Consider the following 288,358-nt stretch of genomic DNA (forward strand, 5'->3'; position numbering starts at 1 on the left):
GTTAATGTCAAAATGCTCATTTTTGAACCGAAAATCGTCAATAACTTCGTCAATATTGAAAATAAGAAGAAACTGTCTTCGAAAGGTTCATGTTTTTTATCGCGACGGACATTTTTGTACAACATTTGAAAAATCTAAAAAATATATTGACGAAAGTATCGTGAAAGACCTGTTTTTTGGTGGTCGTTCATAAATAACGACCCATATCTCGACTTCTATAGCAGATAGAAATAAAATTCATATAGCAAAATTTTTCCTAGAAGCTTGTTCTACAACTTTCTCTAAGACACCAATGATGTATCTTCATAATTGGAGGAAAGAGAATTTCCATCTCACTTTTAGGGGGATTAGTCAAACAAATTTTTTTTCCAGAATATGGAGCTTAACATACTGAAACTTTTCTCCGAAGTCACTGAGACTCTAAAATCAACTTTTCATGGCCAAAACATTTTCGATCACGAATTCCTGGGTTAGAAAACACTGTGCACCGGTGGCGGTGGCGTGGCACGGTGGCGCGTAGGTCTAAACAAGACGATAATAGAACAAAAGAACAATAGATCTATGTTATTTTATCGTCTTTATTAAAGAGGTTTTCAGCCCTTGGCTGGCTTACCTCTAAACAAACAATAGAACTAGAGAACAGGAGCACAAAAAAAGAGGACAAGAGAACTAGAGAACAAAAGAACAAGAGCACACGATAACAAGAGAACAAGATAACAAAAGAATTAGAGACCTAGTGAACAAGAGAACTACAGAGCCAGAGAACAAAAGAACAAGAGAACGAGAGAACCAGAGGGCAAGACGACTGAGGAAAAATATAACAAGAGAAAAAGAGAACAAGAGAACAAGAGAGAAAGAGAACAAGAGAACGAGTACAAAAGAACAAGATAATAAGAGAACAGAAAGGAAAGAGAACAAGAGGATAAGAAAACATGTGGAAAAGAGAACAAGGGATAAGAAAAATAATAGAGAAAAAATAACAAGAAACTAAGAGAACAAGAGAGCAAAAGAAAATGAGAACAAAATAACAAGAGAACATGAGGAAACATGTATCAGTGGAGAACACTCAACGGCTGCAGGTGTTCATTAACAGATGCCTGCGGTATATAATTCGGGCCTGGTGGCCTCACAACTGGATCTCAAACAACGAGCTCCATCGTCGTTGTCACCAGAGGCCGATAACAACAGAAATTCGGGATCGGAAGTGGGGCTGGGTCGGCCACACTCTACGTAGGGGCGGAAACGAAATCTGTAAGCAAGCATTAGACTGGAACCCAGCGGGACATCGCAGCAGAGGCAGACCCAGAGGCTCATGGCGGCGAAGCCTCAATAAAGAAATAAAAGAAGTCGACCGAAATCTAACCTGGCAACAGGTTAAAGCGATAGCCGGGCATCGCTCAGGATGGAGATCTTTCAAGTCGGCCCTTTGCACCACCGGAGGTGTACAGGATCCATAACTGAAAAGTAAAAATGAGGAAAAGAGAACAAAAACAAGAGAACAAGAGAGTAAAAGAGCAATAGAACTAGAGAACAAGAGACAACGATAACAAAAGAACGATGGAACAGGAGAATAAGAGAACAAGAGAAAAAGAGAACAATAGCAGAAGAGAACAAAAGAACAAGAGGACAAAATAACAAGATAACAAGAGAAACAAGATAACACGTAAACAATTAGAGAGCCAGAAAACAAGAAAACCAGAGAACAAGATGACAAAAGAACAAAAGGATAAGAGGACAAGAGAGCAAGAGAACAAGAGAGCTAGAGAACAAGAGAATAAGAGAACGAAAACAAGAGAACAATAAAATAAAACCGTCAAAAGTTCGCATCTATTTTTAATTTTTTTAAAACTGTTGGTACCTATAGCTATGGTAGTCCACAAATTATTTTTTAAAGAAAATATTTACATTGAACAAAACACATTGAACAAATCCATTGTAACATGTTTTTTAATCAATGTTCATTCGATCTTATATCCTCTCGACCTTTCGTAGTCTTATCGAAGGAGTTTCGAAGCTTCTTCTAGTTGAAAGCGTTTTAAACCCATCCTCCGTTTTCAATGCTTTGTATTTTACTTCTTCCTTCACCTCAGAATATTGAACACAATGACACAATGGAATGTAATTCACGTTTGATTATAAGATAGGAAAGCAACTGGAAAGAATTTCAAATTGAAAGCCGCCACCCACGCAGTGTGCGTAGTTTCTAATTTTGCACAAGCACAAAGAACACAAACATAGATAGGTTTATTTTTGTAGGCATAGACACAAATAGATATAATTCGACTGATTATCGTTAGTTACATAAATTTTTGTTGAAAGCATCAATAAATGGTAATCGTAATAGAGCAATAAAGAGCAATAAAATCGTATATTTTTATAGATGATCGTCGCTGACGAGTGGACACATCTTAATTTAGGTTGACAAATAAACAATGAATGAAATCGCGTCTCTTCGATGGGCGCACCTTTTTGAAAGGGATAGCCACACTTTTATTGCGATTGTGGAGATTCGCTTAGTGGGTATGAGAGTGTTGCCTGCATTTTGTTGAATATTTGAAAAATGTTCTACTTCTCCGTATGTAAATAAATCGGGCCTGTATAGACTTGTTTCTGCGAATGTGTACATCGATTTGAACTTGTAGCTAGACAACTCTGTTGTGCCGCTTCCTTTCGATACCCCACAAAAAACGATTGGCATTTTGATGATTGCAATGGCATCTACTTGGCCGCCTCCGGTGGGCAATCCGGCTGATTCGACGGATGAGCCGCACGGAACGCCGGGTGACCCTCCAGTTCCCGATCGATACGCAGTATGATCGGGTAGGGGCGAAGGTCCACGTGGAACCGGCGAGCGTTGAACACCTGTGGCACCAGGCAGCAATCGGCCAGGGTGATCTCGTCACCGACGCAGAACTTTCCGGCCGATGTCGAGAGCAGTTTCTCGATGGCGCGGAAGCCTCGCGTGATCCAGTGTTGAGCCCATTCCTTCTTCTTCTCTTCGCCGACGTGGATTAGGACAATCAGGTTCTGCAGCGGCTGGACGCCGGAGGCGATGACCTGCGAAAAAAAAACAAGATATGTAAGGGACGAGTACGATAAAATTTAATCTTTTGCTTACCTCGCAGATCTCGCGAACTTTGGCACGCTTCAGGACATCCTGCGGCAGTAGGGGACGTTGGGGACGCGTCTCCTCTAGATAGTGCATGATTGCTATCGATTCCACCAAGGTATGGCCATCTGGAGAAATGAGTAAACAAGAACGACTGTATTAGTAGAGTTGAGTATCACCGAATAGGTCTTCCGTTATCTGAATCAATTAGTGCTGGGGAGATATGATACCTGATTGATACCACAACGGAAGATGAACCGACATCTAAGAACGTGCTTTGATTGCTTTATGACGATAATTTAACTGCTGATGGGCCCCCATTGGTGGGATTTTGTATTGGTCAAGTTCCGCTTTTAATTGAAGGGTGCGACATTGACCGCTTAGGCATTTGGTATCCGGAACTAGTGGCGAGTGGACGTTAAATTCAAAGAAACTCAGCATATTTAGTAAAAAATCTGCATTAGGATAATGAAGTTTGTTATTCTTGGAGTATTGGCTTGTAGCCAGGTGAGTGTTCCTTTATAACTCCGAGTTATTTAAGTGTTTTCTAAATTAATGATTTCGTGTGTGTTACTTCTACGTGAAGTTAGTTTTCGCTGTCTCACAATATGACATCAGCATTTAGTCGAACTGTGCAATAAAAATCCTATTCGACTAAATGCTGATGTCATATTAGAAATTTGGGGACAGTACTCGTCGATAGCAAATCCTTCCGCACGCGATGGCATATGAGCAAGTCAAACCACCTTCCTTTTGCCAGTGGAGATATATCAGCTTCCACTCTGATATTCTTCCCTCCCTTCATACGGGAGCTTATAGAAGGAAGGTCGTGCGATATGTGCCATCACAAATATTGCCCTCCGCTCGCTTTAAAAATCGACTTCTATAAAAACATTCTTCATGCCTGCCGTATCCTAACGGAACTATCAATTCTATACTTTCGCCTCTAATGCTATCATGAACATGTACGTCCAAGTTTGGAAGATGATATTAGCATTTCCATATCATTGTAAGTGTTTTCGTCAAATTCATTCAGATTTTCATATCAGACAAGAAATATTGGCAATTACTTATAAATTACGCAAAAACTATATATTGAATATTGGAATTGAATTCCACATTATTCCAATAAATTGTACTGAAAAAATGTTTTCTGTAGCAAGGATGTTATCGATCATTTAGTACCTAATCTGCGATGGATCATTTTTCAATAGCTCATTCCAGAAGCTTGATTTCAAAATGTTTTGGTCCGAGTAATCATTCGATCTGTGGTCCGAGTAATCATTCGATCTATTATGTATGACGTTAAGCAAAGCAGACTCGATGATGTAGAGCGTCCAGCGGTGTATCCATGTTGACCGGCGTTTAAATACTGTTTGCAGTGAGCATTTAGTGGTTCCATAACAGTCAATTCAAAAAGCTTTGATCTAACACATAGCGAAGTGATTCCCCTGTAATTGTTGATGTCGCGTTCAGGAGTTCATTTGCGATTTTTTCTAAGAATAACTTGAAAAAATATTCCAGGAAATGCTTTGGGAACTCCCCTAGCAGCACACATGTTCCACAACGGCTACTGCAACTCATATGTGACCGGATTAGGTCACAATCAAGTTGCTGCAACCAATTTTGTCTGACTTGTCTGACTCCTTAAAAAAAAGGAACTTTCCGGAGCAGTTCCTGTTGAAATTGTCTGCAGAATAGCTTGAAGACAATCCGGGAGAGTACTCGTAGAAATTTTTAGAAGACTTCCAGCAGAATCTTTCGGGTAAAACTCTTAAATAATTTCCAGAAGAATTTCGAGGTGTAGTTCTTGAAGAAATTTCCCGGAAAATTCCTGAAGATATTTGTAGGGGAACAGTCAGATTAATTTGCAGACACATTTTTGTAAGTACTTCTAAGAACTCTCCGAAGGAGGTTATCCAGGGGCGTAGGGTGGGAGGTGACTTTAGAGGAATTTCACATGAGTTTCAAAAGAAATATACAAGAAATCTCGAGTGAGTTCTCAAGGTAACTTGTGTAAATTCGGAGAAATTTTAAGAGTAACTTTAGAGGTATTTCTGGGTTCAAGAAAAAAATTCTGAAGGAATTTCGGAAGATTCCTTTGAAGATTTTTCAGAGGAATACCTGGAAAAACTTTCTGAGAAAATCTTGGAGATACTTTCTGAGAAATTCCTGGATCAACTTTCGGAGCAATTCCTGTAAAAATCTAGGAGGCATAGCTGGAGAGATTACTGAAGGAATTTCTGAAAGAAATCGTTGGAGGCATTTCCGAAGGAATTGCTGAAGGAATTTCCGGAGAAACTCCTGGAAGAACTTCCGGAGAAACTCCTGGAGAAACTTCCGAAAGAATTCCTAGAGGAACTCCTGGAAGACCTTGCAGAGGAGCTTCCGGAGGAGTTTCTGGAGAAACTTCCGGAGGAGCTTCCGGAGCAATTCCTGAAAAAATTCTAGGAGGCATTGTTGGAGAGAATACCGTTGGAATTTCTGAAAGAAATCGTTGGAGGTTGAATTGCTGAAGGGAATTCCGGAGGACCTCCTGGAAGAACTTCCGAAGTCACTCCTGGAGGAACTTCCGAAAGAATTTTTAGAGGAACTCCTGAAAGACCTTGCAGAGGACCTTCCGGAGGAGTTTCTGGAGGAACGTCCGGAGGAATTCCTGGAGGAACTTTTGGAGGAATTCATGGAGGAACTTCCGGAGAAATACCTGGAGGGGTTTGCGAAAAATTCCTGGAGGAACTTCCGGAGGAATTTCTGGTGGAACTTCCGGAGGAATTCCTGGTGAAACTTCCGGAGGAATTGCTGAAGGCATTTCCGAAGGAATTTCCGGAGAAACTCCTGGAAGAAATTCCGGAGGAACTCCTGGAGAAACTTCCGAAAGAATTCCTAGAGGAACTCTTGGATGATCTTGCAGAGGAGCTTCTGGAGGAGTTCCTGGAGAAACTTCCGGAGCAATTTCTGAAAAAAATCTAGGAGGCATTGTTGGAGAGATTACTGAAGGAATTACCGAAGGAATTGCCGAAGGAATTTCCGGAGAAACTCCTGGAAGAACTTCCGGAGGAACTTCTGGAGAAACTTCCGAAAGAATTCCTAGAGGAACTTCCGGAGGAACTCCTGGAAGACCTTGCAGAGGAGCTTCCGGAGGAATTCCTGGAGGAACTTCCGGAGGAACTCCTGGAGGAGCTTCTGGAGGAACTCCTGAAGGAACTTTCGGAGGAATTCCTGGAGGAACTTCCGGAAGAATCCCTGAAGGAGCTTCCGATGGAATTCCTTGAGGAACTTCCGATGGAATTCCTTGAGGAACTTCCGAAGAATTCCTCGAGGAACTTTCAAAGGAATTCCTGGAGGAACTTCCGGAGGAATTCCTGGGGGAAATTCTGGAGGAAATCCTTGAGGAACTTTGTTGTAAAATACTTTGATTCAAACTCCAGAACAATTTGGACACCTTACAACATCTCATATGCCTGGATTTGAGACGCAAGTGAACGACAAATACTTGGAGGACATAATTGGGTTGTTACCGCGGCTGGGGACATCAGAAAAGACTTGGTTGATTCTGTAGATCATTTGATTCAAAATCCAGGATAATTTTGAAATTTGGAAATACTCGGAGTACATATTTGGAATTAAACTGCGGCTGATGAGTCTAGGGAATTCTTGGATGACCTGCGGCTTGGATGGCTGCTTAAGACATTGAGTTTGGTTTCATAGATCATATAGGGCATGGTCCATTGACCATTTTCAAAAAGAGATAACGACCTTCCGGTTACGCGGGTAAACCTCAAGACCTATACTCCAGGGAATTCTTGGATGACCTGGAACGGAATTTGGTTTAATATATCAAATAGGGCATGAACCATTTTTAAAAAGAGATAACAGCTCTTTCGTTATGCTTGTAGACCTTAGGTCTTTGGTTACGCGTGTAGACTCCAGGAAATTCTTGGATGACCTGGAATGGAACAATTGTTGAAGGCAAATGATGAATATACAAAGCATCTACTTTGTTCTTTGGGTTTCTAAGAGTGCTTTCCTATAGGCTTACTTTTTGATGTCAATAATGTTTCAAATTCTTTTTACGTCACGTGCCGTAAAAAGGAAGTCGTAAAACGAAGTGACGTATAAAATACTGCTGTAAAAAGAGGGTTGAGATTGACTCTTAATTTACTAACTCGGTATGTTTTTCGGAAAATCGCCAAAATGTTTAATGGAACTAAATTTGTGGATCTTAAGAAGATTATAAAAATATTTCTTTAAAGCAATCTCCGTGGTGAATGAGAATGTTGCCTAAGTTTTGTTCTAATATTTTTACCGAATTAGAATGCTTTGTAGATTTTTCTGTCGTTGTAACAAACGTTCTTTAGTTTTTTAATTTTGAAAAAGTGTTTGAGAATTTTGGAAAATCTAAGAGATCCAGAAAGGATTATTAAAGTAATGAATGGAAAGCTCATGAGTTCCAGAGATTTAGAAGGCAATTTTAAGATATCTTGAAGATACATGAGATTCTACGTGAATTTCTCCGAAGTTCTGGTCATAGTTTTAAATTTGTATGATTATGCAAAGTGAAATTCCGGAATTCTGAATCCATTTCATTTGAAATAATTCAAACACTTTTCAAAGGGGGTCAATTCTGTTCTTTTTTAATCAATAGCTCTATTTATAATTGTTCAGATATAAGATATAAGTTCAGATATAAGGGATATCTTTCTGTGATGGAATTATATTGAGTAGGTAGAGAAAGCAATTTTTTTAGGAATTTAATCAACTGTTTTGCGGCATACCTTGCGATTGACTCGAAGATTTTCGAAAGAATGATCGTTCGAAATTTCATTGGCCGGATTTCATTTGATCGCTGCGTTTTAAATTCACAATTTCGGCATGAACTTATTGTGTACACATGATCAGATAGTTAACGAACACGTTAACGAAGCACGATTGGAAGAGTAAAGCATTGTAACGGTCACCTTCTTGAACAGACCCATCCCATTCAAATTTCATTTAACGACAATCCTCACGGAATTCAAAACTGAAAGCACTCGCGTTTTGAAGGGCACCCCATTCAAACCGGAAGTTACGCACAAGTGTCATTTTTATTATCCCACTCTTGCTGTGACGCAGTAAAGCAGAAATTTCGCTTAACTTCTCAAAAAGACCTGAGTAGGTCCTTTTGGAAATTTAGGTGAAAAATAATAACAATGACAGTGGTGCGTTGCTTCCTAATTGAGTGTGCAAATGCGAGTGCATTTAGTTTTGGATTCCGTGAGGATTGTCTTTAAATATCGGTTTCTTCGACAAGGAAACTAGTCAAACAAAGGCAGAACGAATTTATTTTTTGAAGCCAGCGACGATTTTAGAGCCAAAAAGTACGTCACACAAAAATCAGCGATTTTCAACCTCCCCTTTCCCCTTCGTCACACTTGTTGTATTAAGTCACTAAATTTTTTGTATAAATCGTTAGGCTGCTCTGCACTCCCCTCTCCTCTATAGAAGCTGGACGTTAGGGTGGCTCAAAAAACACTTTTTCAAATTTGTTGATGGGCCGCCCTCTTATTCGGTTCCATTTGATGCCCTGATGCTCTGGACAAAATTTCAGCCAAATCGGTCAACGTTTGGGCGGTGCTAAACTCGTTGGAAGTTTATATGCAAAAATGTATGCAGAAACATCCATAAACAGTGATTTGCAGTTGGACGGCACAATTTACGATCAGGAACCATGATACTCATTCAGTTGTTGTAGAATTAAACACAAAATGTTATGCTGATCTTCTCGCGGTTTTCTGCCTAACATTCTGTATTAAATTCTTCAAGATCTGAATGAGTATCATGGTTCTTCATCGTAAGTAGTACCGTCCAACTGCATTTCACTGTTTTGGATGTTTCTGCATACATGTTTGCATATAAACTTCCAACGAGTTTAGCACCGCCCAAACATTGACCGATTTGGCTGAAATTTTGTCCAGAGCATCAGGGCATCAAAAAGAACCGAATAAGAGGATGGCCTATCAAAAAAAAAATTGAAAAAAGTTTTTCCCATACTAATTTGAGCCACCCTACTGGACGTACTATGTGGTTGAAGGTCAATTTGGCCACTAGATCCCTTGATATAAAATGTGGTAATTGTTCTTCAGAAATTCAAGGAAGTACTAGTAGAAAGCTTCCTAGAATTTTAGAATTTCATTTGAAACTCGTCAAGATCAAATCCTTCGAGAATTTCTTCTGGAAGTCAATCAAGGGGTTTGGGGTGGGGCTGGCGGTATGGTTTGGATAGCGTTCATTCACCAGAAATTTCTGTAAAAATTCATTAATTTTTTCAGGGATTCAGATTAGGTGTCTTGAAATAATTTCCGGTGAAATTAATGGACGGATTTTTAGGACAAGTTCTGGAGGAGTTCGTGGAAGAAAAAGTGGGAGAGCTTCTGCATTTTATTTGCAAAGCATTTCGGAAGATTTCTATAAGATGTTTTGAAGCAATTATAAAAAATTGGAGGGATGGGGGTGGGGGTAGGGTTGATAGTGACATTTTTAGGGCAGGAATAATAATTGCTTAAATAATTTATAAAGAAAAATCCTGGGAGAAGATTCTTGGAGGAATTTCCAGCAGTATTTAAAAAAAAAAATAGAGCAGTAATTAGAAGAATTTCCAGAGGAATTTCCGGAGGAAATCCTGAAGAATATTCTAAAAAAAATCATGACTGAATTAGCAGGATAATTCGTGGGTGGATTTTGGAGGTTATACCAATAAGATACAAAAAAATTTCTAATTCAAGAGGAGATTTTCTGGAAAAAATCTCACTTATTTACTTACTTACTTATGGGTCCTGTACACCTAGTGGTGCAAAGAGCCAACTTGAAAGATCTCCATCCCGAGTGATGTCCAGCTATCGCTTTATCCTGTTGCCAGATTGCATGTCGGTTAGCTTCTTTTATTTCTTCTGAGGCTGCGCCGTCATGAGCCTGGTTAGCCTCTGCTGCAATGTCCCGCTGGGTTCCAGTCTAATGCTTGTTTACATATTTCATTTTCACCTCTACGTAACGTATGTGCCGCATCTGCAGCCGCTGAGTGTTCTTCACTGACAAACACCATGTTTCGCTATCGTATAGGAGTACAGATTTCAATGGCGAGCAATATACTTGATACTTGATACTTGATGGGCTACAGCTCTTCGATGAACCTACGCCGAATGGAGTATCCTTCTCCACTGGACTCGATCCTGGGCCAATCGCTTCCAGTCGCCCTGAACATTGAGTGCCTTCAGGTCCTCTTCAACTGCAAACAGCCATCGTGTACGCGGCCTTCCACGAAGCCTGCGGCCTCTTCCGGGTTCTCTACTAAATATTATCTTCGCTTGACGTTCTTCCGACATACGAACAACGTGACCAGCCCACCGTAGTCTGCCGTGTTGTATAAGCTTAATAATATCCAGCCCTTTATACACCTGGTACAATTCGTGATTCATGCGACGCCGCCAGATACCGTTCTCCTGTTTACCGCCGAGTATTGTCCGCAGCACCTTACGCTCAAACACCTGAGAGCTCTCCGATCAGCCTCCTTTAACGTCCATGTCTCATGGCCGTATAAAGCCACCGGAAGAATCAGAGTAGTATACAGCGCGAGTTTTGTTTTCGTTTGCAGACTACGGGACTTAAGCTGGTTACGAAGTCCGTAATAAGCCCTATTTGCAGCTGCAATACGCCTTTTCACCTCGCGGGTAACATCATTATCGCACGTCACTAATGTTCCAAGATACACAAATTCTTCTACAACTTCAAATTTTTCACCATCCAGCACTATTTCGCTACCACCACCACTAATGAACCCACGTTGATTGCCAGCGACCATGTACTTCGTTTTGCTGGTATTGATCGTGAGTCCAATTCTCGCTGTCTCCCTCTTAAAAGGCGCAAAAGCCTCTTCCACGGCACGGCGATCAATTCCGATAATATCGATATCGTCCGCAAATCCCAGGAGCATATGCGATTTTGTGATAATGGTACCGCTTCTTTGCACACCAGCTCTCCTAATCGCTCCCTCGAGCGCTATATTGAACAGTAGGTTCGAGAGTGCATCACCCGGCTTTAATCCATCTAAGGTAACAAATGACGTCGATATTTCATCCGCAACCCTTACACTTGATTTCGATCCGTCCAACGTTATACGAATCGGCCGTATCAGTTTCGCCGGAAAACCATGTTCAAGCATAATTTGCCATAATTCATTCCGTTTCACTGAATCGTACGCCGCCTTGAAATCAATAAACAGATGATGTGTCTGCAAGTTGTACTCCCGGAATTTATCAAGGATTTGTCTCAGGGTAAACATTTGATCCGTCGTTGATCGGCCCTCACGAAAACCTGCTTGGTATTCGCCTTGGAAGGACTCTTCAAGCGGTCTCAATCTGTTGAACAGAACACGGGACATAATTTTGTACGCCGAATTAAGGAGGGTTATACAGCAATATACAGCCTTAAGAAAAATGGATCGCGTAGCTTGTGATTAATTCTCAAAATCAAAATCAAAACCAGTAATCAAAATTCTAGCTTCGATGTCTAGATAATGCTGCTTAGATGACATAAAAAGTCCTCTCAGAATTCCCCCCAGAATTCATTCGGAAATTCTTTCCGGTAGTTTTTCTAAGAATTCCTCCGAAAGATGCTTCCCGAATTCTGCCGTAAGTTGCTTCCGGAAGTTGGCACGGCAAATGCTGGGTAAAGCGTACCATTGGTACTTCGCGTACCTGAAGGAATAAAATAGACCCCATCCCGCGGTCCTGCCAGCGAGGGACTCTAAGTGAAACTGTGCACCATTGTCCACCGGAAATAAGGAGGAATGGTCCTCCGGAAATTTAGGGGGTTTGGTGTCAGGCCCTGCAAGCCAGCCTTTAAAAAATCATAAGCAACGAACAATCAACGAACCGACATTATCGACGTCAGGACATATCGTGGCGCTAACATCGACTCTGACCACTATCTGGTGATGGTTAAACTGCGCCCAAAACTATCCGTCATCAACAATGTTCGGTACCGACGACCGCCGCGGTACGACCTAGAGCGACTGAAGCAACCTGATGTCGCCACTGCATACGCGCAGCATCTCGAGGCAGCGTTGCCGGAAGAGGGTGAGCTCGATGGGGCCCCTCTTGAGGACTGCTGGAGTACAGTTAAAGCAGCCATTAACGATGCAGCGGAGAACAACGTCGGGTATATGGGTCGAAGTCGACGGAACGAATGGTTCGACGAAGAGAGCAGACAGATTCTGGAGGAGAAGGACGCAGCGCGGGCGGTCGCGCTGCAGCAAGGTACCCGGCAGAACGTGGAACGTTATAGACGGAAGCGGAGACAGCAGACCCGCATTTTCCAGGAGAAGAAACGCCGCCTGGAAGAAGCGGAGTGCGAGGAGATGGAACAGCTGTGCCGTTCTCAAGATACACGCAAGTTCTATCAGAAGCTCAACGCATCCCGCAAAGGCTTCGTGCCGCGAGCCGAAATGTGCCGGGATAAGGATGGGAGCATCTTGACGGACGAACGTGTGGTGATCGAAAGGTGGAAGCATGCACTACGAGGAACATCTGAATGGCGCTGAGAGTACAGGCAGTGAAAGTTAAGGCAGCGGAGGAGATGACTACGTCAGTTCAGCGGACGATGGAAGCCAACCAGCCACCACCTTGAGGGAAGTTAAGGATGCCATTCAACAGCTAAAGACCAATAAAGCAGCTGGTAAGGATGGTATCGGAGCTCAGCTCATCAAGATGGGCCCGGAAAAGCTGGCCACTTGCCTGCACAAACTGATAGTCAGAATCTGGGAAACCGAACAGCTACCGGAGGAGTGGAAGGAAGGGGTTAAATGCCCCATCTACAAGAAAGGCGACAAACTGGAGTATGAGAACTTTCGAGCGATCACCATCCTTAATGCCGCCTACAAAGTGATATCCCAGATCATCTTCCGTCGTCTGTCACCATTAGTGAACGAGTTCGTGGGAAGTTATCAAGCCGGCTTCGTTGACGGCCGCTCGACAACGGACCAGATCTTTACTGTACGGCAAATCCTTCAAAAATGCCGTGAATACCAGGTCCCAGCGCACCATCTGTTCGTTGATTTCAAGGCGGAATACGACAGTATAGACCGCGTAGAGCTATGGAAAATTATGGACGAGGACAGCTTCCCTGGGAAGCTTACCAGACTGATCAAAGCAACGGTGGATGGTGTGCAAAACTGTGTGAAGATTCCGAGCGAACACTCCAGTTCGTTCGAATCGCGCCGGGGACTAAGACAAGGTGATGGACTTTTGTGCCTGTTGTTCAACATTGCGCTAGAAGGTGTCATGCGGAGAGCCGGGTGTAACAGCCGGGGTACGATTTTCAACAGATCCTGTTAATTTATTTGCTTCGCGGATGACATGGACATTGTCGGCCGAACATTTGCAAAGGTGGCAGAACTGTACACACGCCTGAAACGTGAAGCAACAAAAGTTGGACTAGTGGTGAATGCGTCAAAGACAAAGTACATGCTTGTGGGCGGAACCGAGCGCGACAGGACCCGCCTGGGGAGCAGTGTTACGATAGACGGGGATACCTTCGAGGTGGCCGAGGAATTCGTCTACCTCGGATCCTTGCTAACGGCTGACAACAACGCTAGTCGTGAAATACAAAGGCGCATCATCTGTGGAAGTCGGGCCTACTACGGGGTCCAGAAGAAACTGCGGTCGAAAAAGATTCGCCACCGCACCAAATGTGTCATGTACAAGACGCTTATAAGACCAGTTGTCCTCTACGGACATGAAACATGGACAATGCTCGAGGAGGACTTGCAAGCACTCGGAGTATTCGAGAGACGGGTGCTTAGGACCATCTTTGGCGGGTTGCAAGAAGACGGTGTGTGGCGGCGAAGAATGAACCATGAGCTCGCCCAACTCTACGGCGAACCCAGTATCCAGAAGGTAGCTAAAGCCGGAAGGGTACGATGGGCAGGACATGTTGCAAGAATGCCGGACAGCAACCCTAGAAAGATGGTGTTCGCTTCCGATCCGGCAGGTACGAGACGGCGTGGAGCACAGCGAGCGAGATGGGCAGACCAGGTGCAGAACGACTTGGCGAGCGTGGGGCGTATCCGAGGATGGAGAGATGCGGCCTCGAACCGTGCATTGTGGCGTCAAATTGTTGATTCAGTGTTATCTGTTTAGATGTTAACTAAATAAATGAATGCTTCCGGACGTTGCCTCCGGAATTCCTCCGGAAGTTGCTTCCGGAATTCCTCCGGAAGTTGCATCCGGAATTCTTCCGGAAGTTGATTCCGCAATTCTTCTGGAAGTTGCTTCCGGAATTCCTCCGGAAGTTGCTTCCGGAATTCCTCCGGAAGTTGCTTCTGAAATTCCTCCGGAAGTTGCTTCCGGAATTCCTCCGGGAGTTGCTTCCGGAATTCCTCCGGAAGTTGCTTCTGGAATTCCTCCGGAAGTTGCTTCCAGAATTTCTCCGAAAGTTGCTTCCGTAATTCCTCCGGAAGTTGCTTCCGAAATTACTCTGGAAATTGCTTCCGAAATTCCTCCAGAAGTTAATTCCGGAATTCATCCGGAAGTTGCCTCCGGAATTACTCCGGAAGTTGCTTCCGGAATTCCTCCGGAAGTTGCTCCCGGAATTCCTCCGGAAGTTGCTTCCGGAATTCCTCCGGAAGTTGCTTCCAGAATTCCTCCAGAAGTTGCTTCCGTAATTCCTCCGGAAGTTAATTCCGGAATTCCTCTGGAAGTTGCTTCCGGAATTCTTCCGGAATTCCTCCGGAAGTTGCTCCCGGAATTCCTCCATAAGTTTATCCTGAAATCCTTCGGGATGTTCCTCGCGGAATTCTTCCGAAAGCTCTTCCCGGAATTCCTCTGAAAGTTCTTTCCGGAAATCCTCCGGGAATCTCTCCGGAATTTCCTCCCTGATTCTCTTCGGAAGCTCCTCCTGAAATCTCTCCGGAAGTTGCTTCCGGCATTCCTCCGGAAGTCGCTTCCGGGTTTCTTCCGGAATTCCTCCGGCAGCTGCTTCTGGCATACCTTCGGAAGTTATTTCCGGCATTCCTCCGGAAGTTGCTTCCAGAATTCCTCCAGAAGCTGCTTCTGGCATACCTCCGGATGTTACTTCAGGCATTTCTCCAGAAGTTGCTTCCAGAACTCCTCCAGATGTTGCTTCCGTAATTCCTCCGGAAGTTGATCCGGAGTTCCTCTGGAAGTTGCTTCCGGAATTCCTCCGGAAGTTGCTCCCGGAATTCCTCCATAAGTTTATCCTGAAATCCTTCGGAATGTTCCACGCGGAATTCTTCCGAAAGCTCCTCCCGGAATTCCTCCGAAAGTTCTTTCCGGAAATCCTCCGGGAATCTCTCCGGAAGTTCCTCCCTGAATTTCTCCGGAAGCTCCTCCCGAAATCGCTCCGGAAGTTGCTTCCGGGTTTTTTCCGGAATTCCTCCGGAAGCTGCTTCTGGCATACCTCCGGAAGCTACTTCCGGCATTCTTCCGGAAGTTGCTTCCAGAATTCCTCCAGAAGCTGCTTCCGGCATACCTCCGGAAGTTACTTCAGGCATTCTTCCGAAAGCTGCTTCCAGAATTCCTGCGGATGTTGCTCCTGGAATTCCTCCAGAAGTTTCTCCTGAAATTCTTCGGGATGTTCCTCGCGGAATTCTTCCGAAAGCTCTTCCCGAAATTCCTCCGAAAGTTCTTTCCGGAAATTCTCCGGGAATCTCTCCGGAAGCTCCCACCGAAATCTCTCCGGAAGTTGCTTCCGGGATTCCTCCGGAAGTTGCTTCCGGGATTCCTCCGGAAGTTGCTTCCGTGATTCCTCCGGAAGTTGCTTCCGGGATTCCTCCGGAAGTTGCTTCCGGGTTTCTTCCGGAATTCCTCCGGAAGCTGCTTCCGGCATACCTCCGGAAGTTACTTCCAGCATTTCTCCGGAGGTTGCTTCCAGAATTCCTCCAGAAGTTGCTTCCGTAATTCCTCCGGAACTTGATTCCGGAGTTCCTCTGGAAGTTGCTTCCAGAATTCTTCCGAAAGTTTCTCCTGAAACTCTTCGGGATGTTCCTCGCTGAATTCTTCCGAAAGCTCCTCCCGGAATTCCTCCGAAAGTTCTTTCCGGAAATCCTCCGGGAATCTCTGCGTAAGTTCCTCCCTGAATCTCTCCGGAAGCTCCTCCCGAAATCTCTCCGGAAGATGCTTCCGGGATTCCTCCGGGTTTCTTCCGGAAGTTGCTTCCGGAGTTCCTTTGGAAGTTGCTACAGGAATTACTCTGGAAGTTCCTCCCAGAATTCCTCCGGAAGTTTCTCCCAGAATTGCTCCATAAGTTCTTCCCGGAATTCCTCGGTAAGATCCTCCTGGAACTCTTCCAGTAAATCCTCCTGACATCTGAAATTCCTCCGGAATACCAAGTTCTCCCACTTGTTCCTCCTTCGATGTTGAAATAATGTTGCGTCGCTGTTGACAAACCGAGCTGACCAGCTTGGTTCGCCAAACAGTTCTGCACACACGTTCAGATATAGCACATTTTTTTTTCGTGGAGGTGGTGTCAATGTTTGGGAAACAGGTTTCATTGTGTATACGGATGGTATGCTGGGTTAGCAAAACACAGCACAATGGGAATAAAAATTGCTCATAACGCGAATAAATTCAATTTTTCGGTTTGGTATGGGCGGATTGCGTTTAAATTTTAATACAAATCATAGAACTTTCTGGAGAATCATGCAAAGGTGATTAAGTTCACTGCACGAAGCTGCAGGACCTCGCTTCACCCCAGTGTCCCTCATTCGTTATGTAATTCATCATGAATTTTCGATCAAATTACAAATAATAGACAAAACAACATATTTGACCTTAAATTTTGACAAAAATCGCATTATGTGAGATGGGAATTGATATCCTAACCACCTGTGCACGATTCTCCGGAAAGTTTTACGATTTGTGTCAAAATCCGAACCGAGATATTGATTTTTTTTCTGCGTTATAAACTTTTTTACCCATTGCGCACTATTTGGAGAGGCTTTACGATAGAAACGTGACAAAAGACAGTATCATAGCGTAAATTTGGGGGAACTTCGAAACCTTCTCGGATGGAAACAATCGGTGAACGTGGAAGTGGGATATGTTTTCTGTTTTCTGTCATTACAGGGCACATCGAGACGTGAACAAGATTAGCCATGAGATACATGGAAGCCGAATACCCTCAGAAACTGATTCAGTTAAGGTGAATCGCGGTAGAAACCAATTCAAAAACTAAATCAAGCTTTTAGGGGCACACATCTCCAAAGAAAAGCAACAGGTAACAGCAAAAATTACGTTTTTATCTTCGCTTCGTTGCAGCATGCATGAAAAAATGATTTTAAGATGTGCGGATCGCCTATTAACTGACTGGTGTCAAAAACGTGAGGTGAAGCTAGTACGGCCATTTTGGCAACCAGTGTCCTTAAAATAACGAAACTATCGTCAAAAGCTTGATTGAGCAAAAGCTAAACGCAAGAAAATGTTTTAAATCTCGCTTTGTTGTAGAGCCTGATGAGTCTTATTGAACCGCATTGCACCACATAAGTTATATTGCTCTGATTGTGATTCTTTTGTTTAATATAATATCAAACAGTGCTCTTGCACTGTGAACCTATTTATTGAATCAACCAAATAATGACCAAACGTCCATGCCTTATCTTACCGCTATATTTAACACGAGCAGTTGGGCTTATCTGCAAGCCATAAACCACATAATTGAATTAGATGTTTTGCGTCTCATAATACCATGAATTGAACTTCAATTCTGTGGATAATTACCATGACGTCAAGCTAACCAAGTTATCTTGTTTTGTTTTTTCACCATCCCTACACAGATCATCCTTTCGAGTCCGGTAAACAGCCCTTCGGCAACCAGTGATGAGACCGCGCAACCCAAAATCGAGGACGAACTACTCGTCCTGACCGAATTTAACCAGCTGTTCAACCAGCTGCATTACGACGTGAACTACAAGCTGCGCATCTACCGCATGGACCACTCGCGCGACCTGAAGAACCTCAACGCACAGTTTATCTCCCGCTATGCATTCGTCATCACCGACATTCAGCACCGGAAGCAGGAGGCCAAGGACGCCATTTTGCAGCACGCCCTGGACATCGGAGACACCCAGAACCCGTGCATCGTGGAGAAGAACGACGAAGCGATCCGCCGAGCCACCCAGGCCGCTAGCGACTTAAGTGTGCTGGGGGAAAAGGTCTACGGCGACTTGGCAACAATCACGAAGGTCTTTTTCTACCCGATCGTGAAGGGCCATCAGCAAACTTCAAACGCGCTGCAGCCGACTGTACTCGACAAACTTTCGACGAACAACGCTGTGACGGGACTGCAGCTGTTGCTTGCCGATTTGGCCTTCAAATACATGGCCAACGAGGACATAGTCGACCAGGTGGTCGCTAGCTTGGACAAAGAGCTGGAGGCTTTCCAGGAAACCATCAACTCGTTACGCCGTTGGGCTTTCGAGGAAGTTGACGAAATTGGCCGAAACTATGTGTTCAACATGGAGCAACTTATAACCGATGCGTTGGCCTGTTAGATTAAGATGAAGTGGGACTATGGTCAAGATGATTAGCTCAATAAAAGTACCATTTATAAATAGAACATGTGTGTGTGTTGAACTTCGGGTATTGTAATTTGTAATCTAATCTCGGTGCAAGGTTTGATAGCCAGCGGAAGAAATATTCGGATTAGGTTTGAGTTTGAGTGGGGTCCCCTTGCAAAATTATATAAGGTAAATCCGAATTGCCGGTGAACTTCATTAGAGAAGTGAATCTTGGTGCAGTGAGAAAACAATCATGAAGCTGTCTACATTTACGGTGCTCGTCTGTGGACTGATGGTAGGTTAGAACGGTTTCAAGATTCGACGGATTTGTGAATTGTGTATTTTTTCGCAGGTCGTGGCGTATGCCGCGCCAACGACTCACAACTATAGCATGGAAGAATTGGGCCGTATTATTGAGGAATATCGAGTGAAGTTTGATGACCTACATGAAGAAAAAGATGCGTTTTTGGTTTTCGCTCGTATTGTCGTCCGCGCTGAACTGAAGATGTTGAACGAAGCCGTTACGGAGAACTTAGGACAAGCCTGGAGCGACATCGATCATCACTTCGATAGCACCCGAAAGATCATCGGCGATATGATCATTACGCCTGGGGCTAACGAGCAGTGTCTTTTGGGCCTAGTGGAGGAAATCGTTGCTGAGCGGATTCGTGCTGCGGATGAGATGAGCCTCTGCGCTGCGGACAAAATTGTTATCAAGGAAAGCCTGGCCGATGAGATGCGTACCTTGGTTAATCTGCTGCAACGAATCTCAACCGCCGCAGCCGAATACACGCTGTATTCGTTCTCGAACCACAATTCGTTGCTCGATCCAGAGAGCCACATTGAGTGGCTAGAACGCAACTATCAGAACCAGGTGAACTTCTGGGACAACTATGCCCGCCCTGAGGCTCAGGAAGACCTGGACAATATGGAGATTAACCGCCCGCTGCTGGTGCAGGAGAATCTCCTCTGTTTGGAACGCATCCAGCTGGATATGGCCGAGGTCGACCGCAACATCAACCTGCGAATCAACCAGTGCATCGGATGAGTGAGGTGGACTTTAGTTATGGTTTGAATTATTTAATAAAATTGTTTTTTTTTTGTCTGGAGATGGTGTTTTGAAATCTGTTATTGATTTATCGCATAGCGTTGACCAGCGACGGTATCGGGATTATTAATCGGAATTGGTCATTTTAGCACTGTAAAGGTTGCTTATCGCTTTGTTTTTGAGAACGTATAGGACTTGGGGGCTATTTATCCAAGCGCTGATAAGATGAAGCTAATCAGCGACAAACTGCAGGCACGTTTTACCTATAACAATTATAAAAGAAACATCTGTAAGGTATTGTGCAATGGTGGTTGCGTAATTCCCTGGTACTTCGATCTGATTATAATGCACTCTGTGCAATTTCCAATTGGTAAATCATTGACCATTGGACATGTTTAATTATGAATAATCACTGTGTAAACATCTTAGGCACGTTACATTTGCCACTGATTTATCGCTCACACCGGTTCACGCCGCGGCGTGGCAGTCGTTTTTGCCCAGTGACGCCGCCGTGCCGATGATGTGACCGCCGCACAGGTCTATTCCGGCCAAGCCATATCAAATTTCTCCAAAAAACATCTCCAGGAGTTCCTCCACAGCTTCTCAAGAATATTGTAGGGAATTCCCCTAAGAATTACTTCGGATTTTTTTTCAGCAAATGCTTTGGAATTCCCCCCAGAAATTTCTCCAGAAATTGCTTCTTCGGGATTTCGACTAGAAATGTCCTCGGAAATAGTTCTAGAAATTCTCCTATGAAATTTTTTAGGAACTCCCCTGGGAATTTCCTACAAAATTATCGGAAAAATCCGCCATGAATTGCACCTGGAAATTTTCGAAAGATTTCACCGGATATTCCTCTAAATCTTATTCGGAATTTCTCCAGAAAACAACGTGAGGTTTTAATGGGAATTTCTAACGGAAAGATGGAAAGAATTCTAGTAGGAAATTAATTATATGATTGTTGCGCACAGATCTATTGTATGCAGTTCAACAGGAGCAATTGAATTGAAATGCCATAAGTGTGGCAAATGGCTGGAAACAAGTTCGTTTGCATGAATCTACTCCTCAAGTAGAATATTTTTTTAACGTTGTTCTTTAAACACATCATACACACAAGACGTTGAGTTTTATTTCAGCATTTTTTTTTTAATTGTGGCTAAAACTTGACATTGTTTCAAAGATAGAGACGCCAAAAGGTAGACATCATTAATTACAATGATAAAGCTCTCTAGACCGGTGTGGAGAAATACCATTTCGGTGTCATTGGACTAAGCTGCTAAGAACTTTTTTCAAAAGTTATTTGAAGTTCTGATAGCTTAATGATCAGATAACATTTGTCTAACACAGCGGTTCTTAACCTTTTTCTTAAGAGGTACCCCTTCGAGCTTTTATCTTAATTAGCGGCATCACTTATAAGATATATGAAAAATGGACCTGAAAACAAACTGCATATATGGTTCTCCAAAAATTTGCCTGAAATATTCGCCATTCTACTAAGCTTTTCAATTTAAATTAAGCTTATTCACCAAGCTTCCTTTGACTTTGAGGACTTTTAGAGGCTTTCGGAAATTTAAAAAGAGGCTTACGAACCCCTAAAAATGAGGTTTCCGACTCTCTAAAAGTGAGGCTTCCAGAGCTCTTTATATTGGGCTTGCGAGCTTGTTGAAAGGAGGCTACCGAGCCTCTTGAAAGAAGGTTTCCAAACCTCTTGCAATAAGGTTTTCGAGCCTCTTGAAAGGAGGCTTCCGAGCCTCTTGAAAGAAGGCTTTCGAGCCTCTTGAAAGAACATCTCTTAAAAGAAGGCTTCCGAGCCTTTTAAAAGCAGGCTTCCGAGCCTCTTAAAAGAAGGCTTCCGAGCCTCTTAAAAGGAGGCTTCCGAGGCTCTTAAAAGGAGGTTTCCGAGCCTCTTAAAAGGAGGCTTCCGAGCCTCATAAAAGGAGGCTTCCGAGCCCCTTAAACGGTAGCTTCCGAGCCACTTGTAAGGAGGTTTCCAAGCTTCTTGAATGATGGCTTTCGAGCCTTTTGAAAGGATTCTTACATTTTCCTTAAAAAGAGGCTTCCGAACCTTTTGAAAGGAGGCTTTCGAACCTCTTAAAAGAAGGCTTCCGTGCCTATTGTGAGGAGACTTCCGAACCTCTTGAAAGGAGGCTTTCGAGCCTCTTGAAAGGGGGCTTCCGAGCCTCTTGAAAGAATGCTTCCGAGCCTCTTGAGAGGAGGCTTCCGAGTCTCTTGAAAGGATACTTCCGATCCTTTTGCAAGAAGGCTTCCGAGCCTCTTGAAAGAAGGTTTTCTAGCCTCTTGAAAGGAGGCTTCCGAGTCTTTGGAAGGATTCTTCCGTGTTTCTTAAAAGGAGGCTTCCGAGCCTCTTGAAAGGAGTTCTTAGTCTCTTGAGAGGAGGCTTCCGAGCCTTTTAAAACGATCCTTCCGAAGCTCTTAAAGGAGGCTTCCGAACATCTCAAAGAAGGCTTCCGAACCTCTTGAAAAAAGGCTTTTTAACCTTTCGAAAGGAGGCTTCCGAGCCTCTTGAAAGGAGGCTTCAGAGCATCTTAAAAGGAGGTTTCCGAGCCTCTGGAAAGGAGGCTTCCGAGTCTCTTAAAAGGAGACGTCCGAGCCTCTTGAAAAGAGGCTTTCTAGCCTCTTGAAAGGAGGCTTCCGAGCCTCTTGAAAGGAGGCTTCCGAGCCTCTTGAAAGGGGGCTTCCAAGTCTCTTGAAAGAAGGCGTTCAAGCCTTTTGGAAAAATTCTTCCGTCTTTCCTAAAAGGAGGCTCCCGAATCTCTTGAAAGGTGGCTTTCGAGCCTCTTGAAAGAAAGCTTCTGAACCTCTTAAAAGGAGGCTTCCGAGCCTCTTGAGAGGAGGCTTCCGAGCCTCTTGAGAGGAGGCTTCCGAGCCTCTTGAGAGGAGGCTTCCGAGCCTCTTGAGAGGAGGCTTCCGAGCCTCTTGAGAGGAGGCTTCCGAGCCTCTTGAATGAATACTTCCGATCCTTTTGCAAGAAGGCTTCCGAGCCTCTTGAAAGAAGGTTTCCTAGCCTCTTGAAGGAGGTTTCCGAGCCTCTTTTTTTCTTTTTTTATACCCTCCTCTGACCCCCATACCAAAGAGCTCACATTATAAGCCCCCTGGTAATGGACAATTACTAACAAACAAATTGAAACGCGGGGTAGAAACTATTATCATGAAAGCTCTTGAAAGGAGGCTTCTGAGCATTTTAAAAGGAGGCTTCCGAGTCATTTGAAAGGAGGCTTACGAACCTCTTCAAAGGAGGCTCCCGAGCCTCTTGAAAGGAGGCTTCCGAGCCTCTTAAAATAAGGCTTCCGAGCCTCTTGAAAGAAGGTGTTCGAGCCTATTGAAAAAAATCTTCCGCCTGTTGAAAGGTGGTTTTCGAGCCTCTTGAAATAAAGCTTCCGAGCCTCTTGAAAGGAGGATTCCAAGCCTTTTGTAAAACGACTTCCGAGCATCTTGAAAGAAGGCTTCCGAGCCTCTTGAAAGGAAGCCTCCGAAGCTTTGAAAAGTAGGCTTCCGAACCTCTTGAAATGAGGCTTCCGAGCCTCTTGAAAGGAGGCTTCCGAGCCTCTCAAAAGGAGGCTTCCGTGCCTCTTACAAGGAGGGTTCCGAGCCTCTTGAAAGGAGGCTTCCGAGCCTCTTGAAATGAAGCTTCCGAGCCTCTTGAAATGAGGCTTCCGAGCCTCTTGAAATGAGGCTTCCGAGCTACTTGAAATGAGGCTTCGGAGCCTCTTGAAATGAAGCTTCCGAGCCTTCTGAAAGGAGGCTTCCGAGCCTCTTAAAAGGAGGCTTTCGAGCCTCTTGAAAGGAGGCTTCCGAGCCTCTTGAGAGGAGGCTTCCGAGCCTCTTGAGAGGAGGCTTCCGAGCCTCTTGAAAGGAGGCTTCCGAGCCTCTTGAAAGGAGGCTTCCGAGCCTCTTGAAAGGAGGCTTCCGAGCCTCTTGAAAGGAGGCTTTCGAGCCTCTTGAGAGGAGGCTTCCGAGCCTCTTGAAAGGAGGCTTCCGGGCCTCTTGAAATGAGGCTTCCGAGCCTCTTGAAATGAGACTTCCGAGCCTTTTGAAAGGAGACTTCCGAGCCTCTTGAGAGGAGGCTTCCGAGCTTCTTGAAAGGAGGCTTTCGAGTCTCTTGAAAAGAGGCTTCCGAGACATTTGAGAGGAGGCTTCCGAGCCTCTTGAAAGGAGGCTTCCGAACCTCTTTAAAGGAGGCTTCCGAGCCTTTTGAATGGAGGCTTCCGAGCCTTTTGAAAGGAGGCTTCCGAGCCTCTTGAAAGGAGACTTCCAAGCCTCTTGAAAGGAGGCTTCCAAGCCTCTTGAAAGGAGGCTTCCAAGCCTCTTGAAAAGAGGCTTCCGAGACATTTGAGAGGAGGCTTCCGAGCCTCTTGAAAGGAGGCTTCCGAACCTCTTAAAAGGAGGCTTCCGAGCCTTTTGAAAGGAGGCTTCTGAGCCTCTTGAAAGGAGGCTTCCGAGAGATTTGAGAGGAGGCTTCCGAGCCTCTTGAAAGGAGGCTTCCGAGCCACTTGAAATGAGGCTATGGAGCCTCTTGAAAGAGGCTTCCAAGCCTCTTGAAAGAAGGCTTCCGAACCTCTTGAAATGAGGCTTCCGAGCCTCTTGAAAGGAGGCTTCCGAGTCACTTGGAAGGAGGCTTCTGAACCTCTTGAAAAGAGGCTTCCGGGCCTCTTGAAATGAGGCTTCCCAGCCTCTCGAAATGAGGCTTCCGAGCCTCTCGAAATGAGGCTTCCGAGCCTCTTGAAAGTAGGCTTCCGAACCTCTTGAAAGGAGGCTTCCGAGCCTCTTGAAGGAGGCTTCCGAGCCTCTTGAAATGAGGTTTCCGAGTCTCTTGGAAGAAGGTTTCCGAGTCTCTTGGAAGTAGGCTTCCGAGTCTCTTGGAAGGAGGCTTCCGAGCCTCTTGGAAGGAGGCTTCCGAGCCTCTTGGAAGGAGGCTTCCAAGCCTCTTAGAAAGAGGCTTCCGAGCCTCTTAGAAAGAGGCTTCCGAGCCTCTTAGAAAGAGGCTTCCAAGCCTCTTGAAAGAGGCTTCCGAGCCTCTTGGAAGGAGGCTTCCGAGCCTCTTGGAAGGAGGCTTCCGAGCCTCTTGGAAGGAGGCTTCCGAGCCTCTTGGAAGGAGGCTTCCATGCCTCTTGAAAGAAGGCTTCCGAGCCTCTTGGAAGAAGGCTTCCAAGCCTCATGGAAGAAGGCTTCCAAGCCTCTTGAAAGGAGGCTTCCGAGCCTCTTGAAATGAGGCTTCCGAGCCTCTTGAAAGGAGGCTTCCGATCCTCTTGGAAGGAAGCTTCCAAGCCTCTTGGAAGGAGGCTTCCAAACCTCTTGGAAGGAGGCTTCCATGCCTCTTGAAAGGAGGCTTCCAAGGCTCTTGAAAGAAGGCTTCCAAGCCTCTTGAAAGGAGGCTTCTGAGCCTCTTGAAATGAGGCTTCTGAGCCTCTTGAAATGAGGCTTCTGAGCCTCTTGAAAGGAGGCTTCTGAGCTTCTTGAAATGAGGCTTCTGAGCCTCTTGAAAGGAGGCTTCTGAGCCTCTTGAAAGGAGGATTCTGAGCCTCTTGAAAGGAGGTTTCCAAGCCTCTTGAAAGGAGGTTTCCAAGCCTCTTGGTAAAAGGCTTTCGAGCTTTTAGAAAGGATTCTTCCGTGTTTCTTAAAAGGATACCTCCGAGCCTGTTGAAAGGTTGACTTCTTAGTCTCTTTAAAGGAGGCTTCCGAGCCTTTTGAAATGAGGCTCTTGAACCTCTTGAAATGAGGCTTGAAAAGAGGCTTCCGGGTGTCTTGAAAGTAGGCTTCCGAACCTCTTAAAGGGAGGCTTCTGAGTCTCTTGAAGGGAGGCTTCCGAGATTTTTGACAGCTTTGGAGCCTCTCAAAATGAAAGCTTCATCCATTAACTACGAAACGCAAAAATTGGCCATTTTCAACCCTCTCTCCCCGCTATGTCACACTTTTTGTATGACTTATATAAAAAAAATTTATGGATTGCCACACTTACGGCAATCCTCCTCCCTTCTCGTAGCGTTATGCATTTATGGATGCTCTCTTACGAACTGCTTTGAAGAAGGCTTTCAAGCCTCTTGCAACGAAGCTAGTAAACTTTTCTAAAAAGCCGTTATGTCATTTCCGAGTTTTTAGATTCTAGAATTTATTCACTCAACGTTTTGTTCCACACCACACTGTGCTACACTGAAATCAATTCACCAATTTATTTTATGTGCGGTAATCATATAAAGGAAAATGGATTTGCTCTGACTGGATTTCATGTGCAGCATTTGATTTTCATTTCATGATAATGGTGTTTAAAAGCTAAGCATATACAATATGAAAAGATTTTATTTAGAATGTAATTGATATGACAATATTTTTTATGTGCATCGGTCCATAGTTGTTAACTATCAATGCCGGCACATAAAATTCAAGAGCGCGCAATAAAACAAAAGTTGGAATGCAAAACAACATGGTTGAGTCAACTGAAGCTAAACCGAAGAAAATTTATCTGGTGGATGAAAATTATCCGATAATGAAAGAATACGGACTGATTTTACGGCGACGACTCTTAGCGCGAAACAACGGACACGAATAGGAACATGGAACGTTTTAACCCTAGCCCAGCAGGGTAAATTGGCACAACTTGCCAATGAGGCACGCCGCATGAAGCTTGAGATCCTGGGACTGAGTGAAGTCCGTTGGCCAAACTTTGGAGAACACAGAACGCCGTCGGGACAAGTTCTGCTATACTCTGGTTTACGAGGTGAACACGCTCCCCGGCATCGCGGAGTTGGCTTCCTACTAAGCGCTCAGGCACACTCTGCGCTTATGAAGTGGGAACCTATAAGTGAAAGGATAATCGTTGCCAGATTTAGAACACGGGTCCGAAACCTTACTATAATCCAATGTTATGCGCCAACCGATGCTGCCGATCTGCAAGACAAAGAGAACTTCTACAGTCAACTCAATGCCGTCGTAGATAGAATTCCGAAGGGTGATATCAAGATCTGTTTGGGCGACTTCAATGCGAAGATCGGATCCGACAACTCGAACCATGAGCGCATTATGGGACGCCATGGTCTCGGAGAAATGAGCGAAAACGGAGAGCTGTTCGCAGAATTTTGTGGTAATAACGACATGGTGATCGGGGGATCGCTCTTCCCTCATCGACCGGTTCACAAGGTCACGTGGGCCTCCCGTGACGGCTTTACAGAAAATCAAATCGACCACATCTGCATCAGCCGAAAATGGAAACGGAGCCTTCTTGATGTACGGAATAAACGTAGTGCCGATATCGCGTCTGATCATCACCTCCTCATCGGCGAAATACGCCTGCGCATTGCGCGGATTCGTCGGCAGGAGGAAAGAGTTGGACGACGATTCAACACACGCCGACTGGAAGATGCCACGGTGAAACGGTCCTTCGTTGAAGAACTGGAGACGCGTGCTGCAGATATTCCGGAAGGTGGCAGCGTGGAAGACCAATGGACCGCCATCAAGAATGCCTTCATCGCCACCAGCGAGAACAATCTGGGTGAACTACGCAGCCAGAGAAAACAATGGATCACCGATGAGACCTGGAGGAAGATAGAGGAGCGAAGAGAAGCCAAAGCCGCGATAGAGCGATCGAAAACCAGAGGAGCCAAAGTCTTAGCCCGTCAACGATACACGGCTCTTGAGAAGGAAGTAAAACGCTCATGTCGACGGGACAAGCGAGCGTGGGCAGACTCTCTGGCCGACGAAGGAGAGAGAGCCGCCGCAACCGGGGACATTCGCCTCCTCTACGATATCTCACGACGCTTAAGCGGGGCGAAGATAAATGCAACGATGCCTGTGAAAGACGCGAATGATCAGTTATTGACCGACCCAACTGACCAGCTGAAACGCTGGTTCGAGCACTTCGAACAACTTTTTCAAGTGCCAACCAGGCCATCACCACCTCGGCATGATCTGCCTAGGATCCGACGTATAACACGTGTCAATACCGAAGCTCCATCACTGCTAGAGATTCAAACAGCCATCCAAAGCATGAAATCGAATAAAGCCCCAGGGGTCGACCGCATATCAGCCGAGATGCTCAAAGCTGACCCCATGACATCCGCTCAACTACTGCATCGTTTATTTCATAATATCTGGGACACCGCAACTTTCCCGGTCGACTGGATGCAAGGTATCTTAGTGAAGGTGTCCAAAAGGGTGACCTGACTGTATGCGATAACTGGCGAGGCATTATGTTGCTGTGTACCGTTCTCAAAGTTCTGTGCAAAATTATCCTAGCCCGGATTCAGGAGAAGATCGATGCGACTCTCCGGCGGCAGCAAGCCGGATTCCGTGCCGGAAGATCCTGTGTGGACCATATTGTCACGCTCCGCATCATTTGGAGCAGGTCAACGAATTCCAAGAGTCCCTTTACTTGGTATTCATTGACTACGAAAAGCTTTCGACCGTCTCAATCACGAGAATATGTGGGGCGCCCTGAGACGCAAGGGGTTCCTGAGAAAATCATCGGCCTCATCGAAGCACAGTACGAGGCCTTTTCGTGTAGAGTGCTGCACAATGGGGTCCTGTCCGACCCTATCCGGGTCGTAGCTGGTGTGAGGCAAGGATGTATTCTATCACCGTTACTGTTCCTCATCGTAATCGATGAGATTCTGGTAGATGCGATTGACCGTGAACCAAACCGCGGGCTGTTATGGCAGCCTATAACCATGGAGCACCTAAACGACTTCGAATTGGCGGATGACGTTGCACTACTCGCGCAACGGCGCTCTGACATGCAGAGTAAGCTCAACGACCTTGCCGATCGCTCCTCCTCGGCAGGTTTAGTCATCAACGTCAACAAAACCAAATCGTTGGATGTAAACACGGTGACTCCTTCCAGTTTCACAGTAGCCGGGCAACCAGTGGAGAATGTTGAAAGCTTCCAATATCTTGGTAGCCAAATGGCGTCAGACGGCGGTACCAAGATCGACATAGGCGCACGGATCAAGAAAGCAAGGGCTGCCTTTGCGAGTTTAAGAAATATCTGGAAAAACAGGCAGATAAGTGAACGCACCAAAATACGAATTTTCAACTCTAACGTGAAATCTGTGCTGTTATACGCTAGCGAAACATGGTGTGTATCAGTGGAGAACACTCAACGGCTGCAGGTGTTCATTAACAGATGCCTGCGGTATATAATTCGGGCCTGGTGGCCTCACAACTGGATCTCAAACAACGAGCTCCATCGTCGTTGTCACCAGAGGCCGATAACAACAGAAATTCGGGATCGGAAGTGGGGCTGGGTCGGCCACACTCTACGTAGGGGCGGAAACGAAATCTGTAAGCAAGCATTAGACTGGAACCCAGCGGGACATCGCAGCAGAGGCAGACCCAGAGGCTCATGGCGGAGAAGCCTCAATAAAGAAATAAAATAAGTCGACCGAAATCTAACCTGGCAACAGGTTAAAGCGATAGCCGGGCATCGCTCAGGATGGAGATCTTTCAAGTCGGCCCTTTGCACCACCGGAGGTGTACAGGATCCATAAGTAAAGTAAGTAAGGATGAAAATTATAAAAGGTAAGCGTGTACGGTTTTCCATCCTGAATTTCTTTATTCTCATGATTTTTTTCTTATCAAACAAGGTACAGTTAAATGATTAGAAACGACTTGAGATGCGGGATCACAGCTGCTTCAGATTATCACGGACAAGCCTCATCCTGACGAACTAAATAATAGACACTTCCATCAGATTCTTCTGCAGATCCACTTTTGGAAATCGATGCTAGCAGCTAGCAAAACAATATCGCTAATCCCAATAAGTTTGCCGAATGAAATTGTTGACAGGGAGTATTTTCTCCGATGTTCCAGTTGTATCCGACGGTCAATCTTCCATCCGCCGATTCGGACATTATTCCGCCGGTAAAATCATATTAGAAAGATCGCCTTGAAAATGATGTCAAGAAAATTATCATGAAATGTTTTCTTCGATGTTCCTGTCGTATTTTATCACCGAACTGCAATCGATTCAGCCACGATCGTTTTGAAAATCGTCACCGAATAATTTTCTTGTCATCATTTCCAAGGCGATCTTTCTAATTTGATTTTACCGGTGGAATAAAGTCCGAATCGTCGGATGGAAGATTGACCGTCGGATACAACTGGAACATCGAAGAAAATACTCCCTATCAACAATTTCATATGGCCGAAGATCGGCCGGCAGATACGACAGTTCCGTACCAAAAATGTGATGGAATAATACCGTAATTCATGCCGGTTGCAATTATTACCGGCTATACTTGATTTGGTCACCGTAGAACTAGACAAAAATATGGTGTATGTCGATATTTCCGGGCTGCTGCTGGCTGGCATCGTTTTCTAGAATTTGTTCCGCATGGAAGACAAGTGTGCAATATCGTACCACCGTCAACCTCAATTAATTTTCCTATATCATATATTTGTTACCGTTTCTTACAAGCTCCGAAATAAAAATATTGATTTATTAAAAATATTGTACTTATATATATGCGCATCTCCTTGATTTCTGATTAAGGATTTCTATTCTAGAATCAAAAATGTCTCCTATTTGTTTTTATAAGCAAACCAAATATTTATTATTAACAGGCGCACATAAAACACATTGGAGCGGTTAGATAAACACTATTCGAAATGCATTTATTTCATGTATGCATTGCACATAAAACTTAAGAGGTACAAAATCTACAGTTTTATGTGCAGGAACAGTAATATTTATTTGCAAAGCTTGATTGCAAAAATATATGTGCGTTGCAGATAATATTTAGATGCAGAATCAGCTCAGTGTAGATATAAATAGTGGTGGTATCAGGGGTATAGCAAAAGTCAAAATCACCGTATCAAACATGAAATACATACCTAGATATGTTTACTCTTTTATTCGTTGACTTACACAGATTTATAACTTAAAAATGATTTATTCCTCTGAAACGTGTAGTGCACTCACGCGTGCACGCCAAAAAAAACGAGTCGTTTACAGGAGTTAACCCAGTTGAAACTCATGGAAAAAGGTCAACTGAATTAAGCGTGCACAAACCGAAAATGTCAGAATGCCCAAAACTGTCAGAATTTCCAAAAGTGTCAAATTCATGTTTACTACGGTGCATCTGTATGGGGTTGACAGCTGCGCTATATCCCTGGGTGGTATTTATAAAGTTTTGATTAACCTTTTATGTACAATACAAACTTTTGGAAAAAAGATTACCCAATTATAAAAACTTAATCGATAAGTTTTAATTGGAATTGTTGAACATACGCCATTACGCATTTTTGTACGAGGTACCTTCTGGGCCAGCGAAAGTACCCCCAGGGGTACATGTACCCCACGTTGAGAACCACTGGTCTAACAGGTCATTGCACAAAATCTGAAATTGATGGTGTGAGGGTTGAGGTGTCAAATGACATTGATGTTATGGCATTTCATATTTTTTTTTTGTAATTTCGCTCTTATGTTTCAAACTTAGTGTTTGAAACTATGATCTGTTAGACAAAGTTGTCTTCTTCTTCTTCTTATTGGTATTACGTCCCCCACTAAGACATTACCGCCTCGCTGCTTAGTGTCCATTCAGCACATCCACAGTTATTAACTGCGAAATTTCTAAGCCAGGTTACCATTTTTGGATTCGTATATCATGAGGCTTACGCGATGACACTTTTATGCCCAGGGAAGTCCAGAAAATGTCCAACCCGAAAAGAGATAGGAAACGGTATGAGCACGGAATGATTCCGCTACTGAAATTCCGCGAGCAGTACGGAGCTGAAAAGTAGAGAAAATTTCGTAACGCTAATAACGCCTGCTGGGTAGAGTAAATGGAGCTGTCACTTTTCCTTACGGAAAAATATTCCGTACCATTATTTCGCACGGAAGAGTGACATTTCTCCTATACTGAATCAGCTGTCAAATTTACTTAGGTTTTGGTATAAAAGCCGTCGCAATTTCAAAGCGGATTGATCCGTAGATAAAATGACGCATTCATACACCAAAACAATTGAAAAAATATTTGAATCTCGTGATTCAAATCTGCAGAAAATAAAAGTGAGCGTTATACCAGCTTTTTTTTTACAGTTGACTGGTATAAAAAATAAATCTAGAACAGCTGCTGGGAAAATAATGTTTCAGATTCATATTCAAACTGGCAGCCCCGAACGATTTGAATCTTTGCTGATTTTACTCTTACAATGCATAAAATGAAAATAAATTTTAGTCACAAGATAAAGGTTGTCTCTATCGTCGCTGTCCGAAACATCTTTTGCTGGCGAGGATAGGGTGCTTAATCTTATTGAAGTAAAAATACATACGATTTGACAGTTCGGTACCCAAAATGTCTCGGGCAACAGAGCAAAAGGTACCGAAGAAACAATCTTTATCTTGTAACTAAAATATCTTTTTTAAAATGCCTCGACGTAAAAGAGCAACACTCTTTGAGCTTGAGCTTGAGCTTGAGCTTGATTGACTGCTCGTAGTTGCTACTCCATTATGACCAGATCAGCTGTTCTTGCACAGGGAACCAACAGATGTTTGCTTGGGACTAGCACACATCTTCAATGTACAAGTACTGGTGATCTCATTTGTTAGGTCATACTGGCGCCTGCCACGTCAGAATGCAAGTCAATGTAGGGAAGGGGGAGGAAATGATGATGCAATCACTCGCCCACTGCAAGCCGAATATACCTCTGCACTTGCCACGAGTTCATGCGGAATTTGTTGGAATTTCTGGGTTAGGTTGGAGAGGCAGAGGTCCGTCTTGGTTAACGAGCTGCCAATGTGATAGATAGGAGAAGGTAACTGATGGAATTTCTAATTGGATGTAGGAAACGAGCTCTATAGTTCATTTCCAATTCTAGCAGTATACTGATAGAATACTTAAGTTGAAGGTATTTAGGAATAGTAATGGAAACGGTATGGAAGTCCATTTCCAGTTCTAGCGATTGCTAGAAAATGAGAAATAAAGAGAAAGATACAAAGTAGGAGAATGGAACGGACCTGGGATTGAACCCACGACCTCCTGCGTATGAGGCAGAAGCAGTAGCCATATGACTACCAAGCCCGCACTAATAAAAGAGCAACACTCTTTGTACTATTATCCTGCCAATAGATGGCGCCAAAAACATAATGAAATCAGTGACATCTACAATTTCGAACATGTACAAAGATTTGTTTCTTTCAGAGCATAGAAGCTTGAATCAGCGACCAACGCAGGTTTCCGACAACGGAAACAAACAAACCAACAAAGGATATCAGGTTCAGGTGTCCATACAAAAGACGGATGTTTACCAGAAGAAATGAGCAGAAATTTTGGCGCGATATTCTTAACCAATCGTATTTGCAAAAATATAGCTACTATGTAACCGTCATGCTTATGCTTATGCTAATGGGCAGCATAGTCAAACAAACGCATATTAATCAGTAATAGATTTACTTCAATTATACAACAAACATTAGTCTAGATACTGAAATTCATCTTCGCAGGGGCGCTCGCTTCCACCTTCTAGCCGTTTCAAGGCTTGGCAGCATTCCACGGAGCAGCGCAGTATTCTAACTGTTGGTAGATGTACTCGTTGAAGGGCGTGATCTGTTCGACCAGTTTGTCCAGGCAGTTCAGGTTCTCGGCAACAATTATTGGCTTATTGTACTCCATGGCGTCAAGCTGGAACTGAACCAGGGGCAAGACCTGATCGTCCCACATATCAACTGATTCCTGGTAGACTCGGGGTAGATACTCAGCATGCGCAGACGCATTTTTGACGGAGTTGTGCGTGCTGAAAGACCATATCACGTACTCACTGAGAGACGTGGACAAACGTTGCAGCAGATCCAACATCTCTACAAACGAGTAGGATAGATCGTCTTTCGCGGTGGTGGAGAACAAGGCGCAGAGGCTCATGGCAGAGGCCAGAGCACGCTGTTCGTCAACGATCTGCCTAACCAGATTCAATAGGCATTCTTCGTCACCTCCGTCGATAATTTTAGCTGCGATTAGATTGCGGGTTTCATCAAATCCGAAATCGATGGCATTGCGTGCTTCGCCAAAGTTCTTCAGCAAATCTTCATTCATGTGACGGTACGTTGCAAACAGTCCAGTGCGAGCGAACTGTAGTAACTGATCCTTTTCCTTGCTCAGTTCGGCGAACAGGGGGGCATATTCGTCAACGACGGCGATCAGGTCACCAACGGCATTCTTCTCGACGACTGCGGGGGACGGAGCTGCGTTTATAGCCACCTGCGCAAAATTTATGGTTTTATCAGCGCGAATTATTACTTAAACACCTGTGCGTTACTGAACGAGATTGACTTACCGATATGGCTACCACCAAAAGGACGTCAATAAGTTTCATGATGCGACCGGTGCCTAGAATTGGACTGACTGGCTAAGCCGATGCCGAACTGCCGGTTACTTATATACATTCTAATCGACAGCGTTCGGCAGGAAATTTCACCCACCTACCAGACGAGATTAGATTACGTATGTGACTATGCCATAGTTAGATTGCGGAACCGTTGGCGAACACCTGGCAAAGCCAGATGGGAACCGATTATCATCCGGATTGTAATTGGATGTTAAGCTATTCGTTCCTAGATGGCTCAATTCTACCCCAATTATCTTATCTGAAAAGATTAGGGTTTTTCAAATGTTGGAACAAATGACGCTAGGTCGTAAATGACCTGTCGGAAACAGTTCCTACAGACAGCTTAACGAGAGCAGTGTGAAAACGGAAGAGATGCACCCCAAGTTGCCGTTAGTGGTAGTCAGCCTGGCTGCGATCTGTGCGCTCTCTGTTGTGAGTGCCGCTCCGGAATTTGTGTTGTATCAGGAATGGTTCGGCAACTACAGTGCTCTCGGGGAGCAGCAGATGCTGGTGAAGCGTGCGTACAACTCCAACCAGACGCTTTACTTCAACAAACTGTTGCTGCCGATCTTGGCGAACGCAACGGTTGAACTTCGGCGGGTAAACGCAGCTGCGTGGAATGATATCCAGGAGGCGGAAACTGAGAACCAAGAATGTCTGTACCTCGTTCACGATCTGTTCGAGATTTATACGCAGTTTGCGGTACAAGATGTGCAGATCTGCGCTCGCAATGCGTCGGAATATCTTACCCCACTGACTACGAATGACTTCTTCCGCTATGCGAACTTTGTCAACCGGGAATTGAGTCGGATCACGCATACGGTGCTGAAAACGATCGGAACGTACAGCAAGATTTTAGAAATGGACAACGTCAACAGTATGCTGGAGAATGAGTACTACGACTTCAATTGGATGGTCAACACGTATCAGACGGTCATCAACCAGGAACTGGCCCGTTTCAAGGCGGATCATGCAATCGTGGTGGAACTGCAGCGCTGCACGGATCAGGCGGTGTATTGGCACGAGAGCGATATGTTCTACGTGGTTAGCTATCTGGAGTGGTATTGCGGTGCGACGCGAAGTGGCACGAAGAAGTGAGTGAGTTGTATGACAGCGAACAATACGTCATAAAAAGTGCAATAGATGGTATTGTTGATTATCTTAGGCGTAATAAAGATAAATGCTGACAAAACGTCTGGATGGCGTTTGTTCGATAATGTTTGTATTGTACTGTAAAGCGCTTTAATTCTAATCAGCCAAAAGCGACGCCTAATTCATTCCATGCTAAATATTTGTTTTCAATGGCTTGAACGGAAATAAGCTGTTCACAGACTGTTTTTTTCTCGGTGTATTATCTGATTGTGTTTGTTGTTCCCAGCTCCCAGAAGGCATGTACCTAGCGCAGCAAGGAAGGTTACTCTAACTTGACCCTAATATGAGTGTAACCTGTTAGAAAGTTACTCTAATATTCTCACTAACTTTAGGGTAAAATGAGACTAAAATTAGACAGATCTGCAACACTTTTGTTAGGTATGTTTATGTTTGTTGCATGATTTGATCTAACATGTTAGTCTAACTTTAGAGTGAAGTTAGTTATGTTTCGCAGTGGGCGGTCAGGGTCTTCTTCTTCTTCTTCTTATTGGCATTACATCCCCACACTGGGACAGAGCCGCCTCGCAGCTTAGTGTTCATTAAGCACTTCCACAGTTATTAACTGCGAGGTTTCTAAGCCAGGTTACCATTTTTGCATTCGTATATCATGAGGCTAGCACGATGATACTTTTATGCACAGGGAAGTCGAGACAGTTTCCAATCCGAAAATTGCCTAGACCGGCACCGGGAATCGAACCCAGCCACCCTCAGCATGGTCTTGCTTTGTAGCCGCGCGTCTTTACCGCACGGCTAAGGAGGGCCCCTCCTTAGGGTAGGGTATTGTTATTGTAGGGCGGTTAGGGTATTGTTAGGGTTGTTTGAAAAGGGCTTTTATGCTGATTTATTTACATCCAGCTGTCATTCATGACAGAATGATTATGTACTTGTGAAAATCGTGAAAATACATAACCAAACTGCCTCGAATGACAATGGGATGTAAATGAAATATCAAACAAGATCAACAGTAAGTTTTTTTTTTTACATAAATTACATTTTCCGGAGATTCCTCCAGAAGTTCCGTCAGAGATTCGTATGAGTTCCTTCGGAGATTCCCCCAATAATTGTTTCAAAGTTCCTTCGGGGATTCCTCCAGGAATTCCTGGAAGATTTTTCCTCCAGGAAATTCTTCTGAGATTCCTCCAGAAAATCCTTCAGTGGAAGAAAATCCTATAAGATTTCCCTCGGAGATTTCTCCAAGAATTAAGATTCCTCTTGAAATTCCTGAGGGATCCCTCTAACAGTTCCTTTGGAGATTCCTCCAGGAATTCCTGGAAGATTTTTCCATGAGATCCTTCTGAGATTCCTCCAGGAAATCCATCAGGAGTTGCCTCGGAGATTCCTCCAAGGATTCTCGCGGAGATGCAACCAGAAATTCCTTCGGGGACTCCCACTGGATTCCCCTACGGTCTCCTTGAGAGATTCATGCAAAAGTTTCTTCGGAGGTTCCACAAGAGTTTTTTTCGGAGATTCCTCCGCGGGTTCCTTCGAAGGTTCCTCCAGGAGTTACTTTGGAGTTTGCACCTGTTATTCCTTTAAAGATTTCTGAAGGAATTTCTTCGGATATTAATCCAGAAGTTCCTTCGGAGATTCCTTCAGAAGTACCTCCGATGATTCCTACAGGAGCTCATTCGGAGATTCTTCCAGAAGTTATTTGGGATATTTCACCAGAAGCTTCCTAAAACAAAACACTTCCAGAAGTTAGTTCCCCTTTCCTGACTATTTGGATCCAATCTTACCACTTAGTGATGATAGTTGCATTGCTGAGCTTCATTTATCCTTATAAGTTTTATTTTAATGTCAATTATTGTCGGTCGAAGAAGCGCTGGGAAGCCACGAGAAACAAACACGTGAAATCAATTTTACTTTTTTCCTTTCTTTTCTTCAGTATCTGTGCACCGACCGAAGCCGGTCGGCGGAGTGAAACGAAAAGAACTGTCAAAATTTAAAGAAAAAATGGAATCAGCATAAAAGCATAAAAATGGTTATGTATTCGAGCCGTAACATAACTAATAGACCCTAACCAGTGTCTAACTTCTCACAGATTGTTACTCTGGGTAATTAGGAGTGGCGACACTGTCAGAATTGAGCATAAGCATGAGCATGATGGCCGTGCATTTCATAGTTGCTACTCCGTGATCGACCAGAACAATCGCAATTGCACAGGGAACCAATGGATGAAAGCATGGGACTTGCTCTCCAACCTCAATGTGCACAGTAGAGTGATTCAAATTTTGACTTTTCCGCTCCCCTGTGCTCGAACGTTTGTTTTTGCTATTTTAATAGTCCTCCCAAATTTTTAGCTGTTTTGGATGTAATTTGATTGTGCACGTGCCATTTGAAGGTTATATGAAAATTACTATGAGAATTGCCACTTATGTAAAGGATCGTTTCGTGAAGCAGCCCGGGAATAGATCCTTAGCTGAAAGTCAGTAGTTGTTGCGAAGCAATCTGACTTTTGTGAGCAAAATTATAAAGAAAACAAAAATGTTCATTATTGATATTGATGTTATTCTTTTACGTGTTAAATTGAATTTCCCACAATTCAGTATTTCCCTAATAACTTTCGTTGCCAGAATAAAATTGTTGAGCAACAACGACGATTTTTTCCCTTATTAAATTTCCCATATTGCTAACGTATTCATACATTTTTAGAGCCTAATGGGCAATGATGGGGAACGGTTTTTCGCAAAAGTTGCTGTTTTCATAGTAATTTTCATACAAGTTTCAAATTGCTTGTGCTCAGTCAAATTACATCCAAATTAGCTAAAAATTTAGGACGATTATTAAAATAGCAAATGCCATCGTTTAAGCATAGGGGAGCAAAAAAGTCAAAATTTGAATCACTCTAGTGCACAGTCCGAGAGCTCTAGTATTTTGGATGATCGATAACAGCGCTGGCCACGTCCTCACGGTCAGGGTTGGCCATTTCTCACACTACGTCTTGAAATGTGCAGAGATTGTGCAAGTAAAGAGAAGTGTATTGATTCACACTCGAGAGCATTTATACGTCACGCTTAAAATCAATAACACAGAGATGTGTTTGCTTCACACAAAATGGACCTAATGCAGAACAACACCTAGATGAGCGACAGTTACACAGCCACAAAAATAGCTCGTGTGGTTTTATTGAAGCTTGGATTTCAATATTTTCAACAGTATTTGGTTCCTCATGAAACAAGGAATCTGTACAAACGTTTACATGTTAAAAAGTATCGTTATCACGACCGTACGAGGCATTTTTGTGCCTGTGTAACTGTCGCTCATCTAGGTGTTATTCTGCATTAGGTCCGTTTTGTGTGAAGCAAACACATCTCTGTGTTATTGATTTTAAGCGTGTGCGCGTGATTGAAGCCAAGAGAAACATTATTGTAAAAGAGTGAGAACATTTTCGAACGTGTGTGGTTTGCTGTTGTGTATAGGTGCGGTAAGACGCGCGGCTACAAAGCAAGACCATGCTGAGGGTGGCTGGGTTCGATTCCCGGTGCCGGTCTAGGCAATTTTCGGATTGGAAATTATCTCGACTACCCTGGGCATAAAAGTATCATCGTGCTAGCCTCATGATATACGAATGCAAAAATGGTAACCTGGCTTAGAAACCTCGCAGTTAATAACTGTGGAAGTGCTTAATGAACACTAAGCTGCGAGGCGGCTCTGTCCCTGGGAGGGAGCTCTCGATACTACACATCAAATAAACAAATACTGTCGTCAGGCAACAAGCAAATTTTCTACAAGCATAAACAATCAACGTAGGCGCCACCTAAAAAGACCAAATTTTGTTTTGTGTGTTATTGTTGTTATATTGCCTTAGAAAATTTTCTTGACGAGAGTTTTGTTCTCGGCTCGCACTGACATGTCATGACAGCTAGATTTCGGCTCGGCTTGACACACACATTTTTTGAATCTGTTTCTCCCTCCCAGCTCTGTCCCAGTGTGGGGATGTAATGCCAATAATAAGAAGAAGAAGATAGAAAAGGTCCACGCAAAAAAATGTTGCGGTAAAAACTACCATTCCGAGGGTTAATTTAAGAATACGCACCGACGATTTTCAGCAGACAACAAACCCGTTTGATTTTACCATGCGCGCAGTGAAAATCAACTGTGGTCGTGGTGGAATGTTGTTACATGAACTGAATCAGTGGTGAATTTGTCCGAATGCTTGGTTAATTCAACTGAAAATTTGTGGTTGTTTTAAAAAAGTGGCGTAGTCTACAAAATAGTAATTGTTACCATGGAATTTTTTTCTGTGTCTATGTTTAGGCGTTTACAACAACTTATTTATATGGAAGATTTAGAACACAGCCTAAATGTATGCATTTTGGTAAACAGCTAATTGGCATTTTCCTGTCCCACAGATAACAGATATTTAAGCTAGAACAAATTTTATTGAAAATCCTGTGTAAACTTTTGAATTGATATACGTTGGCCCACTACTGCCATCTACTCAACTGATTGCGGCAGTACATACTGACGCAGCTGATTAACAACCGTCGAACGCAGTCAATGGATTTGACAGCCGCATTCAGGCTGCGTTTTCAATAACAATGATCTTTGCGCCATCTTCAACCGATTGCTAAACGCGGTCCCAATTTAAAATACATTTGAATTAACGGTTGCAGATGTTTACACACGTTTCGGATGCCAGCCTCAATATCTGTTATCTGTGCCTGTACTCTTTACACTTGTGAGCTTGTGTGATGGCGAGCAAACTCTGTCATACAAAGAGAAAGTGTATTTCTGCACGATACACTCGGATAACAGATCGAGAAAGAGAAGTTTTCACACCTTCACTTGAATACTCCTCAGAGCGAACCAACCCTGCTCAGTGCTCACGGTCATCGGGGTTGGGAAGGAAATCTCGCTTAACTTTTCAAAAGGACCTAAGTAACATTTTTTTCATGAATTAATTTGAGTACTGCAATCAAAAGCTTTCATGTTGTTCTGTTGATTGCGCTATTCAAATTAATTCATGAAAAAAATGTTACTTAGGTCCTTTTGAAAAGTTAAGCGAGAAATGATGATGCAGTTACTCGCCCCCTGCAAGCCGAGAACACCTCTGCACTCGCCACGAGTTTCTGCGGAACTTTATTGAAATCTGGGGGTTAGGTTCTATGGCAGAGGTTCGTCTTGGTTAACAGGTTGCCAATTTGATAGGAATGAAAGGGTGGTTTATATTCTAATTGGATGCCGAAACGATCTTTTTTGCTCATTTCGAATTCTAACAGTTACCTGCTAGAACTTATAAAGTTTTATAGGTGTAGGGATAGAAGATGGAAACGGTATGAAAGCCCATTTTCAGTTCTAGCGATTGCTAGAACATGAGAAATATATGAAAAGATACAAAGTAGAAGGAATGGAACGAGCCTGGGATTGAACCCACGACCTCCTGCGTATGAAGCAGAAGCGGTAGACAAATGACCACCAAGTTCCCGTAAGTAATTAAGAGTGGCGACACTGTCAGAATTGGAACAAAATTCATCTGTCATTTCCACACTAAATCGTGTTCCAAACGAGCAGGAGCAGTTATGGGAAATGTCAAAAAAGGCATGGGGTTTCTATTACTAATTTGCTAATAACTTTTTTCAAAAGTTATTTACACATCGGATTTTTTGATTAACATTTAATGCTTAAAGGATCCTACAACTTTGCCGAACAGACCATTATTCTAAATACAAAGTGTGAGGCATGATAACGAAATTAAAAAATGTCACGGAATGTCGTGACATTAATGTCATTTGACAATTATTTGGCTCTCACGCCGTCAATTTCAGATTTGGTGCGATGAGCTATTAGAAAAAGTTATTAACAACTGTATGTTGTATATACATTAGAGTGGGGCGTCATGGTCATTTTTTCAAATCAATGGTTTTTCGAAGCCATTCTGGGTCCTGAACAACTGTGCAGAATTTGGGACCGATTGGTTACTTCCTCGCTTTCCGCATCGCGTTTGAAGTTTGTATGGAAATTAGTATGGGAGAACGTATATTTTTGCATTTCTACTACTAGAGGCTTCAGTTCATCGTAAACCAAGTGGCACATTGCGTTAAAGTATAGCCCAAAGGATGCCGAAAAACTTTGCTGAAGAAGGCACGTTGCTGGAACGTCCACGAAAAAAGTTATAACGCTTCGAACATTGAGTGTTTAAACCATATGAAAAAAATCGTTTATTCTGCCAGCACTGCCATAATTTAACTGAGTGTTATTTCAAAATAATTAATATTATTGGGCTTTAGAGCTAATGGGAGCTATCCGGAATCATTTCACAAAGAAAAAAATCCGACGAGAAGGAAGATGGGTTTGCCCTTCGAGAACCATAGGTTGTCCGGTAGTGCTGGCAGAAACATTGATTCCTTGCATATGGTTTACACAATCAATTTTCGAAACGTAATAACTTTTTTTGTAGACCTTCCAGCTATGTACCTTCTTCGGCAAAGTCTTTCGGCATCTTGCAGACTAGATGCTAACGTATTGAGTCACGTGATTGATGATAAATTGAAGCCGCTAAGAGCAAAAATGTAAAAAAGTACGTTTTCCCATACTAATTTCCATGTAAATTTAAAACGCGATGCGGCATGCGAGGTTGCAACAAATCGAGCCCATATTTTGCATAGTTGATTGGGGTCCCAAAACGATTCAGAAAAACCTTGATCTCACTTGATCGGACGAAGTTTGCATTTTTCCATACAACTGCGCCCCACTCTAATATACACATGTAGCCCTTAAAGGATCCTAACTTTAAGGGTTACATATTTATATAAAACATACAGTTGTAGATAGCTTGTTAAAAAAGTTATCAACAAATTAGTCCTACGACATCGATATCAGGAGACCTGCAAATGCGGCACATGTCGCCACTCTTAACTACATACACTCTGATAATCCCAACCTTTTAAGGTAAGAACATTATGGGGAAGGGTCATTTGGCCGAAACCCATTCGGTCGAAAGCTATTTGGCCGAATGCCACTAGAAGTTGTTTGGCCGAACAGACCATTAGGCCGAATGGGTCCAATGGGTCGTTTGGCCGAAAGACGACCCTTTCGGCTAAATGGCTTTCGGCCGAATGACCCTTCCCCGTTGGTTTTCGTGAGGAATGATTTTCGTAAGGGGCCATCAGTAAAATACGTGTAAAGGATATGGGCAGCTATCGAAACCAGCAGCGTAGACAATTGCTTATCTGAGTTTTGAAAGTTGTCTGAACCGTAGACATGGTCATGGATAGTTCTGACAACAGCTGACGCAATTCATGGTTCATTCACCTTCTTCATGTACCGTCTTACATCAGCACCAGACGATAGATAGTTCGAAGCACTTTTTTTTCAAGAACCCCAAGTGCGCGATTGTTGTTCCACGAGCATTGTCTAGGCCTCGTGTCCGTAAAGAACTAGCTATATTAAGCCTGTTGCTGTCATGCACTTTGTCTTCCACATGTTGATGACTAGTCCGATCCGCTTATCTTCCCTCTGCAGTCTGGTGTAGACTTCCTTCATCTCTTCTCAGAGTTACGTACCGTATGTAAAAGTCGTTGTGTGAAACCAGGTAGCTGAACGGACCAGGTATTCGCCATTTGCCAGGTATTGCAAAAATGCCGCGAATACAAAGTGCCCACACATCATCTAGTCATTGACTTCAAAGCCGCATCTGAGACAATCGATCAAGGCCATCTATGGCAGCTAATGCACGAAAACGGATTTCTGGATAAACTGATATGGTTGATCATGGCGACGATGGATCGGGTGATGTGCGTAGTTCGCTCAGAGAGTGACGACAAGGTGATGGTCATTCGTGCCTGCTATTCAACATCGCGTTGGTGGAAGTAATACGAAGGGCAGAGACAAGGATGTTAGCGATCATTTAGTAATTCGCGTTCGATCAATTAGAACTTGGTCAATAACTCATTTCAGAAGCTGAATTTTAAAATGTGTTGTATGGTGGACTTCTAGTGCGAAGGTTTTTCTGCAACTCTGTCTTATGGTTCGTTGTTTGAATTCCACTAGTAACGGAATTATAACTATAGTTTCAGTAACTTAGACTAAATGATAACAAAATTCCAATCATTTAGTTTAAGTTACTGCAACTAGCGCTATAACTCCGTTATTAGTGGAATTCTAATAACAAACCATTAGGCAAGGTTGTAGAATAACCTTCGAACTAGAATTCCACCATACAACACATTTTGAATTTCAGCTTCTGGAATGAGTTTTTGACAAACTACTAAATGATCGAACGCAAATTACTAAATGATCGATAACATCCTTGGGCAGAGATTGGCACAAGTGGTACACTCTGAAGAATCCTCACGTCATAATCACTTGAAAAATCACGTAACTGATCTGCTTGGAACAAACTTCGATTGTTACTTGATGTTAGTAACATTCACCTGAAATTCACGTCACAATTACTAAAAAATAGCTATTTATGACTGTAAGTTCATGTACATAATTTGAATGAGTTTGTGTTAGTGTAGCTATAGCTTCGACATTTTCGTCAAACTTGCGTTATGCAACGTACATACCAGTCAAGAAGTTTGACGAACATTGACTCCACCGCCAAGAAAACGCTTCGGTTGCTGCTTTGTTTGAACGTGTGTGAAGTTGTTCGAACAACCATTTGACAGTTGGCGGCTCGGTTGGAAAAAATTAAAACGGTTTGATTTTGGTTTGAGTTGTCGGGGATGGAGTCAAGGTTTGCCGATTATGTTTGAGCATTTGTAGTGAAGTTGCACAAACCCCCATATATATTTTGATGGTTGGTGCTCAACTTGGCGCTCGTTCGTGCGTGATATTGTTGGTCGAATAAATTGATTGTTCGTGCCGCTGTTGGTGAAACTTGATGGATGTTTGAATAAACGAGAGGTGGAGTCAATGTTGGTCAAACTGCTTGACCGTGTGTACGTTCCATTGCGTGAGTTTCACGTAAGAAAAAAATCAAAATGGCGTCGAGTGCGGATTTAATAAATAACCTGTTGGCAGATTTGCAATTTCCACGTGATTTACTGCAAAAATTGGACGGTAATTCATGTTGTGGTCTACCCTATTGGACAACACGCACTCGTTGCAGAATCCGCATCAGCAGTTTGTCGTTGATGGGCACACTGAACTGGAGTGACAGGCCTTCCGCCTATCACTAACCGTGAGTAAAACAGAAGACAACAAAAGCAATCTAATTGGAAAGAACACATTTATAAGCTCTATAATTATACTCTAAATTCTAAATATCTACGCATATTGTCTATATAGTGAACTATAATTCTAGTGAATTACTACTAAACTAAAGGTAATTTACGACTACTTAAAATTATAACTTAAAACCTAATTGATTAATAATATTAGAAGATACAACTATATCTATTGATCACATCGATCGACTCCGGGCTAACCTGAATTTTTGAACCCATGCACTGAACCCGGTAAGTCATGAACTAGGCGAGTATCAACTTATGTTCCTTAAAGTAAATATATTCACAGTATTCACTCTCTTGAATGGACCAAGCTACCGAAGCTACCGTACAGGCATACTAAACGTAAGTTTATCAAACTTTTAATTAAAACAGAGGTGCTCATAACGACCTCGGTGACGGATCACTTATACTTATGTTACCTAAATACTACACAGAGAAAAAAAATAATTGTGCTTTTGAGAACATCGCACTGTCGTTTTGAAAGTTGCTCATTTCTAGTAATTTTGAGTAGCGAAACATTTACTTCGAGAACAAAACTTTCTATTTTAAAGTTTTTTTGTCTTCGAAATTTTGTGGCCTTGAAAGCGAACATTTTCACACTAAGTGATAAAATGTTGTTAAATGAGCTATTTATTTTTCTGGTTGGGCAACACTGGCTATTATACTCTGGCAACTTATCGAGCTGTCAAACTCGTAATTCAAGAATTCTCGGGTACTTATTCAAAAGGACGTATGTGATTTTGTAAACAAAGATTCAGATGTCGATTTGTCCGATCTGATTGCCCTCCCACGCAAACCATCACCATAGACAGACAGGGAGAGGCTTCGGCTACCTGTTGGTGGTGTTGGTTTGCGTGGGAGTGCCATCAGATCGGACAAATCGACGTTTGAATCTTTGTTTACAAAATCACATACGTCCTTTTGAATAAGTACCCGAGAATTCCTGTTGAATTCAAAACGGAAAAAGGGCTAAAAAAATACCATCGACGGACTTAATGGAGCCACAGGTAAATATTTTCAGTTTCTCTTCTATGCAATTAAAAATTAAAACATGATTTTGTCTTTTATTTATCGATCGCCGTAGATGTTTACGAAACAAAGCTGGCCTCGGAAAAGTGCTTCAAGCAGCAATCTGCTATCGGCCGACTGCCAAAAATTCGACGATGACTGCGCTTAATTCTATCCGTAAGTTTCAAATAGTGGACTATAAAGTTAATGATGCTAACAATAAATTTAGTTTCCAGGATATTCAACATGGGCCGAGCATTCGCGACAAGATCCCGGAAAGCAGAACAACAATAAACCTCGCAATAAACTGCATCAACATAGAGTTGACTGCCACCCAAAATGCGACACTAATGCATAGAATCGAAATAAATGTGAAAACCGCAGGAAATAACAAGAGAAATAATAAATAAATAATAAAATAGAAGCAAAATAATTAATTTAAAATGTGTTGAACTTTATTTCTCGGCAAACCTAATTTTAAAATGCGCTAGTGAAATTAAGAATGGTATAATTTGTTGTTTTGAAAGTATCACTAGTTGATTCTAATGCAAAAAGCACCTTTCGTTTTAAGAGGAAAATGTTATCTTGAAAGTATTCCTCTTGTCTTGCGAGGTGACATTTTTTGCATTGGTAAATTTAACAGTCCTATACTTTCTACTGAAAATCACTAATTATTTTTCTTAACTTTACCAACGTTTTTTCAATTTTACCAACGATTTTTTTTTGTGTGTAGTATTAAGAGCGTATATATTTTCATTTGTATAACACAATGCAGGAAATTTATAAACTTCCAAATAAAGAGCTGTGAAATACAGATTGCTCTGGAGCTTACAAATTCGGAAGAACTCCTCGTCCTCGCTCCTCGCTAGTCGAAGCAGATTTCGACACATGTTTATTATCGATTCAGTAGAAAATCGAATTATAGCCGCTAACGAAGTTGGATTTTTCTCACAATCCATACGTTAAACCTAATTTCGGAAGTGGTGCGCTGTATAGCGTATCACCAAGTGAAAACAGCGCACTACTTCCGAAGTAAGGTTTAACGTATGGATTGTGAGAAAAATCCAACTTCATTAGCGGCTATAATTCGGTTTTCCACCGAATTGATAATATATTCAGCTAATCAATCATAATATAACTTCTTTATGTTTCAGCTGCTGGAATAGGTATACTGAACCTTGTAACTAGCTCGGAAGAACAGTTTAGCGATTGTTTGGAGCTGTTGGATCTGGACGACTCTGAATTCGATTCGCCATACTTCTACGGGCTGTTGCAGTCCTGGAGAGATCGAAATGTAAGAATTTTGGAAAAACTATTGATTGTTAACGTTCAAGAGTTTGGAAAGCACTTGTCCACCATCCAAAAGCACTTATGAAGTCGTTTGTGAACAGCTCGCCCCGTCGGCGATTCGTCCTCAAAAATCCGAAGGAGAACAAGCACAGCCGTTGTCGCTAGTACTTCCTGGAAAATGTGCAAAATTCGAGATTCCAAGTTCAACCTATTTAGCCACTGGATTAACAGACACATCATCAAAAGCTTCTGCGCAGGAAACCACTTGCCAACCACCGAGAGCCACTTGTCAGGTTGCTTTCTAGTTCCCCCCCATCGGCCATTCGCCCTCAAGTATCCGCGGGACAGTCACATCATTCATCGCAGGCACTCGCTGAAAATCACGCTAGTCCGAACTATTTTGTCACAGCATTACATCAAACATCGTCAGCAGCTCACGAGCAGGAAGCCACTTGTCAAGCTGCTGGCCGACTCGTCCCGTCAACCAGGAACCTCTAAACAAGTTGTCTATGCTGTAGAGCAAGGTTCTTTGAACACTTCAGATATATCTTTCTCGACCTCAGTTGAAAGTGTTGTTCATGGTGAAGATATCACTGATGCCAGCAATTGTGATCTTGTGATTCCAGAGCGTTCTCCATCTGAAGCACTTTTTGATCGCAGCAGTTTTAATTCGTTCAACTGTAGTATACTGCTAGAAATATTGAATCGGCCAGAAGAAGGTAAGGACATCAATGCAAAAGCCCGGGATGGTGAGCTGTCTGAAGCAAATCAACTCCAACTTGCAGGAATAGTCGCCAAATATCATCTGACTCACCGAGAAAAACTACGCGCCGAAGATTTGAAAATCTACAGCCTTGGAATTTGCACTTTGTTTAAATCTGAACGACAGGTAAATATTTTAATATTTAATAAAAATTAAATAAAATATATTGGCATTTTATAAATAAAAAAATCCTTATCCATTATCTTTTATTACAGGAGAACTACTTTATTGCCAGAGGAGGTGACAGAAAGAATCATGGTGGAAAAATCGCAAATAAGATCGTTAATTAAAAAAAAAGGCAAGACGGAGGAATTAGAAGAACAGCACGCCAAATGCCTCAAGCGCAGTGCACCGTCATGTGAAACAGAAAGTAATCTAGATGAAGCAAGTATCCAAGCTTATGAATGACTTATGCTCAACCAAGAACCCTGGACAACTGTAATCGATAAGTGGCCTTTAAGCATACCGAAGCGAAAGCCCTACTTACAAGCAAACTCAACCGTGAGCAGGATTTTTACGGTTTTTCCTCACTACGAAAATCAATATGGTTATCAGCTGGTGAGTTAAATTATCATATCGCTAGGGTTATTTTATTGTAATCATACATTTTATTTACTTCCATTTAAATACAGATCGATTCTGATTACAAGCATCTAATCGGTGGACGATCGAATGAAATCCTGAAACTCGAAGCGATTCAACCAGATGTCACGGCATTCATTGCAAGAAAAGCTCACGATCCATCCAAGGAACAAATTTTAAAATTACTTACCAACAACGACACACCCGAAGGTAAAACGTTTTATATATTTAGTTTAATTATGTATATACATAAAATTTGTTATGCTAATTTTATTTCAGATACAAAGCATTGTGCTTTACTCTTGCGGCTGAGTACAGTGTTGCCACCTATTACGGCCGGAACACATTTCAAACCCACAATCTGTGTTTCGCAAGAAGACACGCTCATATTTGCTGAATCGGAGATTGATGCTTCTGACAAGATACAAGATACGTATCTAAGTTACACTAATCGCAAGTTGCCTTTAGTTCCCAAATTGGTAGTTCTGGGAAAATATATGAACGACATTAAAGGACGTTTTTTGTGTACTTCGAGGACTTCCACTATGAACTACCAACAGCAGCACGTGCAATCGATGTGATAATAAAAGCATCTTCTGTGTTTGGCCTACTTACTCTAAAATTTCAAAATTGGTTTGGCACTTTCTCAGCAGCGAAATTTATGGCATAACCGAACGAGAACCTTATGCAAGCATCAACAAACTAAAAACACTGAAAAGCAATAATGATTGGTTGTATGATTGCATCATGTACTTCGAGATTCCAAGAAGCAGAGGAATATTTTCAGCATTTGAAAAATGATCATCAAGTGCCCGTATTGTATCGATACAATTGCACCGTGCTGACCTGCTGACAGATATTTACAAACTACCATTCATTTAAAAAGCACATAAGAGGGCATGAAGTAAAAAACAAGTTCAATATACCGTCAGTATCACCAACTCCGCCAGCCAGAAAGAGGAAAAGATTTGCTGATCCAGTCGTACTCGTCGACGTATCCCCGAACAAAGTTATAATGGACGAGGAAAAACATCAGGCTGTATGCACCAATCAATTAGTAACACAGAATGATACCCTGTTGTCAGCTGCTGTACAATTCACAATTGGGCTACATATGAAAAGTAACGTGAATCGTAAACATGTGCATCATATTCAACAAGACGTCACTCAACTGCTACACAGTATAGCTCTCAATTTGGAAGCTCTGAATGTTGTTCACCATGACCCACAGGATGAATTGTAATTATATGTAATTTGAAAACATACGTAGATGAGATAAAAAATAAGTTTGATCCTATTGATACTGATTACTGATTAGTTACTATTGAAAATAACGAAAAAGTTAGGTCCCGTTTGTTGTAGTACACAACCTGCCGACAATGATTACTCCACTCAATCAACACAATCATATCCAGCCACCCATCCACCACCCAATACACATAATCCACAGTAATCGCCCATCCTCCGGCTGCAAAACACCCACTATAGTGTGTGATAAAAGACAGTGAACAAATTCTAAAAGTGATCTATATTGTTGTCAAGTAAGGCATTTTTAGTCAGACTAAACATTTTATTGCAATAGTTATTATTCCTACAGTGAGGCCAGAAACATTATACATGAAACCGAACAGTACAAATCTCCGTAAGACAGTAGCGGTAATTAACGAATTGACTGCCATCGAGTAAGTTTGTGAGAAAGATTGAATATTGAGTTTGTTAATTTAATTTATGTCATAATAAAACCACAGGCCCTGAAGAAGATCCCATCCCGGATCGAAACGTCGGCGATGAAGTAAAACTGTCAACGCTATTACCCGTGACTGAAATCCAATCCGAAAATTAAGTTATAATGATAATTTTTAAAACATGTATAATAAATAAAAAAATAATATATGCCCGGTAAAGTTTCAAATAAATTCAAACAATATTGCCCACTAATTGGTGGAGAAGTTTTCACGTTTTTGCCTTTCTCGAACAACAAAGTTGTACCGAAAGGCTATAATTTCACTCCAAAATTGAACTTTTTATAGAAGTCTCGGAGACCCATGATGTTATATACCAATCGACTCAGCTCGTCAAACTGAACAAATGTCTGTCTGTCCGTGTGTATGTGTGTGTGTGTGCACACGAAAACCGAAAAACATTAGCCACTTTTTTATATAGTAATTATTAACCGATTTTCTCGCAACACGTTGCATTCGACAGCGGACAAAGCCTTGTTGATCACTATTGAATTTGATAACGATCGACCATTGCGTTTAAAAGTTATTAAGGAAATGGAATCGAACTATATAAGCGCCATGTAAGGTTGGTGCCTTGGCTAAATGCGAGAAAGGCAGTATCACCACTCGGTGAATTAAGTTGAGTTTTTTTTATCGAAATTACGTAAATGACTCCCAAATTGGCGGGCAGTTAGTGATTTATCTTTTATTTATTTCAAAATAAAGTACCATTTACTTAAAAAGCACTTAAAAAGACGTAATGGAATGCCAGGTAAAACGTACCTGAAATCATGTAGTTTTTACTAAAAGTTCACGTAACCAGTACGTAGAAATCACGTCACGTCATTGGTACTGGAAAATCCAGTCAGATTCACTTGAGTTATCACGTAACTCGTCAGAGTCAAACCTGTTCGAGGTTTACGTTTCATTCAGTATGGTGGATGAGAACCACATGTGTTTTCAGGAAAATATGACGTGAAGATTATTTTGAGTGTACGATTTTCACAAAGCCCGATCAACTAATCAACATTGTTATCCGTTGTGTGGCCGGCAAAAAAAAAACCTTAGCAGGCCGACAGGGTACCCGGGCACCCACGAAACTAAAATGCTTAAATCACAGGTAATTTTCAACCGTTCTACATAATTTTGGACTCGTTCGATTTAAAACTTCTTCCTCTTCTATCAACTTGTTATCGGGATGGACCGATACAGTCACTTTGATTTGCGGGAAATACGGTTTTCGAGGGACATGTCCTACTTAGATTATATTGATTGTTGATTTCGGTAGGTATTCTGCAATATGGGTATCAAATTTCTTGAAACTTCATCAGCAGATTGATCTTTATTGTTTTGGGTTCATCAGAAGTGCAAACCTTCGATTGGCGATTTCAGAACAGGTTCCTCGAAGGGCCATAGATGGCCTAAAACATTTTTCAATGAAGCATCATCAATATGGATACCAAACTCCTTGAAATAATCTCAAGCGCATGTTCTTGATGATCCTGTGCTCATCAGTTAAGTTAACTCCGGAGTGTTCATTTATTAATAGGTTCAATGATGGGTCATGATGTTAGAGATACATTTTGCTGGGGACTTTTGTCTGCCCTTCAGTGACCTCAGGGTCGTTTTTCTTAAAGCTCTTGGGAGAAATTGGAGGGGTTGGCAGGCGGAAATACTTCCCTAATCAACAGCAAAGAGGATAGTCATACAATGCGAGGTGGAGAAATCAATTTAAAAGTAATAAAAAGATAATGGAATTTGCTCTAAAATAAATTATGTCAAATCTGGATTTTATGGTTTGCATTTTAAATAGTTTTAATTATTCGTTTTTGGATCGGATGTTGATCAGGAATATAAAATGGAATGGGTAATATTACACACCTTTAGCACTCGGGCATTATTCGCGCCGGGCCACGAGGGATGGATCCGCGGGACATCAGTAGGAATCGTCGGCTCTTCTCGTTCGCTCCTGGTACTTCCAAAGGGACATGCTTCCGCCATTACAAGGGATCGACACACGAGGCTTTGTCATCCCGCGACCAGAGAGACTCACTAATCCGCTGCCGCAATTGGGACAACCTGTGACAAGACGTTTCCGTGCGCCACAGAATGCCAATTCGATTTCGCCGGCCTCGTTCCAACGACGAGAACTATCCGAGATTTTAGCGTCGATACAACCACCTGCTTCCACTTTATTCCACCAATGGCCGACTTGCTGCTCGTTTACCGCACTTCACTAGTAGAGACCGCTCGTTCGTCGGTTGACTTTTACCGCTGCTTTCTTTTCGTGTTCATCAACGAGAGTGAGGAAGTAGTGGTAAACTGTCGCGCAGACAGTCGATGTCAAAGGTGCGTTACGGGTGTGATGCGGGATAGGAATAGGGATGGGCAAGATGGTTTCCGTATTTTAATATTCGATTAGTTTTATTTCAATTCCGTTACTTTTAAGTTCATTTCAGTTTTAATATTTTAGAGCAATAGTAGGTAATAGTTTAGGTAAATAGTAAGTAGAATTTTATGAATAATTAATTATGTATAGTAAATTTAGGTAAATTTCTAATGTAAGCAATTTGGCAGGTTACAATGAGTCGTTCTAAACAATTTTAAATGGTTCAGAAAGCTGCAACTTTTCTTGAAATTGATTTTCTAGCAAGAAAAGTGCATAATCATTGCAAGGACCCCTCATTGACCCCTCGGTAGCCTCCAAGTGGTCCACCAAAAGATTCAGGACATTCGAAGAATTGATCAATTCCGGAAATTTGCCCTAGACAGCTGTGACTTTTCTTGAATCGTTTGTTTCAGCATTCTGAGAGCAATATCAATGCACGCACTACTCTTCGGCCTTAGATAGCCACTAAGTGGTGCTCCGGAATAGAACTGTATACCAGTGTTGGAAAAACTCGCTTCACGAGTAAGAAAGAGTGTAATTTTGCCTACAAAAAACGCTGCATACGCGCGAACCTGCTGCTTGCATTTTTTCTGGTGCTTGCTTTGTTCGCGAGTACGGACATAGCAAAGACATAAATATGACTGTATTTTGTTCGTGAGTGAAAATCACTAGAGTTCTTCCAGGAATTCTTCAGAGAGTTCCTCCAGGAATTCCTCTGGAAGTTTCTCCGGGAATTCCTCTGGAAAGTCCTCCAGGAATCCCTTCGGAAATTCCTACAAGAATTCCTCTGGGAGTTCCTCCAGGAATTCCACCGGGAGTTCATCCATTCCTCCCTAAGTTCCTCCTGGAATTGCTACGTGATTTCCTACAGGAATTTCTCAGAAGTTCCTCCAGGATTTCCTCCACGAGTTCTTTCAAGTACTTCTCCAGGATTCCTCCAAGAATTCTTCTGGAAGTTCCTCCAGGAATTCCTCCAGAAATTCCTCCAGGAATTCATCCGAAAACTCCTTCAGGAATTCCTCCGGAAGGTCTTCCAGGAATAGCTCAGGAAGTTCCTCCAGGAATTCCTCCGAGAGTTCATCCAGGAATTCCTCCGAGAATTCTTCCGAAAGTTTTTCCAAGCATTCCTCCGGAAGTTCCTCCAGGAATTCCTCCGGAAGTTCCTCCAGGAATTCCTCTGGAAATTCCTCCAGGAATTCCTCAGGAAGTTCTTCCAGGAATTCCTCCGGAAGTTCCTCCAGGAATTCCTCCGCAAGTTCCTCCGGAAGTTCCTCCAGGAATTCCTCCGAAAGCTCCTCCAGGAATTCCTCCGGAAGTTCCTCCAGGAATTCCTCCGGAAGTTCCTCCAGGAATTCCTCCGGAAGTTCCTCCAGGAATTCCTCCGGAAGTTCCTCCAGGAATTCCTCCAGAAGTTCCTCCAGGAATTCCTCCGGAAGTTCCTCCGGAAGTTCCTCCAGGAATTCCTCCGGAAGTTCCTCCGGAAGTTCCTCCAAGAATTCCTCCGAAAGTTCCTCCAGGAATTCCTCCGGAAGTTCCTCCAGGAATTCTTCCGGAAGTTCCTCCAGGAATTCCTTCGGAAGTTCCTCCAGGAATTCCTCCGGAAGTTCCTCCAGGAATTCCTCCGGAAGTTCCTCCAGGAATTCCTCCGGAAGTTCCTCCAGGAATTCCTCCAGGAATTCCTCCAGGAATTCCTCCAGGAATTCCTCCAGGAATTCCTCCAGGAATTCCTCCAGGAATTCCTCCAGGAATTCCTCTGGAAGTTCCTCCAGGAATTCCTCCGGAAGTTCCTCCAGGAATTCCTCCGGAAGTTCCTCCAGGAATTCCTCCGGAAGTTCCTCCAGGAATTCCTCCAGAAGTTCCTCCAGGAATTCCTCCAGAAGTTCCTCCAGGAATTCCTTCGGAAGTTCCTCCAGGAATTCCTCCGGAAGTTCCTCCAGGAATTCCTCCGGAAGTTCCTCCAGGAATTCCTCCGGAAGTTCCTCCAGGAATTCCTCCGGAAGTTCCTCCAGGAATTCCTCCGGAAGTTTCTCCAGGAAATCACTTTCCACCTGACCCAGGTCCTTACAGGACATGGTTGCCGTGCAGAGGGAAGCAGGCGCGAAGTTGACCCTTCCCACCTTTCGAGGACATAGGGCGTGGTAAGGCCACCTGGAAAGCCGGCAATGCGTTGGCATGGTGTTCTTCTAAAAAAGCGAGTCACGATATTCGGTGCTACAAGGACACGCAGCTAACCTTGAGAGTGCGTTGTGCACTGGTCCCTTTTTGAAGCATTACAACCTGGCAGGCATCCGCTAACGCTCAAAATCTATCACCTATACCGGTGGGTAATAGGTTCAGATGCACCATTTCTGAGTCAACCATTGCGTGGACATCGCTGTTTACAAAGGCACCCATGGGATCACAAAAGGCGACTATCTACAACAGGTAGAGATAACGGCCCGGTGGGGGGACGCTTTTAACATGGAAACAAATTCTACAAACAACGAAGGAGCAGGCGCGGTGAATGTTTTCGCATAGAGTGGAAAGCTGCAGCGATCTCCAGTGATGTCGCAGGTAGCAGTAGCGAGTACCAGTAGTACGGCCAAGACTGCTGAGAACCAGGCAGGCCAACAGGAGCTAGGAGGCACCTAAAAGAATGTCGTACGCAGCGATCCTGAAGAAGGTGAGAGAGGACCCGGAGCTAAAAGACTTGGGTGAGAAAGTGGTGAGAACTAGGCGTACCCAGAAGGGGGAGTTGCTGTTGGAGCTGAAGAAGGATCCCACGATCAAGAGCTCGGCCTTCCGAGAGCTCATTGCCAATTCATTGGACAGTGACGGTAACGTAAGAGCTCTAACGCAGGAAGCAGTGGTCGAGTGCAGAGACCTGGATGAGATCACGACGGAAGACGAACTGTGGGATGCACTGGCCTCACAATGCAAGCTGGGGAAGTACAAATGACGATAAGACTAAGGAGAGCGTACGGTGGCACACAAGTAGCAGCGATACGACTACCAGTAGAGGCAGCCAACAACATGGTGGAGGCGGGCAAGGTGAAAGTAGGATGGTCGGTGTGCCCGTTGAGATTCGCTCCACGAGTCACCAAGCAGATGGAGCGATGCTTAAAATGCATGGCGTTTGGCCACCAGGCGCGAAACTGCAAAGGCCCGGACAGATCCGGTCTATGTAGGAAATGTGGTGAAGAAGGACACGTTGCTGCACGAAGCAACCAAGGTGCCTGCTCTGCAAACCGGAGGACGGAAACGACCATACGACGGGTGGCTTCCAATGGCCTGCATACAAGAAGGCGATGGCGGGCCGGGATTAATGGAGATCATCCAGTTAAATCTCAATCATTGCGACACCGCACAGTAACTGTTGTGGCATTCGACAACAGAAGCAATGTGTGACGTGGCAATTATTGCTGAACCGTATCGGATCCATTCCGACAACGGCAACTGGGTGGCGGATTCATCGGGGATTGCGGCTATCCAAGTGATGGGCAAATTTCCTATTCAAGAAGTGGTAGACAGCTCAAGCAAATATTATATATTAACTTACTTTAAAATCTTTGGCTCAAGCGAAGGTTTCGTTATCTCCAAAATCAACGGGATCTTCGTATGTAGCTGCTACGCACCCCTAAGATGGACTTTGGAGCAGTATAACCGGAGGCTGAACTCACTCACGGAGAAGCTGATCGGCCGAAAACCGGTAATCATCGGAGGCGAATTCAACGGTTGGGCAGTGGAGTGGGGAAGCAGACTGACTAACCCCAGGGGTTACAGTTTTCTGGAGTCGTTGGCAAAGCAGGACGTCATGCTGTGCAACGAAGGTACCGTTAGTAGATTTCACAGAGGTGGCAGGATGTCCATCATCGACGTCACGTTCTGCACTCCGTCGCTGGTGAGCAACATGGACTGGAGAGTTTGTGAAGACTATACCCATAGCGATCACCAGGCGATCCGGTATAGTGTTGGAACACGAATGCCGACGGTACGGCGAGAGATTAGGAATAGCGGGCGAAAATGGAAGGCCAAGGGCTTCGAAGCACTTCGAGCAGACAGCGGCGCTACAAATCTCGATGCAGATGAGTTGACAGAAACTCTTGCGAGGGCATGCGATGCGACGATGCCAAGGAGACTGGAGCCAAGGAAAAGCCGACGGCTAAATTACTGGTGGAACGAAACTCTTGCTAGTCTTCGTGAAGCGTGTCTCAGAGCCAGAAGACGTTTTCAGCGAGCAAGGTCTGAAACAGTCAGAGAGGAACGTAAGATAATCTTCCGTGAAGCGGCCTTCAAATGGGGGATTAAAGTCAGCCAATCCAACTGCTTCAAGGAGTTGTGCCGGGAAGCTGACGCCTATCCTTGGGACAACGCTTATCGGGTCGTAACAGCGAGGATTAGGGGTCCAGCGACGCCAGCGGAAATGGGTCCGGACAAGCTGAAGATCATCGTTGACGGTCTTTTCCCGCAGCATGATTCTACGATGTGGCCGCCTACACCGTACGCAGATGAAGACGGAGTAACCATTGCAGGTATGCAAGTCTCCAACGACGAGCTGTTTGCGGGAGGAAGTAGAGGAATGCCTGGCCTACGGGCGGACAACATCACAGAGCGAATGTGTCGTGATGACGGTAAGCAGAGTCGTGACGCAACTACTGTCAGAGCTGCAGCGTCGATGGAGAAGGGACCAGCAAATAAGCGTCGGTTTGGAGGAAGCGCTTCGGAACTGGTGGCTCACCGCCGGGGGAAGTCAGGAGGATTCGAGTGAAGAAGTTTGTGGCACAACCGCCGAGGGATCGAGACAACGTAGTAGTGGATCTCAGCAAGCCTGTCGGCGAACTTGGTTAAGCTAGGGGCCGGTATTTCAGAAGAAGTGCATGAGCACGGAGATCCAGTGGCTCGTGATGGGTGAAACCCCAATAAGGCCGATACAAATATTTAAAATCCATTTTGTCTCCCTCCCCTCAGATTTTTTTTGTAAAAAAATGATATTTTGAGGGGGCAACAAAATAAAATTCGGATAATTTTGAGGATTTTCTAAACATTCTTTAACAAATCCGAGGAGTTTTTTGGTTTTTTTCATTTTAATATTTATTTTTTATTATCCCCCCCCCTTGACCTTTCGGAGACTAGTAGGACAAAAAGTCAATTAAATATTTGTAACGGCCTAAGGAAATTAAGCAAAATTTGGATTTTCTCTAACAAAAACAACATATCAACCTATTTCTGGAATTAATTCAGCGTTTGACGATTTGTATAAAACTTCAATTTGGTACTGATGAGGTCTTCTGGTGAAGACCAGTTATATCGTCTAACATCATTGTCTGACTGACACTCAAAGTTGGGTCGCTGCTGTTGAATCGTCATAAAAATGCGATGGAACGACACGGCAAACTCATTCCACCAGGTAATACTGTTCTGAACGCGTTCCGCCAAATATGAAGCCTGGAATATTTCATTTTCTAGCGAAGAACCCATTGAGTATTGCAACGCTGTGTGCCGTTCCAACTCTTCGTGCATTTCGTTCAACGTGTCATCTATTTGTCTCACGAATTGATGCCTCTCCAATATTTGCAGTGTTCGGAAAATGGCAAGGGTGTTCACCCGCTGAGATGCCTTGGCAGTTGGATTGAAGCGTCCAGCCGCGTCCGCTTCCATTTGGTAGTAAAGTTCCAACGCCATAGCATTGATGTCGAGTTCGGCATACGACACGTAGAAATCGAACTCTGGTCGGAGCAGTTCCAAGCAGTCCGGCGTTGCCAGTTCATGTTCTTTGATCTTCGTCCAGGAGTCCCAGGTGATGTTGCGTAGCTCAACGGTTAGACCGCCAAGAGCCTTCAATATCCCATGGATGATTTCAGCACGAACTTTGCCGTTTTCGGCACGGAAGTTCCGCAGCTGTATTTCAAAGCCATGGCTAAGTTGACTGAACTGGTCCTGGAAATCCACTATGGAGCCCGACGAAACCAGACTACTGCAGATGAGGGAGGTCAGTAGGATGGTTCGCAACATTTTAATGGATGGTTAAGCACGCACTGAAGAATCGCAAATGGTGAAGCATATTCAATTATCTGATATCACACCTACAGCGTTTGATAAACAACGGGCGGATGTTGATGGTAGCGAGATAATGAAGAAATGGTGATATGGAAGGCAGCCAGCTTGTGGGACGTGATTAATTCAACACAAAACATTCGATGTTATGAAATTGGAATCGAGCAATTTCTTACAGAAGAATGAAAAGCTGCTGGTTAGCCATAATATGTCAGCTTTTTGGATCAACTCTATATACAGCATTTCTAGTTCTCTGGTGATAAAAGGGATTTCACAAACTGAAGGCCAGTCGTCCAAACAATTTCCAAATGTTTGATAACGATCATTCCAGTATATTCATTCGATTGTTTGTCTAATGCCCAGTGCTTTTCTTAGATGAAACTTTTTCTGCAACTTTTTTCAATTTTGCGCCAAATATATCGGAGGGTTGCAACAAGACACGATTCGCAACTGCTTCATCCGGGCTGCATTCGAATTCCGGTCTGTCCAGTTGGTACTGCATGAAGACGAGGTGCCACCGAACGGTAAACTCGTGCCACCATTCCATCTCAAGCTCCATGTCAAACCTTAGATCATCAATGCCTTCAAGTTCACGATCCAGCATGTCTTGGAATGTAACCCAAACGTTTTTGTAGTAGTCCAGCTCATCCTGCAGTTCGTACACCGTTTCAGCCATGTTGTCTAAGAACTGATTCCTGCCCAGCGTTTGCACCGTCTGGTAGACGGCTCGACTGTTTTCTCTTTGAGCGTACGCAACAACGGGGTTGAATCGGGTCAACGCATCAAGACGCATCAGCCAATCCAGATTATTGGCTATAGCCTGAATATCCAGCGCAGCGTACTGTACGAACCAATCGAACTCCGGCCGGAGCCGATCCAAACATTCTGGAGTGGCCAATTCGTTTGCCTCAATTTGCGCCCAGTGGTCCGCGGTGATGTTGCGTATTTCGATGGTCAGATTAGCCAGGCCGTCCAACAACCGCTCGATCAGTTCACCTCGAACGAAATTATTGTTGGCTCGGTATTGCTGAAGTTCAAATTCAATACCATGACTGAGTTCACTGAACTGCTCCTGAAAATCCACTATGGGCAACGTGGCCAAGGCACCGCATATGAACAATGTAAACGAAAATACATTTTTTCGGAACATTTCGTCGCAAGGTCGAATACCAACTGATTTGCAACTGATGCTCAACAGATTTTCGGTTGAAAGCCGTAGGGATAAACCGAATATGAAGCCATAAAAATGTTAATCAATTTTTTGATGGACAAATTCTTAGTAAAGCGGAAAAATCAAATGCTACGTGATTTGAAATTGCTCCCTGTGTTGCACTGAGGCTTAGCCATGGATACGATTAATCGTTGTATAGAGATTAGATAACATGTTTGTGCTGAATTTTAGGAAGGCGGAATATAACGCATCGTACTTTATTAAATCTGTAGTAAATCCCCGATAGCTGTATTCACTATTCAGTCAAAACGAATATGCGATACTGAACTGAATGAGAGCTCATTGTGATTGTGAAATAGGACTAAGGTTAACTGCCGAAGCTTATCAATAAATATGCCACTGAATATAATTGAGACTTAATAACGATAATCATCCCCTCGCGAATAATTTTACCAGCAACATGGCAGTGAAGTAGATTTGGGTTTGGATTACTTTTGTAGTGAATTTAAATTGGATGTGGATTTATTTCGAATTGACCATGAAGCAGACTTGGACTGAATATGGAATGAATTTGGATTAGATTTAAATATAAATTGGATTGGATGTGCATTTGCTTGGACATAGAACAAGATTGGGTTTGTCTTTAATTGATTTTAAATTGTATATGGATTTGGTTTAAATTTGGATTGAAGTTGAATTGAACTTGGATTTAAATTGGATTTGGATTGAATTTGGATCAGATTTGGATTTCGATTGGATTTAGATTGGATTTGAATTGGATTTAGATTGAATTTGGATTGGATTTGAATTGGATTTAGATTGGATTTGGATTGAATTTAGATTGGATTCGAATTGGATTTAGATTGGATTTAGATTGGATTTAAATTGGATTTGGATTGGATTTGGATTGAATTTGGATTGGATTTAAATTGAATTTGGATTGGATTTGGATTGAATTTTGATTGGATTTGAATTGGATTTGGATTGGATTTGAATTGGATTTGGATTGGATTTGGATTGGATTTGGATTTGGATTTGGATTGAATTTGGATTGGATTTGGATTGGATTTGGATTGAATTTGGATTGGATTTGGATTGAATTTGGATTGGATTTGGATTGGATTTGGATTGATTTTGGATTGAATTTGGATTGGATTTGGATTGGATTTGGATTGGATTTGGATTGGATTTGGATTGGATTTGGATTGGTTGGTTTGGATTGGTTTGGATTGGTTTGGAATTGAATTGGTTTGGATTGGTTTGGATTGGATTGGTTTGGATTGGATTGGTTTGGATTGGTTTGGATTGGTTTGGATTGAATTTGGTTGGTTTGGATTGGTTTGTGTTGGATTGGGATTGGTTTAGATTGAATTTGGAATGGTTTGGTTTGGATTGGATTTGGTTGGGTTTGGATTTGGTTTGGATTGGTTGGATTGGTTTGGATTGGTTTGGTTTGGATTGGTTTGGATTGGTTTGGATTGGTTTGGTTGGTTTGGATTGGTTTGGATTGGTTTGGATTTGGTTGGTTTGGATTGGTTTGGATTGGTTTGGTTGGTTGGTTTGGATTGGTTTGGATTGGTTTGGATTGGATTGGTTTGGATTGGTTTGGATTGGATTTGGATTGGTTGGTTTGGATTGGTTTGGATTGGTTTGGATTGGTTTGGATTGGTTTGGATTGGTTTGGATTGGTTTGGATTGGTTTGGATTGGTTTGTGTTGGTTGGGATTGGTTTAGATTGGTTGGAATGGTTTGGTTTGGATTGTGTTTGGATTGGTTTGGATTGGGTTTGGTTTGGTTTGGATTGGTTTGGTTGGTTTGAATTGGTTTAGATTGGTTTGGATTGGTTTGTGTTGGTTTGGATTGGTTTGGATTGGTTGGATTGGTTTGGATTGGTTTGGGTTGGTTTTGAATTGGTTTAGATTGGTTTGGATTGGTTTGGATTGGTTTGGATGGGATTTGGATTGGTTTGGATTGGATTGGTTTGGATTGGTTTGGATTGGTTTGGTTGGTTTGGATTGGTTGGTTTGGATTGGTTTGGTTGGATTGGTTTGGATTGGTTTGGTTGGTTTGGATTGGTTTGGTTTGGATTGGTTGGATTGGTTTGTGTTGGTTGCGATTGGTTTAGTTGGGTTGGAATGGTTTGGATTGGTTTGGTTTGGATTGGTTTGAATTGGTTTGGTTTGGTTTGGATTGGTTTGGATTGGTTTGGATTGGTTTGGATTGGTTTGGATTGGTTGGTTTGGTTGGTTTGGTTTGGTTTGATTTGGATTGGTTTGGATTGGTTGGATTGGTTTGGATTGGTTTGGTTGGTTTGGATTGGTTTGGATTGGTTTGACTTGGTTTAGATTTAATTTGGATTGGTTTGGTTTGGTTTGGTTTGGATTGGATTAGGTTGGTTTGGTTTGGTTGGTTCGGTTTGGATTGGTTTGGTTTGGACTGGTTGGATTGGTTTGGTTGGTTTGGATTGGTTTGGTTTGGTTTGGATTGGTTTGGATTGGTTTGGTTTGGATGGGATTTGGATTGGTTTTGATTGGTTGGGATTGGTTGGATTGGTTTAGATTGAATTTGGAATGGTTTGGATTGGTTTGGTTTGGAATGGTTTGGATTGGTTTGAATTGGTTTGGATTGGTTTGGATTGGACTTGGATTGGTTTAGATTGGTTTGGATTGGTTTGGATTGGTTTGGATTGGATTGCGATTGGATTTAGATTGAATTTGGAATGGTTTGGATTGGTTTGGATTTGGATTGTATTTGGATTGGATTTGGATTGGATTTGGATTTGGACTGGATTTGGATTGGATTTGGATTGGATTTGGATTGAATTTGGATTGGATTTAGATTGGATTTGGATTGGATTTGGATTGGATTGCGATAGGATTTAGATTGAATTTGGAATGGTTTGGATTGGTTTGGATTAAGATTGAATTTGGAATGGTTTGGATTGGTTTGGATTTGGATTGGATTTGGATTGGATTTGGATTGGATTTGGATTGGATTTGGATTGGATTTGGATTGGATTTGGATTGGATTTGGATTGGATTGCGATTGGATTTAGATTGAATTTGGAATGGTTTGGATTGGTTTGGATTTGGATTGTATTTGGATTGGATTTGGATTGGATTTGGATTGGATTTGGATTGGATTTGGATTGGATTTGGATTGGATTTGGATTGGATTTGGATTTGGATTGGATTTGGATTGAATTTGGATTGGATTGGGATTGGATTTAGATTGAATTTGGAATGGTTTGGATTGGTTTGGATTTGGAATGGTTTGGATTGGATTTGAATTGGATTTGGATTTGGATTGCATTTGGATTTGGATTGGATTTGGATTGGATTTGGATTGGATTTGGATTGGATTTGGATTGGATTTGGATTGGATTTGGATTGGATTTTTTTTTTTTTTTTTGTTTATTATAGACGCTTTAAAATTTTATTCGAGTCTGTCAAGAGTTTACAGAGTTTATTGACACTGCCTAAATTACTACGTTGTATGGCATCGATCGTTTTCTCCTTGAGAGTTATTGCAGCGATTTCATCTTCATCAAGGTGTTTCCATCTTCTTCTTCAAGGTTTCACTTTGGGGTCAAATCGCGTCGATCAGCGATATTTATTTAAAGAACTCCAGTACTCTTTTTGCTTGACTGTTGTCGTCGGCTAATGCTTCCCTCATGTTTGGTTGGAGTCCGATTTTCTTTCTTGCGTCGTCGTATCCAGGGCACTGAACGATAATGTGTTTAATGGTGAGTGGGTGGTTACATTTTACGCACTTTGGTGGGTCTTCCTTTTCAGTAAGTATGCATGTGTTAGCCGGCTGTGGCCTATTCGTAGTCTGCTGAGTATGACATCTTCTTTGCGATTTCCTGTTAGCGCCTCTTTGAATGGTTTGGTAGTGTTTGTTATCTCTCTAAGTTTGTTGTGGGGTGTTGAATTCCATTCGGATTCCCATTTTTAGTCATACTATTTTTAATGATGGTTTTATTTCGCGGTGATCAACTGTTTTCCGCGTAATTGTGCTCATCTCTAGCGCACTCTTTGCTTCTTTGTCCGCTTTCTCATTTCCTGGGATGCCTATGTGACTAGGGACCCACATGAATGTTACCGATGTACCTTTCTTCCCTATGTTGGTGTACAGATGAACTATCTCGTCTTTCAAGCTGGTTCTGATTTTCTTCTTTTCTAGTGATGTGACAACACTTAAAGAGTCGGTGCAAATAATATATGCGCCTACTCTTTCCTGGTTTGAAATCCAGTTTAGGGCCTCTATTATTGCAAGGCTCTCCACACTATAAATACTGAGTAGACTATGGGTTCGCTTGCGTATGATTCCTTCGTCGGTTACTATGCTGTATCCCGTTTTAGAGTCGTTTTTTGATCCGTCCGTGTATGTCAGCTTGCAGAACTTATATTTGGTGTGGATTCTTTCAGCAAACAGTTTTTTAAGTTCATTTGGGTTTTTCCCGTTTCTACTAGCGGACATCATTGCTTTGTCTATTAGAATGTCTTTTCTTATCCATGGCGGAGTTTTGGTATATTTAGGGATTTGCTTGGTGGTAGAGGAATTCCAATATTTTCGATAATATTCTTGCTTCTTGTTCTGATATTGTTTGGCTCTGATGCTGGGCCTTGGGCCACAATTCTCCTGAGCTGTTGTTATTCTCTTCGTCTGTTGCACTATTTGTTAAAGCCTGTTCATTGTTTGTTTGCTTTGTTGCGAAGATAGCGAGTCTTTGACTGAAAAAACTTCTAAGACTTGGTATACCCGATTCAGCTTGTAGGCTTTCTATTGGGCTGGTTTGAAAAGCTCCTGTTATTATTCGCAGTCCTTGGTTATGTATGCTCTCTAGCTGCTTCATTGTAGATTCACAGGTTGAGGAGATGATTGGCGCGCCGTACAGCATTTTCTCTAGTACAGCTGATTTGTATATTTTTGATAAAGTTTGCCGGTCTGCACCCCATTGTTTGGTGGTTGTGCAACGTAAAACTGTATTCTTTGCTGGCATGCTGCCTTTATTTCTTCGATGTGTATTTTGAATGTTAGATGTTGGTCTAGTGTTACTCCAAGACATTTATGACTGAGCTTGTACGGTATTATGTCGTTATTAATTTTAAGGTTTACGTTGGCTTGTTTTTTGATCTCGCTTTTTTGAATACTACGGTTGCACATTTTCGGCTGAGATCTTGAATCCAGTGTGGGTTTCCCAAGTTTCAATTTTTCAAAGCAAGTTGCAGGTTTTTAGCTATTTTCTTCTGGTTACTGTCGCTGGAGATCAAAGCTACGTCATCTGCATAAAGTAAGACTTGGACGTTTGGTGGTAGGTCTGAGCATATGGTGTCTATAGCTATCAAGAACAGGGTCACGCTTATAACTGATCCTTGACACAAACCATTTCCATTAGCGTGTCGCGGGAGTATGTGCCGTTTACATTAACTTTGAAGCTCCTTTTCATCAGCATTTATTGAAGACATTTGATGAGGTTCCCTCCTATTTTCCATTCGCTTATTCTATTCAGAACTAATCTGCGCCAGGTTGTGTCGTAGGCTTTTTAATATCCAGAAAAACTGCTTGTGTTAGCCGCTTTTTATGCATTGCTTCTCTCACGATGTTGTCAAAATGGCCCAGATAATCGGTAGTAGATCTACCTTTCCTAAAAGGCATACTGGTGTTGATTGATTAGATTTTTTCTTCTAAGATGAACATTAGCCTGTTGTTGATCATTCTTTCCATGATCTTTCCAAGACAACTGTTTAGGTAAATAGGTCTATAGTTTCCAGGGTTGTTTCTTTCCCTTTTCCTTTGTAAATAGGTACTACGAATGATTTGGTCCAACTAACTGGGTACATGGATTCATTCCACAACCAGTTGTATGTTTTCAACAAGAGGTTCTTATATTCTACTGGCAAATGAGTGATCATGGCATAGTGTATGTTGTCTGGACCAGGAGATGACCCTTTTAATCCTTCCATTGCCTCTGCTAGTTCGTTTTGGAGAATGGTGCGTTGTACTCTGCTGTATCTTCATTTCTTATTTCTAGAGGTGTTTACTCGATCCTGTTCTTCAATGGTATAAAGTTTTGATTGTACTCTTTATCGCTTGATATTTTCCAAAGTGGTCAGCTAGACTGTTTGCTATTTCCATGTTTGTGTTCATGCGTTGGCCGTTAAAGTTGATTTCTCTGATAGCTGATGATTGGTATTTTCCTGAATTTTCCTAAAATTGCTCCACATCTCTTTGGCCGGAGTATGAACGTTGAATTTGCTGACGAATTCTTTCCAAGAGCTAGTTTTTGCTTCTGTGATGATTTTTTGTGCTCTGTCATTGGCGTCTTGATATTCGTATATTAGTTGCGGGCTTGGAGGTTTGTTCTTGTTATTTTTAAGTTAACGTAGAGCTTTTCTTCTAGTTTTTACAGCTGTGGCTACTTCTTTGCTCCACCATGGCACACGTTTTCCAGAAGTTGTTGGTTTAGTTTTTGGAATTGATTGTTCTGCTGCTATTATTATTTGTTTAGTTATTTCTTCTACTTGATCGATGACATCATTTTTCGTCTCAATGTTAATGTTATTTTGGAATTTTTCCCAATCCGCATCTTCTATTTGGATTCGATTTGGATTGGATTGGATTTGGATTGGATTTGGATTGGATTTGGATTGGATTTGGATTGGATTTGGATTGGATTTGGATTGGATTTGGATTGGATTTGGATTGGATTTGGATTGGACTTGGATTGGATTTGGATTGGATTTGGATTGGATTTGGATTGGATTGCGATTGGATTTAGATTGAATTTGGAATGGTTTGGATTGGTTTGGATTTGGATTGTATTTGGATTGGATTTGGATTGGATTTGGATTGGATTTGGATTGGATTTGGATTGGATTTGGATTGGATTTGGATTGGATTTGGATTGGATTTGGATTGGTTGCGATGGGTTTGGATTGGTTTGGAATGGTTTGGATTGGTTTGGATTGAATTTGGAATGGTTTGGATTGGTTTGGTTTGGTTGGTTTGGATTGGTTTGGATTGGTTTGGTTGGATTGGATTTGGATTGGTTTGGATTGGTTTGGTTGGTTTGGGTTGGTTTGGATTGGTTTGGATTGGTTTGGATTGGTTTGGATTGGATTTGGGTTGGTTGGATTGGTTTGGATTGGTTTGGATTGGTTTGGATTGGTTTGGATTGGTTTGGATTGGTTTGGATTGGTTGGATTGGTTTGGATTGGTTTGGATTGGTTGGATTGGTTTGGATTGGTTTGGTTGGAATTTGGATTTGGATTTGGTTTGGATTGGTTTGGTTTGGATTGGTTGGATTGGTTGGTTGGATTGGTTTGGATTGGTTTGGTTGGTTTGGTTTGGATTGGTTTGGATTGGTTTGGATTGGTTTGGATTGGTTTGGATTGGTTGGATTGGTTTGGATTGGTTTGGATTGGTTTGGTTGGTTGGATTGGATTTGGATTGGATTTGGATTGGTTTGGATTGGTTTGATTGGTTTGGATTGGTTTGGATTGGTTTGGATTGGTTTGGATTGGTTTGGTTGGTTTGGATTGGTTTGGATTGGTTTGGATTGGATTTGGATTGGTTTGGATTGGTTTGGTTGGATTGGTTTGGATTGGTTTGGATTGGTTGGATTGGTTTGGATTGGTTTGGATTGGTTTGGTTGGTTGGATTGGTTTGGATTGGTTTGGATTGGTTGGTTGGATTGGTTGGTTGGATTTGGATTGGTTTGGATTGGTTTGGATTGGTTTGGTTGGTTGGATTGGTTTGGATTGGTTTGGATTGGATTTGGATTGGTTTGGATTGGTTGGATTGGTTTGGATTGGATTGGTTTGGATTGGTTTGGATTGGTTTGGTTGGTTGGATTGGTTGGTTGGATTGGTTTGGATTGGTTTGGTTGGTTTGGATTGGTTTGGATTGGTTTGGTTTGGATTGGTTTGGTTGGTTTGGATTGGTTTGGATTGGATTGGTTTGGTTGGTTTGGTTTGGATTGGTTTGGATTGGTTTGGTTTGGGTTTGGTTTGGATTGGTTTGGATTGGTTTGGATTGGTTGGATTGGTTTGGTTGGTTTGGATTGGTTTGGATTGGTTTGGATTGGTTTTGGATTGGTTTGGATTGGTTGGTTTGGATTGGATTTGGATTGGTTTGGATTGGTTTGGATTGGTTTGGATTGGTTTGGTTTGGATTGGTTTGGATTGGTTTGGTTGGTTTGGATTGGTTGGATTGGTTTGGATTGGTTTGGTTTGGTTTGGTTTGGATTGGTTGGATTGGTTTGGTTTGGTTGGTTTGGTTTGGATTGGTTTGGTTGGTTTGGTTGGATTGGTTTGGATTGGTTTGGATTGGATTGGTTTGGTTGGTTTGGATTGGTTTGGATTGGTTTGGTTGGTTGGATTGGTTTGGATTGGTTTGGATTTGGTTTGGTTTGGATTGGTTTGGTTGGTTTGGATTGGTTTGGGTTTGGTTTGGATTGGTTTGGATTGGTTTGGTTGGATTGGTTTGGATTGGTTTGGATTGGTTTGGTTTGGTTTGGATTGGTTGGTTGGTTTGGTTGGTTTGGATTGGTTGGATTGGTTTGGTTGGTTTGGATTGGTTTGGATTGGTTTGGATTGGTTTGGTTTGGTTGGTTTGGATTGGTTTGGATTGGTTTGGTTGGTTTAGATTGGTTTGGATTGGTTTGGATTGGTTTGGATTGGTTTTGGTTGGTTTGGATTGGTTTGGATTGGTTTGGATTGGATTTGGATTGGTTGGATTGGTTTGGTTGGTTTGGATTGGTTTGGATTGGTTGGATTGGTTTGGATTGGTTGGTTGGTTGGTTTGGATTGGTTTGGATTGGTTTGGTTGGTTGGATTGGTTTGGTTGGTTTGGATTGGTTTGGATTGGTTTGGATTGGATTGGATTGGATTGGTTGGATTGGTTTGGATTGGTTGGATTGGTTTGGATTGGTTTGGTTGGTTTGGATTGGTTTGGATTGGTTGGTTTGGATTGGTTTGGATTGGTTTGGATTGGTTTGGATTGGTTTGGATTGGTTTGGTTGGTTTGGATTGGTTTGGATTGGTTTGGATTGGTTGGATTGGTTTGGATTGGTTGGTTGGATTGGTTTGGATTGGTTTGGATTGGTTTGGATTGGATTGGATTTGGATTGGTTTGGTTTGGATTGGTTTGGATTGGTTTGGATTGGTTTGGTTTGGATTGGTTTGATTGGTTTGGATTGGTTTGGATTGGTTGGATTGGTTGGTTTGGATTGGTTTGGTTGGATTGGATTGGTTTGGATTGGTTTGGATTGGTTTGGATTGGTTTGGTTTGGTTTGGTTGGATTGGTTGGTTGGATTGGTTTGGGTTGGTTGGATTGGTTTGGTTTGGATTGGATTGGTTTGGATTGGTTTGGATTGGTTTGGGTTGGTTTGGATTGGTTGGTTTGGTTTGGTTGGTTGGATTGGATTTGGATTGGTTTGGATTGGTTGGATTGGTTGGATTGGTTTGGATTGGTTTGGTTGGATTTGGTTTGGTTGGTTGGTTTGGATTGGTTTGGTTGGATTGGTTTGGATTGGTTTGGATTGGATTTGGATTGGTTGGATTGGTTTGGATTGGTTTGGTTGGTTTGGATTTGGTTTGGTTTGGTTGGTTTGGATTGGTTTGGATTGGTTGGTTTGGTTGGTTGGTTTGGATTGGTTGGGTTGGATTTGGATTGGATTGGTTTGGATTGGTTTGGATTGGTTTGGATTGGTTTGGTTGGATTTGGTTTGGATTGGTTTGGATTGGTTTGGATTGGTTTGGATTGGTTTGGGTTTGGTTGGTTTGGATTGGTTTGGGTTGGTTTGGATTGGTTGGTTTGGATTGGTTTGGTTGGTTGGATTGGTTGGTTTGGATTGGTTTGGATTGGTTTGGATTGGTTTGGTTGGTTTGGATTGGTTTGGATTGGTTTGGATTGGTTTGGATTGGTTTGGTTGGTTTGGTTTGGTTGGATTTGGATTGGTTTGGATTGGATTTGGATTGGATTGGTTTGGTTGGATTGGTTTGGATTGGTTGGATTGGTTGGTTTGGTTGGATTGGTTTGGAATGGTTTGGATTGGTTTGGTTGGTTTGGATTGGTTTGGATTTGGTTGGTTGGATTGGTTTGGTTGGTTTGGATTGGTTGGTTTGGATTGGTTTGGATTGGTTTGGATTGGATTTGGATTGGTTTGGATTGGTTTGGTTGATTGGTTTGGATTGGTTTGGATTGGTTTGGATTGGTTTGGTTGGATTGGTTGGATTGGATTTGGATTGGTTTGGATTGGTTTGGTTGGATTGGTTTGGATTGGTTTGGATTGGTTTGGTTGGTTTGGTTGGGTTTTGGATTGGTTTGGTTGGTTTGGATTGGTTTGGTTGGTTTGGATTGGTTTGGATTGGTTTTGGTTGGATTTGGTTGGTTTGGATTGGATTTGGATTGGTTGGATTGGATTTGGATTGGTTTGGATTGGTTGGTTTGATTGGTTTGATTGGTTTGGATTGGTTTGGATTGGTTTGGATTGGTTTGGATTGGTTTGGATTGGTTTGGTTTGGTTTGGATTGGTTTGGATTGGTTTGGTTGGTTTGGTTGGTTTGGATTGGTTTGGATTGGTTTGGATTGGTTTGGTTGGTTGGATTGGTTTGGATTGGTTTGGATTGGATTGGTTTGGTTTGGGTTGGTTTGGATTGGTTTGGATTGGTTTAGTTGGTTTGGATTGGTTGGATTGGTTGGTTGGTTTGGTTTGGTTGGTTTGGTTGGATTGGTTTGGATTGGTTTGGATTGGTTGGATTGGTTTGGTTGGTTTGGATTGGTTTGGATTGGATTGGATTGGTTTGGATTGGTTTGGTTGGTTTGGATTGGTTGGATTGGATTGGTTTGGATTTGGATTGGTTTGGATTGGTTTGGATTGGTTTGGTTGGTTGGATTGGTTTGGATTGGTTTGGATTGGTTTGGTTGGTTTGGATTGGTTTGGATTGGTTGGTTTGGATTGGATTGGATTGGTTTGGTTTGGTTTGGTTGGTTTGGATTGGTTGGATTGGTTGGATTTGGATTGGTTGGATTTGGTTGGTTTGGATTGGTTTGGTTGGATTGGTTTGGTTGGTTTGGATTGGTTGGTTTGGATTGGTTTGGATTGGTTTGGTTGGTTTGGATTGGTTTGGTTTGGTTGGATTGGTTGGATTGGTTTGGTTTGGATTGGTTGGATTGGATTGGTTTGGTTGGATTTGGTTGGATTGGTTTGGATTTGGTTGGATTGGTTTGGATTGGTTGGTTGGGTTGGTTTGGATTGGTTTGGATTGGATTGGATTGGTTGGTTGGTTTGGATTGGTTGGTTGGATTGGTTTGGTTGGATTGGTTGGATTGGTTTGGATTGGTTTGGATTGGTTTGGATTGGTTTGGATTGGTTGGATTGGTTGGTTTGGATTGGTTTGGATTGGTTTGGATTGGTTTGGATTGGTTGGATTGGTTTGGATTGGTTTGGATTGGTTTGGATTGGTTTGGTTGGATTGGTTTGGATTGGTTTGGATTGGTTTGGATTGGTTTGGTTTGGATTGGTTTGGTTGGTTTGGTTGGTTTGGATTGGTTTGGTTTGGTTTGGATTGGTTTGGTTGGTTTGGTTTGGATTGGTTTGGATTGGTTTGGTTTGGTTTGGTTTGGATTGGTTTGGATTTGGATTGGTTTGGATTGGTTTGGATTGGTTTGGTTTGGATTGGTTTGGATTGGTTTGGATTGGATTAGGATTTGGTTTGGTTTGGATTGGATTTGGATTGGTTTGGATTGGTTTGGATTAGATTTGGATTGGATTTGATTTGGTTTGGGATTGGTTTGGATTGGTTTGGATTGGATTTGGATTGGATTGGTTTGGATTGGTTTGGATTGGTTTGGATTGGATTTGGATTGGTTTGGATTGGGTTTGGTTGGTTTGGATTGGTTTGATTGGTTTGGATTGGTTTGGATTGGTTTGGATTGGTTGGATTGGATTGGTTTGGATTGGTTTGGATTGGTTGGATTGGTTTGGTTGGTTTGGATTGGTTTGGATTGGTTTGGATTGGTTTGGATTGGATTGGTTGGATTGGTTTGGATTGGTTTGGATTGGTTTGGTTGGTTTGGTTGGTTTGGTTGGTTTGGTTGGTTTGGATTGGTTTGGTTGGATTGGATTGGTTTGGATTGGTTTGGTTGGTTTGGATTGGTTTGGATTGGTTGGTTGGTTTGGTTGGTTTGGTTGGTTTGGTTTGATTGGTTTGGATTGGTTTGGATTTGGTTTGGTTGGTTTGGATTTGGATTGGTTTGGTTGGATTGGTTGGTTTGGTTGGATTGGTTGGATTGGATTTGGATTGGTTTGGATTGGTTGGATTGGTTTGGATTGGTTTGGATTGGTTTGGATTGGATTTGGATTGGTTTGGATTGGTTTGGATTGGTTTGGATTGGTTTGGTTGGATTTGGATTGGTTTGGATTGGTTTGGATTGGTTTGGATTGGTTGATTGGTTTGATTTGGATTGGTTTGGATTGGTTTGGATTGGTTTGGTTGGTTTGGATTGGTTTGGTTGGTTTGGATTGGTTTGGATTGGTTTGGATTGGTTTGGATTGGTTTGGTTGGTTTGGTTGGTTTGGATTGGTTTGGTTGGTTTGGTTGGTTTGGTTGGATTGGTTGGATTGGTTTGGATTGGTTTGGTTGGTTTGGATTGGTTTGGATTGGTTTGGATTGGTTTGGATTGGTTTGGATTGGTTTGGATTGGTTTGGATTGGTTGGATTGGTTTGGTTGGTTTGGTTGGTTTGGATTGGTTTGGATTGGTTTGGATTGGTTGGTTTGGTTTGGATTGGTTTGGTTGGTTGGTTTGGTTGGTTTGGTTGGATTTGGTTTGGATTGGTTTGGTTGGATTGGATTGGATTTGGATTGGATTTGGATTGGTTTGGATTGGATTGGATTGGTTTGGTTGGTTTGGATTGGTTTGGATTGGTTGGATTGGTTTGGATTGGTTTGGATTGGTTTGGATTGGTTGGTTTGGTTGGTTTGGATTGGTTTGGATTGGTTTGGATTGGTTTGGATTGGTTTGGTTGGTTTGGATTGGTTTGGTTGGTTTGGATTGGTTTGGTTGGTTTGGATTGGTTTGGATTGGTTTGGATTGGTTTGGTTGGTTTGGATTGGTTTGGATTGGTTTGGTTGGTTTGGATTGGTTTGGTTGGTTTGGATTGGTTTGGATTGGTTGGTTGGTTTGGTTGGTTTGGATTGGATTTGGATTGGTTTGGATTGGTTGGTTGGTTTGGTTGGATTGGTTTGGATTGGTTTGGTTGGTTTGGATTGGTTTGGTTTGTTTGGATTGGTTTGGTTGGTTTGGTTGGTTTGGATTGGTTTGGATTGGTTTGGATTGGTTTGGATTGGTTTGGATTGGATTGGTTTGGATTGGTTTGGATTGGTTTGGATTGGATTGGTTTGGATTGGTTTGGATTGGTTTGGATTGGTTTGGTTGGATTGGTTGGATTGGTTTGGATTGGTTTGGATTGCTTTGGTTTGGAATGGTTTGGATTGGTTTGGATTGGTTTGGTTTGGTTTGGATTGGTTTGGATTGGTTTGGATTGGATTTGGATTGGTTTGGATTGGTTTGGATTGGTTTGGATTGGTTTGGATTGGTTTGGATTGGTTTGGATTGGTTTGGTTGGTTTGGATTGGTTTGGTTGGATTGGATTGGATTGGTTGGTTTGGATTGGTTTAGATTGGATTTGGAATGGTTTGGATTGGTTTGGATTTGGATTGGATTTGGATTTGGATTTGGATTTGGATTGGATTTGGATTGGATTTGGATTGGATTTGGATTGGATTGGATTGGATTAGGATTGGATCTGAATTGGATTTGGTTTTGGATTTGATTTGGATTGGATTGGATTTGGATTGGATTTGGTTTGGGTTGGATTTGGATTGGATTTGGATTGGATTTAAATTGGATTTGGATTGGATTTGAATTGGATTTGGATTGGATTTGGATTGGATCTGGATTGGATCTGGATTGGATTTGGGTTGGATTTGGATTGGATATGAATTGGAATTGAATTGGATTTGGATTGGATTTGGATTGTATTTTGTTTTGGATTTGGATTGAATTTGTATTGAATTTGGATTGGATTTGGATTGGATTTGGATTGGATTTGGATTGGATTTGTATTTGGATTTGGATTGGATTTGGATTTGGATTGGATTTGGATTGGATTTGGATTGGATTTGTATTTGGATTTGGATTGGATTTGGATTTGGGTTGGATTTGGATTGGATTTGGATTGGATTTGTATTTGGATTTGGATTGGATTTGGATTTGGATTGGATTTGGATTGGATTTGGGTTGGATTTGGATTAGATTTGGATTTGGATTAGATTGGATTTGGATTGGATTTGGATTGGATTTGGATTTGGATTTGGATTGGATTTGGATTTGGATTGGATTTGGATTTGGATTGGATTTGGATTGGATTTGGGTTGGATTTGGATTAGATTTGGATTTGGATTAGATTGGATTTGCCAAATGGCGTCGGACGGCGGTACCAAGATCGACATAGGCGCACGGATCAAGAAAGCAAGGGCTGCCTTTGCGAGTTTAAGAAATATCTGGAAAAACAGGCAGATAAGTGAACGCACCAAAATACGAATTTTCAACTCTAACGTGAAATCTGTGCTGTTATACGCTAGCGAAACATGGTGTGTATCAGTGGAGAACACTCAACGGCTGCAGGTGTTCATTAACAGATGCCTGCGGTATATAATTCGGGCCTGGTGGCCTCACAACTGGATCTCAAACAATGAGCTCCATCGTCGTTGTCACCAGAGGCCGATAGCAACAGAAATTCGGGATCGGAAGTGGAACCCAGCGGGACATCGCAGCAGAGGCAGACCCAGAGGCTCATGGCGGCGAAGCCTCAATAAAGAAATAAAAGAAGTCGACCGAAATCTAACCTGGCAACAGGTTAAAGCGATAGCCGGGCAACGCTCAGGATGGAGATCTTTCAAGTCGGCCCTTTGCACCACCGGAGGTGTACAGGATCCGTAAGTAAGTAAGTAATTAGATTGGATTTGGATTGGATTTGGATTGGATTTGGATTGGATTTGGATTGGATTTGGATTGGATTTGTCCATAAATGCTGAAGTTTGAGACCCATATTGCTATACAGGGAGCGAAAGTATTGATCTTTAAAAAATGTATACAATTTTTTCGAAATGGTATGATTGGGGACGAATAAAGCAACACTTGTTGGACTTATATCGCTAAAAAGAAGCTGTGGTCAAATTTACTGCATCTGACCAAGTGATGCGGCGATGTTATGCCGAAAAACTATTGGCGATGGCACACATCTCTATAAGTAACTCATTTGACCGCTGAAAAATGTTACGTGCAGTTCCCTATCGTAAAAATATGCGTGATTTAAAACTGAAATCGATAATATATAACTTCTGTGATACAGTTATTGCATTGTTATGTCTGAGGTGTTCGCATGAGTAATCGATAATCATACAATCGCCGATAGCGCAGTGCAAATCGCGCAACTTCCTAAAACTGGTAATCTGCTATAGGCCTCCTTATCTGAGATTTTGGTAGCGCCATATTCACTTCATTAAGGCTGATATAAATGGCAACATTTAAATGGCAAATCAGTACATATCGAATCTCCCTTCGAAATGTTTCAAATCACTGGAATCCTTTTCTCTTTGTTCATATGTGGAGCTCTAGCCACATCACCCATTGTGGACTTCCAAGAGCAGTTCAGCAACCTCAGCCATGGCATTGAGTTCGAACTGCAGGAATATCGCGCCAAAAATAACATCCTACGGGGTGAAGTGATCCACCGGGCGCTGGACGGCCTGGGCAACCTGACCGTCGAGATGCGCAACATTACCGCCGACTACTGGGCACAGATCGAGGCGCACGAGTTGGCCACCCCGGAGTGTTTGGAGCTCCTCCGGCCGGATTTCGATTGGTACGTGTGGTACGCATCGTTGGATATAAACAGCTTGGCGTACTATGTGGACTGGTACATGAGTCGCGATGCCCTCTATCGTTTCAATCCGATCGCTTCGTATGCTCAACGAGAGAACACCCGAGCCATCTACCAAACGGTGCAAACTCTTGGCAGAAATCAGTTCCTAGATAATATGGCTGACACTGTGTTCGAGCTTCAGGATGAATTGGAATACTACCAGAATGTGTGGCTGGGATTCCGCGGATGGTTAGATGAAGAACTGGATGATATTGAAATCCTCAGGGCCAACGTTGAGTACGAGATTGAGTGGTATCACGAGTTCACGGTTCGGTGGCACCATGTTTTCATGGGATATCAACTACAGAGACCGGACCAAGAATGTGCACCGGAGGAGACGGTTGCGATCAGTGCGAAATCACCACCCACTAACCAATTCAGCGCTAAGTTGAAGGAGTTTGGTGAAAGACAGGCCTTGGCAAGGCGTTAAATTTAGAAGAATGAGATGGAGAAATAAAATGAAAAGATTTTTGTCAAAAGCGGGTTAAGTTTTGGTTAAATTTTATTCTTAAGCTTTGGGTGCTTCGCGAAACTTTTCTTGGCATTTCCTTCTTTGATGTTACGCAAGTCTGACAACTGGATTATTTCCACTTATGAATTGCTTAGAATTGCTCTATGAGCAAACGATAGTATCATAAATTTTCAAATCGTTTTCCTTGGGCTGCCACTTGAAAGTTTCTTTGCAAGTTGACCACATGAACATGCTACTGAATTGTGCACAACCAGCATGTGCAGGGTATGCTAACTTAACGGCATTTACCAGATTCTCTGATGTTATCAACCAATACTCGATTTTCTTGTACAAACACGAGGGATCGGTCGAGTGGTTGAAAATGCAATGGCCATTCGTCTACCCGATCAACTCCGAATCCGAATCCAACTTAATCCGTATCGGGCCCGCGACGTTAGGGTAGCCATAATTCTGCCTTCTTTATGTCATGGGCTGTTCTTTGAGGAGTTATTCCGGAGGATATAGGCGTGATAACCCCTACACAACAATACCACCTAAAGGTCCCGTTTGCGGACCATCAGAATCTGAGTACCAACCTCCACTCTCGGCTCGCTTGACTGTGGGTATATAACAGTAAAGCACATGTGATGATTGAGCAAATCAAGCATCCGAAAGATATTCAATTTGCAAAAAAAAAGCTAACCGCGGAGCAGGTTGGTATTCGGATTCTGATGGCTTTTGCGGGACCTTTAAGTGGTCTTGATGTGTAGGGGTTATCACGCCTATCTATAGAGCCGGAGGTTGAGGGTCCCTTCAAGACACGTGGATTCTTTATCGCAAATTTCATATAACACAGCCAAGATTTTTAATATAGTCTGCGGTAATTTTGCGCAGCGAATCACTCCATCCCGTAGGACGTTGCTTTTGGCACTGAATTTTGGCAGTTTGTACTCAAGTGAAAAGGATTCCAGTACTTTGTAGCATTCCGAAGAAAGTTTGACATACACTGAGTTTCCATTCAAATCTGGCTGTGTATATTTGGTTCTTTTAGATAAGGTGCTGTAGAAAAAATAACCCGTTCAGGAAGTTGCACGATTTTGCACTGCCTTATCACTGGTTGCATACGTATTGCTTATTAATAACTCGGTGGAAGCCTCTTAATAATAACGATTTCTAATTGTAGGTACTATAAAGATTACAATGTCCCCGATTTATTAAAGTTTTCAATTTTCGTTCGGATTCCTAATATTATGAGAATTCTTGGAGGAATTCAGAGAGTTCTCAAAAAGATTATTTTTTGGATAAATTTCAAACATATATTAGGAAGGGGCACACTTGCAGTAAAATCAAATGCCATGAAGTAGTTTCACAACTTTGTAATTCTTCAATAACTGCCTCTATTGCGGAGGTTAATCCACAGACCTTGCCTGTATCGAGTTTCGTAGACTACCTGGAATTTACGGCAACAACAAGGACTACTAGAAATACAAACATATACCAAGATGAGTGTGGGGGCTTTATGGGCACTCCTGACGGAATCCAAGTTTCAAAGTACCGTAATCCGGGGTATCATTGATCAATTTTTTCAATGTTTTGTAAATATTTCCTCCGTAAATTAAATGATTGCTTTTTTCATATTTTTAAAACGAGTACTGCTACGTGTAGAACGTTTGAGGCTATTGTTCTTGATTATTTGATAATTATAAAATTGTTTTAAAAATCTGTTTTGTCTAGTTTTTCGAATTTCCAATTTGGGGTAACTTTGATCATCAATCATTTCACTTTGTTACGTCTATAAAGCAAGCGTTTGTAAACGCCTTAAGGTAGGCAATTACTTTTGAAATCCTTATACTTAGGCGAAGCGTATTGATTGTTTCGAGTAAGGCATCATGACCGCTAGGTGAATTATCTGGTTTTCAACAATAAAAATCAAAATTTTGAAACAAAAATATGGATAAACAAAGAAAATAAGATTACTTATCACCCAATTGTAGGTACGATCTCAATTTTTTGTTATTATGCTTGTTTTGAGTGCTTTTTGGCAGCTTACTGTGAGTTAACAAAATGGTGTTGATTTTATTTTTCAAACTATGGCAAAAATTAAATGCAAATTCTAGTGGAGATTATATTATTCGGTAGCAAATTTAGTCAAGATTAAAATACCTAACTCATAATAAGTAATCGTAATAACAGAAAGTAATACTTTATTCATCTTTTGAAAATGGTTCAACTGATCAATGTTACCCCGCTGATCAATGTTCCCCCGGATTACGGTACTCGCGTTTTCAGGGGCACACCATTCGATACGGAAGTAACGCACAACTGTCATTCTTATTTTTTCACGCATGCTGCGACGCAGCAAAACTGAAACAATAAAAATGACAGTTGTGCGTTGCTTCCGTATCGAATGGTGTGCCCTTGAAAACGCGAGTACTTTGAAAATTGGATTCCGTCAGAAGTGCTCTTATGGTCGCTTGCTGGAGAAGCTGCCTAATGCGTCCGTACACTATGACTGGTCACGTTTGATTGAGGACGAGTTAGGTTCGCCGCCTATTATGATACACGTGGCTTATTAGTGTTGCGCATGGCCTACTGAGATGCGTGTTGTCCGTTAGTGCTTTACGAACGGTCAACCGCTTTATGTTGCACTACTGGTTGTTAAGGCTTCATGACATGTAATACAGAATGGCTGCCTTGCGGCTTACCAACACAGTCAAACAATCACCAACCCCACCCACCCCGATATGCACAGATAAATTTAATTGATATATTGCCTACATACATGACCATCTTCTCATTAAAAAAAGTAAATCTGGACTTAGTTCTAAGTTCAATCTATGCGGCGGTATGATGATATTATCACATAGCGCTAATTTAGGGAAGATATATAAGCAAGTGAACAAAGTGAAAAAATTCCCCCCAGTAGCACACTATGCCAACGACGTCGCGGGTTTCAACACTCTGCACGTCGTCGGTAGCGTCGTATGCAAGCAATCATTGATCAGCAGCAGACAGTGATGTCGATATGAACTTTTGTGAAATCATAGCGGAAACATGTAAAATATCGATTTAATTAATCAATCTTTTCCTAACGCATTATGTATTGATGCAATAATAATACCTTATTGATTTTGTTTATGGGTGCATTGTTAAAAATTGAAAAATCGGAGCAAAACATGATCTTGTTATTGGTGCGTTTGAGCTGCTGGCAACAACAGTTGAGGATGTAAACATAAACAGCCACCATCGTGAAAACATAATTCATAAATATTCACCTAAACCAAAGAAAAACTGATGCTTTTCTGACAAATTCCATCAGTTAATCCCATGCTTAGACTGTATTGATTAATACTGCTTCTAAATTGGACTGAATTCTTCCGAATGCGTGCAATGTTTACTGTTGTCGGATGTTAACAAAAAATGAATCCCACGTGTATGCTTAATGAATTGGTATTGGAAGTGTCCACCACTACAAATCCGTGGTTCATGATTTTTATGACACAATCACATGGCAATTTGAGTGTCACAACGCTTCACCTTAACATCTCTATTGTAGTGGTGCCAATACCGCACAATGAGGTCACACAACTAGCGTATTCTTCGATAACTGCCTCCATTACGGAGGTTGATCCACAGACCTTGACTCTCATTCATTTATTTAGTTTACACTTAAACAGATAATACTGAATCAATAATTTGACGCCTTAATACACGGTTCGAGGTCGCATTTTTCCATCCTCGAATGCGCCCCACGCTCGACCAAGTCGTTTTGCACCTGGTCTGCCCACCTCGCTCGCTCCACGCCGTCTCGTACCTGGCGGATCGGAAGCAAACACCATCTTTGCAGGGTTGCTGTCCGGTATTCTTTCAACATGTCCTGCCCATCGTACTCTTCCGGCTTTAGCTACCTTCTGGTAGAGGTGTGCCGTTTACAATTTCCCACGCCGCTGATCTATAATTTTTCACGCCGATTCAAATTTGACGAAGTCCGCAAAATTTTCAGTGCCGAAGATTCAGTGGACTTTCCGTATAATTAGCTGATAGATCTCTTCAACATCACCATGAAACTCCAAAGAATGTTCCGTGAAGATACAAATGTTTTCCATGAAAATTCCATACAATTTGTTGTTTAAATTACGAAAAGCTCTCCATAAAAACTAAGCAAAACTTCGTGTGAAAATTGCGAAGAAGTTCCCGTTGAAATTAGAAAAAAATCATTGAAATTGAATTTTTGAATGACAGAGTCGTCTGAAAGTTGTTCGGCCAAATATGTTGTTTAACCGAAAAGACTATTTGATAGAAGCCTACCCGAGCATAGCTTGAGAGCAAATCGATAACTTTTTTTTCAATGTTGTGAAATCATCGATTATGTTTACTTTATTTGATATCTTTTTGGTCGTTTTAACGGTTTAAATAACAAAATGTATAGTAGAAAAATCTTACTGTGACATCAAATAAAAAACTATTTCTGCTGCCGATAGAAGCAAATTGAAAACTATTTTTGATATTGGTTTCCGATTACAAAATAAGTACACAGTTTGATGTAATATCATTCAATTTCCCTTTGCTAACCTTTCCACCGATTCGTTTAATTTTTAGCTAAAATTTGACAGTTTGATGGTTATTTCCCAACGTGGTTAACATTTTACCTCGAAGCTGACTCATTTCAGTTTTAACAGATTGGTAGTTATACGTAAAACCCCGCTCATTCGACAGTGATTGGTGTCGAGCGAACGGGGTATCGTTTTAATTTGACAAACTGGCTACCTTACACTTCTTCGTTTCATACGTGTTTTGCAACTCTATTTGCTTTTTTGTTTTGATTCTTCCCATTGTGTTTTAGTGCGTTTCGCGCCTGATAGAAAAGTATTGTTTCGGTCGAGCGAAATGTGACAGCTGAGCACGTGCTCCAGCACTTTTTAATTCGTCAAGTGTCGAATGAAATAGTGTCGAAAGAGCGGGGTTCTACGGTATTTGAAACAAAATGGATTTGGCACCAATTTTCTCACTAACAAAGTTTAACTATCGAACTGTCAAATCTAGCCATGCTCCGGAGCAGAATTATTTTTAACCACGGAGAAATAACCATTAAACTGTCAAATTTTAACTAAAAGTTAAACGAATCGGTGGATTGATTCACAGCCTTAATAATCTGCAGCAAAATGAGATCAAAATATGTAATCAATGATGATAATTCATATTTGAAAACAAATCATGTATCAATTTGATGTCAAAATCAAAATATGTTATTTGGCCGAGAATGTCATTTGGTCGAATAGTTCCTTTGGCTGAAAAAATTGCATGGCCGAATAGCTTAATAGCCGAATATGCTCTTTGGCTGAAATGGACATTCGGTCGAAAGTGTCGTTCGGCTGAATTGGTCATTTTGGACATTTTCAAAACATTAACGGGAGAATCTTTTGTTCTTCGCCTCAAAAAATTTACGAAGTTTCTTAGAAAATTCTTCAAGTTTTTTTTTCCAGAATATTCATTTGGATTTTTTTCAGATTTTCCACGCACGCAAAAAAAGCGTTCATGAATTCGTGAACTAACGAGTTCACGTTGTATTTTTTATGAACAACAGTCACGGATTCGGGAATACAGTCACGTTTTCTGGAACGTTCTGGAAAACGTGACTAGTGTTCCCGAATCCATGAATTAAATCACGGTGTATTTTTGCTGGTTCGCGAATTCGGGAACGCTTTTTTTGCGTGCGGGAACTACTTTCAAGTTTCGAGAACTCTTTGGAATTACCAAGAGTAGCTCTTAGGTAACCAAGGAAAATTGTTTGGAATTTATATGAGAATCTCTTCAGAGTTTTCACGAGAAGTTGTTCAAAATCCCTCCTTGTTGAGTATTCGTGGAAATTTACACAGAAAATTGCAACTGGTAAAAGGGACGCTTTAACGTTGACATTGTCAATCTAGATAATTCAAGGCGGCTAGTTTTTTTTATCCTTCATAAGAGTGATTTTTTCGCAGGGAGGAGTTCATTACTAGACGGCTAGTTTGGCATAACCAACTTTAAAACAACGGGAGCTTGGATTTTTTGATGAGTTTTTCTTGGATTTCTTCAGAAAATTCTTTTTATTTTCGATAAGAAATTCTTGGGAAATTCCATTGACCGAAAGCGACAGACAGCCGAACTGGTAGTTTGGCCGAAAGAGCCGTGGAGTAGAGTGGGGCAAGAGTACGCACTTAGTTTTCAATCACCAATCACGTAACGTAAAATTTGGCCATTTCATCACCCCTCCCCCCTGTAGTATCTTTGCCACCATTGTTATAAATACCTTGAATTCATAAGCATTGCAACCTTTAGCTATACCTGTCATACATACACCTTGAATAAAAAAACTCGTTTAGTTCTGGACAGACCAACGCCGCGTGTACACGTCGATTGAGTGAATGTATCCGAATCCCAAATAAAACGTTACAATTTGGCGACGAGGATAAATTCTCATCGGATTAAGATTTCCCAAGTTAAATTTGAAATTCAGTGCGGAAATTTTGGAATAAGGAAAAATTGAAGTGTTTTATCGACAGAGTAAGTAATCCTAATTGTGTGGGTTGTGGAACATCCTGTGGCATTTATTTAGGAAGACATTTGGTCAGAAACAAAATGGCGTGAGAACAAAGAGATGGGGGATATTTTTTTTCTTTTTTCAACAAAACCTGGATGCTAATGTGATTAACATGGAAGTGAGGAAAAGTATGTTGTTAGTTAAATTGGTTGTCTCAAAACTAGATCTGAAATGAGAAAAACCAAAACAGTGAAATGGCGAAAGGATTATTTTTTCCCGAGCGATGGAAGAGTGGAAAAGAAGTGCAAAATGGCCACTGTGTGAACGTGGATGCGCACGCGCAGCGAAACTGATGCCGATCTTGTTTTGCATGCGTGGTGTAGAGCAGCATGAAAAAGGTATATTGAAGAAACGCAAACGAAAAAGTGGTTGGGGAATGAATCTTATTCCTGGCTGTGTGAAAGGGAAGTGCTGAATGGTTTTCAGTTCGTAGGAACACGATGGTGTCACCCATCGTTCCTGTGCTGAAAGATTCCGGGGAGATTCGCTTGTGCGTCGACATGCGGCGGGCCAATCAAGCTGTCTTAAAGGAAACCCATCCACTGCCAATAGTCGAGGAGATGCTTGGATCAATAAATGGAGCGGTTCGATTTTCGAAAGTCGACATTTTTTTTTTTGCTAATTTTATTTGCTAATTATCTAATACATGCATTCATCTCTTAGACTAGGTGTTCCGTGTTTTCTTAACACTATCATCCTTATTTGCTATGTTACGCTTTTAGTTATTATTAATACATTTCAATTGCCTCTGGCAGTTAGAATTTTGTAGGAATTGTAGGAATTACAATGTTTTCAACTTAAACTAAACTTAACCTATTTTATACTAAGGGTACAAGGAGTTAATCGTTGCAATAGAAGATTGCAACGATTTTTGTCTAAAATTGGACATTATTTTGTTGGACATTTGTTGCAATGTCTCAATATTAGAAATTCTATGAAGTTCATTGGTACCATACCACGGAGGCAACTTCAGAATCATTTTCAAAATTTTATTTTGAATCCTCTGAAGTGCCTTCTTTCTGGTATTGCAGCAACTAGTCCATATTGGCACAGCATACAACATGGCAGGTCTAAAAATTTGTTTGTAAATCAAAAGTTTGTTCTTAAGACAAAGTTTTGATTTTCTGTTTATAAGTGGATATAGGCACTTAATATATTTGTTACATTTGGCTTGAAGGCCTTCAATGTGATTTTAAAAGATAATTTTGATCTAGCAGAAGTCCTAAATATTTAGCTTCGCTAGACCAATGAATTGGAACCCCATTCATAGTGACAATATGTTTGCTAGAAGGTTTCAAATAAGAAGCTCTCGGCTTATGTGGGAAAATTATAAGCTGAGTTTTGGAAGCATTCGGGGAAATTTTCCATTTTGCAAGTAAGTGGAGAAAATATCCAAACTTTTTGCAATCTACTACAAATGACACGAAGGCTTCGCCCTTTGGCTGAAAGGCCCGTGTCATCTGCAAACAAAGATTTTTGACACCCTGGTGGTAAATCAGGTAAGTCAGAAGTAAAAATGTTATACAAAATGGGCCCCAGTATGCTGCCTTGGGGGACACCAGCTCTTACAGGTAATCTATCAGATTTAGAATTCTGATAGTTTACCTGCAGTGAGCGATCTGATAAATAATTTTGGATCAGTTTAATGATGTACAGAGGAAAATTAAAATTCATCAATTTTACAATCAAACCTTCATGCCAAACACTGTCAAATGCTTTCTCTATATCAAGAAGAGCAACTCCAGTCGAATATCCTTCAGATTTGTTGAGCCGAATTAAGTTCGTAACTCTTAATAACTGATGAGTGGTTGAATGCCCATGGCGAAAACCAAATTGCTCATCAGCAAAAATAGAATTGTCATTAATATGAACCATCATTCTATTTAAAATAATCTTTTCAAACAGTTTGCTTATTGAAGAAAGCAAACTGATTGGGCGATAACTAGAAGCCTCAGCTGGATTTTTGTCCGGCTTCAAAATTGGAACAACTTTGGCGTTTTTCCATTTATCTGGAAAGTATGCCAATTGAAAACATTTGTTAAATAAATTAACCAAAAAGGATAAAGAGCTCTCAGGAAGTTTTTTTTGATTATTATCTAGAAAATACCATCATCACCCGGGGCTTTCATATTGTTTTATTTTTTAGTAATAGATCTCACTTCATCCAAATTAGTTCCCAACAAAGGGTCAAAAACATTCTCTTGATTGAGAATGTCTTCGAAGCTCCGTGTAACCTGATCCTCAATTGGACTAGTGAGACCTAGACTAAAATTATGGGCACTCTCGAACTGCTGAGCAAGTTTTTGAGCCTTTTCGCCATTTGTTAATAAAATTTTATTTCCCTCTTTAAGCGTTGGAATTGGCTTTTGAGGTTTTTTAAGAATTTTCGTTAATTTCAAAAGGGTTTCGAACTGGGATCCAACTTCGAGACATTATTCTCAAAATTGGTATTTCTCAGAATAGCGAAACGTTTTTTAATTTCATTTTGCAAATCTCGCCAAATAACTTTCAACGCGGGATCGCGAGTTCTTTGGTATTGCCTTCTTCTCACATTTTAAGACGGATCAGTAGCTGAAGATCGTCGTCAATAATAATGGAGTTGAATTTAACTTCACATTTCGGAATTGCAATGCCTCTGGCTTCGACAATTAAATTTGTCAAAGATACGAGAGCATTATCAATATCACTTTTGGTATCGAGAGGAATATCAACATCAAAATTCCTATCGATATACGTTTATATAAATCCCAATCAGCTCTATGATAATTAAAAGTAGAGCTGATTGGATTATAAATGGCTTCTTGTGAGATTTCAAATGTCACAGGAAGGTGATCAGAGTCAAAGTCAGCATGAGTTACCAATTGGCCACACAGCTGACTTGAATCCGTTAAAACTAAATCAATTGTAGAAGGATTTCGACTGGAAGAAAAACAAGTTGGTCCATTGGGATATTGAATAGTATAATATCCCGCAGAACAATCTTCAAATAAAATTTTACCATTTGAATTGCTTTCAGCATTATTCCATGAACGGTGTTTGGCATTGAAGTCCCCAATTACGAAGAATTTTGATTTGTTGCGAGTCAGAATTTGAAGATCAGCTTTCAACAAATTCTTTTGCTGCCCATTGCATTGAAAAGGCAAGTAGGCTGCAATGAAGGAAAATTGTCCAAAATTTGTTTCAACAGAAACTCCCAAGGTTTCAAAAACTTTGGTTTCAAACGAAGAAAATAATTTATGTTTGATACGTCTATTAATGACAATGGCGACCCCACCACAGGCGCTGTCAAGACGATCATTTCTGTAGATAAAATAGTTTGGATCTCTTTTAATGGAGAGTCCTGGTTTTAAATACGTTTCAGTTATAATGGCAATATGCACATTATGAACTGAAAGGAAGTTGAATAATTCATCTTCCTTACCCTTTAGAGAGCGGGCATTCCAATTTAGAACTTTCACACAATTATTTGGATCCATTGAAACGGAGTCCGATAACAATTTTTTGTGTGTACTTTATACCAACCTGAACAGCTTCAGGAATGGTATTTGCTTTGAACATTGCATCAATCATGTGATGCAATTGTTCAGTTAAAAAATCAAAATCGGAAGCAGTCATGCTACCTGAATCGGCAACATGACCGTTATTTTCCGTTGGGACGTGGGTATAAACCTCATTTTGAGAAGAGAAATTTTGTCTACCAGCAGCGATGTTTGCATACGTAGATACATTCGAAAAATTGGAATTTACTGAAGTGCTTGCTACCCGTTGACGAGCGGCAAAATTTGTTTGTGAATTATGGTGGGTATGAATTGCTCGACCGGTAACCGGTTTCGAAATTTGAGCGTTTGAAAAATTTCTACCCGTCGAATCTGGGATCCGATTGGAATTTCCCGTCATCAATTTTGCACGGGAATTCAAAACTTTTTTGCGTGAAGGGCATTCCCAGAAATTGGATTTATGATTGCCCCACAATTTGCACATTTAAATTTATTGGAATCTTCTCTCACAGGACATGCGTCCTTGGCGTGAGAGGTTCCACCACAAATCATGCATTTAGCATCCATGTGACAATGTTTGGTTCCATGACCCCACTTTTGGCACTTACGGCACTGGGTGGGGTTTTGGAAATTTCCCCAGGCCTGCGGAAATGTTCCCATGTAACACGGACATGAGACATAATACAGGCCTTTTCCAAATTTTTCATATTATTTAGTTCACTTTTGTTAAAATGAACTAAATAAAATTCCTGAAATGCCCCTCTGGGAAGTACCAGAATGGGATTTCTTTTCATCTTAATTACTTGGACTGGTGAAAATCCAAGTAATTGAGAAATTTCAATTTTAATCTCATCCAGTGATTTGTCATCACTGGGAGACCTTTCAAGACGACTTTGAACAATCGCTCAGTTTTGTCGTCGTATGTGAAGAATTTATGGCGCTTCTCAGTTAAATAGTGAAGAAGACGTTTGCGATCGTCAAAGGATCCCGGCAAAACGCGGCAGTCACCCTTCCTAGCAATCTGAAATGAAACCTTGATCCCCTGAAGGTTACTCAAAATCTCATTCCGGAAGCCAGAAAACTCGGCAACAGATACCACAATTGGCGGAATCCTTTGCTTTTTCGCATGAATCGAATCACCTGGGCTAGAGGTAGATTCGATTTGCTCAATTTCATCATTAATCAAATCGAACTGATTGCTCAGTTCGATTGGAGAAGAATTATTTCCGATATTAGAGTTAGAAGGAATATCTGAATTCTCCAGCTTCCTTCTATTTTTTCCGCGCTTGGGCAGGACGGTCTTGAAACCTTGTTTCTTTGAAGGAAGTGGAGAATTCAGAGACTCCGCCTTACTCTTGTTTGTGTTAAGACTCTTTGCAGAGCGTGGAGGCGTGGGCTTGTGAGAGGTTTTGTCCAGAACGGTGTCCCTGCAGGATTACCACCGCTTGTCGGAATTTTACTTCCGCAAACGGGTCCAACGTAAAACGAAGGCACGGGTCCTAGCAAAGATCGTAACGGGATCAGTGGGTACAAATAGCGCTAAGAAGCACCGTTGAAATTAAAATAGCTTCGGGTAGTATTAAAAACTTCCTTCCGCAAAGAGAGAAAGAACCGCACAGCACGAAAGCACGATGCGGTCTGAGGAAGCCTCCTTTCAAGAGGCTAGGAAACCTTCTTTCAAGTAGCTCGGAAGTATCCTTTCAAGAGGCTCGGAAGCCTCCTCTCAAGAGGCTCGAAAGCCTCCTTTCAAGAAGTTCGGAAGTCTCCTCACAATAGGCACGGAAGCCTCCTTTTAAGAGGTTTCGAAAGCATCCTTTCAAAAGGTTCGGAAGCCTCCTTTTAAGAAACACGGAAGAATCCTTTCAAAAGGATCGAAAGCCATCATTCAAGAAGCTTGGAAACCTTCTTACAAGTGGCTCGGAAGCTTCCGTTTAAGGGGCTCGGAAGCCTCCTTTTAAGAGGCTCGGAAACCTTCATTTAAGAGCCTCGGAAGCCTCCTTTCAAGAGGCTCGGAAGCCTTCTTTTAAGAGGCTCGGAAGCCTCCTTTTAAAAATCTCACAAGCCTCCTTTTAAGAGGCTCGAGAGCCTTCTTTCAAGAGGCTCGAAAGCCTTCTTTCAAGAGGCTCGGAAGCCTCCTCTCAAGAAGTTGGAAAGCCTTTTTTCAAGAGGCTCGGAAGCCTCCTTTCAAGTTGGTCGGAAGCCTCCTTTCAAGAGGTTCGAAAGTCTCCGTTCAAGAGGCTCGGAAGCCACCTTTCAAGAGGCTCGAAAGCCTTCTTCCAAGAGGTTTGGAAACCTTCTTTCAAGAGGCTCGGTAGCCTCCTTCCAACAGGCTCGCAAGCCCAATGTAAAGAGCTCCGGAAGCCTCACTTTGAAAAGGTCGGAAACCTCATTTTTAGGGGTTTGTAAGCCTCTTTTTAAATTTCCGAAAGCCTCTAAAAGTCCTCAAAGTCAAAGGAAGCTTGGTGAATAAACTTAATTTAAATTGAAAAGCTTCATAGAATGGCGAATATTTCAGACAAATTTTTGGAGAACCATATATCCAGTTTGTTTTCAGGTTTATTTTTCATATATCTTGCCGCTAATTAAGGTAAAAGCTCAAAGGGGTACCTCTTAAGAAAAAGGTTAAGAACCGCTGTGTTATACAAATGTTATCTGATCATTAAGCTTTCAGAACTATAAATAACTTTTGAAAAATGTTCTTAGCAGCTTAGTGCTATGACACCGAAATGGTATTTCTGCACACCAGTCTAGAGAGCTTTATCATTGCAATTAATGATGCCTACCTTTTGGCGCCTTCATCTTTAAAACAATTTCCAGTTACAATTAAAAAAAAATGCTGAAATAAAACTCAACGTCTTGTGTGTATGATGTGTTTAAAGAACAACGTTAAAAAATATTCATGCAAACGAACTTGTTTCTAGCCATTTGCCACACTAATGGCATTTCAATTCAATTACTCCTGTTGAGCTGCATACAATAGATCTGTGCGCAACAATCATATAATAAATCTCCTACTAGAATAATTCTTCCCATCTTTCCGTTAGAAATTCCCATTAAAACATCGCGTTGTTTTCTGGAGAAATTCCGAATGAGATTTGGAGAAATATCCGGTGAAAACTTTCGAAAATTTCCAGGTGCAATTCATGGCGGATTTTTCCGATAATTTTGTTGGAAATTCCCAGGGGAGTTCCTAAAAAAAATCATAGGAGAATTTCTAGAACTATTTCCGAGGACATTTCTAGTCGAAATCCCAAGGAAGCAATTTCTGGAGGAATTTCTGGGGGAATTCCAAAGCATTTGCTGAAAAAAAAATCCGAAGTAATTGTTAGGGGAATTTCCTACAATATTCTTGAGAAGCTGTGGAGGAACGGACACGAGTCGAAGTCGAGTCAAGTACGAGACACTGAAGACGACCACACAGTTGTGGTCGAAATACGTATCTGCAAAGATAAAGAAAATTAACTGGTGGAATTAAATGGACAGTACTCAATTCGTCTTAGACGGTTCCACAATCTGTGTTTCGCAAGAAGACACGCTCATATTTGCTGAATCGGAGATTGATGCTTCTGTCAAGATACAAGATACGTATCTAAGTTACACTAATCGCAAGTTGCCTTTGGTTCCCAAATTGGTAGTTCTGGAAAAAGATGTGAACGACATTAAAGGACGTTTTTTTGTTTACTTCGAGGACTTCCACTATGAACCACCAACAGCAGCACGTGCAATCGATGTGATAATAAAAGCATCTACTGTGTTTGGCCTACCTTACTCTAAAATTTCAAAATTGGTTTGGCACTTTCTCAGCAGCGAAATTTATGGCATAACCGAACGAGAACCTTAGAACAAACTAAAAACTCTGAAAAGCATTAATGATTGGTTGAATGATTGCATCATGTACTTCGAAATTCCAAAAGGCAGAGGAATATTTTCAGCATTTGAATAATGATCATCAAGTGCCTGTAGTGTATCGATACAATTGCATCGTGCCGACCTGTCTACCATTCATTTAAAAAGAACATAAGAGGGCATGAAGCAAAGAACAAGTTCAATCTACCGTCAGTATCACCAACTCCACCGGCCAGAAAGAGGAAAAGATTTGCTGATCCAGTCGTACTCGTCGACGTATTCCCAAACAAAGTTATAATGGACGAGGAAAAACATTAGGCTGTATGCAGCAATCAATTAGTAACACAGAATGATACCCTGTTGTCAGCTGCTGTACAATTCACAATTGGGCTACATATGAAATGTAACGTGAATCGTAAAGATGTGCATAATATTCAACAAGACGTCACTCAACCGCTACACAGTATAGCTCTCAATTTGGAAGCTCTGAATGTTGTTCACCATGACCCACAGGATGAATTGTAATTATATGTAATTTGAAAACATACGTAGATGAGATAAAAAATAAATTTGATCCTATTGATACTGATTACTGATTAGTTACTATTGAAAATAACGAAAAAGTTAGGTCCCGTTTGTTGTAGTACACAACCTGCCGACAATGATTACCCCACTCAATCAACACAATCATATCCAGCCACCCATCCACCACCCAATACACATAACCCACAGTAATCGCCCATCCTCCGGCTGCAAAACACCCACTATAGTGTGTGATAAAAGACAGTGAACAAATTCTAAAAGTGATCTCTATTGTTGTCAAGTAAGGCATTTTTAGTCAGACTAAACAGCTTCAGGAATGGTATTTGCTTTGAACATTGCATCAATCATGTGATGCAATTGTTCAGTTAAAAAATCAAAATCGGAAGCAGTCATGCTACCTGAATCGGCAACATGACCGTTATTTTCCGTTGGGACGTGGGTATAAACCTCATTTTGAGAAGAGAAATTTTGTCTACCAGCAGCGATGTTTGCATACGTAGATACATTCGAAAAATTGGAATTTACTGAAGTGCTTGCTACCCGTTGACGAGCGGCAAAATTTGTTTGTGAATTATGGTGGGTATGAATTGCTCGACCGGTAACCGGTTTCGAAATTTGAGCGTTTGAAAAATTTCTACCCGTCGAATCTGGGATCCGATTGGAATTTCCCGTCATCAATTTTGCACGGGAATTCAAAACTTTTTTGCGTGAAGGGCATTCCCAGAAATTGGATTTATGATTGCCCCCACAATTTGCACATTTAAATTTATTGGAATCTTCTCTCACAGGACATGCGTCCTTGGCGTGAGAGGTTCCACCACAAATCATGCATTTAGCATCCATGTGACAATGTTTGGTTCCATGACCCCACTTTTGGCACTTACGGCACTGGGTGGGGTTTTGGAAATTTCCCCCAGGCCTGCGGAAATGTTCCCATGTAACACGGACATGAGACATAATACAGGCCTTTTCCAAATTTTTCATATTATTTAGTTCACTTTTGTTAAAATGAACTAAATAAAATTCCTGAGAAATGCCCCTCTGGGAAGTACCAGAATGGGATTTCTTTTTCATCTTAATTACTTGGACTGGCGCAAATCCAAGTAATTGAGAAATTTCAATTTTAATCTCATCCAGTGATTTATCATCACTGGGGAGACCTTTCAAGACGACTTTGAACAATCGCTCAGTTTTGTCGTCGTATGTGAAGAATTTATGGCGCTTCTCAGTTAAATACTGAAGAAGACGTTTGCGATCGTCAAAGGATCCCGGCAAAACGCGGCAGTCACCCTTCCTAGCAATCTGAAATGAAACCTTGATCCCCTGAAGGTTACTCAAAATCTCATTCCGGAAGCCAGAAAACTCGGCAACAGATACCACAATTGGCGGAATCCTTTGCTTTTTCGCATGAATCGAATCACCTGGGCTAGAGGTAGATTCGATTTGCTCAATTTCATCATTAATCAAATCGAACTGATTGCTCAGTTCGATTGGAGAAGAATTATTTCCGATATTAGAGTTAGAAGGAATATCTGAATTGGAGAGCTTCCTTCTATTTTTTCAGCGCTTGGGCAGGACGGTCTTGAAACCTTGTTTCTTTAACCCTTTTGTTACCGACAAAAAAAACACCCTTACGTTACCGACAGGGTACCCGGGTACCCACGGACTTAAAATGATCATAACATTGTCAGTTTTCGGATTACCTGGTAACCGGAATCCCGGATTAACTGGGCCAAGTCCCAAAGTATGTGTAATTTGAAGATATATATTCAACCAAATGAAAATTTCTTGCGTCATGACTAATAAACTTCGTTGGAAATTTAAAGAATATAACTTATCTACGTTACAGGGCCATCTTATGAATTAATCCCGGAACGGTTATTCCGGAAACAGGTTCTCGTGGGGCCTAAAGTGGCCACAAACTCATTTTGAAGAAACCCTGACAATATGGGTATCAAAATTCATGAAATTGTTTCGGAAGCATGATCCGATAAGTAATTGGACCATAGGATGGTTTGACAACGGACCGGTCATCCTGGAACAGGTTCCCGTGGGGCCTAAAGTGGCCACAAACTCATTCTGAAGAAACCCTGGCAATATGGGTATCAAAATTCATTAAATTGTATCGGAAGCATGATCCTATAAGTGATTGGACCATAGGATGGTTTGATAACGGATCGGTCATCCTGGAACAGGTTCCCGTGGGGCCTAAAGTGGCCACAAACTCATTCTGAAGAAACCCTGACAATATGGGTATCAAAATTCATGAAATTGTTTCGGAAGCATGATCTGATAAGTAATTGGACCATTGGATGGTTTGACAACGGACCGGTCATCCTGGAACAGGTTCCCGTGGGGCCTAAAGTGGCCACAAACTCATTTTTCATTTTTCATTTATTTAGTTTACATCTAAACAGATAACACTGAATCAACAATTTGACGCCACAATGCACGGTTCGAGGCCGCATCTCTCCATCCTCGGATACGCCCCACGTTCGCCAAGTCGTTTTGCACCTGGTCTGCCCATCTCGCTCGCTGCGCTCCACGCCGTATCGTACCTGCCGGATCGGAAGCGAACACCATCTTTGCAGGGTTGCTGTCCGGCATTCTTGCAACACGTCCTGCCCATCGTACCCTTCCGGCTTTAGCTACCTTCTGGATACTGGGTTCGCCGTAGAGTTGGGCGAGCTCATGGTTCATTCTTCGCCGCCACACACCGTCTTCTTGCACACCGCCAAAGATGGTCCTAAGCACCCGTCTCTCGAATACTCCGAGTGCTTGCAAGTCCTCCTCGAGCATTGTCCATGTTTCATGTCCATAGAGGACTACCGGTCTTATAAGCGTCTTGTACATGACACATTTGGTACGGTGGCGAATCTTTTTCGACCGCAGTTTCTTCTGGAGCCCGTAGTAGGCCCGACTTCCACAGATGATGCGCCTTCGAATTTCACGACTAACGTTGTTGTCAGCCGTTAGCAAGGATCCGAGGTAGACGAATTCCTCGACCACCTCGAAGGTATCCCCGTCTATCGTAACACTGCTTCCCAGGCGGGCCCTGTCGCGCTCGGTTCCGCCCACAAGCAAGTACTTTGTCTTTGACGCATTCACCACCAGTCCAAATTTTGTTGCTTCACGTTTCAGGCGGGTGTACAGTTCTGCCACCTTTGCAAATGTTCGGCCGACAATGTCCATGTCATCCACGAAGCAAATAAATTGACTGGATCTGTTGAAAATCGTACCCCGGCTGTTACACCCGGCTCTCCGCATGACACCTTCTAGCGCAATGTTGAACAACAGGCACGAAAGTCCATCACCTTGTCTTATTCCCCGGCGCGGTTCGAACGAACTGGAGTGTTCGCCCGAAATCTTCACACAGTTTTGCACACCATCCACCGTTGCTTTGATCAGTCTGGTAAGCTTCCCAGGGAAGCTGTTCTCGTCCATAATTTTCCATAGCTCTACGCGGTCTATACTGTCGTATGCCGCCTTGAAATCAACGAACAGATGGTGCGTTGGGACCTGGTATTCACGGCATTTTTGAGGGATTTGCCGTACAGTAACCGTTTGCCGTACAGGCCACAAACTCATTTTGAAATTGAAATTGAAATTGTATCGGACGCATGATCCGATAAGTAATTGGACCATAGGATGGTTTGACAATGGATGGGTATCAAAATTCATGAAATTGTCTCGGAAGCATGATCTTTTGAGTTATTAGGCCATAAGATGGTTTGACAATGGACCGGTCATTCTCAAACAGGTTTCCGAGGGGACCCTCATTTAGAAGAAACACTTGCTACATATCTTCTTTTTCCGTTATTTCTTGTCAAAAAGACTTAAAAATTCTTGACAGGTACTCAGAAATGATTTATAATGAACCACAGGCGCTGTAAGTATCATTGGTGTTTGCTGAAAAAAATAACAAAAATAAAAATAACGTTTTGTGGTAACAAAATGGGTAAAAAACGTGACAAAAGCGGGACGTGATAAAATCGGGTCGAAAATGTGATAAAGTCGGAGGTAGATAAAATCGGGGAGTGACAAAATCGGGTCAACACTCTGTAACTTTTCACCTCTCTCTTCTCATTTCTGTCATTTCACTTTTCACTTTTTACTTTCCACCTCTCACTGCTCACTTCTCACTATTCACTCCTCACTTCTCATTCGACCCAATAACCATTCGGCCTATCAGCCATTCAGCCTGATGACCCAACATCAGTCCCATCATCTTGGAAAAACATGTTTCCGAAAATATTCCAAGAATCTTGATGACAGGGTGTCTTCTAAATGAGTTTGTGGCCACTAAAGGCCTTTCGGGAACTTGTTCTAGGATGACTGTTCTGGTTGATATCCATCCTATGGTTTCAACTTTATGGATAACATATGGATATTTCCGAAACAATTCCAAGAGTTTTGATACCCATATTGCCAGGGTTTATTTTAAATGAGTTTTTGGCCCCTACGAGCCCTCCGAGAACCTGTTCCAGAATGACCGTTCCGGTTCATATCCATCCTATGGTCTCAACTACATGAATAACATGTTTCAGGAACAATTCCAAGAATTTTGATACCCATATTGCTAGGGTTTATTCTAAATGAGTTTTTGGCCACTACGGGCCCTCCGGGAACCTGTTCCAAAATGACCATTCCGGTTCATATCCATCCTATGGTCTCAACTACATGGAAATTATGTTTCCGGAACAATTCCAAGAATTTTGATACCCATATTGCTAGGGTTTATTCTAAATGAGTTTTTGGCCACTACGGGCCCTCCGGGAACCTGTTCCAGAATGACCGTTCCGGTTCATGTCCATCCTATGGTTTCAACTATATGAATAACATGTTCCCAAAACAATTTCAAGAATTTTGATACCCATAATGCCAGGAATGAATTTGCGGCCACTATAGGGCCCACGGGAACCTATTCCGGGATGTCCGTTCGGAGTCTATATGATCACGTGGTCCTAATACGTTGTGCAGTCATAATCCTCGAATTTTCTGCGAAACTGGTAACTCAGGATCCAAGAAATCATCATTTGGATTCTATAAGATCAACTTCTCCATTTTTGAGATATGGTCTAGCAAATCCGGAACTCCGGTAACCAGGTAATCCGGATTGGTCTTATTTGACATGGATCGGATAGAGGATGAATTTCTTAATCCATAGCAAACGGAATCGTCCAAATCGGTTTAAAACTGACGAAGTTATGGTCATACCAAAACGTGGGTACCCGGGTACCCTGTCGGTACGTTACGGGGTAAAAATATTCAGAAGCCCCTCCCAAGCCCCCCCTTACTGGATTTTCATTTTCGTACCACCCAAACCTTAATTTTGCCGAGTTTGAAGATGTCACGGAGTTTCAATTTCCTGCGATGTTCAGAACCCTAAAAAAAATTCACTTGAAAACGAAAAAGGTACCCGGGTACCCTGTCGGTAACAAAAGGGTTAAAGGAAGTGGAGAATTCAGAGACTCCCCCTTCCTCTTGTTTATGTTAATACTCATTGCTGAGCGTGGAGACGTGACCTTCTAAGAGGTTTTTTCCCAGAACGGTGTCCCTGCAGGATTACCACCGCTTGTCGGAATTTTACTTCCGCAAACGGGTCCAACGTAAAACGAAGGCACGGGTCCTTGCAAAGATCGTAACGGGATCAGTGGGTACAAATAGCGCTAAGAAGCACAGTTGAAATTAAAATAGCTTCGGGTAGTATTAAAAACTTCCTTCCGCAAAGAGAGAAAGAACCGCACAGCACAAAAGCACGATGCGGTCTGGCACATTTAAGACGATAATTAGTATAACAAAGGGCGTAATCTGAATAGGCTATAAGGGTACACAGTGAAGAAGGCTAGTGTCATATTGAAAACACAGTGTGACAGCAATGCATATTTGATTATCATGAGCGATAAAGTTATTGCGACGGTGATGCGCCAGCAGCTCTAGGTTGAATGAAACAGACCGCCCATACCCCATACCCCATTTACGTAAATTTCTTCTTCCACCTCTGAGCATTAATTGCTTATTAAGCCTGATTAATTCCGACTCGATAACTATTCCAAACAAGTTACCTTATCTAAGAGAACCTCATTTTTGGGAATTTGACTATTATTTATTGGAGCTATTTCGTAATCAGTTTTAACAGATTAGGTACGCAAAAATTCCACAATCAACGTCCCAGTCGGGTTACGAACCCCAATAACACCAGAGCTAATCGAACCTGCCATTAAGTTCACGACCAACGTCAAATCAACATGTGTCGAAAATACTTTCTGGTGCTGTCAGTCCTAGTGACAAGCTGTCTAGCCTTCTCACCATTTCCGGAGCTCCAGGATCAGTTCGCTGAACACAGCCAGTATGTGGAGCCCCAGCTGCAGGAATTTCGCCAGGAAAACGAGGAATTACGTTTCGATCTTATCAACTGGATCACCCGACAGTTTGGTAACCTGACAGTGGAAATGCGCCGCCTCACGGAGGAGACCTGGGAAATCATAGAAAATCACGAAGACGTTCACGAGGAGTGTATGGACGATCTAACTTCCATATTCGCCTTGTATGTGTACATTGGAGAGCTGGACATTAATTACGCCGCCGAAGACATGGATTGGTACATGCAGTACGACGCAAACAACCGATTCAACCCGCGGATCAGGTTCGTCCAACGGGAGAACAGCCGAGCCATTCACCAAACGGTGCAGTCATTGGGACGGAACCGATTCGTAGAAGACATTAGTGACACATTGTTCGAACTAGAGGATGAACTGAACTACTACCGGAACTTGTGGGAAGGATATCAGCTGGTACTGGACGAAGAGCTTGAAGCCATTGACCCGTTTGCAGAGCAAGTTAAATATGAAATGAACTGGTGGCACAATTACACAATCGACTGGCATAAAAGGTTTATGGATTGGGCTATTGAGGATATCCAATACTACTGTGTGGACCTGACGAACTTAGAGTAAGGAACTGTAACATGAATGAAATAAAGAACTTTTCCTATCGCGCTGAACCCAAAACACGTTCAATGGACTTACTTATCTGAATGGTACGCGTGGCATCCGCTGGAAAACCCGCATTTTCAATAACATTGTTCCGGTAGCAATTGATTTACAACCCCGCATAGATAAAATTGTTCACGGTAGGTGGTGAACTTCAAACCTCGCTTAGTTTAGTCTTGTCTACTATCGAATAACAATGTTACGCTTAATTGTAGCTCTTTTGTTAACTTCTGTGATCACTTGCCGAAGTCAGCCGCTGCTCGAGTTCCACGAAAACTTTGCCGAAAAAAGTCAGCTCAATCAGCCGGTGATTCATGAGCTCAGTCATCAGAATGGCTACGTCCGGCTTCGCCTTATTCATTGGATTCTTCGCGAGATGGCCCACCTGACGGTTGAGATGCGCAACATCACCAACAACACTTGGGCCGCAATTCAATCGCACGAGCGCCTCAACGACGACTGTCTGCCGTACGTCCAAGATCTGTTCGAATATTACGTAGAAATTGGAGCCCTTGATATCATGTACCTCGCCTACGACATGAACTACTACATGGAGTTCGATGATGAGTACCGCTTCGTGCCACTAAAGAGGACGATAAACTTGGAGAACTTTCGGATACTATCGGTGACGTTGGAGACGTTGAGTAGAATTAGTTTAGTGAACGACCCTGGCGAGATTTTCCGCAAGTTGCAGGAAGAGTCCATTCGTTTCGAGCAGCTGTGGCGCATGTATCGGATTGCTCTGCAGCAGGAAATAAGAGATATATGGTTTATGGAGGTTCTAGTGAAGAGCGAGATGCAGTGGTGGACCACATTTGCTGTTTACTGGCACAATCTCCTCATGCAAGATGCGATAAACTCCGTGAACTACTTTTGTTAAGTTAGATTATCGACTTCATCTATGATTAAAACCATCTTTAGTTCGAAACTTAGTAAATTATATTACCGTTGCTGTTCATAGTTTAAATATAAGATTGGCTTATCTCGATTATCTAATATTTTATATTGCGTTGAAAAGTTGTGGCAAAAGTGGTGTACTATGTTGTTGTAAGTTTTCAAGGTGCAAAATTTCTTGCTTGCATTTTTGGAGAATAGTTAAGTATTAATCGTATATTTACCATAGAAAAATCATTGTTGATTATCGTTACTACAAATCATCGTTAGTTTTCGAATAGTATATACCGTTAGGTGTTACGGGATTAATATCACAAATTTTATATTAGTTGTACAGTTTCGTATCGTTCTATGCCTTTTTGAAAAGACCAACAAAGTAAATCTTGGTTTCAAATCAGAATTCTGATAATATAGGCCATCCAGGGGTCAGCTCCGTTGCCCTTGAGGAAACCTCCGGAGGTATCAAATTCGTCATTTTGGTGGACTAGAAGATTTATGATATCCAGATATGATTCTGGGGATATTGCCCAGATTGGGGACAATTCCAAGGCCCTTTGGAGAGACCTCGCTAGCATCAATAATTTACAAAAAAAAAAGTTTAATCCACCTAGCAGTGATTATGCTTTTCTCGTGCATTATTCAGCAACACAATTAGTCAATCAAATGCATTATCGAAGAATTAGTTTAAATGCTGAATTATTTACCAAATGTATTTAGAAATATATTAAGTAAAGTATTATCAGCGTGCGCGTTCCTTTCGAGCTTTTTTATACCTGTAGAAGTGTTACGGCGTTATGCGTCTTAACTTGCATGCCATCGAAGCTTGTTTTCCATTTGTTGTACATATTTGAGTCGTGTACTATATCGAGTAGAAAAGCTTGCATGGGTTGATTCTACGGCATTTTATAGCATGCTTTGACTTAATCACTATATTTTATAACTATTTCAATATCTAGATTTTTTGGTATGCGCAATCGTTATGAAATTCAAAAGTGATCAACTACGCTTTATTCTCTGTCAAATGCAACTTGTTGCGAGAAAATCGGTTGAGATTTACTTTGTGGAATATTGCTTAATGTTTTTTATGACAATTGTGCACACACATACACCCACACTTACATACATGGTGGGTAATGTAGGTCACCTCCACGTAGTGCCTACCGGAAACGAAAGTCTCAATGCCTTTGAGTTGGCTAGGCGGCTGCATGAATGAGCTACACCAAGGGAGCGCGATAGCGCATTGAGACTGACCTCAGTAAGGTCTCAATTACGGAACTGACAAACTTTTTTTGGATACTGTTATATTGTGTAAGCGAGGGGTGACAGCCGAGCCATTCCACTCCCCTAGTAAAGCCGGGTAACACCGACTCGAAACGGCGGGTGGGCTCATGGTCAGGCTGTCTTCCGTCCCATAAAACCGTGGCGGGCCTTGTGACACACCGTCCAATCCGGCCACCTAGTCGGCGACTAAGTAGAAGTAAGCTCATATGATATTACCTGACTAACGCCAATCTGCCTCTGAACACGCAAGTGTCAACCCAAGCATGGCATCCCTACATGCTTGCATGCATAGACCACCATGAGATCATAAAAGCGACTGCTTCGGTAGGATTCGGTGGCAGCTGCAAGCCCATTATTCTTATTCTACCCGGGATCCGGTTAGTCGCCGAGCAGTTTGATGACAGCACACACACCTACCAAAAGTGTTGTCATAGCTAAGATCAACGGGGTGTTCTATTGTAGCTGCTATGCCCCACCACGATGGCCAATAAAGCAATTCACCCAAATGGTCGACAGGCTATCGCCCGCCTTGTAGGTCGGAGACCGGTTGTCATCGCGGGTGACTTCAATGCTTGGGCAGTGGAGTGGGGTAGCCGCTGTACCAACCAGAGAGGCCAGGCTTTGATAGAGGCTATAGAAAAACTGCAGGTAGTGTTGATCAATGAGGGCTCAGCCAGCACAATCCGTCGGAATGGGGTCCAGTCGTTCATTGACGTAACGTTCTGTAGCCCTGGCTTGGCCAGGGGACTTAACTGGAGAGTCGACGAGGGCTACACCCATAGTGACCATCTAGCAATCCGCTACAAGGTCAGTCATGTTGGGAATCTGGGACGCACATGCGAGGCCGGTGTGCACAAGAGGGCACCACCCAGGAACGGTAGACCTCCAGCATACTGGTGGAGCGCTGCGATCGCAGACCTTCGGTCAACCTGCCTTAGGGCCAAGTCCCGAGCAACACACTTGTTACAGAGGAGTTTCTGTGACTCATATGTGACCAAACTGAGTCATATAAAAGTTGATGCAACCAAATCTGCCCGAACTGTGCTACTCTACTAGGGGCGAATGATGCAACGAGCTCGCTCTGAGCAGCACAGGTATGAACGCCGCTTAACGTTCAAAGCTGAGAAATTGGCCATTAGTAGCAGTAAAAGAGAGAGTTTTGATAACCTTTGCCAGAACGCCAACGCTACCCTGGGGCGATACCTACAGAATAGTAAGGGCAAAGACCAGAGGCGGGCTAGCACCACCTGAACGGTCGCCGGAAAGGTTGAAGCGCACACAAGTCCCTGGCCTCCAGCACCGCAAAGTGCGGCCGAAGTGGCACCGGTGACGAACGAAGAGTTGCTTGCGGTGGCCAAAACCCTTGACACGAACAATCCTCTGGGCCCAACGGAGTGCCAAACCAAACCTCACTCTAAAGGCAGCGATCATGGCGAACCCTGACATGCTCAGGACAGCTATGCATAGACCTATCTGTCTGCTGGAAACCACGGGGAAGTTGCTTGAGAGTATCATCTTCAACAGGCTTATCCCGTACACCGAAGTTACGAACGGTCTGTCAAGCAATCAGTTTGGGATTCGTAAGGGTAGGTCCATGGTGGATGCTATCAACTCTATGGTGAAAACTGAAGATGAAGCGATACAAGGCAAACCGAGGGGAACCCGGTTCTTGTGCGGTCGTGACGCTTGGCGTCAAGAATGCATTCAACAGCGCAAGCTGGAACGTATAGGGTGCGCTCCAGCAGACGTAGGTTACTAGCTGGTGTATCTGTATCTATCCTCAGATGCGGCGGCCCAGGTTGTGTACCGGCGCTTAGCGTCGATCGGAACTTTCAGAAACTGGTAAGCCCACATAGGATGATGTGTCTCAGAGTGATAAGTGCCTACCGCACGGTATCACGGGATGCGGGGATGGTGCCCATTGAATTATTCATACGGGAAGACGAGGAGAGTTTTGATATGCGCGGAACCAGAAGATCCCGTAAAGCCATTAGAGTCACCTCGACTATCAAGTGGCAACGAGACTGGGATAACTCTTCTAAGAGTAGGTGGACCCATCTGCTGATGTCGAACGTATCAAGATGGGTGAGTAGGCAGCATGGGGAAGTTCACTTCCATCTGACACAATTCCTGTATAAATATTAGCGTGTCTGAACAAGTGTTCAAAATAAGCTTAGAGTGCATAAACAACTCAAATAAACTTACACATTACTTCATTATATCAAAAGACAAAATTTTCCAAACGACTTATCTGCTTTTGTAAACACATATTCTAACGACGATTTGACGAATCTGATAGCTCTCCCACGCAAACCAACACCACCAATAGGTAGGTGAAGGTTTCCGCTACCTGTTGATGGTGTTGGTTTGCGTGGGAGAGCTATCAGTTTCGTCAAATCGTCGTTTGAATCTTTGTTTACAAAAGCAGATAAGTCGTTTCGAAAATTTTGTCTTGATATGATCTAACATACCTCAAACTAGATAGACCTTGTTGAAAAGTCCATCAAAATAGTAAATAACGCTGCGAATAACTCATTCTATGAGCATATTGGAATGGAGAAAAACGCTATTAATTTTATTTAAAAAACAACAGACTTTCATCGACTATCTTTCAATGTAGACATACTTGTTTCGCCCTGAAAACCCCGCATGGTTATTCTACAAGCCATATATTATGGAATGAAACTATATTTGTTTGGGTTTATTCAATTTCATAAATTTGGTTTATGGCCAGGTATTGACTATAGTTACTCCTTAGTGCACCGGTGGGGTAAGAGTGCGTTTTTCACTTGTCTTGCAATAAGGGTTCTACTAAAACGAATCTCAATAATTTCAATATTTTTTCCACTGTGTAACATAAAGGAAGAGTATATGAATCATCGACACTGATTTGATATGCAGAAGATTGCTTCATAAGGGCCACATGATCGATTGAAAACTACAGGGGTTAGACAAACAGGTTGAGATAGGCAAAAAATTGTCGAAGTTCAAATCAGCATAACTTTGCGTAGTATGATCCGATTTTGATCAAACTGGGACCATCGGACGCGGAAACTCTTCTAGTATACTGGCCCTAAACGTCTAATTGGCCCTTGGCCGGCGGTGGTGTTCCGGGTTTTCTGAGGGTATGTTAAAAATGCATTTTTTCTGCTGCTTGTCATTTCATATGACGTTTGCTGCCATCGTGTTTTATATTTTCCCCAGAAACTAGAACTAATATGCAGACCAATGCTGGCTGCAGATTGAAAATCCGTTAGGTATACGTAGAGATATGGCCATTTTCGTGAAAACGATACGGGATTGGCCATACACCCTGAACAAATGTCATTTTCACAGAACTTCTGGAACCTGTTACAGATTGGCCAAAGAGTCTTACAGTCCTCACAATATATCTCTAATAAAGATCCTATATTCATCGTCTTGGGAAAACATGAATTTTGACGACCATATATGCATCGTTCCAGATGGTGCCAAAACCGGCCCCTCCTGGAAAGCCCATGAAACCTGCTATAAGGGTGGCAGTGGACACTATCATTCTGGAAATGTTTCTGTAATCATCGTCTCGCAAATCCATGAAGTCAGATACTCATATTTGCATTATTCCGATCTGTTAACATTTCATCATGTTCCCGGTTCCCGGTTTTACGGAAATGGCCGTATCTCTGTGTAGTTAAGATAGATTCTCGATCTACAGCCACCATTGGCCGGCATATTAGTTCTAGTTTTCGGAGAAAGCATAAAACATGATGAAAGTTAACGTCACATAAAATGACAAACAGTGGAAAAAATGCATCTTGAACATACCCTCGGAAAACCCGGAACATTTCCGGTGGCCAAGGACCAATCTCAGGTTTTACAGGGGGACAATATACTAGAAGAGTGTGCGCTTCTGATGGTCCTGGTTTTATCAAAATCGGATTATATATATATATATATATATATATATATATTATTATGCTGATTTGAATTTCGACTTATTTTTACCTATCTCAACCTTTTTGTCTAACCCCTGTAAGTGCGTACTCTTGCTCCACTCTGCTCTAGTCTAGGTAGCATCAATCGTGGAGTTAGTGAGGTTGTATTGAGATTTTTCATCATTATAAACTTAAAAAAAAAAAAATTGAATTATTGCCAAAAATAAAAAATTGAATTATTGAAAAAAAAATTGTTTGCCTAAGTTGGACTATATTTAACGAGCAGGGCCGAGCAGTCTCAAGAGACCACCACCACAGTTTAGTTTGGGGTCTATACTATCTGCGGAACGAGAATCCAGCTGCGGATAGCTGCGGATGAGCGTCATTTTGGCACAAAGTCCAAAAAAACATATTTTTTTAAATTATTTAATTGTTTTCTTTGTTAATTAGGCCGTTACAGATATTTAATTAACTTTTTGTCTTACTGGTCTCCGAAGGGTCAAGGGGGGGATAATAAAAAATAAATATTAAAATGAAAAAAATCTAAAAACTCCTCGGATTTGTTAAAGAATGTTTTGAAAATCCTCAAAATTATCCGAATTTTATTTTGTTGCCAACATGTGATCATCGATCGGCCGCAACAAAAGAGTATGTACCTACATTGTGATAAATAAAACCATGGTTGCAATCTATAAGTGTAGTTATCCCCACACGCTAAAAACTCTTTAAAGAGAATTATATAAATAAAATTAGCTGAAAGTTTGATTACCCCAATAAATTATATTCGTGCCTATTATTTGTCTGAACTAAATTGCGTAGTCTTAATTTATCCTTAATTTATCCATTTATCCAAATTGTAAATAATTTACCCAAATAACCACGCGGGAAGATAGTCCATCAAGCTCTACCCGGAACCCAATATTCTTTGAACGATCCTGTAAAACCAGGCATTGCAATATCATCTGAGCACAGGATATCATCTTTGCTTGTGCAAAGATATTATCCCTAATCAAAGAGCGCTCTGGAAAGATATTATCATTTGAGCATTTGATGATGATCCTGATATTCTGATAGCCAGCGTGGTTCGGGGTTTGTTCACGTTGCGAGGACGTCGCTACAACAAAAGAAGCGAAAAAACTTTTCTCCATGGCGAACATTGCACTTTGTTTACAGAGCAGATAGATAACTAAGATCGATATCCCAGCATATCATCATTATCTTTGCACAGAAAATCGAATGATGGGATAAATTGCAATGCCTGTGTAAAACACAAATAACTATCATTGTTAAGAGCCTATTGCAGAGCCCACCCCAAGTGGACACCGTGGCAAGACCAGTGCCCAGGGGAGTAGCCAAGGGTCCATCTGACCCTTGCGGACAGTAAGATAGTTTCAAATTATTTCGAAATGCAATATCGGATCGGGCCAATTTTCAATAGCAAACAATGGGACCGCATTCCCCATGGAATGCAACTTGTTGCGAGTAAATCGGGTAATGCTATGTTCCAAAAAGTGTGTCCACAAAATTTGTACACGTACACACATACAGACATCACCTCGGTTTGTCGAGCTGAGTCAATCGATGTATAACACTATGGGTCTCCGGGCTTTCTATCAAAAGTTCTTTTTAAGAGTAATCCTACAGCCTTTCGGTACAACTTTGTACGAGAAAGGCAAAACGTTCGAATTAAACAATGCTTTGAAGGTGAAACTGTTAAATGTCAAATTTAGTCTTAATAATGTTACTCACTTAATTATTACTTTTGTTAAAATAGGGAAAAAACGGTCCGAAAATTATCATTACATTTAGAAACTGTATCTACCCAACTGAACAAAAAAGTTAATTAATGACTATACGTAAATTTTGTTTAGTTTTAAGAGAAAGTTAATAACAAAAACTTATTAAAACAATTTATCAATAAAAAATATGTGTTACTTTGTAGTAGGGGAACTCCTCCTTGATTTCATCTCATGGCTCAAATGTTCATCCCATCAAAAACAATCCAATGAAAAGGTATTTGATCTAGAAGCGATGAAATTTGTGCCGCATTTTTTTGTTTCGAGATAAATATATGCTCAGTGAGGGCCCTCCTTAGCCATGCGGTAAGACGCGCGGCTACAAAGCAAGACCCTGCTGAGGGTAGCTGGGTTCGATTCCCGGTGCCGGTCTAGGCAATTTTCGGATTGGAAATTGTCTCGACTTCCTTGGGCATAACATCGTGTTAGCCTCATGGTATCATCGTGTTAGCCTCATGATATACGAATGCAAAAATGGTAACTTGGCTTAGAAACCTCGCAGTTAAGAACTGTGGAAGTGCTTAATGAACACTAAGCTGCGAGGCGGCTCTGTCCCAGTGTGGGGATGTAATGCCAAATAAGATAAGAAGATATGCTCAGTGAGATAAAGATCGGAACAGTAGGGGAGACTGGGTAGACTTGATCCCCTTTTCTGATTTTCGATGTATCACAGCCAAAAATAAATAAACATACGCGATTTCCACACAGACTCTCTAAGAAATATAGTATTTAACTGTACTGATGTATGACAGTCCTTAAATTAAGGAGTCCTAAGTCCTTAAATTAAGGATACACAATCAATTTTTTGAGGTGCTGTCAAAAATCTACTTTTTAAATATTCGGGGGAAATTGATCCCTCTCCAAAAACTTGCTTTGATAAAATTAGAAAGGTGCCCTCAGATTTTTTAAATATTTTTCCTTCAAAATACGCGCCATTTTCGAATTGCTGTGCGTATACATGAACGATTTTTGTTATTGAATTCGACAGCACATGCAATTTTAAAATTTGGGGAGACTTGATCCCCTTTCTATGATAGCAGATAGGCAGATAAGTTGGGGTGAGGCTTGGAAGAGAAATATTTCTTCACCAAAATACCTGATTGATGAAACAATACTCTTATACATCATATTTAAAAAATGGGGAAGCGGTCAGATCTTGGTTAGGGGGGCGGGGGGTTGAGGGGGGAGGGGATTGGGCTTCCACCTGAACCTCTTCTATTTAATCTTCTGCATAGCAGTACAGCAACCTTATTCTAGTTTTGATTTACATTTTAACTGGCCCTAAGATTAAAAACAATCGTTCTAGTTTATTGTTCAAGAGTACATAGCTCATTACTGTGTTGAATACTAGTTTATTTATTTATCATCAGACTAAGGCCGGAGTGGCCTGTGCTGCACATAAAAGACTTCTCCATTCAGCTCGGTCCATGGCTGCACTTCGCCAACCACGCAGTCTGCGGAGGGTCCGCAAGTCGTCCTCCACCTGATCGATCCACCTTGCCCGCTGTGCACCTCGCCTTCTTGTTCCCGTCGGATCGTTGTCGAGAACCATTTTCACCGGATTACTGTCCGACATTCTGGCTACGTGCCCGGCCCACCGCAGTCTTCCGATTTTCGCGGTGTGAACGATGGATGGTTCTCCCAACAGCTGATGCAACTCGTGGTTCATTCGCCTCCTCCACGTACCGTCCGCCATCTGCACCCCACCATAGATGGTACGCAACACTTTCATTTCGAAAACTCCCAGTGCGCGTTGGTCCTCCACGAGCATCGTTCAGGTCTCGTGTCCGTAGAGGACTACCGGTCTAATAAGCGTTTTGTAGATAGTCAGTTTGGTACGGCGGCGAACTCTATTCGATCGGAGCGTCTTGCGGAGTCCAAAGTACGTACGATTTCCAGCCACTATGCGCCTCCGAATTTCTCTGCTGGTATCGTTATCGGCGGTCACCAGTGAGCCCAAGTACACGAATTCTTCAACCACCTCGATTTCGTCACCACCGATAGAAACTCGTGGTGGGTGGCTCACATTGACCTCTCTTGAGCCTCTTCCCATCATGTACTTCGTCTTCAACGTGTTGATGACTAGTCCAATCCGTTTAGCTTCGCTTTTCAGTCTGATGTAGGCTTCCTCCATCCTCTCAAAGTTACGTGCCATGATATCAATGTCGTCGGCGAAACCAAATAACTGGACGGACTTCGTGAAAATCGTACCACTCGTGTCAATCCCTGCCCTTCGTATTACTCCCTCCAAAGCGATGTTGAATAGCAGACACGAAAGACCATCACCTTGCCGTAACCCTCTACGGGTTTCGAAGGGACTCGAGAATGCCCCTGAAACTCGAACTACGCACATCACCCGATCCATCGTCGCCTTGATCAACCGTATCAGTTTATCCGGAAATCCGTTTTCGTGCATTAGCTGCCATAGCTGGTCCCGATCGATTGTATCATATGCGGCTTTGAAGTCGATAAATAGATGATGTGTGGGCACGTTGTATTCGCGGCATTTCTGCAATACCTGACGTATGGCGAACACCTGGTCTGTGGTAGAGCGTTCACCCATAAATCCCGCCTGGTACTGCCCCACGAACTCTCTTGCAATTGGTGTTAGTCGACGGCATAAAATTTGGGAGAGTACCTTGTAGGTGGCGTTCAGCAATGTGATTGCGCGGTAGTTGCTACAATCCAGCTTATCGCCCTTTTTGTAGATGGGACACACAACACCTTCCATCCACTCCTGCGGCAGAACCTCATCCTCCCAAACCTTGGTAATCACCCAGTGCAGCGCTCTAGCCAGTGCTTCACCACCGTGTTTAAACAGCTCTCCTGGTAGTTGGTCAACTCCAGGGGCTTTGTTGTTTTCAGCCGGCCGATCTCCTCCTGGATTTCCCGGAGATTCGAGCCGGAAGTCGCATGTCCTGCGCACGTGCTCCTAGGTTCATTACCATACCGCCACCGTTGTCTGCCATATCGCCATTCAGGTGCTCTTCGTAGTGCTGCCGCCACCTTTGGATCACCTCACGCTCGTTCGTAAGAAGGTTCCCGTTTATGTCCTTACACATATCGGGCTGTGGCACGTGGCCCTTACGTGAACGGTTCAACTTCTCATAGAACTTTCGTGCGTTATTAGCGCGGTACAGTTCCTCCGTCTCTTCACGGTCTCGATCTTCCTGCTGGCGCTTTTTCCTCCGGAAAATCGAGTTTTGTCTGTTCCGCGCCCGTTTGTATCGTGCCTCGTTCGCCCTCGTGCGGTGTTGCAGCAATCTCGCCCATGCTGCATTCTTCTCCTCAACTAACTGCTCACATTCGCCGTCATACCAGTCGTTTCTCTGATCCGGAGCCACCGTGCCTAGTGCAGCGGTTGCGGTGCTTCAATGGTGGATCGAATATCTCTCCAGCCATCTTCAAGAGATGCTGCGCCTAGCTGCTCTTCCGTTGGGAGTGCCACTTCCAGCTGCTGCGCGTAGTCTTGGGCTAGTCTTCCGTCTTGTAGCCGCCCAATGTTAAGCCGCGGCGGACGACTCCGACGCGTGTTGATCACCGTCGAGAGTTTTGAGCGCAGACATACTGCGACGAGGTAGTGGTCGGATTCAATATTCGCACTGCGGTAAGTGCGTACGTTCGTGATGTCGGAGAAGAATTTACCGTCGATAAGAACGTGGTCGATTTGGTTTTCCGTTACTTGATTAGGTGATTTCCATGTGGCCTTGTGGATATTCTTACGGGGGAAGAAAGTGCTTCGGACTACCATTCCGCGGGAGGCTGCAAAGTTTATGCATCGTTGGCCGTTGTCGTTCGATACGGTATGCAGACTATCCGGTCCGATGACCGGTCTATACATTTCCTCCCTTCCTACCTGAGCGTTCATGTCACCGATGACGATTTTGACGTCCCGCAGTGGGCATCCATCGTATGTCTGCTCCAGCTGCGCATAGAACGCTTCTTTCTCGTCGTCGGATCTCCCTTCGTGTGGGCAGTGCACGTTGATGATGCTATAGTTGAAGAAACGGCCTTTTATCCTCAGCTTGCACATCCTTGCGTTGATTGGCTGCCACCCAATCACGCGTTGGCGCATCTTTCCCAGCACTATGAAGCCGGTTCCCAGCTCGTTGGTGGTGCCACAGCTTTGGTAGAAGGTAGCCGCTCGATGCCCGCTTTTCCACACTTTCTGTCCTGTCCAGCAGATTTCCTGCAGCGCTACGACATCGAAGTTGCGGGGATGTAATTCATCGTAGATTATCCTGTCGCAACCTGCGAAGCCTAGCGACTTGCAGTTCCATGTTCCAAGCTTCCAATCGTGATCCTTTATTCGTCGCCTAGGTCGTTGCCGATTGTATCGAGTCGTATTATCTTCTATGTCGTTCGTAATAGTTGTTTTAAAGGCGGCTTATTGGGCCTGCGCAAACCTCCTGTCTCGTCGGAGGGCCGTCGTGTCAGGGCTGTTTAGCGTCCCACCTAACACCAGGACTTGGGCTTGTGCGCTTTGAGCGGCACACGGTCGCTTTGGCGGAGCCTACTTGCGGATACATGCAGCTTTTTATAGAGGTTTAACAGGGCCCACTGTCAAACCCCACCACATCCTAGGCAGGCGCCACAACTCGCAGATGGCCTGGGGAGGGATCGTCAAGCCCTTGGACGTAGTCCCTGCTGCCCCTATGAATACTAGTTACACCTTCCGGATGCGATGAAAATACATAAATATGATTAATCTTACTAGAATACTGTAAAAAATGCAGAAAACCAAAATAAATATTTTTAAAGCTATTTATTTTAGCTCTATTTTTCCCGTTGGGCACTAGGCGAGCGAATTTCTTTTCATTATCATTATTATCAATTCGACTGCAATGCTAACACTTGGCTAGTGCATAGTCTGATGTCTTTATACATATTAGATCTTTGCTACCTGTTCTATTATATTATTAAATGCCGATTGTGTTTCAAAGCGACCGTGTGCCGCTCAAAGCGCACTAGCCTAGTCCTGGTGTTGGGTAGGACTTTAAACAAATTTGACCCGACTGATCGAGCGTCTGTCCACCAAGGAGGTGCGGCTCCAACAGCGTCTGTTCTGGCATCCAGCGGCTGAGTATGAAATGCTATTCCCCGGAAGCTATACCTAAGATGGCAGCCCCATCCCGGTGGATAGGGAAGCTTGGGCCAACAACCTACTGTTCCCGAAACATCAATTTGTTCGAGAATCCGATAATGAAAGAATACGGACTGATTTTACGGCGACGACTCTTAGCGCGAAACAACGGACACGAATAGGAACATGGAACGTTTTAACCCTAGCCCAGCAGGGTAAATTGGCACAACTTGCCAATGAGGCACGCCGCATGAAGCTTGAGATCCTGGGACTGAGTGAAGTCCGTTGGCCAAACTTTGGAGAACACAGAACGCCGTCAGGACAAGTTCTGCTATACTCTGGTTTACGAGGTGAACACGCTCCCCGGCAACGCGGAGTTGGCTTCCTACTAAGCGCTCAGGCACACTCTGCGCTTATGAAGTGGGAACCTATAAGTGAAAGGATAATCGTTGCCAGATTTAGAACACGGGTCCGAAACCTTACTATAATCCAATGTTATGCGCCAACCGATGCTGCCGATCTGCAAGACAGTCAACTCAATGCCGTCGTAGATAGAATTCCGAAGGGTGATATCAAGATCTGTTTGGGCGACTTCAATGCGAAGATCGGATCCGACAACTCGAACCATGAGCGCATTATGGGACGCCATGGTCTCGGAGAAATAAGCGAAAACGGAGAGCTGTTCGCAGAATTTTGTGGTAATAACGACATGGTGATCGGGGATCGCTCTTCCCTCATCGACCGGTTCACAAGGTCACGTGGGTCTCCCGTGACGGCTTTACAGAAAATCAAATCGACCACATCTGCATCAGCCGAAAATGGAAACGGAGCCTTCTTGATGTACGGAATAAACGTAGTGCCGATATCGCGTCTGATCATCACCTCCTCATCGGCGAAATACGCCTGCGCATTGCGCGGATTCGTCGGCAGGAGGAAAGAGTTGGACGACGATTCAACACACGCCGACTGGAAGATGCCACGGTGAAACGGTCCTTCGTTGAAGAACTGGAGACGCGTGCTGCAGATATTCCGGAAGGTGGCAGCGTGGAAGACCAATGAACCGCCATCAAGAATGCCTTCATCGCCACCAGCGAGAACAATCTGGGCGAACTACGCACCCAGAGAAAACAATGGATCACCGATGAGACCTGGAGGAAGATAGAGGAGCGAAGAGAAGCCAAAGCCGCGATAGAGCGATCAAAAACCAGAGGAGCCAAACTTCTAGCCCGCCAACGATACGCGGCTCTTGAGAAGGAAGTAAAACGCTCATGTCGACGGGACAAGCGAGCGTGGGCAGACTCTCTGGCCGACGAAGGAGAGAGAGCCGCCGCAACCGGGGACATTCGCCTCCTCTACGATATCTCACGACGCTTAAGCGGGGCGAAGATGAATGCAACGATGCCTGTGAAAGACGCGAATGATCAGTTATTGACCGACCCAACTGACCAGCTGAAACGCTGGTTCGAGCACTTCGAACAACTTTTCAAGTGCCAGCCAGGCCATCACCACCTCGGCATGATCTGCCTAGGATCCGACGTATAACACGCGTCAATACCGAAGCTCCATCACTGCTAGAGATTCAAACAGCCATCCAAAGCATGAAATCGAATAAAGCCCCAGGGTCGACCGCATATCAGCCGAGATGCTCAAAGCTGACCCCATGACATCCGCTCAACTACTGCATCGTTTATTTCATAATATCTGGGACATCGCAACTTTCCCGGTCGACTGGATGCAAGGTATCTTAGTAAAGGTGCCCAAAAAGGGTGACCTGACTGTATGCGATAACTGGCGAGGCATTATGTTGCTGTGTACCGTTCTCAAAGTTCTGTGCAAAATTATCCTAGCCCGGATTCAGGAGAAGATCGATGCGACTCTCCGGCGGCAGCAAGCCGGATTCCGTGCCGGAAGATCCTGATATTGTCACGCTCCGCATCATTCTGGATCAGGTCAACGAATTCCAAGAGTCCCTTTACTTGGTATTCATTGACTACGAAAAAGCTTTCGACCGTCTCAATCACGAGAATATGTGGGGCGCCCTGAGACGCAAGGGAGTTCCTGAGAAAATCATCGGCCTCATCGAAGCACAGTACGAGGCCTTTTCGTGTAGAGTGCTGCACAATGGGGTCCTGTCCGACCCTATCCGGGTCGTAGCTGGTGTGAGGCAAGGATGTATCCTATCACCGTTACTGTTCCTCATCGTAATCGATGAGATTCTGGTAGGTGCGATTGACCGTGAACCAAACCGCGGGCTGTTATGGCAGCCTATAACCATGGAGCACCTAAACGACTTCGAATTGGCGGATGACGTTGCACTCCTCGCACAACGGCGCTCTGACATGCAGAGTAAGCTCAACGACCTTGCCGAGCGCTCCTCCTCGGCAGGTTTAGTCATCAACGTCAACAAAACCAAATCGTTGGATGTAAACACGGTGACCCCTTCCAGTTTCACAGTAGCCGGGCAACCAGTGGAGAATGTTGAAAGCTTCCAATATCTTGGTAGCCAAATTGCGTCGGACGGCGGTACCAAGATCGACATAGGCGCACGGATCAAGAAAGCAAGGGCTGCCTTTGCGAGTTTAAGAAATATCTGGAAAAACAGGCAGATAAGTGAACGCACCAAAATACGAATTTTCAACTCTAACGTGAAATCTGTGCTGTTATACGCTAGCGAAACATGGTGTGTATCAATGGAGAACACTCAACGGCTGCAGGTGTTCATTAACAGATGCCTGCGGTATATAATTCGGGCCTGGTGGCCTCACAACTGGATCTCAAACAATGAGCTCCATCGTCGTTGTCACCAGAGGCCGATAGCAACAGAAATTCGGGATCGGAAGTGGGGCTGGGTCGGCCACACTCTACGTAGGGGCGGAAACGAAATCTGTAAACAAGCATTAGACTGGAACCCAGCGGGACATCGCAGCAGAGGCAGACCCAGAGGCTCATGGCGGCGAAGCCTCAATAAAGAAATAAAAGAAGTCGACCGAAATCTAACCTGGTAACAGGTTAAAGCGATAGCCGGGCAACGCTCAGGATGGAGATCTTTCAAGTCGGCCCTTTGCACCACCGGAGGTGTACAGGATCCGTAAGTAAGTAAGTAAGTAAGATTGTGTTTCACTTCTACTTCATCGACTAAGCAGTGGCGAACACATGTTGTTTGCGAAATCCAAAGAGAGGTCCATTTTGTTCGTTTGCCGTTGGTCTGTTTCCATTGTCCGAGTCGTTGGAGAGGAGATACACCTCCGAGAAATGCAGTGTCAGTCGCTGTCCGATAGCCGTGATGAGCAGGTGTTCCCCAATGCACTGTCCACCATGTGATTATCTTTCAGCGGCATGACGAAGATTGTTTTGGGGGGTTGGGAATCAAACCCATGATCATCCGCTTGTGAAAGCGAACGTGTAGCCAACTACGCCACAACACCCCCCCTTTTCAAAAAAAAATATTGACCACCACTTTGTATGGGGCAGTGCGCCGAATGAACCCTTTGACGTTTGAGCGGTGCGCTGTTTACTAAAAATGAACACCTTTTCATACATCGAATTTATTCTAAATGAATTTCGGCACCGCTTAAAAGTCATATAATGAACCTATGCACTGCCCCATAGTGCAAATGACCTATTCGGGCATATGACCTATTCGACCAAATGATGGGTTTCGGCCTAATGGTTTGTTCGGCCAAATGGCTTTCGACCAAATGGGTTTCGGCCAAATGACCGAATAACCGAATAACCGAATGACAGAATAATGACTGGATGTCAAAATTTTACAAACTGCTTATTTGGCCATAGTTTTTTTAATGATCTCAAAATAACCTCCACCGGCTTCCATAAAAGGTTTCAAACTGTCCTCAAGGTGTCCAATATCCCCAGAATAATAACTGGGCGTCATAATTCTTCTTGCCTTTTAAAATGCTGAAGGCAGCAATGGTTTGCTCAAATATGTCAATAAGGGTTCACCAAGCCTTAGCTCAGAAACAAGTAAGTTTAACCACAGATAACAGATATTTAGGCTGGTAGCCGACACGTGTGTAAACATTCTCAACCGTTGATTGCAATGTATTGAATGTAAGATACGCATTTGGCAATCGTTTGGAGATGGCGTAACGATCATTGTTATGTGAAACGCAGTCCAAATACGACTGTCAGACGTCTTGGCTGCGTTCGACGGTTGTCCGTATGTACTTCCGCAATCATTTAGGAGATGTCAGTAGTGGTACTGAGTCAACGTATATCAAATTAAAAGTTTATACAAGTTCTCAAAAAAATTGTTTTCGCTTAAATATCTGTTATCTGTGATTTACCTTTACTTATCTCAGAGAAAATGTTTACAGTTCTCTGAGAAACCGTTGAGTAGACTCAGGTTCATAATTGCTGTGGATAATCACCAAAATCTAGAGGAGGTTATATATCACGCACTAAAAAGTATGTATTCGCAATTCGATAACAAATTTTCCAAGTAACATATCCTATCCATCGGTGTTGTGAGTTTAGTTGGGTATGCTATCAGATTCGACGAATAATCTGATAGTACGTTTGAATTAATCTAAATGACTTGCGATAAACTAGTTCAACGTCAAGTAGCGGTATAATCAAAGTACTGTGATATCAAAGTTAATCGATACTGTTGACCTCGAATAGTGAAAAACTTGCTAATCAGCATTATACTCCACTTAGTAAAATCAAAGAGAATAGAAAACAAATTAATCGCTCAGGAGTAATTCACTGACAGTTGCTGGCAATGCTTTGCTCGATAAAGTCATGTTGACTATCCTGGGACACGTAGTTCCGACTCCGACAGTTTTCCAGGTCGTTGAGCGTTTTCTGCAGCACCTCGCTATGGTCGTCCAAGTCCTTCTGAAGCAAAGGAAAATGCTCATCCAATATACCTTCGTATGTGGCAAGTTCTTCCTCCAATATTGATCCAATCTCCACCAAGTCATTTTGGGCAAGACTTCTGACTACTTGGGACTGTGCATCTGTATTCAGCTTGTGTAAAAATTTAGCCCTTGGTTGAAATCTCGTAATGCTGTCAGCGAACAAATTGCTATAGGCGTAGATAGCACACAGCTGAATGTCGCGGTTTTGCACCGGCTGCATCGTTTCGTAGTGCTGTTCCAGGTACTCTCGACACGCGTCATCAAGTTCCGTAGCCTGCTGCAGCATTTGCAAGCTCTCCATGTTGGCCGCTCGCATCCGAGACACCATTTCGCCCATGCGAATCACAATCTGCTCGTTGAGGACCCCATTGAGCAAACCGTTCGCTCGCCATTTCGTCTGGACCAGAATGGTGCTCTCAGCACTACGATTGGCAAATTGTCCGTTGAACTCTACCAGATCGGAGCAGTTGCCCAAAGCGACGAATACACCCAATGCCACCCACAATCGAAACATGACTGGCAAGGATGCCTCTCATAAGGCTTGTGATATCTTGTTCAAGCTTCACACGCATGAGGTTGATAAACCCATCCCTTATCTTTATAGGAAATTTATTGTATTAAGGAAAACCCAACCTATTTTTAGAAAACACAATCGCTGTCCAAATACGAACGCAGATAAGCGTGATCGCTGTCCTGCCAGTAATATGCGTAAGCTCGACATGCCTCCAGCATATTGATCGTGACGTGGGCATCGTCTCCATGCTTTAACAATTCCTCGCTCAATAATTGCATATAGAACTCCCTCAATCCTTCGTAGTAATCCAGTTCGTCCTGCAGTTCATATTGGATTCCATCTACGTCAGTAATTCTATTTCTACCCAAGGTCTGAATGACTTGGTACGTCGCTCGAGAGTTTTCTAGGGCAAATTCTTGCTCGTACGGAATAAATCGATACAACGCATCCTCCTCCAGCTGCAAAAAGGTCAGGTAGGCACAATCCTGGATGTCGTATTGCTGGAAGGCCAGATAAAACTCCGAAAGGTACAGAACGTAGTCCCGGCATTCCTCGTCAGCAACATCGCGGTTCGTGACGTATTGGATGAACTCGTAGTGCGCCAAACGCATCCTTGGGATCATGCCGCCAAACTCCAGAAGAATCTCGCGGTTGAACTCCCGAATCAACAGCCCATTGAACTCACGCTTCTGCTGAAGTTCGAACTCCACTTGATTCGACAGGGAAGAAAAGTTCGCATGGAAGCGTTGCAGGAAGCTGTAGTCTACGGAAGCGTAGGTGATCGCCGTAGTGGCAAGCAGCAGGAGTGCCACCGTTGGGAGAGAAGTTTCGCGTATCATCTTACTCGAGAGGTTGCACTATGACTGAATGGTAGCCCCAGACGGTGGTAAAGATCTAGCAGTGAGATTGTCGTCTTGTGTTGAGCGCGATTAGATATTGGCGGCTGGAGAGAACAATTATGGTGATACGTCAAGGTGTGCGTCCTGGCTGATATCTTATCGCATTGAACTTATTAACGATTATTTTCCACTGAATCCTTAGTAGGCTGAGAAAATAGTTCACATTTACACTGCCAGATGATGCTGTTGGTCATGGTTACGCTAAGTTTGTTTTTCAGCAAAGGTGTAAGTGTCCTGGAAGGGGGGAGCAGATTAGGAAAATACGCATGTTAAGCCGAACCGAGATGTCACGGCTGTCACAGCGAGCCAATAAATTTACTCTTGATTGAATGCCAAGTAGTCATGTTAAAGCAGGCCACTGACATCCTATTGGATGTCCCGAGCACTTTTTTTTTCAAACCGCGTTTTAATGTTGACAGCAATCCTTACGGAATCCAAATTTCAAAGTACTCGCGTTTTCGAGGGCACAGCACTCAATACAGGAGCAACGCACAACTGCCATTTTTATTATTTCACGCATGCTGCGACGCAGCAAAGCTGAAATAATAAAAATAACAGTTGATCGTTGCTTTCGCATTGAGTAGTGTGCCCTCGAAAACGTGAGTACTTTAAAATTGGGATTCCGTGAGGATTGTCCTTAAAACCGATTTTCTGTCACAATAGTACCGGTTGTTGATTGGATGAAAATGACAATCGATTACTTCGATCGGCGGTGGCGCCTTTCCGCAGAGAAGTTTGTTGTTAGTTTGGTTTTAAAAAAGCCACGTTTATGTTTAAAAAAAGAAATGATGTTAGCATTAGCATTGAGCATTTCGCACAAATTCGTAGGTGGTACAAGCCAAGACTATTGTATGAGAGTAGCAACACCTTCATCCGTTACCACAGATATTGATTTGGGACTAATCACTAATGCCCAGCGGTTCTCAACCTGGAGTACATGTACTCCTGGGTGTACCTCCGATGGCCATAGGAGGTACCTCGTACAAAAATGCGTAATGACGGACGTATTACAATTCCAATCGAAACTCATTAATAAAGTTTCATTAATTGTGTATTTTTTATTTTAAACATTTATCTTGTTATGCAAAGCAATCAATAAATCAAGGCCAATTGAATCCTGCCTTCCACAACCAGCACAATAGTGTATGAAGGGCTGCGGAACAAAAGATCAAACGAACAAAACGTCAAATGAACAAATTTCAAAAATCTCAAATGGATGAATGATATGTTAAAAATATGCTTCTTAACTAGAATCGATGATCTAAAGGTTCGGAATCCTTTGTCTTAAAGACATGATTTTTTTTTCACTAAAGCTCGGTTGCTTCATAAAAAGAGTATTAGAAGCACCCTTCTACGCTTCTCGGAAGGTAGAAACCAAGCAGCTCCAATGCCTCCTTTGAAGAGGCATGGAAGCCTCATGGACTCTCCGGAAGCCTCCTTTAAAGTGGTTAGGTTGCCTCCTTTCAAGAGGCTCGGAAGCCTCCTTTCAAGAGGCTCGGAAGCCTCCTTTCAAGAGGCTCGGAAGCCTCCTTTCAAGAGGCTCGGAAGCCTCCTTTCAAGAGGCTCGGAAGCCTCCTTTCAAGAGGCTCGGAAGCCTCCTTTCAAGAGGCTCAGAAGCCTCCTTTCAAGAGGCTCGGAAGCCTCCTTTCAAGAGGCTCGTAGCCTCCTCTCAAGAAGGCTCAGGAGCCTCCTTTCAAGAGGCTCAGAGCCTCCTTTCAAGAGCTCAGAAGCCTCCTTTCAAGAGGCTCAGAGCCTCCTTTCAAGAGGCTCAGAAGCCTCCTTTCAAGAGGCTCAAGCCTCCTTTCAAGAGGCTCAGAAGCCTCCTTTCAAGAGGCTCAGAAGCCTCCTTACAAGAGGCTCAGAAACCTCCTTTCAAGAGGCTCAGAAGCCTCGTTTCAAGAGGCTCAGAAGCCTCCTTTCAAGAGGCTCAGAAGCCTTCTTTCAAGAGGCTCAGAGCCTTCTTTCAAGAGGCTCAAGCCTCCTTTCAAGAGGCTCAGAAGCCTCCTTTCAAGAGGCTCAGAAGCCTCCTTTCAAGAGGCTCGAAGCCTCCTTTCAAGAGGCTCAGAAGCCTCCTTTCAGAGAGCTCAGAGCCTCCTTTCAAGAGGCTCAGGAAGCCTCCTTTCAAGAGGCTCAGAAGCCTCCTTTCAAGAGGCTCAGAAGCCTCCTTTCAAGAGCTCAGAAGCCTCCTTTCAAGAGGCTCGTAAACCTCCTTTCAAGAGGCTCAAGCCTCCTTTCAAGAGGCTCAGGAAGCCTCCTTTCAAGAGGCTCAGAAGCCTCCTTTCAAGAGGCTCAGGAAGCCTCCTTTCAAGAGGCTCAGAAGCCTCCTTTCAAGAGGCTCAGAAGCCTCCTTTCAAGAGCTCAGAAGCCTCCCTTTCAAGAGGCTCAGGAAGCCTCCTTTCAAGAGGCTCAGAAGCCTCCTTTCAAGAGGCTCAGAGCCTCCTTTCAAGAGGCTCAGAAGCCTCCTTTCAAGAGGCTCAGAAGCCTCCTTTCAAGAGGCTCAAGCCTCCTTTCAAGAGGCTCAGAAGCCTCCTTTCAAGAGGCTCAGAAGCCTCCTTTCAAGAGCTCAGAAGCCTCCTTTCAAGAGGCTCAGAAGCCTCCTTTCAAGAGCTCAGGAAGCCTCCTTTCAAGAGGCTCAGAAGCCTCCTTTCAAGAGGCTCAGAGCCTCCTTTCAAGAGGCTCAAGCCTCCTTTCAAGAGGCCTCAGAAGCCTCCTTTCAAGAGGCCTCGGAAGCCTCCTTTCAAGAGGCTCAAAGCCTCCTTTCAAGAGGCTCAGAAGCCTCCTTTCAAGAGGCTCCAGCCTCCTTTCAAGAGGCTCAGAAGCCTCCTTTCAAGAGGCTCAGAGCCTCCTTTCAAGAGGCTCAGAAGCCTCCTTTCAAGAGGCTCAGAAGCCTCCTTTCAAGAGGCTCAGAAGCCTCCTTTCAAGAGGCTCAGAAGCCTCCTTTCAAGAGGCTCCAGGAAGCCTCCTTTCAAGAGGCTCAGAAGCCTCCTTTCAAGAGGCTCAGAAGCCTCCTTTCAAGAGGCTCAAGCCTCCTTTCAAGAGGCTCAGAAGCCTCCTTTCAAGAGGCTCAGAAGCCTCCTTTCAAGAGGCTCAGAGCCTCCTTTCAAGAGGCTCAGAAGCCTCCTTTCAAGAGGCTCAGGCCTCCTTTCAAGAGGCTCAGAAGCCTCCTTTCAAGAGGCTCAGAAGCCTCCTTTCAAGAGGCTCAGAAGCCTCCTTTCAAGAGGCTCAGAAGCCTCCTTTCAAGAGGCTCAGGAAGCCTCCTTTCAAGAGCTCAAGCCTCCTTTCAAGAGGCTCAGAAGCCTCCTTTCAAGAGCTCAGAAGCCTCCTTTCAAGAGGCTCGGAAGCCTCCTTTCAAGAGGCTCAGAAGCCTCCTTCAAGAGGCCTCAAAGCCTCCTTTCAAGAGGCTCAGAAGCCTCCTTTCAAGAGGCTCAGAAGCCTCCTTTCAAGAGGCTCAAGCCTCCTTTCAAGAGGCTCAGAAGCCTCCTTTCAAGAGGCTCGGAAGCCTCCTTTCAAGAGGCTCAGAAGCCTCCTTTCAAGAGGCTCAAGCCTCCTTTCAAGAGGCTCCAAGCCTCCTTTCAAGAGGCTCAGAAGCCTCCTTTCAAGAGGCTCAGGAAGCCTCCTTTCAAGAGGCCTCAAAGCCTCCTTTCAAGAGGCTCAGAAGCCTCCTTTCAAGAGGCTCAGAAGCCTCCTTTCAAGAGGCTCGGAAGCCTCCTTTCAAGAGGCTCAGAGCCTCCTTTCAAGAGGCTCAGGCCTCCTTTCAAGAGGCTCAGAAGCCTCCTTTCAAGAGGCTCAGAAGCCTCCTTTCAAGAGGCTCAGAAGCCTCCTTTCAAGAGGCTCAGAAGCCTCCTTTCAAGAGGCTCAGAAGCCTCCTTTCAAGAGGCTCAGAAGCCTCCTTTCAAGAGGCCTCAGAAGCCTCCTTTCAAGAGGCTCAAGCCTCCTTTCAAGAGCTCAGGCCTCCTTTCAAGAGGCTCAGAAGCCTCCTTTCAAGAGGCTGGAAGCCTCCTTTCAAGAGGCTCAGAAGCCTCCTTTCAAGAGGCTCAGGCCTCCTTTCAAGAGGCTCAGAGCCTCCTTTCAAGAGGCTCAGAAGCCTCCTTTCAAGAGCTCAGGAAGCCTCCTTTCAAGACTCAAGCCTCCCTTTCAAGAGCTCAAACCTCCTTTCAAGAGGCTCAGGAAGCCTCCTTTCAAGAGGCTCAGAGCCTCCTTTCAAGAGGCTCCAAGCCTCCTTTCAAGAGGCTCAGAAGCCTCCTTTCAAGAGGCTCAAGCCTCCTTTCAAGAGGCTCAGAAGCCTCCTTTCAAGAGCTCGGAAGCCTCCTTTCAAGAGGCTCAGAAGCCTCCTTTCAAGAGGCTCAAGCCTCCTTTCAAGAGCTCAGAAGCCTCCTTTCAAGAGGCTCAAGCCTCCTTTCAAGAGCTCAGAAGCCTCCTTTCAAGAGGCTCAGAAGCCTCCTTTCAAGAGGCTCAGAAGCCTCCTTTCAAGAGGCTCAGGCCTCCTTTCAAGAGGCTCAGAGCCTCCTTTCAAGAGGCTCAGAAGCCTCCTTTCAAGAGGCTCAGAAGCCTCCTTTCAAGAGCTCAAGCCTCCTTTCAAGAGGCTCAGGAAGCCTCCTTTCAAGAGGCCTCAGAAGCCTCCTTTCAAGAGGCTCAGAGCCTCCTTTCAAGAGGCTCAGAAGCCTCCTTTCAAGAGGCTCAGAAGCCTCCTTTCAAGAGCTCAAGCCTCCTTTCAAGAGGCTGGAAGCCTCCTTTCAAGAGGCTCAGAAGCCTCCTTTCAAGAGGCTCAAGCCTCCTTTCAAGAGGCTCAGAAGCCTCCTTTCAAGAGGCTCAGAAGCCTCCTTTCAAGAGGCTCAGAAGCCTCCTTTCAAGAGGCTCAGAAGCCTCCTTTCAAGAGGCTCAGAGCCTCCTTTCAAGAGGCTCAGAAGCCTCCTTTCAAGAGGCTCAGAAGCCTCCTTTCAAGAGGCTCAGAGCCTCCTTTCAAGAGGCTCAGAAGCCTCCTTTCAAGAGGCTCAGAAGCCTCCTTTCAAGAGGCTCGGAAGCCTCCTTTCAAGAGGCTCGGAAGCCTCCTTTCAAGAGGCTCAGGAAGCCTCCTTTCAAGAGGCTCAGGAAGCCTCCTTTCAAGAGGCTCAGAAGCCTCCTTTCAAGAGGCTCGGAAGCCTCCTTTCAAGAGGCTCAGGAAGCCTCCTTTCAAGAGGCTCAGAGCCTCCTTTCAAGAGGCTCAGAAGCCTCCTTTCAAGAGGCTCGGAAGCCTCCTTTCAAGAGAGGCTCAGGAAGCCTCCTTTCAAGAGGCTCAGAAGCCTCCTTTCAAGAGGCTCGGAAGCCTCCTTTCAAGAGGCTCAGAAGCCTCCTTTCAAGAGGCTCAGAAGCCTCCTTTCAAGAGGCTCAGGAAGCCTCCTTTCAAGAGGCTCAGGCCTCCTTTCAAGAGGCTCAGGCCTCCTTTCAAGAGGCTCAGAGCCTCCTTTCAAGAGGCTCAGGAAGCCTCCTTTCAAGAGGCTCAGAAGCCTCCTTTCAAGAGGCTCAGAGCCTCCTTTCAAGAGACTCAGGAAGCCTCCTTTCAAGAGACTCAGAAGCCTCCTTTCAAGAGGCTCAGAAGCCTCCTTTCAAGAGGCTCAGGAAGCCTCCTTTCAAGAGGCTCAGGAAGCCTCCTTTCAAGAGGCTCAGAAGCCTCCTTTCAAGAGGCTCAGAGCCTCCTTTCAAGAGGCTCAGAAGCCTCCTTTCAAGAGGCTCAGGAAGCCTCCTTTCAAGAGGCTCAGAGCCTCCTTTCAAGAGACTCAGAGCCTCCTTTCAAGAGGCCTCAGAAGCCTCCTTTCAAGAGGCTCAGGAAGCCTCCTTTCAAGAGGCTCAGGAAGCCTCCTTTCAAGAGGCTCAGGAAGCCTCCTTTCAAGAGGCTCAGGCCTCCTTTCAAGAGGCTCGGAAGCCTCCTTTCAAGAGGCTCAGGAAGCCTCCTTTCAAGAGGCTCAGAGCCTCCTTTCAAGAGGCTCAGAAGCCTCCTTTCAAGAGGCTCAGAGCCTCCTTTCAAGAGGCTCAGAGCCTCCTTTCAAGAGGCTCGGAAGCCTCCTTTCAAGAGGCTCAGGCCTCCTTTCAAGAGGCTCAGAAGCCTCCTTTCAAGAGGCTCAGAAGCCTCCTTTCAAGAGGCTCAGAGCCTCCTTTCAAGAGGCTCAGAAGCCTCCCTTTCAAGAGGCTCAGAAGCCTCCTTTCAAGAGGCTCGAAGCCTCCTTTCAGAGAGCTCAGAAGCCTCCTTTCAAGAGGCTCAGAAGCCTCCTTTCAAGAGGCTCAGAGCCTCCTTTCAAGAGGCTCAGAAGCCTCCTTTCAAGAGCTCCAGCCTCCTTTCAAGAGGCTCAGGAAGCCTCCTTTCAAGAGCTCGAAGCCTCCTTTCAAGAGGCTCAGAAGCCTCCCTTTCAAGAGGCTCAGAAGCCTCCTTTCAAGAGGCTCAGGAAGCCTCCTTTCAAGAGGCTCAAGCCTCCTTTCAAGAGGCTCAGAGCCTCCTTTCAAGAGGCTCAGAGCCTCCTTTCAAGAGGCTCAGAGCCTCCTTTCAAGAGGCTCAGAAGCCTCCTTTCAAGAGGCTCAGAGCCTCCTTTCAAGAGGCTCAGGAAGCCTCCTTTCAAGAGACTCAGAGCCTCCTTTCAAGAGGCTCCAGAAGCCTCCTTTCAAGAGGCTCAGAGCCTCCTTTCAAGAGGCTCCAGGCCTCCTTTCAAGAGGCTCAGAGCCTCCTTTCAGAGGCTCAGAGCCTCCTTTCAAGAGGCTCAGAAGCCTCCTTTCAAGAGGCTCAGAAGCCTCCTTTCAAGAGGCTCAGAAGCCTCCTTTCAAGAGGCTCAGGCCTCCTTTCAAGAGGCTCAGGAAGCCTCCTTTCAAGAGGCTCAGAAGCCTCCTTTCAAGAGGCTCAGGAAGCCTCCTTTCAAGAGGCTCAGGAAGCCTCCTTTCAAGAGGCTCAGAGCCTCCTTTCAAGAGGCTCAGAAGCCTCCTTTCAAGAGGCTCAGAAGCCTCCTTTCAAGAGGCTCAGAAGCCTCCTTTCAAGAGGCTCAGAAGCCTCCTTTCAAGAGGCTCAGAGCCTCCTTTCAAGAGCTCAGAAGCCTCCTTTCAAGAGGCTCAGAGCCTCCTTTCAGAGAGCTCAGAAGCCTCCTTTCAAGAGGCTCAGGAAGCCTCCTTTCAAGAGGCTCAGAAGCCTCCTTTCAAGAGCTCAGAGCCTCCTTTCAAGAGGCTCAGAAGCCTCCTTTCAAGAGGCTCAGAAGCCTCCTTTCAAGAGAGCTCAGAAGCCTCCTTTCAAGAGGCTCAGAGCCTCCTTTCAAGAGGCTCGTAAACCTCCTTTCAAGAAACTCGGAAGCCTCCTTTCAAGCGGCTCAGCAGCCTCCTTTCAAGAGGCTCAGGCCTCCTTTCAAGAGCTCGGAAGCCTCCTTTCAAGAGGCTCCGAAGCCTCCTTTCCAGGGGCTCGGAAGCCTCCTTTCATGAGGCTCGGAAGCCTCCTTTCAAGAGGCTCGGAAGCCTCCTTTCAAGAGGCTCGGAAGCCTCCTTTCAAGAGGCTCGGAAGCCTCCTTTCAAGAGGCTCGGAAGCCTCCTTTCAAGAGGCTCAGAAGCCTCCTTTTAAAAGGCTCAGAAGCCTCATTTTAAGAGGCTCGGCAGCCTCCTTTCAAGAGGCTCGGAAACCTATTTTCAAGAGGCTCGGAAACCTCTTTTCAATAGGTTCTGAAGCCTACTTTTAAGTGGTTAGGTTGCATCTTTTTAAACGGCTCGGAACCGGAAGTCTATTTTCAAGTGGTTCGGAAGCCTACTTTCAAGATGCTCAGAAGCCTCGCTTCAAGAAGCTCGGGATTCTTTTTTCAAGAGGCTAGGAAGCATATTTTCAAGAGGCTCAGGAGGAAGGAGGAACTGGCGAAGGAACTCCTGGAGGAACTTCCGGAGGAGTTCCTGGAGAAACTTTCGGAGGAATTCCTGGAGAAACTTTCGGAGGAATTCCTGAAGTAATGTCCAGAGGAGGTTTTTGATGAACTTCACAACGAACTCGTTGAGGAACTTCCGAAAAAACTCTGGACATTTTTTGACGTTTGAAATCAGTTGACGCCGAACCACGCCGCCGTGCTGCCACCGCCGATCATCAACGGCGTGACGCCGCCACGCCGCCGTCGCTGACTGAAAATTATCTATCGCGTCGATGGATACGATTAGATGAAACAGCGTGATGCGCATTTGAATTTACTGTTCAACATTATATAAGAGGATGCGATAAGGAGATCTGAGGTAACGGGACGAGCCAACCTAGGGTTAAAAGTCTCGCTAATAGAGAAGTAATGAAAAATAAAAGATTTGCGGTAAACCTGGTTTGGTGTTGATACTGAAATGTTGGTTGATGTAGATGTATTTAAAGCTTTTGAAGGATTTATTTATCTGGTGACTTCTACAAGAACGTTTCCCGGGAAGTCGAAAGACGTGTTCCTACTGTGAATAAAACTTTCAACGACGTACTTTACTTTAGGTCCCGCAGCATACAACCGGAAAGCAAATTTGATCTGGGGTTTCCGATCGAAAACCTTTGCATACGATATGTACACGGTGGAAAACTTGAAAATGGAAAATGACACAAACGCGTGGATCACGAACTGTAACAAGGTTGCAAAGAAAAAAATATTGTACATCGTATGAAATACGATAGATTTCAGTGGGCTGAATACTTAGTGTTAATGTCGGAAGGAAACATAAAGAAAATTATATTCAAAAGATAACCGGAAATAGGAAGTTTAAAGTTTTAGACAATTTGTTCTTTATGACATTTGTCCACTGGATAAATTTTACAAAAGGGGCTGATTATGCAACTGGTTATGTGGTTACCGAGAAATAGGTTTTGTCATTGCAAAAGATGTTGTGAACTCCGGGACAACATTTTTAATAATTATAAAAGATCGAATAGTGTTTATTGACCAAGCTCTCAACACTTTCCAAATTTTTTTGGTTCATTTTTGCTCATTTTTATGTTGGGGTGTAAATCAATATTTCGTTAACTTTGGAAGCCATAATAACCCAAAAATAAACCGCGTAAAAACAAACTTCGGTACAGAAAATATAACAATCCTGAATCGAATTGATAAATAGTGCGAGCTTGATTGCCTAATCTTATCATTCGTGTGAAAAGAAGTCTTTGGATGGCGCCACGGGGGGCTCCAGATCAGTATTCTGTGGTAAGCAAAGTCAAGATGGTCAAAAGCAATTTGGTTGCGTATATTTTGGTAGCCGCCTTTTCAGTGGTTCATGGTGAAGGAGCTCTCAACATCTACCAGCGGCAGTTCGAAGGTCTCAACCAGGAGATGATAGAGTCGTTGAGTACGGCCTATCGCGAGAACAGTGAACTGCACCAAGGCTTCATCGAGGCGGATGTTCTTCAGTATTTGGGAGTGGCGACGTATTTTATGCAAACTGTAAACAAAGATGTCTTAGGCAAGATGGATGGATTGCGTAATGCAACCGGAGTGGATCATGCCTGTATGGATACGATTGAGGCGTCTCTTTATACGGAGATCGAACGATCCGAAATGTGGTTGCAGTTCTGCGTGAGCCAAATGTATGTTTTCTTGGAAGAAGATGTATACATCAGGTTCCATCCGTTATCGTGGAGACTTCATCGCGAGGCAAGCACCATGGTCAGGACTACCATCGATTCATTGTCGGAGTTCAATCCGGTCAAGGAACAAACGGAAATTGAAGGACGCTTAGGTGCCCAGCTGGATCACTTTAGCGAAGTAGTCTTTACCTCGGAAGATGACTTCGCAGTGGAGTACGAGAGGCATGCTGCCTTGAGGGAAGCCGTGATTGGGACCATGCACCCCTGCATTGGAGATTTAGAGTACTACTTTCAGGTTACGATGTACAATTTATTGAACTTCGCTCAAGATACATGCTTAGATAACTAATTAAAATAAGGCTATAGTTTCTGAAAAGCTTTTATTCAGCGAAACATGTTTCCAAATTAGCTTTAATATAGTTCATAGTGTAGTCGTAGAAGAAAATCGCTTGATCCAAACACCTTTCTAAAGATTGAACTACCTCCTCGTATTGCGATTTCTGTTCATCCAATTTGTTTTCCAAAAGTGACGAATATAGCGACCAAACTATCACAAAAAATTCGAGTTCCTCTCTCAGGTAACGCTCCCTTGCTTCTGCTGAATTCTCTAGCTCGAACGCAGCCATCGCTTGATTCAGCGCCAAGAACGCAGCTAACTGGATAGATCCGGCATATTCTCGGAATTGCTTCGAACTATCCACCGCAGCCTCGATATACACCTTGTAAGCACAGTTCGATAAATCATATTCCAACACTTCAGTGTACGACTTCTGCACAACAAGAGCTTCATCCAGACAGGCCTTTTGCCAATCATTCAACTGCCCATTGAACGAACCAATGAATTGCCGTGCTTCCACAGTTCTTCGCCTGCCATGGACCGTTGTATTACCGATTTGTGCTAGTGATGCCGCACTCAGCTGCACGATTGCAAGTCGATGAGCTTCCCGTTTCATCTGCAGCTCCAAAGTTGCATTATGACTCAACTGTTCGATCTGCTCCTGGTAGAACTCGAACGAGGCCGCTACGTAAACTACTGCTCCCAAGATAAGTTGAATAATTACTACAACAGGGAGGTTCATCTTTCACTCAGAATGCGGTTCATTACCAAATTGCGAAATGATTGAACTATTTTCAACGATACAGCACCCATTCTCTATCTAATCGGAATTGCGAATTAAGGAGATTAGTCTAGTTGTTAATTTATGACCCGCTAATGGCTACCGTTCCGGATAAGATAGGCTCCATGACCAACTTCAGTGATAGCTTTACGATCGAATCGTTCGGTATGAAATTGGTAATTGTCACGCTTTTGGTGATTTTGGGAGGCTCGCTCCTGGAAGCATCCAGTTTGGATGACTTCCGCAATAGCTTCAACGAGCTCGGGACGGATATTGATGAAAAGACGCAAGTGCTTAGAGCAGAAAATAGTGATGCCATTCTGGCAATGAACCAGAAAATGGTTCGTTTGCTCGGAAATTACTCCTACGAAGTGCAGGACGCCATCTACATGTTCAACACCACCATTCAAATTGAAGAATGGCTGAATGACAACCTGGAGGCTCAGCAGTGCTTCGATACTGCGTATTATTTGACTGATTTTATATCGCTGCTGGCTATGGGGGATATCCAATATTGCGCAACGAATGCGAAGGACGAAACTTCAGCCGATGCCCAATATCGTTTCTACTCACATGCGCATTATATCATGAGAGCCGGATCGTATGGCCTCAATCGAGTCGTGGAGTCGCTTGGTTTATACGGAGTTGAAGATCAGCAGTTGGAGTTCCTGGAGGATGAATACGAATTTTTGAAGTATCTTTGGAACAACTACCAAACGGTGATGAAGGAAGAGGTAGAAAGTCATGACGAAACTGCTGAGTGGATTGCGGAGGAGTTAATCGATTGTTTGCAGCAGGCTAAAAACTATATGCTTAACACAATACAAATCGTTAAAGACGATTTTGAGAGTTGTCTTGCAAGTGTAGAATCTAAGGATGCATAATTTCTCATATTATTGAAATAAATACATTTTCCTGTGAAAGTCATACCGTACGAAAGATGTAACAGTTCAGTACCTCGTTTACTTTGCAGTTTTGTGATTATGCTTTACACTCATTTCATAATCAAGTTGGGACTTGGGCCGATGCTATACTGAACAAGTTTAAAAGAGGCGCGATGAGTTGAAGATAAACGAAGTGACGCGAAAAGCGTCCTGAAAAGTTGTTTTTGAAGATGTGCGGTTCAACACAATCCACTTGTGGCTTTTGGTATTTATCGCTTACTTTTGATTATTTCAATCAAACACGTAATTGTTAGACCTATTGCATTATTTAGAGTCAAGCCATCATATAGCTTCGACGGATTCTTCTATGAAACAGTTATTTTTTTCATTTACTTAGCTTACAAGTTGTACAACTAAACAGATAACACTGAATCAACAATTGTCCTCACCCTTTGGTCAAAAAATTTCCTTTGGAAATTCATCCAATCTTTCGAAATTGCTTCCACGAATTATTTTCTGAATTCTAGTGCGAAAATCCAAGAAGTTTCGAAAAAAAATCTGGAGGAATCTTCGTAGGAACTACTGAAGAAGTTTCCCAAGGAGCTCCTGAAGGAATTTTCGACATTCTTAAGTTGGACAATCCTTCAGAAATGAATTTGGAAAAGAGCTTCATTCTGGAATTTCTTCGGAAATTCCTTTAGAAAACATCTTAGGGAATTGTTTCGGAAATTCCGTCGGAGATTCTTACGAAAATTCGGAGATTCCTTTGAAAATTCTTCTTCGGGTTACTTTGGAAACTCCTTTAGGAATTTCTACAAAAACGCTTTAAGAAATTTCTTTGGGACTCCTTCGAAAATTTCTTAAGAAATTCTTTCGGAAATACTTTTGTAAAATCTTTTAAAAATTCTTTTAGAAATTTCTTCGGTATGTTTTTAAAATTGTTTCAAAGATTTTTTCAGATTTTTTTTCGTTGAATTTTTTTTTTAAATTAATTTGGTAGAAGTTTCTTTAGGAATAATTGCGAAAATACTTTTAGAGATTCATTCGAAAAGTCCTTAGGAAATTCTTTAAAAGTCCTTCTTTAATTCAAATACCTAAAGATAATTTCCCTAGGTTTTTTTTTGGAAATTCTTCAAGTATTTTTTTCGGACATTCCTTTCAAATTTCTTCTGTTGACTCTTCCAGAAATTATTTTAGAATTTCTATGGAAAATGCTTTCGAAATGCCGTCGGGAATATTTTCGGCAATTTCTTTTGGAATTCCTTTAACATTCCTCCTCACAATTTTTTCCAAGGTTTTTTTTTTAAACGCAGTCTTAGTTTCTGTCTCGGCTCTTCCTCCAGGAATTCCTTCGAAAATTCGTAAGAAATTGTTGAGGGAAACTAGTTCTACAAAACGAAAAGATTAGACGCCGGCATAAAAAGTGAACAAAACCCAACTAAGGGTCTTCCAGGGTTTATTTCGATTTCATAGTTGGCAGCGAGTTCACCGGACCTGAACCCTCCAAATTTCACTATCTGCTATTAAACATAATGTTTTTGGAGTTAGTCCTGAAGCTACATCTGGTGGCAACTGTGTGGCCTCGTACCATCGAAAAAAGGCCAGCCGAATACGTTAGGTAATTGTCGGGGACAAAATAGTACCCTCGTATCCTCTATAACTAATCAGGGGAAAAACTGATTGTTTTGCTTGCCTACGCTCCCATGTAGGCAGAACGATTACCCTACATATACATGTACATATTGGACATAAGCGTGGCGTACCCTGCAGCAGTTGCTTCCAAATGATATGAAATGTAAATTTATATTTTAAAAAGTAATAAATAACATTAAAGGTTCCCCCAAACACACGCGACGCGACAGTCGCGACGCGATTCTATCGCTTGGCAACAGCGATTCTGTCGCCGTTGGTATGGAAGCGTAAATAGAACATTGCCTGCGCGACCCAACGATAGAATCGCGGCGACTAGTTGTCGCCGTCGGCGATGAAGTCGCTTAGGTCTGGGGGAGCCTTAAAAAAATAATTAAAGTTGGAGGGGCAAGCTGGCCGAATACTTTTTTTTTTTAATCTTTTGTTTATTTGAGAGGCTCATTTGCCGTAAAGCGCTACGGAGCCAAAATCATGTTTCTAGTACAATTTTAATCTTGATTCTTATAAATAATGTTAGTTTTGGGGAACCGAAAAACTCGCGGTTTGGTCGAGGTTAGGGAATACAATAATACAAAGGGAAAGGAAAGGGATTTAAGGTATTGACTAATAACGATTCTAATGGTTACATGGTTTAGATGCTTAACGATGTTTCATCTGTAACGAAACAAACAAATATTTTCTTGGAAGACAACAAGAGGAAGAAATACGAGAGGGAATAACGACAGACATTGATGAGCAACAAGAAGAAGACATTCGTGATGGAAAACGACAAGGGGACAATGGTTACAGCCTAACATCTGCTACTTTCAAGAATTGGTGGACAAGGGACATGTATTCGAGGTCAAGACCCGCCAACACTTCCCTAATAGGTTTTCGTTGTTTTCCTCGGACCCGGAGATGTTCATTCAGCGTAGATCTGGGGCCACGATGCTCATCGCACGCCCACACGACATGGTCAATGTCCTGATAATCTGCGCCGCAAACACAAAGATTGCCTTCTGAGAGCCCCACTCTGAAAAGATGTGCGTTTAAAGTGTAGTGATTGGACATTAGACGACACATGGTTCGAATGAAGTCTCGTCCCATATTCAATTTTTTGAACCATGGACGCTTCGACACCTGCGGGCGAATTGAATACAGCCATCTACCCAACTCCCCATTTGTCCATTTCTGTTGCCAGCTGTTCAAGGTTTCCTGACGTACTAATGTGAAAAATTCATCAAAGGTGATTTGTCGATCGTAAATATCACCTTCCATAGCGCCCACCTTAGCCAATGAGTCCGCTTTCTCATTTCCCGGAATCGAGCAATGAGAAGGGACCCAAGCCATGGTGATTGTGTAAGACCGTTTTGATAAAGCACTCAAAGCTTTCCGTATCCCGTTCAAAAGATACGCTGAGTGCTTAACCGGTTTCATTGACCGAACAGCCTCCAGTGAACTTAGACTGTCGGAGAAGATGAAAAAGTGGCCAGGAGGTAGGGACGCGATTTGCTCGAGTGAATAGTGTATAGCTGCTAGCTCAGCAGTATACACAGAACAAGGCTCTTTGAGCTTAAAATAGGCGCTATGAAAAACGTTAAAAACACCGAAACCAGTGGAGTCATCCGTTTTTGACCCATCTGTGTAAAAGCTTCTCTCCTGGCTGGCGTGCCCGTATTTGCTTACAAATAATGGAGGTAATACCTCCGCACGAAGAGAGTCTGGTATTCCATGAACCTCCTGCTTCATGGACAGATCAAATGATACAGAGGAACTGTAGGAGTCTAAGGAGTTAGCACGATAGGTGTCAACCGAAGATGGGCATACCTCCAGCGTCATATACCAGTGGTAAATACTCATGAAACGAGATTGAGGGTTTTGTTCAAGCAGCTTCTCGAAGTTGTTAATGACCAATGGATTGAGAACCTCACAACGGAGGAGGAACCGGAGCGATAATTCAGCGAAACGATCTGTCAAAGGAAGTACTCCTAAACTCATCGTATGAGTCGAATTCATACAACCCAACGCGATACGGAGACAGCGGTACTGAATCCGTTGGAGCTTCAGCATGTGTGTTTTCGCCGCGGACTGGAAGCAGAAGCTACCGTATTCGAGAACCGACAGAATTGTTGTTCGATACAACGTGATGAGATCTTCGGGGTGCGCTCCCCACCATGTTCCGGTTATTGTTCGCATGAAGTTGATTCTTTTCTGGCATTTTTGTGTCAGATACACAATGTGCTTCCCGAAGGTGCATTTCGAGTCGAACCAGACCCCGAGGTATTTAGAAGACATGCTATGAGTGATTGTCTTACCCATCAGTTGAAGCGAGAACTTAGCCGGCTTATGTTTTTTTGAAAAGACAACCATCTCAGTTTTCTCCGGGGAGAATTCGATACCTAGCTTTAAAGCCCAAGTAGACAAATTGTCCAAAGTATCTTGCAATGGTCCTTGCAGATCAACCGCTGTTGGCCCCGAAACGGATACAACACAATCATCTGCAAGCTGTCTCAGCGAGCAATTTGGCATGAGACATTCATCAATGTCTCTGACGTAAAAATTGTAAAGAAGGGGGCTCAAACATGAGCCCTGGTGGATACCCATGTAGCTAATTCGTGAAGTTGCCAAGTCACCATGAGAAAAACTCATACGCTTCTCTGACAACAAATTGTACACATAGTTGTTGAAAATTGGAGAAAGTCCACAGGCGTGAAGCTTGTCGGATAAGACATCGACGCAAACTGAATCAAAAGCCCCCTTAATGTCCAAAAATACTGAGCCCATTTGCTCTTTTTTAGCGAAAGTTAACTGAATTTCTGAAGAAAGCAACGCAAGACAGTCGTTCGTCCCCTTTCCCCTACGAAAACCAAATTGTGTATCTGACAACAAACCATTAGATTCAACCCATTTGTCCAGCCGGAAGAGGATCATCTTCTCCAACACCTTCCGAAGGCATGATAGCATCGCGATTGGGCGATACGAATTATAATCCGACGCGGGTTTTCCGGGCTTCTGGATGGCTACAACCTCACTTCTCTCCAATCATCCGGAACAATGTTGCACTCCAGTAACTGATTGAACAAATTCAATAGGCGCTTCTTCGCGGCGTCTGGAAGGTTTTTGAGCAAATTGAACCTGATTCTATCCATCCCCGGAGCAGAATTGTTGCATGAAAGGAGAGCGAGCGAGAATTCGATCATCAAAAAGAGGTGATCCATATCATCCCTGTCAGCAAAAGTATCACGTGATACTTGCTCCAAACTTGCAAACAAACTTTCTTTGCAAAGTCGAGTATCCACCGCGGCGAGCTTTCACGATCTTCGTTAACGGACGACGCGTTTCGCATTCTCCTTCCGACGGTCCAAAGAGATTTCATTGAAGTCTCGCGCGACAAGCCTTCAACGAAAGTGCGCCAATATTCGCGTTTCTTCACCTTGACCAGCTTCTTGAACTGGACTTCGAGCGCGATGTACCGTTTGTGAAGAACGATCGATCCGTGTTTCCGAAATTCCTTAAACGCGTTGGATTTCTCACGATAGAGCTGTGTGCACGCGGTGTCCCACCACGGACTATGTGGTTTCCTACGAACCGAAGCTCCTGGCACCGGCCGACGTTGTGCCTGAAGAGCGCTTTCAAGAATCAACTGCGATAGAAACTTGTACTCTTCCCGCGGGGGAAGTGCTTCTATCGACTGTATGCCATCGCTGATGGCATCCGCATATTTGCCCCAATCGATGTGCTTCGTGAGGTCATATGAAAGATCGATGGAAGCAGATTGCTTATGTCCATTGGAAATCGAAACTTCGATCGGCAAATGATCACTACCATGGGGATCTTGGACCACCTTCCAAGTACAGTCCAACGATAATGAGCTCGAACAAATGGAAAGATCTAGACGGCTATCACTTGCTGGAGGAGCCACTCGTGTAACTTCTCCTGTATTCAAAATTGACATATTGAAGTCGTCGCAGAGGTCGTATATCATTGATGAACGGTTGTCGTCGTACAGTTCCCCCCAGCCTGTTCCGTGGGAGTTAAAATCTCCCATGAGCAACCGTGGCTCGGGCATAACCGAGCAGATGTGCGAGAGATCTCTACGAGATATCGCGGTGTTTGGAGGAAGATATATCGAGGCGATGCTGAGGTCTTTTCCTCGAATAGTCACCTGACATGCGACAGCTTCGGTGCCTGACATCGGAGCAAAATCGACCCTATAGAAGGAGTGCTGTTTTTTGATCCCTAAAAGCACCCCTCCATGTGGATTTGCCCGATCGCGGCGAATGATGTTAAAATCGGGAAAATGAAGGTTTACATCTGATGTTAGCCATGTTTCACATAAAGCAAAAACATCGCATTGTAATTTGTTAACTAAAAATTTGAAAATATCTAATTTTGGAAGAATACTTCGACAGTTCCACTGTAGAATCGAAATCATATGAGCCTTATCGACGAAATTAGACATCGAAGGATACGAATGACTCGAGGAGGGGCATTTTTGAAGCCAGCTGCTTCAGGAGAGGAGTCAGAATAGGAAGAACAGTTTTGACCATGTTCTTCACGGGGTCGGAAGCATCGAAGAAGTTGAGGATGAGCTCCACGATGCCAGAAAGTGTGAACATTGGAGCGCTCAGAGGTTCTTCTGCTCGCTCTCTATGCTCTCTTTCTGGCTGAGAAATTGCAAAAAATGAGGCATCTGGGGTTTTAGATGTCCCCGGAAGCGGTGGAAACTCTCGTTCATCCTGATGTGAAACCACAAAAGTTGAACGTTTTTGAGCATTTCCACCTACTTTGGATTTGACCATGTTGGATAGGGGCTCACTTTCAGGCTGTTTCCTAGGCTTTTTCGAGGGTCGCTGGCTCTGTTTTACTCGTTTCCTCGTTGAGCCTTTGAAAACAAAGGGAGCTCCATTTCCAACTTCGGAGTCAGAACTACCTTGATCGTCCAAAGGAAGAGTAGAGTAGATGGTGTCTGAAACTACCGGTGAAACGGCCTTCCTCAACATATCGGCGTAGCTTCGTCGGGAACGCTGCTGAAGAGACCGTTTCTGGTGAATTCGCCACTGTATGTACTTCGGACAAACTTCGAGAGCATGTGGAGGGCTTTCGTTGCAATAGACACATTTTGGTGCCGTCTTGCACGCGCCATCCACATGCTTCTCTCCGCACGATGCACAGCGAGGTTTATTGCAGTAGTACTGGGCGGTGTGGCCCAGCTGCTTGCAATTAACACAATTCATCACCTTCGGTACATACAGCCGCACAGGTAGACGAAGTTTTCCAATCACTACGTAGTCAGGCAGCGCGGACCCGGAGAAGGTGACGCAGAAAGACTCAGACGGAGAATAAACTCGCTTCTCTCCCTCCTGCGACACGGAATGCATTTGCTTGCACTCCAGTATTGCAACAGGAGGCAAAGAAACGTTCTTGAAACGACCCAAACCTTGTTTCAGATCGTCGCATGTCATACTCCCCTCCGTCACCACCCCCGCGATCTCGCATGCTGCTGACGGCAAATAGACCTTATATTCGAGAGTGAAGAGCTCACAGGTGGCAATCTCGTTGGCCTGTTTGCGGTCACTGACCGTGACGCGCAGCTTACTAGACCCAACCATGTCGATGGTCGTGACAGACGAGAATCGCTTTTCCAGATCTTTGCTGATCTGACTTATATTCAACCGTTTGCCTTTGGGTCGGAAGAAAACAACATACGGCCCACTAGAGTCGGGAGGGTAGGCCTTGGGGCGGGGGGTCGTATAAGAGGCAATGTTGCTAGTGTCCATTCTCTGTTGCATCGGTACACCAGAATGCAACAAAACTTCATTAGACATGGAGTTCGATGTACCCCCGCCATCCTCGCCTTCGCGCATTGCGGACACGAAGTGGTCCGCAGCAGCGAAGCGCGCACAATTTAAAGTTTAGCACTTACTACAGGGACAAAAAACACAAACACAAAATAATGATAGAATGATGGAAAATGGAGGAAAAAAAACGAACTATTCTAACTAATCAACTAGACTGAAAAAGGGGGGAAACGATAAGCAAAGACGTATGTACCTAGCTTTCACACTTCTACGTTGCGGCTGCTACCGGTTGCCGCACACACGGGACGGGCGACCACTCACCCGTGGTATGATCGAAGCCAATCACGCTGAACGACCTCTCACTGCAGCTGGATGGTACGAGTCACGAGGGGCGGTCGTATGTGTTGGATGAACCCGATCGTTGGCGATGGTATTTGACGATCGGGTCTCGTTGAAATGCCGGCGTGGGGCGATGAAGCTTGCTGGGTGACGATGCCACCAAAATAACGCCGATATTTTGGATGCGTCACTTTCTCTAAGCTCCGAGAAAAAAAAACCTTGCTGAAGGCCACTTAAAGGAAGTCCAAAAAGCACCTCTTCCACTATAATTTTCGGAAAAAAACACTTTGGGAAAACCCGAAAAGACTGAGCGCACGCGGACTTATCAACCGTCTCGCACGGTTGCTTGACGTGGAATGTGGCCGAATACTTTATATTTAAGATACCGTTTTGCCTCGAATTGCCGGACGCTTCGAAAGCCGGACACTTCAATTGTTATTTGACTTTATTTACCATCTCAACAAGTATTTCTTGAGTTATCAATGAAGGGAACGATTCTTGGACTTGAAACCATTTTAACAAATGTAAGTAATCCGTGATTTGTGGTAAAAACTTGAAAATTTGAGGTAAAAGTTGAAAGCATGTCATAATCAACGGTGAATTTCGTTTTTCTTAGAATGCAGCTTAAGACTCAACATTAGAAAACTAAGCTCATATTTTCTATATTCTATCGTTTGCAAGGGATATTAGTAATTTATTAACATAGTATGATAGCACTCTTTGTCATGAATTAGAGAAATTGCTTGGGAATTCATAGCTTTTTAATTTTTATTACATTTTCTTTATGTCCGGACTTCGAGGCAAGTTTTTACAATTGCTTCGATTTCCGGACATGCTGAAATGATGTTAAATAACTGTTCATCAGTTAAGTTAATTGAAATCAACTGATTCGTAATGAGCAATCATAGCTACAATTTCATTAGATTTGAGTTGGGGTGTAGCAACAGGAACATTGCTTGCTCTCAGCTTATCGATATATTCTACATTTTTGTAGAAATAAAACAAGTTCGTAGAACTAGCTTTTTTAACAGAATTGTATAAAAAGACAGACACGTTGTGAACGACTCCCGCCAAATAAAAAAAAACTCAACATTTCTCGGACACGCCCGGATTTATCAATCCGCATGAATTCATTATTCCAATCGCTCCTTTCAATCCTTGATTTCCAAAAGCAAACTGAAACGGATTTCAAAAAACACATAAATACCACTAATTGCAGCTTACCCACGTTGAATTTGAGAGGTAGTATTGAAGAAAATATTTCATTACTCACAGACACGTCAAATGTCAAAAAAGCGTTCTACCTTGAAAGGGAAGAGGGAGGAAATTGTATGAAATTATTAGATTCCCAATGTTGTACATTGCAGTTAAATGCTCCCGCTTGGTTTCAAATGCTGTTTTTGGTAGTTCTGGTCAATCTCGGAGCAGAAACTTCGGATGGTACACACAACCAGGGGATGTCAGATTTCCATAAATTACGGATTTATATGAATCGAGAAATATAAATGCTGTATCCTAGTTGTCTCTGAACGGATTGAATTGGCTATTTAAAGATCAGTATAGCCAAACTCGAAGTGTCCGGAAATTCGAAACAAAAGTGTCCGGAATTTGAGTCATCCCTTATACTGTGTCCGGATTTCGAAGCACGCGATGTTCAATGTTTTCGATTATATTAGCTATTTCGTGGATACAAAATGTCATTTTCAGTACACTACAGCAAATTCGATAAGTTAATCTTGAGAGTGTGTGTTATCACTCAGTGTCAAGTACTTAATTCCATTTGTAATATTGAACTGAAAATTTAGCAGTGCTTAGGTGTCCGGACTTCGAGTCGAAACGGTATTTGTAGAACGAAAAACGATTACATAATGAAGAACTTTACTACTACTACTACAATCGAAATGTCATTCAAACCTGCTTAAATGGACTTATGCTGTTTTTTTAATGTATAGCACATAGGAACTAGTAACCATTTTATTATGAGGTAGGTAGATAAAATATGTAATGTATAAACATACCCAATAATTATTATCAAATTTCAGGAAACGTCAAGACAAAATTTTCAAAACGACTTATTTGCTTTTGTAAACAAAGGTTCAAACGACGATTTGACGAATCTGAAAGCTCTCTCACGCATTCAATCTGGATATCTTCAGCTACTAAAAAGAGGGAGCGCTGTATGAAATTTTGAGCGTAAAAATGGTTTGCATTCAATTTGGTAAGCAAAGTTCGATATATAACTAACTTTTAGTCTAAAGATCAGGGTTTGCACAAATCGCTCCCAAAATATAAGGAACAACGATAAAAGAGAGACAGAAACCTCTTCGAACCATAACAAGCCATGAACACAAAACTATCACACTTGTATACAAGTTGGAAAAAACTGATTCGGATAGGCAGCCCCCAACGATGGGGTTTGATAAAACGCTTTGTTTTCGCTCATTTTATGTTGGGACCATATTTTTTTCGCACAGCTGTGCAAAACAAGTTGAAATGCATCATCAGAACCGGTGCCCTCCCGCAATTGGGGCTTATTGAAAGAAATTTATCATGGGTTGAAGCCTTCCGAATCAGTTCATTATCGTAACAGTTACCGAAAAACGTCTCTCACAGTATGCTACCTATCGAGAGTGTATACAGTCATGATAAGTGAGAGAATTGCTCATTCTCCTTTAGATTCAAACCCTGCTAAAGATGTATAGTTTACCAATTTCGGTATTTTACTTATGGATCCTGTACACCTCCGGTTTCGGTATTAGGGTCGTCCAAATTCTTTTTTTTTGTATCATGGTCGTCCTATGTTTCGAGTGCTGAGGCCTTAAAATGTTCTTGGTGTGCTAAGAAGTCCTGAAATAGTTTTAAAGGTCCAGCAGCTAAATATCAGGTTTCCAAGTGGATTAACAACTGCTATAGGTCCACGTTGATGTATGAATACATAATAAACAGATCTTCACTATTTTCCAGTATTCTGAGTCATCCAAGAATCTCATGGAATTAGGATCTTAGATCTACCAGCTCAACTGAAGGCATTTCTGGCGTATTCATAAGTGCTGCAGACCCATGTTGATATGTTGACGCAAAACAAGCAGTTCATCATCATTTTCATGTATTTAAAGTTCTTCGAGAACCTCCTAGAGTTTAGACATGTGCTTCGTGATACACAAAAAATAATGCGTTCATGTTATAAGTTCATGGCAATCCAAGAAATACCTTGAGTAAGGCCTTAAGATCTACACGCGTAACCGGAGATCTTTCGGCATGTTTCAAAAGTGCCAAATGCCCTTTGATGTGCTTAGAATGAAATGCATCCATTGCATATGTTCATGGTCATCCAAGAAAACCCTGGAGTAAGGCCTTTTGATCTACACGCGTAGTCAGAGGTCTTTCGGCATGTTTCAAAAGTGCTGCATGCCCTTTGTGATGGATAGAATGGAATGCGTCCATTGCATATGTTCATGGTAATCCAAGAAATCCCTGTAGTAAGCCTTATGATCCAGATATTCTTCGGCTTTTTTCAAAAGTGCTACATGCTCTTTGTGATGCATAGAATAGAATGCATCCATTGCATATGTTCTTGAGGGCTAGATTATATTATTGTATACTAGTTTATTTGTGGACGCAGAAGCGCCCGCGGCAAGTGTTTTTTTTTCAATCAAAATTTTCAACGTCTATTGTCTGTGATTTTTTTTATCAAATTCTGTGTCTGGTTGTCTAAGGTTGTCACTGGTTTTGTTTTCTGCATCTGATAGTAAAAAAGAATTGAAGTGTCAAATGTTTTATTTTTTGTGAGAATTTCCGCGCGTGCTGCGTCTGGTTGGCTAGTCACCGGACAGACAAACAAGCCTATTATATATAGTATACTAACTTTCTCCTGGAAGGAGATTCTCTATTCATCCCGTGGATTCGCATAAGTGTCTCTGCTTATGGAACCATCTCACCCATTTTCGGCCCTTCATATAGGAGTTTGATGAAATACAAACAATAGTATAATTATGATCAAATCGTTTGTCAGATATGGCCAGTGATATCGGCAGGTGCCTTCCTACAAACATGGTAGTATCATCATCATCTTCATCATCATCATAGAATAGAATGCATACATTGAATATGTTCATGATCTCCCAAGAAAACCCTGGAGTAAGGTCTTAAGATCTTCACGCGTAACAAGAGATCTTTTGGCCTGTTTTAAATGTGACTTTATGGGGGTTGCGACATGGTGAGTTGACATCTGGGAAGGAGCGACCTACACAGCTCTGGTCCTCACAAGTTCCAATCTCACGCTTCCACGGGTATTCCGATGACAATTGACCGCCAGCTAAGGGTTGCGTACTTAGCTGGTAGTGCAGCCTGGGCACTGTTGTCCTTCTGACATCAGCTAGAGCGAGTGGGTGCGACCAACGGGACCATCGTCCCTAACCCCTAATTCCAAGGCGTTAAGCGACCCGTGCCGAGGGGATGCATGGCCAGGGTGGTGAAATAATAAGCTAGGCCTTTAACGGAGCCTGTGGGGTACCTGGGCACCCTCCACAGTAATTGTCCCTTACCGCGTCATGCTGGGCTCTGGCGTGGTGGACCTCTTTTCCCGAGCAACTCGTGGGACCAAAATGGAAAACCAAGTCAATTCTTCAATTAGTGGTAGTAGTGTAGGCGACAACCCCTTCGCAAGAGGTGGGTTGTTCAGGTCTCCGCCTAGGAGGCCAGAGGCAATAGTCAGCAGCTCAGTGCGCAGCGCCAGCGTGGGTCACTTAACCTTCATCTCGGATAAAAAAACGCCGGTTGAGGTTATTGACGGCCCATGGCTTGTGGAGGCGATGAACCGCAAACGCGATGGGCCTTCGGCCTTCGAGGTGGCGACGGAACAGCTGGACGCCATCATCGACTTTGCGTCATCGAAGCATAATATCAGTAAGGACCTCAAGAGGAGCTTGCTGAAACTTCGAAAGTCGATGTTGGACGCCAAGCTGGAGAGGGCGGTCGGGACGGCCAAGTCTAAACCCGTGAAATCCGCGGAGTCGAGGTCTACCCAGACTGAGGCCCAAGGATTCGCGGAGTCGGGCAAGGTCGAATCGATCGAGGGCGTGCCAGCGAGGACGTTGGTGCCAAAGTCTACCCAGACTGAGGCTCAAGCATTCGTGGGCACGTCGGGGGTGACTGCTCCAACGGAGCAGACACAAAAACGGGGGAGACAGGCTCCAGGGGATGAGCTCCCTGGGGGCCGCTCCAAAACACGGAGGGTTACTACCCCCAACAAGGGTAGTGGGGCTGGGAAGCTGAACCCCCGGAACCCCTAAAACCGGAGGAGGAAGGACCTGGAAAGGTACGTCGTACGTCGAATAAGACGTACCCGGATGGGCGAGATGATCCTCGAGCTGAAGCGGGGCGTCTCGCAAAAGGGAGTCGCCTACAAGAAGTTGGCGGAGGAAGTCCTAGGCGAGACGGTCAAGGTGAGGGCACTCACGACGGAGGTGAATCTAAGGGTTAAAGACCTGGACGAGATCACCGAAGTCGAAGAGCTCGTCACGGTACTGCGGCGATAGTGTGAAGTGGAGACGCCCACCGCAGCCGTTCGGCTACGGAAAGGTCCGGCAGGGACGCAGGTAGCATTGGTTCGGCTATCTGCAGCGAACGCCTCCAAGGTAGTCAAGTTAGGGAGCGTCAAGGTGGGATGGTCGGTATGCTTCAAGTGCCTGGAACCGGGGCACAAGCAATGGGACTGCAAAGGCCCTGACAGAAGCAATCTCTGCCGACGCTGCGGATTGGAGGGACATAAGGCACAATGCTGCACGAACCCTCCCAATTGTTTGATTTGTTCCAGCAAAGCTGTGAACAGCAAGCACCCCAGGGGGGGTTCGATGTGCCCGGCGTTTAAGCGTGCTGCAAAATCACAGTGCAGGTAACGCAGCTGGCTTGCTCAGCCTCGCCCGAGTGTTTGGTGTGCGCAGGTTTAGAGGAAACGGCGGAACACGTGTTGTTCGTGTGCTCACGTTTTCGCGCAATGAGTGACCACATGCTTGCCACATGTGGTCTGGACACTACCCCGGACAACCTAGTTCGGAGGATGTGTAAAGATGAAGTTGGCTGGAATGCCGTTTTATCGGCTATCGCCCAAATCGTCTCGGAGCTACACAGAAGGTAGCGCGTGGACTCAAGGATGGCTAGTTCAGGCGCAAATAAGAGGTGGTCCAAGGGATCGGAGTCGGCTTCATGGGTCATACCGGTGGTCATGCTCTGTGGTCGAACTCGATCCTTTTATCGAACAAGTGGCCGCGCGAAGAACAACATGGTATCGTCGCTTTCGCGGCGTCGGTCAACCGGGCGGGTTCCGAGCCCGAGGACGAAAAGGGGTCCTCGTCAAGGCTGGGGCAGGCGTAGGCACCGCGTCGGCAAGTCCCTCTGTGTGTTGGCGAATAGACCCTGTCGCAGAGAGGTCAATTTGGGGTGCACGCGGCATCATCATTCTTGATACCAGTCGTGCAGAGGGAAGCAGGCGCGAAGTCGACCCTGCCCACCTTCCGAGGACATAGGGCGTGGTAAGGCCACCTGGAAAGCCGGCAATGCGCTGGCACGATACCATAGAGTTCTTCTAAAAAAGCAAGTCACTATGTTCGGTGCTGCAAGGACACGCAGCTAACCTCGAGGGTGCGTTGTGCACTGGCCTCCCTTTGAAGCATTACTTTCTGGTTGTACCAAAGGGACTATGGGCTTGGGGGCAATGGAAACGGTTTGACGGGTCGGGGATAGAGTCCTGCCTCCCTCGTTTGCTGTTGGAGGCGGTCCCTAACCCCGCACTTCCTGGTCAACCCAGGATGTCTGTTGAGCAGATTCCCCCTCCATTGCTTAGGAAGAAAAAAATGTGACTTTATGGAGTTGGTAGACTATCTATACTGCCGCTAACCGCAAGTCGAGCACATCTGTATATGGACGCCCATATACAGATGTGCTCGACTTGCGGTTAGCGGCAGTATAGCACATGACTACTTTGAATGCATGCTTATACCAAGCTGGGGTCACACAGCTTGGTAATTATTCAAAAGCTGCCTCCGTTACGAAGGTTGATTAGGAGATCTTGACTCTAGTCTATGGAGTACGTATACTACTTAGAACCCATAACAACAGCAAGAACCACTTGGAATGCAAAATTATACCAAGATGAGGTCACACAACTTGTTAGTTTATCGGTAACTACCTCCGTTACGGAGATCGATCTGCAGATCTCGACTCTATGAAGATCGTAGACTACCAAAAACCCATGAAAATAACAAGAATCACTAGGAATGCAAACTTTTACCAAAATAGGGTCCACAACTTGTTAATTCTTGAATAACTGATCGGCAGGTCTTGACTCTATTGCGATCGTAAACTACCTACAACCCGTGACAACAAGAAGTACCACTAGGAATGCAAACTGATACCAAGATGGGGTCACACAACTTGTTAGGTCATCTATTACTGCCTCCATTACGGAGGTTGATCGACAGGTCATGACCCTATAGAGTTAATAGACTACCTAGAACCCACAACAACAAAAACAAGAATCACTTGGAATGCAAACTTATATAAATATGAGATAACACAACTTGTTAGTCCTCCAATAACTGCCTCCGTAACGGAGATTGACAAGCAGTTCTCCATTTGTCATAAGACGAGTTTGTACCTTCCCATTTAATTGCACCACTTGATTGTACCTTGACAGATACGCATTTCGACCTCAACAGTAAGGTCGTCTTCAGTGTCTCGTATTTGACTCGACTTCGGAAGACACTGAAGACGACCTTACTGTTGAGGTCGAAATACGTATCTGTCAAGGTACAATCAAGTGGTGGAATTAAATGGGAAGGTACACACTCGTGTTATGACAAGTGGAAACATTCCACTAAAAAGCTCAAAATAATTTTCTTAACAAGCAGTTCTTGACTCTATGTTGTTCGTAGACTGTCTAAAACCCGTGACAACAACAAGAACCACATAGAATGCTATTTTATACCAAGAAAGAGTCACACAACTTGTTAGTCCTTCAATAGATGATCGGCAGATCTTGACTCTATGGAGTTCGAAGACTACCTAGAACCCATGACAACAACAAGAACCAGTTGAAATGCAAACTTATTCCAATATGAAGTCGCACAATTTGTTAGTCCTTCTAGCTGCCTCCATTACGGAAGTTTTGACTCAATGGAGTTCGTAGACTATTTAGAACCCGTGACAACAACAAGAATCACTTGGAATGCCATACCAAGAAGAAGTCACACAACTTGTTAGTTCTTCAATAACTGCCTCCGTTACGGAGGTTGATCGGCAGGACTTGGCTCTATGGAGTTTGTTGACTATTTATAATCCATGATAACAACAATAATCACTTGTAATGCAAATTTATACCAAGAAGTAGTCACACAACTTGTAAGTTCTTCAATAGCTGCCTCCATTACGGAGGTTGATCAGCAGATCTTGACTCTATGGAGTTCGTAGACTACCTAGAACCCATGACAACAACAAGAATCACTTGGAATGAAAACTGATACCAAGATGGGGTCCTACAACTGGTTAGTCCTTCTATAACTGCCCCCATTTCGTAGGTTGATCGGCAGGTCTTGACTCTATGGAGTTCGTAGACTATTTCGAACCCGTGACAACAACAAGAATCACTTGAAATACAAATTGATACCAAGAAGGAGTAATACAACTTGTTAGTTCTTCTATAACTGCCTCCATTACGGTGGTTGATCGGCAGATCATGACTCTATGGGGTTCGTGAATTACCTGGAGCCCATGACAAATATGAGAACTACTTGAAATACAAACTTATACCAAGATGGGATTACACAGCATGTTGATTTTTCAATAACTGCCTCCGTTCGGAGATTGATCGGCAGATTTTGACTCTATGGAGTTCGCAGGCTACCTAGAACCCATGACAACAATAAGAACCATTTAGAATGGAAACTTATACCAATATGGGGTCACACAACTTGTTAGCTCTTCCTCCGTTACGAAGGTTGATCGGCTGATCTTGACTCTATGGAGTTCGTAGACTACCAAGAACCCATGAGAACAACAAGAACCACTTGGAATGCAAACTTTTACCATTATGGGGTCATACAACTTGTTAGTTCTTCAATAACTGCCGCCGTTACAGAAGTTGATCAGCAGAACCTGGCTCTATGGAGTTCGCAGACTACCAATAACTACCCATAACATGACAAGTGGTAGTAATACCTCGCATGTTAGAATACAGTCTGTTCCTAGAACATCCGAAATACCTAGTTCACCTACATAAAACCTCTGAAACCGATTGAAATTTGCTCCATACAAATGCTTGAAACTTTTTTTACTTTTTTTTTAGTTGATTTGTGGTCAATGACAACTAGATCAATACCTACTTTTTTCGGAATAGGAGAAGGAAACGTCATACTTGCATCACAACAGAGAAATTTCTTTAGGGGTCGTAATAATAATAACGTAATAAATTTTTCTGGGATTTTCGATCCCCCGATTTTTTTCACACAAATATTTTTTTATTTATATGGTGCGTAAGAAAACGACAGACCCCCCTCCCCCCATAAGTGCTTACGTAATATGTGTACGACGTCTTAAATTTAATCGAATAATATTGCTTCCCCGTGATATTCCGCGAACATTTCACGTGATTTCGTGTTCATGTGAAACGTGAAACGTACGTGGAATATCAGGAGGAAGCAATATGCAGTGTATTCGATTAAATTTAAGGTAATTTCCTTGTCTTTTTTTTAAATATAGAAAAACAATACAGTTCACGTGATCGGCACGCTAATATATAAATCAATTTAAGAAGAAATCATTTACTTCTACGTGAATTTCAGGCGATGATTATACAAGCCTTTGTGTTTTTCACGTGAATACAACGTGCATGAAGACTTTTAGCTTGCGAAGAAGCTGTTTTCTCAATGTTATCTTTATGATTTGGATCCAACATACCATAGGCCCTCCGTAATTTGAACGGTATACTCCATCAAATTAACTGGGTACGCTTTTAATTTGAATCACTAGTAATTCTGCGATTCTCAGATAGAGTAATTTTTGGCTGCCATTTCTGCTGATTTGTTTCCTTTTTACGATCACTTCTACAATGTTTCATTTTTTTTGTATTCTCCATCCCACGTGCTTAATGACATTTTAAATTTTAATGTGCAAACGAATGTGATTCATGATGAATGCAGAGAAGGTGCAATGACACAATCGCTTGGCATACTTTGTTGCTTGCTTTTGATAGTTTTTGTAGATGATTACAGTCCTTGCATGATCAATCTTTAAGCTCTACATAATTCGTCAGGAATGAGAAATATACAATTAAGTGCAAGTAGACTGATATAGTCTGTAGAGCCGTAAAGAATCATTCTCCCCCTATTGTTGTATTCGGAGGTTTTCCAACAACTGAAAGTTGTTGAAGGTAGCCCCAGACGGCGATAAAGATTAGGCGCGATTAGATACAGGAGACCCAAGGGTACAATTACGGCGCTATATGAAGGTTTGTGTCATGGATTATATCTTATCACACTGAACGCATTGTGGATTTTCAACTAAACACTCACATAGCCAGCGACGAAGCTAGTTCACATCGAACACTGCAGGATGATGCTGTTGGCCGCAGCTCTGTTCTGTCTGGTTACCAGCGGAAGTGGAAGTTTCCTACAAACGGGACAGGCGCGCTTTGCTGAGTTAAGTAATCGCATGACATGGGGTTTGACGGTGGCCCGAGAGACCAATCGCGATCAAAATCGAGCGCTCAGTGCAGAGATCCTGGAAGAGATTGCCAATGGGACCGTAGCGTTGCGCTCGATCCGATATGAAACCAATCAGAAGGTGACCATGTATAGGTTGCGGGATGGAGCAGATCTGGACTGCTTGCAATCGGTCGAGGTTTCTCTGGACTCGCTGTTTGAGAAGGCCGAGCAGTTTCTGCAGCTGTGTGTTGCCGATATTGATCTGTTCTTACAATGGGATGCAGAAGTGCGGTTCTTTCCAACGGTTGCATATCTTCAGCAGGAGTCAACGTACATTGTGAAAACGACATTGGATGCTATCGCAGAGTTTAATCCATTGCTCGAGCGAGAAGATTTGGAAGGTCGCATGGATGCTGAGATGGACCACTTTACGGAGGACTGGATAGTCGGGCAATGGAAGTTGGATGAGGAACTGCAGCAACACGAAGATCTGCGTGAAAAGATTGTTATTACAGCAAGTGAATGCTACGATGGAATGGTGGACATTCTCCCGAATAACATAGAAAATGTATTGTACTACGCAGAGAATTACTGTTTTTTAACTGATTGATAAATGATGTGAAGATGATTGCATAATCTTATTATATGTGTAGAACGAAAAGACCTTATTTATCAACGGGAAATTACTTGGCAGTAGAATACGAGTGCCGTGAAGAAATTTTCAGTGGATTTCACTTTATCTGTAGTGTGTAAACTCTTGAGATGTGTTACTTGGAAAAAAAATATTTCAAAATAAAAACATGTGCTAGACACTTAAATATCTTTTATTCAGCAAAACAACTCTCTAAATTAGCTTTCACGAATTCTATAGTGTAATCGAAAAAGAAAATCGCTTGTTCCAAACACTTCTCTACAGACTGAACTACGTCATCGTGCTGCAATTTCTGTTTTTCCAATTTGTCCTCCAAAACTGATGAATAAAGCGACCAAACCGTCACAAAAAATTCGAGTTCCTCCCTCAGGTAGCGCTCTTTTCCTTCTGATGAATTTTCTAGTTCGAATGCAGCCATCGCTTGGTTCAAAACCAGAAACGCAGCCAGCTGGATAGATCCTGCGTATTCTTGGAATGTACCATCTCCCGCAGCTTCGATATACACCTTGTAGGCGCAATTTGACAAATCATGGCCCAGAACCTCAGCGTACTCCGTCTGCGCTTCATAAGCTTCGTTCAGGCAGGCCTTTTGCAAATCATTCAATTCACCATTGAACGACTCAATGTAATTCAGTGCTTCAGCAGTTCTTTGCCTTCCTTCAATCGTTGAGTTACCGATTTGTACCAATGACGCCTCATTCAGCCGCAGGACTGAAAGCCGATGGATTTCGCGTTTAATCTGTAGTTCCAGAGTAACATTGTGACTCAGCTGTTCAATCTGTTCCTGGTAGAACTCGAACGACGATTCTGCGTATACTTCCGTGCCGAAGAACAGCAAAACAACGACTACAAGTAGCTTCATCTTCCGATCAGGGCGCGACCAATGAGCGAATTGCGAAATGATCGAACTATTTTCAGTGATTGGATAACCGTTACCGACCTGTATCTAATCTCAATTACGCACTTCTTTAGGAAATAAACCTCATTTGGAATTTTATGGCCAGTCAAGGGCTACCGTTTTGGATAAGATAGACTGCGTTGCCGCTTGCGAGTTCAGTAGGAAGTAAACGATTGAATTGTTCGGAATGAAATTGGTAATTGTCACGCTTGTGGTGCTTCTGGGAAGTTCGCTCCTGGAAGCATCCAGTTTGGAAGACTTCCAAAATAGCTTCATCGATCTCGGTACAGATATTGATGAAAAATCGCAAGTACTCAGAGCAGAGAATAGTGATGCTATCCTGGCGATGAACCAGAAAATGCTTCGATTGCTCGGCAACTACAGCTACGAAGTGCGTGACGCCATTACCACTTTTAACACTAGTGTGCAACTGCAAGAATGGGGGAACGATAACCCTGACGCTCAGCAGTGCTTTGATACTGCGTACTATTTGGTTGCTTTCAACTCTCTGGTAACCAAGACGGATATAGAATATTGCGCAACAAGAACGAAGGACGAAACGTCAGCCGATGCCCAATATCGCTTCTACTCACATGCGCACTACATCATGAGAGCCGGATCGGAGGGCCTCAGTCGGGTCGTGGATTCACTTGGCTTATACGGAGTGGAAGATCAGCAGTTGGAGTACCTGGAGGATGAATACGAATGGTTGAAGTATCTATGGAACAACTACCAAACGGTGATGAAGGAAGAGGTAGAAAGTCATGACGAAACTGCTGACTGGATTGCGGAGGAGTTGAACGAGTGTCTGCAGACGGCTCTAAATTATGTGTTTTACTGGATCCAGAACGTTAAGAATGATTTGGAGACTTGTCTCACTAACATAGAATCTCCGGAAGCATAATTTCTCGTACAATCAATAAATCAGATTCGAATAACTCGCTCCTTTATTCATCTTCTACAGTGTTCGTTCTTGTTCATATAATATCGCAGGAAACCCATGTGAAAGTCGTACTGCTCGACAGCCTCGTTAGTACAATTTTGCGTTTGCTGGACCACGTTTTGCCTGAATTGCACCAATCCTTCTACACTCTTGTTCAAAACTTCGATCATTTCTGACCACTCCATCTCGATGCGGGTCACTTCTTGCCCAACAGTTTTCTCTACTTCTCTCGAGTCTCCTTGCTTTGACAGTTGCCTCAAAACCAACATCATCACTTCCGTACTTTTCACCCTGACCTGCCCAAGAACATCCTCCAACCAAGCTCCTTCGATTCCTCTGATCACTTCATCCGCGCATAATTGTACCGCTTCCACTACTTCTTCAGCTCGTGCCCAGTACATGTACCCCACAATCTCGATACAATACTCATCCGTCATATTGTACTGCTCGATGAACTCTCCTGTCTCTCTGTGGATCTCCGCCATCTGCACATTGGAGTCCACAAATACCCGCACCAAATCTGCGTTCAAAGTTTCCAGCACTTCTTGTTGAGTTGCCTGCATCTCCTTGGCAGTAGTTAGCATCGTTCGACTCAGAACGCTCAGCTGTTCCTGCTGTTGCACGAGCAAGGAACCCCAAGCCACTGCACAGAATGCGACCACCAATAGAGGGAATTTCATGACGACAAATCTTTCGATCAACTTGCACGCGACTGCATATGTTGTGTACGTCAACAGAGTCAGCCCACCTGAACGGTTCGCAGTTTTGCACAGAACTGACCTCTTTTTTATCGGAGAGCCCGGAATAGACCTCGTCTAATATCGACTGATTCTTATCGCATCACGGCGGTCATGCCAGTGACACCACAAATCACTGCTCAATAAGGTGTTGAACCTTGAGCGGATCTATCTTGGAATGCAAGGGTGCATTAGCAGATGAGACTTCCTTTTTCATTGGTTTTGACCTTTCTCGTACAACACCACGTTGAACAGAAAAGCTATATTTTCAATCTTAAAACGATTTATTTATACAAACACCAGGGAGTCATTATGACTCGATTCAACGGTATGACAAAAAATTGACTCATAAAGGGTTTGTATTATAACCATTTGCAAGACAGGCAGGCTGTGAAGATAGATGGATAAATCTGGATACATTTTTTATTGCATCGGGGTTAAGCTCCTACCTTTTGTTGATAATTGATGGCAGACGTAGCGATGTTTTGCGGTTATCGCAGTGATGTCGTACATGCTTTCGCTTTGATAAGATCACAGGTTAGAGTAGAAAAACAAAACTGGGAGGCACAACCGGGTTTACCGACCGTACTTCCATTCAGGCTCACAATCCAATGATTGCAATATTATTTAGTTGAAATTCTTTCATAATCCTTTGAGCTTTTCTGGTATTTATGATGCAATCCCAGCACAGATTGAAAGTGAAATTGTGACTTTGAAGGTGAGATGAAACGCAATTGGCTTCGGGGAATGTTTACTATGTTTACTATGCTTACTATACTTACTTTTCGATTTAATTTTTTTAATGACTAAGCTCACTTCAAACTAAATCCACTTAAAACAAAGGTGAACTAAGACAAAGTTTTTCTTTAGTCAGTGCTCAAAAGGCGGAGCTAAGGACATTGCGAGCATTTGCAGTTCAATGAAGGGTGTACGCACGGTGTCTTCCGCCGAAGGAACTTATTCCACAACAATTAGTATCTCAGTATCTCGGCTGTTGTACCCACCTTTGCGCATGACACCTTCTAGCGCTATGTTGAACAACGGGCACGAAAGTCCATCACCTTGTCTTAGTCCCCGGTGCGATTCGAACTAACTGGAGTGTTCGCCCGAAATCTTCACACAGTTTTGGACACCATCCACCGTTGCTTTGTTCAGTCTGGTAAGCTTCCCAGAAAAGCTGTTATCGTCCATATGCATAACTATTTCACTTTAATTCGATAATACCTTTTGCTGATATTTTTTTCTTAAATGAACTCATACGATTTTGTACAAGTTCTAAGCCAACATTTGTCTGTTTTAAATCTTTCCCAATAAACAAATTAACTCATTTTATTGTCGCAGTCGATTATTTCACTTAATTAGGGTCAACTTTGGCAAAGATCCCATATTGGTGCTCACCCAAAATCGTGTCGAAAACGTGATAAAATCGGGGGTAGACAAAATCGGGGAGTGACAAAATTGGGTCAATTATCTGTCAAAAATCATATTTCAGCACCTTTTAGATTTTGGTTTTTACTATAGAAGCGACGAATTTGATTAGGCTTTCAGAAAGCAGACTTGAAATTAGTCAAAGAAATAAAAATATTGAAGTTATTATTATTATCAAATAAAAATGTTATGGTATGTTATGCCGGGGCCCTCCTAAGACGAAGTAAGATGTGAGACGTATCACTACTCTCTTCGTGCTTCTCACTTTTTACTTTTTACCCTTAATTTCTCACTTATCACTTCTCACTGTGCAAAGTTAAAAGGGAGACGCCTCTCTTCTCACTCATCACTTCTAACTTTTTATTTCTCACTTTTTACAGTGAGAAGTGAAATGTGAGATGCTAAATGACACATTCGGCCAAATAACCTATTCGGCCAAATGACCTATTCGGCTATATGACCACTTCGGCCAAATAACTTTCGGCTGGCGAATTGACTCAGCTGGCGAATTGATGGCCTATATCAAATCATCGAAGAACATGAAGGCCCCAGGCTTCGATAGCTTCCTGAATCTCGAGCTCAAACACATGAGTGCTCCGTTCTTTGAGCACCCCATCTTTAATATCAGTGTCTCCGGCTCAGCTACTTCCCATCGTCCTGGAAGTCAGCGAAAGTCATCCCCATCCGGAAGCCTGGGAAGGATTCTTCCTCCCCCAGAAGTTATCGTTCCATCAGCCTTCTCTCAGGGTTATCCAAGCTATTCGAAAAAGCTATTCATCACCGGTTAGTTGAGTCTGCCGAAAATCTCAACATCTTGCTCGAGGAACAGTTTGGTTTCCGACGTGGTTGGTCAACTGTACACCAACTGACTCGAGTTACCAACGTCCTCAGACGAAACAAGTTTGTCTCAAAAACATCCGCCATGGCCTTACTCGATGTCGAGAAGGCATTTGACAATGTATGGCATGATGGCCTGGTGTACAAACTACAACGCTACAATCTTCACAGCTACCTGGTGAAAATCATCAACAATTACCTGTCGGCAAGGACATTCCGGGTCTCAATCAGCAGAGCGAATTCCAATGCGCACAACATTGTCGCAGGCGTCCCCCAGGGCAGTATCCTCGGGCCCTGCTTTTCAATCTGTTCACCTCCGAGTCGGCTCCGACATGCCAGAACCTCCAGAAGGCGGCATTCTGTCTCTGTTCGCAGATGACACCTCCATCGTCTACAACGGTAGAGTGATCAGAGCGCTAGTGGCAAAAGTCCAACGAGGCCTGGATGCCCTGACAGAGTACCTCACCAGCTGGAAGATCTGTATCAACGCGGCGAAGACCCAGGTCATCATTTTCGCCCTCTCCAAATACCCCAAAAAAATTTATAATGGGATATAGCATCCCGAATCAGTTCGCTATCATGACAGCTTGCGAAAAAAGTCTCTCGCGGTATGCTACATATCGTGTATGAATACAGAGATGATAAGTGATAGACTTGTTCTTTCTCTTTAGGATTCAATCCCTGTTAGGGTCCGTTGCTTGCATTCGGATCAGGCTCCAATTAGGGCGCTAGTTCCAATCTAGGTTATCAAATTTTTATTGTAAATATTAGTGTACATAGTAGTTAGGTTATCAAATTTTAAAAACACACTAGCGCCTCCTGAAGGCCGTCATGATACATTATATTTTAAAAATTAAGTAACAACATAAAAATAATAATAATAATAATTAAAATTGAAGTTGGAGGGCCAAGCCGGTCGATCACTGTACATGTTTAAAAATAATTGTAGAACAAAAAATGTTTAAATAAAGAAGAATTTTACTACTACTACTTTCGGCTTAATGATCTGTTCGGCTAAATGATATATTCGACCAAACAACCTTCGGCGTAGTGGTTTCCGGCCAAACGGATTTCTGCCAAATGGCCCTTCCCTATATTGACAATAATTATTACTTGTTGGCAGTGTGGAAGTATTGTTATCGCCTGCTAATTATTATGGCGAATTGAAACGCAAAACATAAAATGCATGAATTAAAAAAAACAGCTAAAAAGACTCCAACACACTTCCCAATGAAGTAACATAAAAAAACTCACTTGCTTGCAGTTTGTAGATAACTTTGGTATAGGTTTGAAAAGCTTTAGAAGCGAACACTAGCTTGTAAGTGTTAGGTATGTTATGTTGAGAGTGTTACCGAGAAATCCGTGCAGGTAATAATCGTGTCTCAGTGTAGGTTTTTCCAAGTCAGCCCCAAGGTCTTAAATTGAGCTCCAGAGTGATGGTGGCCAACCAATCATTGAAGTACAGTGTCGCACCACCAAAGGACCGATTAAAAGCCCTTCGGACGGCCATGAAGGGGTGGCGACTCATGGGCGTAGTCAGAGGGGGGCAGGGGGGGGGGGCGTCGCCCCCCCTAAATGTTGGAAAGATTGAACGGGTACTGAAATGAATTCGCTTAAACATATGCACTTTACGATCCAATCATATTCAGAAAAAGGTTTTTGAAATTCAAAAGATTCCCAAAAAAACTTATAAGGGTATCCAGGATCCATACTATATGAAATTTCAAAACAACTCGAAACATTTCGGGCTCAAGAATTCTACTAGAAATCCTTCTAGAAGCTCCCCTGGGAACTTCTAAATTCCTCCGGAAAGTTATCCACAAATTCCTCTGAAAATCGTTTTAAAATCCTTCTCCTGTATGTAATTTCTCCTTACCTAGAAACCCCCAACTATTTTTTTTTGTGGAAGTTTCTTGAAGATTTATTTTCTTCCCTTCAAGTTTTACATCTAGACATTTCTTCGGCTATTCTTCCAGGAAAATCTGCAACACTTCCTTCAGGAATGCATTCTAGAGTTCCTCCAAGAATACATACGGAATTTCCTCCCAAAATTCCACTAGAAGTTTCTTCAGTAATTTATGACAGAAATCCTCCGATTTCGCTCCATAATTTCATCTTCTAATCTATAAGAAACTGCTCCGGGCATTCCTCCAGGAACTCTTCCTGAAATTCCTCCGGGATAGCTTCCAGAACTTTTTCCGGGAATACATCTAAAAATTCAATTCAATTATTTCAGAATATCCTTCAAGAATTCATCTAGAAATTTCTTCAGGAAATTCTCCAAGAATTCGTCTAAGTATTTCCCCGGAAATTCTTCTCTTACTTCAGGAATTTCTCCGGGATTTTTTCCGCGAAATTGTCCTAAAATTCTTTCCGGACTTCACTTTGAATTTACTCCAGAATTTCATTCGGAAATTAATGTTAGAGTTCCTCCAGGATATCTTCCAAGAGTTCTTACAGGAATTTCTTCAGAACAAACAAAGAACAGCAACTCATCTGGGAATACTTTCTGGATTTCATCTGGTAATTTCTGCATTAATTCCTCCTCTGATATTTCTCCAGAAATTCCTTCATGAACTTCTCCAATAATTATTTCAGTACTACCTTGTGAGAATTCCTCTGGAAGTGCTTGTGGAAGTTCCTCCGGAAGCTCCCCCAGGAGTTTTTCCAAAAGTTCCTCTAGTAATCTCTCCAGGAACTTCACAGGGGATTCTTTGAGGATATTTGGCAGGAATTTCAAGGAAAATGGGATTTCGGAAGTTCCTCTAGAAATTCAACTCCGGGTATTCCATCGGCTGTTCCACTGAAAATTTCTCCGGGAGTTCCACGAGTAGTTCCTCCGGAAATTCATTCAGACTTTCTTTCAGGAGTCATTAAGGCTTTCTTTGGGAATTTATCTACAAATTCCTTCAGAAGTTCCTCGGAAAATTTCTCTTGGAGCTCCTCCGGGAGGTCCTTCAAGAATTCTTCCAGGAGTTTGTCCTGGAATTCATCCAGAAGTTCTTACGAGAGTTCCTCCAGGATTTCCTCCGAAAATTCTTCCTGTAGTTCTTCAATAAATTCATCTTTAAGTTCCTCTAGCAGTTCTTCCGAAAATTCCTCTGATACTTTCTGATTCCTACAGAAATTCCTACAGAATTTCTACAGATTCCTACTTTCTAATTCCTACAGAAATTCCTCTGGGAGTTCCTCCGGAAATTACTCCGGGAGTTCCTTCTCAAAGGAACTGCCGGTGAAACTCCCGGAGAAATGCTCATAAAAACTGCTAGTGGATCTCCCGGAGGAGTTCACGTAGGAACTGCCGGAGGACCTCCCGTAAGAACTCCCGGAAGAATTTCAGGAGAAACTCCTAGAAGAATTCCTAGAGGACCTCCCGGAGGAACTCCCAGAAAAACTATCAGAAAAACTTCGGCAGGAATTTCCAGCTGATTTTCAGAAGAAAGCCTAAATGATTTCCTGAAAAAAGCCTGAATGATCTCCTGGAAGAGCTACTCGTGGAACACCCGGAGGAATTTCTGAAGAAACTCCCGGGAGAATTTTTAAATGAACCTCCGGAGGAACTGCCAGTGAATCTACCAGAAGACTTCTCGGAAAAAATCTTGGAGAATTCGTCTTATAGACAAATCTCATCTAGCTGAAACCTTTGTAGGGGTATGCAGCAGGACCATCATCATCATCAGAGGACCTCCCGGAGAATTCCTTGAAGAGCTCCCAGAGAAATTCTTGGAGGAGCTTCTGGAGGAATTTCTGTATAATTCCCGGAGGAAATTCTGGAGAAATTCCCGGAAGAATTTTCAGAGAGCCCCCGTAGGAACTGCCGATAGAACTACCGGAATAATTCTCGGAGGAAATCCTGGAGGAACTCTTGGAGGATCTGCCGGTTGAACTCCTGGAAGAATTCCCGGAGGAACTCCCGGAGGAATTTTCGAAGAAACTCCTGCAGGATGTCCAGTGGAAATCTTGAAGTTTCCACCGGAATTCTTTCTGGATTTCTTTGGGAATTAATCTAGGAACTCCTCCAAAAATTCTATTGTTGATTTTATTTTCGGTATAATTTCTGTATACATTTTCCGTGGAATTCCTGGAGAAATTCTTTGAAATTTTCACAAGAAATTATTCGAAACTTTCACGGAAAAAATTATGGAATTTACACAGGAAGTTCGAAGATTTTTCGCGAAATTCTCAGGAATGTTTATTGGCAATTCTGCGGAATTTCCACGGAATATTCTTAGGAATTCCACGGTGCATTTTTTCAGATTTTTTTTATGAGAAACAGCACGAAAGAATTCTGAAGAATTCCCTGCAGAACTTATAAAATAATTCGTGGAGGATTTCTTGGAGTAAATAATTGTGGAATTTTCGGTCGATTCCCGGCGAAATTGATGGTGGAATTCCTGAAGACATTGCCGAAGAAATTGCTGGAGGCATTCCTGAAGAATCCGGGCGTGAATGCGTCACGTTTATTGGCATTACGTTTTAGTACAAAACGCTGACTTCAACGCTGACGCGCAATGCGCTGTTGAGATTCAGCCTTTACAGGTGGTTGTGGATTTGGTTTCAAAGTGTTTGGTCTAAGCTCCAAGGAAAAAGTACCAAGCACTAATATTCATGTGTTTTTATAAAACTACTATAAAACTACGATTCAGAAGACCTAAAAAATTTGCCCCCCCCCCCTAATCGAAATCCTGGCTACGCCCATGGTGGCGTACACACTTAAATTAGTTTGCCGACCTCAGCAAAATTTTCGCCGAGATCTTGGAATTTTTTTTACCGAAATTCGGCGATTCTTTTACCAAAATTTGGTCATAATTTTGCCGAATTTCGGCAAAGTTGACTTTTGATGATTACCGATGACTCGGTAAAGTTTACCGAAATCTCGGTAAAAGTTTTACCGAGATTCGTCGAAATTATTTCCGAGATCCCGGCTGTTGGATTCTCGGCAATCGTAAAATTTCGAATTTTAAGTGTGTAGTGTGGCCATTGGGTTGAAAGAGATGTCACTGATTAAGGGACGAGTTCATAAACCTCAATGCATGCCAAATCGCCTCCCTGTCGTCCACAGAACTCTTCACTAACGGAAAAGTTGTCGAGCAAGACAGTTTGAGTTGAACATCAAGAGCTAGCATTCCCAAAGTTTTATATATCGAAAGAGTGAGTGGACAGTGGAATAGAAGTCGGGTCTCAACAGCAGGTAACCAGTAGTGACCTCGTAGTGGCAAAACCTGATCACAATATTCCTCCAATCATCAGAACCTCAACGTGTTTTGGAACGCACATCCCGAAGTAAGCCGTTTCGAAATTCGAGGCCCTACGTGACCCGTCGTGCACCGTCCTCGACTAAAATCGGCATCGTAGCCGTATCCGTCGCCATATTGCCAGGTCGAGAGTAGAGTGCGCGTTTTCGACCCGAAAGCTACGACGGATACCCAAGAAGACAGTGAGACGCCATTGCGGGACAAGCCGCCATTGAAGGAGAGGAATCAGGAAGTGGATGGGAGGAAGGGCCCCGAAGAAAAAGGTCAGATTTGTAGATAAGGAAGTGGAGAAGAGAAAGGACGGAAGTGATAGAAAGAGTGGGAAGAGATAGGTTATTCGGTGTGCTGTTGTAAAATTGTGGTTTTCCTACTTTAAGTGAGAGAATTACCTGTCTGCAAGTTATTAGAGGTAAGCGTGCCTACATTGAGGCCGTTTGATTCAGGAAGTGTCTGTATTGCTCAAGGGATATTTACCAATTAAAAACACGCATGAAATTAAGTTACTTGAAACGTTGAACAAAAATTCGAGCCTCAAAAATAATAACACAAGTGACGAGCATAATTCAGAATCAGTATCAGCAGATCCTCTTTACGCAACTTTATTATTGCAAACTTTGGCTCTGGGCTGTCTACACTGTGTTGAGGAGTACAATGCCGCAGCAAAAGTAGGGAGTGCAAGGCGTTGTAGACTTTACTGGAAACAACGTTTGTCTGGTTTGTCCAATTTAAATTTGAATCCATAAGAATGCCAAGATTTTTAACCACATTAGAATACGTGATGAAATCGTTTCCAACTTTAATTAGAGGAACAAAAGGTAAGGTTGCACGTTTAGTGTGAAAAATTATAGTCTGTGTTTTTTTTCACGTTAAGAATCAGTCCATTCTGTTCACACCACTCTAAAATATTTTGAACATCTGAGTTCATCCGACAAACGATTTTTAATCTGAATCTCCCTCCCAAGTTTAGAATCAGAGGGGGGACAACGGATTTTTTTTCATATGGAGTTTGGCAAGTATGACAGTACCCTCTTTTTTGGCGCATAAATTTATACTCCAATGTCAAAATGCTCATATACCATTATAAATTGTGGTGGTATTTGTAAAAATTTGTATTGTTTACCGTTTTTACAAGAGAGAGTGGTGTCGGAAGCACATACTAAATTAAAGATCGCAACGAACAAAAATACACCAAACCCGTAAATATGTAGTGTTTTCACTTTATTCCTTACGCGAAATATGCAGATAAATAATTATGTTGGTAGAAGAAACTCTGTGGTGAGCAGAAACAGTTGTTTCTTGCATTATCCAAACTTTGTGCGTTTCAGAACATTCTCACTCACTGCAGTGTTTATTTTTCATAGACTACGGCTTGGTGTTAGTGCCGTCGGCATTCGCTCGATTGGTGGCAACAAAAATTTGACAGCTTAGCACCCGCCTGTTTAGAATAGTTACGCGTACATTAGGGTCTCGCCGACATTTCTCACCAACACGAACGCAGGTTCGTGGTTGCAAACAATCCCATTTGATTTTGCCGTGACAGCTGCTCGTGGTTGCAAACAAACCGAGTAAAAGTGTGAGTGAAACGTGCGTGTACGTACACGATCGCTGAAAGCCTAATGGCGAAGCAAACTGGGCCACGACAACCACCGAAGAAAGCAAATGGCGTGAAATTCACTAGCACTAAACCTGTCAGTCAGCGTTTTGTCGCTCCACACCGCCAGCATCCCTGGAGGCCTTCCCCGAGCTGACACAAGTGACACAGTCGCAAACCAAACGCAAACCGCGCACAGTTCATCGTCGTTGGCGTTATGCACACATCCACAGACCGCTAAGGTGGTATTGGTCGACATCTTTAAAAAGTCGGCAAACGCGATGCGCTCGCTGAGTTCAACGATACTAATGACTCTTCAATGACGTGAAGTGGTCGAAGCCGAGGTCATCCGCCCGGTAAAAAGCAGCGATGTGACGACGTGTAGGATGTGGATTCTCTTCCATAAATCATGAATGGCTCTCACGTCATACAATATTGCTTCGATAAACATTAGAACCATCACGAAGCCCACGAAACTCAACGCGCTCCAAACCTTCATCAGTAGCCAAAGCCTCGATATCATATGTCTGCAAAAAGTCGAGAACGACCAGCTTTCCTTGCCTGGCTTTGTCGTTTTCGTTACGAGGAGAGGCACAGCTATTGGTGTGAAGGAGCATACCCAGGCCACTCGCGTGGAGAAGAGTCTGGCCAGCTGGCTGAATCCACTGCAAGACACTGCACACGACCATCTGCAACGTTTACGCTCCCTTTGGTACTTCACAGCAAGCGGCCACCGCAAACGTCATCCTTGTTGGTGATTTTATCCGCGTAGTAGTGCGCTCTTGCGAAATATCGAGACGTTTTCGATGAATTTCATGATGCACACCAGCGTCTCTATGCGCAACTACGGCTAGCGTACGACGAATACTTTCAATATCCCGATATGTTGATCATCACAAACCACATGAAAGATAAAATCTCGCTTATCTTTTCAAAAGGACCTAACTAACATTTTTTCATGAAATAATTTGAATAGCACAATCAACAGAACAACATGAAAGCAGTATTCAAATTAATTCATGAAAAAAAAGTTACTTAGATCCTTTTGAAAAGGTAAGCGAGAAATGTTGGCGCTGCAAAGAAACTTTTCCCATGCGTTCATGCTAACACGCTTATGCTACGTTTTGACAGGGCAAGTGAGTTGAACAACTCAATTGAATTCAATTGACTTGCCAAAAGTTGAACATGTTCAACTTTCTTTTCGTTCAATTGAATTGAATTAAGGTGTTTACACGTTCAGTTCGCGGTCAATTCAAGCGACTTGCTCAATTCACTTGCCTTGTCTAAACGTAGCATTAAAGTCAAGTACACATCGGGTGGATATTTTCACACATCACGGCGATGCGACGCCTTGGCAAACTCTCACAATGAGTGAAAATTGTGCGTGCATATAATCATCGCACTTTGTTTTGTTGGTTGAAACAGTTGGAAAAGCATCTGAATATGTTTCAAAAGTTGGCTTCTTTAACGTCAACTTGAAAACATATTATTGAGCAATGTTAAGGAAATGTTTCCATTACGGATACGGCAGGCATGAAGCATGTTTTATATAAAGTGGATTTGGAAGCGAGAGGAGGGCAATATTTGAGCCTTAAATCCAGGGATTGCAGAAATCGCTCTCAATAGATAACGAACAACGATAAGAGACAAGCAAAAACCTCTTCGAATCATAACAAGCCATGAAAACAAAACTATCGCACTTGTATACAAGTTCGAAAAAAAACTTATTCGGATAGGCGGCCCCCACCGACGGGGTTTGATAAAACGCTTTGTTTTCGTCCATTTTATGTTGGGGACCATATTTTTTTCGCACAGCTGTGTAAAACGAGTTGAAATGCATCATCAGAACCTGTGCCTCCCGCCATTATTGGGCTTATTAAAAGAAATTTATCATGGGTTGTAGCCCCCCGAATCAGTTAATTATCCTAACAGCTACCGAAAAACGTCTTTCACAATCAAGGTTGCCACATTTAAATCTGTATTTTTACTTCAGGAAATCTTTATATCTGTATTTCAAATCAAAAAATCTGTATTGTGGAGCTGTATCCAGTAGAGCTCAACCAAAATATTTTTTAAGCAATATTAGCTTTGAAAAAAAAAGATGCAGCTGATCATTTTAACAAAAATGGAAGTTCGTCAAGTCAATATTCTGCATTTTAAAAAAATATTTCGACATATCGGTAATAAAGAAATACAATCAACAATGTTTGCTTTTTCTAGGATTGGGATTCGAATTTTTTTTAATGAAAGCTGGAAAGAGTCCATTTTTAACTATTGCAGTCATAGGGTAAAGGATGTATTTTGGACCACCCTTAGGAGGGCTCTTATTTTGGACCACCAAGAGGAATTTGCACTCAGTGGTCCAAAATATGACCCGTCGAACTGGTGGTCCAAAATACCTCCCATACCCTATATACAAATACTAAATAATTATTTCTCGATATAACTAGATTTGATTCTTCTGCTAGAGCTAACTCTGAGACCACATGTGTTCAAATACAGTCTGAATTTGGTCATGTTATAGAATCGTTGATCTGCATAAACAGTTATTGAAGAATAAAACCTGCCATTGTCAACCTGTTAGTTAACATGAGAATAATGAGATCAGATTGGAGTAGAATATAATTAACAAGCCTCAAATCTCATTGAAAATATGTATTCACTAATAGCAAAAAGTCATTTATAATTATTTTCAGTACTGAACTGTAAATCTGTAAAATCTGTAATATTGCTAAAAATCTGTATATCTGCATATACAGATTCTTGGCCACCGCTCTATCTAAAAAATCTGTAAAATACAGAATGATCTGTATATGTGGCAACCCTGTTCACAATATCAAATATATTATATTAACAATATGGTTCACTTCGAGCTTTTCCATACAACGAAATGGCGAACCATTTGCCGGTGATAACAACATCATCTAGCGAGCAAAGAGGAATCTAAACGTGTTTTCTTCTTGTTTATTCTAGCAAATCTTCCTGCCAATTTACAGTGACAGTCATACTGTTGAAAAGTTTTCATACGACAGTGCAGGGATGTCCATACTTTTTTGAATAAATCGATCATAAACAGATCGATTTTTTTTCTTTTACACTTATTTTGATAATACAGAAAAATAAATTTTGATCCGACTGCTCCAATAGAAGTTGTTCCACATACAAGAAAATGCTTGCGGTGCGTTAGAAAATATTGATTCAATTTCTTTTGGGTCGAAAATAATTGCAAGCATTAGCTAGTTTTTCGCAAGATTTTTTATCCATAGTTGCCAGTATCCAGGTGCTAGCATATATGCGTGGAAAGCCATGTTTAGTTTTTAGTAAACCACCAGAAAGTTTGCATCACATGCGGGTGTTCTCAACAGTTCTTACTTTTCTCGAAAAATGTATTTGATGTTAGTTAAGCAGGAAGGTATTCGCAACTTCACCTACCAAATATTTTTTGCTCAATTTGTTTCATTTTAATAATATACTCAATATATGTTATCGTAATATTGATTCCAGAACTAATATTTCTAGTGCCTTTAATTTTAATGCTTAAATTTTCAGTGCAAAACTAATAAAAATTAACCAAGCTTTTCTCTGCATCCTCTGCAGTGATTTAACGGATTTGCAAGATTTTTCGCTATTAATTTGTCACAGGCCTAGCGGCTTCCCAATCATCAATTAGCAGTGAATCCAACAAGAATGTGACTAAAAATCTTGATCTTCTCCGGTATCCAAGGATGTTATCGATCATTTAGTTATATGTTTTGGATCATTTAGTAGTTTGTCAATAACTCATTCCAGAGGCTAAATATCAATATATGTTGTATGGTGGACTTCTAGAGCAAAGGTTTATCTACAACTCTGCCTAACAGCTCGTTCAATTAATTTCACTAATAACGGATCTATACTGCCGTAATCTGAAAAAGTGACGTATACGCCATTTTCCTAAAATGGTGTAAACGAGTACTATTCGTCGAGCTCTTTAATAGAAAAATGGAAAACATGCTTGTTATAAAATGGTTATTAAGTCACTTTTCCAGATTACGGCAGTATAGCTCTTGTAGCAGTAATTATACTAGATGATTGAAAACTAATAAGTGATCGAACGCAGATTACAAAATGATCGATAACATCCTTGCCGGTATTCAGTGCTTTGAACATAAATTTTCCAAAACAAGATGAGTTTTCTTTTCGAACCCTGGCAGAGCCAAAGAAATCTATTGATATTTCACAGAGTTATGGTCATTTGAATTTTGATAAAGTGTTGCCTCCACCCCCCCCCCTTTTTGTTCAACTCTTGTATGGCATAATAAAGTGCAGTTTTTTTTGCAGATAAGATAGCCATATTGATAATGAGATCAGGTCCACAATATGGCATACCACAACAAAAGGATGTTATAGCTTTATATTTTGACGTGGTGAACAAATTAGGCCGTTACAAATATTTAATTAACATTTTGTCCTACTGGTCTCCGAAAGGTCAAGGGGGGGGGGGGGTAATAAAAAAATAATATTAAATTGAAAAAAATTAAAAAACTCCTCGGATTTGCTAAAGAATGTTTTAAAAACCTCAAAGTTATCCGAATTTTATTTTGTTGCCTCCTGAAAATATTATTTTTTGGCAAAAAAAATCCGAGGGGGGGAGACAAAATAGTCCTTGTTTAAACCGTGTGATCAATTTGGTTGACTGCAAACTGAATAGCTAGTTTGCAGTCAACCAATTTCCGAATTTTCATATTGCGTTTTAGATTTAGCCTCGTTAGTTTCATGAACCCGTCTTTACTCAAAATTTTCATTCAGGTTTTACTGTCCTACTGTCAGCTGGATTACTGCCACATTCTAAATAAATTTGAGTGCGATTGTGTTGGGTTTTCACGGCTATTGTATTTTGTGTTCATATCCTACCATGATTCAATCAGAAAAACAAGGGATATTTCAAATAATTTTGTGAATAAACAGATGAATAAATAGATTCAAAATGTTTCAAATTTATTGAGTATTTTCAGAGCGTGATATCATTTTTTCTCAGTAAAAATTAATAATAAATAATTATTTTCTTAGCTTGTCACTAAATTAACCAAAATGTTCATCGGGAGTTGATAAACGGATGATAAGCCGTGCAGATAAAATGTCATTCGGCTATCATGATAACACTACCTTTGTCAGTAGTTAGAAAATTATGTTTTCGATACGTGAAATGTCAGCAAGAAAATACAAAGACATGACACAAGCTCGTAATCTGAACTAAGTGCTCGCAAAATCCATATATGTAAATAGTAAAAATGCATGAGCTCTTGTACGATATAATATAAAAATGTCTTTTTCAAATTGATACTTCCCAAAAGTATAACCAGGGACAGAAAAAGTCATTTTAACTACACTCAAATAGTTGACATCCAACACACAACCTAGTTGCCAGTATTTCACAAATTTGAATGTGCGAATGAATAGGACGGTATGTAGGAAGCGTCGAATCTCGGTGTCAGCGTTGTTTTGTGCGGTGTCAAAATCAATCTTCAGTTTAGAACATTGATATTCAATTTGAAATCTCAAAATATGAATATCATTTCATACTGCAGTGCATGGATTTAACATTTTGAAGTCAGATTCTTAAAAGATATGAATCTGTTTAGTATATAAAGTAAAATAATAATCATTCATCGGTGCAAATCAACCGCAATTTCGAATATTCATTTCAACCCCGGTACATATTCATTTTTTACGTTCGATTATCAATCGGCTGTTAAGGATCGGGTGGATAATTTGGTATGGAAGTTTGACAGCATGCTGCGAGATATTCGTGCCTGCATTGTCGAGCGTCTGATCAAAACGTCTATGCAACTGATAGTGAAACGAAGATTTCCGTCCTTGAGTATAACCTTGTTTTTTTTCTGAGTCAATTCTTTGACTTTTTTATTGTCAAATTTCCCAAAGAACCGTATTATTTGATGCCTCTAAATATTTTTAAAATTAAAACAACAAAAAATTAAAATATATGGCAGCCAAACGAGCTGCAAAATTGGGCCAATGTAAGATGAAAACCGGCAAAAAAGTGTGAGAACAGAGAGCGAGTATAAAACGAGATGTGAATGCAGAATATTAAGTATTAACTTCAACAGCAACCTCTTAGCTTTCCAAATGTTTCACCGTGTATCGATATGGTGCACTGGCGGTTCAACGCGCAACATCTAATTTGTTATACATATTAGTAAAAAAAATGTGTACCACAATTTTGCTACAACATTTGATTTTCCGTTGGTATTCGATTAACTTTAATCGATTATGTGCGCAAAAAACATAAGACATCCCTATTTTTTGTTGTGATGACATTTTGAAGTGTGTGTGTTTACCAGGCGGGTGCTAAGCTGTCAAATTTTTGTTGCCACCAATCGAGCGAATGCCGACGGCACTAACACCAAGCCGTAGTCTATGAAAAATAAACACTGCAGTGAGTGAGAATGTTCTGAAACGCACAAAGTTTGGATAATGCAAGAAACAACTGTTTCTGCTCACCACAGAGTTTCTTCTACCAACATAATTATTTATCTGCATATTTCGCGTAAGGAATAAAGTGAAAACACTACATATTTACGGGTTTGGTGTATTTTTGTTCGTTGCGATCTTTAATTTAGTATGTGCTTCCGACACCACTCTCTCTTGTAAAAACGGTAAACAATACAAATTTTTACAAATACCACCACAATTTATAATGGTATATGAGCATTTTGACATTGGAGTATAAATTTATGCGCCAAAAAAGAGGGTACTGTCATACTTGCCAAACTCCATATGAAAAAAAATCCGTTGTCCCCCCTCTGGTGTTTACCGATCCTCATATTTTGGGTAGTTTCGTTTCAGCGTGTATCGATCCTTTTGGGCACGGATGGCGCCACATGCGGTGTCGCCAAAATTTCGTGAGAGTGAATCATATTGTTAATATAGTATATTTGACAATATGCTACCTCTCGAGAGTGTATCTGTATACAGACATGATAAGTGAGAGATTTTCTCAATCTCCTTTGAATTCAAACCCTGGTTAAATCTAAAGTATTATTAACGTAAAATTGATTGAACGCCTGCATTTTTTGAATTTTTGCTATCCAAGTACGATTCTTATGATTTAATTAAAGTTCTTCTGAATTCTTTCGTAGCTGTAGTGGCATTCCTCTAATGCACTGGTATGGTAATTTCGAGTCCTACCGAAAAATAGTGATTGTTTTCAATACAATTTTTGCATTATACCATTCATATGCTGTGAATATGTGTATCGAGAAAACAGTAACAATGTCAACAAGAACCTTTACATTAGCATTTGGGTATAATTTTTTGGTTTATAGTAGTATAAGTATGGTAAGTAGGTAGGGTTTGCTGTAAACTAATTGCGGTTTACAAATGATTTTATCTTATTTGTGAGTTATCTTTGTGCAAATATAAGTACACGTGTAAATGTCGTTCATCAATTCTCCTCATCCCCGATTTAAAAAAAATGTACGCTAAAAATATAGGTAGGTATAAAATAAAGCACTTACCGATCTGCAACGATGGCACCTGTTCCATCGGATTGACCTCCCGGTACTCGTTGCAGTGCTGCTCGCCGCCCGATTTGATCAGACTGATCGGCTTTATGTCGTACGGGATTTCCTTCAGGTTCAGCGCTATCCGCACCCGCCACGAGCAGGAACTGCGCCAATACGAGTACAGTATCGGCTGTACGGCATTTTCCGCCAGGGAAGAAACATCGGACACAACGTTATTAGCGAGGGACATCTTGACGCGGTAGAATTCAGCTCGGGACTGAATTATCAACATGCTACATGGTAAAGTGGGGCCGGTTCTTGCGCGTGTTTATCGTTTTTCGTTTGGGTAATCAAATGACTATTCAAATACGATTGTTACGGTGCAAGAACAGGTTCCACTTGTCTGGATTGGGCATGATAACCTGTTTGTTTTTGTGCCTCATCGTTCCCCTGTGTTAGTTGGCGCACGGGAAGCATTGAGCTACTGTTGTTGCCTACTTGCAGGGAACATATTTTAATCCAAACTGTGGAGAGTCTCCAACCACCTGCAGTGGAGACCGGCTTAAGCACAGTCGGCCAAGGTCAAGATTGTTTACAAACAAACCGGTTGTAATTAAGTCGATTCAAGTGGGACCTACCTTCGACATCGCCGAAAGCGACATCGCATTATGGAACTTTGAGTAATTAATTTTGCTGCCGTATCGTTCCACCGTGAACAGAGGAAAAGATGGAGTCCCGATGTTGTTTGTTGTGATGTGATTCGTTTTGTCTCGTTGAGTATGTGAGTCACCCACCGGGAAGCACTTGGTGATAATACACTTTAATTGGCAAATAATAATGAGACTGGAAACGTTAAACTAGGATTATGAATGAAACAAGATTGTCGGGATGACGGGTATGATGGTACGGATGGCACAGAAGACAGCAAAGTGAAATATACGAGGGAACTAGACGTGCAAAGCGTGCGAGATGGAAAAGTGTAGGGTCGTCCGTCGGAGATACGCGTGTGACTGGCTGGCGCTTGTTTACGCTTTCACTTTCGTTTGGTTTCTACCGGCAGCTGGATTGATGGCAGCACTGGTAATATGAGCGCATGCGCTTGATGAGGTAAACAACTGGTCGAGGGGTATGCAGGATTGAGTTATTTGTATGTGTTGTATTCGTATCTCATGGTTAAAATTACAGTTGTGGTATTACTTGACTAATGGTTTTTCTTGTTGAAACAGAGATTGCAACATTGGAGAAAAAAAGAGAAATCCGATGGAATTAGCGTCTTCCAAGAAGCACAGCAAGAAGTAAATTGGTTAGTTTTATAATATGAAGACCATGAGCGACGACACTAAAGACTGTTCTGAATGGTCGTGTCCAATTGGAAATTCGGCGTTCAATATTGTATATCCCTTACAAAGTTAGTAGACATTTTATGCCAAAGATAGATACTGCCCCCAGAGCTTTAACCCTTTATAAGGCAGACGAATCTAAACAATAAATTAACAAAAACAACAATAGGACACAATGTTGACATGGTATTAAACTCAAATGTATGTTTGTTATACATTTACCTTCTTCGGATATTAGAAAAAACTTACGAATAAGATATTGGGGTCATATTGACCCAGAAATGTAAATGCTTATAAAACAGTCAAATTATAACCGAATTGCAAAGTTTATATACCGTTCGAAAGATAAACTCGTCAATTTTATGGCTATGTGGTGATTTGCTGGTTCTGGAGACACTGGCCACCGGGAAACGACTTCCACGGGGACCTTGTCGGTCATATAAGGGTAGGGTGACCATATGAAATTTTTCCAAAGGAGGACAATTCACCGAATCGTTGCAAAAAAGGAGGACATTTGGTTAAAAAAGGAGGACATAAAAAAAATCGATCGATGTTTAGTTTTTAATATGATTAAAAATTGTATATTTGTTAGATTTTTGCACACTAAAGTCTATTGTAAGAAATCTAGGATCTTTTTTCAAATAGGCGTAACTGTATTTGACCTTGAAATTTGAAACGCCTCATACTCTCTTTATTCAACATAATTCGTTCAATTGACGTTACTACCAGATAGATCGAAATCTATTATTTCTGTTGGTCGCATTAGCTGACCAAAATGGTTTGAATTAGGAGCACAATCGCCATTCCAAAAATCTAGGTCAGAATCAATTAGGCCCATTTGAAAAAAGTTCCTAGAAATGTTTGTATGTCCGGGAAAAAACGACATAACAATGGAAAGATTTTAGCTTCAACTAGTTTTAGAATCAGAAGTGAACAAATGTTGAATATTATTATGCTGGCACTTTCAACGATATTCCACAGAATTCTAATAAGAAATGTTTATAGTTTACAATTCTGATTATTTTTTTTGCTTAAATAGATAACTTACCGAACATTATGTGCTATAAGGACCCAATATAAGATGCTTAGTTGTCCAGAGTTTTTTCTTGAATCCCTATGAGAATCACAGATTAGTTCAGATTAGTTTTAGGTATTTGTATTCCATTCTAGGCATGGCAAGGCGGCTGCTGTTTGCCTCGCATATTCAAGAAGCATACCATGCGATGTGCGATGCGTTTAAAAGTCCATTTGATGGGTGTTTAATCGTAGACAATTTTAAGAAGCATTTGCATTCTTTTTTCCTAATCCATTCCTCACAATTCCTACCATCTGATATTTTTTACACTTGTATTTCTGTAACTCAAGCACTTCGTTTCCGATATTTATATTAATTGAATATATAGAATTAAAACAAAAACGCAAACGTGTGCAACGTTTTGTTACAAAACCCGTGCAGCACAAGTCAGGCAATAATGGTTGCAGCAATTTGATTGTGACCTAATCTGATCAAATATGAGTTGCAGTGATCTACGTGAAACATGTGTGCTGCTAGGGAATGGATTTCTGCTGTATTATTGTTTATTAAATTAGAATTTCTTTAGCAATGGTTTTGCATGCAAAAGCTTTCCCAAAATTTCTAAAAAGGAGGATATTTTAGCGCAAAAGGAGGACATCTCGTTTTTAATGAAAAAGGAGGACATGTCCTCCTTTAGGATACCATATGGTCACCCTATATAAGGGGAACATAAAAATCGCTCCATATATGCCATTCGATCGCTAATTCTTTATAGATTCTCTTAAGGTGGTTATACAACAAAGCCACAAATCGGCCATCTTGGAAATCACATGCTTTTTCTAGTGATTTTTCAAGAGCACGAATTGAAAGAACAACAACGTCCATGGGGATCGCAACATCTGTAGATCGTTTGATTACTCATACTAAGCAATCGACTTTAATTTCAGCATTGTACAAAAAATATTACGCTGGTTTTGACCTTTTGATAATAGGAGTAGAGAAACGTGTGGTGAATTTGAAATTCACCACATGGCTTGATTGTATAATCACCTTAAAACGGTAATGTATGGTCCATGAGAGGGCTTCCGATAAAAGTGGCCACTCCTGGTACATGCAAGGTGCCCCCGGGGAACCCGCAGGAGGGGACATTTCCGTTTTAGCACCAAAATATGCCGTGCGGCGGCTCTTTCGTCATGATTTTCCACCAAACAGATGGTTATGCGCTTGAAATCGATAAGTGACCACATTGGCCACTCCTGGTACATGCAAGATTCCCCCGGGGAACCCGCAAGAAGGGACATTTCCGTTTAAACTCCAAAATATACCGTGCGGCGGCTCTGTCGTCATGATTTTCCACAAAATATATGATAATGCGCTTGAAGTCGCTAAGTGACCACATTGGCCACTCTTGGAGCCTATGAGGTGCCCCCGTGGAACCCGTAAAAGGGGACATTTCCGTTTTAATACCAAAATATGTCGTGCGATAGCTCTTTCGTCATGATTTTACACAAAATAGATGATTATGTGCTCGAAATCGATAACTGACCACATTGGCCACTCTTGGAACCTATGAGGCGCCCTTGGGGAACCCGTAGAAAGGAATATTTCCGTTTAAACTCCAAAATATGCCATGCGGTGGCTCATTCGTCATGATTGTCCACAAAATAGATGATTATGCGCTCGAAATCGATAATTGGCCACTCTTGGAACCTATGAGGTGCCCTCGGGAAACCCGTAAAAGGGGACATTTCCGTTTTAACACCAAAATATGTCGTGTGGCGGCTCTTTTATCATGATTTTCCACCAAACAGATTGTCATGCGCTTGAAATCGATAAATGATCACATTGGCCACTCCTTGTATATGCAAGGTGCCAAGGTGTTCTGGCACCAAAATGTGCGGTGCTGCGGCTCTTTCATCATGATTTTCCACAAAATAGATGATTATGCGCTCGAAATCGATAAGGGACCACATTGGCCACTCTTGGAGCCTATGAGGTGCCCTCGGGGAATCCGTAAAAGAGGACATTTCCGTTTTAACACCAAAATATGCCGTGCGGCAGCTCTTTCGTCATGATTTTCCAAAAAATAGATGATTATGCGCTTGAAATCGATAATTGACCACATTGGCCGCTCTTGGAGTCTACCAGGGGCCCCCAGGGAACCCGTAGAATGGGATATTTGAAACCTATGAGGCTCCCTCGGAGAACACGTAGAAGATGACATTTCCGTTTAACACCGAAATATGTCGTGCGGCGGCTCTTTCGTCATGATTTTCCACAAAATAGATGATTATGCGCTTGAAATCGATAAGTGACCACATTGGCCACTCTTGGAACCAATGAGATGCCCACGGGGAACCCGTAGATGGTGACATTTCCGTTTTTATAGCAAAATGAATAAGTGACCACATTTTCCATTTTGGAACCTATGAAGTACCGCCGTGGAGCTCATACTTGGAGAGGACATTTCCGTTCTTACTCTTACTCTTACTTAGGGCCGATGCCCACGTAGCGTGTTTTCAAGCTGCGTGCACGCCGCGTCCACGCAAGGTATCCGGCATCAAATGTAGTCGTGCACACGTTTACGTGTGCATTACTCCATTTGATGCTGGATACCTTGCGTGAACGCGGCGTACAAGCAGCGTGAAAAAACTTTACGTGGACATCGGCCCTTAAAGACATGCCGTGCAGCTGCTCTTTCACTATAATTTTCCATCAAATAGTTGGTAATGCTCTTGAAATCTAATATCAACCCGGGGGAGCCCCAGGCCCAATTTCGGTAATTGTGGAGTGCCTTGAAGAATTCGTTGAAAGTGTATGTGCACACAAAATCTAACTCACTTTTGAGGAACTTTTCCTCAACCGAATTGCTCGCAGTAAATAGCATTCGACGAAAATCCTGCCCTATTGTTTCCTATTGAAAATTGGCCAGATCGCACTATGGGCTCCGAAGTTATGGCCAAAATACTTCAGCAGCTACATGGGAAAATCACTTTTCTGGCACTTATGCTCATCCGATTGGCTTGCAATAAGTTGCGTTCAGCAGAAAGTTTTAGAATGCAAATAAACAAATATGAAAAATAAGAGCTATCTACCTATTAGTGTTATATTAGACTTTTCTTATATATTTCTCAACCCTTTTGAACGAACGATAAAGGCACCATCACCACTAGGTAGATTAATCTTGTTTTTTTTCTATCAAATAGGTCATTCATTCTGAACTTAATATCTACAACCTACAAGGTACCCGCAGGAGTCTCACAGAAAGAGAGATTTTTTTTATATCAAAATGTTGCGTTTTCATATCATTGTCCACGGCGATCGGTGAAAACCTCAAACTTCTATGAGTCGATATTGAAGGGACCATCGACTAATGGTAATATCGAGATGCGGAATAGAAAATCCTTGGAGAGCTGTTTGAAGGGTGTCAAGCCATTTGGTCGAATGCCGTCTGGCCGAATGCCGTTTGGCCGAACGCCATTTGGCCGAATGCCGTTTGGCCGAACGGGTCGTTTGGCCGAATGCCGTTTGGCCGAATAGTTGAAAAATTTACCTCAAATTACGAGTAGCGAAGATTGAGAAATGAAACGTGAGTAATGAGAAGTAAGAAGTGAGAAGTGAAATGTGAAAAGTGGGAAGAGAAAAGTGAACAGAGAACTTCTTCCTTCTTCCTTCTTCTTTCTTTTCCTTCTTCCTTCTTCTTCTTCATTTTCCCTTCTCTCTTCTCCTTCTTCCTTCTTCTTTCTTCCGTCTTTCTTTTTCCTTCTTTATTTTTTCTTTTTCCCTCATTTTTTCTTTCTTCCTTCTTCATTCCCCTTTCTTTCTTCTTTCTACTTCCTTCTTTCTACTTCCTTCTTCCTTCCCCATTCTCCTTTTTTTCTTCTTCCTTCTTCATTATTTCTATTCTATTGCTTCTCTCTTCTTCTTTCTTCCTTCTTCCTTCTTTTTTGTTCCTTGTTCCTTCTTCCTTCTTCCTTCTTCCATTTTCCTTCTTCCTTCTTCCTTATACCTTCTTCCTTCTACCTTCTACCTTCTTCCTTCTTCCTTCTTCCTTCTTCCTTATTCCTTCTTCCTTCTTCCTTCTTCCTTCTACCTTCTTCCTTCTTCCTTCTTCCTTCTTCCTTATTCCTTCTTCATTCTTCATTCTTCCTTCTTCCTTCTTCCTTCTTCCTTCTTCCTTCTTCCTTCTTTATTCTTCCTTATTCCTTCTTTTTTCTTTCTTCTTCCTTCTTCCTTCTTCCATCTTCCATTTTCCATTTTGCTTCTTCCTTCTTCCTCCTTCCTTCTTTCTTCTTCCTTCTTCTTTCTTCCTTCTTCCTTCTTCCTTCTTCCTTCTTCCTTCTTCCTTCTTCCTTCTTCCTTCTTCATTCTTCCTTCTTCCTTCTTCCTTCTTCCTTCTTCCTTCTTCCTTCTTCCTTCTTCCTTCTTCCTTCTTCCTTCTTCCTTCTTCCTTCTTCCTTCTTCCTTCTTCCTTCTTCCTTCTTCCTTCTTCCTTCTTCCTTCTTCCTTCTTCCTTCTTCCTTCTTCCTTCTTCCTTCTTCCTTCTTCCTTCTTCCTTCTTCCTTCTTCCTTCTTCCTTCTTCCTTCTTCCTTCTTCCTTCTTCCTTCTTCCTTCTTCCTTCTTCTTTCTTCCTTCTTTCTTCCTTCTTCCTTCTTCCATCTTTCATCTTCCTTCTTCCATCTTCCATCTTCCTTTTTCCTTCTTTCTTCTTCCTTCTTCCTTCTTCTTTCTTCCTTCTTCCTTCTTCCTTATTCCTTCTTGCTTCTTCCTAATTTCTTCTTCCTTCTTTTTTCTTTCTTCTTCCTTCTTCCGTCTTCCTTCTTCCTTTTTCCCTCTTCCTTCTTCTTTCTTCCTGCTGCCTTCTTCCTTCTTTCTCCTTCCGTCTTCCCTCTTCCTTCTTCCTTCTTCCTTCTTCTGTCATCCTTCATTCTTCTTCCTTCTTACTTCTTCCATCTTCCATCTTTCTTCCTTCTTCTTTCTTCATTCTTCCTTCTTCCTTCTTCCTTCTTCCTTCTTCCTTCTTCGCTCTTCTTTCTTCCGTCTTCCTTCTTCTTTCTTCCTTATTCTTTCTTCATTCTTCCTACTTCCTTCTTCCTTCATCCTTCTTCCTTCATCCTTCTTCCTTCTCCCTTTTTCCTTCTTCCGTCTTCTATCTTCCTTCTTCCTTCTTTCTTCTTTATTCTTCCTACTTCTTTTGTTTTTCTTTTTTCCTTCTTCATTCTTTCTACTTCTATGGTTCTTTCTTCTTTCTCTTTCCTTCTTCTTCATTTATTCTTCATTCGGATAATTTCAACTATTCGGCCAAACGGCATTCGGCCAGATGGCGTTCGGCCAAATGACCCTTTCGGCCACATGGCATTCGGCCAAATGACCCTGAACCGTTTGAAGGAATCATCACAGTAGCCCAGACACTATTTTTTAATTTGACTCAGTATACTCAATTTCAAATGAAGAACAATTTCAAGCGCATAACCAACTTTTTGAAGACTTGTGGCCAGGGTAGACAATGATAGACGAAGATAGAGCTGCCGCAAGCGGCACAGTACATTTGATATAACCATGAAAATGTCATCTCCTACGGGTTCGCAGGGCATCTCAAAGGTTCCAAGAGTAGACAATATCACTAATCAACTCCAAGCACATGACCATCTGTTTGGTAGAAAATGACAAAGAAAGAGCCATCGCACTGCATATTTTGGTATTAAAATGGGAATGTACTCTCATAGGGAGCATCATAGGTAACAAATGTAGCCAATGTGGTCACTTATCGATTTCGAGCGCACGTCCATCTGTTAGATGGGAAAACACCAAAAGAGCCGCCGCACGGCATATTTTGGTGCTAAAACGGAAATGTCCCCTCCTGCGGGCTCCCCGGGGGCACCTTGTATGTACCAGGAGTGGCCAATGTGGTGATTTATCGATTTCAAGCGCATAACCATCTGTTTGGTGGAAAATCATGACGAAAGAGCCGCCGCACGGCATATTTTGGTGCTAAAACGGAAATGTGCCCTCCTGCGGGTTCCCCGGGGGCACCTTGCATGTACCAGGAGTGGCCAATGTGGTCTTTTATCGATTTCAAGCGCATTATCATCTATTTGGTGGAGAATCATGACAAAAGAGCCGCCGCACGGTATATTTTGGTGCTAAAACGGAAATGTCCCCTCCTGCGGGTTCCCCGGGCGCCTTGCATGCACCAGGAGTGGCCAATGTGGTCATTTATCGATTTCAAGCGCATTATTATCTATTTTGTGGAAAATCATGACGACAGAGCTGCCGCACGGTATATTTTGGTGCTAAAACGGAAATGTCCCCTCCTGCGGGTTCCCCGGGGGGACCTTGCATGTACCAGGAGTGGCCACTTTCGTCGGAAGCCCTCTCATGGACCATACATTACAGTTTTAAGAGAATATATGAAGAATTAGCGATCGAATGGCATATATGGAGCGATTTTTATGCTCCCCTTATATGACCGACAAGGAAGTCGTTTCCCGGTGGCCATTGTCTCCAGAACCAGCATATCACCACATAGCCACAAAATTGATGAGTTTATCTTTAGAACGGTATATAAACTTTGTAATTCGGTTAAAATTTGACTGTTTTCTAAGCATTCACATTTCTGGGTCAATATGACCCTAACATCTTATTCGTAACTTTTTTTGTGGGGTCGTTTCTGTTGCACCTTAAAATACTTTTTTTATGTCAGATGCTTCATTTCCACAAAATATTAAAAGTCAAGAAATTTCAGAACGATCGGATTATCAGGTAAAAAGTTATTCCACTTTGAAGTTTCGTTTTGGGTCATATTGACTCCAACATCTTACTAAGGTTAAACAGTTCAGAAACATTGAAAAATTGATGGCAATATAGTTGCCACTGCCCGCCAAGCGGTTAAACATTGGTGGCAATATAAATAGTTGCCACTGCCCGCGAAGCGGGACAACATTGGTGGCAATATAGTTGCCACTGCCCGGCAAGCGGGAAAACTTTCAACAACAAAAATATAAAAAGATTTTTAAAAATTTGGTTTTACGTAGAACCAGTCAAATCAAGGTACGTTACATTTTTTGGTGAAGAGTCCTAGTCAGAAAATGCATCATAAGTGAAAAAAAAATTTTTCGCGTTTTTTCTCCCAAGGGGGGACCCTTGGGAAAAAAACACAATTTCGTCAAAAATCCAAAAACCAAATATACAGAAAGGCAAAGCTTTTTTCACGGTAATCACGTAGTAATCTAACACAGGAGATTCAAAATAATTGATACCAAGGGGAAAAAATATATCTTTGTCGTTTTTTTAACGAATTATAACTGAAAATCCTTCTTCCACTCGAAACTTACGATCTGTTCGTAAAAAAACTGTTCTCAAATTCAGAAAAATATATTAAGCTCGTTTAGTGGAATGTATTAAACCGTCTAAGACGAATTAAGTACTGTCCATTTAATTCCACCAGTTAATTTTCGTTATCTTTGCAGATACGTATTTCGACCACAACTGTGTGGTCGTCTTCAGTGTCTTGTACTTGACTCGACTTGTCGAGTCAAGTACAAGACACTGAAGACGACCACACAGTTGTGGTCGAAATACGTATCTGCAAAGATAACGAAAATTAACTGGTGGAATTAAATGGACAGTACTTAATTCGTCTTAGACGGTTTGTTCTCAAATTGATATTTCAATTTTTTTATGGCTCAAATTCATCTGGGGTGTTACTAGGAAGCAAATAAAGTCACTACATGTGAAATAATAAGTAGAGCTCTTGATAATAAATAGAAAAACATATTATTTGTTGGTGGCAATATACCTAATTGCCACTGCCTTATAAAGGGTTAAATATTCGATTATTTTTTATGAAGCCCATCGGCCTTCTTTGTCACTTCACTACTAAACATATTCATATTCGACTCTGCACCGTCAATTTTCAGAATGAATATGGGTCAGTGAGTATTTATTTGAATATCACAAATTATTTAATAATCGTTAAACTGAACACATGTTTGATGATTTGAATAAATAAACGCATAGATCTCATCCCGACGTTCAATTGTGGGGCCTTTTTAGCGCCAAATGTCAATATAATCAAGGCTAATTTTGTTTTTTTTTTTGCGCGCAGTTACTATAGTCAGTGGTAATCAATTGAATGAATTTATGAAGAAGTAAACTGAGTAAGTCTTTCTATGTTTTGAATAATCAAAACACGAATGTCAAAAGTCGGAGTGAATGTGCTTCATGAAAGTGAATATTTTATGCTCAGTACTTGCCCACTCGCATAACAGTCCCATTTGACTTTTCATAATTTTTTAGTTAACCCAGTGAATAGTGTTATTTTCTAATGTACTTCCATAAATCATAATGAAAATTTCGATTTTGTATGCTCATGAGTGAAAAAAATACCAAGTCATGTACGTCCCATATTAAAAGTGCCCGTATAACTGTCCCATCAAGGATTTTTATGACCTGATCAGAAAACTAAACAATGTTTCAATCAAACTTAATTTGTAACCGTAAGGTTCCATTAGAAGCTTGTAGCTCCACCACAAGTATAAAACATAGACAAAACCCCTAAAAAAGAATCCTAAAACACAAAAGATATTTTAGTTACTAGATAAAGATTGTCGCTACTGTTCCCTTTGTTCTGCTGTCCGAAACATGTGTGGTACATACCTGTCAAATCGTATGGATTTTCCTTCTTTGACATTTAGCTCCCCTATCCTCGCCAGCAAAAGATGTTCCGGACAGCGACGACAGCGACAATCTTTATCTAGTAACTAAAATATCTTTTTAAAACACCCCTTTTGCAAACTAAATGAAATCAGTGACAAATATATTTCTCACATTCCTCATCAATTGAGTGCCGTAATCTCGTACTAAAATGTCACTGTCAGCGGTTGACACATATGTAGACCAGTTTGAACGAAAGGGACAAATCTTTACTTGGCCCTTTCCCATCCACAAACAGATGGAGCGCATGTGAGATGATGAATATGGTGCATTACCCGTGAATATTGTCCATACCTAATGTTTTTTTTTTATGCAATAGCATTTACCTGTAAAAGGAGGGTTCTGATGTGGAAACGCTCTCTATTCGCTTGTGATCCTGGACCGATTAGTAGTGGGCGCGTGTGTAGCATACTTCAAGATTTTGAGGTAAGATTGTGATACTTCGTTTTTGTGGAAATGGTATAATTCGGTGTTCTTTTCTTAAAATAGGTTCAGGAATATAGTAGCTAGTTTGTTAGTACCTTGAAATTAGTGTTAATCTATAAAAGCTGAAACGGTTATTAGTGTTATAGGTTCCTACTACACTACATATGAAAAGTGACACTAAAAACTAAACAGAGAAACTTGCAAGAAAAAGGTAAATGTGCAATTATAAAAGAAAAGTGTTAAAAAGTGTAAAGGCCAAAACGACAGACACAGGGGTTTAATAGTGTGCTTAAGCCCAAGAAGTGAGCCTTTTTCTTCTACTCCACATTAAAGTTCGACAAGTGGCCAACCTACGTCGAAATCAAGAGCTTGGAGTGAAGCGCGTCGTGACCGGGGAATAGCGAAAGAAACAAGCAAGTGCGATATCCTTGCAGCAGGTTCTGAATGCTTTCCGGAACCGTCGGTGATCCACCATTTTGTGGGATCAGAGTAGGCACTGTCTGGACGTCGACCAAAGCCTCGTCAACGCCATGTTTTCCATCGTTTTCCAGCCCGATCCGGTGTCATGAAAGGCATCCTGTTTGCGGAACCGTCTGGAGGTTCCAATCGTCCTTCGAATCCCGGACTAATCCCAGTTCCTCGAAGCGTTCTTCGTCCAAAACCAAAGTACCGCTCCTCGGCCAAATTGAAAATCACCCCGAACATCAGCAGCGAAACAAATAATGCGCAAGTACCCTAACCAAAAATGTGACGTCGCACAAATAAATATTGTACATAGTAATAAAGAAAAACTCTGTGATCATTATTAAGGAATCAGCCCTGTACCTTATCGTTTCCACAATGTTGTCGTTTGTTTCGTTTTCCCGTGATTAAAGGAGCATTCAAGCCACGTCGTTCCGGTGGTCCGTCGAATGGAAGGTTTCTCTAAATACACCCCCCCTTTTAATATGCATGCTAATTCGCCTTGTTCCGCTTTACATGTTCCACGTCAGTTTGTATGTGATTCTACCATCGGTTCCTGCTCACGTTTATGACACCAGCTGACGGAAAGACGGATAGTGAGTTTGGTAATAAGGATAACGACCCTGTAGATACTCAACCTTCAGGTACCCGAGCTAGGGGGGTTTCAAATTGTTTCACGGTAATCTATCGAATGAAGAAAACCGCAGCAAAATTTCAACAAGAGCTGATAATGTTTCAATTTATTAGATTTTTTTTGAAGTTTTATATGGAAGATGTGATTTGGAACTTCAGTGGCTATTATCTCAGTATGCGAAAAATCGGTATGGGACTGATATGCTAGTGGGGGCAGGATATTTCTCGAGATACAGGCAAATAACCCAACTTCGGAAGTAGTGCTCTCAGAGCCGTAGCGTGGGCTCCCGGCGCCCTTGGCAAAACTTTATTGGGCGCCCCTTAATATCTTGCAGACGTTCTAAACATAGAGCGCGTTACAATCAGGGTGCTTAAAAATCAATTAATGCGTGTTGTAAAATTTCTTTATGAATTCCATAAGATCCTAAAACCTTTATATGTTCCAAATTAGAGGTAGGAAGTAAACATTTTTGGATTCCATAAACCTACCCCAAAAAAAATAACTTGAATCAGTAGGTGCGCAGGTTTTCGACCAAAAATTCCAAACTTCCTTGTTTTGAATTCATGCACTAGTGGTCAATAAAATGTGTGCTTGTCGGTGCTTGGAGCTTTGTTGGTCCTAGACGAATAAAAAAAACCTACTTTGGTGTGGATTGGATGACGTCCAGAAACTTCATAGGGAAGATCCATAAATTACGTAACGCAAAAATTGGGCATTTTCGAGCCCCCCCCCCCTATGTCACACTTTTTGTACGAAGCATCTGATATTTTGTATGGGTCGTCACACTTCATGGAACCCCCCCGCCACTCCCCCTATAAGCGTTACGTAATTTTTTAACGTTCCCATATTGATTAAGACAAATCCAACTCTAGAAGGGCTTGGTCGGTGGTTTCAAGGAACTACAGGACTTTCAATAAAATTCAACTCTGTAGTGGTAGATAGTCGGAATATCGACTGGATCAAGTCGTATCAAGAAAAATCCAATTCTTGAGTGGGTTGATAAATGGTCAGAATGGTAATCGGATCTGGCACTAGTTTGGTGCCACTGGTGGATTTGCTTGAACGAATCCAATCCAACATTGAAGTAGGTCAGTCGCCATCATTATTAAAATCCCTTGATGTAGATTATTGTGTTCAGTATGCTGCTAGATAAGTGACGGCATTCTAATCCTTGTTTAAAGCTTAACCAGTTCATATACATTTAGAATCAAGAGGAAAAATCAAACTCACATTATCGATGCTCATCGAATATTCAAAATCTTCGCTTTTCCTTTTCACCATTGAGCTCATACAAGTTTCTGGTTTAATGGAATCAGAAATATCACTGGATCAAATGTGATCGTTTTCAGACCTCAAATAGTTTGTCTGCGTAAAATGATTAAATTTATCTCAAATCCCACAAACTCCCTATAACTTCTTCCGTGTATATACGTTTTATACATACTGCAGTCTACTCTGTGTGTCACCTTTAGCGTATTGAAAAGTCCCCTTCAAGGGCTCCCTTTCTTAGAGGCCTGTTCTTTGCTCCTTGCCATTTGCATTACCTGTTCTTATTATTTTGTTCTTAATTGCACTATTGAAGGACCGACTATTTCTTGTTATTTCAGCTTAAATTGGCTACGCAGTCTTTAAAGATTGAAACAAGATTGTTTTTCGTCCAAAGAAGGAGTCTTGTATGGCTGCCTTTATGTTTTGTACTATTGATCGATTGTTTATTGGTGGCATAATGGCAGTCATACAAGACTCCTTCTTCGGACAATTAAAAATCTTGTTTAAATATTTAAAGACTGCGTAGGCAATGTTTTAGTTGTTCTTACTTCCTTATCTGTCAAATAAATTATGAAAAAGACAGTGAAGGCGATGGCACAAATTCCCTAAATTGGGGGAAACGTGCCCCATGAGCTGACGTTATGATCACAGTATCATTTATTAACGGCAAAGGGCTCTCTAGATACTAGCCAAACGGTTGATTACTGTATCGTTAATTACCGAGGAAATCCTCTTATCGCGAAATCCTTCATGTTGGCGCCCCCCTAAGGCCTGGCGCCCTTGGCGAGGGCCAACCTGGCCAACCACACGCTACGGCGCTGAGTGCTCTGGATTCAAATAAAGGTGCGCTAAACAACGCATCATGTAGTTTACCAGATAAAAATTCGGAAGAAAGTTTGGTTCGGAAGTCCTTACCTCCGGATTATAATTTGGTGCTACGTTTTTCCTGATAATCTCGAGAATCTCCAGACGTTTATTATTTAATGACGTAAACTTTGTATACAACTACTCGAGATAGGATGCAAAATATGTTGCTCTTTTACTTCCGTCATTTTTTTTTATCAAATAGGGGAAGTGCACCGGCTTTGGCCAACTTAGTGCCTATTTCGGCCAACCCTGAAAAATACTTATTTTTCCAAAATAATCGATCGGTTAAATGCAGCGTTGGATCGTTAGGGATATATCTTTTGTTGGAACTAATAAAACCCTCCCGAATTGCTTTACTTTTGGAGTTATTCGCAAAATTGGCCAATTTAGGAACATGGCCAAAACCGGTACAGTTCCCCTATTCAATTTTTTTTTGGCAGTTTTGCTTCAAATGTGTTTTTTCCTCAAAGTCTTTGTTTTCAGTGTGCTTTGAAAACACCATTTGCATATAAAAAACACCGAGTAACGGGTCTGCTGAAAAGTGAAGGCAAATCAAGGTCAAGAAATATGATTGCTGTACAAGATGACGATGGTTTATGTTGAGGCTCCATACAAGTATACAGGATTAGGACTAAAACGAATCGGAAAGTACTAAGGACCTATCTGGTGAGACCCACCTAATTTATATGATAACGCTATTTTGACTCCACGATTTACACATCACTTATAGTACCGGAATACCTGGTTGGGTACTGGTTATCAATAGCTTTAATAATCGTTTATTCCACCGGATTCATACTATAAAATAATTCCATATTCATTGGTGACCTTTCGCGAACTAAAGAACACATTTTTTGAGAACAGAACTTTCCATTGTACCGCTCTTTCACGTTTATACAGTTCGAAGCTGTATTCTTTAGCTGGATTATTCAATAAAGGACATCACATTTTAAAGCATTATTGTACTATATATTTCATAAAAATCATAGTTTATACATTGCATAAATTCCATAAACTATTAACGGAATGGGAGTATTTTACAATCGTATGAAGGTATATTAGGCCAACCAACACTACGGGAAAATCCCTTAGAGCGAAATTCGAGTCACCGCATTTTTTCTTATGGTGGTATAAGAGAGTGGGAAGTAAGACTCATTTGACTCATTGTCGCATCCAAAAACAATTTTATTATATTCCGTAATTTCATAGTACAATTCAGTCGCTATTTTCAATATTTTTTTAATAATTAGGAAAGCTTTGATCACTGCGTGACTTTATCGAAATTAATTTATTGGCTTTTTTCGGTGATAATTATACTACTCAAAGCGAAAGGGAGTAGATGAAAGTAATGAAGATACAGATTCGATTGACACCGCAAGCGAGCGGCAAGTGTGAAATGAATAGAAACTGAAGATTAGCCCAGAGGGGGGACAACGGATTTTTTTTCATATAGAGTTTGGCAAGTATGACAGTACCCTCTTTTTTGGCGCATAAATTTATACTCCAATGTCAAAATGCTCATATACTATTATAAATTGTGGTGGTATTTGTAAAAATTTGTATTGTTTACCGTTTTTACAAGAGAGAGTGGTGTCGAAAGCACATATTAAATTAAAGATCGCAACGAACAAAAATACACCAAACCCGTAAATATGTAGTGTTATCACTTTATTCCTTTCGCGAAATATGCAGATAAATAATTATGTTGGTAGAAGGAACTCTAAGGTGAGCAGAAACAGTTGTTTCTTGCATTATCCAAACTTTGTGCGTTTCAGAACATTCTCACTCACTGCAGTGTTTATTTTTCATAGACTACGGCTTGGTGTTAGTGCCGTCGGCATTCGCTCGATTGGTGGCAACAAAAATTTGACAGCTTAGCACCCGCCTGGATTAGCCGCTCGCTTGCGGTGTCAATCGAATCTGTATCTTCATTACTTTCATCTACTCCCTTTCGCTTTGAGTAGTATAATTATCACCGAAAAAAGCCAATAAATTAATTTCGAATATTTTTTTAAACAAATATGTGTCGATATTTGCATTAATTGGTCAACTAAACTGAACAAATCTTATTTGTTTATGTAGGTAGGGTGACGGGAAGTAATGGTAGCATTGCTCATCACGTATATAATAATTTATCAATAATACATCGATTTGTAGAAAAATATTTATCACTGCAGCTTTAAAAAGGTGTACCAAGCACATTTTTATTAAAAACGCTAAAATGTGCTTTTCATATTTTCGTATTCTTGTATTCCATATTAACTTACTTCGATATATCAGTTTCATACTTTCTTATAAACATATTTTCATATTTTCTTATCTGCATATTTCCATGTGTTCGTACCCGTACTTTCATATATTCTCATAATTTCATATTTCAAAATATTTTCTTGTTTTCAATTCCATACATATTAATATGTTTGTATTTTCATTTGTAATTTTAAATTTTCAGAGCCCACCGCTTCATGTTTTCATATTTTCACTTATCCATTTTATCATACATTCATAGAGTTATATTTCTATTTTGCATAATTTCAGAATATTTTTATCCCTTTATATTGTCATAATTAACCCCACTATCAATCTCATTTGGCCACATATGATTCTGATGAAGAATCTGGGACGGGATTATACCACAATATCAACCTTAAATCAAACAATTACTTTTGTTCTTATTTCAGAAGTATGCTGAGTATTGCATTGAGTTAATATTACTACGGTGTTTTTGAAACTAGTACATACATTATTTTAATATTCTCTATTTGCATATTCAATATCAAATTCTATCTTTTCCATTCTGACTGTTTACGTTCTGACCACGTTCCATCTCCAGATATCTATGAAGGTTGCGCGAGTTCTCCACATATTTTAAATAGGTATTTAATCAACACTTCCTACCCATATCCCCACCTCAATATGGACTTGTTCAGGTTGGACAGAGAGATCGTTGAATGAAAAACATGTCAAATCCCATGCTATTTTTTTCTGGCGCATCCAACGTCTCTATCGACAGCCAACCCAGTTATGCTATGCTATATGCTAAATCAAACATTGGACCAACCATCAAACTCATTGGCCATCTTATGTATTTGCTTGCAAAGCTATTGAATATATTATGTTCTAAATATTCATTACTATTGTTTCATACTCATAACATTGCTTCTTATTATGTATATATTTCATCTTATAACTTATAATACATATGCTAGGTATATCATATATTGTATACAATATAATTATTTTTTCAGTAGATTTACGACTACTTATGCCGTCAGGAATATTTTTTTTCCGATACAGGCCCGAGGTCTAGTAAAAGCGGTATTCTTCAACCGAAATACCACCGTATTACGTTGTTCTTATAGGATTTAGAACCTGATTTAATCTAATCTAATCTAATCTAATCGAACACAAACGCAGCCAGTACAAAGAAAGCATCCTGGAAAATCATTGAGTTAGATGACGCCCAATAATTTTTCTTGTCAATATTAATGCTGTCCAATGAGCAGCTCGAAGTAGCTCGAAGTTGTTCCCGTCCTGCTCGTTCTTTTTTGTCAACAAACGGGCATGAGCGTGACAGGAACAACTTCGAGCTACTTCGAGCTGCTCATTGGACAGCACTATTGAGGCTCACAGCATACCAGTGGTATGACATAAACTTCAAAGCGGCCAGGCCCACTGCGTTGTGTTTGCCGCAGAGATGATTTTTAGAGATGTATCGTGTTCAAGTATTCACTTCAACATGATACATATCACGAATCTACAGAGGTTGAAGGATGCGTGGACATACCGTACCATACGCACCGCGTTCTTTTTTTTTTATATAAAGACAGAATCACCGTCTTGGACCAGAGGTCGCACAGACTGAACACTTAACATCTAGCATTAGACAACGGACAAGGACATTTACACAACACCCAGTGGACCAGTGGAGAACTTTTCGCTTTACGAAAAGTTTTCTCCTTACCGGAGTGGGAATCGAACCCACACTCCACAGCACATGCGTTTAGACGATTGACGTCGCTAACCGCACGGCCACGGAACCCACCATTTTAAGTTCTTATTTTGGTAGTTGTATATAAATATGTAGTGAAATGAATAACATTATGATAAGAAATTATATAAAATTTTACATATATTTGTAGAATATAACATCAACTAGGAGCCGAAGTTAACTCGGGATGTACATCTCTTGTAGAAGAAGCTAGAAATTATATAGAATTTTTAATTATGATTATCAGATAGCAGTTTATGTGCCAGGACGTCATCTGCATAAATGCTACATGGCAGGCTGTGAAGCTTTCATTTCTGGGATGTTTTGTAGTGGGCTATGAAAATTTTAAATCATGAAAATATGAAGGTACATAATACTATAATATAAAAATAAAAAGCATGAAATTATGAAAATTTTATAATATCAAAATAAGAAACATAACAATATAATGTAATAAAAGAATAAAAATTGCTATATAAAAATAAAAAATATGAAAACATGAAATTAAAAAATGAAGATACAAAAATATACAAATTTTATATTTTAAAATTTTCAATATTTCCACAATCGCACGCCTCCATGCTTCTATGTACTCATATTTTTGTATCTTGTAATTGATGTTAAAGTATAAAATTTTGAAAATATGACGATATGAAGATCTGAAAATAAGATAACATAAAAATATTAAAACACAAAAATATATAACATGGAAATATGAAAGCATAAAAAATTAAATCTTGAAAATATAAAAATACAAAAATATGAAAACGGAAACCTGAAAATATAGAAATATATAAATATGTTAATTAAATTACACGGCAAATGCTGGGTAAAGCGTACCATTGGTACTTCGCGTACCTGAAGGAATAAAATAGACCCCATCTCGCGGTCCTTAGCCTCTTACCCAGCAACTCCTATCCCTACCTCCCCGCGGTGCTGGCCGGGATACGAGCAACCTTAGGGAAGATCGGGTAACCAACCCCGGTGGGAACTATGGTCGTATGCTGACAGGGAAGGGGGGTTTGCTCCTCTCCGGAGGTGCAAATCTTATTGAGCGTCTGTTCTCCATGTCAGGATCGGCTCACAACAGCGTCTGTTCTCCATGTTAGGGGCGGCTGATCATCGTCCGAGTGCCAGCGAGGGACTCTAAGTGATGCTGTGCACCATGGTCCTCCGGAAATTTAGGGGGTTTGGTGTCAGGCCCTGCAAGCCAGCCTTTAAAAATCATAAGCAACGAACAATCAACAAGAGAGTACGGACCGGAACCATCGGCGAAGACCACTGCGACGAAAAGGGACTAGCGATTGGAAACTCGGTTCGTGGAACTGCAAATCTCTCAACTTCATCGGGAGCACACGCATACTCGCCGATGTGCTCAAGGACCGTGGATTCGGCATCGTAGCGCTGCAGGAGGTTTGTTGGAAGGGATCAATGGTGCGAACGTTTAGAGGTAATCATACCATCTACCAGAGCTGCGGCAGGACACACGAGCTGGGAACAGCTTTCATAGTGATGGGCGACATGCAAAGGCGCGTGATCGGGTGGTGGCCGATCAACGAGAGAATGTGCAGGTTGAGGATCAAAGGCCGGTTCTTCAACTTCAGCATAATCAACGTCCATAGCCCACACTCTGGAAGCACTGATGATGATAAGGACGCATTCTACGCGCAGCTGGAACGTGAGTACGACAACTGCCCAAGCCACGACGTCAAAATCATCATAGGAGATTTGAACGCTCAGGTTGGCCAAGAGGAGGAGTTTAGACCGACTATTGGAAAGTTCAGCGCTCACCGGCTGACGAACGAAAACGGCCTACGACTAATTGATTTCGCCGCCTCCAAGAATATGGCCATTCGTAGCACCTACTTCCAACACAGCCTCCCGTATCGGTACACCTGGAGATCACCACTGCAGACAGAATCACAAATCGACCACATTCTGATTGATGGACGGCACTTCTCCGACATTATCGACGTCAAGACATATCGTGGCGCTAACATCGACTCTGACCACTATCTGGTGATGGTTAAACTGCGCCCAAAACTATCCGTCATCAACAATGTTCGATACCGACGACCGCCGCGGTACGACCTAGAGCGACTGAAGCAACCTGATGTCGCCACTGTATACGCGCAGCATCTCGAGGCAGCGTTGCCGGAAGAGGGTGAGCTCGATGGGGCCCCTCTTGAGGACTGCTGGAGTACAGTTAAAGCAGCCATTAACGACGCAGCGGAGAACAACGTCGGGTATATGGGTCGAAGTCGACGGAACGATTGGTTCGACGAAGAGTGCAGACAGATTCTGGAGGAGAAGGACGCAGCGCGGGCGGTCGCGCTGCAGCAAGGTACCCGGCAGAACGTGGAACGTTATAGACGGAAGCGGAGACAGCAGACCCGCCTTTTCAGGAGAAGAAACGCCGCCTGGAAGAAGCGGAGTGCGAGGAGATGGAACAGCTGTGCCGTTCTCAAGATACACGCAAGTTCTATCAGAAGCTCAACGCATCCCGCAAAGGCTTCATGCCGCGAGCCGAAATGTGCCGGGATAAGGATGGGAGCATCTTGACGGACGAACGTGTGGTGATCGAAAGGTGGAAGCAGCACTACGAGGAACATCTGAATGGCGCTGAGAGTACAGGCAGTGAAAGTCAAGGCAGCGGAGGAGATGACTACGTCAGTTCAGCGGACGATGGAAGCCAACCAGCCCCCACCTTGAGGGAAGTTAAGGATGCCATTCAACAGCTAAAGACCAATAAAGCAGCTGGTAAGGATGGTATTGAGCTGAGCTCATCAAGATGGGCCCGGAAAAGCTGGCCACTTGCCTGCACAAACTGATAGTCAGAATCTGGGAAACCGAACAGCTACCGGAGGAGTGGAAGGAAGGGGTTATATGCCCCATCTACAAGAAAGGCGACAAACTGGAGTGTGAGAACTTTCGAGCGATCACCATCCTTAATGCCGCCTTCAAAGTGATATCCCAGATCATCTTCCGTCGTCTGTCACCATTAGTGAACGAGTTCGTGGGAAGTTATCAAGCCGGCTTCGTTGACGGCCGCTCGACAACGGACCAGATCTTTACTATACGGCAAATCCTTCAAAAATGCCGTGAATACCAGGTCCCAACGCACCATCTGTTCGTTGATTTCAAGGCGGCATACGACAGTATAGACCGCGTAGAGCTATGGAAAATTATGGACGAGAACAGCTTCCCTGGGAAGCTCACCAGACTGATCAAAGCAACGGTGGATGGTGTGCAAAACTGTGTGAAGATTTCGGGCGAACATTCCAGTTCGTTCGAATCGCGCCGGGGACTAAGACAAGGTGATGGACTTTCGTGCCTGTTGTTCAACATTGCGCTAGAAGGTGTCATGCGGAGAGCCGGGTGTAACAGCCGGGGTACGATTTTCAACAGATCCAGTCAATTTATTTGCTTCGCGGATGACATGGACATTGTCGGCCGATCATTTGCAAAGGTGGCAGAACTGTACACCCGCCTGAAACGAGAAGCAACAAAAGTTGGACTGGTGGTGAATGCGTCAAAGACAAAGTACATGCTTGTGGGCGGAACCGAGCGCGACAGGGCCCGCCTGGGAAGCAGTGTTACGATAGACGGGGATACCTTCGAGGTGGTCGAGGAATTCGTCTACCTCGGATCCTTGCTAACGGCTGACAACAACGTTAGTCGTGAAATACGAAGGCGCATCATCTGTGGAAGTCGGGCCTACTACGGGCTCCAGAAGAAACTGCGGTCCAAAAAGATTCGCCACCGCACCAAATGTGTCATGTACAAGACGTTAATAAGACCGGTAGTCCTCTACGGACATGAAACATGGACAATGCTCGAGGAGGACTTGCAAGCACTCATTCGAGAGACGGGTGCTTAGGACCATCTTTGGCGGTGTGCAAGAAGACGGTGTGTGGCGGCGAAGAATGAACCATGAGCTCGCCCAACTCTACGGCGAACCCAGTATCCAGAAGGTAGCTAAAGCCGGAAGGGTACGATGGGCAGGACATGTTGCAAGAATGCCGGACAGCAACCCTGCAAAGATGGTGTTCGCTTCCGATCCGGCAGGTACGAGACGGCGTGGAGCGCAGCGAGCGAGATGGGCAGACCTGGTGCAGAACGACTTGGCGAGCGTGGGACGTATCCGAGGATGGAGAGATGCGGCATCGAACCGTGCATTGTGGCGTCAAATTGTTGATTCAGTGTTACCTGTTTAGATGTTAACTAAATAAATGAAATGAATGAATTAAATTAAAACAGCATGAAAACGGGCTTGGTGGTCATATGGCTACCGCTTCTGCCTCATACGCAGGAGGTCGTGGGTTCAATCCCAGGCCCGCTCCATTCCTCCTACTTTGTATCTTTTCATATATTTCTCATGTTCTAGCAAACGCTAGAACTGGAAATGGGCTTCCATACCGTTTCCATCTTCTATCCCTATACCTACAACTTGGTGAGTTCTAGCAGGTAACAGTTAGAATTCGACATCGGCATCGGCATCCAATTAGAATATACCAACCTTTCATTACTATCACATTGGCAACCCGTTAACCAAGACGAACCTCTGCCATAAAAAACCTAACCCCCAGAATCCAATAAAACTCCGCAGGAACTCGTGGCGAGTGCAGAGGTGTTTCTCGGCTTGCAAGTGGGCGAGTGACTGCATCATCAATTCCTTCCCATCCCCCGATGACCGTGAGGACGTGGCCAGCGCCGTTATCGACCATCCAAAAATACTAGAGCTCTCGGACTGTGCACATTGAGGGTGGATAGCAAATCCCATGCTTCCATCCATTGGTTCCCTGTGCAATTGCGATTGTTCTGGTCGATCACGGAGTAGCAACTACGAATTGCACGGTCATGCTCATACTCATGCTCATGCTCAATTAAATTAAAACAACATGAAAGTATAAATATATAAGAAAGACAAAAAAATATGAAAATTAAATATTAAAAATTATAACAATATGAAAATATGATAGCATGAAAAAAGAAAATACACATAAAGTAAAACCTCCATGAGTCGATGTTCCATGACTCGATATCGACTCATGGAAGCAAATTATGCCATATTAAAAAATATTTTCTGGGTTACTGTGATGGTCCCTTCAATCAGCTTCCCAAGGATTTTCTATTCCACATCTCGATATTTCCATGAGTCGACGGTCCCTTCAACATCGACTCATGGAGGTTTGACTGTATATGAAAATACAAAGGATTTAAATATGGAATTCGAAATTGAAAAACACAAAAGTATAAAAATATGAACATATACAGGTATAAAAAATGTGAAAGCATGAAAATATAAAAATATAAAAGCATCATATAATGTGATATATATATATATATATAAAAATAGGAAAAATATAAAAATATGGAAAATATGACAATATAAAAATATTATACATACCTAATATGAAAATGTAATAACATGAAATTATATAAATATGAAAATACAAAAATATGAAATAGTATAGTTTATAAATAGTTTAAAAATTTTAAAACATTAAATATTAAATGTGAAAGTGTAAAATAAGGACAGTATAAAATACGTAAATAAAAAATATATTTAAATGTAAAAATATGGAAATTTAAAAAATAAAATGTTAAAATATGAAAAATAAATATAATGAAATATGAAAAATAAGTATAATGAAATATGGAAAATAAATATAATATGAATATATGAAAATACGAAAGCATGGCATTGCTACGGTATATCTCGTGGTCTAGAAACTAGTGATACTCATGTTTCCTTTGAAATCTCTGTCCAGATTGCTATCAGAAATCAAGGTGGGTGTAGTCCTTAATTTCAATCTATGACAAAAATGACAAAAGCATTAGAATTACTATTCCTGGCCACGCTTATCTGTACCGTTACTAGGGAGAGAGGGAGAATAAGTACTACGGAGTTGGTTATTGGGAAGGTATTCGTTGGGTCAGGATGTGCCTGTAGCTGGCAATGTGACCATGGTAGAACTTACCCCGTAACACACCACGAAGAGGTATCTACCCAGCATTACGGGTATTATAGGATTTAGAACCTGATTTATAACCTAAATTAACGATGAAGTTGATATTCCAGAGTAAAGTATTGGAGCACAGTAACTTTCCAGGATTATCAGCCAGATAAATATTCCATATACTTTTCACTTACAACATTACTGATTTGACTGTAAATATATGAGATTGGGTTGGGAGGGAGCATCAGGGCATCAATGAAGTTACAACTGGACAATGAAGTGGTAGCCAATCGGAGTCAAGGAAGGAAAGTATCAGTCGTTCGCGTCTATTACTTTAATCTCCAACAGTTGTTAACCAGTTGACGCGCCCTTCTTCAAACAAACCATCCCGTGGAAAGCTTGACAAGTATTGCAAATTTAATTATTCTTTTTGTTGGATCATTCTGCTGGAAGGAGATTCTTATTTTTCCGTGGGTTTCGTGTAAGTGTCTCTGCTTACAGGTCCACCACCCTCATTTTTGGCCCTTCATACAGCAATATGTTGAATTCAAAATCATATTGAAATTTGACCTTACTGTCAAGTGGAATCGCATGCAGAGCAAGACTCTAGCCAGGATGGTGGCTAACTACATACATACATACATACATAAACTTTGTATACAACTACTGAATGTTTTTTGTCGTTATCCAAGTGAATGCAATTGTGAACCTCAATATATATGATTGGGGTCGTTTGCATGGGTTTGTATTTTATTATTTCTCGGCTTTCATCCCAACGAGTTTCATTATATAAAATTCTGTCCCAATCCCCAATTAACCTGCACTGGGACGCGGCCGGCGCCAGTATTGCCCTACTTAGAATATGGCAGTGGTTCTCAACCTGGGGTACAGGTACCCCTGAGTTTACCTTCGCTGGCCGCAGGGGTATCTCGGACAAGAAAGCGTAATGGCAGATGTATTACAATTCCAATCAAAACTTATTGATACGTAATATGCAGGGCAATTAGTAAATCAAAGCCTATTGAATCCTGCCCTCCAAAACCACAAAGTAGGGCTGTGCGACAAAAAACAAAAGGACAAAACTTTGAATGAACAAATTATAAAACTCTTCAATGCAATCTACCTATTCGAAACAAAATATTGAATAACAACATGCATCTGAACTAAAATCTAAGATCTGAAGGTATCCTCCATGTGATCTGAAGAAGCCTCCATGTGAGAGGCATGTAGCTTTTTTATGCTTCTTTGCAAGAAAATTGTAAGCATGCTTCTACGCTTCTCGGAAGCCTCCATCCAAGCAGCTCGAAGCCTCCTTTATAGAGGCTCGGAAGCGTCCTTTCAAGAGGTTCGGAACCCTCCTTCAAGAGGCCCGTAAGAATCCTTCCAAGGGGCTGAGAAGCCTCCTTTATAAAGTCGCCACGATGCACGGAAGCCTACTCCCAAGAGGCTCATAAGCCTCCTTTCAAGAGTCTCTGCAGCCTCCTACCAAAAGGCTCAGAAGCCTCCCTTACCAATGTTTAAAAAATATTTGGCCGCTTCAACTATTTTTCGGCTACCCGCGGAATGTTTTTTACACTTTTTTCTCGCACACTTCTACACAACATGATGGGTGATTTTACGAGAAACGTTGGTACAGGTTGGTACACACTCCTGGCAGAGTCCCCACATCGCGCATATCAATCACCCATCATGTTTACATTGCTTGCACTCGCGACTCACCTTGCAAGGAAGCTTGGACTGACTGACTGCGAATGTGTAGGTTGTACGATGGCTGCTATGATCTGTCATGTTACTGAGGAACATAGTTATGTTAGGCTTGTTCATGTTAATTGGCCTGGTCAATGCCAGACACTGTCCTCCTTTAGTTCCTTCTCATCCATACGTCGTCAACGCCACGGAACACGACTTTAAAGGGTTTGTTGCAAGGGTTATCGAGAGTGTAGAACTGGAATCGTTCGGTGTTCAGCTACTCAGCATCTTCTCGTTGTGAGACCTCCCCTCGGTTATTTGCTTCATACCTTCGCCACAGAGCCGAAAGGTGCACTTAAGACCCCGTTTAAACTGTCTTCAAAGGTCGGCGCGCAGATCCATCGGATCACCCTTCAAAAAGAAAAGGGCGAGCACTTCTCCTTCCAATCGGGTGATTTATCTTGCTGCGTCTTTCTTTTTTCTTGATTGCTGCTTCTTTCTCCTGATGGTTCTTAGCGAATGGCCTACGCCCGTCCTTCAGCAAGAAGAACTTGTTGGAACCCAATTGGTATCGGGTTAGTCTATGTTAGCATAGGCGTAGGCAGTGTTGTCCTACACTCAGGGCAAAAAATTCTGCTCTTTGATTTTACTCCATCTAAACGATGTTATAGTCTCAACTAAGTAAGTTCAACTAATAGAAGGATATTTTAATTTTTTAAATGTCATGGCAAACTGTCAAAAAAATGCACTCCAGAGCCATAGGAGCGCGCGCACTGAAAATACACTGGAGTGTTTTCACTGGAGTGTATTTTCAGCGCGCGCGCTCCTGTGGCTCTGGAGTGCAGTTTTTTGACAGTTTGCCATGACATTTAGAAAATTAAAATATCCTTCTATTAGTTAAACTTACTTAGTTGAGACTATAACATCGTTTAGATGGAGTAAAATCAAAGAGCAGAATTTTTTGCCTTGAGTGTAGGACAACACTGGGCGTAGGATTGGCAATCCGAAGACGGCGGGTTCGATTCTCGGACCGCTCATGAATGTTTTCGGACGGAAACATTCTCGACTCTATGGGCATTGTGTATCCGTTGTGCATGCCACTCAAAATACATATTCATACAATCTAGTTCTAAATCATATTATTCGACAATTAAAAACTATTATTTCAATCAAAGTTAATTGCCTTTTTCCGGGGACCAAACCACCCGACTTGGACGTTAATTTACAATGTTATGAAAACTCATATGTGGATATGTACGTTATGTGGAAGATATTGATTTGGAAAATGTATTGGAGGTACAGTAATACCTCGATATAACGTAACCTCGATATAACGTAACTCGATATAACGTAATTTTTACCTCGATATAACGTAACTTTTTTGCTCCCATTTTTAACAGTTTACATTATAAACGTGATACATCGAGTATAATTTTTTTTTCAATTCTATGCCACTATAGGACCATCCTCAACAGACACAGGGTGGGGGGAAGAATCTAGGATTTTGAGAAGTCACAATCCAAATGTTCACGTTCCTGCATGAGGCTTGACACGCTTCAATACACGGTTCGAGGCCACATCTGTCCAACCTCGAATGCACCCCATTCTCACCAAGTCGTTCTGTACCTGGTCATCCCACCTAACTTGCTGCGCTCCAAGACTTCTGGTACTTGTCGGATCTGGGGCGAACACCATCATTGCAGGGATGCTATCCGGCATACTTGCAACATGTTCTGCTCATCGTACTCTTCCGACTTTAGCTACTTTATGAATACTGGGTTCATCGTAAAGCAGGGCATGCTCGTGGTTCATCCATCGCCACCACACATCGTCTTCTTGCACACCGCCAAAGATTATCCTAAGCAGCCGTCTCTTGAATACTCCGAGTGCTTGCAAGTCCTCCTCGAGCATGGTCTAAGTTCCATGTCCGTAGAGGACTACCGGTCTTATGAGGGTTTTGTACATGGTACATTTGGTGCGGGTGTGAAACTTTTTTTACCGCAGTTCCTCCTGGAGTTCGTAGTAGGCCCGACTTCCACAAATGATGCTCCTTTGTATTTCACTACCAACATCATTTTCAGCCGTTAGGAAGGGTCCAAGGTAGACGAATTCATCGATCACCTCGAAAGCATCCCCGTCTATCGTAACATTGCTCCCCAGGCGGACCCAGTCGCGCTCGGTTTCGCCCATTCCCCACCAGACCAACTTTTATTACTTCACGTCTCAGGCGGGTGTACAGTTGTGCCACCTTTGCAATTTATCGGCCGATATTGTCCATGTCATCCGAGAAACAACATTTCGGGTTGCGAAATGATGAGTTGACATCCGGGAAGGGGCGCCTAACATAGCTCTGGTCCTCACAAGTTCCAATACTCACGCTTCCACGGGCTTTCCGATGACAATTAACCGCCAGCCAAGGGTTGCGTACTTAGCTGGTAGTGCAGCCTGAGCACTGTTGTCCTTCTGACAACAGCTAGAGTGAGAGGGTGCGTCCTGTGAGGTCTGCCTAGGATGTGGTGGGGTTCGACAGTGGGCTCTGTTGAACTTCTATAAAAAGCTGCATGTGTCTCCAAGCGACCGTGTGCCGCTCAAAGCGCACTAGCCTAGCCCTGGTGTTGGATGGGACTTTAAATAAATTTGACCCGACTGATAGAGCGTCTGTCCACCAAAGACGTGTGGCTCCAACAGCGTCTGTTCTGGCATCCAGCGGCTGAGTATGAAATGCAATTCCCCGGAAGCTATACCTAAGATGGCAGCCCAATCCCGTTGGATAGGGAACTTTGGGCCAACAACCTACCTTTCCCGAAACATCAATTTGTTCGAGAATCCGATAATAAAAGAATACGGACTGATTTTATGGCGACGACTCTTAGCGCAAAACAACGGACACGAATAGGAACATGGAACGATTTAACCCTAGCCCAGCAGGGTAAATTGGCACAACTTGCCAATGAGGCACGCCGCACGAAGCTTGAGAACCTGGGACTGAGTTAAGCCCATTGGCCAAACTTTGGAGAACACAGAACGCCGTCGGGACAAGTTCTGCTATACTCTGGTTTACGAGGTGAACACGCTCCCCGGCATCGCGGAGTTGGCTTCCTACTAAGCGCTCAGGCACACTCTGCGCTTATGAAGTGGGAACCTATAAGTGAAAGGATAATCATTGCCAGATTTAGAACACGGGACCGAAACCTTACTATAATCCAATGTTATGCGCCAACCGATGCTGCCGATCTGCAAGACAAAGAGAACTTCTACAGTTAACTCGATGTCGTCGTAGATAGAATTCCGAAGGGTGATATCAAGACCTGTTTGGGCGACTTCAATGCGAAGATCGGATCCGACGACTCGAACCATGAGCGCATTATGGGAGGCCATGGTCTCGGAGAAATGAGCGAAAACGGAGAGCTGTTCGCAGAATTTTGTGGTAATAACGACATGGTGATCGTGGGATCGCTCTTCCCTCATCGACCGGTTCACAAGGTCACGTGGGTCTCCCGTGACGGCTTTACAGAAAATCAAATCGACCACATCTGCATCAGCCGAAAATGGAAACGGAGCCTTCTTCATATACGGAATAAACGTAGTGCTGACAGGCTTGTAAAATGTCATCTGCATGTCATTTGACTAATTTGTTCATAACTTTTTTTAGAAGCCAAATTTATTCCATAATTTTGAATGTACTCAAAACGCTTGAGTAGGGCTATATTTTTGTCCAAGGGTACATTGCTCTAAGTATAACATCTGAGGCTGGATAGTGAAAACTCTCCAAAATGTCACGTGTCATTTGACATAATGTCATTTGAATGACATTTTGCCTCCCACGCCCCAGATTACATAATTACAGCAAAGTCATGTTAGACAAAGTTGTAGGTCCATTTAAGCGCTATAAGTTCGTCATACAACATGAATTGATAGCTACCTTCTGAAAAAAGTTCTGCGAAAATTATACAAACGAATGCAAATGACATTTTACAACACTGAGTGCCGATATCGCGTCTGATCATCACATCCTCATCGGCGAAATACGACTGCGCATTGCGCGGATTCGTCGGCAGGAGGAAATAGTTGGACGACGATTCAACAAACGCCGACTGGAAGATGCCACGGTGAAACGGTCTTTCGTTGAAGAACTGCACGCAAAAAAAAGCGTTCCCGAATTCGTGAACCAGCAAAAATACACCGTGATTTAATTCATGGATTCGGGAACACCACTCACGTTTTCCAGAACGTTCCAGAAAACGTGACTGAATTCCTGAGTCCGTGGCTGTTGTTCACGAAAAAATACACCGTGAACTTGTTAGTTCACGAATTCATGAACGCTTTTTTTTTGCGTGTGGAGACGCGTGCTGCAGATATTCCGGAAGGTGGCAGCGTGGAAGATCAATGGACCGCCATCGAGAATGCCTTCATCGCCACCAGCGAGAACAATCTAGGCGAACTACGCACCTAGAGAAAACAGCGCCACTATATGTCCTGTAGTCCATCAATCAGAACGATCGATTTGTGACGCTGAGACGCATTGATGAGAAGGTAGCGTCCCGACACTATGCCGGACAACACAAGGCAATCAATGTCAACGCAGGAAGAAGCATATCACAATCCGCGTGTTTTGGAAATGGTAATGAATATGTAAACGAGTTGGAGCAAGCAGCCTTCAATGGGTTAATATGGTAATCAGACACACGGAATAGAACAATTGGCCACTGGCTAATCAGTTCTCGCTGCGTCAGATGCGTGCTAATATTTATCATGAACATCGTAATTAAAAACCAACTTAATTCACCGAGTGGTGATACTGCCTTTCTCGCATTTAGCCAACCTTATATGGCGCTTATATAGTTCGATTCCATTTTCTTAATAACTTTTAAACGCAATGGTCGATCGTTATCAAATTCAATAGTGATCAACAAGGCTTTGTCCCCTGTCGAATGCAACTTGTTGCAAGAAAATCGATTAAGAATTACTATATGAAAAAGTGGCTAATGTTTTGGTTTTCGTTTGCACACACACACACACATACACACGGACAGACAGACATTTGTTCAGTTCGACGAGCTGAGTCGATTGGTATATAACATCATGGGTCATCGAGACTTCTATAAAAAGTTCGATTTTGGAGTGAAATGATAACCTTTCGGTACAACTTTGTTGTACGAGAAAGGCAAAAACAGCACTAAAAAGGCTTCAGTGCAGAAATGTTGTTTTAGAATTTTGAACTGGTTTGTGAATTGTTATGAACTTGAGTTCTACATTCATGAAGAAAGAATGGTAATCTATAATAATATTAAATTTAAGTTTACTCTTATTTATAAATTATTAAACGAATACTGATTAAAGTAATATTCTAAGATAAAAAGTAAATTTGAAAACAGAAATGAAAAAAGAGCATGAAAAAATAAAAAAAAATAGATAAGCAAATAAAAAAAACAGAAAATAAAAAAATGTCAAAAAATACAAAAAAAAAGTAAGAAAGCTTGGAACACCCTGGTGGGTGAATAACATTGATTTTAGGTTAACATTCTTTTATAAAAAAAAAGATTTAAAAAAATTTTGAGAAAAAAAATTGCTTCGATATAACGTAACGAAAATAAAAATTGAGTTACGTTATATCGAGGTATGACTGTAACCACTTTCCCTTCGATGGGACTCGAACCCATGACCCTACAGTACTGTAGGGTCATGGGTTCGAGTCCCATCGAAGGGAAAGTGTTTACCTCCAATACATTTTCCAAATCAATATCTTCCACATAACGTACATATCCACATATGAGTTTTCATAACATTGTAAACTATTATTTGTTGGTATGGTATCCCAGAGCGTTGAGAATGTTACCAGAAAATAAAAAACATCCTATACCATCCAATCGAGGAACGAATTCGCAAGACCAACTGGAGACGACCACGTTATTTACACAAGAAGTAATTACATTTAAGGTGTGTACCTAAATATTACCGGCTTTCGTCCATTAACGGGGAATCATAAAAATCCTACAGTATGTGTTTTCATGTACATCCAATGACTTTAACCCATTATAGCTGGGTGTTGACAATCCTTGTTTGAATTACATATGTCACGCTTCCTAATGTGCTGTTTCCCATTACTTTCATCTACATTTCAAGATTGAGCACGTCTCGCTTTACGGAGAAAAATGATGCCATTGCCAGGACGCAAATCATGGGTAAAATCCAATATTGAAATCGATTTTCACATCGTTCAATATAATTACGTCTCGTCGATCATTCCAATAGCTGTTGTGAGCCTCCAAACACATGTTATTTTACCTAACAAAATCGACGGTTTTGGCGATACTCCGATCGATTCGTTTGCAGCAACTCGAATGAGAATGGATTCGAAAATAAAAAAAGCGTCAACAATTTTCCTAAAGTAGGTACATATGTGAGTCGCTCGGAAAGCGAGCACCCAGATGGAGAAACTTACCAATGTGGAAAGTTGCGCCAGGAGATTGTGACAAATTGCGGGATAAAATTTAACAAACGACTGCTCGCATGAATAGAACTCTGGCTTGGTAATCTGATTTTCCAGCCGAAAGCGGCCACATGAACTGAAGTTTTAAATGGTCTGTTCCTTACTTTCTGACTGATTTACGCCCGCAAGCGACAGAGCGTGGTGGTGGCAAGCAATTGCGAAAAACTTCAGGGGTGGCAATTTACTAATGTTAGTACACATCACCTGCGAAGACAGAATTCGGAGAATGCTGATTCTGTTCAAAAGCGATGGGACTAAAATGGTCAACATTGTACTTTTTTTTTATTATATTTTTTTCGTGATTGCAAAGTTCTCCAACAAAGTTCTATTTCTAGCAGAGAAAAGCTGTGATGAGCAGTATCGATTGGAATTTAATACTTTGTGTCCTTATAATATATGAAATATATGAAAAAAAAAACATCAAAACATAATTCGAACAATCCAAATAGAATACATATTACTAGACGGAAGAGTGGTGCACACCTTTGGCGGACCCTTCTTTTATGCTATTTTTTTAACTGGCAAGATTTTTTCTGGCTATAAAGTTTTATTTATGCGGAATATTCGATTTATAAAATATAAAATACAGGAACTTCGATAGTACGTACCCTCGATAGTGCTTCCGAGCCTTTTGAAAGGAGGCTTTCAACCCTCTCGAAAGTAGACTTCCGAGCCTTTTTAATCCTCTAAGCCCCGGGACGAACGGATTTTTTTTTCAAATGGCTCGGATTCAGCACCTGAGCGTCGGAATTCCTCGCGGTTTCGTTCAGGTCCGAGTTATTGCTAAAAATAAGTGTGTGTGGGGGTGTTTTTTCCTGTAATTCGAACATTTCTTCAATATTCTGTGTTCATGCCCAAAATTTATCAAATCAAGCATCAAACCAACCCAAAAAGAAATTTGTAAAGATTTTTAGTCGATTCCGATGTTTTCACCATTTGAGTAGGGCAGGATTGACTGAATTCAGGGCTGCATTCAGGGGTTACAATGGTAGAGTATGGGCTAAAAGTTAAATTACAATGAAATTTGCATGCGGTAATAAGCATGCCGCTCCATAAACTTTACAAATCAGGAGTTTCAAATATTTCATTTTCAATTGAAATGAACCTTCTGAAATTCTTATTAGGGTCGGATGTAGGGGTTAAAATGGGGGTGACTAGGGGCCATATTACCAATTGCAATGAAACTGGGCATGCGACTGCTCAAACTTTATGAAAACACATCAGGAGCTTAAAGAACTTTGTTTGAAAATAGACCTTCTGAAATTTTGACCAGGGCCGGATTGAGGGGTGAAAATGGGGAGAGCACGGGCCATATCACCAAATGCAATGCAACCAACAATCAATATGAAACTGGCGATTTTGTCATAGTTCCAGTTTCGTATGCTATGAACGGTCTTCGGTACCCAGTCATGAAAGCTTCGCTTCAGTACGTAATTTATTGAAGCCTCTTTAGAACAAATTTTAGCACTGCAGTCATAGCAACATTTTCGTAGGTTGTTTTTTCTTCAAACAAAAACAAACTACAAAAATGGAAGCTGTTGGAGGCAACGATTATTACTTACATGGAGTGGTAACCAGTTTCATACCCCTTTGGAGTGACTGTGCGACACGGGATTGTAGCTTGGAGAAGTAGCTGCAGCATTACTGATACCACTGGTCAAGCGGCCACGTCTCTATGTGTCAATTCCTGACGGCACCGTGTTTTGTACGAGTGTGCTTGAAATAGCTGACTATTTGCGGAGATATTATGGCAACATAATCCACCTGATCGTCAACTTTCCTTTGATGAAAATTCGACAGACCCGCTGTGAGGGAGACCAGTGCATAGACGCCTCCTACCTCGGTGGATGCATACCATGATGCATTTGTTTCATTTTGCGAAGATATATATTTATACAAAATACATATTCAAGATAAAACAATTATCTTGACCTTAATCAATGAAGTATATTTTCTACGAACCATAATCAATATAATATTGATAAAATCATTCCTCCAAAAATGTTTGAAGCAAATCATGGTCAACATTCTTAAGCCCGTAACGTAATTCAGCGAAACATTGTTGTACCTTTAAAGTACCTCACACCTCGGAAATTTGATCCGCGGATTTTTTCCCCATGTATTTTTGCATATGCGATGTTTTCGGAATTTGGGCACGGAAAATAAAAATCCCGGCCCCCTTTAAAATACACGGGGACCAAATTCCGGCGGAAAATTTTCCCGAGGTGTAAGGCAGCCTTAAGGCAGCCTTAACGGACGCTTATATCCATCGGGGAAAAGCAGTAACGCAGCGTTGTGGCGCCGATGCACCCCTGCGTTATTTTAACGCAGCGTGCACGTGGCATGAAAAAAAAACGATACGTGGGCATTCGAAAACCGAAATAAATTCATCGCCTTTTGGAAAATGATTGAGTCGTGGTGGTTTGCCGGTGCCGGATCGCTTTCCTTTCCACACCCAAGACACAATGGATGATGTTGAGCTTATCTTGCGATTAAATAAAAGGATCAGTTATTGTATGAGGCTTTCGTCGCGGTGAAGTTTGAAACGGAATTTCGATGAGAACGTAAAAGCCATGCTGGAGGATTCTCCCGATGACAAGATGTTTTGGGGCAAAGCTGTGCTGACGGCAAACCGATTTAGCGTAAGGGAGTCTAACGTCCTTGCTCAAATCGAAGCAAACGTCATTCGAACTGAGGGAATTGAGAAATCCGGGTATATCAAAGATTCGTGTTTTCGGTACGGGGCCATCCACAAAGTACGTCACGCTCTTAGGGGAGAGGGGGGGGGGGGGTCCGAGCAGCGTGACGATTCATACAAAAATTCTAGAGGTTTAATACAAAAAGTGTGACGAAGGGGGGAGGGGGGTTGAAAATCGCCGATTTTTGCGTGACGTACTTTATGGATTTTCCCTACGATGTATTTGTCCATGTTTCGAAGGAGTTTACGCGGAGACTCGATACCAAAGCTTAGAAGGGGATTTTCGTCGGATTCGTTCATAATGAGTGTCGCGTCTGGAATTCGATGAGAAAGACGATCGTCACAGCACGAGATTTCGACATTGTGGAAACAGAGCGTCCAAGCTGGAAACAAAATTTTTAAATGCACATTCCTCTTGTACATCAGATTTGTAAGCGTTCATCTAAAACAAACAGAAATATCATAGTTAAGGAAAATCAAGGTTCGAATCAATCAAATCGTATTCCTCGACTCTCTGTTCTTGATCATCCGCAAACCGTCTTCTAATAAAACATGCATGATCATAAGCAGCTATTTACTGTCCAACATTCTCAAAGTTTTTTTCTCTGGATCTGCGCCGAAATTATCATTCGAGTTATTTTTAAACCGGTCGGCATTGGTACGCACCGTGGTGCGTTCCATTAAATATCTCCTTCACTCGGCACTTGGACTGCTGCTTCTATCTTTGAGACATCCAATAGGCCACTATATTCCGGTTGTGATAAATTCCTTCACAATGATTCTCTATCTCAAAAATCGGAACAAATATGTAAAAGACGGTGTTGATACGGTTCGTAAAAGTTTTCATCAGTAGTCCGTATACTCTAACCAATATTATTTTTGGTAAATCATGTAAACTGATGGCGGAATATAATAAACTTTTGTAATTTTGTTCCCTGTGGTTGTTCAAAATAGCATGAATGAATTGAAAATCGAACTTCCTGAAAAGTTCCGTAAAAATTCTTGTTGAAATTCCGAAGAAATTTTCGTTGGAGTATAGAAAAGAGTTCTCTATAAATTCCGAGGAATTATCCGTTGTAATTCTGAAGAATTTGCCACTAAAATTCCAAAGAATTTCCCGTGAAAATGGAAAAGAGTTTTTTTGTGAAAGTTTCGAAGAATTTATCGTGGTAATTCCGAGGCATGTAACGAGTTTCTGAATAAGAAAAAAACCATTTTGTATTAGCCTGACCATCCAGAATACTCTTACGTTGAAATTTAAAACCAATTATCGTTAAAATATCTAAAAACTGACCATTTAAATTCAGAATAATTGCTGATTAAATCAAATTTAACCGGAAATTCCAAGGAAAATTCGAAAAAGTACACCGAAAAATTCAGACAAAACTCAAAGGTGCAGCCCAATCGGGTTGTACGCAAAGGTGACGTAGGACTACGTAGCTATTCGAAAATGATGGTATTTGCCATAATAATTTGTCTCGTTTCATTAACATTGAGCAAACCGCTCGGAGGCCAACTCAATCAAGAAGTCGATTAGTTGTTCCCAGTTGGATGGACTTTGAGTCTCTAACCGTGGAATTAACATAACTCATCGGCCGCTGAAGCCACTCGACTGGCTTTCAGTCGGGGACATCATAATCCTTACTTTGCCACGTACGCTTACATCGCGGGCGAAAATCAAACGTTGCAAATAAATATATTTCCGTTTGGTTTCACGCCACTGCTTATTTCTCCTTTATTTCGTCAATTTTTGAGGATGATGTCCTCCAAAAAGGCCTTTATTCAAAAGGTTGAACCGACAATCCGATATGAACTTTCTTCAAAGTGCAAAACTCAATCGCAACCAGCAAATTTGATAGCGCATCGGAGGGAGATGATGCAGTAAATTTGAATGGATGGAATCACTAACAGCAACCAAGCTACCACACCAAACCCGATCCCACCGAAACAATTCATTTTCGCAATAACCTCTTTCTTATCATAAAATGTTAGTCCTGAGAAGAACCATTTTTCATTCCCCAATGCGACTTTCTAATAACTAACTGCATCCAAACGCTTGCCGGCACCTTGCGTTGAAACTGTCCGACCGCCACCTGATGATTTTTCGCTCAGCCTCCAAAATTTGGAATAAATTTTCCGCATTGCCACTTCCACCCCACGCCTTCGTGCTGCTGTGTCCGCTCCGCTGCATTAAATGTCGAACCGCTCTTTGTGGAATCCCGATCAAAATGGCTCGCGCGCGCGTCGAACAGCAGCTTTCTTGTATTTAATAAATTAAACCCGTAAGCACCGCCTCTTTGTGATCTGATATGGGTGTTAATGTAATGTGCACTCATAACGATTAATGAAGGGGCGGGGCTAACGGAATTACTTCATTAGATATAAGAAAGCTGCTTTTTCGGCGCGAGCGAGCCATTTCGATCAGGATTCCGCAGACAACGGACCGTTCGGAGAATGACAATTTCTAAGAATCCTATGAAATTTTCTCGCAAGATTCTGAATTTGGTTATGAGATCAATCGTAAATAGCGAATTTGATAGAGCGTCGGAGGGAGATGATGTAGTGAATTTTAATGGAAGGGATCACTAACATTTCACAATTCCCATTCCAATAACTAACAGCATCCAATTGCTTGTCGACACATTGCGTTGCAACTGTCCGACCGCCACTTGATGATTTTTCGCTAAGCCTCCAAAGGTTGAAATAAATTTACAGCATTGTCACACTGCCACCCACTTCGTGCTGCTGTGTCCGCTCCGCTGCCTTGAATGTCAAACCGCTCTTTGTGGAATCCCGATCAAAATGGCTCGCGCGCGCCGAACAGCAGCTTTCTTGTATTTAATAAATTAAACCCGTAAGCCCCGCCTCTTTGTGATCTGATATGGGTGTTAATGTAATGTGCACTCATAACGATTAATGAAGGGGCGGGACTAATGAAATTACTTCATTAGATATAAGAAAGCTGCTTTTCGGCGCGCGAGCCATTTCGATCGGGATTCCGCAGACAACGGACCGTTCGGAGAATGACAAATTCTAAGAATCCTATTAAATTTTCTCGCAAGATTCTGAATTTGGTTATGAGATGTTGTTTATCTAAGATGCGTATTGTTGCGAGGAGTGACAACAGAAATTTGACTCAAGACGAAGTTTCTTCATATTACCAAACATTATCTCTTGACATCTGTCTGTCCAAGCGACGTTCACTAATGGGTAGTTGCTGTAGGTAGATAGTTTTCACAAAGGTGGCGTCTTCATGGATTTTATACAAAAGAAAGTTGATCGGAAATAAACTTTCTTCAAAGTTCAAAACTCAATCGTAAATAGCGAATTTGATAGCGCGTCGGAGGGATATGATGTAGAAAATTTTAATGGATGGAATCACTAACAGCAACCAAGCTACCACGCCAAACCCGATGCCACCGAAACAGTCCATTTTCGCAATTAATTCTTTCTTTTCGTAAAATGTTGGTCCTGAGAAGAACCAATTTTCTTTTCCCAATGTTCCTTTCCAACTAACTGACACCACAATTTGTAATAAATTTTCAGCATCGGCACTGGCGGTGCGGGATCGCCACAGTGCTATTTTTATGGTCAACCTTTTCTTCATATGAAATTCTGGTTCGTTGAGGTTGAATGATCTGCAGCAACACATCGAGCACCACCACCAATGCGATGGATTTTCTTTGAAAATGTTATTAGCGCCTCCGTGGTGCTGTGTCCGCTCCGATCGCTTTGATGCGTCTGCTATGCGTAAAATCTTGTTCAAACTAAGGATTAGATCCAAACCCGCAAGTGATTGATTTTTGATGTCTGTGCTAGTGATGCATGTACGTGATTGGTTAGTTTACCTATTTCCAAACTTTTTAAAAATTTTCGATAATAAATAGTTAAAAATCTGTATTTTCAAATAAATACAAAGAAGCGTTGACTCATCCTTGATCGAATGGTCCAAAAAAATTGAAAATCCATCGAGAAACGGCTTAGATATTAAAGTTTAAAGTCTATCATATTTTCGTGACGGTCCCCGATTTTCGCAATCGCAAAGTGTACCCCAATATAGAAAACACAGACGTAGTCCTACGTCAAAAAATGCCGAAATTGTTTAACGTTTTTTTTAGGAAAACTCTGAATATTTTGCCGGAGTTCAACTATTTTCAAAAATTTGTCTCCAAAGATATTTCCTTTACTTATTCATTATTTTCGCAGGAAAAGAACGCAGATTTACACTGTCGTCAAGCGAAATCACGTGCGCCCGCAAGCTTAGCTTAGCTTAGCTTAGACTGACTGTACATATCAATGGTTGCTACTCCGTGATTGATCAGAACTGGTGCAAATTGCACTACGATCCAAGTAAATAGTGGTTGGGATTTACCAACTATTCTCGAAGTGCACGTTTCAGCAGCTCGCAAATATTGATCAATAACGGCGCCGGCCAAGTCCTTACAGTCAGTTGGGAAAGGGAGGGAATGTGAGTGTGTGGTAATTGTTGCTACTAGAGACCGAGAATACCTCTGCATCTCCACATTTACCACTGGAAGGAAGTAATGTTAGTTGGGTGGGGTAATCAGTAACATAGATCGGGATTCACCATGGAAAGTGATGTGACTTATGAAACTTCTACACAGCAGTATTAGCATTTCCTTAATTTGTTCAATTGTTCATTCTTCGCGAGAATAAACAATCAATCGCTCAAAGTGAGCGATTATTCATTTGAATTTCGGATTAGGCGCCCGCGTTATCATTTCATTAACGTAAGAAAAGTAAAAAAGAAACGGGATTGAAAATAATTGATAGTAATCGGAAAGCTAATGTTATTCAGCAACCCTTATTTTATCTCTATTTGACGTTAAGTAAGAATGTAAATTTACGTTCATTTTACATGTCGTTTATTTTGCATTACTTTCGCGCGCGCGTGTGTGTCACTTGCCTTGACCAGTATACCGTAATCAGGATCTCACTGGTATTAATCCTGATGTGCCGGTTGGCACTCGTGTTGGGCTTGTGCGCTTTGAGCGGCACACGGTCGCTTCCCAGTCTACATAAAATCGCACATGGTGCAATACAAGATGCTAAATTGGAGACGATATACATACATGTTGTTAGACGATATACATACATGTTGTGAGGAAAAGTACCTCTATCGCCTGCACTTCAGCATCCTACACGACACCATATACGTTCATGTGTTGACTGGGTTTGATAGGGCCTGCTTATGGACACAAGCAGCTTTTTGTAGAGGTTTAACAGAGCCCACTGTCAAACCCCACCACATCCTAGGCAGGCCCCCTAACTCGCAGTGGCCATGGGGAGGGGTCGTCAAGCCCTTGGACATAGTCCCTGCTGCCCCTTCAAGCGAAATCACGTGCGCCCGCAAACCGCTTTAGTCTTTTACTTATTCGGAAGTGTTTGAAAGTTTGTCCCGATTTTTATATGAAATTACCTAAAAGAAAACAGAATTATTAAAATGCGAAGAAAATAATAAATTTATCTACAACATGTCTCCAAAATACTCAACCGACATCGATCGGGAAATGATAAACAAACAAATCTAATTAAACCCATGACAACGGTTGAAAATTAGAACAAATTCAAATTTAAGTAGAAGGATTGCTTAGTTTTACCAAATTTATTTTGAAGCGTCGCCTTATTTCACTGGGTACCGAAATCTTAGTACATGGAACCATAAAATAAGTACTAATTTGTTCTGACCCCAACATCTTGATTATTATATCTATGATGCAACTGTTCAAATTTCATGAAAACACATCTGGAGCTTCAAGAATTCGGCTTGAACTTGAAACTACTCGTCCAGAAATGTCAGGAATTTCTCCGGAAATTCCTCCAGGGATTCCTTGGGAAGTTCTTGCAAGAATTCTTCCAGAAGTTCCTCCAAGAATTCCTCCGGAAGTTCCTCCCTTCTGAGAAATCCGAAAAAATTGCTCCAGGAATTCCTCGGATTTTTCAGAGGAATTCCTGGAGGAACTTTCGGAGGAATTCCTGGTGGAACTTCCGGAGGAATTCCTGGAGGAACTTCCGGAGGAATCCCTGGAGGAACTTCCGGAGGAATTCCTGGAGGAACTTCCGGAGGAATTCCTGGAGGAACTTCCGGAGGAATTTCTGGAGGAACTTCCGGAGGAATTCCTGGAGGAACTTCCGGAGGAATTCCTGGAGGAACTTCCGGAGGAATTCCTGGAGGAACTTCCGGAGGAATTCCTGGAGGAACTTCCGGAGGAATTCCTGGAGGAACTTCCGGAGGAATTCCTGGAGGAACTTCCGGAGGAATTCCTGGAGGAATTTCCGGAGGAATTCCTGGAGGAATTTCCGGAGGAATTCCTGGAGGAATTTCCGGAGGAATTCCTGGAGGAACTTCCGGAGGAATTCCTGGAGGAACTTCCGGAGGAATTCCTGGAGGAACTTCCGGAGGAATTCCTGGAGGAACTTCCGGAGGAATTCCTGGAGGAACTTCCGGAGGAATTCCTGGAGGAACTTCCGGAGGAATTCCTGGAGGAACTTCCGGAGGATTTCCTGGAGGAACTTCCGGAGGAATTCCTGGAGGAACTTCCGGAGGAATTCCTGGAGGAACTTCCGGAGGAATTCCTGGAGGAACTTCCGGAGGAATTCCTGGAGGAACTTCCGGAGGAATTCCTGGAGGAACTTCCGGAGGAATTTCTGGAGGAACTTCAGGAGGAATTCCTGGAGGAACTTCCGGAGGAATTCCTGGAGGAACTTCCGGAGGAATTCCTGGAGGAACTTCCGGAGGAATTCCTGGAGGAACTTCCGGAGGAATTCCTGGAGGAACTTCCGGAGGAATTCCTGAAGGAACTTCCGGAGGAATTCCTGAAGGAACTTCCGGAGGAATTCCTGAAGGAACTTCCGGAGGAATTCCTGGTGGAAGTTCTGGAGGAATTCCTGGAGGAACTTCCGGAGAAATTCCTGGAGGAACTTCCGGAGGAATTCCTGGAGGAACTCCTGGAGGAACTTCCGGAGGAATTCCTTGAGGAACTTCCGGAGGAATTCCTTGAGGAACTTCCGGAGGAATTCCTGGAGGAACTTCCGGAGGAATTCCTGGAGGAACTTCCGGAGGAATTCCTGGAGGAACTTCCGGAGGAATTCCTGGAGGAACTTCCGGAGGAATTCCTGGAGGAACTTCCGGAGGAATTCCTGGAGGAACTTCCGGAGGAATTCCTGGAGGAACTTCCGGAGGAATTCCTGGAGGAACTTCCGGAGGAATTCCTGGAGGAACTTCCGAAGGAATTCCTGGAGGAACTTCCGAAGGAATTCCTGGAGGAACTTCCGAAGAAATTCCTGGAGCGTGTTCCGGAGGAACTCATGGAGGAACTTCCGGAGGAATTCCTGTAGGAACTTCCGGAGGAATTCCTGGAGGATATTCCGAAGGAATTCCTGGAGGAACTTCCGGAGGAATGACTGTAGAAACTTTCGGAGAAATTCCTAGAGGAACTTCCGGAGGAATGCCTGGAGGAACTTCCGGAGGAACTTCCGAAGGAATTCCTGGAGGAACTTCCGGAGGAACTTCCGAAGGAATTCCTGGAGGAACTTCCGGAGGAACTTCCGGAGGAACTCCTGGAGGAACTTCCGGAGGAATTCCTGGAGGAACTTCCGTAGGAATTCCTGGAGGAACTTCCGTAGGAATTCCTGGAGGAACTTCCGTAGGAATTCCTGGAGGAACTTCCGTAGGAATTCCTGGAGGAACTTCCGTAGGAATTCCTGGAGGAACTTCCGTAGGAATTCCTGGAGGAACTTCCGTAGGAATTCCTGGAGGAACTTCCGGAGGAATTCCTGGAGGAACTTCCGGAGGAATTCCTGGAGGAACTTCCGGACGAATTCCTGGAGGAACTTCCGGACGAATTCCTGGAGGAACTTCCGGAGGAATTCCTGGAGGAACTTCCGGAGGAATTCCTGGAGGAACTTCCGGAGGAATTCCTGGAGGAACTTCCGGAGGAATTCCTGGAGGAACTTCCGGAGGAATTCCTGGAGGAACTTCCGGAGGAATTCCTGGAGGATGGTCCTGAGGAATTCCTGGAGCATGTTCCGTATGAATTCCTGGAGGAACTTCCGAAGGAATTCCTGGAGGAACTTGCGAAGGAATTCCTGGAGGAACTTCCGGAGGAATTCCTGGAGGAACTTCCGAAGAAATTCCTGGAGGAACTTCCGGAGGAATTCCTGGAGGAACTTCCGGAGGAATTCCTAGAGGAACTTCCGGAGGAATTCCTAGAGGAAATTCCGAAGGAATTTCTGGAGGAACTTCCGAGGGAATTTCTGGAGGAACTTTCGAAGGAATTTCTAGAGGAACTTCCGAAGGAATTTCTGGAGGAACTTCCGAAAGAATTCCTGGAGGAAGTTCCGAAGGAATTGCTGGACGATCTTCCGAAGGAATTTCTGGAGGAACTTCGGAAGGAATTCCTGGAGGAACTGCGGGGGAAATTTTTGGAGGAACGGAGGAACTTCCGGAAGAATTCCTGGAGGAACTTTTAGAGGAATTCCTGGAGAAACTTCCAGAGGGTTTCCTGGAGGAACTTTTGGAGGAATTCCTGGAAGAGTTTCCTGAAGAATATCTGGAGGAATTTCCGGTGGAATTTCCGGTGGAATTTCTGGAGGAATTTTCGGAGGAATTCCTGGAGGAACTTTTGTAAGAATTCCTGGAGGAATTACCGGAGGAATTTTTGGAGCAATTTCCGGAAGAATTTCTGGAGGAGTTTCCGGAGGAATTCCTGAAGGAATTTCCAAAAAATTCCTGAAATTTCTATAAGAGCAGATTCAAGTTCAAGCAGAATTCTTTGAGCTCCTTATGTGTTTTCATGATGTTCGAGCAGTCGCATGCCCAGTTTCATTGCATTTGGTGATATGGCTCCTGCTCTCCCCATTTTCACCCTTCAATCCGGCCCTGGTCAAAATTTCAGAAGGTCAATTTTCAAACATAGTTCTTCAAGCTCCTGATGTGTTTTCATAAAGTTTGAGCAGTCGCATGCCCAGTTTCATTGCAATTGGTAATATGGCCCCTGATCACCCCCATTTTAACCCCTACATCCGACCCTAATAAGAATTTCAGAAGGTTCATTTCAATTGAAAATGAAATATTTGAAACTCCTGATTTGTAAAGTTTATGAAGCGGCATGCTTATTACCGCATGCAAATTTCATTGTAATTTAACTTTTAGCCCATACTCTACCATTCCCAAGTAACAATTTACATGCTTGTTAGATTTATTTAATTCTTATAGCGGATTTATGACGGCTAGTTGCTCAGATTTATTGGCGATCTTATTGCTATCAATAAACCTCTGATAAATCTGTTCGAAAAGCTTCAAACGTCAAATGCCGACTGGTCTTGTTAGCAGCTCTACGGTTGTAACGAAGAGCATGATAAGTCCAATTTTCAAAGCTTGATCAAAGCCATAATTTTGGGTCGTAATGTGGTCAAATGAATAACCGCAATAAGAATATTTACATTGCAAAGGGTTTATAACGGTGTTTAATAAGAGCAACATTTTTCTGATCGAAACCTATGATGGCCATATTGGAAATGGAGAACCATCTTCAAGTCAGTGAAATTTATCACTGGAATTTATGATTAGACGGTATTTTCGCCGCAAAAGATACGTTTTTGGTAAAGGGTATAAAAAACAAACATATCTGGGTGTAATATCAATTAGTTTAGTGAAGATTTACGTTATTGATATTATAATAATTTTAAATTCATTGCCCAAAACTATATTATTTTGCAGGCGCGTAGTGCTTAATCTAATTTTTGCACTAGCTTTCACCATGAAATTGAGCGCGCACCTCATTTCCATGAAAGTACATTGGAGAAAAAACTTTAAAAAAGTATTATTTTGTAGTCATCCTCATCATGATTTTCATCAACACTTTAGTTTGTTATTATTTGTTTGCAAGATTTTTTTTCTCTTTTTTCAAAGCGAATTTTTGACAGCTGCCGCAGCCAAATTCCCTTTTTTGCGGGCGGCTTGAAACGGATTTTTATATACTCTTATAAGAGGTTTATAGTGGTAATCTAGAGAGGGCCACTTGGACATATCTTACTCTTATAGTGGTCATCAGAAGGTAATCCTGTAGTAATGGGTTTTATTGTCAGTTCTTGTAATTCGATCTTGAAAACCATTTCTAGAGCGGAATAAAACTTGAAATGTTACTTGGGATTGTAACCCCTGAATGCAGCCCTGAATTCAGTCAATCCTGCCCTACTCAAATGGTGAAAACATCGGAATCGACTAAAAATCTTTACAAATTTCTTTTTGGGTTGGTTTGATGCTTGATTTGATAAATTTTGGGCATGAACACAGAATATTGAAGAAATGTTCGAATTACAGGAAAAAACACCCCCGCGCACACTTATTTTTAGCAATAACTCGGACCTGAACAAAAATTTCGATATGAAAATGTATCGTGGCAAAAATATAGCTATTCACATTGAGTACAAACGAAACCGCAAAGTATTCCGACCATCAGGTGCTGAATGCGGGCCATTTGAAAAAAAAAATCCGTCCCTGGGCTTGGAGGGTTAAAGTAAACTTTCGAGCCTCCTAAAAGTAGGCTTACGTACCTTTTGGTAGAAGCTTTCCGAGCCTTTTGTAAGGAACCTTCCGAGTCTCTTGAAAGGGGCATTCCGAGCTTTTCAAAAGAAGGCTTAAAAGGAGGCTTCCGATCTTCTTAAAACGAAGCTTCCAGGCCTCTGAAAGGAGTCATCCGGGCCTCTAGAAAAGAGACTCCAGGGCCTTTTGAAAGCAGACTACTGGACCTCTTGAAATGAGGCTTCTGAGCCTCTTGAAAGAAGGCTTTCCTAGGCTTTTGAAAGAAACCTTCCTAGACTCTCAAAACTAGGCTTCTGGGTCTTTAGAAAGCAGGCTTCCGGGCCACTTGAAAAAAGGCTTCCGACACTCTTCAAAAGAGTCTTCCGAGCTTATTGAAAGGAGGCTTCCGGGCCTCTTAAAATTTGGCCTCTGGGCCTCTTGAAAGCAGGCTTCCGGGACACTTGAAAAGAGCCTTCCAAGCCTCTTGAAGTAGCTTTCCGAGCTTTTAAAAAGAGGCTTTGAATCCTTTTGATTTTAAAGCCTTTTTGAGCATTTTGAAGGGAACTTTCCGAACCTTTTGAAAGGAGCATTCCGAGCTTTTTGTAAGAAGGCTTCTAACTCTCTTGAATAGAAGCTTTATAGTTTCCTGAAAGGAGGCTTCCGGGCCTCTTGAAAGGAAGCATTCCTCTTGAAAGCAGGTTTCAGGGCCTCTTAAAGAAAGCTTCCATGCCTTATTACCGTCGTGACATTTCGTTATTTCGCTCTTATGTCCCACATTTAATATTTAATGCAATGATGTGTTAGACAAAGTTATATGATTCTTTAATCGTCACAAATGCATCATACATCACCAATAATTGTTTAATAACTGTTGAAAAAAGTTATTGGCATACGGCAATCCCCCGAATATTGTTTTTATTTAATCAGTTATTATTTATGTAGAAACATGAATAGAAAATTTGCTTGAACTTCCTGTGAGTTTCAGGACTGTTTGATTATCTTTCTGTAGTGGCGCATATTGGACTCGGTGTAGCACATTTGCATCGTTTTATATTGATAAAAAATACAACAATTCAAAATAAATAGTTTTATAGGAATACTTTTGGCTTTTAATTCAAAGTTTAGATGAATTTTCAAATTCAAATGTTTGCTTGAGGAACGCAATTGGCCATCTCTTCCCTACAAAAATAAAGCTTTTACTAAATTATAGGCACAAGAAAATTCCAAAATGTAAACCCAAAATAATGGTTTGAAGAGGTACTCGTACGGAGCCACGCAGAAGAGCTCTGCAAACCTACATCTATTGAATAAAAAAGCATCTTCGTAGTGATTAGAAAAAAATAAATACAGGAAGCCATTGAACTACCGACAGCACACGTTCGCACCACGGTCAAACCCAAGCAATAACGTTGTGTCCAATATTGTGGGCGTTGTTATTTCGCTCCTATTTATGGTGTTTTTGCTTTGGCCCACCGGAGGACGTCGCTCTTCAATGGTCAAATTGATTGATTGCTAAAGCTGCTGGCGCCTGCCTCCTAGTCTTTCCTGGAAACATGCTCAACGAGAGGTTGGAAAATCCACTCATCGAGAATTCAATTCAGCTTTGGATTCCGTTGAGTGTTTATCTTTGGTACCGTAATCCAGGGACAAATTGATCACTTTAGTGATACTTCCAGGCATGATACATAGCTGTAACACCTAGGAATAATATCGCATTCGTCGTGCTAATTTATAATAGTTTTGAGATTTGTTTTTTTATGAATTTTGGTGAAAGGGTACGAAAAAGTTTTACAAATGATCTGCTATAGAAGCATTTCTACTACTGCATTTAAAACTTTGGAGGTTGGCCTCACTTTGGTTTATTTTTGGTATATAATTAAATAAAAACCTTTCAATCTGATCAATTTGACTGCGGGCTACGGCACGGTGGGTTCTCCCCTTAACAACGGCAGCCCGATTCAGATACGATGGCCACATTGTTTGTGGACTAGTGCGCGTGGTCTGACGCACTCTAAATTCGGAGGAATTTTTTGTAAGGCTGCTGCACGTGGTAGTGGAAATGATGAGGTAAACAGCCAGAAAAGCTATATGCTGCGGAACACGCGCCAGCGAAACTTGATAGAGAACCCCCAAAGCCATGAGTAACCATATTTTGTGAAATCTATATGTGGTGGGTTGTGTCGGAAATGGGAAAATTGCATTTCAACTAAACTGGCCAATGTAGAAATAAATCGCGGCATTGAGAGCAGACCAGTTGCTAATTTTATATAGGAGGATTTTGTTCTGCTTCGAGTGGGATTTGTAGGACGTCGTTTCGGGTTAGTTGTATCGCATCGACAATATACATATACATATAGGCATTTGGTACATCTAACAACAACTCTGAATGGATGTGGCGCAGCAAATCTGAGTGGTTGTATCATTCATCCGATTCCGGAATTGGTAACATTACTGGGGTTGTTGTTGCAAAACGCTCCCGTGGATCGAATAGTCAAAATTATTCCGTACCTGGGGAATATTTAATTAAATATGTAGAACGCATAAAATGACCAACAAGAATTCAGTTCCAGATTTTAGGGCTTTCATTTTTTTTAATGCAGGTAAGTGCGCGATATATCAAGATTAGAACAGTATCTGCTTTGTAAGGAAATTTTACGCCAAATTTCCAAAGGCATATTGGTGATCACGTGTGGTACATATACGCACATACGCACTGCTGAATGTTGTCTTGTGTGACCAGTCGTAGTTAATTTTGTGCTGCCCCTACCAGTTAATTATGCATATGGGATAATGTTAAACTTATACAGACAATTGCGGTAGGATGCGGTATGCTATTCCTACAAACGAATCAATGAGAATTACGTGACCAATTTAGCTTTCAATACATGTGTGGATACAATTTCGAAGGATATTTACTTCAATTGAAATCAGATTAGAGATCAGTGTTTCTACTTAAATGAACGTCTTTTTCATGGGTCGGGAAGCTACAATCAGTCACCTGAAAAGGCAAACGAGCCCATTAACTCGATAATAAGCTACCCGACCTGTTTGTCATAGCAAAGTTATATCACAAATATATTAATATGTGTTACAAATAACATTATCTGTAATAATTTTGACATAAATTCTCCACTCCGGATGAAGAAAACTGGATCTGCCGCTTGAAGGTACAGTGGAATTGAAAGTTGCGCTGGAACACGGGAGCGGATCAGGCGAAGAAATATTGTCACAGATTGCATACTTGCCTGAGAAAGATGGTTGGGAGACCCCTACACCAAACTCGATAGCAAAGCCAGAACGACTCTGATGGCAGGAAACAGTGCGATTGTGCAGGCAAGAAGGAGCTAGCGTACTGGATCGAGTGGCCTCCCATAGGGCAACAGGCGGTGCGTTTTGGCATACAGGAACGGAGAGAATGGATCAATTAATAGTGCGATATTACAGGTAACAGGTTGCGCCGGAGGCTGCTAGCATTTAGCAAGTCAAATCTACTCCGGACGCAGGAGTTGAAAACGGCGATGTTCCAATTTAGTCGGAGATCATGATCGTAGGAGTGTCCGGACGGGGAAGCCACAATTTTCTTGAGGAATGATCCTCGAACTCCCGGAACAGAATTCCCTTAGGCCAAGTATCGGTATTTAATGCCATTTCGCGGAACCTTGGATCGATTCCGATTTTATACGAGATAAAGGTCATAAGACTCGTGTCGGCTCCTAGTCGTACCAGCGGGACGGCCTCAACAGTATCTGCACCAGGCAGACATTCCTTTACCATTTTTTCTACCATTTCTCGCTTGGATGGATACGAGAGAGGTAGACCCAAAACAACTCGACGGGTTCAGGAACAGTGATTACACTGGCGTCAGTCACGATCTTAGTTCCACCAAGAAACTGCTGATTGTTAGCCGAGTAGAAGCATGAGTACTAGAACGCTAGTGGCGCTGTAGTCATTAAAAGTATTTTGCCAAAATATGCTTCCACAAGCGTAACTTGTCGGTTTGTTATGCATTGTGTTGGAGTGCATGTTTTGTTTCATTATCAACATTGGTTTGACACTTGTAGTACCGGTACTTTGGCTGCCAGATCAAAGTGACCTAGATATTAGTCACACGAACAGGAGCGACATTAGCAATCTAATACTTCGGGACTGATTTGCGATTTGGGCGTAACTTATTTTGTAAACAAACAATGCTTAATGGATTCCGGAGAATGTAAGCGTTTTCATCCTAAACTAATTCCCTTATCTGGAAGAGGAAAGCTTAATCTGTCTGATCCATACCTCATGAAATGCTTGTTTTAGCCGGAATTCGCCTTCCAATGTTTGTTTACAAAATAAGTTACGCCCAAATCGCAAAGCGGTCTCGACTTATGCATCTACTGTTAGCCGCGTCATCGTCACGACGTCTTTTCGACGGAGGTTGCGAGGGGGGTTGTCGGAAACTGCCAGGTACTCTAGCCGGAGTCGATGGCGAGATGCGTTTCGAGAGCTACGCGATCTATTGTCCTTGTCTAGCCAGTTGCTTTTTGATCTCGTTATGAACAGATTCTTGTCTTCCAGTGATCGCATTGATTGCGTCACTGAATGACGAGACGGCCGATTTGAATCTCTTCATCTTCATCAACTTCGCACACTCATCGCACATCCACACAAGGTTTGGGCTTTTATGACCAATCTTCACAAATGGCTTGTTGAGCTTCGTAGGCGTCGTCGGCAAAGCCGTACATTTCAGGTGGAACCCTTTTTCGCAAAAAACCATACAAATGACGGAATTCTCCTTCTTAACTGGTCTCGCACAGTGAACACAGGCAGACGTCGACATATTCTGCGAATTGTTGTTTTCCAACTCGTTTAGGTGGAGATGCTCTAACTCAGGCTTGATAAAACTCCTCAAACTCGCTAGAGTTAAATAAAATCATCATTAGCAAAATGCTGCGTTCGTATCCTCACGAATGAGGGGAAGCGAAAATGAAGCAGAGGCCCAAACAAACAGAGTGATGAAGAGCAAAGCAAAAACACATGCGAGTGTGGCGCCGGGTGAAAGAGCACTCATTAATGTCGAATTCGTTTTTAAACCTGGGTCAGTGCCAACCCGAACCCTGAATAAAAAAACGTTTTCAGTTCCATCTGTCATTGGATATGGTGGTGTGCGTGGCATCGTGTTTGTTTTGATTCGAAACATATGATCGACACCATACCGGACTTTACCAGTGCACTGACAGTTTGTGGACCACAACGAATCAGATCATGATAAAAATGATCAAGTACGCGCACTGATTTTCGCGAATTACGAAATTTGCTTTTGGATTGATATCTACCCCAGATTCTCTATTCCTTTTCGCTTCTTCAGGAATTCCTCCGCAAGTTCTTGCAGGCATTTACTCGGAGTTTCTTTCCGGAATTCCTCCGGATGTTTTTTCAGGTATTCCTTTGGAATCAGGAATCTATTCAGAAGTTCCTCTTCTTCCTGAAGTTACGTTCGGAACTCGGGAGTTCGTTAGGAAAGCTCCGAAGTTCCTTAGGAAATTTTCTTCGGAAGTTCCTTCAGAAAATCTTTGGAACATTCCTTCAGGAATTCCTTTGAAAATTTCTTCATGAATTCCTCCCAAAAATACTTCAAAACTTCTTCCGGAAGTTCCTTCGGTAAATCATTTGGAAATTCATTCACGAAATCCTACTCAAATTCATTTAGGAATTCCTCCAGAAGTACCGTCAGGAATTCCTCCGGAAGTTCCTCCTGAATTTCCTCCAGGTATTCTTGCGGTGGTTCCTCCAGGAATTCCTCTGGAAGTTCCTCCAAGAATTCCTCCGAAAGTTCCTCCAGAAATTCCTCTGGAAGTTCCTCCAGGGAATCTTCCGGAAGTTCCTCCAGAGATTCCTCCAGGAATTCCTCTAGAACTTCCTTCAGGAATTTCTCAGGAAAATCCTCCAAGAATTCCTCCGGAAGTTCATCCAGGAATCCCACCAGCTGTTCCTCCAGGTTTTCCTCCGGAAGTTCCTCCAAAAATTCCTTCGGAAGTCCCTCCAGAAATTTCTCAGGAAATCCCTCCAGAAATATCTCCCGAGAAATTCGTGGAGGAGCTTTCGGAGCAATTCCTGAAAGAGCTTCCGAAAGAACATCCGGGAAAATGATGGAAATGATGATGGAATTTCGTGAAAAATTTCCGGAGGAATTTCTGAAAGAACTTCCGGAGAAATTTCTGGAGGAACTTTCGGAGGAATACCTGGAAGAATAGCTGGTGGGATTCCTGGATTAACTTCCGGAGGAATTCCTGGAGGAACTTCCAGAAGAATTCCTGGAGTAACTTCCAGAGAAATTATTGGAAGAAATTTCGTAGGAACTCGAGGAATTTCCAGATGAACTTCTGGAAAAAAATTATGAAGGAATGCCTAAAATATTGCTCTAATGCATTCTTGGAAGAATTCGCAATGGAATGCATACAAGACTTCAAGGAGGAATACCAGAAAGAATTATAAGAATTCTTTGAAGAATTTCCGTATGATTTTTTGATGAACTACTTAAATAAATAATTAATGGGGGAAATTTAGAACAATTTGCAAGTTGAATTATCGAAGGCTCATAATATTTCCGTTCAAAACAAATTATCCTGGCCCTGGCATTACTGCAAAAAGTCCTAAGGGAATTTAATTATAATGCAAACGTAGACAAATATCACGGGGAATAAAAAATTTCCGTAAAACGGCTTTTGATTCGCATTCTTTATTTAATGCATTTCGTTTTTACTCTGGTTTGTATTTCCCTTCGGCTTGTTTATTCCACCCATATGGTTTTGACAGTTGAAATGCAGTTGTATTGGTGAACCTGGAGCGAAACCGTGAAACAACACAGTGCGAACCCGACAGCTTTGGGGTTGGAACTAGTGCGAACCTAGTTCCAACCTGAGCGAATAAAAAAACACTTTGACAGCACTTAGGTTGGAACTGGTTCCAACCTAGGTTGGAACTTTTTAAAAACGAATTCGACATAAGTCTCCGGAGCAGAGATGCCAGATTTGAAGACATGTCTTCGATTTGAAGACATTTGAATTTCTGTGAAGACATTTATTTCGTGAAGACATTTTGAAGACTTTTCAAAATATTTGAAGGCTTTTCAAAATATTTGAAGGCTTTTCAAAATATTTGAAGACTTATCTACTTCTTTGAAGATATTTAAAGACAAACAAAAGCCAGCGAATGTATTTAAAATACAATTTTATTATGATATGGAAATGCTAATATCATCTTCCAAACTTAGACGTACATTTCCATGATAGAATTAGAGGCGAAAGTATAGAATTGATAGTTCCGTTAGGATACGGCAGGCATGAAGAATGTTTTTATAGAAGTCGATTTGAAAGCGAGCGGAGGGCAATATTTGTGATGGCACATATCGCACGACCTTCCTTCTGCCAAGCTCCCGTATGAAGGGGGAGGGAAGAATATCATTGTGGAAGCTGATATATCTCCATTGGCAAAAGGAAGGTGGTTTGATTCGCTCATATGCCATCGCGTGCGGAAGGATTTTCTATCGACGAGCTAATATGACATCAGCAATTTTATTACTTACTTATAAATTCGGCGACTACTCTCGGGATTAAAATCTCAAACTCAAAAATACATTTTCACTAGCCGGTTGATAACTGCATCACATTTTAAACGTCAAACGCACTTAAGGTGACACGGGAAGCACAAACAATCATCAAATCGTCACCATGTTCATCATTGAATGCTTTTTTTTCTTCAACAAATATTGCGAGAAAAGAGAAAAATTCTAATTTTGCGGAGGAAAGAAGAAGAAGCAGACTGAGTGTCGGAAACTTCAAAATGGCATGCACTGTACGAAAAGTGTTGATATTTCTTGATATCAAGAATATTCGAGAAATCTAAAATGTTTCTAAATCACATAAATATATGACAAAATGCCTTCAAAGTATCATAAAACTTATTTAAAAAATATGGCGGCATGTAACATTATTTTAAAGTTGCATATTCCCGTTGATTTTAATAATCAACATTCTCACCGAAAAAATAAACCAAAATTGTTTACCGTGCAACAAGTGATTTGACGTTTGCGGAATAGCTTTCCGACAGTCGACCGTCGGACCTCGGTTCGAATTTTTCAATCTTCTCGCAATACGATTTTGAAAAAGTATTATCGGTGCGTGCTTACTCGCAATCTACATGCTGATACATTTACAGTTACATCAAACAATTGAAAACCGAAATACGCCGCTCCAAAGTTACGAGGTGACAATGCTAGAAAGAGACAAAAGATAGGAAAAATAACACGGTGTGTAGTGGCTCTCCGAGTCAGCTTAACTTTGAGTTGTATGATGTTTAAAATATCCCGAAGGCAGCATTCGTTTAAAATTTCCTTGGCAGTGGCGGCGTTTTCAACGGGTCTTTAAAGAGGTATTTCGATCATTACATCGGAACGCAATGGTGGATCTAATTTATTTTAAACGGCAAAACTAGATTAAATTCTTGTATGACTTGATTTTATCTATTCAACCGTTTAGCTAGATCCAGAATTTTCTAGATTTCTTCTGAATTCATGTGATCTTTTCGACATTTCCATGAAACATTCCTCTGAATACCCATCAAGAATGAAAATAGATTTTGTGAAACAACTCTTCGAATTTTCCGTGGATTTTTAAAAGAGTTTTCAGTGAAAATTTAGAAGAATTTTTCATATAAAATAAGGAGGATTTATGATGAAAATTATGAGGAATTTCTCGTCTAAATCAAAAAGAGTTGAAATTGAAAATTCAGTATAATCGTGGACATGGTGGAATTTTAATTAAAGAATTAGTAGAAAATTCAGAGGAAACTTGTTACACACTCTAGTAAAATTCTTCCTTGGATTCCTTTAGTAATTTTACTAGAAATATCATTGAACATTCATTTGGAGAATTAAACTGAAATTAAACTTGTGTAAAAAAGTGTCATTTCAATAATTATCGAAAAACCCTACTAGCAGAGCAAGATTGCTTTTGACAGATATCAACACATTTTTCATTGATGTCCTATTGCTATGTCCAGCCATTCTTATGATCGAGTGATTTTTTTTTATTTTCGAACTGTCACTTTAAATTTTAATCCTCCAAATGAGATAGACCCTGAAAATTCCTCACGAATTTTTCCGAAAAATCATCCAGGAATTCCTTTAGAATTTCCTGTAGGAGCTCCTCCGTAAGTTCGTCCAGAATTCAGTTCATGCAAGTATTCTTTCGCAAGTTCCCCCAGAAGTTCCTCCAGAAATTCCTCCGGTAGTTCCTTCACGAATTTCTTCAGCAGTTCTTCCAGGAACTCTTCCGAACGTTTCTCCAGGATTTCCTTTGGAAGTGCTCCAAGAATGCCTTTTGGAAGAATACTCTGGAATTTCTCTGTTATTTCCTCCTGGATTTCTTTAGGTAATTTCTGCAGCAATACCTCAAGAAGTTCCATGTTATTAAGAATTTATCGTGAACTTCCTTCCACCAGGAATTCCTCCGGAAGTTTCTTCAAAAGTTTTTTCAGGAATTCCACCGGAAATTCATTTATTTCTACAAGAATTCATCGGAATTCATTCTGAAGTTTCTACAGGAATTTCTTCTTAAGTTCATCCAGGAACTCCTCCGGAAGTTCCTCTGTTAGTTCCGTCAGAAATTTATCCGGAAGTTCCTTCAGAAAATCCTTTGGAATTTCTCCGAAAAAATCCTTCAGGAGTCTTCCAGAAGGTCCTTCAGGAATTCCTCCAAAAGCTCCATTAAGAATTCATCCGAAAGTTCCTTCAGATAATCCTTTAGCAGTTTGTTCAATTATGAATCCCTAATGAGAATTCTTCTAGAAAGAAGTTCGAAGAATTCCACGTGGAAATTCTCTTTAAAAAATTCGGTGGAAGCATGTTCTCTTGAATTCTAACAATTTGATTGTTAAAAATCATAAGGGTTGTGTACAAGACACGACCGCCCGACGTAAACTACGTAAAACCGTTTGGTGAAATGAAGAACCTAGCAAGTCTCATCATTCATGAATATTACAAAATTGTTCTTTTGACTACTTTTGAGGCAACACTGGTTTCGAGGGGCAGCAGGAACTATGTCCAAGGGCTTGACGATCCCTCCCCAGGTCATCTGCGAGTTGTGGCGCCTGCCTAGGATGTGGTGGGGTTTGACAGTGGGCCCTGTTAAACCTCTATAAAAAGCTGCATGTATCCGCAAGTAGGCTCCGCCAAAGCGACCGTGTGCCGCTCAAAGCGCACAAGCCCAAGTCCTGGTGTTAGGTGGGACGCTAAACAGCCCTGACACGACGGCCCTCCGACGAGACAGGAGGTTTGCGCAGGCCCAATAAGCCGCCTTTAAAAACAACTATTACGAACGACATAGAAGATAATACGACTCGATACAATCGGCAACGACCTAGGCGACGAATAAAGGATCACGATTGGAAGCTTGGAACATGGAACTGCAAGTCGCTAGGCTTCGCAGGTTGCGATAGGATATTCTACGATGAATTACATCCCCGCAACTTCGATGTCGTAGCGCTGCAGGAAATCTGCTGGACAGGACAGAAAGTGTGGAAAAGCGGGCATCGAGCGGCTACCTTCTACCAAAGCTGTGGCACCACCAACGAGCTGGGAACCGGCTTCATAGTGCTGGGAAAGATGCGCCAACGCGTGATTGGGTGGCAGCCAATCAACGCAAGGATGTGCAAGCTGAGGATAAAAGGTCGTTTCTTCAACTATAGCATCATCAACGTGCACTGCCCACACGAAGGGAGATCCGACGACGAGAAAGAAGCGTTCTATGCGCAGCTGGAGCAGACATACGATGGATGCCCACTGCGGGACGTCAAAATCGTCATCGGTGACATGAACGCTCAGGTAGGAAGGAGGGAAATGTATAGACCGGTCATCGGACCGGATAGTCTGCATACCGTATCGAACGACAACGGCCAACGATGCATAAACTTTGCAGCCTTCCGCGGAATGGTAGTCCGAAGCACTTTCTTCCCCCGTAAGAATATCCACAAGGCCACATGGAAATCACCTAATCAAGTAACGGAAAACCAAATCGACCACGTTCTAATCGACGGTAAATTCTTCTCCGACATCACGAACGTACGCACTTACCGCAGCGCGAATATTGAATCCGACCACTACCTCGTCGCAGTATGTCTGCGCTCAAAACTCTCGACGGTGATCAACACGCGTCGGAGTCGTCCGCCGCGGCTTAACATTGGGCGGCTACAAGACGGTAGACTAGCCCAAGACTACGCGCAGCAGCTGGAAGTGGCACTCCCAACGGAAGAGCAGCTAGGCGCAGCATCTCTTGAAGATGGCTGGAGAGATATTCGATCCGCCATTGGAAGCACCGCAACCGCTGCACTAGGCACGGTGGCTCCGGATCAGAGAAACGACTGGTATGACGGCGAATGTGAGCAGTTAGTTGAGGAGAAGAATGCAGCATGGGCGAGATTGCTGCAACACCGCACAAGGGCGAACGAGGCACGATAGAAACGGGCGCGGAACAGACAAAACTCGATTTTCCGGAGGAAAAAGCACCAGCAGGAGGATCGAGACCGTGAAGAGACGGAGGAACTGTACCGCGCTAATAACGCACGAAAGTTCTATGAGAAGTTGAACCGTTCACGTAAGGGCCATGTGCCACAGCCCGATATGTGTAAGGACATAAACGGGAACCTTCTTACGAACGAGCGTGAGGTGATCCAAAGGTGGCGGCAGCACTACGAAGAGCACCTGAATGGCGATATGGCAGACAACGGTGGCGGTATGGTAATGAACCTAGGAGCACGCGCGCAGGACATGCGACTTCCGGCTCCGAATCTCCAGGAAATCCAGGAGGAGATCGGCCGGCTGAAAACAACAAAGCCCCTGGAGTTGACCAACTACCAGGAGAGCTGTTTAAACACGGTGGTGAAGCACTGGCTAGAGCGCTGCATTGGGTGATTACCAAGGTTTGGGAGGATGAGGTTCTGCCGCAGGAGTGGATGGAAGGTGTCGTGTGTCCCATCTACAAAAGGGCGATAAGCTGGATTGTAGCAACTACCGCGCAATCACATTGCTGAACGCCGCCTACAAGGTACTCTCCCAAATTTTATGCCGTCGACTAACACCAATTGCAAGAGAGTTCGTGGGGCAGTACCAGGCGGGATTTATGGGTGAACGCTCTACCACAGACCAGGTGTTCGCCATACGTCAGGTATTGCAGAAATGCCGCGAATACAACGTGCCCACACATCATCTATTTATCGACTTCAAAGCCGCATATGATACAATCGATCGGGACCAGCTATGGCAGCTAATGCACGAAAACGGATTTCCGGATAAACTGATACGGTTGATCAAGGCGACGATGGATCGGGTGATGTGCGTAGTTCGAGTTTCAGAGGCATTCTCGAGTCCCTTCGAAACCCGTAGAGGGTTACGGCAAGGTGATGGTCTTTCGTGTCTGCTATTCAACATCGCTTTGGAGGAGTAATACGAAGGGCAGTGATTGACACGAGTGGTACGATTTTCACGAAGTCCGTCCAGTTATTTGGTTTCGCCGACGACATTGATATCATGGCACGTAACTTTGAGAGGATGGAGGAAGCCTACATCAGACTGAAAAGCGAAGCTAAACGGATTGGACTAGTCATCAACACGTCGAAGACGAAGTACATGATAGGAAGAGGCTCAAGAGAGGTCAATGTGAGCCACCCACCACGAGTTTCTATCGGTGGTGACGAAATCGAGGTGGTTGAAGAATTCGTGTACTTGGGCTCACTGGTGACCGCCGATAACGATACCAGCAGAGAAATTCGGAGACGCATAGTGGCTGGAAATCGTACGTACTTTGGACTCCGCAAGACGCTTCGATCGAATAGAGTTCGTCGCCGTACCAAACTGACTACAGTGAACTCTCCCTAACTCGATATTCCGTAACTCGATATTTTCCCTTACTCGATGAAATTCAAAGTCCCTTGAATCTAACATACTGTGTTCCCTCCGTAAGTCGATATCTCCCTTACTCGATATTCTCTAAGTCGAAGTAATTTTCCAATGTATTTTTACCTCGCTAACTCGATGTTGTCTGAAACAGTTACATGCACGATATAATAAGAAGTTAGAAGTGAAAAGTGATAAGCGATGAAATGAGAATGAGAAGTGGGAAGTGAGAAATAAGAAGTTAGAAGTAAGAAATGAGAAGTGAGATGGGAAAAGTGAGAAATGAGGAGTGAGAAGTGCGAAGTAAGAAGTGATTAGTGGCGATTGAAAAATGAAAAGTGAGAAGTTAGAAGTGAGAAACTGGAAGGGAGGAGAGAAAAGTGAGATGTGTGAAATAAGAAGTAAAGAAATGAATAGTGAGAAGTGAAAAGTTTATATTGAGCAGTGCGATATTTGAAGAAATTTGAAGAAATTAGAAGAAATGAAAAATGAGTGAGAGGTGAGAATTGAGAAATGAGGAATGAGAAGTGAAACGCAAGCAGGGAAAATTATATGTTAGAAGTAAAAGTAAATAGTGAGAAATGAGAAGTCAGAAGTGAGATATATGAAGGTATAAGTGAGAAGTGAAAAGTGAAAATGAGAAGTATAGAGTGAGAAGTGAGATGTGTGAAGTGAGAAGTGAGAAATGAATAGTGAGAAGTGAGAAGTTAAAAGTGTGCAGGGAGAAATTCTAGATAAGTGGTAGTGGTGAATTAATAGTGGGAAGTGAGAAGGGAGAAGTTAGAAGTGCGGGAGAAGGGAGAAGTTGTAGAACGAAGTAGTACTGAAAAGTGAGATTTGCGAAGTAAGAAATAAATAGTGTAAAGTGCGAAATGAGAAGTGAATAGTGGGGAGATGGAGGTGAGAAGAGAGAAGTAAGAAGAGAGAAGTAAGAAGTAAGTAATGGGAAATGAGGTGTGAGAAGGGAGCAGTAAGAAGTGAAAACTGAGAGCCTTGAAACGAGAAGTGAGAAACGATTTTTTTCTGTTTCCTCCTTTTTTATCAACTTCCTTGTTGTGTCTTCCTTCTTCTTCATTTAAGACATGAACGACCCCAGACCCCAGACGACAGGAAAAGTTTGACAAACTTTTGCATATTGAAGAAAAAGATTGATGCTGTGAGTACGATCCCAATATATTGAAGTAAATATTGATGGAAATCAGAAAAGTTAGATATTCTTTTCAATATTTCTCCTTATCGCCTCCGCAGTTTGCCCACAGGAGTCGACGACGGTTGAGTGTGTGCGTGTTTTGTGGGCTATACCGCTATTTGATTCGTAGTAATTCAAGAAAAATTTGAATTTTTCTTCAGCTACGGCCACGCCGGCTAATCTGTGAAAATATTGAAGACAAGTATGATGAAAGGTTTGATGAGAAAAGTTTTGTCAATATATCTCTCGTCTGGGGTCTGCTTTATGTCCCTCCACTCACTTCTCACTTTTCAACATCTCACTTCTCATTACCCAATTATCATCTCTCATTGCTCACCCTTTGCTTCTGTTTATCTTACTACTCATATCACACTATCCTCACTTTGCAACTATCACATCTCACTTCTCACTTCCCACTACTCACAAGTTAATGCACAGATCACACTACTTAATACTCACTTCCGTTTCTCAGTACTCACTTCTTACTATTCTGTACTCATTTCGAACATCTCATTTCTCACTTCCCAGTTCTCGCTGTTCACTATTCACTCTGAACAACTATTTAAACTATTCGGCTAAATGGCATTCGGCCAAATATAAATATATTCCGTATCTCGATACCTCCCTAACTCGATGGTCCCTTCAATATCGAGTAAGGGAGAGTTCACTGTATCTACAAAACGCTTATAAGACCGGTAGTTCTCTACGGACACGAGACCTGGACGATGCTCGTGGAGGACCAACGCGCACTGGGAGTTTTCGAAAGGAAAGTGTTGCGTACCATCTATGGTGGGTTGCAGATGGCGGACGGTACGTGGAGGAGGCGAATGAACCACGAGTTGCATCAGCTGTTGGGAGAACCATCCATCGTTCACACCGCGAAAATCGGAAGACTGCGGTGGGCCGGGCACGTAGCCAGAATGTCGGACAGTAATCCGGTGAAAATGGTTCTCGACAACGATCCGACGGGAACAAGAAGGCGAGGTGCACAGCTGGCAAGGTGGATCGATCAGGTGGAGGACGACTTGCGGACCCTCCGCAGACTGCGTGGTTGGCGAAGTGCAGCCATGAACCGAGCTGAATGGAGAAGTCTTTTATGTGCAGCACAGGCCACTCCGGCCTTAGTCTGATGATAAATAAATAAACTGGTTTCAAGCAATATTCAAAACATAAAATCCAACGATGGCAATATGTTGCAGTGTAGCGGTAAAATCATAGAGCCAGCATCTGCATTTAAGTGAAATACTCTTGTGATATTCTGACTATCGAATGGTTGCTGTTGTGTTGGTGATTAGGAATCAGCATGATCTGAAATCTGTCTTTTTCAGGGCATTAAATTTTTCATTGGAGGAATTTGGTTTGACTGAGAGTAAATTCATTAGATTGTTGCGTTAAATCGGCAGCAGTAATGGAAAAATTCATTAGATTCAATCCATTATTTGACTTCTGCAGAGTTAGTGATTAAAAATCCATCGAAAGATAAAGACGCTATTAGCGTTTGGAATCTATCCTAATTTCGTGACGGTCTCGAATTTGGAAATTTCCGTTTTACACCCTGTATCTGAGTCTTCCCCTTAGACGTAGTTTACGTCAAAAAATTATTTCAACCTAACCTTCCTCCCAAACATAATGGTGGTCCTGAAAAGAACCGATTCATTTCCACTCATGTGCCTCACCACCACGACCGCCACTACATAACGAAAAATTTCATCCGCATCATCACTCATAAATCTCAATCAACGAGCCCTCCCCGGCGAACGAAATCATCTGTGATTTTAAAGGAATGCACCACGCTTGAATTTTTAATGCTAAAACGCATCATTCCGCTCATTTGCCAAAACATCATTTTGATTTAAAACGCATTCGAAATTAATTTAGGGGCAATTTATTGCTTATACATGAAAGAGTGTCTAATATTTTATGCGAGAAACGTCAATTCACTGTTTTTAACAAAGGAGAACAAAAGAAAACATACGATGATTCAACTCATCCAGGAGTTTAAAGGTGCTGAGTTGGGTGCGTTTCAACTCACGCTTGATAAGAATCGTCCATGAGTTTTGAGATTTTGAGTTTTTACCACCACAGACCAAACCACAGGCGTTATCGCTGGAACCGCCCTGGTCCGTTCTCCGTAACATCCAGAATGAAAATGACGCGCGCACGCGAATCACGGGGCTTTTTATGCACAGGGAAAACGAAGCAGTGGATCAAAAGGCCCGTACCTTACTGCAATCTGATGTCCGTGTTAGGGATTTATGAATGGAATTGAATTTTTTACCCGGTTTGGAAAGAAATAACATTTTCAACAGTTTAACGTTGATAATCAATAGTATCAATAGAATTGGCTAATTGCTGGAGAGTTTCCGAATCTATTGATAAGCAAATCTCGAAAATCCATCGAAAGATAAAAACGCTATTAGCGTTTGAAATCTATCCTAATTTCGTGACGGTCTCGAATTTAGAAATTTCCGTTTTACACCCTGTATCTGAGTATTCCCCTTAGACGTAGTTTACGTCAAAAATGCTGGCAAATTAATTCTTTTGTGTAAAATGGTGATTCTGAAAAATCATAATCTTGAGAGAAAATTTCACTTGGCAACAACTGACGCCATCCATACGAATACATATTTGCAGCACCTACGATGCGCGCCCGTAATTGTCCTGCTGGAATAACAAAACCGAATAAGAATTTCACTGCCACTGAAGCCATCTCCCTCCGACGCGCGCTCGTGATTCTGCTACGGACGGCAGGCAACTTTATGGCGTCGCCAAGCGGTTAATTTTCATTTAGAATAAAATTCGCCTCGCCTCAATCTTCCTTTGTGTAGCATTCTTATAATGAATAAAGATGGCTCATTAGTCCCGCCTTTTTGTTGTCCGGTATGGCTTTATTGATTACAAGAAAGCATTTCGTTCGAGATGTTGCGGAGAGCAGACCGTGGTACCACCTTCGGCATCGGCGGAGCTCCTACCGGAAATAGATTTTATTCCCGGCAATGTCGCGCGCGTTCGTGACATGAAATTTGGCCACAATATTCTTTGATATGCAAAGAATGTTGAGGCCAAATATGAGCATAATTAGTTACAGAAAACCCCCCTGACAATAATAGAACAAAACTTAACTTAAAACTTACAACTTAATTGCTTGGTGATGGCAGATTGTTTTCCGTCGGTAGTAGAATCACGAGATCACGATTCAGAGAATGACTTATAATTTTAGTAGATAGTCATCCATGCGAAAACATTTTTGCAGCTTCTCCGTTTGACGCGCGCTCGTGATTCTACATACATACAGAAAACATACGATGATTCAACTCATCCATGAGTTTCAAGGTGCTGAGTTGGGCTTGATTTGAATCGTCCATTAGTTTTTACCACAACAGACCAAACCACAGGCGTTATCGCTGGAACCGCGCTGGTCCGTTCTCCGTGACATCCAGAATGAAAATAGCTCGCGCACGCGAAACACGGGGCTTTTTATACACAGGGAAAACGAAGCAGTGGATCAAAAGGCCCGTACCTTACTGCAATCTGATTCAGTTGATAATAAAAGTAGGTTCAAATGATTTTTATTTTGATTTTTTTCCAACAGACAGTGCAAAAATAGTGATCATTCTCCGAAAAATGGTGACTTTAGTGACTTTTGGATGCAAATAGTGACTTTTAGTGACAAGCCTACAAAATAGTGACCAAGTCACTAAAAAGTGACTCGCTACCAGGCCTGCAGCCGAATTCCGGTGGAAAAATGTCTTGAAAGAGAAGACAATTTTTAAGAGATTTTGGTTTTTTTCTTATTTTGGAATTCCGGTGATTTCTTGTAAGAAAATATTTGACGTTTAAAAAAGAAAAAGAAAATTAAATTTTCTTCGAGATTTTTGCAGCAGAAATCAATCGTTTTTATTTATTTTTTTGTGACAAGTGATAAACATATTACGGAATAACTATTTATTTGAAATTATTTCTAAAAAAATGGAAACATTAATTGTAACATATTTTGCAAGAAAAAATGGTACAAACGACAAGAGAAAATAAAACTACTTCGTCACCGTCGATTTTGAGAGATATTAGTAATCCTTTCGAAATATCGGACGGTAATTTCGTGAAACTGTTCAGAATGCCAAAATATCTAGCTGAAAAATTATTGACTTGATGGATCAGCCGTTGAACGCAATTCCGTTGAAAGATGAACGAACAACAACAATTCCGGTTCATCTACAGGTTCTGACAACGTTGAGATATCTTGGTTCAGGTAAATATATTGCAATATTGTGATTTGAAATTTATTTTTACAGACTTAAGAAACTAATAAGATTGGTTTATGCTCTCAGTTAATATAATCCATTACATTTTAGGTTCTCATCAAGTGACCGTTGGGCAAGATAACTTACTGGCAGTTTCACAAGCAACATGTCATCGTATTTTAAAAAATGTGATCATTGCAATGGACAAATATCTTTTGGGGAAGTTTGTTGTATTTCCAACTGATGATACAGAGTTGACTCGTCTCAAGCAAACATTTTTCCAGCAGTTCAATATTCCCGGCGTCATTGGAGCCATTGACTGCACACATGTTGCAATTTTGAGCCCCCCAAAAGACGTGGAGCATGTTTACTTGAATAGGAAAGGTTACCACTCGAAAAACGTTCAACTGATTTGTGATATTGAGCTTCGCATATTTAATGTAAACGCCCGATTCGGAGGTTCAACTCATGATGCTTTCATATGGAAGCGCAGTCAAGTTCGTCAACATTTAATGCAAAAGTACGAAAACGGAAGCAGAAATATGTTTTTGTTAGGAGACGGAGGATATCCCACCGAACCATGGCTACTGGTACCATATTCAAGAACTGTGAGACAATCACAAATCGATTTCAACACAGCTCACTGTAAGGCACGGAATCCTATCGAACGCTGCAACGGTTGTCTGAAGTCCAGATATGCGATACGAGAAGGATTTCTGTGGTCAGATTATAAATTGTTGCGTGATAATCCATAATTTCCTTGTTTCTAATAAATATCCAGTAGCGGATATCTTGGATGAAAATGTTAATAATGAAAATAATGACCCTTTCGACGCAGCGGACCGTTTTGGCCATGATGATGATAATGATGGGCTTCTTGACGTAGGAAGAAGAGAAAGAGAAAACATTGTTAATAATTATTTCAATTAGTATGATAGCTCCGATCCGAATCCGATCAATCTAATTGCTAAATTAATAAACTAAACAGATCACGTTGTTTTGTTTTTTTTATATGCTATCACTTGAATATACATAAAGGCAAACATCCAATATTCAATCCCTTTTCTACCAAACTATACAGCCAATTAAACTAATAATTTCATATGATCCAAGACGAAAATCAGATGACAGAATTCAATTTCAAGAGATACAGGGAACTTTCTTCAAATATGTTCATAAATGACTGTTCTATCCAGAAAGAATATTGAATAGGTATGGTTATGGACATAATGATGATCTAGACCATCCAAACTATCATCATAGCTTTACCATGTATTGGATAAATTATTAGTTCTGTAAAGCATCATGACCCACTCCTACACCATTCTAGAGAAAGTAAGGAATGGTACAGGATCTATTACAATCTCTACTATCAAACTGTCCTAATATTCAAAACAATTCACAAGACGATTTACAATGCCCCCGCCATGATTATAAGAATAAGAGAATAAGAATAAGAACTCAATATTTAAAACAGCATGAAGACTTTGATGTCTTATTCATCATTATCGAGAGTTGGCTACATGATACACTGTTATCGACACTAAACAGTATTCTAGGATCATCTACGACACTCCAAACTGGCCCCAGGTGTCTTCTTATTGGCGTTACGTCCTTTACAGAAACATTGCCGCCCCAAGGCTTAGTGTTCGATACATCACTTCCATTGTTATTAACACTAGGATTCATTTGTTCAGAAAATCATAACCAAAATTTCGAATGGCTATATCTAAGTTGTTTTTCAATCTGTTTCCTCTGTGAACCAGTACAATTAAATGTAAATGTAAAACATATATGATAATTGTGGCGAATAAGGCGACCCTGAATAAAGCATTCGCATTTTTTGGTTGCATTGATATATAATGTAGAACGTATGTCTTATTTCACAATAAAAATTATTAAGTTTACTTCTTTAAACTAAAACATTTTCAAATAACAATAATGAGAAAAAACCCAGATTAATCCACCTAGCGGTGATGATGCCTTTCTCGTGCGGTAAAAAAAATAGAATTTTGGGCGAGATTTTGGGCAAGGAAATCGGTTTTGGGTAAGTGCATTAAACGCGAGCTAGACTTTTTTATGCGCTTTTCTATGAGAAAAAGTATTTTGGCCATAACTCCCAAGCCCATAGTCCGATTAGGCCAATTTTTAATAGGAAACAATGGGGCAGAATACTGCGTCAAATGCATCCTGTTGCGAAGAAATCGGTCAAGAGTAAGTTCAAAAAAGTGAGCGAGACTTTTTTACGCGCTTTTTTATGAGAAAAAGTATTTTGGCCATAACTCCCAAGCCCATAGTCCGATTCGGCCAATTTTCAATAGGAAACAATGGGGCAGAATACTGCGTCAAATGCAACCTGTTCCGAAGAAATCGGTCAAGGGTGAGTACAAAAAAAGTGAGCGACACTTTTTTACGCGGATTTCTATGAGAAAAAAGTATTTTGGCCATAACTCACAAGCCCATAGTCCGATCCAGACAATTTTCAATAGGAAACAATGGGGCAGAATACTGCGTCAAATGCAACCTGTTCCGAAGAAATCGGTCAAGGGTGAGTACAAAAAAAGTGAGCGACACTTTTTTACGCGGATTTCTATGAGAAAAAAGTATTTTGGGCATAACTCCCAAGCCCATAGTCCGATCCGGACAATTTTCAATAGGAAACAATGGGGCAGAATACTGCGTCAAATGCAACCTGTTGCGAAGAAATCGGTCAACGGTAAGTATAAAAAAAGTGAGCGAGACTTTTTTACGCGCTTTTTTATGAGAAAAAGTATTTTGGCCATAACTCCCAAGCCCATAGTCCGATTCGGCCAATTTTCGATAGGAAATAAGGGGCAGAATATTGCGTTAAATGCAACCTGTTGCGAAGAAATCGGTCAAGGGTGAGTACAAAAAAAGTGAGCGAGACTTTTTTACGCGCTTTTTTATGAGAAAAAGTATTTTGGCCATAACTCCCAAGCCCATAGTCCGAACCGGCCAATTTTCAATAGGAAACAATGGGGCAGAATATTGCGTCAAATGCAACCTGTTGCGAAGAAATCGGTCAACGGTAAGTATAAAAAAAGTGAGCGAGACTTTTTTACGCGCTTTTTTATGAGAAAAAGTATTTTGGCCATAACTCACAAGCCCATAGTCCGATTAGGCCAATTTTCAATAGGAAACAATGGGGCAGAATACTGCGTCAAATGCAACCTGTTGCGAAGAAATCGGTCAAGGGTAAGTCCAAAAAAAGTGAGCGAGACTTTTTGCTCTTTTGGTGCGCACATACACACACACATACACACACACACGCACACACACACAGACATCACCTCAATTCGTCGAGCTGAGTCGATTGGTATATAACACTATGGGTCTCCGAGCCTTCTATAAAAAGTTTGTTTTTGGAGTGAACATATAGCCTTTACGTATACTTAGTATACGAGAAAGGCAAAAAGATTACAAATTTGAAATTCAATCGGAGTAGGTATTTGAAATACTAGCAATTATGCAATTTGGAGATCTTAGGACATCTCATGTAGTTAGATATGAAACACAAGTGAAGCACATACACATGAAGGCCATAATTGGGTTGACACTGTTGCTGGATACACCGTGAAAGGCGTGGTTTATTCAGTAGACAACTAGATTCATATGGAATATGGAATATGGAAATCTCACAACAACTGATTTGCCTGTATATGGGCTGTAGTGAAACATAGTACTTGGAGGACATAATTGTACTGATTCCGTAGCTGGACACATCATGGAGGCTTTGACTGATTCGGTAGATTATTTGATTAAAACTCCAGAACAATATGAAGATCCGAATGCCATTCTGTCGAATGGGTCATTTGGCTGAACGCCATTTGGCCGAATGGCGTTTGGCCCAGTAATTAAAATACGTTTCCATATTAACTGTGTGAAGTGAGTTGTGAGTAGTGAGAAGGGTTTATAGTGGGGAGCAATAAGTGTGAAGTGACAAATGAGAAACGAGTAGTGTGAAGCTATTGGTACAGACAAACAGACATAACGGTGTCAGGCCATTTGGCCGAATGCCATTTGGCCGAACGCCATTTGGCCGAATGCCGTTTGGCCGAACGGGTCATTTGGCTGAATGCCGTTTGGCCGAATAGTAAAAAAAATTGACCTCAGTTTACGAGTGGTTCTTCTTCCTACTTCCTTCTTCATTTTTCCTTCTTCTTTCTTCTTTCTTCCTACTTCCTTCTTCATTTTTCCTTCTCCTTTCTTCCGTCTTCTTACTTCATTCTTCCTTCTTCATTCTTCCTTCTTTCTTCTTCCTTCTTCTTTTCTCCTTCCTCCTTCCTCCATTCTTCTTCCTTCCTCCTTCTTCCTGCTTCATTTCTCCTTTTTCCTTTTTCCTTCTTCCTTCTTCCTTCCTCCGTCTTCCTTCTTCCTTCTTCATTCTTCCTTCTTTCTTCTTCCAACTTCTTTCTTCCTTCTTCTTTATTTCTTCTTCTTTCCTCCTTCCTCTTTCTTCCTTCTTCCTTCTTCCTTCTCCCTTCTTTCTTCTTCCTTATTCCTTCTTCCTTCTTCCTTTTTCCTTCTTCCTTCTTCCTTCTTTCGTTTTCCTTCTTCCTTCTTCCTTCTTCCGTTTTCCTTCTTCCTTCTTCCTTCTTCCTTCTTCCTTCTTTCTTCTTCCAACTTCTTTCTTCCTTCTTCCTCCCTCCGTCTTCCTTCTTCCTTCTTCATTCTTCCTTATTCCTTCTTCCTTCTTCCTTCTTCCTTCTTCCTTCTTCCTTCTTCCTTCTCCCTTCTTTCTTCTTCCTTATTCCTTCTTCCTTCTTCCATCTTCCTTCTTCCTTCTTCCTTCTTCCTTCTTCCTTCTTCCGTTTTCCTTCTTCCTTCTTCCTTCTTCCTTCTTCATTCTTCCTTCTTTCTTCTTCCAACTTCTTTCTTCATTCTTCTTTATTCCTTATTCTTTCTTCCTTCCTCCTTCTTCCTTCTTCCGTTTTCCTTCTTCCTTCTTCCTTCTTCCTTCTTCATTCTTCCTTCTTTCTTCTTCCAACTTCCTACTTTCTTCTTCCTTCTTCCTTCTACCTTCTTCCTTCTTCATTTTTCCTTCTTCCTTCTTCCTTCTTCATTCTTCCTTCTTTCTTCTTCCAACTTCTTTCTTCCTTCCTCCTTATTCCTTCTTCCATCTTCCTTCTTCCTTCTTCCTCCCTCCTACTTCCTTCTTCCTTCTTCTTTCTCCCTTCCTCCTTTCTCCTCCCTTTCTCCTTCTTCCTTCTCTATTCTTTCTTTTTCCTTCTTCCTTCTTCCTTCTTCATTCTTTCTTCTTCCTTCTTCATTCTTCCCTCTTCCTTCATCCTTTTACCTTCTTCCTTCTCCTTCTTACTTCTTTCTTCTTTCTTCTTCCTTCTTTCTTCTTTCTTCTTCCTGCTTTCTTCTTTCTTCTTTCTTCTTTCTTCTTCCTTTTTCCTTCTGCCTTCATCTTTCCCCTTCTTCCTTCTTCCTTATCCCTGCTTCTTTCCTTTTGCTTGATTTCTTATTCCTTCTTTTTTTTTCTTTCTCATTCCTTCTTCCTTCCTTTTGCCTTCTCCTGTCTTCCTTCTTTTTTCTTTCTTATTCCTTCTTTCTTCCTTTTGCCTTCTCCTGTCCTCCTTCTTCCTTATTCCTTCTTTTTTTCTTTCTTATTCCTTCTTCCTTCTTCTTTCTTCCTTCTCACTACTCACTTCGTAAGGAAACGTATTTCAACTATTCGGCCAAACGGCATTCGGCCAAATGGCGTTCGGCCAAATGACCCTTTCGGCCAAATGGCATTCGGCCAAACGACATTCGGCCAAACGGCATTCGGCCAAACGGCATTCGGCCAAACGGCATTCGGCCAAACGGCATTCGGCCAAATGACCCTAAACCGACATAACACATTGAACATTTACTCATTTACTCATCAAGTTCATCGTCGTTCAAACACCAACGACATCTGTTGATTTCAGTTAGTTGGGAAAATCTCGAACCAGATGGCGGTAGTGAGCAAACGTCAAACTCGAGCAAAAACGATGCGCGCGCCACGGGTGATCGATTGGCCAACTAATGACTTTTTGAATTGACCAGTAAATCAGTGATGGAAACTTGATTAGTGTTATGTCTGTTTGTCTGTGCTATTGGTAAGAAGTGAGATGTGATAGGTGAGAAGTGATAAGAGAGATAGTGAGTAGCAATCAATAAGAAGCCAAATAATTTCTGAATGAAGAATAAACAAAGAAAGAATGAGGAAAAGAATAAGTAAGAATCAAGGAAGAAGAAGCAGAAAAGGTAGAAAGAAAATGGAAGAAGAAAGATGGAAAAAGGAAAAAGTAAGAAGAAAGAAGCAAGACGAAAGAAGGAAGAAGGAAAACGGAAGAAAGAAGTGGGAAGAAAGAAGAATAAATAAGGAAGAAGGAAGAAAGAAGAAGGAAGAAGAAAGAAAGAATAAGTAAAAAGAAAGAAGGAAAAAGAGAGAAGAAAAAAGAAGAAGGGAGAAGGAAAAAAGAAGAAGGAAGAACGAAGAAGGGAGAAAGAAGGAAGGTGGTGGAATTAAATGGAATTGTACTAAACTCGTCTTATGACAGTGAAAACATTCCTCTAAAAAAGAGCTAAATAATTGCCCTATTAAACATTGATTTATTCATATAAAAACAAATTCATTTATTTAAATTAAAATAAAATGACAAGATGACATAAAAAACAAGATCAAAACATGTATGAATTACGGTTTAATAACACTTGTAAGGTTTCGTTGATGGCATACAGTGCCTCCACCTTCTGATGTTTAATCACTAACTTCTTCTCCTCAATGAGCAGCGCTTTCTCGTGCAGCTCCAGTTTACGTTTCCTGTATTCTTTCTTATCAGCCTGAATGGATTCAAGACAATTAAAAATTTTGGTTTCCATTGTTTGTACTCCAGTATCTGAGTACCGCTGACCTCTACCAAGTTTTCGACCTCTGGCGGGTGTTGTCGTTCGTGTCGGACGTGTTTCGGCTTCTTGCATGATGTGCGGAGTTGTTGCTTCAATGTCATCACTCTCTTCCACAGGTGCAACAAGAGCATTACCGCGTGCATCGTTGGGCACATGATCGATTTCGTTGCAGGTAGCAACCACATTTCCATACGCTTCCTCCAGGTATTCAATTTCTTCGGCGTGAGCGTCGTGTGGTTGTTCCGGAACGGCATCGCCAGTGTCAAAATCCACTGCAAGGGTCTACTTGATTCACGTTACGGTCAATTTCAAAGGATGTATGTAATGTTTAATAGTATCTTACCTGTTGATTGAAACCACCTTCTTGTGTCCTTCCATCTCCGTCAAGTGTATCCTTCTGCATTATGGCAAGGATGGTTTTTCAAGCTCCGTTAAAACATCGCGCTTCTTTTTGACCATTCCGTTTTCGCCGCTTTGACGATTTTGGATTAGCAGCCACTTGGTTTTTGTTTTTTGTTTCAGGTCTCGCCACGAAAGCTCCCATTGATCGGCAGTCTTTCTAGCACCTCCAAGAGCATTCAGCGCGTTGCCTAAGCTCTCCCATTTCTGTTTTTGCAGCTCCTTCCCTCGTAGCGACTGAAATCTGTTGTTGGCGAAGTCCAAATTGTCGACCATGAAGTCTACTAAATACTTCTTCTGCTCTACGGATATGTATTTTTAGGCCTTTAAACATGCAATAAAAAAACTTATTTGAATATTCATACACTTTTATTTAAATACTTACGCTGTTGTGGATGCCATCACGCAAATTTGATCTTTTATTTAAATCTTATTTAATTAAAATCTTGAATCTTATTAAATTTAATTCTTTAATTATTATTAATGAATTTAAAACTTAATGAAGCGAACCGAATTCAACTCACGCTTTTGTTGACAACGTAATGTCCATTCTAGCTTGAGTTTTCAAAACATCCCAATGACTTTCGACATATTTTGAAAATCGAACAAGGTAAACATATAAGGCGATTGAATATAAAATGTGTAAAATGTCATTAATTAAGCATACTGAAAAAAATAAATTCCAATTAAAAGCATTTCAGAATATCTTCAGATGAAAATCGACGACAAATAAAATACTTCCCGTTATTGGGATATTTTCAATTGTCCAGTATATAAACGATCGTCATTGACATCTAGCGTATAAAAATTGAACTAGATTTTCTCTTTGATTAAAATTCGAGTTATTTCTTTCTCTTCGATCTTTCGGAATTCGATGAAAAGAAAAGAGATTTGTTGAAAGAGAAAGAGATTTGCGGATTTTCTTCTCTTGAAGAGTTTTTTAATTTTTTTCTTCAACCACCGGAATTCGGCTGCTGTACTAGTGATGTACAAAAAATAAAAAATTAAAACTAATCAGCGCATAAAAAATAAAGACGCAGAAAATTACACTATTCTTGGCATAGAATATTTTCCAACAAATTCGTCCTAAGTGTATGTAATTTCTAGTGAATTATGTTTTTAAATCGTATAAACTTTTCCAAAGGACCTAAGTAACATTTTCTCACAAATTCATAAATAGACCAATACGAAAGCTTTTGTTTGCAGTACTCAAATTAATTCATGAAAAAAATGTTACTTAGGTCATTTTGAAAAGTTAAGTGAGAAATAGTTACATAATGCAATAGAAATTGCACACATTCTGGTGACAATATCGTTTAAATGTTTGCTCTTTTTGGCATTCCTTTTATGGACATTACACAGTAAAATATTATGAAAACTAGACACGACGGAATTCGGTAAAATTCGGTAACAAAATGTGTACCAAACCATAATTTTAAATTCTGTGATGGAAACGATAAACTCATTTCAATTTCAATTAATGTTACATGATTCTTTCAGAAACCTTGATGAGCGAGCACGTGGCTGTCAAAACAAATCAAAACAAACTTCATTGCATTTCATTCAAACTGCAGCTAGTTTCTATTTTATTTATATAAGCATCAACCAAAATGGACATCTGCACAAATAAAAACAAAGCAGCCTTTATTGCGCAGCATTTCATTACTGTAACTCTTTGTTACCTATTCCGCCGAGAAATCTGTGATGCTTTCAGCAAATTCAATCTCCAATAGTTCCGTTTCGGATTCCGTGTTTCGTGATTCCGTGATTCCGTGTCGTGTAAATTTAAGCTATTGTTTAGTCTGCAGGAGAGTAGTTGAATCACCAGAACGCTGAACCTGTTCTTTTTGGATTTTCTTTTCGCTTTCAAGAAGTGGAAATACTCGAGTGGCTAAGTAGATAGGCTCTCACTCTGCGGATCGAAGTTCGATTCCCAATAGACCTGTGCAGGAGTTCATCAAATTCACTCACTCGATGGATTTTGACATTTGAGCGGGTCGTCTTCTCGAACAAAAGTTCATTTTGCGTTCATTATGCGACCCGCTCAAACGTCATAATTTCTTGGGGGAGTTCATTTTGCGTTAGTCTATGTTGGTACCGTTTTTTTGTTTCCCAATAAAAATATGAACAAATAAATTACAGCACGTGTAAATTTAAAAGAACCGATAACTTTATGTTGTTTAACACGGAGGTCAATTTATAATTAGGAAAGCTTTGATCACCGCGTGACTTTATCTAGGCTTGTCTTGGTACAGTGATCACCACGTCACTATCCAAGCCGTTCCTGGGTGGACGTTAGGCAAAATAACAGCGATTTCAACAATGCTTGTTCTCTCATATGGCCCTCTGCTAATCTTCAGTTTCTATTCATTTCACACTTGCCGCTCGCTTGCGGTGACAATCGAATCTGTATCTTCATTACTTTCATCTACTACCTTTCGCTTTGAGTAGTATAATTATCACCGAAAAATGCCAATAAATTAATTTCGACGGAGGTCAATTTGTTACATCTACTTGAACGGAAATTCACAGGTTTTGTTCGAATCGTGTACTTTCGTGTAAATTTCAACAACTTTTTCTATCTGTGTAGTTGGAACGCTTTCGATTAATAAACTTTGCGGACGGAAAAGAGGGGGGGACTGCCCAAAGGCGTTTTCTTTCCTTTGAAAATGTAGGCCATTAACATTTGGATGCATTAACCACACTAAGTCGAATCCAACAGTCGGAATCGCAAAAAGCATCATTACCACATGGGTTTTTGAAGTGAAAATTTTAAGTTATCGAACCGTCGCGACGTCGGGGGAGACAATGGGTCAATTGCGGGTGAGAAAGGGGTCACTGTTTCAACTATATAGATTGCTTTTAGAATAGATTTAATGTATATGAGGAAAAGAAAACTTAATTATAAGAGACCTTTTTGAACGATTTTGTTATCCGATCTCCAGACTGTCGGTGAGGGTGCTGACCCATTGTCACCTTCAGACCCATTGTCACCCCCGACGACGGTATTCAACAATTTTTATATTTTAAGTTACGTAAATTTTGTTCTAAACCAGTGACATAAGTAATCGAATGAATTATCTTAAAATATTCATACATGATGATCAATGCATTCCTCAATGCACAAAACTGTGTTACGTAGTATTTGTCGAGCGGACGTGTCTTGTACACAACCCCTGATTTTTTTTGTCAATTCCCAAAAGGGTTTCGAAGTGGGATTCAATTTTGAGATAATGCTCTAAAAGTTAGTAGTTCTCAGAATATCGAAACATTTTTAAATTTCATTTTGCAAGTCTTGCCGAATGACTTTCAAAGCGGGATCGCGAGTACTAAAATTTCACATTTAGAATCAATCAAATACAGTGGCTGGTTTCCTACCAGCCGCTGCCAGCACCAGGCGCTATCGTATATGTGAAAAATAGCCAGCATGAGTTAACCATCCGAAGTTTGTATGGCGAAAGGCATCTAACGCGGGTTTTCTCAGGGTCTGGGTCATTTGGCATAAAGTCATTTGGCATAACGCCATTTGGCATAAGGTCATTTGGCATAAAGGCCATTTGGCATAATGGTCATTTGGCATAACGGACATTTGGCATAATTTTGAACTGTAAGAAAAGAGTGGGTCATTTGGCATAACGGACATTTGGCCTAATTTCGAGCTGTGAAAGCGAAAGGGATATTTCATGTAATGTTTAGCGTAGATAAAGTAGGATGAGGCTGTTTTCTGATAAATTTAGATTGATTGTAGACATTTCCCGGAAGAACGAAATAACAAAACGGCAAAATAACAAAACAAATCAAATCCTCCATTGCCATAATCCGTGCAAGCGCCTATTTTTAAAGAAGGGATCACATCCACCATTGCCTCAATCCGGGCAAGCACCTTCTTTTAAAGAAGGAATCACATCCACCATTGTCATAATCCGGGCAAGCGCCTTCTTTTAAAAAAGGGATCACATCCACCATTGCCTCAATCCGGGCAAGCCCCTTTTTTTAAAGAAGGAATCACATCCACCATTGCCTCAATCCGGGCAAGCGCCTTCTTTTAAAGAAGGAATCACATCCACCATTGTCATAATCCGGGCAAGCGCCTTTTTTAAAGAAGGAATCACATCAACCATTGTCATAATCCGGGCAAGTGCCTACTTTTAAAGAAGGGATCACATCCTCCATTGCCTCAATCTGGGCAAGCGCCTTCTTTTCAAGAAGGGATTACATCCACCATTGCTTCAATCTGGACAAGCGCCTATTTTTAAAGAACAAATCAAATCCTCCATTGCCATAATCCGTGCAAGCGCCTATTTTCAAAGAAGGGATCACATCCACCATTGCCTCAATCCGGGCAAGCACCTTCTTTCAAAGAAAGAATCACATCCACCATTGTCATAATCCGGGCAAGTGCCTTCTTTTAAAGAAGGAATCACATCAACCATTGTCATAATCCGGGCAAGTGCCTACTTTTAAAGAAGGGATCACATCCACCATTGCCTCAATCCGGGCAAGCGCCTTCTTTTAAAGAAGGGATTACATCCACCATTGCTTCAATCCGGACAAGCGCCTATTTTTAAAGAACAAATCAAATCCTCCATTGCCATAATCCGTGCAAGCGCCTATTTTTAAAGAAGGGATCACATCCACCATTGCCTCAGTCCGAGCAAGCACCTTCTTTTAAAGAAGGAATCACATCCACCATTGTCATAATCCGGGCAAGCGCCTTCTTTTAAAGAAGGAATCACATCAACCATTGTCATAATCCGGGCAAGTGCCTACTTTTAAAGAAGGGATCACATCCACCATTGCCTCAATCCGGGCAAGCGCCTTCTTTTAAAGAAGGGATCACATCCATCATTGCCTCAATCCGGGCAAGCGCCTTCTTTTAAAGAAGGAATCACATTCACCATTGTTATAATCCGGGAAAGTGCCAACTTTTAAAGAAGGGATCACATCCTCCATTGCCATAGTCCATGCAAGCGCCTACTTTTAAAGAAGGGATCGCATCCACCATGGCCTTAATCCGTGCATGCGCCTACTTTTAAAGAAGGGATCACTTCCACCATTGCCTCAATCCGGGCAAGCGCCTTCTTTTAAAGAAGGAATCACATCCACCATTGTCATAACCCGGACAAGCGCCTAATTTTAAAGAAGGGATCACATCATCCATTGCCATAATCCATGCAAGCGCCTACCTTTAAATAATGGATCGGATCCACTATGACCTTAATCCGGGCAAACGCCTACTTAAAAAGATGGGATCTCATCCTTCATTGCCATAATCCGGCAACCCTCCTTCTTTTAAAGAGGGGATAATATCCACCACTGCTCTAGTCCGGGCATGCGCCTACTTTTGCATTGCATTGCAAATGCATTCCTTCCACGAGAGGACAATGTCTTTTTAATATTGTTATTGACGGGTGTTATATTTCCTATTCCGGGGTGTTTCCCGCACCACTTAGTCACCATTTAGCAAACGCAAAGAAAAATTATGCCAAATGTCCGTTATGCCAAAAGACCCTCACTTTTGACGTTGGCTACAATTATGCCAAATGTCCGTTATGCCAAATGACCATTATGCCAAATGGCCTTTATGCCAAATGACCTTATGCCAAATGGCGTTATGCCAAATAACTTTATGCCAAATGGCCCGCTCCCGTTTTCTCAACAGTTGTAACTTCCAACGAAAAACTATTTGGTACCAGTTATGTAGGAAGTTGTCCGCTACTACGCATACCAAATATTTTTTCGATTAAGGTGCTCATTTTCTAGATATTAAACATTAGATGCTTTTCGCCATACTGATTTCCAAAAGTTAACTCCTAGTGTGCCGCTGTAAGCACGCTCAAAGCAGGCGATTCATTGCAATGGCTTCGACAATTAAATACGTCAAAAATACTAGAACTTTGTCAATATCACTTTGGACTTCGATATATGTTTTATATAAATCCCAATCGGCTCTATGATGATTAAAAGAGCTGATTGAATTATGAATGACTAATTCTTGTGAGATTTCAAATGTCACAGGAAGGTAATCTGAGTCAAAGTCAACATGAATGAATTATTGGCAGTGGCTGATTTTCTACCCGCCGCTACCACATCCAGGCGCTATCGTATATGCGCAAATAGCCGGCAAGAGTTAATCGCCAGAAGTTTGTATGGCGAAAGACATCTAACGCAGGTTTTCTCAACAGTAGGAACTTTTCATGAACACTATTTGGTACCGGTTATGTAGGAAGGTGTCCGCTACTACGCCTACCAAATATTTTTTCGATAAAGGTGCTTAATTTCGAAATATTTAACATTAGATGCCTTTCGCCATACTGATTTCCAAAAGTTAACTCCTAGTGTGCCGCTGTAAGCACGCTCAAAGCAGGCGATTCATTACCAATTGGCCACACAGCTGACTTGAATCAGTTAGTAAGTAGTAAAATTCTTCTTTATTTAATCATTTTATGTTCTACAATTATTTGTTTACATGTACAGTGATCGGCCGTACAGTTAAAATCAAATCAAATGTCCAAGGATTTCGAGTGGATGAAGTTGATCATTTGGGATATTGAATCGTATAATATCCCGCAGAACAATCTCCGAGAAAAATTATCGTTGGAATGAATCGCCTGCTTTGAGCGTGCTTACAGCGGCACACTAGGAGTTAACTTTTGGAAATCAGTATGGCGAAAGGCATCTAATGTTTAATATCTCGAAAATAATCACCTTAATCGAAAAAATATTTGGTAGGCGTAGTAGCGGACAACTTCCTACATAACCGGTACCAAATAGTTTTTCATGAAAAGTTTCTAATTTTGAGAAAACCCGCGTTAGATGTCTTTCGCCATACAAATTTCTGGTTGTTAACTCATGCTGGCTATTTTGCGCATATACTATAGCGCCTGGATGTGACAGCGGCGAGTAGAAAATCAGCCACTGCCAATAATTCATTGCTTTGAATTTGTTGAATTCCATGAACGGGATTGTTAAATTTCTACCCGGCGAATCAGGAATTCGATTAATATATTCATCAACTTTGCACGGGAATTCAAAACTTTTTTGTGTGAACGACATTCCCAGAAAATGAATTTATGATTGCCCCCACAAATAGCGCACATTTATTGGAATCTTCTCTCACATGACATGCGTCCTTGACGCAAAAGGTTCCACCAGAAATCATGCAAGAAAATTCTTGAGTAATCTCTCTCTGGAAAGAACTAGACTTCTGCTTGGCATGCACAGATAAAAATATGTTGTGATTTTAAATGTATTTTCATGCACATATTTGGAGCATGCAAATAAACGTAACATTCAATCGATCTCACTATTCTTTTAAATCGAAATAAATTTAAACGGTGCTTGCTTGTAAAATTCAATCAAATTTAATTGAATATCGAATGTTAATTCGTTTGATGCGATGGGCTTTAACTTTACACGTCGTTGAATTTTCAAAATTATTTGCTGTGTGAGACTACAATGTGGTCTGGATTACACAAATCATCTTGTCTAGAGAATATGAGGTTTGATATGGTCTGTATCCTAATCTGATGAGAGCCAAAAACCATACGGTTTTTAGTGTTTTCAAATTAATTCAAATATGTTTTTTTACACCATTTGAAATACTAACCTGAACTGAACTTTCACAGCTTTTTAAATTCCGCTTGAATTTTCTTTAGTTTTTTGATGATTTTTTTCGTGGGGTTACTCATTGTTTCATTGACACTAATGGATACTAAAAACATACAAACATAAAAACATACGACTAAAAACAAACCGTGTAGAAAAAAACTGGTTGTAGTGAAGTGAAGCTAACATTACTGCCGGCACTTCATTATAGGGGATCAAGATAAGGATAACTAAGTTAAATGACTCAATTATTCCTTTAAGTGACAAAACGATGGCTAATCTGAGAGGAACTTATGCTTTCGGGAGCCCTACATTTAACTCTGTCCTAAAAACGTCCTTTTTGCCTCTCTTTGTCAAGCTGCTCAACAATTTTCCTTAAGCTTATTTTGTGTTGCTCTTCACCTTTATTTAACATATCAGAACGGTTCCCATCTAATATGTATCTAATGTCGTTTTCGGTTATTGCTGGGTCGAACCTAGTTCTGCCCCGGATCCGCTCTAACAGCTGTCAAAACGTTCGGTTATTCTATCAGGTTGGATCGCGATCCGCACCAGATCCTACCCAAAACGAACGAGGTTCGCTCTGCCGATTTATCGAGATCGAACCTAGGTTCACCAATACATTCCAACACAAACTGTCAAACAGGTGTTTATGTTTACGCTAAAGGAAAATGAAAACATGAAAGACACAGAAGGGTGCGGATGGGTATTTGACTTTTAATCGTTTTTGTTTCATTTGTTGAATTTATCAATTTTGTTGCTGTCTTGCACGTAAAAATGGATTATTTGAATTGTGTGTTGTCTTCAAGTTTCTCTGATGGTGAAATGGATTCAGATACCGACATATTTTTTGCTGATTACTTCAGACGGTAGCTCCGTTATAAACAAAATGATGGTTAAAAATTTTGATGAAAATGTGGTTAATAAATGCAATGACGAGAAGGTAGCTGTAGCTGCTATTTATTCACTATTACGTTGTGTATTCGATTATATGCTTTAGGTATAATTGCTCTCTCAATGGGAAAATAGCGTACCGGAGTATCGGATTATTATTTATACCAAAATGTTCATACCATTATTTTATTCGTTATTGCAGGTTTATGAATAATTTGTTTAAGGTTACGGATTTGAAGAATATAAACATAATGTATTAACCCTTTATAAGGCAGTGATAACTATATTGCCATCAACAAATGATACGTTTTTCTGATTATTTACAATAGCTTTATTGCAGAGGGTATATTTGCTACCTAGTAACACTCCAGATGATACTTGGCCAGAAAATAAATTTAAATGTAAAATTAAGAACAGTTTTATACGAATTGAGCATAATTTTAAAAGCAAAGAAGGATTTTTAGTTGTAATTCGTTAAAAAACCGACAGACATATTTTACCCCGTTGATATTTATTATGTTGAATCTCCTGTTATGTAGTGGAAAATTATTTAGAGAAAAATTATTCGCCTTTCGTGTATATTTGGTTTTTGCAGTTCTGGCGAAATCGCGGTTTATCCCAAAGGATCCCCTCTTGGGAGGAAAATACAAAAATGTTAGTCAACTCTTGTGCGATTTGTTTCTTTATTTTAAAATAAAAGGTTCCAAATCTCAATAATTTTTCTATTGGATTTTTTACAAAGTGTTTCCATATTTTCTTGTTCTATTACATTTGAATGGCATAATTGATAATTCAAATGTAACACAATCACTGTTATCCAGAACGCCACTTAGAACCAGTATAACAGTTTATCGGAAAACACGGATTGGTATAATTACCGGAAATGTTCCAGAGCGCCAAAATTCCTTCACGGCAATCCACATTGCCGTCGCCATTCATCACAAGCTTCTAATCACATAAATTTATTGATGGATTAACTGCCATTTTGAAAATAAACAATTAACAGAAGAAAAAGCTGACTTCCCCATTCAATTTATATAATAAGAAACAAAATAACACTAAAAACAAAATTCAGAAGATAAAATCTGTATGAAATCTGATAAAATATTTATATTTCTGCCTATCAGCTGGCAGTGCGAACTGAAAACAAAACAGATGATAGGGCTTGAAATCTCACTAACACCATCATACTGACTCGATCCCGATTCGTTTTTCGTTCGGTTATTCAGAGTCGGGGTCGGACCTGACCCAGGTCTAAAACCGAAAACGACATAACAAATCACAATGGAATACTGATCTTCGCTGTGCCATCGTATATTGAACATGAATCCAGCTTTCCACGTTCGGTAATGGCGGCTTGTCGGTGTGCAAAAATCAATCGATCACTGTACTTTTTGACACTAGCTGGAGGAAAACTCACTGGCGAAAAGGCCTTTTTTCCCTTCCCCTCACCCAGGAACGCCAGTGGGCTTTCCTCCAGCTAGTGTCAAACAGTACAGTGACCGATTGATTTTTACACACCGACAAGCCGCCATTACCGAGCGTGGAAAGCTGGATAATGTGGGGCAAGTCCCCAGCATCCTACCACCAGTCGATGACAAATTAATCCGCCTTGTCAAAATTCATTATTCACCCATGAATGATGGAGCTATTTGCATACCGCGTGTACGAAGAGCACACGTTCCCAAGCCATCATCTTATTTGCATAATTGTGCTATTTTTGAATTCACTTGACACTCATCCGACCTTTCCGCCTCAGTTTTCATAAAGTTCACTCTGTGGGGTGCAGTCCCGATAAGTTATTACCTTTGTTGCCAAGCCAAATAGGATGCTATTTTAAGGGGAGACATTATGAAGGCTTTTACGCGTCAGTTGCCGTCTAAAAAGCTCCACATAGGTTTGGTGTGAGTCAGCTAGTTCTTGGGCAAGGTCATAACGCATTTCAGTTGCACCTTTTCATTGGGAAAAATCTCTATGGCCATCAGTTCGCCGGGAATGCAATTTATCTCCATCACGTCGTCAAGGCTGTCATAAAGCTTGCTTTCATTCTTTCCGCAAGTGCACGGGCATCGAAAACGACGAAGCTTCGCTGTTCGCTGGAATGCATTTTGAACTTCTCAGATTTCAATCCGTGAATCCGAGAAGATGTGGAATGATCACCATAGTAACAATAAATGTTAACACGTGGATCCGCGTGGTCTGCAACTTCTGGTTGCCCTTTCAAAAGCAACGTGTCACCGCCAGTGTTGTAAAATGTCATTTGCATTCCTTTGTATAATTTTCCCAGAACTTTTTTCAGAAGAGAGCTATCAATTCAAGTTGTATGGCGAACTTATAGCGGTTAAATGGGCCTACAACTTTGTCTAACAAGACTTTACTGTAAATATGTAATCTGGGGCGTGGGAGGCAAAATGTCATTCAAATGACATTATGTCAAATGACACGTGACATTTTGGAGAGTTTTCACTCTCCAGCCTCAGATGTTATACTTAGAGTAATGTACCCTTGGACAAAAATATAGCCCTACTCAAGCGTTATGAGTATATTCAAAATTATGGAAGAAATTTGGCTTCTAAAGAAAGTTATGAACAAATTAGTCTAATGACATGCAGATGACATTTTACAAGCCTGGTCACCGCCATCTGAAATAAAAACTCTCATTTGTTTTCTTTTTTCAATATTCCTGTAACGCAGATCGATAAAAGATATACTAATAAAAAGATTGATATCAATACTATTGCAACAATTTCGTAAATAATAATTTAAAAACAAACTGACCTGCTATATTTCATCTCCCAATTTAAAATTCCACCCAGCACTTCCGGTGCGATGCCTTGCGGAAATCCTTGCTCGCTCGGTTCACATTCCTATGGTACAGAAACAGCAGAAACAGGAAGTCCGGCAGGTACCCTTTCGGTGGGCTGCATTCTAATTAGAGCTCAGTGATTGTATCGTGCCTACATTTTTTATGGCTCTCAGCAACATTGCCGGAATAATTTAACCGAAGTCCACTGGAATGAGGAATGGATTTAAACAAAGAATGGCGAGGGCAGGGCGAGCATTCATTTGGCTGGCTTGAGCTGCGTTGATACCTTCCAGATTGTTGCAGCAAGTATCGATGACTATCATTCCGTTTGAGAATGATTTATTTCAAAACGATTTAAACTAATTTTGGGCTCGTTCCATCAATTATTTATTAGTCGGCTCATTAGTTTTCAGCATGCAAATGATAAGGGACGAAAAAATCTCGATTGGCAAAATCGGTTCCCGATTAATAGATAAATAATTTGAAATGCAATAGAGTTGAACGCAATAGTTAGAATTATGACAAAAATAAAGTTTATACTCAATTTTGAGTGTGAAAAAAAAAACTAAAATATGTAAGTTTAGATAGGGGTAATGACGGTTTTGGCAGGTTTTGTTCTATTATTGTCAGGGGGGTTTTTTATGACTTATTATGCTCAATTTGCCCAAACATTCTTTACATACCAAAGAATATTGTGGCCAAATTTCATAAATTTCGGTCGACAAAAAACCCCCTGCCAATAATAGAACAAAATCTGCCAAAGCCGTATGTTCCCCTATCTAATTTAGCATTCACATGTACAATGACAGTTCTAGGAGCATCGACCGAGAGTACCATACAAAGTGCAGAGTACTCAACTGGCCTGCGGTCCTTTAGTGCCCAATATGAATCTAATTGAATCCTGTTGCAACTCTGCGGAGGCGACCAATTGTCTGCCCTTTGTGTGCTGTGGCCGATGCAAGTGAGCAAGAAACCAGTTGATTTATTCGACGAATTTGCTCGACACATTATCCGATGGAACAGCAGTGTCCCGCAACCGCTTTATCAAGATTTGTAGCTCGGTTTCATACACTTGAGTATTGCTTTAGCAATTTATAGGTGCGTGTTATTGTGTTGATAAATTATCGAATCGATTTCCAGGTTCGGGTCATCAAAACAACGAGTAGGCGATTCTCTAATGCTCGGAACAAATTACCTATCTAACGTCTCTTGAACTGGGTTTAATAAATTACTAATTAAAGTCTCTAAAACATATGGCAGGAGGAATAATTGTCATAAAAGTGGAAAAAAAACGTTCGTCCTTATAGCAGGGCACCAAATGACCGAAACCCTTGTTTTACTAAAAATTTGGTTCATGATAACAAGTTCTGTGAAATGTTAAACTATCGATCATCATGCAATTATTCAATTTGGCCGCCCTGATCATTTAGCCGAATGAATCGTTTGACCGAAGAAGTTGTTAGAACGAACGGGTTACTTGGCTGAACGGGTCATTTACCAGAAAGTAGTTAGTAACGGGTGGTTTGGGCGAACTGGCCATTTATTCGAAAAAGTCGTTCATTCGTATCCACTTTCGATCGAATGGATTTTCAGTTATGACAAAATCAAAGCACTGTTGTTGTGTTTTCTTTAGACGTGTGTGCCGCCGTCGACATTTTTCATCGATTCAAAATATTTCTCGAGGAAGTTTCAATAAAATTTCCGAGAAACCTCCTAGGATGTTTCGAAGCGTTTCCCGAGAAAATTTCGAAGCGTTTCTTGAGGAGTTTCCGAAGAGTGTTGCAAGGAATTTTTTTCTTAAGGAAGCGTTTACCTAAGAAATTCCAAAAAGTCTTCCAAATAAATTTTGAAGCGTTTCCCGAGGAAACTTGTAGGCGTTTCCCAAAGATATTCCGGAGTTCTTATGACTTTCTCAAAGAAATTTTGAAGATGTTCTCTAGGAAATCACGAAGATTGCTTTGATTTTTCCGAGAAAATTTATGAGAGTTTTCCGACGAAATTTTGAAGCATTTTCGAAGAGTTGAGTAAGGAAATTAAGATGAGTTTTCCTTATCAGAATTTACTTACTTACTAATGGATCCTGTACACCTCCGGTGGTGCAGAGGGCCGACTTGAAAGATTTGCATCCTGAGCGTTGCCCGGCTATCGCTTTAACCTGTTGCCAGGTTAGATTTCGGTCGACTTCTTTTATTTCTTTATTGAGGCTTCGCCGCCATGAGCCTCTTGATCTGCCTCTGCTGCGATGTCCCGCTGGGTTCCAGTCTAATGCTTGTTTACAGATTTCGTTTCCGCCCCTACGTAGAGTGTGGCCGACCCAGCCCCACTTCCGATTCCGAATTTCTGTTGCTATCGGCCTCTGGTGACAACGACGATGGAGCTCCTTATTTGAGATCCAGTTGTGAGGCCACCAGGCCCGAATTATATACCGCAGGCATCTGTTAATGAACACCTGCAGCCGTTGAGTGTTCTCCACTGATACACACCATATTTCGCTAGCGTATAACAGCACAGATTTCACGTTAGAGTTGAATATTCGTATTTTTGTGCGTTCACTTACCTGCCTGTTTTTTCAGATATTTCTTAAACTCGCAAAGGCAGCGCTTGGTTTCTAGATCCGTGCGCCTATGTCGATCTTGGTACCGCCGTCTGACGCTATTTGGCTACCAAGATATTGGAAGCTTTCAACATTCTCCACTGGTTGCCCGGCTACTGTGAAACTGGAAGGAGTCACCGTGTTTACATCCAACGATTTGGTTTTGTTGACGTTGATGACTATACCTGCCGAAGAGGAGTGCTTGGCAAGGTCGTTGAGCTTACTCTGCATATCAGAGCGCCGTTGCGCGAGGAGTGCTACGTCATCAGCCAATTCGAAGTCGTTTGCTCCATGGTTATAGGCTGCCATAACAGCCCGCGGTTTGGTTCACGGTCAATCGGATCTACCAGAATCTCGTCGATTACGATGAGGAACAGTAACGGTGATAGAATACATCCTTGCCTCACATCAGCCGCACCGTAGTTGTCCGATTTATGGGATTTGAACGAAGGATGGTTCTCCCAACAGCTAATGCAACTCGTACCTTCCGCCATTTGCACCCGCCATAGATGGTACGCAGCACTTTATTTCGAAAACTCCATGTGCGCGTTGGATCTCCACGAGCATCGTCCAGGTCTCGTGTCCTTAGAGGACTACTGGTCTAATGAGCGTTTTTAGATAGTACGGCGGTGAACTCTATGCAGGTCTTGTGGAGTCCAAAGTATGTACGGTTTCCAGGTACCATGTTCCCCAGTCACCAGTGAGCCTAAATGTGGACAGCAGGGACTATGTCCAAGGGCTTGACGATCCCTCCCCAGGCCATCTGCGAGTTGTGGGACTTGCCTAGGATGTGGTGGGGTTTGAAAGTGGGCCCTGTTAAACCTCTATAATAAGCTGCATGTATCCGCAAGTAGCCCCCCCCAAAGCGACCGTGTGCCACTCAAAGCGCTCAAGCCTAAGTCCTGGTGTTAGGTGGGACGCTAAACAGCCCTGACACGACGGCCCTCCGACGAGACAGGAGGTTTGCGCAGGCCCAATAAGCCGCCTGGAAAACCAATAATTACGAACAATATAAGAGATAATGCGACTCGACATAATCGGCAAAGACCTAGGCGACGAATAAAGGATCACGATTGGGAGCTTGGAACATGGAACTGCAAGTCGCTAGGTTTCGCAGATTGCGACAGGATGATCCACGATGAATTACATCCCCGCAACTTCGACGTCGTGGCGCTGCAGGAGATTTGCTGGACAGGACAGAAAGTGTGGAAAAGCGGGCATCAAGCGACTACCTTCTACCAAAGCTGTGGCACCACCAACGAGCTGGGAACCGGCTTCATAAGGCTGGGTAAGATGCGCCATCGTGTGATTGGGTGGCAGCCAATCAACGCAAGGATGTGCAAGCTGAGGATTAAAGGCCGTTTCTTCAACTATAGCATCATCAACGTGCACTGCCCACACGAATGGAGACCCGACGACGAGAAAGAAGCGTTCTACGCACAGATAGAGCATAAACATAAACGATGCATAAACTTCGTAGCCTCTAGCGGAATGGTAGTCCGAAGCACCTTCTTTCCCCGTAAAAATATCCACAAGGCCACAGGGAGATCACCTAACCAAGAAACGGAAAACCAAATCGACCACGTTCTAATCGACGGTAAATTCTTCTCCGACATCACGAACGTACGCACTTACCGCAGTGCGAATTTTGAATCCGACCACTACCTCGTTGCAGTATGTCTGCGCTCAAAACTCTCGACGGTGTACAACACGCGTCGAAGTCGGACGCCGCGGCTAAACATTGGGCGGCTACAAGACGGTAGACTAGCCCAAGATTAAATACGCGCAACAGCTGGAAGTGGCACTCCCAACGGAAGAGTAGCTAGGCGCAGCATGGGTGAGATTTCTGCAACACCGCACGAGGGCGAACGAGGCACGATCACATCACATTGCTGAACGCCGCCTACAAGATACTCTCCCAAATTTTATGCCGTCGTTTATGCACCAATTGCAAGGGAGTTCGTGAGGCAGGCGGGTTTTATGGGCGAACGCTCCACCACGGACCAGGTGTTCGCCATTCGCTAAGTACATACTGCAGAAATGCCGCCAATACAACATGCCCACACATCACACATCATCTATTCATCGACTTCAAAGGCGCATATGATACGATCTATCGGGACCAGCTATAGCAGCTAATGCACGAACACGGATTTCCGGATAAACTGACACGGTTGATCAAAGCGACGATGGATCGGGTGATGTGCGTAGTTCGAGTTTCAGGGGCATTCTCGAGTCCCTTCGAAACGCGCAGAGGGTTACGGCAAGGTGATGGTCTTTCGTGTCTGCTATTCAACATCGCTTTGGAAGGGGTAATCCGAAGAGCAGGGATTAACACGAGTAGTACAATTTTCAATAAGTCCGTCCAGCTATTTGGATTCGCCGACGACATAGATATTATGGCACGTAACTTTGAGAACAATTTGTAATAAATGTACCTAATGCAATAAAAGCATCGCCACTCCCAGGAGACAGGCGAAAAGCCACCGAGTGCATCTACCTCGGCATCCAGCCGGTCCAGCCGGTGTCAAGACTGAAGCGATGACGTCGACGAAGAACGGAAAGCAAGCATCCAATACCTTTACGATCACGAGACGGCGTCCGAGTACGCGGGCGAATCCAACACGGATAGAACAGTGGCCAACCGTCCCCGAAACTGTTGCTGGAAAAAAAAGCAACCCAACGAAGCTCAAGGCAAGTCGGTGTTCCCGCGGCGTCGCCAGAGTACTCGTCTGCATACAGAAGATGGATGTTTTCCCCGAATCGCCAGGACGGACGGACAAGCTCACACCAAATTGGTCGACAAAAGCGGACAGAAAGTAAACCAACGGGTGAGTGGGGAATCTGACTGTTAGTTTATGATTTTGTTTTCTTCCTTTTCCAAATATCCAATCGCCAGCTAAGCCTTACAACATTGACTTATTTTAAAGAGAATAACATGCAATAAATGTGTGTTTGCATTGATATAAAATGATTTCCGTTTGTTCTGATCAATTTGTTTGATAAATTTGATCCTTAGGGGAACTTCAATGAACAAATGAAGTCTTCTTCCATCGTAATTTTGATAGAAATTGCACTTTCGCATTCCAGGCTCCTCACAAAAAAAAACGAAGACGAAAGCGTAAACCTGGTCTGCAAATGCAAAACCTTCGATTGACGAATATATCTCAGGAAGTCAACAAAAAGAAACCCAAATCTAAAAACTCCATGCGAGAAGCATATCCGACACAACCAGCCAACCAATCAAGTTTAGGAATCCCTACGAAAGATAACTGGCATCGGGCCTTCGATACAACACGTCAGTCAGAATGTCAACGTATGCAACGATCAAGGATGTTATCGATCATTTAGTAATCTGCGTTTGATCATTTAGTAATTTGCCAATAACTCATTCCAGAGGCTTAATTGTAAAATATGTTGTATGGTGATCTTCTAGTGCGATGGTTTTTCTACAACTCTGCCTAACAGGTCGATGGTTGAATTCCACTATAAACGAAGTTATGGCGCCAGTAGTTGCAGTAACTCATACTAAATGATAATAAAGTTATAATCATTTAGTATAAGTTACTGCTACTAGCGCTGTAGCTCCGCTAATATTTAAATTCAAAGAACGAATGTTAGACAGAGTTGTAGAAAAACCTTCGCACTAGGAGTTCACATTTCACATTTCAAAATTTAGGCTCTGGAATATGTTTTTTGACAAACTACTAAATGATGAAACGCAGCCAATTAGCTCCACCAATTAGCCAGTAGTTTTGAAACTATTGTTTATTAACGCCAAACTGTTGAAAATTTTAGTTCTTTCATGCATACTGCATCCCCTATACAGCGCGTTCCAATCCTTGGTAATTGCCTACTTTTAGGGTATTATCTATTATTGAACTGGGTTGTATGAATGGGGTGGCTCAGCTGCTAGACATTGGAGCCCCTACTACCTCATAGAGTGGGAGATGCTGCTAAACCGGGTAGTAGTGTCGTGGGATGGTCCCTTCTCTTCTATATAGAGCGGAATAATTGGTTCAGTGTACACCCGATTCTTTTTTTACACGGGGGATGCGTTCCGTGTAAAAAAAGTTTTCAGTTCAAAATTCAAAAATCCGTGTAAAAAAAGTTTTATGATTTCTCGACGAATCATGCAAAATGGAACAACTTTGCAAAAATTTTGTATGAGATTTTTTTTACACGGCCGTGTAAAAATAATCCGTGTAAAAAAAGAATCGGGTGTACTATATTTGGTTTTACGTAGTTTACGTCGAGTGGTCGTGTCTTGTATACAACCCCAATTTTTTTTTACTTCATTGAAGAAGCATGTGAAATACTTACACGAAATTTATTTTATTCTATTTAGGGGAGAATGTTCCCAAACCGACCGTCGGTCCCAAACCGACCCCCCCCCCCCCCGGTCTATCTCATAGATGGCGCTTTCGGTGAATATGCTTGTATTGTCAGTGGAACTCTGCCTCAGCAATACTAATTTGGAAGTAGGTAGCCATCTTCCAAGGTTGTGTTTTTCGGAGTTTTCGAATCATATTGTGTTTTGACGTCGCCATATTGTGTTTGAATTGATTTTTTGGCTGCAGGAGATATCGGTAAAACATTTTTAGCGTGTATTGAGATATTTCACGATAAGTTATCCTTATTGCTTATGGTCTTGGCTATGTTGCACGTACTTAGATTAGGTCGTATGAGGTGGTATTGTTGAACGGCGCATCATTTTGAGAAAAAAGTCGAGGTGGTCCGAAACCGACCTCTCATTTTATTGCACTCTACTTTTTACTACATGATTTAAAAGGGAGAAAGAGAGTGGACGAAATTCTAAATAATTTCGTGATACCCTAGGGAACATCCACAAATTACGTAACGTTTGGAGGTGGGAGGGGGTTCCCTGATGTGTGATATCCCATACAATATTTTCTGATGTTTCATACAAAAAGTGTGACATAGAATGGATGGGGTGTTGAAATTGACCGATTTTTGCGTTACGTAGTTTATGGATCTTCCCTTATTTGCTGATGGGACAAAATTGGGAAAGAAATTTTTATCTAGCTAGGGCAGCGGTTCTCAACCTTTTTCTTGAGAGGTACCCCTTCAAACTTTTGCATTAATTGAGGTACCCCCTCTTGAAAGGAGGCTTCCAAGCCTCTTAATAGGAGGCTTCCAAGCCTCTTGAAAGAGGGCTTTCGAGCCTCTTGAAAGGAGGCTTCCGAGCCTCTTGAAAGCCTCTTGAAAAAAGGCTTCCGAACCTCTTGAAAGGAGGCTTCCGAGCCTCTTGAAAGGAGGCTTCCGAACCTTTTGAAAGAGGGCTTTCGAGCCTCTTGAAAGCCTCTTGAAAAGAGGCTTCCGAACCTCTTGAAAAGAAGGTTTCCGAGTCTCTTGAAAAGAGGCTTCCGAGCCTCTTGAAAGGAGGCTTCCGAGCCTCTTGAAAGGAGGCTTCCAAGCCTCTTGAAAGAAGGCTTTCGAGCCTCTTTAAATGGGGCTCCAGAGCCTCTTGAAAGGAGGCTTCCGAGCCTCTTGAAAGGAGGCTTCCAAGCCTCTTGAAAGGAGGCTTACGAGCCTCTTGAAAGCCCCTTGAAAAGAGGCTTCCGAACCTCTTGAAAGGAGGCTTCGGAGCCTCTTGAAAGAAGGCTTCCGAACCTTTTGAATGAAGCTTTCGAACCTCTTGAAAGGAAACTTTTGAGCTTCCGAGATTTTTGAAAAAAGGCTTCCGAAACTTTTGAAAGGATGCTGCCGAGCTTTTTGAAAAAAAGGCTTCGGCTCTCTTAAAACGAGGCATCCGGGCCTCTTGCCAGGAGACACAGGGCTTTCGAACCTTTCGAAAGAAGACTTCTGAACATCTTGAAAGGAGGCATTCGTGCTGCTCTGAAGAAGGCTTCCGAGAAGCGTAGAAAGACGCTTCTAAACCTCTTGCAACGAAGCAATAGAGCTTTTCTAAAAAAGGCCTACATGCCTCTTAAACGAAGGCTTCCAAACCTTTAGATTCTAATAGATTTTAGTTCAAAAGCATGTTTCTAACATATTATTCAACATTTTGTTTAGATCAGGTAGGTTGCATTAAAGATTTTTTAAATTTGCTCATTCGACATTTGTCCGTTTGATCTTTTGTTCCGCAGCCCTTCATACGCTGTTCTAGTTAAGGAAAGCAAGGTTCAAATAGCTTAGATTTACTGATCGCCATGCATATTATGTTCAAGACAAAGTTTTGAAATAAAAAAATCACAATAATCAAAACATTATCAATAAGCTCCGATTGGAATTGTAATACGTCCGCCATTATCAGGGTGACCACTGAACCGGGAAAACCGGCAGAACCAGGACTTACCCGGGAATTTAATAGAACCGGGAAAAACCGGGAAATAACCGGGAATTTCGTTGACACTGAATTCATAGGATATTAATCTTCTCAAAAAACAGGATTTATTCTGGATATCAGAATTTCGATTCCAAAATTATTTTAGATGGTCAGTTGTTTTTGTTCAATCAATTAAAAAAAATAATAAGGAAGACGAGGTCTGTTTTCATTTAACATATTTTCAACATTTGAAATCTATTTATTGCTTCCGAAGAATTTTCAAAGGTTAAAATTTGTTGGGTGGTATTTGAAAACCAAACCTTGAATTCAATCTACTGTCACCAGTCTTTAAGGTGCAGCCCCGCACAAATGTTTATCCATGCTGCCGCTTTGGGCTCAAACATTGATGTTTTCCGCGCGGCTGTGAGCGCCGCTTTGAGCACGGTACAAAATATCGGTTACAATCAACAGACATTGCTTGGTTGGCTTGGCTTAGTATTTTGGTGTTGAAATTCTATTTTTAATATAATTTTACAATAAAAACTGCACTCAAGCTCAACGCCACTCATGTTTTCGTGAAGAATGACTGTCACGAATCCCTTCTAAAATATATTTGCTTTATAAAGCTTAAATATATAAGCTTTTTAAAGTTGCAGAAATTTCAGAAATTTGCAAATTTGTCGAATTAAAATTGAAGAAACTGTTTTTGGAATTCTGGTAGAGTCGTACATACAAGTCTTTTAATAGAGGTTTTGCATAATGATTAGCATTAGCATTGTTACGATGTAATTCAACGATTGAAAACTAATGATACTCTTGTTTTTCTTAACAAAACGAGTTCTAGAATGCTATCAGAAATCAAGAAAGGAAGGATCTTTGATTCCAGTCTTAGCAGGAATAATAAAATCACTACCCTCGGCAACGAAATTTCGATGAACTTCCAGATGAAGTTCCGTCTGATTTCTAAAGGTATTTCTGTAGAGTTTCCCTGTGAGTTTGCATAGAGTTTTCGCATGAAGATTTGAAGAATTTCCGAAGTAAATTGCGGAGCGGAGATTTAAAAAAATACGACTTGGAAATTTTGAAAATTTTGCCGTAGAAATTCAGAATAGTTTCCTGAGGAAATTCCGAATAAGTTCTCAAGGAAATTTTGAAAAGCTTTCCAAAGAATTGGTCGAGGAAACTCTCTAGAATTTTTCGAGTAATTTCGAAGAATTTCTGCAGGGAATTCCGAAGAATTTCCCAAAAAATACTCAAAATAATTCCGAAAAAATACCACACGTTTAAAAGAATTTCCTGCGAAATGAATCGCCTGCTTTGAGCGTGCTTTCAGCGGCACACTAGGATTTAACTTTCTGAAATCAGTAAGGCGAAAGGCATCAAAGGCTCGATTTCTCAAAATTAAGCCCCTTCATCGAAAAAATATTTGGTAGGCGTAGTAGCGCACAGCTTCCTACATAACCGGTACCAAACAGTTTTTCATGAAATGTTTTTAATTTTGAGAAAACCCGCGTTAGATGTTGTTCTACTTGCACTCAAACGACTTAACTTAAACGGAACTTGTCGGATACACGCACTTAAAGTTGATAACTATCTGCTTAGCGGAATGAATTTATTGCACTGTCTTTCACATAACATACAATATGCAGAACGCGACGCGTGGTGGAAAGACGATCTAATCGTACGAACGTTTTATTTGCAACTATTTGATATGTACAATTTCTGCTAGCTTGGACCTGATTGACTGCGTGCGATGTTTTCTAACTGCGGCTCGGCCGTACCTATCGACGATCGTGAGGCGATCGGTGTGATGTGGAATTTAATGATGATTATATACACACGCAAATGCTTGTCCAGTCTTCTCGGACACTAATAACTCAGTCAGTGATCTAGCAGTATTGGGTAGAATACGATTGAAGGCAATAATGATAATTTCTAACTTAGTTATGCGATAGCAGTGGTTCTTAAGCGCGAACATACCGGCCGCCTTGAAATGACCTATTTCAAATCTAACTTCTATGGAAATCAATCTATCTTAACCACTGAATTTTAACTGCTAATTTTTGGCTATTTCATAACAAATATTACGTATATACACATTGATGTAAACTTGTCTCTTCAAAAATGTTTCGTATGTTGCTCTGCTGTCGATCTGACTATCAGCCTTGATGATCTGCTTGCGGTCTCTAGGATATGGATACTCCTGATCAGGTTCCGTTGACGAATTTTTGGTATATCTCGTTGCCCACACGGTCCGTGTAGCACCGGTTCAGCTCTTCGCTAGAATCTTCTACCGAATCCTCTTTGAATCGTCTATCTCCAGATGCCAATCAACCTCGGTTGAGGGATCCTAGGTCCGTGTGCTATGAATAAGATGAGAGGCGATTTTTTAAATGTAAAAATGAAATACATAACGACTTCCCTGGGTTGCGGAGGCCGTCCGCCTCCGCAGGCGCTAATGCACCACCGATGAATCCAACGATGTGACCTCGGATGAACGTTGACGAGAGTTCCAAGTATAGTACCGACTTCAAGGTGGCCGCAATTGTCCAGAAAAACTTCAAACTGCTGAGGATCATCTGGGCTACAGTGCGTATCTGATGTGTATCGGTTCTGAATCATCGGTTGGTTGCGCCTGGGTGCCGGTTGAAGTGCGACGAGTTTGGATGCATCCTCCTATTCAAACAGAAGAGTGTTTGATTGCTCGAAACGACGAATAACATGCAAGACACGTAACTTTGTGTGGGGATTCCTTAACCCCCACAGAATACTTGACGCAATACATCAAAATTGACGAACAGGAACTGAGCAGAGCTTGATTCGACTTTGGATGGACATGACATCAACGGAGTGGACAGCAGATCTTCAGACATTCGAACGAGCGGCTCCTGCCGCGGCGGATGGACTTGACTATGGAGGACAAACATTCTCTGAGCTTTTTGACTATATATTATAAAACAAAAACTTAACTGGGACGCGGAGACCCGAAGGCCTCCGCAGCGCCACCAGGCGCCTGATGAAGAAGGAGTTAATCCTTCTCGTAAGTTGACGTGGACGGAGTGTCGTTGTCGGAAATTGGTAGGACACACACTTTGGAAATCGCTCGAAGAAAGTCTCCGTCCTTCGTGCGAACTTTGACAACACGAATGTTGCCGTCTTTCCCCGGGTGGATCTCACTGACACGACCCATTCGCCACCTGAGAGGTGGTAAATTGTCCTCACGTAGCAGTACCATGGTCCCGACGAGAGTGTTGTTCCGTAGTCTGCTCCATTTCGTGCGAGCATGCAAGCTCGACAAATATTGCGTTGACCAACGTTTCCAGATATGTTGGAGGAAGTACTGAACTCGCTGCCATCTTGAGAGCCGAGACTGATTGAGCTCTTGCAGAGATGGTTCTGGTATTGCTGTGAGTGGCCTACCCACAAGAAAGTGACCTGGTGTCAGAAAATCCAAGTCGTCTGCGTCATTCGAGAGTGGCGTAACTGGTCTCGAGTTGAGGCAAGCCTCAATCTGTGCCACCAGGGTAACCATTTCGTCGGCTACGAGTACGGTGTTTCCAAGAGTGCGCTTAAGATGATCTTTCATCGACTTCACGGCGGCTTCCCAAAGTCCACCGAAGTTGGGGGATTTCGCCGGGATGAATTTAAAGTTGATGTTCTCCAATGAAGCTTCTTCAGTCACCGCTTTTTTTTTTTTTTTTTTTTTTTTTTCATTCTTTGCCGATCGCTTGAAGTAGCCGGATGTGAATGTCCGTGTCTCCATCGCAGGCAGTTATTTTGTCTAAACAGTGGAGTTTTTTCTCACAAAAAGTGAGTTTTTTATATCCTCCCGCGTCATTCCCACTGTGGATTAAGTGGCTGTCTAAGGCGATTCGTGATCGTCGAAGAAGGTGCACGTATAGCTAAAGGGCTACGCGTGCATTTACAAGTGATATTATTCGGTCTCCATCAAGTCAACAGAGAGGCCGAACATCACCAGCGCAGCATCTACCTACTCGAACGGGAACGGATAAGTATAACAAAGTGTATTGTTCTAACCGTTCCCATTGCAACCAATTTGCACTCACCACACAGCAGTGGTCGAGCCGCTGTCTGTCTGTCGTTCACCAGTTACCGTCGGCTTGCTTAGAGTGCGACAAAATTAGAGTGATACGAGAATACAAATTTTGAATTTTGTAATTAAAGTTATTATTTCTCTTTTAATTTTTTTTTTCTAAACATTAACTAATTAATTTAGACCTAAGTTTCTTTTTTCTTTCTTATTATTATTTTTTTTTTATTTCTTGTTTTTTTTTTTGTTTATCAATTTTGAATTCATCCCGCAATTGATGGATGAAGAGAACGGAGGCGAAACGCCTCCCAAAGATAATGTTGTCCGCACGCGATTTTACCAGGCTTCCTCACCTGGTCCCTGGGTTGTTTACTTTCGGCAGAAAGTAAAAAGTATTGATTTTCTAGGAATCAAACGTGACTTGACGCGTCGTTTTCCGAAAACTGATTTTCATCAGATCAATCGGAATAAACTACGTGTAACCGCACCTACATATCAGGATGCAAATGCTATTGCAAAAGACCAACTGTATAATGTAGAATATTTGGTTTATGTGCCCTCGCGGGAGGTCGAGGTTGAAGGTGTGATAAACGCAGCGAGCCTGACTTGCAAGGATGTACTTGCGGGAAAAGGCCGCTTGAAGAATGCAATAAAGTCTACCGTGGATATTCTGGATTGCAAGGAGTTGCATTCAGCTGCCACGGTAGATGGCAAAAAAGTGTATTCAAAGTCAGGCTCACTTCGAGTGACGTTCGCCGGTTCGATACTCCCAAAATATGTAGATATCGAAAATATGTTGTTTCCGGTGCGTCTTTTTTGTACCCAGGGTTTTTAATTGTACCAACTGCAAACAGTTGGGGCATACTGCCGAGTTTTGCGACAATAAGCCCCGTTGTGGCAAATGTTTTGAAAGACATCGGGAGGAGACCTGCCAACAACAAGTAACAAAGTGTGCTTATTGTGGCTTGGATCCTCCCATGGTTTGCAAGAATGCCCGGTGTACAAAAAGCGCACCCAAAAAGTGAAGCGCTCGCTGGTACAGCGCTCCAAGCAGTCGTATGCGGAAATGGTGAAGTCGCAAGACACATCCGCAACTGCCAACGCAACGGCTGCTATTTCAGCTGCCGTTCAAGTTAGTGACTTTTATGATGTCATTTCCATTGACGAATCGGACTCTGACGTAGCCGATAAGGATGTTTCTGCGGAGGTACACGTGCCCGAAAAGAGGAAGAAACCGTCTTCCCCGGGATTGCGCCGTAAGAAAACAAAAATCATCCCTAGAAGCTTGCCCAAATGTGATGGTATTGGTGGAGTATAGAAAACTCCTATCCAGCCTGTCTATACTGCTCCTTTTGACCCATGTTGCAGTAAGACATTCCCGCCATTGCCTAAAACTGATGTTACAAAGAAACATCAGTCAAGGAATATCTCCGAGCAGAAAACTGCTACTCGCACTTCCAAGAAAAGAATCTCGTCCAAGCGAGGATTGATATCCTTTAAGGACCTTGTGGATCGTATTTTGAACTTATTCAATATTCCGAATTCATTGAGGCCAATCATTGACCTCTTTATTCCAACAGTTAAAAGTTATCTGAAGCAATTGACTGTTTCATGGCCCCTTCTTGCAGGACTTGTATCTTTCGATGGATAATACGGCCATACAAGATACAATCACTGTGCTGCAGTGGAACTGTCATAGTCTGAAACATAAATTGGACGTGTTTAAGTTTTTAATTCGCAACTCCGATTGCGATATATTTGCACTCTGTGAAACATGGCTTTCTTCTGAAGATGAAATCAATTTCCACGATTTTAACATTATTCGCCAAGATCGGGATGATAACTATGGTGGCGTTCTTTTGGGGATCCCCTTCTACAGAATTGCCATCCTAATTGTAAAGGGCTTGGTAATCGTCGCTTGCCAAGTAAATGTAAAGAATAAAGATCTTTGCATAGCTTCAGTTTATATTCCTCCAAATACCTCGCTTAGTCGTCGACACCTTTGGAGCGCAGTCTCTCTTCTATCATCCCCAGTTTTAATATTGGGCGATATGAATGCGCATGGTTTTGCATGGGGCGAAACCAGAGACGATAACAGAGCGCCTATTTTCTATGATTTGTGCGACGATTTCAACTTGAATATCTTGAACACAGGTGAAGTAACTCGAATAGGACCTCAAGGTCAAGAAAGTCGAATAGATCTGTCTTTATGCTCAAATTCACTATCATTAGATTGTACGTGGAATGTAATCCAAGATCCCCATGGTAGTGACCACATGCCGATAGTCACCACAATCAAAATGGCTATCAACGATCAGTACCAGTTCAGGTTCCATTCGACCTCACGAGGAACATTGACTGGCAAACATTTGCATCGGCGGTAGAAATTGGTATTGAATCAACTGATATTCTGCCACCGCTCGATGAATATCGATTCCTTACAGAATTAGTTAAAAAAAAAGCGCACTAGAAGCTCAGAAACGACGCGTTCCAAGTACATCTGAGATAAGAAGGTCAACCATTCCTGGATGGGATGATGAATGTACTAAGTTGTATTCTGAGAAATCTGATGCCTTCAAGGCTTTCCGTAAACACGGAAGGTCTGAGCTTTTTGAAGAGTATTTGAGGCTTGAAAGAAAGCTCAAAAATCTTCTCAAGGCTAAAAAACGTAGCTACTGGCGACGTTTTGTCGAGGGATTATCTCGAGAAACCTCAATGACAACACTTTGGAAAACGGCCCGCAACATGCGGAACCGCATTTCCACCAACGAGAGTGAAGAATACTCCAATCGATGGATATTCAACTTCGCAAAAAAGGTCTGTCCAGATTCCGTACCAGCAGAACCGCTATTTCGAGAATCAGTCACTGATCCCGGTTCTTTGGGTGGACCATTCACAATGCTGGAACTATCTATGTCTCTTCTTTCATCGAACAACTCTGCTCCGGGATGCGATAACATCAAATTCAATCTTCTTAAAAACCTCCCAGATATCGCAAAAAGACGATTACTTGACTTGTACAACTGTTTCATGGAGTACAACATTGTGCCACCAGAATGGCGACAGGTCAAAGTAATAGCTATTCAAAAGCCTGGGAAACCAGCGTCTAATCACAATTCATACCGACCGATTGCCATGCTATCATGCATGAGAAAATTATTGGAGAAAATGATCCTTTCAAGAATCGACCATTGGGTCGAGCAAAATGCATTACTGTCAAATACTCAGTTCGGTTTTCGAAAAGGTAAAGGAACAAATGATTGTCTAACGTTGCTCTCTTCAGATATACAGCTGGCCTATGCGCACAAGGAGCAACTGGCTTCAGTCTTCTTGGATATTAAGGGCGCTTTTGATTCTGTTTCCATAGAAGTACTGTCAGAAAATCTGCACAGTAGTGGATTACCCGTTATTTTGAATAATTTCTTGTACAATTTGTTGTCAGTAAAACATATGAACTTCACACTCGGCACTCTGACAACTTCCAGAAATAGCTACATGGGCCTTCCCCAAGGTTCATGTTTAAGTCCCTTGCTTTACAATTTCTATGTTAAAGATATTGACAATTGTTTGGAAGGACAATGCACGCTTAGACAACTTGCAGATGATGCCGTGATCTCCCTAAGAGGTCCATGTGCAGCTGTCTTGCAAGGACCATTGCAAAGTACCCTAGATAATCTGACTGTTTGGGCCAGACATTTGGGGATCGAGTTTTCCCCTCAAAACGCTCAGTGCGGTGTGTTTACTAGGAAGCGGTACCCTGCTCAACTGAAACTAAAGCTGTTGAATGATGACATCAATCAATCTTTATCTTCTAAATACCTTGGAGTCTGGTTTGATTCCAAATGTACCTGGAAACCCCATATTGATTATTTGATAGAGAAATGCCGGAAAAGGATCCATTTTCTACGCTCTATCTCCGGAACATGGTGGGGTGCTCACCCGGAAGACCTCATCAAACTCTATAGAACGACTATTCTCTCTGTTTTAGAGTATGGCTCTTTCTGCTTCCTCTCAGCAGCTGATTGCCACCTGATCAAATTGGAACGAATTCAGTATCGTTGTTTGCGTATTGCCCTTGGTTGTATGCATTCAACGCATAACATGAGCCTGGAGGTACTTGCTGGAGTCACTCCTTTAAAGCACCGTTTCTGGGAACTCTCACTTAGAATACTGATCAAATGTGGAACAAGTAACACACTTGTCTTGGAAAATTTCGATAATATGCTTGATCTGATTCGTCAGTCAAGATTCCTGAGGGTCTACCTCACCTACATATCGTCAGATCTTTGTCTTCCATGTTATAATCCACCTCGAGCCCACTTCATCAACGACAGTTCCTCAATTGAATACGATCTGTCCATGAAACATGCTATTCAAGGAATACCAGATCACCTTCGACACATATCTATTCCCCCTATTTTTCCGAAAAATATGGACATGTCAATTGCAACAACAGATACTTCACTGATGGTTCTCGCATTAACGGATCCACTGGCTTCGGTGTTTTCAATGAAAATTCAACCACCTTCCGAAAACTTCAGGAACCGTGCTCGGTTTATGTTGCTGAGCTGGCAGCAATTAACTTCGCTTTGGGGATAATTTCCTATCAGCCCGTAGACCATTATTTCATCTTCTCGGATAGTCTTAGTTCTATCGAGGCACTCCGGTCGATGAAACCTGTTAAGCAAGCATCTTACTTTCTTACAAACATAAGAGAGCAGATGCGTGATTTGGTCGAAAGATCATTCAAGATTACCTTTGTATGGGTCCCGTCCCATTGCCTAATCTATGGCAATGAGAAGGCGGACTCGCTAGCAAAGGTGGGCGCACAGGAAGGTGAAGTTTATGATAGACAAATCTCGAACAACGAGTTTTTCCCATTAGTCCGTCAGAGTACTCTCCAAAATTGGCAAATGAATTGGTCACACAATGAACTTGGACGGTGGCTATTTTCCATAGTTCCTAAAGTTTCTGCGCGAGCGTGGTTCAGAGGTGAGGACTTAAGCCGAGGCTTCATTCGCACGATGTCGAGGCTTATGTCCAATCACTATTCACTAAACGCACATCTCTATAGAATTAACCTGGTCGATAGCAATCTTTGTAGGTGTGGAGCCGGTTACGATGACATCGATCACGTAGTTTGGTATTGCACGGAAAATGGCGCCTCAAGAGAACAACTATTGGATACCCTTGTGGCCCGAGGTAAACAACCCTTCCGGGAACTAAGAGGTGTTTTGGGAGATCGCGATGTGGTGTATTTGCAGGCCATCTATGCCTTTTATCATGCCTCTTCTTAATTTGGCAGGTTCGTGGCACGATTTTTACACTGCGCAATCCGTTGCGCTTGACCCTAAAGGGAGTTTCTTTTAAAACAGTGTCCTAACCCAAAATCTGGGCAGATAGGATCACTAATCACAAAACGATGTGGTTCCGAAGAACGCTAACTACGAACAGAACGTTTATTACAGAGTCCAAATGTGTTTTATATTACAAGCTATGTGTTGCTACATTTTCGCGTCATTGCGCATATACAAAGTGGTTTAATTTTGCTTACACTGGTTAAACGTGAGGGTATTGATCCGTGTGACAAATATAATTTATTGAGCATGGGAGAGTCGATGTGCTTGCTCTGCACAAGCATTGAAATAAGTAATTTGATCCGAACGCTTGGGGTGAAATTGCTAAGTTATGAGTTTTGTCAATCGTTAATACAATGTATATGACACCTCCCCTTTTTACAAAAAAAAAAATAATTGAAGTGAAATGAAATTATTTTATTTTTGACAAAATTTTGGCAATTCTTCGATTTTTTTTTCTCTTTTCTTTTTTTTTTGTTTTTGCGAGTTTATTCTTTATGCTTTTACAATTCTATTTTTATGAATTACTGTTTGTTTGTTTGTGTTTTCATTAACAATAGTACAATTTGGGCTGTTGATTTCTTTTACAATATATGGGCCTAGATAGAATGGGTCTAATTTTTACGATTTTCGTTTGTAATATAAATGTGGTCACCGATTCTCAGATCTATTGGATTAATTTTCTCGTTTACTACTTTTTGTCTACTTTCTTTTCGCTCTAGCAAATTGTCTCTAGCTAATTTGTTTGTTATATTCAGTTTAAATTTTAATTCGTTGTAATATTCCTCAAGGTTATAAATCGGCTCATGGTTTGACGTTTTTCGAAAATCAATTGGTAAATTTGCTTTATGTCCAAATACTAATTCAAACGGTGTAAAACTGTGCTCGATATGGGGTGTTGTGTTGTAGCTGAATGTATAAAATTGAATCCAATCATCCCAGTCATCTTTGTGATCATTGGTAAAACATCGCAGATACTCGTTCAAGCATCTATGATTTCTTTCCAATGCTCCAATTGTCTGTGGGTGATACGCTGTTGAAAATTTTTGTTTTATAGATAAAAGTTGGCAAATTTGATCAAGGACTTCGTTGTTATACTCTGTGCCTTGATCTGTTCTAAATTCCAAAATATTTCCGTAAATCAGAATAAAATGTTCGACAAGCGCCTTTGCTATTATTGCTGCTTCTTTTGTAGGTATTGGAATACAAACTACGTATTTGGTTAGATTGCATTGTAGTGTTAGAATATACCGGTTACCGTTTCTCGTTCTTATGAACGGTCCAACTGTATCCGCTGAAAGAACTTCGAAAGGTTTTGATGGTGTGGTAGTAATAACTTGATTTTCTTTAGTATGTCGGTGAACTTTATTGATTTTGCACATATTGCAAGACTTGACAAAATTTGCAACATCTGCTTTCATGTTTCTCCATTTGTATACTTCTCTTATTTTCAAATACATTCTGTGCTGTCCAATATGACCTGACGTCGGGGTCATATGGAAATTCTGAAGAACTTCTTTGATTTTTTCCTGTGTTGTCAGTAGTTTTGGAGGATTGAATAATATTATTTCGCATTTGGAAATGGCTCTGTTAGCGATTTCCTTGAATGTACTAGCGCTGATTTCTTTGAAAAGTTTATCTTCGAGTGAAATGGCCAATTTATCTCTTCTATATTTTATTAAAATCTCTTCAATTTTCAGAAGAGCATACTCTAGCGCATGACTTCCGTTATTCAGAGTAATTTCAATACTTCCCAATATTTTTGTATAATTATGGCTGTATACATTAAATCTTACTTGGTTTCGGTGCACTTCGCAACCAAGCTTAAGGATTTTTCTGGTCTCAGAGGGATTTTCAGTTTGCCAAGAATTAAGGTGATCAATCTTATTACTTGGTTCTTCTGATCTTAGTTTACTATTTGATTGTGAACTGTGTTGTTTTCTTGCCATTGCCCTAGTGTTGACTGTTAAAACTGATAATTTTTTCAGTTCATCTGAATTTGAAGGAATGCGCGAAAGTGCGTCTGCTCCTACATTACTTTTGCCTGAAACATATTCAATTTCAAAATCGAACTCTGCTAAATCTAAGCGCATTCGTGTTAATTTGCTAGTAGGATTCTTCATGCCGAATAGATATACTAGTGGCTTATGATCCGTACGAACTATAAACTTTTTCCCGTGTAAATAACTTTTAAAATGATTGATGGCCCAATGTATGGCCGTTAGCTCTTTTTCAATTGTTGGTTTGTTACTTTCACCTTTTGTGAAGCTTTTGCTTGCGTAGGCGATTGGTAAATCATGGTTGTCATGTTGTTGTGAAAGAATGGCTCCACACGCTACGTTAGAAGCATCCGTAGTAAGGATAAATTCTTTCGTAAAGTCTGGGTAACGCAAAATTGTCGGAGATATCAGTAATCGTTTTAATTTCTCAAAACTGTTTTGATGTAAATGTGTCCAAGCAAATTTTACACCTTTTCAATAAATTGTTCAAGGGCTTTGCTATATTCGCAAAATTTGGCACAAACTTTCTGTAATAATTACAGAAAGCGACGAATCGTCGTATTTCATCCGCATTTGTAGGTACTGGGAAATCTTTGATGACTTGGAATTTGCTATTGTCTGGTAAAATCCCTTTATCTGTAATACGATGTCCTAGATAAAGAACTTCTCTTCGAAAAAAGTTGCATTTTCAGGGTTGAGCTTGAGATTATAGTACCTCAAGCGCTCGAAAACCTTTTGTAAATTGTTCAGATGATGATTTACTGAACAACCTATAATAATTATATCGTCAATATATATAAAGGCACAATCAGGATATAATCCTGCCATAGCGATGTTCATCATTCGCTGGAAGCTATTAGGGCTAATGTTTAACCCGAAAGGTAATCGCTTAAAATTGAAGTGTCCAGATGAAGTGGAAAAAGCTGTGTATTTTTGCTTCCGGATCCAATGGAATCTGGTGAAATCCAGACATTAGATCCAGTGTTGTAAAATATTTAGCATTTCCTAATTGATCAAGAATTGTATCAATTCTTGGCAATGGAAATTTATCTGCCAAGATTTTTTATTCAACTGGCGAAAATCAACGACCAGTCTCCATTTTTTGCTATTGTTGTCCGATTTTTTGGAACAAGTAAAATTGGACTATTATACAACGATACTGATGGTTCTATAATATCGTCCTTCAGCATCTTTTGAACTTGTTTTTTATTTCATCATTTTGTGAATAAATATTCTTATAATTCGGGATATAAACTGGAACGGGGTCCGTTAAGTGAATATTTTGAGTATAAAAATTGTTTGTGCTCAATTTCTCATCTGACATACAGAAGATGTCTGAATTTTGTTCGATTAATTTTTTCAAAGGTTTCTGTACAAAGTGGGGAACGTTTGAAAATCTATTTTAGAAAGCAATTTTGGTTTCGTTCATTATTTAAATTGGGTTTCGTCGCGATTTGTTCATAATTACAAAGTTCGTCGACAACGGGTTGAAAGTTCTGTATTTGTGCTTGTTTGTCAGTTGTGTTGATAAATTTTATCATAGCATTCGTTGGAGATACTATTGTATTTCCACAAAATATTCCAGGTAAAATTTCCTGTGAAAATACTATAGAATCAGAAGTAACTTTGAAGTTTGGTATTCTGCGTACTACTTCACACCTCGGTGGGAGAATAATGGTGTTTTGGAAACTATCCTCGATTGGTATTGAAACAACATGATTTTGGTAATTGAAATTTAATAGCCAATATTCATAGTCTATAGTACATCTGTGTTTGATAAGAAAATCCCGTCCCAAAATACCGTCTGTTGGTATTGGGAAATCATTACCAACTATCTGAAAATTATGACTTATTTGAAGACAGTCATTGAATCGTAAGTTAGTAGTAGTTTCGGCAATGGTTTCAGATATTCCATTGGTTATACCTGAGAGTTTATATTTAATATTTCTATCAATAGGTTGGTTAACAGATATTTTCCCACTTTTAAAAAGTGAAACGTCGGCTCCACTATCAATTATTAATGTACATTTTGAATTGGTCATATGTACATCTAAAGTAATAAAATTTACAGCGTTTACATTTGTTAAGTAAATTACGTTAGACGATGCGGGTTTACCTGCATCATATGTTGATCTAAAAATTATCGTTATTAATACTTTGTATATTACGTGAAAGATCCAGTTGATGAAAATTGGTTGGTACAGGAGGTGTATGAGATTGTGGTCCTGCATCTTGGGATATGGAATTTGGAATTGAGGTGTTATGAACACGTATTGCATCAGTTGTAAAGATTTGCCTTCGAGAATTTGTATGGTACCTTCCGCCACGTCCTCTATTTTGATAATAGTTATTCGTATTATGAGGAAAACTATTCCTAAATTGCAAATTATTTCCATGGTAGTTTGGTTGAGCGTTATACTGACCTCTTTTAAAGAAACGAGTTGTGTCGTTTCGGTTGCTATTGAAGCGGCCTTTGTAGTTATGTTGCGTTTGTCTGCTTTTGAATGTTAACAATTGAGCAGATTGACATGAAGTGTTTGCAGTATTTTCCAAAACCTTTTGCGTGGCTTCCTTCATGTCCTTAAATGTACCTGCTTTAAGAATGAGCTTTGTCTCAGCCGAACCAATACCATTAATTAAGGTATCTACTCCAGCTTTTGTTGACATTGCTGTTGATACTGTATCAGGAATTCCACTATTAAGGTAGACAGCCTTCAATTTTATGGTAAGTCTTTCCACCTCGTCGCAGAATTTTTCTGCAGTGTCTTTTTGCTTCACTGCCTTCAGCTTGGCCAAAATATTCTCCGGTGTGGTTTTATCCTCACATCTTGTTTTAACGTCAGCAATAATATCGTCAATCGTTGCCAATCTTTCGGGTAGACCAACTCTGGCTTTCCCCGTAAGACGTGTCTTCAAAAATCTTGCTGCTGTTGCTTGTTGGTTCGCCTCCGTTAGATCCTTCAAAAGATTTGCGGAATCCAAAAAAGCATCGATACCGTCAGCCGTTCCATCGTATGGCTGTACGATAGATGTAGCTACTTTATAATCAAACGGCATTGTGACTTGTGGTTTAGTGTTTAATTGTTCAAATTTGAGTTTAAGAATATTTCGAATTTCAGATATTGAATTTCGAGATGCTTTAATTAAAAAGGTTAATTCCGTATCCGGTATAGTATCTTCTTCTTCTAGTAACCCCTTTCAATTTGGTTATATAACTCGTTTGCGTAGTTTAATTTAGCCTGAAGAGTGGTAACTGTGAAATTTTTATTAATGGATTTTTTAAATTATTTAGAAGTGTGTTCAGTAAGCCAATGTCGTCTTGTAAAGTCGACATTGATAAATATTTCAGCTAGATTAAATATTATACATCAGCTATATTTGCGATAGATGCTGCTTTTCCCATGGCATACCCTTTACGCTGCCAGCGTTTCTTCAACGTTTTTCTCAAGACTAAAATGAGTTGAATAAGTACAATTGCAAGGATTAGCCAAAGTTTAATTTCGTGACTATCATGGTAATTTTCATTTTGTTCTAGGTGTTCAACTATGTTAATATTATTTTCGCCTTTTTGATCTACTTTTGAATTTGGTTTCCCCATCGTAATATAAATGTACAATATTTAATACACAATAATTATAATAATAACAATAATAACACGATGTAATAGTTTGAGTACTTCACCTTACTGAATTTTCCAGAACTCCAGCTGCTGTATTTTCACTCCACTGGTCTCAGGCTGGTGTTTTTGGCATCTGCATTCTCTTCATCGCCTTGCTCGTCTGCTGTACAGATTATCTTCCGTATCTTGGTATCTGCATTCTCTTCATCGCCTTGCTCGTCTGCTGTACAGATTATCTTCCGAATCTTGGTATCTGCATTCTCTTCATCACCCCTCTCGCCTGCTGTACAGATTGTCTTGCAGATCTTCGCATCTGCATTCTCTTCATATCCTTTCTCGTGTATCGAACAGTTTGATTTTCACTTCACTATTTTTCTCGTGCATCGTAATGATCGTTCACGCATTTTACTAGCACTATACAATTATTTTGTATTGTTTTGCACATTTCACTAGCATTGTACGGATTGTCTTCCTCTCTTTTGTTGTGCACCGTGCCGATGGTTTTAAACCTCTGTGCTAGCACTTAAATACTGGCTGCAACGATTGCGACTCAATTCCACGCAAACCATCTCTTCAATTTCTTAATGGCTGTTTTTCTTCATTCTCGGTAAACTGTTGCACTGCACTAACTCTGGCCGGTCGCCATATCATGCCTCTTCTTAATTTGGCAGGTTCGTGGCACGATTTTTTACACTGCGCAATCCGTTGCGCTTGACCCTAAAGGGAGTTTCTTTTAAAACAGTGTCCTAACCCAAAATCTGGGCAGATAGGATCACTAATCACAAAACGATGTGGTTCCGAAGAACGCTAACTACGAACAGAACGTTTATTACAGAGTCCAAATGTGTTTTATATTACAAGCTATGTGTTGCTACATTTTCGCGTCATTGCGCATATACAAAGTGGTTTAATTTTGCTTACACTGGTTAAACGTGAGGGTATTGATCCGTGTGACAAATATAATTTATTGAGCATGGGAGAGTCGATGTGCTTGCTCTGCACAAGCATTGAAATAAGTAATTTGATCCGAACGCTTGGGGTGAAATTGCTAAGTTATGAGTTTTGTCAATCGTTAATACAATGTATATGACACTTTCTTTGCTCGTCTGACATCAAAGTTTAATACATCAATTTTTTCTTTCTCAGTTTTTTTTTCTTGTCTCTGTCTCATTGTTTCGTGTACCATGAAGCTCTGGCCATCCGGAAGATGCTCCCTGAAGAACTAAAACCCGAGCACGACGCTACGCCAAACCAGACATGACGTCAAATACCCGGATGAGCAGCTGAAATACCTCAAACCTAAATCCCAACCCCGTCCATCACCAAATTACGCAATCTAACCTTGAGTCGCCAAGAGTATCTTGGTCTTTGTCCCTTTCCCTTACTAACAGTTGATAATAAGATGATATCGATTGTAAATATCATTAAGAGTCTCGGCTCCGTTAAGTGTTATACACGCCTGAGCCTGCCAAATAAATACAATAGTTAAAAAAAAAAAAAAAAAGTCACCGCTTTTACGAACATTTGGTTGTTGAACAGCTTTCGAAGATCGTCTAACTCGCGTCGGGCACCAACAAAGTTAGTTGCGTTGTCACACATAATGATCTTTGGTCTACCTCGCCGGGAGACAAATCTTCTCAGCGCCGCGACGAAAGCTTGTGTTGTGAGGTCTCCAACGACCTCCAGATGAACGGCCTTCACTACAAGGCACACAAATACTGCTACGAAACACTTGATTGAACCACCCTTGCGATATGGGTTCTGAATATAAAACGGACCACAGTAGTCCACTCCCACGCGCAGGAACGGTGGAGCTGGATTGACCCGCTCAGCTGGTAAATCTGCCATGAGTTGTTCGGAACTCTTCGGTCGAGCCCGAAAGCATTTGATGCACCGATGAATAACTTTCTTTGCCAAGCTACGAGCTGCTATCGGCCAGTATCTTTCCCGCATGCTGGCGATGAGCAATTGTTGCCCAGCGTGCAGGGCTTTCTTGTGATAGTAATCCGCAACGAGGATCGAAAGAGGATGCTGATTATCCATAACTATAGGATGCTTTCGACCGGCTGAAATGTTAGCGTTTCGAAGCCGGCCGCCGACGAGGATTAATCCGTTTACCAAGCAAGGGCATAGTTGCTTTAAGCGAGACGTAGGTTTGACTTCTCCATTCTTACGTAACGCGACTAGTTCTTCTGGAAAACTTTCTCTTTGGGCTAGGATCAGTAACTGATGTAAAGCTGCTTCTCGTTCTTCAAGTCGCACTAGGTCTACTCTGCGGTCACTAGTGTTTCGACAGTTGTGCACAAACCTCCGAATGAGTGATACGATGCGAACTAAATCTTGTAATGACGATCGAAGGCTGAAGATTGTGCTAGGTTCAATAACTTGCGCTGGAGCCGATACCGTTGTGCGTTCCTCGAGTAATAGAGGATCTAGGTCCTCGTGATTTATGTTAGCCGATGTCGGCCATAAGGTTTTGTCTAACCGTAACCAAGGTGGCCCTTGCCACCACATCTGGAAATCCTTCAGCTGATGAGGATCCATTCCTCTTGATAGAACATCGGCCGGGTTGTCCAAGCCGGCTATGTGATTCCAGATACCTCCACGTGTGATGTGCTGAATTTCAGACACCCTGTTGGCCACGAAAATGTTCCAACGAGACGGAGGCGCTGCGATCCAACACTTAACGATCATTGAGTCGGTCCAAAAATACGGCTGAACTGCGATCTTGAGACTTTGGACGACTTTTTCGTGCAGATGTGCGCCTGTGAGTGCAGACGAGAGCTCCAATCGTGGAATCGAAATTTGTTTTCGTTTCTTCTCTAGGTCTTCAAGCGGAGCTACACGAGATTTAGCGGTAACCAGTGATGACGAAACTGTACCATCGAACGAGACACACCTGAGGTAGATGCAGGCGCCATACGCCTTCTGGGATGCGTCGCAGAACATGTGAAGCTCGACGGACAATGTTTCGCTTCCGAATGCGATCCAACGAGGTACTTGCAACAAAGTCAGACCTTCCAAACTTTCTCTGAATCCTCTCCACCACACTTGAAGCTCTTCGGGTAGAATATCGTTCCAGGAGCACTTTGTTCTCCAAAGATCCTGGAGAAATACCTTGGCTGGAACAAGACTAGGTCCAACCAGGCCTAACGGATCGAAAAGCTTCGCGAAATCGGACAATATGATCCTCTTGGTGATCTCAGTAGCAGGGTTCCACTGAGGTACAGTGAACCGAAAAATGTCTGAACGGGGTTCCCATTTAATTCCAAGGGTCTTAACTGTGGGGTTAGAGAGTTCGAGATCCAAACAAGAGCGTTCATCTCGCAGATAAGGTGGAATATGATCCAGCAATTCTCGAGAGTTGGAGCTCCATTTCCTCAAGGTAAGCCCAGCTGTGCTTAGAACTTCGATCCAGATCCTGTGACAATTGTACAGCTTCTTCAAGGCTGTCAACGCTCTTCAGCATATCGTCGACGTAGAACTCGTAGAGAATCGTATCAGTGGCGGCAGGAAAGTTGTTCTTCTCATCCTCCGCCAACTTCTTCAGGCAACGCGTGGCCAAGTACGGTGCCGAGGACGTGCCGTACGTGACTGTGGTCAGCATGAACATTCGAATCGGCTTGGTTGAGTCCTCTCTCCATACTATGCATTGGAGTGGATGATCCATCGGATGCATCTTGATCATCCTATACATTTTCTCAATGTCTGCTGTCATCGCGTACTTCCTCAGTCTGAAACGTAGTGTTATGGAAGTTAGGTCATCCTGAACCACAGGACCCACCATGAGAGCTTCATTTAATGAAACTCCAGACGTGCTAGCGCATGACGCATCAAACACGACACGCAGTTTGGTCGTTGTGCTATCGGGCTTTAATACCGCATGGTGCGGTAGGAAGTATGCTACCGGAACTGTGCTTAGGTCTCGTGCTGAAATCTCACTCATATGCTGCATCCGAAGATATTCGTTGATGAAATCGGAATACATCTTCTTCACGAATGGATCGGTATCCAATCTGCGCTCCAAAGCCATGAAGCGACGAGTAGCGATTAGCTGAGTATCTCCCAAGCGGTCAACGAGATATTGTTTCTTGGGTAGCTGAACAACGAATCTGCCGGTAGAGTCTCTCGTCGTCGTTCTCTCAAAGTGTGTTTCACATGCCGACTCTTCTAGTGACAATGTGCTGGTGGTGCGACACGATTCCAGCTCAAAGAACCGTGCTAGTCCTTCTTCAATATTCTCTGCAGCACACGATGACACGACTGGTAAAACAGCTGACTCATCCGGAATCCCTCCAGAAACTATCCAACCCAAAAGAGTATTTTGCAAAATTGGACCAGAATCTCCCAGCTTCATTTGACGCTCTGCAATTATCAGCTCCAGATATACTTCTGCTCCTATAATCAGATCTACAGCTGCAGACTCGTGGAACGTTGGATCGGCTAACACTATCTCCTTCGGCACATTCCAGGAACAGATGTCAATGCTTCGTGTTGGAAGATCGACGGTTACTCGTGGCAAGACATGGAACTTAAGATTTGCCACATAGTTTGTAGCAAGCGAATGAACTTCCGCGAAAACTGCTTGAGTTGATGCAGTTCGCGATCCACCGATGCCGACGATTGGTAAATGCTCACGAGTTCGTTTGAACTTGAGCCTTTGCGAAACGGTTTCAGACATATAGCATCGCTGAGAACCAGAGTCCAGCAATGCACGAGCAAGCAAAGAGTTACCGAACTGATCGTAAAGGCTTACGACAGCGGTAGAGAGAAGAACGGTGTGCGGAACGTGTTTTGTTGTAGCTAATGGAGCAGTGTGTAGGCTTGTACTGGGGCCGTCTGTGGCGGATAAGTGTGAATGAGCGTTACTTGCATGTGTGGAGTTTAGTTGTTCTGTGCGTCCAGCTTGTGTATGCTGAGTGTGTGTTGAGTGACCGATTTGTGTTGGCTTAACTTGTAGTGGTTGCTGTCCATGTGGTTTCTTAGATGACAGATTCCCATTTGACTGTCCTGACTTGGCAGACGGATTCGCGATGGTCGACGAGTTCGCGTGAAGTAACGAGTGGTGCCGTTGACCACAGTGGAAGCACGATCCCCGGGTGCAGAATCGTGCGAAGTGTCCTGATGACAGGCAATTCAAACAAAGCAAATGTTTCTTCACGGCGTCGAGCCTCTCCGAAATCCGCATCTTCGAAAACTTGATACACTTAAAGGCGGAGTGAGCTGATTCTCCGCAGAATGGACAGCAGTTTGATTGGATTCCAGCATGACTGATTGTTGGACGAAATGGCTTCTTCAGATCCGGATGGAACTGCTTTGCAGGTGCGATGGACTGTAATACGGAACAATGACTTTTCAAAACTTTACTAAGTCCTGATACTTTGGAACTTCCTTCGAATTGTAGTATGATTCCCACTGCCGCAACGTTGTGGGATGCAAACGCTTGCAGAGCATGTACTGCAGTAGCGTGCTCCAGCCTTCAGTATTCTCACCAATCTTGGCGAGCATTTGGAGGTTCCTCTCGAAACCGTTGACTAGCTTACTCAACGTATCGAAATTTTCTTGACGAAGTGACCCAAGGGCGAACAAGGAATCCAGGTGTGTCATCACCAATAGCTTCTTGTTCTCGTAGACGTTCTCTAATGCATTCCACGCGATCGCATAATTGGCGGACGAAATTTCAATCGATGCGATCTCTTGCAGGGCATCTCCAGTGAGAGACGTTCTCAAATAAGTAAACTTGTCCATGTCGGACAAGCTAACATCGTTGTGGATCAGGTTTTTGTACGTGTCTCGAAATGTGACCCAATCCGACATCCTTCCATTGAAGATTGGCAACTTCAGCTCTGGGAGTTTGACTTTCGATTGGGGAACCACTGCAGGTGCATGTGGCCGAATCTGCAATGAATTACTCGAACCAGCTTGGAGTAAACCAAACATAATTTCCTTCAAATGGTAAACGTCGTTCTCGAAATCCTTCAGAATCTTAGCATTGTTGCTGTCTTGTTGCTTCTTCACCTTGATGTGTCGCTGTAGTTTGGCTTGTTCAGTTTCCTCAGGGTCCGCCTCTCCATCGGAAACATCATCGGTTAGCAGCTCGATCCGCATTCGCACATTGCTAAACTTTTCCCAGATTTCGTCTAACTTGGCAATTCGTAAGTCCAGCGCACGTCTATCCACCCCTTCGTGCTTGGTTTGAACAAATTCCTTGAGATTGTCTAGAGAAATCCGCAAAGCACGCTCCTGCTTAGACAGCAGTCGAAGATCATCAGCAGCTGGCATAATTAACCACTTTCACAATCACAATGCACTTTAAACTTTACACTTCACTCGAACGCGAAACTCAAATCGACCACGCTGTTTGACTGGACAATAGGGATGATTGAATGGGATCAGGACAAAGCAAACCAACCTACAAAGCGGACAAAGCCAACAGAGATGGCGAAACGGTCAAGGCTCAACTCAGCAAAAATGATTTGGACTACACAAAATTATCATGCAAGCTGTTTCAATTATCTTTATTTGAAGTTTCCAATCTAAATTTCATTCGCTTTGGCTCAATTCACATGCATTGGCATCGGTTTCACATGCAGCAGAAAACCGCGCCACAGACAAACCTGCCCTCAGTACTTATCCTGTTTTGGCAAATCCGTCCTGGATTATCTGCTTCCGATGTCCGTAGCTCAATCAGCAATCTGCAAATCTCCGTCGTGTCCAACTTGATCTCGAACTGATGATCGACAGCAGCAACACTTAACGATGAGGACGCCCGTGTCCTATTGTTCTCCCTCGTGGAGAATAATCAGCGACCACTCGGCAGACACCAAATTGTTCTTAAATTCACTTTACTTTCGCGATTCCCGACAATCCGGTTCGATTCGGACCAAAAATGTTCTACTTGCACTCAAACGACTTAACTTAAACGGAACTTGTCGGATACACGCACTTAAAGTTGATAACTATCTGCTTAGCGAAATGAATTTATTGCACTGTCTTTCACATAACATACAATATGCAGAACGCGACGCGTGGTGGAAAGACGATCTAATCGTACGAACGTTTTATTTGCAACTATTTGATATGTACAATTTCTGCTAGCTTGGACCTGATTGACTGCGTGCGATGTTTTCTAACTGCGGCTCGGCCGTACCTATCGACGATCGTGAGGCGATCGGTGTGATGTGGAATTTAATGATGATTATATACACACGCAAATGCTTGTCCAGTCTTCTCGGACACTAATAACTCAGTCAGTGATCTAGCAGTATTGGGTAGAATACGATTGAAGGCAATAATGATAATTTCTAACTTAGTTATGCGATAGCAGTGGTTCTTAAGCGCGAACAGATGTCTTTTGCCATACAAATTTCGGGCGGATAACTAATGCTGGCTATTTTGGGCATATACTATATAGCGCTTGGATGTGACAGCGGCGGGTAGAAAATCAGCCACTGCCATTAATTCATTAAGAAAACCGAAAAGTTTTCAAAGGAAACAGCCGATATCCCTTCATTTCGAATTTATGACTTATCTTTTCTCATAATAATAGCCCTGTTTGTCTGTCCGGTGACTAGCTAACCAGACGCAGCACGCGGGGAAATTCTCACAAAAAAATAAATATTTGACACTTCAATTCACTTCAATGCAGAAAACTAAACCAGTGACAACCATAGACAGACCAGACACAGCATTTGATGAAAAAATCACAGACAACAGATGTTGAAAATTTAGTTTTTTTTTAAATGCATGAAATAATGAACCGTTTATATTGAAAAAAAAAACGAACAGTGGGTAATGTCTGTGACATAACCGCTAAGTGGACGTAGGACTTGACTTGACCATGCCTTTAAGATACATAATATGTCCAAATTTCTCACATCAACTATTTTGGATAAATAAACGGCGTTGCATACCATTTCTTGGCAAAATCTTCTCATCAAACCGACACAGAAATCAAATCTACCTCGAACAAGAATCATCAAAAACAATTCAGGAAGTATCTGTCCGGTCACGGAATATTAGCCTCGACAGTGGCAACATTCCCACTGAATTATTATTATTTATTCAGACTAGAGCCGAAGTGGCCTGTGCGGTATATAAGAGTCTTCTCCATTCGGCTCGGTCCATGGCTACACGTCGCCAGCCACGCAGTCTACGGAGGGTCCGCAAGTCATCTTCCACCTGATCGATCCACCTTGCCCGCTGCGCACCTCGCCTTCTTGTGCCCGTCGGATCGTTGTCGAGAACCATTTTCACCGGGATACTGTCCGACATTCTAGCTACGTGCCCGGCCCATCGCAGTCGTCCGATTTTCGCGGTGTGAACGATGGATGGTTCTCCCAACAGCTGATGCAATTCGTGGTTCATTCGCCTCCTCCACGTACCGTCCGCCATCTGCACCCCACCATAGATGGTACGCAGCACTTTCCTTTCGAAAACTCCAAGTGCACGTTGGTCCTCCACGAGCATCGTCCAGGTCTCGTGTCCGTAGAGGACTACCGGTCTAATTAGCGTTTTGTAGATTGCCAGTTTGGTACGGCGGCGAACTCTATTCGATCGGAGCGTCTTGCGGAGTCCAAAGTACGTACGATTTCCAGCCACTATGCGTCTCCGAATTTCTCTGCTGGTGTCATTTTCGGCAGTCACCAGTGAGCCCAAGTACACAAATTCTTCTACCACCTCGATTTCGTCACCACCGATGCAAACTCGCGGTGGGTGGCTCACATTGTCTTCTCTTGAACCTCTTCCTATCATGTACTTCGTCTTCGACGTGTTGATGGCTAGTCCGATCCGCTTAGCTTCCCTCTTCAGTCTGATGTAGGCTTCCTCCATCTTCTCAAAGTTACGTGCCATAATATCTATGTCGTCGGCGAAACCAAATAGCTGGACGGACTTATTGAAAATTGTACCACCCGTGTTAATCCCTGCTCTTCGTTTTACACCTTCCAAAGCGATGTTGAATAGCAAACACGAAAGACCATCACCTTGCCGTAACCCTCTGCGGGTTTCGAAGGGACTCGAGAATGCCCCTGAAACTCGAACTACGCACATCACCCGATCCATCGTCGCTTTGATCAACCGTGTCAGTTTATCCGGAAAACCGTGTTCGTGCATTAGCTGCCATAGCTGGTCCCGATCGATTGTATCATATGCGGCTTTGAAGTCGATGAATAGATGATGTGTGGGCACGTTGTATTCGCGGCATTTCTGCAGTACTTGGCGAATGGCAAACACCTGGTCCGTGGTGGAGCGTTCGCCCATAAAACCCGCCTGGTACTGCCCCACGAACTCCCTTGCAGTTGGTGCTAGTCGACGGCATAAAATTTGGGAGAGTACCTTGTAGGCGGCGTTCAGCAATGTGATTGCGCGGTAGTTGCTACAATCCAGCTTATCGCCCTTTTTGTAGATGGGACACACGACACCTTCCATCCACTCCTGCGGCAAAACTTCCTCCTCCCAAATCTTGGTAATGACCCAGTGCAGCGCTCTAGCCAGTGCCTCACCACCGTGTTTAAATAGCTCTCCTGGTAGTTGGTCAACCCCAGGGGCTTTGTTGTTCTTGAGCCGGCCAATCTCCTCCTGGATTTCCTGGAGATCCGGAGCCGGTAGAATTAAGTCCTACGCGCGTTCTCCCAGGTCTATCACCATACCGCCATCTTCGTCTGCCACATCGCCATTCAGGTGTTCTTCGTAGTGCTGCCGCCACCTTTGGATCACCTCACGCTCGTTCGTAAGAAGGTTCCCGTTTATGTCCTTACACATATCGGGCTGTGGCACGTGGCCCTTACGTGAACGGTTTAACTTCTCATAGAACTTTCGTGTGTTATTAGCGCGGTACAGTTGCTCCGTTTCTTCACGGTCTCGATCTTCCTGCTGGCGCTTTTTCCTCCGGAAAATCGAGTTTTGTCTGTTCCGCGCCTGTTTATATCGTGCCTCGTTCGCCCTCGTGTGGTGTTGCAGCAATCTCGCCCATGCTGCATTCTTCTCTTCCACTAACTGCTCACATTCGCCGTCATACCAGTCGTTTCTCTGATCCGGGGCACCGTGCCAAGTGCAGCGGTTGCGGTGCTACCAATGGCGGATCGAATATCTCTCCAGCCATCTTCAAGAGATGCTGCGCCTAGCTGCTCTTCCGTTGGAAGTGCCACTTCCAGCTGCTGCGCGTATTCTTGGGCTAGTCTACCGTCTTGTAGCCGCCCAATGTTAAGCCGCGGCGTCCGACTTCGACGCGTGTTGTACACCGTCGAGAGTTTTGAGCGCAGGCATACTGCAACGAGGTAGTGGTCGGATTCAATATTCGCACTGCGGTAAGTGCGGACGTTCGTGATGTCGGAGAAGAATTTACCGTCGATTAGAACGTGGTCGATTTGGTTTTCCGTTTCTTGGTTAGGTGATCTCCATGTGGCCTTGTGGATATTTTTGCGGGGAAAGAAGGTGCTTCGGACTACCATTCCGCGGGAGGCTGCGAAGTTTATGCATCGTTGGCCGTTGTCATTCGATACGGTGTGCAGACTATCCGGTCCGATGACCGGTCTATACATTTCCTCCCTTCCTACCTGTGCGTTCATGTCACCGATGACGATTTTAACGTCCCGCAGTGGGCATCCATCGTATATCTGCTCCAGCTGTGCGTAGAACGCTTCATTCTCGTCGTCGGGTCTCCCTTCGTGTGGGCAGTGCACGTTGATGATGCTATAGTTGAAGAAACGGCCTTTAATCCTCAATTTGCACATCCTTGCGTTGATTGGCTGCCACCCAATCACGCGTTGGCGCATCTTACCCAGCACTATGAAGCCGGTTCCCAGCTCGTTGGTGGTACCACAGCTTTGGTAGAAGGTAGCCGCTCGATGCCCGCTTTTCCACACTTTCTGTCCTGTCCAGCAAATCTCCTGCAGCGCCACGACGTCGAAGTTGCGGGGATGTAATTCATCGTAGATCATCCTGTCGCAACCTGCGAAACCTAGCGACTTGCAATTCCATGTTCCAAGCTTCCAATCGTGATCCTGTATTCGTCGCCCAGGTCTTTGCCGATTATATCGAGTCGCATTATCTCTTATATTGTTCGTAATGATTGGTTTTCTAGGCGGCTTATTGGGCCTGCGCAAACCTCCTGTCTCGTCGGAGGGCCGTCGTGTCAGGGCTGTTTAGCGTCCCACCTAACACCAGGACTTGGGCTTGTGCGCTTTGAGCGGCACACGGTCGCTTTGGTGGAGCCTACTTGCGGATACATGCAGCTTTTTATAGAGGTTTAACAGGGCCCACTGTCAAACCCCACCACATCCTAGGCAAGCCCCACAACTCGCAGATGGCCTGGGGAGGGATCGTCAAGCCCTTGGACATAGTCCCTGCTGCCCCCGACATTCCCACTGAAGGACTGCCTGAAATAAGCTACAAGTTGGCCCAGCAGGGGATGTAGGGCCTCCTAATCCGTGCGATAGCAACTGAAGGAGAACATTATTTTTAACTTTTAGAGCCTTGAAAAAGGCGTTTTGCTTCGGCTAAGTCCAAAAAGTAAGAAAACGATCTTTTCAAATAACCGCGAATTTCTAGTGGTGGTATAAAAAAGACTGAATGCTCTGCGAGCGAATGTAGTTTTCTTTTTGGTCCGTTAACATATGAGCTAGTTCTAGCGGACAAAACACTATCCGACAATACTAGCACGAAATTAGCATAATGTAAACGCTTATTAGCGAGGACAATTCCTGTTTACATTGTGCTAATATCGCGCTAGTATTGTCGGATAGTGCATTGTCCGCTAGAACTAGCTCATATGTTAACGGGTCATTATACCTTATTTTGAATCTTCTCTGCTTCCCAATTGGTGGGCCAATCAGCCAGTGTCTTGTATCCCGCTTCTTTGTCAGCCAAAGCGTCATCATCATCAACGCGTTCGAGAAGGGATTTTTCTTTTTTACGCTTGTTGCTCGCTGCTGGCGTCTATTTCCTAACGGGACTTTACGCTTGATACAGGCCAATAAGCCGGGCAAGCGAGCTTAGAATTGCAGTTCAGGTGAGAAGTACGTGTTCTTTCCTGAGACAACATTGTTAGTAGTAGATGGAAGGAAACACCCGGACATGGGATTTCGGGTGATCTCGGAAAGTCTTAGGATGTTTATTTGATTAATGGCGACTAACCTTCAAGATGCGAATAGTTAAAACATGGGACGATCATTCAGTCACGTTCGCTTTGTGTGCGGTCAGTATCAAACCATGGTTATCTAGATATTTCTTGATCAATGCCAAAAAATCCAACATTTGATGGTAAATCGATTGATAGTTTATTAATGTTTGAGCTGTTATCGGTGTTTTTTTTTAATCCAAATATCCAAATATTATGTGGGAGATTTGGACATCTTATGTTTTTTTTAGGCATGGTCAAGCGAAGTCCTTAGTCCACTTCGCGGTTAAATCAGAAAAATTATCAACTGTTAGTTTTGACGCTATTTATGAAAATCACGCATAAAATTTTATCACTAGAATATTGGATTTGGCACCCAAGTACAATTTCTATTCCGAAGGGTATTGAAAGCTTTGATATTGATCTCTATTATTGGCTCTCTAAAGAACCGTTTGTTTTTTGGACATACATGCTGCATCAGTGCTGTCCAATGAGCAGCTCGAAGTAGCTCGAAGTTGTTCCCGTTCTGCTCGTTATTTTTTGTCAACAAATGGGCGAATGGGCAACTTCGAGCTACTTCAAGCTCTCATTGGACAGCACTGTGGCTGTGGCTTTTCTTCAGCCTGTCTCGGCTCGTCACCGATGCCGGCTGGTCTCGGCTCGACTCTGCTGCTGCTGCCGGTATCTGCTCAGCATTGCTGCTTTGTCGGGTCTGTAGGGTGAACTGCTGCTGTACTGGCTAGGTTTCGGCTGATGATGGTGGCTTCGACGGTGTCGAGCCGAAAAAGCGGTCGGTGCAGACTTCATTCCCTGCTAAAAGGTGTGAGTGCTGTTCAATCGATGATGCAGTTGCTTCGCTTGTCCCGGTCAGAATGAAAGGAAAAAATCGCGTTGCGCTATTTTATGGCTTCTCGGCAGACCCAGCGGCTGCTCATTCGCTGGTGTCTGCACCAATGAGAACGTGGTAATGGAATGATGCAAGAATTGTGCGGTACCCATATTTATAGGTTCTTGGCTTAGAAACCTCGCAGTTAATAACTGTGGATGTGCTTAATGAACACTAAGATGTGAGGCGGCTTTGGCCCAGTATGGGGATGTAATACCAATAAGAAGAAGAAGCAAAAAGAAATTATGCAATAATTTTAATGAGGTTCATCACCCAATAAAATATAACATTTTTTAAACTTTACGCTTACATTTTTGTATAAAGTTTCTGTAAGAGCAGTTATCGGTTAGCCAATTGCCTTACGTCTTCTGATAGTTCAGCATTTCCCACGAAATTGTCCAATGCATCCAAAACCTATTCAATGATCATATCCCATTTTTGATGCACTACACACTTGGAAGTTCCAATATGTGGACCGGGAAAACCGGGAAAAACCGGGAATTCGAAAATGGAATTTGAGTGGTCACCCTGAGCAACTATGTTTGATAACTCTATTTGTGCATATGCACAACATGTGAAAGATTTAGTTCGTAAAATGTAATGGGATTGGGGGTTCGTACTCACGACCCCAGTCTGCCAGTTCTTGTTGAAATCCTGGGAAGCACAAAGGTTGATGACCAACTGGTCACCAAAAAGTGTCAAAGAGATTTATAATTCCCAATGTTTCAGTAACCAACAAGCTCTTGGAGCTCAATAAAAGAGATCTTTGCACCTTTACTGGCCCAATAACCAGACATTGCCCGAGTAGATATCATTTGAGAAATATTAGCCATGTTCAAAATGATATTTGTCGTTTCCGTACCATGGAACGTGAAACCTCGGAACATATGCTTTGCAGTTGTGATGCATTGTACAAGTGTAGATCTAAATTTCTATATAGAGGCTTTATGAAACCAGGAGAAATTTGGACTGCCAATCCCGGAAAGGTAGTGGGTTTTATCAACTCAATTTCTTAGGACAAAAAGTCTTAGGATGTTTATTTGATTAATGGCGACTAACCTTCAAGATGCGAATAGTTAAAAGTAATCCGGGGTATACCACAAAGGTTCAACTCAATGGACGCAGTAGTTCTACGCCTCAACAAAAAAATGTTAGTTTTTTCCCTGCTGAGCTATGAAGGGCAATCTTCGTCTTCTACAGCTTTACGCAATTTATTTTCCAAACTGACTACTTAACACGTAATGTTTGTACAATGAACAAACTATTACAACTATTGCAAAGCACATATTGCATCAAAAGCTGCCTTTTAAAGTAATTCAAAGTAAACAAACCATCCGACCATTTTTATTTATTGCCACATCACAGTTGATGTCGATATGAATAACTCTGATATCACCACACCCAACCCAGAAAGCAAAAATTAAACCAACTGAACCGGATAATAGTCCGACTGTCTACCCCAGCCCACTTTGATAGAAAGCCATCAACCCTTTTATGATGGACATTCAACAGTATGGCACATGCGACACATGCCCTGCACTAGGAGGTAGTAAATGGACCGTTTTTATGGCCGAATGAAACGAGGAAATTTTGATAAACATTTCTAATATTTGGAAGCCATAGTCAACATCAACAATCGTGCTGCATGGAACACTCGACCGATAGGATATCACCAACTGACCAGACCGCAGGCACAGAAAACGATTTGAGTTAGCAACCATCAGCATGGATTCGTAGGAAAACAACATGAAAATGAATTATTCGAACAAAGTGACCTTGCGGTCCCTTTTTGCCTTTCTCGTGCACAATGACATACCGAACGGTGGAAATATCAACCTAAAGCCGAATTTATGATAGGGACGCCGATGGCAATTTAGTGATTAGTAGGTATTAGACTGGCCCAGGAAACAAAAGGTTGTCGAATTCTACGGGGCACCCCCCAGGATTGTGCCTTTGGGTAAGAAAATCAATCTCTGAAAGTTTCAGCTCAATCGCTTGTTGCATAAGCTGGCGCAATTGATTTGATGTTTGTATGGTGG

At 42.2% G+C, this 288,358-nt stretch overlaps 6 protein-coding genes across 7 annotated transcripts; 3 read left to right on the forward strand and 3 right to left on the reverse strand.

Moving 5' to 3' along the window:
• Positions 1–2,047: 2,047 nt before the first annotated feature.
• LOC134225762 (probable maleylacetoacetate isomerase 2) lies at positions 2,048–167,354 on the reverse strand. Of its 2 annotated transcripts, XM_062706124.1 has the most exons (4): positions 166,971–167,354; positions 166,345–166,522; positions 3,119–3,237; positions 2,048–3,057 (listed from the first exon to the last, which is right to left on the reverse strand). In XM_062706124.1, the coding sequence occupies exons 1-4, from the start codon at positions 166,992–166,994 to the stop codon at positions 2,719–2,721; spliced, it is 660 nt and encodes a 219-aa protein (XP_062562108.1). In that variant the 5' UTR covers positions 166,995–167,354; the 3' UTR covers positions 2,048–2,718. The 2 variants fall into 2 exon arrangements, with proteins under 2 accessions (XP_062562108.1, XP_062562101.1); XM_062706117.1 differs by lacking the exon at positions 166,971–167,354 and having other exon boundaries at positions 166,345–166,647.
• LOC134225755 (uncharacterized) lies at positions 3,281–18,709 on the forward strand. Its single transcript, XM_062706105.1, has 2 exons — positions 3,281–3,616; positions 17,934–18,709. Exons 1-2 carry the CDS (start codon positions 3,578–3,580, stop codon positions 18,648–18,650), a joined length of 756 nt encoding a protein of 251 aa, XP_062562089.1. The 5' UTR covers positions 3,281–3,577; the 3' UTR covers positions 18,651–18,709.
• Positions 18,868–19,752, forward strand: LOC134208402 (uncharacterized). The gene is made up of 2 exons (XM_062684383.1): positions 18,868–18,951; positions 19,009–19,752. Exons 1-2 carry the CDS (start codon positions 18,910–18,912, stop codon positions 19,702–19,704), a joined length of 738 nt encoding a protein of 245 aa, XP_062540367.1. The 5' UTR covers positions 18,868–18,909; the 3' UTR covers positions 19,705–19,752.
• On the reverse strand, positions 33,086–34,051 carry LOC134208403 (uncharacterized). The gene is made up of 2 exons (XM_062684384.1): positions 33,985–34,051; positions 33,086–33,908 (listed from the first exon to the last, which is right to left on the reverse strand). Exons 1-2 carry the CDS (start codon positions 34,021–34,023, stop codon positions 33,186–33,188), a joined length of 762 nt encoding a protein of 253 aa, XP_062540368.1. The 5' UTR covers positions 34,024–34,051; the 3' UTR covers positions 33,086–33,185.
• On the forward strand, positions 96,462–97,476 carry LOC134208404 (uncharacterized). Its single transcript, XM_062684385.1, has 2 exons — positions 96,462–97,368; positions 97,444–97,476. Exon 1 carries the CDS (start codon positions 96,485–96,487, stop codon positions 97,190–97,192), a length of 708 nt encoding a protein of 235 aa, XP_062540369.1. The 5' UTR covers positions 96,462–96,484; the 3' UTR covers positions 97,193–97,368; positions 97,444–97,476.
• Positions 167,355–261,316: 93,962 nt separating the features above from the next.
• LOC134206181 (uncharacterized) lies at positions 261,317–279,597 on the reverse strand. Its single transcript, XM_062681872.1, has 4 exons — positions 278,683–279,597; positions 276,724–278,626; positions 274,838–276,596; positions 261,317–261,551 (listed from the first exon to the last, which is right to left on the reverse strand). The coding sequence occupies exons 1-4, from the start codon at positions 279,595–279,597 to the stop codon at positions 261,317–261,319; spliced, it is 4,812 nt and encodes a 1,603-aa protein (XP_062537856.1).
• Between the last annotated feature and the right edge of the window lie 8,761 nt (positions 279,598–288,358).

The sequence above is a fragment of the Armigeres subalbatus genome, chromosome 1, assembly GCF_024139115.2.
Source record: "Armigeres subalbatus isolate Guangzhou_Male chromosome 1, GZ_Asu_2, whole genome shotgun sequence".
In the NCBI taxonomy this organism is placed as follows: Eukaryota; Metazoa; Arthropoda; class Insecta; order Diptera; family Culicidae; genus Armigeres; species Armigeres subalbatus.

Coding starts and splice junctions, on each gene's coding strand:
- LOC134225755 (XM_062706105.1), top strand. CDS start 3,578: ATGAAGTTTGTTATTCTTGGAGTATTGGCTTGTAGCCAG. Junction 3,617..17,933: donor GAGTATTGGCTTGTAGCCAG/GTGAGTGTTCCT, acceptor ATCCCTACACAG/ATCATCCTTTCGAGTCCGGT.
- LOC134208402 (XM_062684383.1), top strand. CDS start 18,910: ATGAAGCTGTCTACATTTACGGTGCTCGTCTGTGGACTGATG. Junction 18,952..19,008: donor TGCTCGTCTGTGGACTGATG/GTAGGTTAGAAC, acceptor ATTTTTTCGCAG/GTCGTGGCGTATGCCGCGCC.
- LOC134208403 (XM_062684384.1), bottom strand. CDS start 34,023: ATGAAACTTATTGACGTCCTTTTGGTGGTAGCCATATCG. Junction 33,909..33,984: donor TTTTGGTGGTAGCCATATCG/GTAAGTCAATCT, acceptor AATTTTGCGCAG/GTGGCTATAAACGCAGCTCC.
- LOC134208404 (XM_062684385.1), top strand. CDS start 96,485: ATGTGTCGAAAATACTTTCTGGTGCTGTCAGTCCTAGTGACAAGCTGT.
- LOC134225762 (XM_062706117.1), bottom strand. CDS start 166,624: ATGTTGATAATTCAGTCCCGAGCTGAATTCTACCGCGTCAAGATGTCC. Junction 3,238..166,344: donor GGTGCCATCGTTGCAGATCG/GTAAGTGCTTTA, acceptor TCATTTCTCCAG/ATGGCCATACCTTGGTGGAA. Junction 3,058..3,118: donor AAGTTCGCGAGATCTGCGAG/GTAAGCAAAAGA, acceptor TTTTTTTCGCAG/GTCATCGCCTCCGGCGTCCA.
- LOC134206181 (XM_062681872.1), bottom strand. CDS start 279,597: ATGCCAGCTGCTGATGATCTTCGACTGCTGTCTAAGCAGGAGCGTGCT. Junction 278,627..278,682: donor TTCCAAAGTATCAGGACTTA/GTAAAGTTTTGA, acceptor CCTGCAAAGCAG/TTCCATCCGGATCTGAAGAA. Junction 261,552..274,837: donor AAGCTGTTCAACAACCAAAT/GTTCGTAAAAGC, acceptor GAAATGGAGCAG/ACTACGGAACAACACTCTCG.